At 39.1% G+C, this 265086-nt stretch overlaps 7 protein-coding genes and 1 long non-coding RNA gene across 55 annotated transcripts; 3 read left to right on the top strand and 5 right to left on the bottom strand.

The window, feature by feature from the left end:
• Window positions 1-14450: 14450 nt before the first annotated feature.
• Window positions 14451-36498, top strand: ZNF793 (zinc finger protein 793). Of its 8 annotated transcripts, none has more exons than XM_082709042.1 (7): window positions 14451-15442; window positions 16687-16828; window positions 19619-19728; window positions 24413-24459; window positions 30937-31063; window positions 32011-32106; window positions 34257-36498. In XM_082709042.1, the coding sequence occupies exons 4-7, from the start codon at window positions 24445-24447 to the stop codon at window positions 35207-35209; spliced, it is 1191 nt and encodes a 396-aa protein (XP_082565168.1). In that variant the 5' UTR covers window positions 14451-15442; window positions 16687-16828; window positions 19619-19728; window positions 24413-24444; the 3' UTR covers window positions 35210-36498. The 8 variants fall into 8 exon arrangements, 6 of the variants coding, with proteins under 6 accessions (XP_082565168.1, XP_082565166.1, XP_082565163.1 ...); XM_082709039.1 differs by having other exon boundaries at window positions 14452-15442; window positions 30934-31063; XR_014305196.1 differs by having other exon boundaries at window positions 14457-15442; window positions 30934-31063; window positions 33486-36498.
• A 13749-nt stretch (window positions 36499-50247) lies between these two features.
• On the bottom strand, window positions 50248-76681 carry ZNF829 (zinc finger protein 829). 5 transcript variants are annotated; one of them, XM_082709023.1, is made up of 5 exons: window positions 76542-76681; window positions 75824-75887; window positions 67143-67269; window positions 66743-66838; window positions 50248-52393 (listed from the first exon to the last, which is right to left on the bottom strand). In XM_082709023.1, the coding sequence occupies exons 2-5, from the start codon at window positions 75854-75856 to the stop codon at window positions 51417-51419; spliced, it is 1233 nt and encodes a 410-aa protein (XP_082565149.1). In that variant the 5' UTR covers window positions 75857-75887; window positions 76542-76681; the 3' UTR covers window positions 50248-51416. The 5 variants fall into 5 exon arrangements, with proteins under 5 accessions (XP_082565149.1, XP_082565151.1, XP_082565150.1 ...); XM_082709025.1 differs by having other exon boundaries at window positions 67143-67227; XM_082709024.1 differs by having other exon boundaries at window positions 76475-76578.
• Window positions 76682-76860: 179 nt separating this feature from the next.
• ZNF568 (zinc finger protein 568) lies at window positions 76861-147488 on the top strand. 23 transcript variants are annotated; one of them, XM_082708853.1, is made up of 11 exons: window positions 76874-77153; window positions 78025-78090; window positions 79697-79830; window positions 81265-81541; window positions 83019-83077; window positions 88073-88199; window positions 88468-88563; window positions 128361-128413; window positions 138342-138465; window positions 139255-139350; window positions 143581-147488. In XM_082708853.1, exons 4-11 carry the CDS (start codon window positions 81466-81468, stop codon window positions 145020-145022), a joined length of 2073 nt encoding a protein of 690 aa, XP_082564979.1. In that variant the 5' UTR covers window positions 76874-77153; window positions 78025-78090; window positions 79697-79830; window positions 81265-81465; the 3' UTR covers window positions 145023-147488. The 23 variants fall into 23 exon arrangements, with proteins under 23 accessions (XP_082564981.1, XP_082564965.1, XP_082564970.1 ...); XM_082708854.1 differs by having other exon boundaries at window positions 76890-77015; XM_082708855.1 differs by lacking the exon at window positions 78025-78090 and having other exon boundaries at window positions 76861-76949.
• Window positions 96131-97844, top strand: LOC309852430. The gene is made up of 2 exons (XR_014305203.1): window positions 96131-97058; window positions 97284-97844. It is a non-coding gene; the product is annotated as an uncharacterized lncRNA (long non-coding RNA).
• Window positions 147489-155502: 8014 nt separating the features above from the next.
• Window positions 155503-180737, bottom strand: ZFP14 (ZFP14 zinc finger protein). 9 transcript variants are annotated; one of them, XM_082708921.1, is made up of 7 exons: window positions 180442-180737; window positions 174881-174967; window positions 172222-172300; window positions 171745-171843; window positions 170935-171061; window positions 169478-169576; window positions 155503-161044 (listed from the first exon to the last, which is right to left on the bottom strand). In XM_082708921.1, exons 4-7 carry the CDS (start codon window positions 171745-171747, stop codon window positions 159678-159680), a joined length of 1596 nt encoding a protein of 531 aa, XP_082565047.1. In that variant the 5' UTR covers window positions 171748-171843; window positions 172222-172300; window positions 174881-174967; window positions 180442-180737; the 3' UTR covers window positions 155503-159677. The 9 variants fall into 9 exon arrangements, with proteins under 9 accessions (XP_082565047.1, XP_082565048.1, XP_082565051.1 ...); XM_082708922.1 differs by having other exon boundaries at window positions 169478-169573; XM_082708925.1 differs by lacking the exon at window positions 169478-169576.
• Window positions 180738-193923: 13186 nt separating this feature from the next.
• ZFP82 (ZFP82 zinc finger protein) lies at window positions 193924-215403 on the bottom strand. 2 transcript variants are annotated; one of them, XM_082708982.1, is made up of 6 exons: window positions 215330-215403; window positions 213482-213781; window positions 206221-206306; window positions 204530-204656; window positions 202473-202565; window positions 193924-196088 (listed from the first exon to the last, which is right to left on the bottom strand). In XM_082708982.1, the coding sequence occupies exons 3-6, from the start codon at window positions 206227-206229 to the stop codon at window positions 194731-194733; spliced, it is 1587 nt and encodes a 528-aa protein (XP_082565108.1). In that variant the 5' UTR covers window positions 206230-206306; window positions 213482-213781; window positions 215330-215403; the 3' UTR covers window positions 193924-194730. The 2 variants fall into 2 exon arrangements, with proteins under 2 accessions (XP_082565108.1, XP_082565109.1); XM_082708983.1 differs by lacking the exons at window positions 206221-206306; window positions 213482-213781; window positions 215330-215403 and adding an exon at window positions 204817-205849.
• A 6394-nt stretch (window positions 215404-221797) lies between these two features.
• On the bottom strand, window positions 221798-250488 carry ZNF566 (zinc finger protein 566). 6 transcript variants are annotated; one of them, XM_082709029.1, is made up of 5 exons: window positions 250064-250488; window positions 241200-241270; window positions 237883-238009; window positions 237492-237587; window positions 221798-223927 (listed from the first exon to the last, which is right to left on the bottom strand). In XM_082709029.1, the coding sequence occupies exons 2-5, from the start codon at window positions 241206-241208 to the stop codon at window positions 222903-222905; spliced, it is 1257 nt and encodes a 418-aa protein (XP_082565155.1). In that variant the 5' UTR covers window positions 241209-241270; window positions 250064-250488; the 3' UTR covers window positions 221798-222902. The 6 variants fall into 6 exon arrangements, with proteins under 6 accessions (XP_082565155.1, XP_082565153.1, XP_082565157.1 ...); XM_082709027.1 differs by having other exon boundaries at window positions 237492-237590; window positions 250064-250219; XM_082709031.1 differs by having other exon boundaries at window positions 237492-237566; window positions 250064-250219.
• Window positions 250489-263122: 12634 nt separating this feature from the next.
• LOC309853202 (calcyclin-binding protein-like) lies at window positions 263123-264080 on the bottom strand (the record flags this gene model as incomplete). Its single annotated transcript, XM_082711037.1, has 3 exons — window positions 263123-263421; window positions 263611-263687; window positions 263898-264080. 3 exons carry the CDS (start codon window positions 264078-264080, stop codon window positions 263205-263207), a joined length of 477 nt encoding a protein of 158 aa, XP_082567163.1. The 3' UTR covers window positions 263123-263204.
• Window positions 264081-265086: the final 1006 nt, after the last annotated feature.

Genomic DNA, 265086 nt, shown 5'->3' with positions numbered 1-265086 from the left:
AAAAAAAAAAAATCCATCTTTTTCTTTCTCCTTGACCACATCCAAATATGGTTATATCTCAATTACTCACTAAGTCAATATCTGGTATTTATTTAATAATGTAAACTATTTTTTTTCTTCAAAATCAACTAGATTTTCTAGATATTTTTTCTTTATTAAGGTTAAGGATTTAATTAATTCTCTTTGTACCTGTTCTTAATTTTTAGAGATGTTCCACAGATAAAAATGTCCCATATTTATGATAAATGTTCACAGATGATTTTTTTTTCAATTGTTCAAATGCCCATTAGAATCTCTCAGTTTACCATTCTGGGGCTTCAGTTGTACTCTACAGTTGTCCTGAAACTTACTTCCATTATTTTCCTGAACTGGATTACTGTCTCTTGGAATTAAGTTAAATTTTCATTTTCATTAAAGTTCTTTTGCAACACCTTGCTTTAGATGCTATTTATATCCCCAATGTACTGAAATTTCTTGACTTATAGCATGGATCTTTAAATATATTTTATGCTAGATATAGATGAGATTTTTAGTCTGTAGGCTCCAGATATGAGAATTTTTTTTATATTTTTGGTTTTTGCAGTCTTCTCTATTTCAGGTTTTTTATTCCTGGAATTTGTATTTGCTGAAAGGACTGTTCCTGAGCTGTGGCTACTTTTTCCTTCTTCATAGCTTCCTGTTCTTATTTATGAGAGCAATATAATTTTCAATCTCTCAGTATAATTATAGTTGTTCAAAGTTTTTGTGTCCACTTTCGTCTTTTATGTCCAAATCAAATTTCTTTTTTTTTAAGATTTTACTTATTTATTTGACATAGAGAGAAATCACAAGTAAGCAGAGCAGCAGGCAGAGAGAGAGGGGGAAGCAGGCTCCCCGCAGAGCGGAGAGCCTGATGCGGGGCTCGATTCCAGGTCTCTGGGATCATGACCTGAGCCAAAGGCAGAGGCTTAACCCACTGAGCCACCCAAGCACCCCTCAAATTTCTTTTCAAAAAAGCTTGAATTCTTTTTCTTCCTTTTACATGGGATACTTTCCTGAAATGTGTGGTAATCCTTGCCTCCAGTCAAGAGGTAAAATTTCTCGACCAGCAGACATTAGAGCCAGCTTTTTTTACCAGAAAACTTCCAGAAAGCTTTCTTCTCTGCTCTTTGGTTTAGAGCAGAAAATAGATCCAGTCTCCTAATTACTGGTTCGGAGCTAGGATAGGGAAGATCCTGAGAGGCCCACAGTTCTGGATATGGTTTTTCACTCAGACTCCCTATGCCTCAATCCTGTCTTCATTTGTGTGGTTGCACATCCTTTCTGGGTCACTTTACCCAGAGTCAAACCCCCTGTGCAGTGTATTTGATTACATAAGAGAGGAAAAGTAAAAGGGGAGAATAACCAGTTTGTGCACAAATTTTCAATGCGTTTGTTTCCAGGTCCATACCTCTCTAGGTTTATCATCTTTCAAGAATATAGAACTCAGCAACCAATAGGATTTAACTGACATTTATAAGGGTTGATCCAACAGCAACAGAAAACATATTCTTTTCAAGTGTTCACAGAGCATATAATGAGATACATCAAATGCATGGCCATAAAATAAACTCCTAATATTTAAAAGAACTGAAATCACATGGAGGATATTCTCTGACCACAATGGAATCAAACTAGAAATCAGTAACAGAAAACAGGAAGGTCTCCAAACACTGAGAAACTAAACAACAAACTAAACACTCTTGTAAGTAGACTGTGGGTCAAAAAGGAAACCTTAAATAGAAAATTACATTAAGTTGAATGAAGATATAAAATATCAAAACTCATGGGACAAGGATAAACCAGTACTATGGGGAACTTTTTTGGCACTAAAGGAATACATTAGGAAAGAAGAATCTGAAACCAATAATCTAATAAACTCCCACCTGAAGAATTTAGGGGGGGGGAAGCGATATACACACCAAGCAGAAGTAATTAAATTTAAAGATGAACTTTGACCTAATTCTCATACTTTATATGAAGATTCAAAATGGATCACAGACTTAAACATTAAAACCATAAAACTCGGGTAGGAAGAAATAGAGGAGATTAGGACTAAAGATTCAGGATTAAGGTAAGTAGAGTTCTTAGACCTACTACCAAAAGCATAATCCATACAAGGAAAAACTGAAAAATTGGACTTCATTAAAAATAAATTCTCTGGTCTGTGAAAGTTCACATTAAGAGGATAAATAGAAAAGGTATAGTCAAGAAAAAAATATTTGTAAACCACGTATCCAACAGAGGGCTAGTATGTAGAATGGATTTGTTAGTTAGCTTGATTATGGTGACATTCACAATGTATGCATATAGCAAACCATCAAGTTGTGTTCCTTAAATATATATAATTTTAATATTCAATTATACCTCACTAAAAATTAGGGATGGATAGAATGAAAAGGTCTAATATAAGTTTCATTGGAGTGTCAAAAGGGGAAAAAAAGAATGAAGAAAAGATAGTATCTAAAGAGATAATGGATGCAAAGTTTCTAGAATTGAAGAAAACTGAACCCACAAATCCAGGCAGTACAATATATCCCAGGTGGGACTAATGAAACAAAAAAAGACCTGTGCTTAAGCATACTATAAAAAAAAAAAAAAACACACACAACACAACTTGAGAATACAGAAGATCAAAAGGACCCAAACTAGGAATCCCTGGGTGGCTTAGTCAGCTAAGTGACTGACTTGATTTTAGTCCAGGTCATGGTGCAGGGTCCTGGGATCGAGTCTCACCTTGGGCTCTGTGCTCAGCAGGCAGTCTGCTTGAGGATTCTCTCTTCCTTTCCCTCTGGCCCTCCCCCTACTTGCACATGCACACTCTCCTTCTCAAATAAAGGGAGGGGGCACCTGGGTGGTTCATTCAGTTAATTAATTTAGTTAATTGACTCTTGATTTGGGCTCAGATCATGATCTCAGGGTTGTGAGATCAAGCCTTTCCTCAGGCTCCCCACTCAGTGGAGTCTGCTTGAAATTCATTCCCTCCCACTCTGCACCCTGCCCCCGACAGTTTGTGGCGCATGCTCTCTCTCTTTCTCAAATAAATAAATAAATAAAATCTTTAAATTGTACAGTTCAGTGATTTTTAGTATATTCACAGAATTGTATAACAATTACCACAATTTTATTTTTTTAAGATTTTATTTATTTATTTGGGAAACATCACAAGTAGGCAGAGAGGCAGGCAGAGAGAGGAGGAAGCAGGCTCCCCAAGGAGCAGAGAGCCTGATGTGGGGCTCAATCCCAGTACCCTGGGATCATGACCTGAGCAGAAGGCAGAGGCTTTAACCCACTCAGCAACCCAGGCGCCCCAATTACCACAATTTTAAAGCATTCTGATCACCTCCCCCAAAGAAACCCTAAACTTGGGGCACCTGTGTGGCTTAGTTGGGTAAGCATGGGCTTTTGGCTCAGATCATGATCCCAGGGTCCTGGGACTGAGCACTGCATTGGGCTCCTTGCTCAGCAGGGAGCCTGCTTCTCCCTCTTCCTCTGTCTGCTGCTTCCCCTGCTTGTGCTCTCTCTCTGTCAAATAAATAAATAAAATCTGTAAAAAGAAAAAAGAAAAAAAAGAAAGAAACCCTAAACTCATTAGTACTCCTATTCCCCCCCCCCCCCAATCCTTCTTCCCTAGGCAATCACTGTTTTACTTTCTGTCTCTATGGACTTAGCAATTTGGCGATTCCATATAAACTGAATTATGTAATAGGTGGTCTTTTGTGATTGTCTTTTTCACTGTTTTCATCTATGTTGTAACATGTATCAGGACTTCATTCCTTTTTATTGCCAAGTAATAGTCCTTTGTATGGATATACTACATTTTATCCATTCATCTAGTAATGAGCATTTGAGCTGTTTCTACTTTTGGCTGTTACAAATAAATGCTGTTGTGATTATTCATTTACAAGTTTTTGCATGGACCTATGTTTTTATTTCTTTTGAGTATCTACTTAGAGTTTAATCAGTGGGTTATGTAGTAACTCTATGTTTGAATGTTTGAGAAACTGGCAAACTTCCAGAACAGCTATACCTTTTTACATTTCCATAAGTAATGTATGAGGATTCCAATTTCCCCACATCCTCACTTGTCTTTTTCATTATGGAATTCTTATTGTGTGTCAAGTGGTATCTCATTGAGGTTTGGTTTTATCTCCCTGATGGCTAATGATGTTCATGTACTGGTTGGCCAGTTACATACCTTTTGAGGAAATAACTAATCAGGTTCTTTCCCTGTATTTTATTATTGGATTATTTGTCTTTTTTACTGAATTGTAACAGTTTTTTATGTATTCTAGATAAAATTTTCTTATCAGATAGATGATTCACAAAATTTCTTTTCCATTTGATGGGTTGCCTTTCTACGTTCTTCATGATGTCCTTCAAGCAGAAAGGTTTTTAATTTTGATTATGTTCAATAATGCATTATGGAGTTACCTTAGTTTTGGGGGGCTGCTATAATAAAATACCATAAACTGTGTGGCTTATAAACAACAGAATTTTACTACGTACTTTTACTAAGCTGGAAGTCCAGGATCAGGGTGCCAATATGATCAGGTTCTGATGAAGGTCCTCTTCAGTTTCATGCTGTGAAATTCTTGCAGTATCCTCATTGCTTGCCGTGTCCTCACATGGTGGAGGGGTTCCTGGGCTAAGACTGGATTGGTAAATTCAAACTAAAACAAGCAGGGGTTTGATAAGCTCCACAAACTTTTTATGGAGAAAAGAACAAAGTAAACCAAAAGTTCGGAGGTGGAAATAAGAAAGATTGGAGTGGGAAAAAATTAAATAGAGACTAGAAAAAAAATAGAAAAGATCAACAAAATTAAAAGCTGATTTAAAAAACAAACAACCCCCCCCCCACCTTTCTTGGTAAAACTTTAGCCAAGCTAAAAAGGTAGACTGAAAATTATAAAAGAAAGAAGGGACATTACAGCTGATGCCACAGAAATATAAAGGATCGTAATAGTCTACTGTGAACAACTATATGCCAATAAATGGGATAACCTAAAATAATGGACAAAACCCTAGAAACATATAACCTACAAAGCTGAACCATGAGGAAATAGAATATCTGAACAGGTCAATAATTAGAGATAGAATCAGTGATCAAAATCCTTCCAACAAAGAAAAGCCCAGGACAAGAGAGCTTCATTAGTGAGTTCTACCAAACACTGAAAGGAGAATTAATGCCAGTCATTCTCAAACTCTTCCAAAAAATTGAAAAGGAAGGAAAACTTCCAAATTCATTCTATGAGGCCAGCATTACCCTAATACCAACCACTGACAAAGACAGATGAAAGACAACAACAAACCAATATACTTGATGAGCAGATACTAATATCCTCAGCAAAATATCTGCAAATCAGTTCAACCGCACATAAAAAAGATCATACACCATGATCAAGTGGAATTTATCCCTAGGACCCAGGGATGGTTCAATATACACAAATCAATAAACATTATACATCCATTAAGGGGATGAAGGATAAAAATCATGATCATCTCAATAGACCTTTAAAAAAAGCATTTAACAAAAATTCAACACTCTTTCATGATAAAAACCCCCAGCACATTAGGTATAAAAGGCATATTACTCAACATAATAAAAGCCTCATGACAAGTCCAAACTAAATATACTCAATGAAGAAAAGCTAAAAGGTTTTCCTCTAAGATTAGGAATAAAACAAGGATGCCCACTCTTGCTACTTCTATTTAACATATTAATGGGAGTCCTAGCCAGAACAATTGGGCACAAAATGAAGTAAAAAGCATCCAAAACTGAAAGGAAGAGATAAAATTATCTTTCTTTGCAGACAACACAATATTATATATTGAAAACCCTACAGACACCACCAAAAAACTGTTATGTTTGCTTCTCATTTTTTCCTCCAAAAAGAACACAGGTATTAAATGGGTTGGAATTTTCTGTGACTTTCTCTCTTGATTCTGGTACATGGAACAGAGTCTAACATATAACAAGTTCTCAATAAATATGTTAAGTGAATAACTGACTGAATCAACTGCTGGTTACACAGGTAGTTTATACTATTCACAGTTGAACTTCATGTTTTCCCAAGATTTGAAAAAATTCATACATATAAAGCAGGTTAGGCCTAAATTTTGTTGCTCCTATACCTTTACTCTCTCCAGTGACCTCCTCACCACTCCCACATTTCACTTTATCCTGGACTATTCAAAATTTGTTCTAGGAATCCAAGGAAAGTTTATCCCTGAGGCTGGGGCCTCAGATCCTCAATGCAGGGAGGCAGGCTGGTTGTTTCTATGGCTGAAGCAGCACTGCCACCAGAGAGTATCTGTTGGGCCTGATCAAGTGGAAAGAAGCACACATTAGAGCCAAGAGGAGAATATGGGAAGATGGAGGGATGTCCACAGGGTGGCCAAAAATCAGACACAGGCTGGAGAGCCAAGCTTGCAGACATGATGGTTGAGGAGCTGAAATTGACTTCAGAAACAGCAATTAGGCCAGTGGAGAGAGGAATGCTGGTATCATTAGTTGGAAAGGGGGTGGTCTATGGAAAGGAAGTAGGAAATACACACGCACAGGTGTGGGTGACTTCATTCTGCAGAACTTAGGATACAAGAGAAGGATTGAAGTGCTGGGAGCACCAGGGAAGATGGACCTGGAATCTGTTGCAGTTGTGACTGAGGCATTGGGATGCAGAGGACCTCTTTCCTTCCCATTCAGAGGGCACCCCAGATGGGCTGAAACTTGAAGGATGGAAGACACACAGTAGCACTTGTAGGAGAGGGTGAATCAGGAGTTGACCTCATTTTACAGTCCATGCCTGGTGTGGAGAAGGAATCAGAGATGGGAGGATTTGGGGGATGACCAGACATGGCCATCTATGTCAGTGTCTGAAATAATGGGATGTAATGGGTCAGCAAAAGGCTGAGGGCAATAAGTATGATGAGGTAGCCGGCAGGTGAATTGCCTTCTTCTGGGACAAACTACCCATAGAGGTAGCCATTCCAGCAGATTCCAGGATGGCCAGTGAGCTTGCTTCTTTTTGCATCTCCTCTCTGTGGATCAATGCTGAGGGCTGTAGGGGAAGCTGATAGAGGAACAGTCCTTGCAGCAGGCAGGGGAAAGAAAGAAATGGTTATGAGGCACTGCAGCCTGAGATGGCTTCAACCTTAGTCCCCAGCACATCGTCGACGCCACGACACAATGCCTCCTTCTCCAAGACCCCTAGCTGGAGGAGGGGGTTGCCAGATACCCGCTGACTCTTCTGGACCTACCTCTTCCTGCTGGATGAAGGGAGAGGAGCTTATTGGGAGGTATAGTGGTTACTCCTCCACTCCGGTTCCTGCACCCTAGGAGGTTTGGGCAGGACAGGAGTTCTTGAACCAGCAGAGCAGGAACCCCTGGAGAGCTGGGTTCAGGATCTTTAGTGCCGGCCAGACAACACACCTTTGTGACCAATCACCATACGTCCATCTGTCCTTTCCCCTGGGGTGGGAGGAGAGAGCTGCTCAGAACAGAAGCAACGGTGCCACCAGATCCTGTTCATGCATGGGGGCCATGGTGACAGGTTGTGACAGACAATTTACCCTGTGACCCAGCAATCCCACTAGTAGGTAATTACTCAAGAGAAACAAAAATATAGGATCATATAAAACCTGTATGTGAATGATTTTTGTTGCTTTATTCATTCGTATCTTTTAGATAAAAGACTATTCAGATGATAATTTTGTCTTGAGTGTGTATATGTGTGTGTATGCCTATTAGTTTACCATTTCAGGTAAAATGTAGAAATCTTTTACTCTTCACTCTTTATACTTGCCATATGTTTTACATCTGTATGCATTAAACACTTCCCCCACCCCCAACAGTGGTATAATTTTGGTTTTCAAGGCCATATTGTCATTTAAAGAATTTAAGAGGACTATCATATTTATGCACACATTTACTATTTCTGTTGCTCTTCATTTATTCTTGAAGTTCCAAGCTTTCTTCTTGCATCATTTTCCTTCAGCCTTTCCTTTCACATATTTTTAGGGTAGTTGACTGGTAATGAATTTTCTTAGTTTTTCTTCATCTGCATCTGGCTTTATTTTCCTTTCATTCATTGAGGATATTTTTGGTGAATAGAATTCTATTTGCTGAGGGGCACCTGGGTGGCTCAGTGGGTTAAAGCCTCTGCCTTCAGCTCAGGTCATGATCCCAGGATTCTGAGATCAAGCCCCACATCGGGCTCTCTGCTTGGCAGGAAGCCTGCTTCCCTTCCTCTCTCTCTGCCTGCCTCTCTGCCTACTTGTGATCTCCATCAAATAAACAAATAAAATCTTTTTTTTTTTAACAAATAAAATCTTTTAAAAATAAAAAAAAGAAAATATTAAAGCAGTTTTGACTTCAGGTCTTCTGCTAATTCCTAAGTAACCTTAATGTAGGCATGTTCCTTGACTGAGCAAATTGAATAATAAAAAAAAGGAGAACGTGGATATCAGATGGGAGCAGGGATTAGGTACAGCAAAAGTTGTCCTTGCAGTTGTCAGTCCCAGAAGACTCTCCAGGGAACTCATACTAGGAAATCGAATGGAATCAGCACATGCAACTTTAGAAAAATATAGTGGTATCACCCAAATATGGATAGATGAAATAAGGATAATTAGATATAAATAAGAAAAACTGGGCTTAACAAGGTCTACAAAGGCAGGAAGAAGAGAAATGTTGAATTGTGGTGATATGAGCAATGCACCCCCTACTCTCAATAGAGAAAGACATAATGAAGATGTGTCCTTGTTGCTAGCACCTGTTTACCAGTGTTTGTTAAAATAAGGCCTGTAATTCCATATATACTTTGTTTTAGGCATTTTCCATTCTGTTCAAAATAGTTACAGATACTTTTTCTAAGGATGTTTTAACTTCTAGAAAAAGAAGTCACTGAGAGGGCGCCTGGGTGGCTCAGTGGGTTAAGCCGCTGCCTTCGGCTCAGGTCATGATCTCAGGATCCTGGGATCGAGTCCCACATCGGGCTCTCTGCTCAGCAGGGGGCCTGCTTCCCTTCCTCTCTCTGTGATCTCTTCCCTTCCTCTCTCCTACTGTGATCTCTCTCTGTCAAATAAATAAATAAAATCTTAAAAAAAAAAAAAGTCACTGAGAAAACAAAAAGAAAAGTAAAATAAATCTTTTCTTATTTTAGCAAATAGTTTCCAATATACGTTATACCCACAACAGTGGAACTGGGGACTTTAAGATATGGGTACTTGTATCACCATAAATGGACCATCTTCTGTTGAAATACTGCACATTCAAATCAAGAGGAATACTTTATTTAGAATATATGTTGAATAAATAAAATCTTTAAAAAAAAAGAAATCTCGCTGTGTCTCTGTCAAATAAATAAATAAAATCTTTTAAGAAAAGAATATATGTTGAAATATTTGAGCACTTTCAAACCTTTCCTTAAGAGAATACATAGCCCATTTGTGATTGGGATTTCCTTTCTTGGGGGGGGGTGCTTTTGGAGTCAGAAAGCAAAGGTTCTGATATACTTTTAGCACAAGGAGATAAAAGGAATCACTTAGTAAAATTCTGATAATTGGGAGTGTTACAGCCTAGAAGTGCAAGTCCTATCTTTCTAGAATTTCTTGAACTTGTGTTCCCAAGCTCATTCTTTCTAGTAACACCTTCATCTTTGGCTTCTGCTTTTAAAGGTCTTTTAAAGCTGTGCATCCTTCCTTTTCAGCCTCACACTTGGCAGCCATTACTTCCTCCAGCTTAAGCCTGATTTACTTAATTTGTGTTACATTATTTTCATTTTAGCACAAAGGAAAAAATCTAGACTTACAGTTAAGGCATTTTTTATTTTTTCCCAAAGGGAAAGAGCCTGGGCTTGAATCCCCCTTGGTCTGCAAATGCTCACCTTCACTGCCTTCAGCACACCAAAGTCTTGGTCTAAACCCTGCTCATTGTGGAAGCACTGATTCTACAAGAGCCACTGCATTCCCTGCCAGGTATCCTGGACTTCCTCCTTCCATTCCCCAAGGGGCTGAAGGCTCTGCTCCAGGTGGGCATCTGGCCTGTCTGCAGGGGTCTCATCCACATCCTGGGAGGGTTCCAACTCAGCAAGACCAGAGTACCCCTAGAATAAATCCTCTCCGCTTCTGCCGAGAAGAGGGCATTGTTTAGGGCTTCCTCCAAAAGACTAGAAGACCTGAGTCAGGTCTTCTAGTCTTGTAAAGTCTCTGTAAAGGTACAGAGGGAGTTATCCTCTGAAGGACTGGGGCACCTTCCCTGCAGCACATTGCTCCCATGCCCTGGGCCCCCTTGTGCTCAGTAGTCGGCCTCCTGACAGGTCCTCCCTGCTCTTTTGACATTTGGAAACTGAAATTCAGTTTGCATAGGCAGATTTTTCTCTTTCTGTTTAAGACTGCCAAGAATAATGACTGGGAATTGAAGACCTCCTGTGGCCTCAGACTCTCAGCCTAGGGATGTTCTAATGTCCTGGAACTGTCCTCACCCCTTCCTCCACCTCCTACTACATGGAGAAGAGATCTTGATCCCTCCAGGAGATAGATAACATCTGCTGAAGGATGAGGAGGTGCTTCCTGGGTGAAAGAATGGAGAGGCTTTGGCTGAGCTCAAGAGCCTGGGACCTGATATCAAACAATTTAGTTTTTAAAAACAAGGTACCTACAACTTTCATTGCTTGTTTTATTCCTTATTATTATTTGTGCCTCATGACATGGCAACAAAATTCTCCAAGAGTAAATTATTTGAGAGAGAGAGAGGGAGAGCAAGAGCACATACCTCTAAAACGGAAGCTGAGTATCATTTACAACTTAATCTTATCAGTGATTTACCATCACTTCTACTGTATTTTATTAGCCTCACAGACCAGCCCTGGTCCAGTGTGTAAGGGACTACACAAGGGTGTTAATACCAAGAGATAGGAAGCATTGGGAGCCATTTTGGAGGTCACCTCTTATATGTTAGTATGATGACCAAATGGAATTAGGGTTTTTTTTTTAAGATTTAATTTATTTATTTGACAGACAGAGATCACAAGTAGGCAGAGAGGCAGGCAGAGAGAGAGGAAGGGAAGCAGACTCCCTGCCAAGCAGAGAGCCCGATGCGGGGCTCGATCTCAGGATCCTGGGATCATGACCTGAGCTGAAGGCAGAGGCTTTAACCCACTGAGCCACCCAGGTGCCCCGGAACTAGGGTTTTTTAAAAAGCTATCTTCATAATGGAAGGTAACCATTCTTAGAGATGTTCCAATGCCTCTGATGTGCAGAGCACAGCTTCGGGTTGTATGAAATGAATGCCGTCAGTATGATGCAGGCAGGCTGGGTCTAAAGACCCAGGGGAGGGTCCCACAGGACCAGCCAAGAGGATCCAACACCCAGGGGGTGTTGATGCCAGCATCAGCTGAGGTTTGTTTGACAAACCTCATGGCACATATTTGGGATCTGACTCTCCTTGGATGTTATCAGGTGTTTGGGGCCTAGGACGAAACTCAGAGAATCATTAACTTTCTTGCTTACTCCTTGAAGTGGGAACATGGCTTCTTGTTCATGTTCTTGTTCAACTTGGCTTATTCAGAGGCAAAGTACAGAACACAAGTAAATGGTGCTTAACAGAAACTCTGCCTCAAGAACCTACAGATTCTGCCTGAAACCTTGCCCATGAGGTGAGCTAGAAGTGGTCTAAGGTCCTTGCTATAGCACCCAATAATGAGGGACAAGAGACAATGTACAAATATCTCAGCTTCAGCACCCTAAACAGGACAATTTGTATCTACACTATCTTCCAGAGTCCCCCACAGGACTGAGCCCCTATTGCTCACAGCGATAACCCCCTCATTGATACAGTCTGTATTGGGCTCCATTCCTCCATTGTCATTTGCCTATTTTCCACCTGCCAAATAAATTGCCCACACTCGCATTCTTGTCTCAGGTCAGTGATATGGGAAACAAACGCAAAAGAAAGATTATTAAATTTCCTCACTACTTACAGGCCATTCACAAGTCCTTGAAACAGGCAAAGTGACCTTCCTCTAGGAGCTCAGCTGCCTCAATATTGACACTTCGCTGAGGGAAAAACGCAATCCTAGCCCAAACCCCCAGGACCCTGTAAGTCTACTTTAACATATAAAGATTCCTTTGGAAACTTCCTTTATCTCTATGCCCACCTCCTAAGATATATGTTATCAATCACCCCTGAGCATATGACCTGCTGATATACATCTGAAGGGTCTCATGACTCAGGTTTTAGTAGACAATAATAAACGACTCTTTCCCAACAACAGCTAGCCCCCTCAAGGTTCTGGAGACCTTGTTTCCGAAATTCCTTAGAGACTTATGCCTTCCCTAACACCCTCCCAACTTGAAAGTGTATAATGGGCCACTCCTCATGACCCCAGGGCAGTTCTTTCTCCCCCACGGGCCCTGTACCTATTCTTTAATGAAATCACCTTTTTTAAAATTAATTTTTAATTTTTTATAAACATATAATGTATTTTATTTATAAACATATAATGTATTTTTATCCCCGGGGTACAGGTCTGTGAATCGTCACACATTTCACAGAACTCACCATAGCACACACCCTCCCCAATGTCCATATCCCCACCACCCTCTCCTGACCGCCCTCCCCCCAGCAACCCTCAGTCTGTTTTGTGAGATTGAGTCTTTTATGGTTTGTCTCCCTCCCCATCCCATCTTCTTTCATTTTTTCTTTTCCTATCCCCCAAAACCCCCACATTGCATCTCCACTTCCTCAAATCAGGGAGATCATATGATAGTTGTTTTTCTCCAATTGACTTATTTCGCTCAGCATAATACCCTCTAGTTCCATCCATGTCGTCTCAAATGGCAAGATTTCCTTTCTTTTGATGGCTGCATAGTATTCCATTGCATATATATACCACATCTTCTTTATCCATCCATCTGTTGATGGACATCTAGGTTCTTTCCATAGTTTGGCTATTGTGGACATTGCTGCTATAAACATTCGGGTGCACATGCCCCTTTGGAGCACCACGTTTGTATCTTTAGGGTATATACCCAGTAGTGCAATCGCTGGGTGATAGGGTAGCTCTATTATAAAATCACTTTTTTGTACCAAAGATGTCTAAAAATTCTTTCTTGGCTGTTGATTTTGAATCCTATCATCTTTCCTACATCAGTCAGCATCTGGGGGAAGCCTCTCTTGGAAAGAAAACCACAGGCCTAAAATGGTGTCACTTATCCAAGCCACCAAACCAGGGCTTAATAATACTTAACCTAACTGTAGTTTCAACCTCCCTTAGAAATTTAAGTCTTGGGGCACCTGGGTGACTCAGCAGTTAAGCCTCTGCCTTCAGCTCAGGTGGTGATCCCAGGGTCCTGGGATCAAGCCTCACTTGGGCTCGTTGGGCTCCCCACTCAGCAGCGAGCCTGCTTCTCCCTCTCCTACTCCCCTACTCCCTCTGCTACTCCCCCTGTTTGTACTCTATCAGATAATTAAATTAAGAAATAAATATTTTTTTAAAAAGTAAAGAAATGTAAGTCTTAACAAGTCAGTCGGGGATTTTCTGATTAGCATCAATGAGATAAACTGTTATTTGGGGCCTCTCCATTCCCCCCAAAATAAGATTATGTTAGGGATTAGGTTATCAGGGACCACAGTGAGAAATTAAAACAAATGAACTATCTTGTTTCTTCTAGCACGTTTGTTCTTCAGCTTCAGGAGTTCTTGAGAACTTTCCTGTTCCTGGAAGCCCACCAAAGTTACTCAACTGAGCAGATGTCTGATTTTCTGAAAGAAAATAATAAATGTTCCTGGGAAATTGCAGTTAAGCAAACCTCTGTTCAGTCATGCCTGAATGATTATAAAGGTTTTATAAGTTTCTGTGATCACTTCCTAACTCCAAGAATAAACCCACCAAAAGGCTGCCATCTGGCAGTATGAATTGGTCCAGCAATTTGCATTAGAGACAGAAATTGGTGGACTCTATCTCCTTACTAGCTGCAAGTAGTAACAACCATTTGCTCAAACCAAAAGACTTGGGCTCATTTTTTGGCTTGATGCACCCCAAACCAGGAGCCCTTTGTGTTCAGTAAAAAACTTGGTGACGCGTATGAGTCAGTTATCCACCTAATTAAGATCCCTGCTCTTCCACCTAAGGGAAGGTAACCCTGCCTGGTTCCAGGTTTTTTTTGATAATAACTTTCTTGCCATTTCCCCATCCCTTCTTCCTATAAAAACCTTCCATTTAAAACAAAAACAAAACAAAAACCTTCCATTTTGTACAACTCCGAGGAGGCATTCCTTTTGACTTGCTTAATAGGATGCAAGCTAGATATTCAAATTTACCCGGCTAAATTTTATTTTGTAACACTACTTAAGATAAAGTCCCTGTACACCTACCTGGCTCAGAATTAAAACAGGACAGAAATTTTTTTAAGTTTTTTTTTTTGAAAGATTTTATTTATTTATTTGACAGAGATTACAAGTAGGCGGAGAGGCAGGCAGAGAGAGGAAGGGAAGCAGGCTTCCTGTTGAGCAGAGAGCCCGATGCGGGCTCGATCCTCAGACGCTGGGATCATGACCTGAGCTGAAGGCAGAGGCTTTAACCCACTGAGCCACCCAGGCGCCCAGGACAGAATTTTTTTTTTTTAAATTTCATGTTGAATCTTTCAAATCAGCAGCAACAACATAGAGTGCTAAAACTCTTAATTATTATTAAAAATAGTTGAAAGCTTTAAAAAAAAGCCTCTGCTTTCAACATTTTCTTTCAATAAGTCATTAACTTCGTACTACTAGTCTCCCATGGCTCCGCCCACTCCGGAGTTCTCACCCCTTCTTCCGGAGCCCTCAGGCTCCCCAAGGGAAGAGCGTCTCTTCGGGGTCTCTAACTCCTAAAGCTGCCCCAGAAAAAGTTTCACCTTGCTTTGGGGAGCTCCTCCTATGAGATGGCCCCGCCCACTGCACGCAAAAAATTGTATAAATGTTCGTGGCCATCTTACTTAAGCGCCTGCGCTGCTGGAGACAAAGAAAGCTCTTGGAGGTCAGGGCGCCTCCATATTGATTGCAGGAGGTTTGGGCTTCTGAGAAGCGAAATGCAACAGGGACGTCAGTGTTTACGGATCCCAGAGCACTTGCTTCTCTCAGCCCTGAAATAGCTTAACCCTCTAGGCTAACAAAGGGCTAATTCACCGCTGTACGGCACAGATTTAAATATGGCCTCCCTCAACAGGATGTCAAGAGGGTGCAGCCATCATACCTTCCGTTAAAGTTCAGAAACCCAGAATCCTGTTCGTTGGAAGGTTGCCAGGTGGCGCCCGACAACCTCAAAGTCGTGACTGAGTCTGCGCACTGGCCAGTTGCGATGGGAAGAGATTATACTGCGGTGAGGCACCGTGGTCCAGCTATCAATTTCGGGTTATGGACGCGGATCCAGGAGAAATGGGAAAGGTCAGTGTGAGAAACAGTCGAAATTAAAGACCTCTGTAGGTTAGTGATAGGAGGACTACGGTGGCCCGACTGGGTCAGTCATGGGTGCCCGTAAGGGTCAGAGAGGAGGGTACGGAAAGGGTTAAGTGATTGGACGTGGGAGCCTCGTGGGGGTCTGTGGTGGCTGGTGGAGGTTTGTGGGAGTCAGCGGCAGTGTCTGCGAAGATGGATTGGGAGTATTTGGGAATCAATAAATGAGGGTTCTCGATTTCTTAATTCGAAGAGTGAGTGGTGGTCAGTTTATAGTGGTCTTCAGGGGTTTGGTGCCAAATGGGGTGCTTCAAAAGCACTGGTTTGAACAGCATTAGAGCTCAGTGTTCGAAACCTGAGAGGATCAGTGATTGGAGGTTCCAAGTTCTTTTTGGGTACCTGAAAGTGATGATTGTGGAAACTTTGAGGTTAAGTGATGGGAGGGGCTTATGGAGGCCAGTGTATAGAGAAATGCTTTAGGCCATCAGTGTTTGAGACATCCTTTAGATCTTGGATGGGAGGAGGAATCTGAAGGTTTTAGAGATTGGTCTTTCGTAGATCGGGGAATGGAATACACATGGATCAATGGGTGTCAGTGATTGGGGCTGTCAGTAATTGCCGGGAGAGGTGGGACTGTGGGGGTCAGCACTTGTTTTTCACTCATTGGGATATCATTGGAGAGCAGTGTGGGTTCGCGATTAGGGATTTGTGTAATAAATTTAGAGGTTGGGTATGGGAGAGTTAAGGATTCGAGGCTGCAGCCCTGCATAATGGGAGCACACTTTTCCCCTGTGACACCCTCCAGCTGATGAACATTCAGTTCAGTTCAGTCTAGTACTCTGCAAAAGCCCACATCAAAACTCTTTGAGGGGCGCCTGGGTGGCTCAGGGGGTTAAAGCCTCTGCCTTCGGCTCAGGTCATGATCCCAGGGTCCTAGAATCAAGCCACGCTTCAGGCTCTCTGTTCGGCAGGGAGCCTGCTTCCTCCTCTCTCTCTGCCTGCCTCTCTGGCTACTCGGAATCTCTGTCTGTCAAATAAATAAATTTAAAAATCTAAAACACACACACACACAAACCTCTTTGAAACCTTCTTTCCCTTTTATTGTTCCCCACATTAATGAAAGTGCTTTGAAAAGACCAAATGTTAAACTTACTTGAAGTACCGTTATTAAAAATGTGGCTTCTATTGCTTTTGCCAAGGATTTAGTGCATATTTCTTTCAATGTTTCCTTTAAGGCCCTTTCTGGCAACGGTAATGACGTATCCATCTGTGACAATATCCCAAGGGTGAGTCTGGTTTCTGGAAATCTAGTCTGACCACATGGCAGCTAGGATGGATGTGACTTTGCCTGTGGTTAGAAAACAAAGAATTTACTGAGTAAGTATCTAAACTGATATTGTAAAAGATATGGTCAAAGGAACAAACTTCGAGGGTGTTTGGAAAATAATTTTATCTAGGCTTAACTTAAAAATAATGTTCTCTCCACACATATGCAGAAAGTAATTATGTGAGGTGATGGAAATGTTAACTAACCCTATTGTGGTAATTTTTTTGAAATATATGTATATCAAATCATGGTATTGTACACCTTAAGCTTATGCAATATTATATGTCACATACCTCAGTATGTGGGAAAAAACAAATAAATTATGTAAGGAAAAGAAACTGTTCTTTTTTTTTAATGAGGTTTTTAAATTTTTATTTATTTATTTATTTTGACAGAGAGAGAAATATCACAAGTAGGCAGGGGTGGGGGTAGGAAACAGGCTCTTTAGCAGAGAGCCTGATGTGGGGCTTGATCCCAGGACCCTGAGATCATGACCCGAGCTGAAGGCAGAGGCTTAACCCACTGAGCCACTCAGGTGCCCCAAAACTGTGTTCTAAGAATCCTTTTGCCTTGGTCTATATTTTTTTAGGCATGACACTTTTGACCTCCTTGAATCTGTTCTTTGTAATATCCTGGTAGAATAATTTAATGAAGATAAAACTACAAAAACAAAACTTAAAGCTACTTTTAGAAACTGCTCTTCACGGAAATTAATGTCAGACTACTGATAATTAAGATTGGCTGAGACAAGACTACAAATACAATGGAGATAAGATTTTGACCATTGGGGTGAAATGCCAAAACAGTATTTTCTTGTTTTAAAGTATTGTATCTGATCCTTATGTAGTTCTCAGGCAAAGCACAATAACTATAACATCTTCTGAAAAAAGGAAGCTGAAAGGTAAGGCAGGTAAATATCTTTCAGAAGCCATACACATCAAGCTTTAGTTTTTAGAGCAGATAGCCTCTGTTTTCAGTTGCACAGAATCAAAGATAGGTAGTTGCTCTGGGGCAGAAGTCATTAGCTTGGACAAGGAGTGAGGGGTTGAAGGTATTTTCTTTTTCTTGTGGCTATTTTCCTTCATCACCTATGGTGTGTTCAGTGCCAGGTTTGGGAACAAATAAGTTTTCTTTTTTAAATTTTTAATATGAACCTGTTACTGAGATATAAGATATATACAGAGATATACTTAAATATGCAGCTCAGTGAATTGTCACAAAAGGAACTCCCTTGAGTAATGTACTCAGATCAGAAAAAATAACATTGTAGCATCCTGAAAGCCTCCATGATATGTGTTCTCTGTCACTACCCTGCCAGGGGGAACCATTCTTCCAGCTTCTAATATCACTGATTAATTTTGCCTGTTTTTGAACTCTAACTAGATGGAACATTCATACCTGGGACCCGGGGGGATAGGAAGAGGGAGGCAGTATGAGTCTATGCATGAACGTTTTTTAAGTTTGAATCCAGATTATTTCATTTTACTTGTATATTTTTCCAGATTATTATTCTTTTTTTAAATTGAGGTATACAGGGGCGCCTGGGTGGCTCAGTGGGTTAAGCCACTGCCTTCTGCTCAGGTCATGATCTTAGGGTCCTGGGATCGAGTCCCGCATCGGGCTCTCTGCTCAGCAGGGAGCCTGCTTCCTTCTCTCTCTCTCTCTGCCTGCCTCTCAGTGTACTTGTAATTTCTCTCTGTCAAATAAATAAATAAAATCTTTAAAAAAAAATTGAGGTATACATACAGTCAAGTATGCTTATCTTAAGGGTACAGCTCAGTGAATTTTGACATTGTGAAAAACCACATAAATACAACCAAGATCAAGATATACATCATCTCTAGCACCCTGAAGCCTTCTTTATCAGTACCCACTGCCACCTCTGGGTCTAATATAATGGAGTAATTTTGTGCATTTTTGAACTTGATTTGAGTGGAATCACAGAAATAATCTGGGGCAAAACATTCACACCATGGGGAAGTTTTGTCCGAGACTCTAAAATCAAACACCAGAACAAAATTCTGACCTATAGCCCTGGCTGGGCTATTTGAGATTGCCTATTTTCTGCTAGTCCTTCTAGAAGCCAAAAACATGCACAGTGAAATGGACTCTGGGTTTGGAGTGGACTTCGAATAAGGGTTGTCCTCTTAAGGTTGAGTTGAGGATGGCTCTTCTCTGTAGATATTCAGAGGGGAGTCTCAGAGTCCCGTGGTCAAAATCTCTTATTAGCTTTTTAGAGACTGACTTTTGGCTGCAGAAACCTAAATTAGGCATCTTGAAAGAGTCTTTGTAGGGATTCCCTGCACTGGGGCTAAGACAATGATTCAACAAATGTAGGATATTCTGAAGGGAATCTTTCTTAGGGAACCTAGAACATCTGGTAGATTCACTCAGGGGCAGAGAAGCCTCTGTCCCTCACATCCAACCTGACTTATCTGGGAAAGCAGGTGTTAATTCATAATTCAGCCCCTTTCAACCTTACCTGAATATGTATTAAAAGAGGTAACTTACAGAAAGTCTCCAGAAATGGGCTTTTTAAAATTGTGTTTATCATTTATCATTCCTGTTTTCACAGATAAGAAAACACCCCCAGGGAGGTAAATTGTTTGGCTTAGATTCCCCTCAGTTGGTTAGCAGAATTGCTTGGTTCAGACTTCTCTCTGAGTGGTTCTGAGACTCACAGTCCTTCCAGAAGATCCTCCTGCCCCAAACCCAAAGCAAGCCATCATTTAGCTCTATCTCCTACACAGTCCTCTGCAGGCTTATTCCTCTTGGGCCTCAGAGAATATTTGGGGAGGGACTGTTGGATGACTCTTACCATGGGGTCTGTTTATCTTCAGGTTACCTGAGTACCCTGTATACCTGTGGGTCCCACCACCTCGCTGATAGCAGGGCTTCACAGGACCTTGGTCAAGTCTCCAGAAGGCCGTGCATGGGGCTGAGGCTGAAGGTGAGTTACTGTTGAGAGATGGAGCTGTGAGGAACTAGTAGGCCAGTTGAAGATCCTCTGGATTTGGAGAGGGGGAACTTGGGACAAGAATCTCTTCTGAAGGACAAAACTAGGTTCCAAAACCTCTTGCCAGAGCAAAGACTCCTAAGTAACTGGAAATAGCGTCATCCCTGGGCCAGAAGCTGAGCAAGACTCAACTTGGTGTCACTCCTTCCAGGGATCCTCCATGGTAAGGGAAGGGTTGGTCCCAAGTTTCAGAGAAACAGAGCGAAGGCAGAAGCGAGGAAAGCCAAATGTGATAGGCATGCTTTCTCAAGCGAAGGAGATATCGGTCCAACCCAGTACCTTCTGCATCTTATAGCATGTGATGTAGCCAGCCCACTCTCTTACACTTACTGGCACTTTCTAAGTTGCTCCCTTGTCATTTCTGCCACCTCACCTGGCCTCAAGGCATATGGGGAGTTTACTCCATCCTGACTAAGGGACAGAAAAGTCCCTGGATTCTCAGAGTGATAGTGGCAGCAGACCTACTAGAGCTATAGATTATTTATTTATTTATTTATTTATTTTTAAAGATTTTATTTACTTATTTGACAGAGAGAGTGAGAGAGCATAAGCAGGGGAGCAGGAGGAGAGGGAGAAGCCGGCTCCCCACTGAGCAGGAAGCCGGATGCCGGGCTCAATCCCTAGACCCCCGGCATCATGACTTGAGCCAAAGGCAGATGCTTAACCATCTGAGCCACCCAGGTGCCCCTAGCTATAGATTTTTTAAAATTAAACTTTATTTGGAGAAGTTGCAGGGATATTACTGTCAGCTTTTCTATCTTTCATGTACATTCACCCAGATAAACGCATACACTCTCATACTGTCTCTGTATATGTAAATGTTATACTATAAATATATATTATTTTTCTCCTTTCTTCTCAAGTATTTGAGAATAAGTTACAGACATGATGCTCCTTTACCCCCAAAATATTTCAGTGTGCATTTCATAAGAATGAGAGCATTTTTCTATATAACCATAATGCAATTTTCAAAGTCAGGCAGTTAACAGTGATTTAATACCATTATCTGATCCACAGTCCATATTCAGATGTGAACCAATAGTGTCATTTCGTAACATTTCTTTTTTCATTCCAGAATCCAGTTCAGGATCACAGACGACCTTTAGTTGACATATCCGTTTAGTCTCCTTTAATGGGAATCAGTTCCTCAGTCTTTTTGTCTTTTGTGAAGTCAACATTTTTGAAGAGTATAGACCAGTTACTTTGTATTTTTGTCACTCACATGATTTTGTCTGATGTTTCCTCATGATTAGATTCAAGTATGTATTTTGGGCAAAATATCACAGAAGGGATGCAGTGCCTGTCACAGTTCATCATATCCGGGGCACGTGACTCCTGTCCCATCACTGTGTGTTAACTATCACTTACCAGTGCTATCTGCCAGGTTTCTCTAGGGCAGAATTACAGTTTTTCATTTTATAATGAATAAATATCTGGGGGCAGGAGATTTTGATACTATATAGATATTCGGTTTTTCCTCCAGCTCTTACCAGCAGTTTCTCATCCACTGATGCTGCCATCTCATTTAAAAGGGAATGAAGTGACTTTCCCAGGCCACAGACCTAGGTGGTCCCGGAGCCAGGCCAGAACACAGGCCTACGGACACACATTCACTAGCACATCTGCCACACTTTGCAGCCATGGAGAGACCAGGCTGAAGCAAGTAGCTAAGTCCAGAAAGAGGAGGGAGGGAGTGTACTCTTTCAGAGAATCAAATAGTTATCCAAAGCTGGATTAACTGCCCTAGGCTGCTTGGTCCCAGGCCTTTCCTGCTAGCTCAATCCCTGGTGGACAGTTCAGTTCTTTCAGAGGGCCTCCTCCCCCTTTTAAAGCCCTCCTGTGGCTTCCCTTATGATGAAAAAAGGCGGTAGAACAGGGATATGTAAATAATGATGCCTGTGTGTGTGTGTGTGTGTGTGTGTGTGTGTGTGTTTCAGTTATAGATCAGAATATGAAACTTTCTGCCACCCAAGTCATAGCACTAATAACATTTTATTGTATTTCATACCAAAAGCTTTTCTACATGTTTTTAAATAATGGGATTGTGGGGATTTTTTTAACTTAAGGTTTAACATGCATAGAGAACAGTGTGTAGCTTAATGAATTGTTCTATATGTGCGCAGTCACATACTCACCACCCATATCATAATAGAGAACATTTCCAGCACCCCAAAGCCTTCCCCCCAGTCCTCCCAAGCAGTGCCTAGTCAGAGCTATCATAGGTTAGGGTTGTCTGTTTCTGACCTTCAGATAAGTGAAATTCAAACAGTAGATCATATTTTTATTTAACTACTTTTTTGACTTACTGGTATAACTTGATTAATGTATTAGTTAAGCAAAGAAGTATCTGTATTTTAACATTCAAGGAAATCACTTTTTTAATTTCATCTATAGAAGAGACAGGAATCTAAGTAGTTAATCTTAACACCATTAAGACAAATTCATTATTATATCTTGTGAACGGGATGTTCCTGGAAGTTTTCCATATCCTGATTGTGTGGGAGTTATGTGGGTGAATGAATATATTTGTCAAAACTCATCAAACTATACAATTCAACTGGATTCATCTATTATATGTAAATTACACTTCTGTAAAGAAAAAAATCTTTTAAAAGGCATAATAAGCTCACTGCACAGTCCTGATAGCTAAATGTCTGTTTTACACTAACTGTGCTGTATGAGTCATGCTTTCTGACCTGTACAATATTTCAAAGCATTTTCATACAATTAAGAGATATTGGAGGGGCGCCTGGGTGGCTCAGTGGGTTGGGCCTCTGCCTTTGGCTCGGGTGTGGTCTCTGGGTCCTGGGATTGAGCCCAGTGTCAGACTCTCTGATCGGCAGGGAGCCTGCTTTCCCCTCTCCCTCTGCCTGCTTCTCTGCCTACTTGTGATCTCTGTCTGTCAAATAAATAAATAAGATCTTAAAAAAAAAAGTGGGTATTTATTGTCCACTGAGTGAAGTAAATCATTAACTCATTTAGCACTATAGTGTTATGAATGTTTCCACATGTGTACCCTCATGTACCCACCACCCAGATCATGACCGAGAATATTTCTGGCACTTTAGAATCATTTCTTTTATCGAAAGATGATTTGTCAATAGATTAGTGAGAAAAGACTTCTGTAAAACAAAGCTAGGAGAATGTATTCATTTTGAAGCAATTTTTTTCCCCTTGAATCTGGTGTCTTCTGCTAATCACTAAACTAAATGGAAGCTTCTAGTAGATATGGCCAGTTTCCCAAAATGGCTGAACCAAGTTATAATCCTCTCAACCATGCATGAGAGTTCTTGTCACTCCTGAATGTGGATTTTTAATTCCAGGCTGTCGATTATTGACACAGTATTTTTGGACCTTTTATAGGGTTTCTCACTTCTGTGAGTGAAAAACCCAAGCAGTCTTTATTAATTTTTTTGTACCAATTTAGTTCCACATTTCCTAATGTATGGATGTTTGGGAAATTGGGAACCTGCATGTTTTAGTAGTCCTATTTAATTACAGTACCAGTTGTTTTAGGAGGAAAAAAGGTAATATTGTGATTTTTGAATTTCATTATAAATTCATAGTTTTTATAGACTAAAAGCTTGTGAACATATGCATTCATATGGAATTACTGGACCATGAAGTATTCATGTTTAGCTTTGGTAGATTTGACCAGTTTGGTCTTACTGCTCCTTCTCACATGGTTGGAGCCCTTGAGGCTGCTTCCTCTGCCCCCTTGCCAGGACCCATCACTGAAGAAGTGTCTTTGCTTTCTGGCACTCAGAATTACAGAGGTGCTTCTTGCATTCTTTGCTTCAGATGTAGCATGATTTTACCATTTTACCATACCATCCGGGTATGTCATAAAATATTTACACTCGTGATCTATGATTTACCCTTTCTTTTTTATAATTAAGCCACATAGTTACCTCTTTAACTAAACATCTTAATTAAAAATGACAGTTGTTGTTCTCATCTGTTGAAAATTACTTTTTAACAACAATAATACGCTGGATGAATAATGAGGGTTAGCCTTTCAGTAATAATTCATACCACAGTATAAGTAACCATTAGTTTTACTAATGTTATACAGTTATTTTATATTGCCTTTAGTTCTCTGTAATAAGTTACAAAAGCCCTTTTTAAGTATATACTTTTTTTCATAATAACATTATTATAGAAAAAGCATCCCAAATATAGGATTTCATAAACACTGGTAGGTGAACAAGTGCAACTTTAAAAGTAAATAAGAGGCAAAACCCAAGACTTTTTTGCCTTTAAGAGAAAATGTATTGTTCTGCAGGGGTGATCCCACTCAGAGCATGTATCTGGCTCCATCTCCCATGGGGCCAATTATTTAAGTTATAAAGATTCTGGTTTTTTATAAATTTTTACTTCTTACTTGGTAGCAGCTTTTACTTCACGGGAGATCTGTTTTATGTATTCACATTCTGCATTGAATGGCATCGGTTTTTTTTGTTTTTTTTGTTTTTTCTTCTTCTTCTTCTTCTTCTACCACAGTGATTTCAAGCTTGGGTTTATGTAGGGACTTCACAAGTTCCAAGATGGGCCTGGTCCCTCACAGCTCTGTTCTCTCTTTCTCCATCCTCCTCCCCCCCAATCTCTATCTTCACAGGACTCAAATTTTTTTTCCAAGAACAGCAGAAAATGATTGAGTACCAGGTAAGTGTGGCATAAAGTACCCAAGTTTCCCTTCTTGAGAAACTGTTCTAGAAAAAAATATGTGCATTTCAGGCATTTATACTTTACCACAGGCTGGGTTTTCAGAAAACAGACTTGGAGGTGGAAGATTTGCACCCAAGAGGTTTACTAGGGAGACTCTTAGAATACCTATAAGGAGCAAAGGAAGCAAGATTAGGCAGAGGGATTTAAACAGAGGCACCAGCTGACCTTACAAGATGCTTTGGAGCTGAGATGGCCCTTGCGGTTGTCCTGAATGGAGGGAAGGAAGCATTTATATTCCAAAATCAACAAGTCACTGGTTGTAGGCTGCCCCAGGGAGGGGACGTAAGTTTGTGTGGGTAGCTCCCTTTGATCAAGGGCTCTTTGCAAAAGGGCTTAAGCCTGTGGTAGCCAGTCTTCTCCTAACAGCTGGGAGAAACACCTCAGTCCTTCGGGGGATTTGGATGGAACATCACAACTTCTGTCTACACATAGATACAATAGCAAGACCCTTATTATACATACTACTCTATCACTTTTTTTTCCCAGTTAAAATATCTTAGAGATTGTACATATTAGTACACCATTTTTAAATTTTATTTATTTATTTTTTAATATTTTATTTGTTTATTTGACAGAGAGAGAGAGATCACAAGCAGGCAGAGAGGGGGAGGCAGGCTTCCCGCTGAGCAGAGAGCCCAATGCAGGGCTCGATCCCAGAACCCTGGGACCATAACCTGAGCTGAAGGCAGAAGCTTTAACCCACTGAGCCACCCAGGCGCCCCCACACCATTTTTTTAAAGCAAGGTACATAATGCTCCATCATATGCATGAAATATGATTTATTTAAGTAGCCCCCATTTTATGACATTCAGGTAATTTTCAAATTTGGTATTACAAGGAATGATGCAAGTAACATTCTTTGTTGGAATACAGATATACAAAACAGTCCAACAAAGAGTCATTAACTGTGGTCTTCCTGGTGGCCCAGCAAAAAGGCAAACACAGACAGCCCATGATTTGCATTGGCCATAGGATAGAAGCTTGCTGTTCTTTCTTTCTTTTTTTTTTTTTTAATTTCTTTTCAGCGTAACAATTCATTGTTTATGCACCACACCCAGTGCTCCATGCCATATGTGCCCTCCATAATATCCACCACCTGGCTCCCCCAGTCTCCCACACCCCCCCGCCCTTCAAACCCTCAGATTGTTTTTCAGAGTCCATAGTCTCTCATGGTTCATCTCCCCTTCCAATTTCCCTCAACTCCCTTCTCCTCTCCATCTCCCCTTGTCCTCCATGTTATTTGTTATGCTCCACAAATAAGTGAAACTATATGATAATTGACTCTCTCTGCTTGACTTATTTCACTCAGCATAATCTCTTCCAGTCCCATCCATGTTGCTACAAAAGTTGGGTATTCATCCTTTCTGATGGAGGCATAATACTCCATAGTGTATATGGACCACATCTTCCTTATCCATTCATCCGTTGAAGGGTATCTTGGTTCTTTCCACAGTTTGGTGACCATGGCCATTGCTGCTATAAACAGTGCCGCTGCTACAGATGTCTGTTCTTTTCACTACATCTGTATCTTTGGGGTAAATACCCAGTAGTGCAATTGCAGGGTCATAGGGAAGCTCTATTTTTAATTTCTTAAAGAATCTCCACACTGTTCTCCAAAATGGCTGCACCAACTTGCATTCCCACCAACAGTGTAAGAGGGTTCCCCTTTCTCCACATCCTCTCCAACACATGTTGTTTCCTGTCTGGCTAATTTCAGCCATTCTAACTGGTATAAGGTGGTATCTCAATGTGGTTTTAATTTGAATCTCCCTGATGGCTAGTGATGATGAACATTTTTTCATGTGTCTGATGCTGTTATTTCTAAGAGAAAACTAGCTTTTCTTTCCTTTTTTTTTTTAATTTTATTTATTTATTTGACAGAGAGTAGGCAGAGTAGTAGGCAGAGAGAGAGGGGGGAAGGAGGCTCTGTGCTGAGCAGAGAGCCCGATACAGGGCTCGATCCCAGGACCCTGGGATCATGACCTGAGCTGAAGGCAGAGGCTTAACCCACTGAGCTACCCAGGTGCCCCGAAAACTAGCTTTTCAAGATGTTTTCTAAAGACATTTCCCTGAGGAGCCTTCTTATGGCTGAGGTAGAGTAGAGCAACACTGCTGCTAATCATGTGGTTCCAGGACTTGGGCTTCTCCAGGAGCTTATTAGACACACAGAATGGCAGGCCCCACCCCAGACCTGCTTGAATTGGGTTAATTGAGGGTGGAGCCTGGGAATCTGTGTTTAGCAAGTTCTCAGTGGTCTTTATGCTCTTGTAACTGTGAGAAGCACTGACATAAAGTATAAAATTCTTAAAGATAACAAATGCAGAATCATAATGGCTCTTCATTGGACTGTTTTCTACAGTGGTTCAGCTCTTCCTTTGGAGTATTAGTTCCACAGAACTCCTCGATTTCCAGGTGATCAGGAGCATCATGACTTAGCTTCCCGATGTTGCATTAGTGTTCTCTATCTGTGTCAGAGTTGCGGGAAGTTTTAACTCCTCTGTGCTTTGCAGCCACATATGTAATAGAATAAAATGCTGAAGTTCAGTTAGAGGAAAGCAAAACTACAAATATTATTTATTTTCAAAGGGAGTGGGCAGGAAGATTCCTTCATGTTTATGGAAGCCCTGATTATGGTCCAGAGTATTTGTGTCCTTGATCTAGACTGAGGAACAGATGAACTGTCCGTTACTTAAATTACTGTCATTTCCTTAACTGTCTTTACTAGTTTGGCAGCAAACAGTAAACATCTTACTCCCCCCAAGTCTTGGTGTGAAGAGTTCCTAGCTCCCCCTACTTTCCTCATCATCTTAAGATGGTGAAGCGCCCTGTGTCTTGACAGGACTTCCCCTCAGCCTCTGAGTGCCTACATTTCCACCTCTTTGGAGGCCTCCCTCCAGGAAGAGACATCTCTTTCTGGAGACCCCTCCTCTCTGCTTTTCCAGATCTTTTCCCTGGTCCCTACAATGGCTCCAACCCTAGAAACCATCACCACTTCCAAACCACAGAGTTCTTTCTTTTCTCTCCTCCTCCATCTCCTATAGTGACTTCCTGCTCTTGATGTTTCCATATCCTGTTTCTTATTCTTTCTTGAGTCCAGCATCCTCTCACCCCACTTTACTAAAGCTTTTCTGGCCAGGAGCCCAGGGGACTTTGCTGAAACTGAAATCGGAAGATGCTTTTTGACTGTTCTGCTAAATTAGACTGTACCTTTTGCAAAGCCCCTTCTGTGCAGAAGGCAAGAGCCTATACTGGGTGAGAGCACAGACTTGGGATGAGACTGCTGAATTTGAATCCCAGACCTTACCGTCTGTATGACCTTGCACAAGTCTCTGAACCTCTTTGTGCCCCAGTTTCCCATCTCAGGAGATGGTACCATCCCCCACCAGACAAGCCAGGACCATGAGATTTATTCCTTGACTTCTCTCTGCCTTCCCCTTCTCACAGTCAGTCACTACATGATAGTAATTTTACAACCTTAATGTTTCTTCCATCTTTGTTCTTCATCCCTGTGTTTGATGAAAAATGACATGCCTTTTGGGGTGTCAATTTACATCTTTTCTATTTTATTCTGTTCTATCCCACTCCATCACAGCCCAGCCCATCCCACTCCAGTTAGCTCTGTTTGGGAAATACCAACCCAGGCCTGTCAGCTGAGCCAAACTCTATGCTCTGTGGTAAAGGCTGATTGCTGCTCTCCCACAACCATGGTATATTATTCTGACATCAGAGAGGATATCAGGTCGGTACCTCCTATGTACATGGCCTTTATATTGGTCTAGGGTCTCAGGTACCAGGTCCTGCCCTCAGGTTCATCTGCTTGGTGCCACTGTAGGACCCCACAATTTTTAAAGAGATGTACGTACAGCTTCCTCCTGAGGTTGAGCCGAGGTGTGTGACCCAAAGCTCCCACCAGAAATCACATTGTTAGACTATCCCATGTGGCTCAAGACCCCCAAGTAACCAAAGATGGTCTTATCAAGCAGAACAATGCAGGGGCTTAGAGATTAACTCCCAGGAGTTGAGGACAAAGATCAGACCTCTCTTAGGGCAAGTTTCAATTTTTTATAGTCACTTGAAGATATATCATAGGTACTGTTTCCTCTACTCACAGGAATAGGGGAGTTTTTTTTCCTACACCAAACAATTCTTCTAATTCTCTGTGGACACCCAACTGGGTGTCCTACAACTTAGTTCAACTTGGAGTTAGCATAGACTCTATAAGTCTCATAAGGCCCCCCCCCTTCAGATGCTAATTACAAATCTTAGGTTGTCGTCTGAACTTCTGACCAACTAGCAGTAAATCAGGGGTTCCCATGACCCCCTCTTCAGTTTTGATAATTTGCTATAATGACTCACAGATCTGGGGATCTGGGAGACACGAGCTTCTGTCTGGAATTTGGGGTGTACATCTTCCCAGATGTGTTCACCAACCTGAAAGCTCTTCAGGATTTTCATGCTATTTCCATTATGTAGGCATCATTGATTAAATCATTGATCAGTAATTAGCTCAATCTCTGGTACCATCCATCCACCCCTATCCCGACCCATAGGTTGGGCAGGATAGAGAAGGGGGCTGAAAGTTCCAACCCTCTAATCATATGGTTAGTTCCTCTGGCAACCAGCCCCTTTCCTCCATGTTATTGGCATAAACTCTGGGGCTTGTTAGGAATAACAAAAGACACTCCTATTACCCCTGTTACTTGGGAAGTTACAAGGGTTTAAGAAGCTCTATTCCAGGAACCATGAAGAAAGACCAAATAGATATTTTTTAATATATCACAATATCACAGGTGCCCTCTTACGTTTTTAGTACCTATGGGTCCTTCTCTTGGGTCTGCAGCTGAACTCTATTAGTGTCCCTTGGGGCTCTGGCCTGGGCACTTGGCTCATCCTGTCTCCTTGCAGAGAGATCCCACACTGACAACTTTAGCTACCACTTCTCTGCTGCTGGCTTCCAGAGCTTTAGCTCCCTTCCCATCTTGCTGCTATTACAGGACTCATATGTTCACCCTGCTGCCTGCTAAGTGTCCCCAGACATGTCTAACGACACATCCTCTTTGTTTCTAGTTTCTACTGTTTTTCTCACGTCTGATTCACCATCACCCAGGTGGCTTTGAGATACTTGGGTGTTACCCTGGCCCCTCTTTCACCCCCCACAACCAGTTAAGATGCAGGTTCTGCTCTTTACAATGGCCCTTCTCTGTCTCACTGTTACTGGCCACTTGTGAACGCCATCTTGTACCTGCATTATTATAGTCTTTGCTTTCCCTTCCCCCTAGGTCACCCACCACATTTCTCTTTGTATCCATTCACTTGCAAATTATCTGAGTTTTGTATCTCTTACAGGCAGCATTGCTTTTTCTTTTTTTTTTTTTTTTTTTTTTTTTTTTTTAGCATTGCTTTTTCAATCCAACCTAACAATCTCTGCCTTTTGGAGTGTTTCAGTCATATATTAATTTTATATTATAATTTACTGTCATTGACTAGAAGTATAATTATTGGCATGGTTGGGTTTGTATCTATCATTTTAGTATTTGGTTTTCTATTTGTCCCATGCACTTTTATTCCTCTCTTTCTTCTCTTCTCTTACATGTGTGTTTGTGTGGATTAAACAAACAATTTTTAGAATTCATTTACTGCAGTACACCTCTTTGCACTCTGATTTAGTGGTTCCTCTGGGGATACAATATATCCCCAGTCTGCTTAGAGTTACCACAGTACCACTTGACATGGGAGACATGGGATGCAAGAAACTTACCACATGCCTAATAGAATGTGCTTTCTACACATACCTCTCCCTTGGTAGATTTTCCATTGTCTTAAAGCCCATCATCTCCTCACTCACAGACCCCTGTATACTGTTCCTGTTACTGAGAGCCTCGCAGCCCTTAAAGTCACTGTTCTGTCCACATGCCTGTGTTCATGCTGCTCCCTCTGCAAGGACATAGTTTCTCCATCTTTCTATAGAGAAGACTCAGCTCCACAAGTCCCCTAGCTCTGAAGCCTGGATAGACCTTGAAACATTTAATGGACCATTCACACTTTTCCACCTAGATGTCCTGCCACCGTAGCTCATATACTTTCACCTGCGTGGCTTTACGTAATGCTTTCTGCCAGGTTGTGAGCTCCTTGAGGTCAGGAACCATCCATGACTGTGTCTCTAGCAGCCAGCACTGGGTGACACACAGCAAGTCATCTTCAGTCAATATAGGTTGACTCAAAAGTGTATATGACAGTGGGTTCCAATGTGATTGTTACTTTCCCTACCATATATAGCCCAAAGGCAGGAAGGTAAAAGCCATGTTGGGTAGATAAATGATCATGGTAAGCTCTGACCTAGGAACATAAAAACTCGATACCATCTATCCCTGGCTGCATTTCCCACATGGCTCAGTGTCATTTCATCCTCAGCAGAGACCTGTGTCCTTTAAAGACGTGGTAGTGGGCTTCACTCAAGAGGAGTGGCACAGGCTGAATCCTGCTCAGAGGGCACTGTACCGGGATGTGATGCTGGAGACCTACAGCAACCTTGTCTCCGTGGGTAAGGACAGCTCCATCACACAATCTAGATGATGCCTGAACGACCGCCTTCCCTTTTGCAGTTGCTAAAAGGAACTGGGGTACCTAGAGCCTCAGAAGTACCAAAAACTTCCTATGTACCAGACACATCTTCAGCCACTTTTTTTTTTTAAGATTTTATTTATTTATTTGACAGACAGAGATCACAAGTAGGCAGAGAAGCAGGGAAAGAGAGAGAAGAGAAAGCAGGCTCCCTGCCGAGCAGAGAGCCTGATACGGGGCTTGATCCCAGGACCCTGGGATCATGACTGGAGCCGAAGGCAGAGGCCTTAACCCACTGAGCCACCCAGGCGCCCCTCTTCAGCCACTTTTAAAATATCAACTTACTTAATTCTCCTAAGAGCCTTATGAGGTAGCTACTGATAGTACCACAATTTTTACACATTTGGACACAGAGGCAGATGAGTGAAGTAACTTGCCTGTGTCACTACACGTGGGACATACAGAGCCAGAGTAGGATTTGAACCCCAGCAATCTGCTGCACAGTCTGCATTCCTTTTTTTTTTTTTTTAAGATTTTATTTATTTGACACAGAGAGACAGGGAGAAATGGAACAGAAGCAGGGGGAGTGGGAGAGGGAGAAGCAGGCCCCCCGCCTAGCATGGAGCCTGAAACAGGGCTCAATCCCAGGACCCTGGGACCACAACCGGAGCCAAAGGCAGATGCCCAATGACTGGGCCACCCAGGCACCCCCACAGTCTGCATTCCTCACTCGTACACTGTGCTGCCTCAGTGAGTTTGCCTTGAGGTTCAGTGGTCCTGGGTTACTAATTCCTTTTGGGTTCTGGACAAGGTGTGTGTACAGTCTTCTCCCAAGTACAATGTCTGTTGTGCAGCCTTTAATGCTGCCTGAGTGGCCCTGAAGACCAAGGAGCTCAGCCCAAGGCCTGGATCATTTCCCTGGAACAGGTTATGAAGGCACGAAACCATATGTGATCCTGAAGCTGGAGCAGGAAGAAGCGCCGTGGATTTGTGAGGCAGCATGCTCAGGCTGCCACTGTCAGGGTAAGTATCAGTCCAGCAAAAGAGGGACTACGGGAGGCTGGCACCTTTGGGATTCTGTGCAGTCCAGCTCTCAAAAGGCTTAGAGCTTTGCAAGCAGCTGGAGACATCCTCTGAGAACTTGAGCCTTCTTGATGACCCGTCCTCCTCCATGCACCCCACCTCCTTGATCCAGGCATTCCTCCTCCTCCTCATCTCCCCTCTCCCTGTGTTCTTGCTCCATTGCCCTTTCTCTAGAGTCCTCGGTCTCTCTGAAGGTTTTCAGTTCACCTTCTCTTTCACATTCAGATATTCTTGAAGTAAGCTTCTGTCATTCTCCCACTCCTGCTGGTCCCTTCCTATTTCCTGTTCTCCCAGTTTCCAGGTAAAATGCCCCAGACCTGCCCTCCATACTCACATTCTCACTTCCCATCCTTTCCTTAATCCCTTAAATTATCCCTTAGTCCTTCAGTTCCCTTAAGTCCAAGAGGAGGAAGTATTAAATTTCAGGTAACCAAGGACTGTGAGGCGGTAAAGCATATGACTGAGCTTGGCCCATCTTAACCACTTTCATTTAACATTCAGAATAACTGCCCCACTCCCATCAGCTTATGTAAAATATCCCAACAATACCCACGGTACCCCAAGTGTTGGTAACCTACTCATAAGGATGCCTCTGATCTTGTACTTCTCCACAAGAGTCATGGGCTTAGCAAGAATAGTTAGTGCTGTCTGTTCCCACATCTGTTTATGCTACTTACACTTGGTGTTATAATCACATAATTGAATTAAATATTACATGATCCCCCAAATTTTCAAGTCATTTTCATGCTTCTCCCCAAGATGATGTCTTTGAAATCACTGCCATCTGCTGTTCATCCACCTTGGCTGAAGAAGTAGCAGCAATAGCACTAGAATTATTGGCCAGCACTAATTGTGTGCTCACTCTGTGCTAGATTTGTTCTCAGCCCTTTACATATATCATTTCATTCAACTCTTCCAACACCTATGAGATATCCAGCCTTTATTACCCCAGTTACAAATGAAACAATCACAGAAAAGTTAGAAAACTTATCTAAGAACATAGAGGAGGGTGTCTGGGTCGCTCAGTTGGTTAAGCAACTGCCTTCGGCTCAGGTCATGAACCTGGAGTCCTGGGATTGAGTCCCACAACGGGCTCCCTGCTCGGCAGGGAGTCTGCTTCTCCCGTTGACCTCTTTCCTCTCATTCTCTCTCTCTCTCTCTCTCAAGTAAATAAATAAAATCTTAAAAAAAAAAAAGAACATATAGCAAAGTAAGGGACTGAAACAGATTTAAGCCCACATGATCAGCTTTTAGAACCAGTACTCTTTTTTTTTTTAATCTTTTTTTTTTTTTTAAGATTTTATTTATTTATTTGACAGAGAGAGAACAGAAGCAGGCAGAGCAGCAGAGGGAGAGGGAGAAACAGGCTCCCTACCAAGCAGGGAGCCCGATGCAGGACTCAATCCCAGGACCCAAGGATCATGACCTGAGCCAAAGGCAATCACTTAAACAACTGAGCCACCCAGGCACCCTCAGAACCAGTACTTAACCATCACATTCTGGTGCCCTTTACAATGCATTTTACTTCATTAAACTATGCTCATCAACCTTCCTGAAACCATAGTAACCTGGCCATCAGCTGCCTTTCTTTTCCCTCTTTTAAGAGTCACACGTTGAAGAGCAAGGTGCTAGATGACATCTCAGTAACAGGACTGACAAACTACAGCCTATAGTTTGGCCACCTGATTTTGTGAATAAAGTTTTATTGGAACACAGCTGTGCCTTTACATTTATATACTGTCTGCGTTTCCCAAGTACAATGGGAGAGTTGAGTAATTTTGACTGAGACCATATGGCCCACAAAGCCTAAAATTTACTCTCTGGCCCTTTAAGAACATGTTTGCCAACTACTGCTCTACAATATCCCATCTTCAAAATTACTTCTTTATGTACTGTATGCATATTCCATTTCATTTTTGCTACTGTTGTGATTCTTCTCTACTTGTACAACACCCTTCTCTGCATTTAGTTATGGTTCATGCTTTCTGTTCATATACCATGCATTGTTTAAATTCTTAGGGTATTTCCCAAGTAATTTTATTCTAGATCATAATAATAGGATAAAGAAAGGTTTGCTGTATTTTCTCCAGAAAACATTTGTCAAGTTAATGTCCAGAGGAAAAGACAAGACATGATTTTGAACCAAGGTGCATTCATCAGCAAGAAAACATTGCCCAAGGAAAGAAGCCATGAAAACAATAAGTTTGGGAAAATACCACCTCTGAGCACTAATCTTTCTCCTTTAATTCAAAATCCCAGTAACTGGGATCCCTGTGGAAAGAGTGCAAACCATAACTTAGATTTGATTGGTTTTAAGAGAAACTATTCAAAAAAGCAAGATGAGTGCTGTGGTTGTGGGAAATTGTTACAACATACAAACCATTATAGAAGACCTAATGGAGAAAAACTCTGGGAATGCAGTCATTGTGAGAAAGCTTTCAGCCACAACCCAGCACTTATGTATAAACCAGCAGAAACCAATTCTCTTGCATACAAACGTAAGAGGGTTCCACCTGCAGAGAAACCCCATGTCTGTAGCGAGTGTGGGAAAGCCTTCTGCTACAAGTCTGAGTTCATTAGGCATCAGAGAAGTCACACTGGGGAGAAACCATATGGATGCACTGACTGTGGGAAAGCCTTTTCACATAAGTCAACCCTCATTAAACATCAGCGAATTCACACTGGGGTAAGACCCTTTGAATGTTTTTTCTGTGGGAAAGCCTTCACTCAGAAGTCACACCGCAGAGAACATCAAAGAACACATACTGGAGAGAGACCCTTTGTGTGCAGTGAATGTGGGAAGTCATTTGGCGAGAAGTCATACCTCAATGTACATCGAAAAATACACACAGGAGAAAGACCATACCGTTGCAGAGAATGTGGGAAATCCTTCAGTCAAAAATCATGCCTCAATAAACACTGGAGAACTCATACAGGAGAAAAACCCTATGGATGCAGTGAATGTGGCAAAGCTTTTTATCAGAAGCCAAACCTCAGTAGACATCAGAAAATTCATGCCAGAAAGAATGCCTATAGGAATTAAAACCTGTTATTGTGAGAAAGCCTTAAGCAAGGTGTCCTATTTCATTATATGTGCAGGCATTCATTTTTAGGAGAAATCTCATGGATTTAATGAATCTGGACAAAATGTTTTACCATAAGGGAAGTCTTGTTCTAATTGTAGAAATTTTTATACAAAGATTATAGAAAATACTTTGTAAAACATAAACATGGTCACTCTGGCTTATGAAAGTTTAAAAGTATGTTAATGGAATGACAACAGCATACAGAATATATGTAAAGAGAATTGGTATATTATGGTATATTCCACAGTGAGCCACATAATAAGCATTATTTATATTTTGGAAATGTAAATGTGCATTTAATGTAAATTGTGAATATCAAGTGTATGTGTGTCATACAGTATGTAGAATGCTGTTCACCAACTTTTGCACTCTAAATATCATCCCTGTCTTTTAGCATCTTAACAATATAAAAAATTATAATAACATTTGTTAATGTTAAAAAGGCAAAGCTTAGGAATAGTTTCACAACCAACATTGGATGAACAAAACATTATAAACTTGATTACTCAATCCAGCCATTGTTTGACAAAAACTAGTATGGCCGTGGTATATCGTGCACCTCTTCTATTTTCTTAGTCTTGCTTAACATACCTTGCAGAAAATTAGTAGGAAAGACACTGTTTATATGAGTCTTATAATTCAGAAATGCTTCATGCAGAGACCAAAGGAGAGATTTTTTTTTCTGTTTTTTTTTTCTTTTTGCAAATTAATTCAGCAACATCCACTTCTCTTCCCTCTCAGTTTCCCTGTGAATGTCCTAGGCACTAAAGCCCAAGTCATTTCATCATTCCAGTCTTTGAAAAAAGTCTACTTCCCTGAGCTGCTGTGTCATCCAAATAAAACAAATGTCCACATTTTTCAAGATTTGACTCCGTATAAGAATGCCTGATCCAGAATGAGAAAGGAAGCAATCACGTGGATATTGTGTTTATGAGATGAATCACTAAATTCTACACCTGAAACTGATATTACACTGTATGCTAACTAACTGGAATTTAAATAAAAACTTGGGGAAAAAAAAGAAGCATAATCCCAGATAAAGATGTGATTGTAAGAATGATAAAAGATACTTCTTAACCAATCTAGATCAACATGTTTTAATTTTTTATTTTTAGATCAACATGCTTTTATTTAAATAAATGTTTTTCTTGCAAAATGTAAGTTAGAAAAATTGCAGTAAGAAACTTGATAGAACAATTACCTTTGAAGAGTTTGGAAAAGTGATTAAAGATCTAGGATTGAAAAATGCTCCAGGCCCAGATGATTTCATAATTAGTTTCATCTAACTTTTTTTGTAAGCTCCATGCCTAGCATGGAGCCCAAGACATGGAGCCCAAGAGGGGACTTGAATTCATGACTCTGAGTTTTGAGACCTGAGTTGAGATCAAGAGTCAATGATTAACTGACTGAGCCACTGAGGTGCCCCTCATCTAACTTTTAAAGAGTAATAACAGTGTTACTTTAAATATCTCAGCCCTTAGACTATGATCCCCAATTTACTTTATGAAGTCAGAGTAAGTTTTAACTCCAAAACCAAATCAAAGCAGTGGAAAAAAGAAAACCCCAAACCAGTCTTACCCATGAGCTTAGAAATAAAAAATTATAATTAAAATAATAGCAAATGGAATTCAGCAGTATACCTAAGAACAATGTATTATAATGACCAAGGAAGAGTTGCTCCAAGAATGCAGAGTCAATGCAGTAATAGGAAATACATCAATAAAATCAATAGTATGAAAGAGAAGATGCCATCAATAGATGCTGGAAGATATTTAATTGGATTTTGCAAATATTTCCAATCTAATACAAGTTAAATTGTAGTATGTAATAACCACTTAAGAGTATCTTTACCGGGGCGCCTGGGTGGCTCAGTGGGTTAAGCCGCTACCTTCGGCTCAGGTCATGATCCCAGGGTCCTGGGATCGAGCCCCACATCTGGCTCTCTGCTCAGCAGGGAGCCTGCTTCCTCCTCTCTCTCTGCCTGCCTCTCTGCCTGCTTGTGATCTCTCTCTGTTAAATAAATAAATAAAATCTTAAAAAAAAAAAAAGAGTATCTTTACCAAAACTCTATAGCATATATTATGTTAAAACCATTTTTTGAAGATTAAGAATTTAATAGTATTAGAGATAAGGGTGTTCACTGCTGTCTATTTTTACTAAATATTGTCTTAGAAGACAATGGAAAATAAGTAATTGGTATAAACAAAAAAATGTAAAACTTTTTGCTGATATGATTTTATATCAATAAATGAGACTAGTGGGCGCCTGGGTGGCTCAGTGGGTTAAGCCGCTGCCTTCGGCTCAGGTCATGATCTCAGGGTCTTGGGATCGAGTCCCACATCGGGCTCTCTCCTCAGCAGGGAGCCTGCTTCCCTTCCTCTCTCTCTGCCTGCCTCTCTGCTTACTTGTGATCTCTCTCTGTCAAATTAATAAATAAAATCTTTAAAAAAATAAAATAAAATAAATGAGACTAGTAATTGTTTTGAGTTAAAAGATAATTTTCTGAGAAATAAAAAGTTAGAAATAAAAAGTTCCTCTCTGTAAACATCTAATAACTTAAATGCACTACTTTTGGAATTACACTAAATATTTGTGCCTTTTAAAAAAAATCTTATGTGAAATGATCTTAAAGTCCTTATGGAAGAACATTTGTTCTAATAGTCTAAACAAGAAAAATATGAAAAAGAAAGTTGTATACCAGATGTCAGAATATAATGTGAAGTCACTTTAATAAAGTATTGGCAGAGGAACCTGTTCCTTTCAATGGAACAGCATAGAAAATCCTGAAATAGATGTTTATAAAGAATTCTGTTACAACTGGCTTTTAATCAGGAAGAAATTAAAGTTGGGCTAGCAGCCCCACCCATATAAAAAAAATCCAGGTGGATTTAAGATTTAAATTTTTTAAAAATTATTTATTTATTTGCCAGAGAGAGTGAGCACGGGCAGACAGAGTGGCAGGCAGAGGCATAGGGAGAAGCAGGCTCCCCGCCAAGCAAGGAGCCCGATGTGGGACTTGATCCTAGGATGTGGGGATCATGACCTGAGCCAAAGGCAGCTGCCCAACCAACTGAGCACCCAGGCGTCCCTAAGATTTAAATTTTTAAAATAATACAGTTCTTAAAGGAAAAATGAAAGACTACATGTACAATCTAGGAGTTAGATTAACTTTATCAACACAGGATAAAAACTATTAAATACTATGGTGCTGGGGTGCTTCAGTCCATTAAGACTCTGACTTTTGATCTCAGCTCATGAGTTCAAGCCCTACATTGGGCTCCATGCTGGACATGGAGTCTACTTAAATAAAAATTTAAAAATAGGATGCAGTGCCTGGGTGGCTCAGTGGGTTAAGCCGCTGCCTTCGGCTCAGGTCATGATCTCAGGGTCCTGGGATCAAGCCCCGCATCAGGCTCTCTCCTCGGCGGGGAGCCTGCTTCCACCTCTCTCTCTGCCTGCCTCTGCCTGCTTCTGATCTCTCTCTCTCTCTGTCAAATAAATAAATAAATCTTTTTTAAAAAATTTAAAAATAGGAAAAACTTGACTATGTAAAACTATGATCTTTTGTATGGCAAAAGATGCCATCAACAAACTCAATACATTATAATTTGGGGTGAAATATTTGCAAAGCCATTCAGTGGAGAAGTGCTTTTCAAATTGACAGGAAGGAGATAACTCAATGGCAAAACATGGTACAGAATATGAATAGAAGGTTGTAAAAAGCAAATCCAAGTAGCCGGTGGGACTATCAAAAAATGTGTCGCCTTGGTAGTTGTTGGGGAATACAGATTAAAGTCATAATGAGATAACTATGCAACCAAACTGACAGAAAATAGCAGGAATGCTTTTTGCTGTCCCCAACAAAGGTTGTTCTTATACCCTGCTGGTGGACACACAGATTCAGCTCTCTCAAAAAACAATCTGGCAACATCTTTTATAACTTAAAATACTTATGCCACTTTGGGGAATCTTCTCTTAGAAGTAAAACCCCAGGGGCGCCTGGGTGGCTCAGTGGGTTAAAACCTCTGCCTTCGGCTCAGGTCATGATCCCAGAGTCCTGGGATTGAGCCTCGCATCAGGCTCTCTGCTCCTTGGGGAGCCTGCTTCCTCCTGTCTCTCTCTCTGCCTACCTGTGATCTCTGTCTGTTAAATAAATAAATAAAATCTTTAAAAAAAAAAAAAAAGAAGAAGCAAAACCCCAATACATAAAGGACAGATGAATATGTGTATTATAAAATTTTTCCTACTGGCAATAAAGCACTAGAATCAAAATAAATGCCCATCAGTAGGGAAACTGGAAGAGGGGAGAAACTAGTATATCCATTCCATAGATTGTTGTTTATATAGCCATTAAGGTGGAAAAATTAAGCCATGCTAGTGGACTTGAATAATATTCCACAGTGTTTCCTTAAACAAAAAAAAAAAAGTGCAAGTAAGTACATAAAATAGCCTGTTTCTGTAAATCAGTGACAGAACTCCTCTAGCTGTCTGAGTGAAAAAACATGTATCCATATACGCTTGTTTATGATTTTTCTATGCATGATGAAAAGTATAGAAGAGTATATATTAAGTTAGAGGGAGGTGGGTGATGCAGGTTGGTAATGAGGGAGTCAGAGAGGGAAAATGAAAGCGAAATAGAAAAAAATATATATATATAAAAGTATGATATATCAAATGTATGATTAAGTAAAATTATTTGAGTGGGGAACTAGAACTCTGCTAATTTGTTTGTGGTATATTGTTAAGTGAAAAGGGCAAATTGCAGAATAATGTATCTGAATCTATTTTTTTTTAAAGTAAAACTCCTGTATGTGTATATATATATGCATGTATGTTTCTATGAACAAAGAAAAGTATGGATGGATTTACAGCAAGGTCTTAATTAACATTGGTTATCTTGGTGGGGGGAAGGGAAAAATAAGCAGTTGTTTATTTACCTTTGTATTGTTTTACTTGTTAAAACATATATTACTTTTGTAAGTGAAAAACAAAATAAATGGGGGAAATGTTTCAAAATGCAGGAAGCATTGCAAGTGTTTCTGTTTTTCCGACAAAGTCATGGCACCATGACCTGGTCTACTGTCATTCCTCCAGCTCAGTCCTTGGGCTGTCACCAAAGTATACGTAAATGTCTCTGTGTTTCTGAAGAGCAAAAGTAAATACTTTGAGAAACTCTCAAGTATAGAGAGGTTTTTTATTTTTATTTTGAAATAAAATTTGATTTAAAAAGTTGCAAAAACAGTTCTTATATAGTCTTCATCCAGTTTCTCCTAATGTTAATGTCTTATATAACCTTTGTATAATTATCAAAACCAGGAAATTAACATCAGTACAAACTAGTAATTACTGTAGTCCTTGCCACTGACTCCAGATCCTGTGGTGGATTTACTTGTTATTTCTCTTTAGTCTCCAATTTGTGACAGTTCCTCAGTCTTTTCTTGTCTTTCATGACTTAGTTTTGGGTTTTTTTTTTTAAATAATACTGGCCAGTTATTTTGTAGAATATTCCTCAATTTGGGTTTGATTCAATATTTTCTCTGACTACATTAAGGTTATGCATCAATACTACAGAAGTAATATATCCTCAGAGATAATACCAGATGATACACAATGTTGATGTATCCTGTTGGTGATGTCACCACTGATCACATGATTAAGATGCTTTGATTTCTCCACTCTAAAGGTACTATTTATTCCTTTGTAGTTAATATATCTCTTGGCGAAGATAATTTTTCAAGCGTTCTTTAAAAATACATTTGAGCTGGGGCGCCTGGGTGGCTCAGTGGTTTAAGCCTCTGCCTTCGGCTCAGGTCATGGTCTCAGGGTCCTGGGATCGAGCCCCGCATGGGCTCTCTGCTCAGCAGGGAGCGTTTCCCTTCCTCTCTCTTTCTGCCTGCCTCTCTGCCTACTTGTGATCTCTGTCTGTCAAATAAATAAATAAAATCTTTAAAAAAAAAATACATTTGAGCAGGTCCTAGCTCCAGAGATTCTCTTTGATTAGCTCTGGCTAAGGGTTCAAACATCCCTAGTAATTCTCATAGGCAGACAAGAGCGGACTTTGGATGTGCATCACAAACGTAATTGTTAGCTCTAAAACAAAGCATCATCCTCACAGAAGAGATAGTAATGAGAAACACTAAGCTATGACATTTATGAATACTGGTCTCTGGTAACCTAGGTGCGTTAGTCATCTAGTGCTACCTAACAAATGATCAGAGACTTAGTAGCTTAAAGCAACACACATTTATTATCTTAGAGTTTCTCTGTCAGGAGTCCAGATATGGCTTAGCTAGGTCCTCTGATTTAGGGTCTTACAAGGCTGTAGTCAGATATTGGCCAGAACTATGGTCTATCTGATCCTCAACTAGGGAAAGATCTGTTTGCAAGATCACATGGTTAGACTAAGGGCCTCAATCACTTGCTGGCTTTGGGTCAGAGGCCACCCCCGGTTCCTTGCCATAGGGGCGTCTCTGAAGTCCAGCTCTCTAGAGAGGGTAGAGGGGCTGGATACCGAGTTGTTCATTGATCACACCTATTGAGGAAGCCTCCATAAAAATCGCAACAAGACAGGGTTTGGAGAGTTTCCAGATTGATGACATTCACATACTAGGAGGGTGACACACCCCAGCTCCACAGGACAGAGAAGCTCCTGCACTCGGGATCTCCTAGACCTAGTCCTATGAACCTTCCCATCTGGATGTTCATCTATGTCCTTTATCTTATCTTTTTATAAGAAACTGGTAAACAGCAAGTAAACTGTTTTTCCTGAGTTCTGTAAGCTGCTCTAACAAATTAATCAAATCTTAGAGGAGGGCACCTTGGGAACTTCTACATTATAGCTGATGGGTCAGAACCATAAGTAACAACCTAGATTTGTGATTTCTATCTGAAGTTTATGTGGGGGTTGGGGTGGTGAGGGGACAGTCATGTGAGACTGACCCTTATGAGACCTGGTGCTATCTCCAGGTAGACAGTGTCATAACTGAGTTAAATTGTAGGCCCCCAGGTGCTGTCACAGAATTGCATGGAGTGGGGAAACCTCCATACATTTGGTGTCATAAGTTTTACAAGTGTGGTAGTAGTGTGAGAGTAAAGGAGAAACAGGAGAACGGACATTTTCCCAACACACCTTGTAAACAGCAAAGAGCCTCTTGTATTCCAAAAAAGAAACCTAAAATTTTAGTGTACATGAGAAGTGTTGGAGAATCATTTCCCTTACATTCTCACCTTCTGGTTGATTCTACTTTAAAAACTAGTTTGAAGCTAATTAAAGTAAAAACAAGCCAGTGGAGTGGGGGGTGGGGAAATTGGCCTGATAATACGGGATGCCACAGACTCCTAGTTAAAATAGTAATATGACCCAATATAAATTAAAACAGAAGCTTCCAAGGATTAAAATGTATTCTATAAACTGTAATTTATAGAGGGGTGATTATCTCTGCTACTTCTCCATTTGACAGCCCAATTTTGCCTGCCTTAAACCTAGAAGAAAATAAATAAATACATAAATATATAAATAAAACATAAGTATATAAAGTGAATGAATGATGCCTCCTAGTGAATTTACTACAACTTTAATGCTGTGGTCCCATCCATAATACCAATACCCGGTATTATTAAAACCACTGATTCTATTTATTCAACAAATGGTAAATATTTTGCTCTTACAGATTTGGCTAACATGTTCTGTTTAATGCCTATTTCCACAGCCTCTCACTTGCAGTTTGTCTTTGCCTCCACAGGGACATTATATGTCTTTTCCAGGCTACCCAGGGGGTACCTCAGCAGCTTTGTCATCACAAACCTTGCAAACAAAATAACTGTACCTGCTTTTCTCCAGGAGTACAAAGTATGGAGCTACATTAATGACATACTCCGGCAAGGAGACTCACTCGACACACTCATTACAGGCATACAAGTCCGACATGTTTTAGTCCTTTGGGGGGTCTGTAGTCTTCATTTGTAAATTTTACTTTATCTAAATGATTTTGCCGTGGGTAAATCAGCCCTCCTTAAATGGGTCTCTATTCAACAAATGGCTTAAAATCTCCAAGTTAAAGTCAACAGACACTCTTATTAGTGCCCTCAGAGATTTCTTCACCATAGAGGCCTTGGTAACTTCTTCTCATGCCTCTTGGAGTCTGAGGACCCCTTAAAATGGCCATAAGTTATCCAAGGACTTCTGATGCAAGAAACTGCTCATCTTGGCCTCATGCTTCACACCATTAAGACAACCAGGAACTGGTTGCATATTGGGCTCTCCTAGAAAGAAAGGCATTCACAGACCCTGATGTTGTGACCCTCCACACCCAGCTTCTCATTATGCTTTGGGTAATGTAAACTGCCTCACAAGCTCGACACAGCTCCTGAGACCTCCTTAAGACAGGATGGAGCCAAATCTGGACTAACATATGCCTCCTGCAGGAGAGCTGGACTCCTCTCTCCTCAGTCCCTTGCTAGATGCCATAATGCTGAAGAAGGTCTCCCCCCATTACCTCACACCTAGGAGCTCTTGGGATCAACTGAATAGTAATGAGGGTTTGTAGACTATACAGATAACACTGCTAACCATCTTGTGTGATAAAACTCAGTGTCATGTTGCTGTTTCCCAACCCTTAGCCAGGATTTTCTTTATAAATGATAGGACCCAAGGGACAATACATTTGGGCAAACTCCAGGCAATCATCTTAGCACTGGGTGTCCCAGCCAACAAATGGCTCCATCTTCACATTCATTACAGACTACTGGTCCACTGCTTGAAAAGTATTCCCTTCGGGGTTAAAAAGTCTGTTACCTCACAGACGCAAGATATAAATCAGTATTACACATGGCTCTACAATATACTAAGACCACAATGTAAGGCCTTGTCAGGACACACCTTATTTCTTTCAGAGTTCTAGCCATTACTGATAGTAACCAAGGCATGCAATTCACTCCTGAGACTGCATAATACTGGGCACTTGAAAGAGGCATCCAACAGAACTTTCATGTTCCAAATAGGTCCCAGATAGTTTAACTGAGACATAATGGTGTCCTCAACTCTTTTTCTAATGCCAGTCTGACAAACAGGCCCCCAAATGGGCCGCTCTCTTGCCCTGGGACTTAATCTCTTAATTCAAGGTTCCTTGGCTAATTTATACCTCATACCAACTCTAAAAACTTTCTCTCATTACCGTTTCTTGTATTTAAAAGGGAAATGTGTGGGCGCCTGGGTGGCTCAGTGGGTTAAAGCCTCTGCCTTCAGCTGGGGTCATGATACTAGGGTCCTGGGATAGAGCCCCGAATTGGGCTCTCTGCTCAACGGGGAGCCTGCTTCCTCCTCTCTCTCTCCCTGCCTCTCTGCCTACTTGTGATATCTGTTTGTCAAATAAATAAATAAAATCTTAAAAAAAAAAGAAAGAAAGAAAATGTGGGACATCTGGGTGACTCAGTCAGTCTTGATTTCGGCTCGGGGCATGATCTCGGGGTTGTGAGATCGAGCCCTGTGTTGGGCTTTGCACTGGGTATGGAGTCTGCTTAAGATTCTCTCTCTCCCTCTCCCTTTGCCCTCCCCCACCACGTCTCAAAAAAATTAAGAAATTAAAAATAAAAGGGAAATGTGTCTTATCTCCATGTATATAAAGACTCATTATACATGTGGTCCTTTAATAATGTCTCTCCCTGTTTTTGTTTTTAAAGATTTATTTGAGAGAGGGAAAGAGCACAAGCAGGGGAAGGGGTAAAGGGAGAAAGAGAACCAGACTCCCTGCTGAGTGCAGAGCCTAATGTGGGGCTCTGTCCCAAGACCCTGGGATCATGACCCAAGCCGAAGGCAGGCATTTAACCAACTGAGCCACCGAGGCACCCCTGTCCCCATCTTTATACATTTTTTTGTTGCCATAAGCACTGGAGGCCAGTTTGAGGGCACAAATCCTCCTGAGATCCATTAACCAGATTGTTTCATGGGCCAGGTAGCTAACAATCTGACATGGGGCCCATTTGAGCTAAATTTCTGTCATAAAACAAAAAACCTGTGAAGTGCAGCTGCACAGCATCCTGTTGTCTTATCACTGTTGGTCTGGGTGATTTCACTGGTTTACAGTTCAGAGGCCCCAACCCTCCAAAAATGTCACGCTTTCAATAAAACCTGGCAAATGCTGAGATTCTTATCAATTCAAGCAGGTACCCATTTAGAAATGTCACCTCAGGGGTGCCTGGGTGGTTCAGTGGGTTAAAGCCTCTGCCTTCGGCTCAGGTCGTGATCCCAGGGTCCTGAGATTTGAGCCCAGCATCGGGCTCTCTGCTCGGCGGGGAGTCTGCTTCCCCCTCTCTCTTTGCTTGCCTCTTTGCCTACTTGTAATCTCCATCTGTCAAATAAATAAATAAAATCTTTAGGAAAAAAAAAAAAAAAAGAAAGAAAGAAATGTCACCTCAGTCCCATATCCCAGATGAGATCACTTTGTTCCAGGAGCTTTCTGTGGAAGATGACATCACCTTATATGACATCACGCCACCCCAAGACCGAGATGTTTTTGCCCCTTCACTGCAGACAGTTATGCCCAGAACACCAAAACCTTCACTCCAGTGACACCTAGTGACACCTATGGACTGCCTCTCCTAAGGCAACATACTAAGGACATTTATTGCTTCTCCTGCTTGATATTAGCAATCCATTACGTATCCTGAGCTCATTGTGTTTAGCTCATTATCTTCATATACTCTTTGCTCCCTGCCAAAATTTATACCTCTGGAGACCCATGTATAAAGGGAAATCTGGTTGAAGTCACTACGATTTGTATCATTCTAAAAATTAATGGAGATCATTGCTTCCCCAGGAGGCATCCATCTCATAGTAGTCAACTCCTTGATTCCCAGATGAGAGGACCACTCACTCCCCAGGGCTTTCTCCTGCTATCCCACCTCCGACTTTTCACCTTATCGCCCTGCATCTCTAACCATAACTATTTGGTTACATACAAATACCACTAATTGTCTCATATACTTCGCTAAATTATCAGTTCATATCCTCCAACAACATGATTGCTGGGCCTGAAACCTTGAACCACAAAATACACTGAGATACCATTGTCAAAAAATACCTGTACATATATACTTGACTAGGTATATATATTTTGTTTCTATGATTTTGAATAGCTTGGATAGTTCATATGAATGGAATATGGTATTTGTTCTTTTGCAACTGGCCTATTTAACATAATGTCTTTTGGGTTCATCCATATTGTAGCATGTGACAGGATGTCCTCTTTCTTAAGGATGCATAAAATTCCATTGTATGTAGATATTGCATTTTCATTATCCATTCATCTATCAGTGGACCCTTGAGTTCTTTTAATTCATTGAGCATCCTTATGATGGTAATTCTGAATTCTTGGGCAACTCATATCTTTATTTAGGTTCGGCTTTTTGAAGATTTAATTGGTTCCTAAATGGGTCATAGTTGCCTGCCTTATTTTTGTTGTGGAGATTCAGCATCTGAAGAAGCAGTCAGCTGTTTCAGACTCTGTGCTCTCCTCTACTACAGGCAAGACTTTTTCCACATAGCCTGGCTAGAGATTCTGGAGACCTCTCAAGCCTTCTCTGGGCATGCATCCTTCCAGGGCTTGTGTGTGTAAACTACTTGAAAAGGTTTACTGGTTTCTACTCAGGCGTTCCCCCTTGTGTCTGTCTATGATATTGCAGCTTACCCGTGGGGCTTAGTAAATCATGGTCTGGGGCTCCTCCTAGTGTTTATTAGTGGTACTGTAGACTCTAGCACACACTTCAGTTCAGGTCTTTATTCTCAGAAATTCCCTCAGAACCTGTCACTACATTCCTGTCAGTACTTGGATACAAGCAAGACGGACACTGGTCTCCTTGTGTAGCCCCCCCTAAAAGTCACTTAGAGACTAACATTCTACTCCTTTCCATCCCCAGAGAGAAGATGGGAGTTGGGGGTTTCCAACTAAATGTGGCTTAGTTTGGGGGCAGGTGGGTATGCTCTGATAAAAAACAGGGAATATCACGAAATTCCTACCAGGCTTCTGCGCCCTTGGCCTTGTGCTTGCCTGGGGTGTAAGGACCTCTTGACTGGTTTCTGGATTTCACAGTTATTTTGCTGATTTGTTGTTAAATCTGTGTCTTCCTATTCCTATTCCTATTTAGATATATAAACTCCAGAATTTGCCACAGAATTATCTTTTGTTGCATTTCAAGAATCCCTCTCTATCCAAAATCTAGTTGCGTTCTCAGTTTGGATAGCACAGAATAGTAAGTTAACCAAATCAATAGGACTTCTGTTTTTTAGCAAGTGACTATCTAGAGCAAGAATTGACAATTTTTTTTCTGTAATGGGGCAGATAGCAAATATTATAGGCTTTGCAAACCATTTTGTCTTTTACAGGTACTCAATTATGTTATAGTGTGAAAGCAGCCAGACAATGTATGAATTTGTGTGATTCTGTTTTAACGACTTTATGAAACACTGAAGTTGGAATATCATATAATTTCATGTTACTTTTTTTATTTCAACCACTTTAAAATGTAAAAACCATGCTTAGCTTGCATGCCATACAAAAACAGGTAGTGATCTAAATTAGCGTGCTCTCTCCTGATTTTCAGTGTGATAGTAAGGTTTTATTTAAAGTATTTGATTTCTGGGACACCTGGATGTCTATCGGTTAAGCGTCTACCTTCAGTTTAGGTCCTTGCTCAGTGGAGGGCCTGCTTCTGCTTCTCCCTCTGCCCCTCCTGCCTGCTTATGTGTACCCGCACTCTAACAAATAAGTAAAATATTTAAAGAACAAAAATTTTAAAAAAGTATTTGATTTCTGATTTCAGGTAATGGGTTCAGATTGTGAATACTGGTTTTATTTTAATAGACTGAAGAATAAATTTGTGCTTTTAGTTCTATGATAATAAATTGTATTTTGTGATTGTTATTTTGACATCAGGAATATGAAAGATTCATAAAAACTGATGGTGAGCTTGTTATCTCATTTAATTTGGAAGTTCCTTAAATATTTGATAAATTTTGGCCATAACACTTGGTTTGGTGTTCTAAGTGCACTTGACATTAAAACTTCTTCCTCCCTGCACTTATCATTTTACTCTATTAAGGGTTTGTACCTCCTAATTCTGACAAATTACATTTTTCTACAAATATTGTATTCTTTGTCTAGATTTCCAATTAGTAAATATGCTAATCTCCCAATCATGTCCATATTTCATGTATTCATCTTCTATTTTTCTTCCTCAGAATTACCAGTTTGTATCTATATTTTTTCTGTCAAAGAAGTAATTTTATTTTCCTTGAATTGTTTTTATTTTTCCTAACACCTTTAATATATTTGAATGTAGTTTACTGTTATTCTTTTTGCTTTTTGTCTTGTACATTCAGTTCATTTATTAATAATCTTTTGGTGTTTGATTACCAGCATCCCTAAAACCAGAAAATAGGTTCTTAACTAATAAAGAACAAACTGAAGGTTACTGGAGGTGAAGTGGGTAGGGGATGGATTAAATGGATGATGAGAACACGATTGTTGAGAACACTTGATGCGTTGAGCACTGGGTGTTTTATGTCAGTGATGAATCACTAAATTCTACACTAGAAACTAATATTACACTGTATTTAAACTAAATGTAATTCAAATTAAAACTTGAAAAAAAAAAAAAAAAAAACACCGGCATGCCCATTGGGCTATACTTTATCTGAATACAGACTGAGTTGCTCTCCGGTTTTTCTACATAATGTGTTCATTTTCATTCATTTAAGTATAACTCAGGGATTGATTTCCTTCTGATTCATGTTATTTGGAAGGGTATTGTCAATATTCAGATATTGGTGGCTATCACATTTTAGTTTTATTTCCCATTTTGAAAAAGAATGTGACCCACATGTCCTTGGGTGGAAAGTGATTGAGTAAATATTTCATATCTCCCTACTGTTTTGACAAATGAATTTTGTTATTCTCAATATGTAAATAGGTTTTTGGACAGGCATAAAATTATTGCACAGCATGAAATACGGGTGTAAATGTAGACTCATTCAACCGTTCTTTTTCTTTCTCAACTTTTATATCCTAGGATTTTTTTTTCCTTTTTAAAACTTCATGCTGAATAAGGAATAAATGTGGGTGAGAAGCTTTTCTACAAATATTTACACCTATTGGTCGTTTGATGTCAATTAAGGTGTATAACATGGTTAAAATCCTTTCTACAAATAATAATAATGGTGGAGGTACTGATACTAGTATTACATAACCTCTTCTAGATAGTTACTACATGTTAGGAACAAGCCCCCCTTTTTTCCCTTTGAGACAAAGAATGAACTCAAGCAGGGGAGAGGGCGAGAATTCCAAGCAGGCTTCTCAACAAGCATGGGGCCTGACACGGGGCTTGATCTCATGACTCTGAGATGATGACCTGAGCCAAAATCAAGAGTCAGATGCTTAACCAACTGAGCCACCCCAGTAACCGTCATTTTATGTTTTTGTTGTTAAAGATTTCATTTCTTTATTTGAGGGAGAAAAAGGGTGTATGAGCAGGGTGAGGGGCAGAGAGAGAAAGGAGGAGGTTCCCCGCTGAGCAGGGAGCCCGATGCAAGAGTTGATCCTGGGACTCTGGGATCACGACCTGAGCCAAAGGCAGAGACCCAAATGAGAGCCACCCAGGTGCCCTTCATTTTACATTTCTTAACTCATTTAATCCTCACATCAATCCAACACATTACTGTGTGTGTATGTGTGTATGTACATTCATACATACAATTATACATATCAATTATAAAGCAGCACTAATTTTCTATAAGTATTGCAAGTATTTATGTATTTGGTTGAGTGTGTACACATTTATAAGCAAAAATAGTTTTTTTAAAAAGGGTCTGGAAGGATAAACCGATAATGTGATTACGACAGGACTGAAACTATTGGCAATATTTTTCAAGGAGAAAATACTGAACAGTATTTTGACACTGAAATGTAATTATTTTTAAAGAAAAACAAACAAAAGCACTAACTTTGTATTTAGAAGGCAACTTTTATAACTGTAAAATTTCAGTGAGCACCATAGAGTATGTCAGTAATATTTAGCAAAATGATAATCTACCACAGAAAAGATTATTATGATACCATTAAAAAGAATGATAAACAGGTTATGGTATAGTATGCACATCATGATTACACTAAAGTCTGGAAGGATATGTTGTATAATTTGAAAATAGTAATTTCTTTTTGGTAGGCTTACAAATAACCTACTTTTTTTTTCACTGTGTGTGTGAAGGATTTTGTTTGTATTTGTTTTGTTTCGTTTTGAAAACGTGAAAACTTTAGCGTTACAAAAGGGAAAGAAATAGAGCTGCCTTCAAAAACAGAGTTATAATTCTGCCAGGAATTAGAAGATAGTCTCTGTAATGTAACTTATAGTATAGTATTGGTAGAAACAGATCTATAGGGCAGAGCAATAGAAAAGATGGCTCTAAAACTAAGCTAAAAACTCAAACTCAAGCAGCATAAAACAATGGGGTGGTAAGAATTATTTAAGAACTAGTTTGAGACAAAATCTTTTTTGGAGGGAAGGGTGGTTTAACTTAAACATTGAACTGACATTTTGAAATAGATTCAAGAAATTATGTATACAAGAAAACTACAAATATGTTAGAAAAACATTGTTAACAGTGTTATGGGTTAAACTATGTTGATGTCCGAACTTCTGGCACCTGTGAATGTGATCCTATATGGAAATAAGGTTGTTGTGCAGATGTAATCAAAGTAAGGTCATAAGGGTGAGCCCTAATCCAATATGACAGATGTCCTGTATGAGTCTCCTCTTGTATACAAGACAGAGACAAATTTATACAGGGAGAATGAAATGTAAAGATGGAGGCAGAGATTGGAGTGATGCATTTACAAGACAAGTAATGTCACAGAATGCTGTTAACAGAAGCTAGGAGAAAGACATGGAATAAAATCATCCTCCGAAGGAACCAACCTTAACAACAACTTCAATTTTGGATTTCAGAGCTCCAAAAACGTGAGAATACATTTCCGTTGTTTTAAGTCACCCCATTTTGGGGTACTCGGTACTTTGTTACAGTAGCCTAAAAAAACTATTATGCTGTTTTGTTTTGTTTTTTCCATTAGCTGTTTTAAGTATATTATTATAAATATTATCAAAAGGGCTTATCTTTCACCCAGTATGAATTCCTTCATGACGAATAAGGTCAGAGCGACTACCAAAGGCCTTTCCACATTCCTTACAGTCATAGGGTTTCTCGCCAGTATGAATTCTTTGATGTCTAGTAAGGTTTGAGCCTTTATTAAAAGCTCTCCCACATTCATTACATTCATAAGGTTTTTCATCTGTATGGATTCTCTGATGTTGAATAAGTTCTGAGCTCTGAATAAAGGCCTTTCCACATTCCTTACATTCATAGAGTTTCTTGCCTATATGAATTCTATGATGGTTAGTAAGTGTTGAGGCACTACTAAAGGCCTTCCCACATTCCTTACATTCATAAGGTTTCTCACCAGTATGCATTCTCTGATGTTGAATAAGCCTTGAGTGTTGAGTAAAGGCCTTCCCACATTCCTTACATTCGTAAGGTTTTTCACCAGTATGAATTCTCAGATGTGGAAAAAGTTGAGAACTCTTAGTAAAGGCTTTTCCACATACTTTACATTCATAGGGTTTCTCACCAGTGTGAATTCTCTGATGATCATTGAGGTTTGAGCAATAATTAAAGGCTTTTCCACATTCCTTACATTCATAGGGTTTCTCACCAGTGTGAATCCTCTGATGCTGAGAAAAATATGAACTACAACTAAAAGCCTTGCCACATTCCTTACATTCATAGGGCTTTTCACCAGTGTGAATCCTCTGATGTCGAGTAACAAGTGAGCCACGGCTAAAGGTCTTCCCACACTCCTTACACTCATAGCTTTTGTCAGCAGAATGAGTTCTCTGATGTTGAATAAATTGTGAGTTCTGATTAAAGGCCTTTCCACATATCTTACATTCACAGGGTTTCTCTTCATTAACAGTTTTTTGATGCGGAGTAAGAAATGGCTGAATAAAAGTAGGCATGTCTTCATGGGTAAATATTACTTGACTAAAATGTCTCTTCTTTAAAGATAATATCTTCGTCTCACACATAGATTCCAGATCTGAAAGAAATAAAAATGCGTGTGTTCATTTTTCCTATCTTGGGAGAGACTGAAACTTCTAAAAAAGAAAAAAGATTAAAGTAAAAATAATATCTGGGAAAGTAAATGCTTAAATAGTTCTCGAATATGGCTAAGCAATTTTTAAAACTGGTAACGAAAGCATGGACATTGAGGAGAGCCAAGAGAGGAAATTCAAGAGGGTAATTAGAGAAAAAATGTATTCTGAAATTCTGATGTCAATCAGAATCACCTGAAACTTCCCCAAATACACCCTATTCAGGGATACCCTCTGTATTTCACAGTGATTCTAATCATATATACATGTTTATAAGCATATACTCCCACACACAGCATCATACTGAATATCTTAAAATTTGTGGATAATTGTTTGACCTACATAAGAAGACCACTGAGGAATAAGTGTGGTGAAATGGGGGCGTCTGTGTGTCTCAGTCGTTAAGCATCTGCCTTCAGCTCAGATCATGATCCCAGGGTCCTGGGATCAAGACTTGCATTGGTCTTCCTGCTCTGTGGGAAGCCTGCTTCTCCCTCTCCAACTCTCCCTGCTTGTGTTCCCTCTCTGGCTGTATCTTTCTCTCTGTCAAAAAATTAATAATAATAATAATAATAATAATAATAAAATAAATGTGGTGAAATGTATGAATGGGGGTACAGTCTGAGACTGTGCAAAGGGTGTGTTGTTGGCAAATCCATATTGGGGGGATACCCTAGTCTAAGCTGCTGAATGAAACTGGCAAAAATGGTTTCAGGTAATTCTATGGATAGGGCTCGATATATTGGGGGTTCACTGAAAATAGTTTACCTTAGAATTCTCTGATGCTGACTTTGGGAGAGAGAGGAATGGAATTTCATGGCAGTGACTAAGAAAGTAGGCAGCTTGAATATGAGAAAGAAGAGAGTAAGAATGAAATATACTCTGTGAGAAGAAGATAGGTACTCCAACTCCAATTTTTTGTCGTTCTGTATGTCTGCCATGAAAGCACTGCAAGTATTGATCCTGAGTTTACGAATTTCAGCAAGTAGGTGAATTCATACATATGGAATCTGTAATGAGTGTCGACTGTACATCTAATTTAAAAGGGGGACAACTGGGCACGTGGGTGGCTTGGTGGGTTAAGCCTCTGCCTTTGGCTCAGGTTATGATCTCAGGGTCCTGTGATTGAGTCCCACATCAGGCTCTCTGCTCAGCAGGGAGCCTGTTTCCCCCTCTCTCTCTTCCTGCCTCTCTGAGTACTTGTAATCTCTCTCTGTGTCAAATAAATTTATAAAATCTTTTTTTTTTAAAAGGGGGGGGGACAATTTCTGTTAAAAATGACAGACTGGACCTATGAGTTTTCCACTGCCTCTTCATGAATTCAGAGGAAAATTACAGTGGAAGCTTAACAAGAGGAAAGAAAAACCTCACTAGGACAGTGAACACTGGAGAAGAGACAGTAACAATAAAATCTGGAAGCTAGGAAGCCAATGAATGAGTGATAAGTGAGTCTGCAGACCAGAGAAAGTCAAACTGAGCCTGCAGTGGATGAATTCCACAGCACTAACTGATAGTGCAGAGCCCCTAAAATGAACAAAAATTGAAGGTATCAGGCATTTCTAATAGTGGGATACATAGAGAATGCTGAAAGCTAAAGAATGAATTCAAGATTGTATGACTAGTAAGACCCCTAGGATCTCTTCTCCTATCCCATACAGGATTATACTTCCTTATTCTCACAGAAAACTCGAAATATAGAAATATGGAACCAGAGGAATCTGGATTCAGGAACATCAGGTATAGCTGTGGCTACCAGTATTGCATTAAGGACAAAGATTAACAGAAAATATATACACTTATGATAAAATAAAGAATATAACTGGTCTTTGTTCCTAGTTCCTGGCACAGAGCCCCACAAACCACTGGAATTTCCTGACCAGAAAGTCTTTTGTTATTCACAAGCTCCTTTTGATCATACCTAAGTTTTCCTAATGTGGTGATTCACAGTGGGCACCTAGCTTCAAGGGAGGGTTTGGCCACTCATGACTACATAATCAATAAAAAACTCGGGACAAGGATTGGGGTAACCTTCTGATTACTAACTTCCTGGTTGGTAACTATATAACATACCTGGAGGATAACACACCTCAATTTCATAGGCATTGAATTTCCTGTGCTTGGTACCTCTTAGACTTCACCCTGTGTTATGTTTTCAGCTAACTTTTCATTGTATCCTTTACATAAAATGGCAGTCATAAGTACATTGCTTTTCATGAGTTTTGTGAGTTGTTCTTTTTGGTTTTTTAGTTTTGTGAGTTATTCTAATGAATTATCAAACCTGAGGAGGTATGTAAAACTCTAAACTTTGTCAGTCAGACAGGATTAGGGGTAGCCTGGGGATCCTGGTTGCAACTAGTATCTGAACTGGTGGGCACCTTGCCCTTTAACTTGTGGAATCTGATGCTAACTCCAGAGAAGTGTGAGAATTGAGTTAAAGTATAAGACATCAATTTGTTGCCAGAAAATTTGTCCAGGCCCCAATACTGAAATAACCCTGTTGACTTCACCCCAATTTAACCACTGGAATACTGATAATAACTCCCTCAATTAGGAATGAAAGTAAATGTCTCTTCTCTCAGGAAGATTATGCATAAAAGACCAAGTTACCAAAAGTGGGCTGTCCTCAGTATATTAACCCAACCAGATCATCCTAAAATCAACAAGACCCAATCCCTACTACACAGAAGTTCCAATCATCTTTTTAGCATCTCATACTTAAAAATGAGCAGTAAGTCATTGTTTATCAGACATTTGAGAAATGTTTCTTAACATGAAGAGCGCCCAAAAGAGAAAAAAGTTTCTGTGAGGAAACACTCAGAGCAAGGAACAGAAGAAAATGTCAAAACATATAATGAATAACCTCAGAGAGCTAACCAAATTAAAAGGGCTCAAGATGCTAAATAAAGGAGCACTAAGAAAACATACACACACAGAATTCTTAGAAATTGATAATACAATAATGAAAATATATTTTTAAAAACCCCAAAAGTTCCTGTCTAATCTCAGAATGTACACAAAATTCTGGATTTGTTTCTCAATTAACCCTGGAGAAATTATAGAGAATTTGGTTTTACATGGAACTGATGCAAATCGTGAAATATTCTAGACAGACTGAAGACTGGTGCAAACTTGTGTGTATTTGAGGGTGGAGGCTACTTGCTGGAGAAATGGTAACAGAAGGCAAGGAGAGGATGGCCTGGTAGTAAGGTCTTTAAACTCTGATTTAGCCTTTCCCTGAAATGCTTTGGGACCACTGTTGCCTGTGCCTTTATCACAGAAACTGGTGGCAACTGCTCAAGCAGGTAGAATAAGTGCTAGATTATCCTGACTCCCACAAACACATCAACTCAACAGCAATACATGGATCAATTCCCTTTGTGAGAAATCTAGAAACTCATTAAGAGAATCCTGTACACTAGCTCCCATCATCTCCTTGAGGATGAAAAGAGTTGGACCTTGCATCCAATTTTCTAACTTCTCTGGAAGCTACCCAAGGGACTGGGTAGGATAGCTTAATGGTAAAGAAAATGTCCTGCTGGACAGAAGAATATGGCTGACCATCTGCTTTCAAGCATCTGCTCCTCTACCTTCTCAGCTATTAAAACCCCTAGAGTTGGTGGATTACGAAAAGGGAAGGCATACTCTTCCTGTATGTTGCTGCTTTGTAAATGTTGAAGAGCAAACCCTGATGAGAATTCTCTGGTAGAGCAGTAGCAAATAAAAGTTATCAGCAGTGAATCCTGAGGTTTTAGGGCTTCTCATCCTGAGCTCATCTTCTCCTACCTCTTAAATCTACCTGGAGGGGCACAGGCCTGGATTTTTCTCTTGGCCCCTCCCCAGGCACACAAGGTGATTGATATTCTCTTAGGAACATGAACTCACAGGCCAAAATTGACATACACCAGAGGGTACAACTATTGTTGAAATAAAACCACAAACTACCATGATCATCTTGACAGATACAGAAAAATTGTAGGATGTGGCCAACACCTACTTATGATAACTCTGACCAAATTAGCACTGCAAAGTAATAGCTGTAACTTGGTAAAAGTTATCAGAACTATGGTGAAAACTGCAGTTAAGTGAAGAACTTCAGATACGCTCCTTATAAGATGGGGAAAAAGAAACCGATGCCCATTACCAATGTTACCAATTAAGACAGTCCCAGCTACCATTATAAGCAAGGAAATAATCAGTATGAGGACTGTAAGGGAAGTAATAAATCTAACAACATGCAGATAATATGATGATCGAACTAGAAAAACCAAGAGAATAAAAAATTAACTTTAGTAAAGTTGTTGGATATTAAAGATCACTTACAAAAATAGTATTTTGAGTAACATTTAGCAAGATGGTAGAATAAGTGCTAGATTATCCTGACTCCCACAAACACATCAACTCAACAGCAATACATGGATCAATTCCCTTTGTGAGAAATCTAGAAACTCATTAAGAGAATCCTGTACACTAGGCAAGGGTAAAGCCAGTCATATCAAAACTAGTATGAAAACTGGAGACACCTTCTCACCATGATCCCCATTCGTGGGACAGTTCCGTACAACTGAGAGGAAACCTCCAGCTTCTCCCTGAAGAGAAAAGAAGTTGGAGTGTACATCTAATGACTCCACTTTTCTGAGTGCTGCCTGTCCTGGAGGCTTGATCAGACCTGGCATACCCTAGGCCCTAGGGACTACAAAGAACAGAAGCACTGGTTTGAACTAGCATGCAGGCACTCACCACAGCTCCTTTCTCTGCTCAATGCAGAGTGAGTGGGAGGAAAACTTCAGCTCCCAGCTTCTCCCTGAAGAAGGAAAGAGGTGGACTGTGTGTCAAACATTCCAACTTTTCTGGAGTTTGCCTAAGGGACTGGCTTCTATCTCATCAGTTTCAGAGTGCTGATGGGACCCAGCAGATTCAAGATATCTGGGGGCCACCAAGAACAAAGGAGGTAGTTTGAACTAGCACACAAACTCACCATAGCTCCTCCTCCTGGCCTACTGCTGAATGAATGGGTGGAAAACTCCAGCTCCAGCTCCCATCATCTCCTTGAGGATGAAAAGAGTTGGACCTTGCATCCAATTTTCTAACTTCTCTGGAAGCTACCCAAGGGACTGGCTTCTATCTCACTATCTCAGGACCTGGCATACAGTGGACTCCCCAGGGACTACAAAAAACAAAGGGAGTATTTTAAACTAGCATGAAGGCCCTATAGCTCTTGTCCTAGGTTAATTCATAGCAAATGGGAGGGAAAACCGCAGCTCCCAGTTTCTTCCTATAGGGGATAGAGTGCATCAAATATTTCAACTTTTCTGGGGGTTACTTGAGAGACTGGCTTCTATCTTGGAGCCCTGGAGGGACCTGGCATATTTTAGAAACTGGGAGCCACTGAGAACAAAAAAGGTGATTCGAACTAGCATGCAAACAATTGCCATAGCCCTTTCCCCCATTCTAGAGCAGAGCTGGCAAGCAAACACTCCAGCTTCCACATTCTCTCTGGAAAGGGAAAGAACCTGAACCACACATCCAATGTTCTAATTTCTTCAGGATTTACATGAGGAATTGGTGCTGATGAGACTTGGCATACTCTAAACACCTGGAAGTTACTAATAAAGACGGTGGTTTAGACTAGCATGAATGTTTGAGAGGCTCACAAAAGCTCCGACTGGTGAAGGTCTTTTCTTCTATGAGGCTAATTCATAATGAACAGGACAAGTGGCATTTTTTTTAAACATGTAGATACCAACACAAAAAATCAAGGAAATAAAATGAAGAAATAGATAAACATAATCCAAACAAGGAAACAAAATAAAGCTCCAGAAAATTACCCTAATGAAATATAGGTAGAGGAATTACCAGACAGAGAATTTTAAATAGCCATCATGAAAATGCTCAATGAGCTCAGGAGAACAAGGCATGAGGAAAGTGAGAATTCCAACCACGAGACAAAAAATTTGGAAAAAAGAAAGAAATCTTGGAGCTAAAGAATGCAATAACTTATCTGAAAAAAAATTTTTTTAAGTTTTTTTATTTATTTGACAGATCACAAGTAGGCAGAGGCAGGCAGAGAGAGAGAGGAGAAGCAGACTCCTCACTGAGCAGAGAGTCCGACGCGGAGCTCCATTCCAGGACCCTGAGATCACGACCTGAGCCGAGGGCAGAGGCCTAACCCACTGAGTCACCCAGGTGCCCCTGAACTGAAAATTTCAATAAACAGACTCAACATTCAACAGACTAGAGCAAGCAGAAGACAGAATCAGTGAACTCAAAGACAGGTCTTTTGAAATTATTCAATCAACGGAACAAAAAGAAAAGAGAATAAAAAAGAGTGAAGAAAGTTTAAGATTCTTATGAGGCACCAAGGAATGGCCCAATATACACACAGGAGTTAGAGGCAGAGAAAGAACAACAAAACTTACTCAAATTAGTAATGGATAAAAACTTCCCAAATCTGGGGAAGGAAATAGACATCTAGACTCAGGAAGCCACAGTATTTCAAAAAGATGCACACAAAAGAAATGCACACCAAGACACACTATGTCACACTGAAACATCATTATAATGTTTTTGTCAATAGTCAAAGGCAAAGAGGGGTGTCTGGCTCAGACAACTGTCTGGCTCAGTTGGAAGAGTGTGCAACTCTTGATCTTGGGGTTGTGAGTTCAAGCCTCATGCTGGGGTTAGAGATTACTAAAAAAGTAAAATAAAAACTTCAAAGGCAAAGAGAATTTTGAAAGCATCAAGAGATGACAAACTGTCTTATACAATGGAACCACCATAGGACAATGAACAGATTATTTAGCAAAATTTTGAAGGCTAGAAGGGAGCTGGATGATATATTCAAAGTGATGAAAGAAAAACAATTGCCACTCAAGAACAATATACCCAAAAAAACTTTCTTCATGAACAAATGAGAGAGAGACTTTTCCTAGACAAACAAAACCTGAGGGAGTTCATCACTACTAGACCTGCCTAAAGAAAGTTTTCAACACAAAACATAAGGATGGTAAACAGCAACATAAGGGAATAAAAAAGCATAGAAGTTCTGTTTGTAAAAGCAAATATATAGACAAACACAGAACACTGTAATACTGTTACACAGGAGGGTAAACTACTTTTATTTAATTCTTAATTCTAGTATAAAAGTAAAAAGGTGAAAGTATTGTAAATAACTACACATAAAAATATATTAATGGATATACTGATAACTGTAAATAGATTAAATTACAACATTGGTAACACAATATATGGGAGAATAAGAATTAAGTGTTTTGTATGTGATTGAAATAAGTTCTCAGTTCAGAACATATTGTTACAAGATATTTTATGAAAGCCCCAGTATAACCACAAATACTTATAAAGATTACAAAAAAGAAAAATAAAGGATTCAAAGCATATCAATGCAAAAATAAATAAATAAAAGAAGCAAAAAGAAAAAAAGAAAAAGAGGGGCAAAAGAACTACAAGAACAGAAAAACAACAAATAGTAACAGTAAATCCTTCCCTATCAATAGTAACTTTAATATTTCACTTATTTATTTGACAGAGAGAGAGATCACAAGTAGGCAGAGAGGCAAAGACAGATGGGGAAGCAGTCTCCCCAACAAGCAGAGAGCCCAATGCAAGGCTCAATCCCAGGACCCTGAGATCACACCCGAGCCGAAGGCAGAGGCTTTAACCCACTGAGCCACCCAGGGGCCCCTCAATAGTAACTTTAAATGTAAGTGGGTTAAACTTCCCAATCAAATGACATAGTGGCTGAATGGATAAAACAAGATCCAATTATATGCTCTCCTCAAGAGACCCACTTTAGATTTAAGGACACACATATCAGTTGAAAGTGAAGAAACAGAAAAAGATATTCCATGTAAATGGTAACCTAAAGACAGCTAGGGTAGCTATACTTATATCTGACAAAACAGGCTTTAAGTAAAAAACAGTCAAAAGAGATTAAAGACATTATATAATAATAAAAGGCTCAATTCACCAGGAAGACACAGCAATTATAAATATATACAGATCCAACATCAGAGCACATACATAAAGCAAACACTGACAAAACTAAAGTGAGACATAGACCAAAATAATTGGACACTTCAATGGCCTACTTGCAATAATAGAAAAAACAACCAGACAGAAAATAAACAGTGACTTGAAAACTACCATAGATCAAATGGATCTAACAGACCTATACAGAACATTTCACTCAGCTGTAACAAGATATATGCTTATCAAGTGCACATGGACTGTTCTCCAAGACAGATCATATATTAGGTGACAAAACAAGTCTTTTAAGAAATTTAAGAAGAATGAAATCATTCCCAGTATCTTTTCTGACGACAGTGAATGAAACTAGAAATCAACAGCAGAATGAAAACTAGAAAATTCACAAATATGTTGAAATTAAACAATACACTTTTGAATAAGCAATTGGTCAAAAAGAAATAGAGAAATTAGAAAATACCTTGAGACAAATGAAAACATATTTATGAGATGAAGAAAAGGCAGTATAAAGAGGGAAGTTTATAGTTCCTACATCAAAAAATAAGAAAAACACAAATATATGACCTTACACCTTAAGAAACAAACTAAACCCCAAGTTGGCATAAGGAAGGAAATAATAAATTTTAGAGCAGATATAAACCAAATAAAATAGAAAAACAGGAAAGATCAATGAAACTAACAGTCTACTGAAAAAATAAATAAAATTGATAAACTTTTAGTTATAGTAAGAAAAAGAGGAAACTCAAATAAGTAAAATCAAAAATCTGTAACTGATGTTACAGAAATTAAAAGGATCATTAAAAGGCTAGTATGAACGAGTAGATAACCTGGAAGAAATGGATAATATATAACCTATCAAGGCTGAATCATAAAGAAATAGGAAGTCTGAACAGACCTAGAACTAGTAAGGACATTAACTCACAATAAAAAATCTCTCAATGCAGGAGGCCTGGGTAGCTCAGTCAGTTAACTGTCTGCCTTCAGCTCAGGGCATGATCCAAGGGTCATGGGTTAGAGCCCCGTACTGGGCTCCCTGCTCAGTGGGAAGTCTGCTTCTCCCTCTGCCAACCACGCCATGCTCTCTCTCTTCAATAAATAAATAAAATCTTTAAAAAAAGAAAATTTCTCAATAAAGAAAAGCCCAGGACCAGATGGCTTCATTGGTGAAGTCTACCAAACATTTAAATAAAAATAATAATGCCAACCTGGGGGTGGGGAAGGGCTGCCAATCCTAAAACTCTTCCAAAAAACTGAAAAGGAGAGAACACATTCAAACTTATTTTATGAAGCCAGCATTACCCTCATGCCAAAGCCAGACAAAGACACCATAAAAAAGAAAACAACAGGCCAATTCCCCAATGAATATTGAGGCAAAAATTCTCAACAAAATACTAGTAAACTAAATCCAACAGCACATTAAAAGGATCATATACCATGACCAAGTGGAATTTATCCCTTGGATGCAAAGATAATCCAACACACAAAATCAATTAATGTGATACACCACATTAAGAGAATGAAAGATTGGGGTGCCTGGGTGGCTCAGTGGGTTAAGCCTCTGCCTTCAGCTCAGGTACATGATCTCAGGGTCCTGGGATCGAGCCCCGCGTCGGACTCTCTGCTCAGCGGGGAGCCTGTTTCCCCTTCTCTCTCTGCCTGCCTCTCTACTTGTGATATCTCTCTCTCTTTAAAATAAATAAAATCTTAAAAAAAAAAAAAAAAAAGAGAGAGAATGAAAGATTGGAGTGCTTAGGTGACTCAGTAGGTTAAGTATCTAACTCTGGCTCCAGTCATGATCTCAAGGATTGAGCCCCGGTGTCTGGCTCCTTGCTCAGTGGGGACTCTGCTTTTCCCTCTCCCTCTTCTCCCTTTCGTGCTCTGTCTCTCAAATAAACAAATAAAAATCTTTTAAAAAAAAAAAAAGAGAGAGAGAGAATGAAGGATAAAAATTACGTGATCATCTCAACAGATGCAGAAAAAGCATTTGATAAAATTCAACACCTTTTCAGGATGAAAAACTCTCAACAAACTAATAACATGGATATTATCTTAACATAATAAAGGCCACATATAAAAAGTGCACAACTAATATCATACTTGATGAAAAACTGAAGACTCTCCCTCTAAGATCATGAAGGAAAAACGCCCACTCTTGCCACTTCTACATCTGGTATACAGAAAACTCTAAAGACTTCACATAAAAACTGTTAGAACTAATAAACCATTAAATTATGGTTTCAGTTTGCAGTTTCAGGACACAAAATCAATATATAAAAATTAGTTGTTTCTTTACACTGACAATAAACTGAAAGAGAAATGAGAAAAACAGTCTCATTTATAATAGCGTCAAAAGGAAAAGGACTATTTAGGAACACACATAACCGATGAGGTAAGAGACTTGTACAATGAAAACTGTAAACCACTGATGAATAAATTAAAGATATACAAGATAATGGACAGCTATTCTGTGTTCATGGATTAGAAGAATATTGTGAAAATGTCCATATCCCCAAAACAATCTACTGATTCTATGCAATCCCTATCAAAATCCCAATAGCATTTTCTATAGAAATAGAAAAAAACAATCCAATGAGCCAAAATAATCTTCAGAAAGTACAACAAAGTTGGAGGCTTCACATTTCCTGATTCCACAATGTAAAGCAGCAGTAATTAAAACAGTATGGTACTAGCACAAAGACATACATATAAGTCAAGAGAACAAAAGAGAACAAATAGATTCACGTATACACAGTCAATTAATATGCAACAAAGATGCCAAGACTACATAACAGAAAAGGGAGGGGCACCTGGGTGGCTCAGTGGGTTAAAGCCTCTGCCTTCGGCTCAGGTCATGATCTCAGCGTCCTGGGATCAAGCCTCGCATCGGGCTCTCTGCTCAGCAGGGAGCCTGCTTCCTCCTCTCTCTCTTTCTGCCTGCTGCTCTGCCTACTTGTGACCTCTTGTCTGTCAAATAAATAAATAAAATCTTTAAAAAAAAAAAAAGAAAGAAAAGGGAAAGTCTCTAACAAATGATGATGGGAAAACTGAACATTCATATGCAAAATTTAGCCTTTATCTTATCCCATACCGAAAAACCACCTCAAAATGTATTAAAGACTTAAACATGAGACCTGACACTATAAAGCTTCACATAAGGGAAAAGTTTCATGACACTGGTCTTATTGATGATTTCAGGATATGACACCAAAAGCAAACAGACATATAGGACTACATTAAATTTAAAAGCTTGTGCACAGCAAAGGAAACAAAAGTGTGAAAAGGTAACTTATGGAATGGGAGAAAATATTTGCCAACCATGTATCTGATAGTGGTTAACTTTCTTAAATATATAGCGAAAGAACTAATCTGATTAAAATATAAGTTGAGAACGTGTGTAGACGTTTTCCCAAAGAAAATGTATAAATGGTCAAGAAGTATATGAAAGATGCTCAAAAATCTCAAATCATTACAGAAGCATAAATCAAAACCATGAAGAAACATTGCCTATTACTTTTAGGATGGCTGTCATTAAAACAAACAAACAAACAAACAAAAAACAAGTAACAAATATTGGAGGAGATGCAAAGAAATTGGAACTCTTGTTCCTAAAAAATTAACAACAGAACTATCATATGATCCATCAATCCCACTTCTGGGTATTTATCCAAAAGAATTGAAATCAGGATCTTTTTTTTTTTAAAGATTTTATTTATTTGACAGAGAGATCACAAGTAGGCAGAGAGGCAGGCAAAGAGAGCGGGGAGAAGCAGGCTCCCTGCTGAGCAGAGCGCGGTGCTCGACGCGGGGGGGCTCAATGCTGACCTGAGATCATGACCTGAGCTGAAGGCAGAGGCCTTCCCCACTGAGCCACCCAGGCACCCCGTTTGAAATCAGGATCTTGAAGAGATATTAGCACTCATGTGTTTATTGCAGTACTACTCATAATAGTCAAGATGTGAAAACAACCTAAATCTACAGATGGATGAGTGGATAAACAAAATGTGTTATATATTTACAATGGAATATTATTCAACCTTAAAAAGAAGGAAATCCTTCCATATGAAACAACATGAAGACACTAAGCTACATGAAATAAACCAGTTATAGGACAAATACAGCATTATTTGACTTATAGGAGATATCTAAAAAGGGTAAAACTCACAGAACAAAAGAGTAGTTACCAAGAGTAGTTGGTTACCAACGGCTGGGGTTATAAGGAAACGAGCAGTTGCTAATATATACTACTGCGCCTAAAGTTAACAATATTGTATTATACACTTAAAAATTTGTTGAGGGTAGATCTCGTGTTAAATGATCTTATCACAATTAAATTTTTTTTTAAAGATTTTATTTATTTGAAAGAGACAGAGGGGGGGACAGCAAGCACGAGCAGAGGGAAAGGGCAGAGGAAGAGGAAGCAGCAGACTCCCTGCCGAGCAAAGGAGGTGGACATGGGGCTTGATCCCAGGATCCTGAGATCACGACCTAAGTCAAAGGCAGATGCTCAACCAATTGAGCCATCCAGGTGCCCTTCACAATTAAATTTAAAAAGAAAGAATAAAAAGCAGTTGTATGAAGTTATACCCTATCAGCAGCTTGAAGGTGCTGTTCCACATTCTCATCTATTCTTACTAATGTCAGACTTAAATTTTTGCCTACGTTACAGATGACATAATGATATCCCACTGCATTTCCCCGATAATAAAATTAAACTCCTTTCCACATGTTAAAAAAAAAAAAGCTTATACTATTTCTCTATACGAACAATATCAATTAGAAAATTGTAGTATGCTTACAATCTACTTGAAAAATCTAGAAAGCAACTGAACAAAGAACGAAAAATTGCTATGAACAACAGTTATAAATGATTTATTTGTCTGGTGAAAAGACAGCCTGAAGGTTACAAATTTACTATCCTCTAAGACAGTAACTAGTTTTTGTATCCACAATAGTGATGTGATTCCTGCATTGTAATATAATTACATATATATGTATATAATCATAATATAAACTCAGAGTCTCCCAGACAACTTGAACAAGCTTTACCATTCCTCTGGTTCTCTCATTAGTGAGCTAAATAAATATTTCAAATGTGCTTATCATATACTTAGAAGAATCATCTTTAATTTTTGAATAATTATACTTTTGAAAAGTTTTGAAAATGTTATACTCTGACAATTCTGAAGGTCCCACTGAAATGTCCAAATGGACTTATTTGCAGGAGGCAATAAAGTATGACTTGTGAAGTGTATCTCATGGGCTATTTAAGGCCCAGCAGTCTTTTCTTCTTCGCTGCCTCAGTAAATTCCAAGCAGCAATAAAATGCTACTTTAATTCACTTTCTCTCCACTACACCCTCCTCAATGCATCCTGGGTTTTGTTTTTGGACTAAGTCTAGTTTTGCTACTGGTTTGTGCAAGGCTGGTAAGTTATAGTGATTAGGAATCTGATTTTATGGTAATTTCTTTTTTTTTCTTTTTAAGATTTTATTTATTTATTTGACAGACAGAGATCACAAGTACGCAGAGGCAGGCAGAGACAGAGGAGGAAGCAGGCTCCCCACCGAGCAGAGAACCCGGTGGGGGGCTCGATTCCAGGACCCTGAGATCATGACATGAGCTGAAGGCAGAGGATTTAACCCACTGAGCCACCCAGGCGCCCCTGATTTTATGGTAATTTCTATAGGGATAATGGAAATCTGTTCCAGTTATCTGGGGATCCCTTCATTCTCTGTTAACTGAGATGACAGAGAATTTGGATTATTATCTTCCAGTGGTCTGTTTATAATATTTGGTGCCTCCTGGAAAGGAAAATAAATCTTGGGAAATCTGCATTGGTGAGTTCTTTAGTTCTTTGTTCATTCTATCTTATGGCTAAATTATAAAACTAAAGTTGTATCTACAGTTGAGAAAGCTTTTTTTGTTTTATCTTCAATTTTTTTTTTGAGATAAAATTGACAAAAATCCTTTATCTAAATAATAGGATAAGTATGAAATATTTTCCTACTTCCAGAAGGTATTAATAAACTTAATTATGAAGGGTCATAACTTAAAGGAGCTCACACCAAAAGTACACGCAACCAAAGAAAAAAATAGATAAACTAGATCTTGTTAAATTTAAAAATTTGTGCTTCAAAGGACAAAATCAAGAGGGTGAAAACATACCTACTAAGAAAATACTCACAAACATATGGTTGATAAAACTTGTGTCTAGAATATATAATTAACTCAAAACTCACTAATAATAAGACAACCCAATTGAAAAATGGACAAAATCACTACCTATCATCTCACCTGAACAAAGGCCTCTTGTCAGCTCTCTTTCAACCATCCAGGGTTCTTTTCCTTGTTCCAATAAGGAAATCACAGCTGGCTTAGAATTGGAAAGTCCTGATCACAAGAAAAGACACGGGACATTGTTATGCTGTGGGTGTCCCAGAAATCAGATGCAGTCCCTTGGTGATCAAGAAAAAGATGCCACTATAGGAAGGACCAGAGAAAGATGAAGATGAAGCTTCAACCCACTGAAGGTGCTCATTTCCAACTCTTCCATTCCATTCCATTCCAACTCAAACCATTCCTTGAGGAACAGGGAGCAGAAATTTAGCTGGTTACTTGAAACAAATAATTCATAATGGAGAAAGGAGACATTCCGAAGGGCAGACTCTGAATTTGGGGGGATAGTTATCCTTACCCACTGAAACCAGGTTGCTGAAATTCTCCAACATCACTTCTTTGTATAAATTCATCTGACCAGAATCCAGGCATTCCCATTCCTCCTGAGAGAAGTTTATAGATACATCCCTGAACATCATTGACCCCTGAAACAACAAACATGCTTTCACAGTAGAAGGAGATTAAAAAAAAAAAAAAAAAAAAAAAAAAGATGGTGAGGCACCTGGGTAGCTCAGTCAGTTAACCATCTGCCTTCGGCTCAGATCTTGATTCCAGGGTCCTAGGATCAAACCTTACATCAGGCTCTCTTCTCTGTGGGGGAGCCTGCTTTTCCCTTTGCCTCTGCCTGCCGCTCCCCATGATTGTGTGTGAGATCTCTCTCTCAAATAAATAAATAAAATCTTAAAAAGAAAAAAGATTGTAGTAGAGATGGTGCTAGAGCTTATTAAGCAAACTGAAGGGACTGGAACTCTATTATATCAGTAGAAAACATATCTTTTGTGTACAGAGGGATATATCAAGCAACATGCAAGTAAACTTTAGCATTGCTAATCATACAGCTCAATGCTCGATGCCTGGTTATAGTAAGGTGTGCATATATGTGAATCCTTTCCCCCTTCCCATATTTTTCCTTTAAGACCCAAAAGAGGAAACAATGTGATGTACTTAAGAAAAAAATCTTATGATACCTTTTGGAGTAAAATTTCAGAATATCAAGGAAAAACAGAACTTTCTAAAAGCTTGTAAGAAGAAAACATACATCACATAAAAATTTATAGGAATTAGGGGTGCCTGGGTGGCTCAGTGGGTTAAAGCCTCTGCCTTCGGCTCAGTTCATGATCTCAGGGTCCTGGGATCGAGCCCCGCATCGGGCTCTCTGCTTGGCAGGGAGCCAGCCTGCTTCCTCCTCCCCCTCTCTCTGCATACTTATGATCTCTGTCTGTCAAATACATAAATAAAATCTTAAAAAAAATTTATAGGAATTAAAATCACAGTGGACTTTTCAACAGCTCCACCTGAAGAAAAAAAAAGTGATTCCTTTAACATTACAAATGAAAATTAATTCTGGCCTAGAATTCTATACCCAGTCAAAGCTAGTGTGAAGAGTATATACCAAGCAAGATTAAAAACAAAATGGTGTGAAGAATAAGATTACTTCGAGATCTACAGGGAAAGATAAAATTATCTCTCAGTAGCTTTTTTTTTTTTAAGATTTTAAAAATTTATTTGACAGAGAGATCACAAGTAGGCACAGAATCAGGCAGTGGGGTGGGGGAACGCAGACCACCCACCGAGCAGAGAGCCCGACGAGGGGCCGATCCCAGGACTCCAAGACCATGACCCAAGCCAAAGGCAGAGGCCCAACCAACCAAGCCAGCCAGGCAACCCTCTGAGCTTTTAAAAGAAACTCCTGGGGGCACCTGGGTGGCTCAGGGGGTTAAGCCTCTGCCTTGGGCTCAGGTCATGGTCCCAGGGTCCTGGGATCGATCCCCACGTGGGGCTCTCTGTTCAGCAGGGAGCCTGCTTCCTCCTCTCTTTCTGCCTCCCCCTCTGCCTATTTGTGATCTCTCTGTCAAATAAATAAAAATAAAATCTTAAAAAAAAAAAAAAAAAGGAAAATAAGAAACTCCTGGCCTACATGCTCCTTCAAAAGTATGGAGTAAATTAAGAAAAAGAAAGATACTATATTCAGAAATTACAAAACTAACATGAGAATACATGACAAGGTCTCAAGTGTAACTGTGAAAGGCAAGTTCCAGGATAATACCTGGCAGAACTAGAGAGCGATGTCTAGGAACAAGAAATTAAAGGACTATGGGAAAGAGGTCTCCAAGGAAAAATAAAGACCTAGTAAGTTTGATCATATGGAAAATATTTTTGATAGGCACCTGGAAGCAATGTTGGTAGATATGGGGAAAAAAAGAGCAACACATATATGGAAAAAGACAAATGAAGAAACAAAGTCGTTTACCCTCAGAAAATTGTAAAAGTTGTACTGAAAAGAATTTAGGCTCTAGTGTACTACTCAGATTAATAATATCTGTGAGGTCCTAATTACGTGAGTATCAATGATTTAAGAAAATTGTGATATAATTCTTCTACAGGAACAGGAAGTGAGAAATATGATATGGGAAATCTCAACCCTTATTTACCTCAAGAAAGTCACCAAGATATGTCTATAAAAAGAATAGCAATGGGGATGCCTGGGTGGCTCAGTCAATTAAGTGTTTGATTCTTGATTTTGGTTCAGAGATGTGAGATCCAGCCCAGTGTCAAGCTCTATGCTATGTGTGGGGCCTGCTTCAGATTCTCTCTCTTTCCCTCTCCCTCTGTCCTAACCCATCCAAATAAATAAACAGCATATCTTTAAAAAACAGCAATGTAGGAATATAAACTAGAAATACAGGGAAACAGGGGTACCTGAGTGGCTTCAGTTAGGCATCTACCTTTAACTCAGGTCATGATCTCAGGGTCCTGGGATCAAGGCCCACATCTACCTGACTGTTCAGTGGGGACTCTGCTTCTCCCTCTTCCTCTCCATCTGCTCCTGACCCCACCGTGCTCTCTCTCAAATAAATAAATAAAATCTTTAAAAAAAAAAAAAGAAAGAAAGAAAGAAAAGAAAACAAGAAAGAAATATAGGGAAAAGGACACCTGGCTGACTGTCAGTGTGGAATGAGCAACTCTTGATCACGTGGTTGTGAGTATGAGCCCCACATTGGCTATAGAGATTACTTAAAAATTAAAAACAGGGGCGCCTGGGTGGCTCAGTGGATTAAGCCACTGCCTTCGGCTCAGGTCATGATCTCAGGGTCCTGGGATCGAGTCCCGCATCGGGCTCTCTGCTCAGCAGGGAGCCTGCTTCCCTCTCTCTCTCTCTCTGGCTGCCTCTCTGTCTACTTGTGATTTCTCTCTGTCAAATAAATAAATCTTAAAAAAAAAAAATTAAAAAAAAATTAAAAACAAAACAAAGCAAAAAGTGCAAAGAGAAATAGGAAAAAATCTGAAGGTAGCCATCTGAGGGGAGTAGGATTGGGTACTGGGACAAAGCCCTGACATTTTTTTTTTAAGTCTTAAAATTTCTTGAAAAATTTTTTAATGCAAAACTGGCTAAACATTAATTTAAAAATCACTATTGGGGTGCCTGCGTGGCATTCTAACTAAATGTCCAACTCCTGGTTTCAGCTCAGGTCATGATTTCAGAGTTGTGAGATAGAGCCCCACGTTGGGCTCCATGCCCAGCATAGAATCTGCTTCAGATCCCCTCTCCCTCTCCCTCTGTCCCTCCTGCTTGAGCTCTCTCTCTAATAAATACATAAATCTTTGAAAAATAAATAAAATATCACCATCTTAGACAAGAATATAATTTAAATTTCTTGAAAGTTATACTTCTCAGGGCGCCTGGGTGGCTCAGCGGGTTAAGCTGCTGCTTTCAGCTCAGGTCATGAACTCTGAGTCCTCAGATCAAGCGCCGCATCGGGCTCTCTGCTCAGCAGGGAGCCTGCTTCCTCCTCTCTCTCTGCCTGCCTCTCTGCCTGCTTGTGATCTCTGTCAAATAAATCTCTCTAAAATAAATAAATAAATAAAATCTTAAAAAAAAAAAAAAGAAAGTTATACTTCTCTTATGACTGTTATAAGAATTATTCCTTATTAACATAAATTCTTTAACTTTTATAATTTTGCTGGTGGCAGAATTTTCTACAATATAAACATTACCAAAGGAAAGCTTTCACTTCAGCCATTTTGTTAGGCAAAATCCTTAAGAACCGTTCCAGATATTATCCTCCCTCTCATACCTTGCCCTATGCATCTCTACCATTTTGCTGTTCCTGAATTGCATTCTTTATAGTAAAACTATGATTAAATACAGTACTTTCCTGAGGTCTATAAATCATTCTAATCAATTACTATACCTGAGTAGGGATAATGGGAATACCTCTGTTTGTGGTCTGCTTGGGGCTACCCAAGGCTTGGAGATGCTGTCTCAAATAGGGCAGTCTTGTAAGGCTAAGCCCACTAAACCTGTGGTGCTCTGTGTTAACTCTGTAATTAGTGTCAGAATTGAATTAAATTGCAGGACACTCAGTTGGTGTCCAAAAACTGGTTGCTGAAAAATGACACACATTTTCCATCCCACAGGAAAAATTAAGTTATTTCTTCATCTTAGACTCCAAGGTCCAAAGTAAAATGATGAGATTATTTAGGAGAATTTTTGCTGTTTCCTGAAGTTTAGAGGGCACAGAAACTGGTATCCAGTGCCCTTTTTGGACCAGATGTGGACTCAATGGAAGGACAATGGGATTCCCAACAAAGCAGCAAAGCACAGAATCCCCAAGTGTAAGACAGGTATTGTAAGTAGATATTGGTAGCTCAATCAGTTAATCACATGACTCTTGATTTTGGCTCAGGTCATGATCTCAGGGTTGTGGGATCGAATCCCACACTGAGCTCTGCGCTCAGCACCAAGTTGGCTTGTCCCTCTCCCTCTGCTCTTCCTCTGAAGCTTACATATTATTATATTCAACTAGAGATTGTAATTAGTAGAATGAGACTGACCTTTATCACTGAAAATAACCAAAGGATACCAAAGAGTGATCAAAACAAGTATAGAAACTGCACAAGTTATTTTATCCAGGGCAACAAAAAAATCAGCCCACAGAGAGATGAAAGTAGAAAATATGAAAACTAATTTATTTTACTTGCTTCCTATGGAGGCCTGCTTATTTCAAAGTGCTAGTTATACACTGATTTGGTTTTCAGGTACACATTCATATCATCTGCAAAGCAATTATCTTATATTCTCTTTTCTAATTTTTAACCAACTTCTTTCTCTTGGCTAAGTGCTTTGGTTAATATCAATGCAACGATGTTAAATAACATTGGTGATGGCATATATTCTTGTGCTTTTTCTGATTTTATTATGCTTCGAATATTTCCTGATTAAACATTAGGTTAAAAAAAGGGGCAGGGGCGGTGCCAGGCTGGTTCAGTTGGTAGGACATGAAACTTCTGATCTCGTGGTTTGCAGGCTTAAGCCCTATGTTGGATGTAGAGATTACTTAAAAATAAAAGGGGCGCCTGGGTGGCTCAGTGGGTTAGGCTGCTGCCTTCGGCTCAGGTCATGATCTCAGGGTCCTGGGATCGAGCCCCGCATCGGGCTCTCTGCTCAGCAGGGAGCCTGCTTCCCTCTCTCTCTCTCTGCCTGCCTCTCCATCTACTTGTGATTTCTCTCTGTAAAACAAATAAATAAAATCTTTTTTTAAAAAATAATAAATAAAATCTTTAAGAAACAAAAAACATCTGATTAGCTTCTGAGAACAGCTTCTGATTAGCTTCTACTATATTATACTAACCTCTTAGCATTATTCCCATTAATATTGGGCAACAATCTTCACTACAGAAATGGCAAGTATAATTAGAGGCTGATGGGAGGAAAACCAGATATTCTGGGTTTTGGCACAGAAGAATGGATTGGAAATACTCAGCCATCTTCTAAAGAAACCCAGAAAGGTCTTAAGTGCAATAGATTGGGGATGACTGATTCTTAACGTGATTTCCTTTGCCTCTGTACCAAATATCCACATTTTAAAAACTGGGAGTAGGGGTGCCTGGGTGGTTCAGTGAGTGGGTTAAAGCCTTTGCCTTCGGCTCAGGTCATGATCCCAGGGTCCTGGGATCGAGCCCCACATCGGGCTCTCTGCTCAGCAGGGAGCCTGCTTCCTCCTCTCTCTCTCTCTGCCTACTTGTGATCTCTGTCTGTCAAATAAATAAATAAATCTTTAAAAAAAATAAAATAAAATAAAGGACAACGAAACTAGAATAATCAAGACTGTGATACTGTTTTAAAACAACAGAACAAAGAGCTCGTGAACACATCCACTTATATATAGATACTGGATTTTTATATGTTTGGATATATCTGAAATGGGAACATAGTGACCTAATATATGGTACTGAAAAAGCGAGGAAAGAATTCATAAGTGGGTAAAATCTGGGCCCCACTTTACATTGTACACAAAAGCCAGTTACAGGTGGATTAAATATATAAATAGGAAAGGCAAACTTTTTTATTTTAAGATTTTATTTTTAAGGGGCGACTGGGTGACTCAGTGGGTTAAGCCTCTGCCTTCAGCTCAGGTCATGATCTCGGGGTCCTGGGAACAAGCCCCACATCCCTGCTTCCCCCCCTCTCTCTGCCTGCCTCTCTGCCTACTTGTGATTTCTGTCAAGTAAATAAATAAAATCTTTAAAAAATCTTAAAAAAAAAAAAAAGATTTTATTTTTAAGTAATCTCCACACCCAATGTGGGGTTCAAACTCACAACCCTGAGATCAAAGTCACATGCTCCACCAACTGGGCCAGCCAGAACCCCAAAAAGCAAAACTTGTAGCTTCGGGATCGCGTCAAGCTCCCTGCTCTGGGGGAAAGCCCGCTTCTCCCTCTCCCACTCCCCCTGCTTGTGTTTATTTGACTGTCAAAATTTGACAGAGAGTGTCAAATTTATTTGACAGAGAGTGAAATAAACAAATAGAATCTTTAAAATAAATAAGTAGTAAAAAATAAAGATTTTACTTATTAATTTGAGAGAGAGAAAGAGAGACAGCACAAGCAGGGGGAGGAACAGAGGGAGAAGGACAAGCAGACTCCCCACTGAGCAGGGAGCCTGACCTGGGGTTCAATCCCAGAACCCCAGCCCCAGATCACAACCTGAGCCAAAGTAGACACCTTTGGCTCAGGTGTCTCACTGACTGAGCCACCAGGCGCCCTAGAAAGGATTTCCAGAAACACAAAAAGCACTAACCACAAAGAAAAAAAAATTGATAACTGCATTAAAGTTAGGATTTCTATTCATAAAACCACCTTAAAAGAAATGATAAAACAATCTAAACGGAAAACTATCAATGAAGGACTCATATCCAGATTATATAAAGAAACCCTATGAATCAACAAGAGATAATCAAGGGGCAAAAAGTTAAAATATTTGAACAGGCAGGTCACAAAAGGAGAAATCTTAATAACCAATAAATACATGAAATGGTATACAATCTTATTATTAATCATGAAGTCCAATTTCAAACCTCTGTGTGTATGGGTGGATGGGGGCTGTATGTGTGTTATTTATAAGTAAATAAATACTTAAAGATTTCAAAGTCAGACATACTGACATGAAGAAAGGGAGAGAACATAACTCACACAAAGAAATATGAATCTTTGGGTGCCTGAGTGGCTCAGTGGGTTAAGCCTCTGCCTTTGGCTCAGGTCATGATCTCAGGGTCCCGGGATCAAGCCCTGCATCGGGCTCTCTGCTTAGCGGGGAGACTGCTTCCCCCTTTCTCTCTGCCTGCCTCTCTGCCTACTTGTGATCTCTGTCTGTCAGATGAATAAATAAAATCTTTAAAAAAAAAAAGAAATATGTATCTTTAAAAAATGGTATTTACAAAGACCATTTGACAACACAGAAGAATAATACTTTCTAGTGAAAATGTAGGATATAATATAGTAAGTGAAGTATAATTTGATTTTGGAAAAATAATAAAAATTAATTAAGGGGCACCTGGGTGGCTCAGTCAGTTAAGCCTCTACTCAGGTCATAATCCCATGTTCTGGGATTGAGTCCCACATCTGGTTCCTTGCTCAGCAGGAAACCTGCTTCTCCCCCTCCCTCTGCTTCTGCTTACCTGCTCTCTCTCTCGCTCACTCTGCCTCTCAAATAAATAAAATCTTTTTAAAAAATTAATCAAGGGGCGCCTGGGTGGCTCAGTGGGTTAAGCCTCTGCCTTCGGCTCAGGTCGTGATCTCAGGGTCCTGGGATCGAGCCCCACATGGAGCTCTCTGCTCAGCGGGGAGTCTGCTTCCTCCTCTCTCTCTCTGCCTGCCTCTCTGCCTACTTGTGATCTCTCTCTGTCAAATAAAGAAATAATTTTAAAAAATAATCAAAATATTAACATTAGATATTTGAGTGATCACATTTTATTTATTTATTTTAGAGATTTTATTTATTTATCAGAGAGAGAGAGGGGGAGAGAGCAAGCACAGGCAGACAGAATGGCAGGCAGAGGCAGAGGGAGAAGCAGGCTCCCTGCTGAGCAAGGAGCCTGATGTGGGACTCTATCCCAGGACGCTGGGATCATGACCTGAGCCGAAGGCTGCCACTTAACCAACTGAGACACCCAGGCGTCAAATTTTATTTTTTCTTGGTAATTGTTTCTAAAATCTCTAAGTAATAGTGATGTTGTGTTTTATGTTATATGTTATGTTGTGTTGTTACGTGCTGTGTTATGTGTTGCATTATGTTACATGTTATTTTATTGTTTATTTTATTTTAGTAGGCTCCATGCCCAGCAGAGAGCCCAGTGTGGGGCTTGAACTTAGGACCTGGATTGGAGTTCAAGACCTGAGTCCAGATCAAGAGTCAGTCCCTTAACCAACTAAGCCACCCAGGCGCCCCGTGTTTTTATTTTAATATCATAACAATTGTATTTAAATCATAATACTGCATTTAAAAAGAAGAAAACTCAACAAACGGAAGTAGAGCCATTTCCCAAATAAGTGAACAATACATATAGGGGTGCTGTTGGGCTTTAAAACCAGGCTGGACCATCCTTCCCTTTAATTATAAGGACCTACAATTAAATGACATATCTTTATTAAGCATTTAACTTTCAGAAGAAAGAAAGCAAAGAGAAAACTCCAACACACCTTGGACACTGCTTGTAGAAGTTCATTGTGCATTCTTCTCTTCTGCACCTGGAGAAAGGTGGAACTGGGGAGAGGAAAAGGTAATTGCAAAACACCATGTTTTCCTTTTTTCCCCAAACTGGTCTGGTCAGAAGTCACCTCCAGTCCCAGCCCCAGCCCCCACCACACGCAGGGAATGGAGATCAGAGAATGGAGCATTCTGCCTAATCTGTGTGTCTGGAAAAAGCTAAGGCCACCGCTGCCAAAGGGCTATAACCCGACCAAACTTCACAGAAGTTCCCTGGGGACAAAGTTCTGAAGTTACAATCTTACATATGACAGGAACCCAATACCCTGACACAAAGTGCCCCATAACCTGAGCACCGACATACTGAAACCAATGCGACAAGCACTCCACACGCGCGCACACAGAGCTACCCATGGTAACACGGTTACAATCACATACCCGCCACCGAACATTGTTACTCTCCTACAGCCTTAGGTACCCCCCCCCCACAACAGTGTCTCGGGGTCACAACCGTCATCGGGACACATGCAATTACAACCCCACAATGACAGGCAACCGATAACCGCACACAGGTCTCAATCTCTCACACACACAATCCCCTTTACAGGCCGCTCCACCCGTACGGTACAGGCCGGATGACCCACCTTGGTACCTATCTCCGGGCTCCTCAATTTACGCCTTTCGAGTCCCCCGCGACCTACCGACTCTCACCTCACGGATCTAACAGTCCCGCCAGGCGTGACGAAACTTTCGCGTTCTTGCGAGAAGAGCGACCGGACCCACCGGGCCCTCTGGGAAATGTGGTCCAGAGACGCACCCGCGGCCAATTCCTCTCAGGGCCCTGCCCGGACCCTCCCTCAACGGCTGTAACTGCAATTCTCAGCGTCTAGCCAGGTCTCAGGGTTGCGAGGCACGGAAGGTTTGCACCTTCCAGCCCGGCCTTCGGTGCAGGACTTACGGTGCCTCCTCCTCACACAGGAAACACAGACAGCTTTCTGGCCGGAAGTTGAATCGGGCCGCGAAGCCTTCTGGGAGGTGTTGTTGTCTTCAGGAACGTCCGTTGGGAGGCGGTCACGAAGGGATGGTTCGGCGTTACCGGCCCCTGGCTTGGGTCTTTCTGTGGGTCGCCTTCACCTGTCCTCCCAGAAACCGCGCGCTGAATGCGCATTCGGGCGTTTCCGGCAGGTGACGCTACCGCGTCCCAGCAGCGGGGCATGGGGGAGGGGCTTGAGTTGTCTGGGCTGCACCGCGGAGCGGCTGACGGGGCGGAGCCTCTGAGGAGGCCCAACGAGTCTGGAGTGGCCGCCTTGCAAAGTGTCCAGGGTGGGAATACGCTCCTGGAGAGTGGTTGGAATTGTTGGACCGAGAAACTGTGGTGGGAGTCAGTGTGTGTGTGACTGCAGTAATGTGTGTAATTGCGTGTGAGTGTGACAAATTGTGATGGGATGTGTGATTGCGGTGTGTTGTGTTATGGTAATACTTGGTTGCGTGTGATTGTATAGTGTTTGGTTGTCGTGAAAGGTCTGTGGGTAGGTGTTTGTAGTATGTGTTGCGGTTCTTGTCTTGAGTTGACTTCTGTATAGTGTTTGTACTTGATAACTGCATGGGAAAAGATCTGTGTAAAATTCTGTGTTTGGTTTTAAGTCGTCCTCCCTGCCCTTTGGCCACCCCCTTAGTCTCCTTTGCTTCCTTATTTTACCCCTGGAAGTTCTTGGTTCTCTTCTGTCGTTTTCCAGTTTTCCTGATTTTTTCCAGAGTCGGTATCTCAACATCATATGACCCGCATCTTTTATCATATGTATTACTTAGCTATTGCCAGAATAGTAATGCTGCCTAACAAACCACCCCTAAATCAGTGGCATATAACAGCAAGCATTTATTCTCATGTTCACCTGTTTCCTGGTTCTCTGTTCAGCCTGTTTAGGCTGGGGCTGAGTAGCTAGACTGCAGGGTGGTTTTAGATCTGCTTCTCCACATGGGTTCTTTCTGCTGCTCACACCGAGAGGACAGTGCCAGGACCTGTTCTCATGGATCAACAGAGCACAAGACAGACTGTACAAACAGTCTTAAAAACCTCTACTCCTCAGTATGCTGTTAGTTCTCTTGTCCAAAAATATTCCTTTTCAGGTCTTATTATTGTATTATCCAGGAATTTCATTTTCCATCCCCTTCTTTTTATGATTTTATACTTCAGGTCTCTGGTAAAGAGTATATTGCTGGGTTTTTTATCCTTTATCCTGCTTGAATGTTATTTTAGTAGGTGAGTTTAATTCATTTACATTTATTGGGATTGCTGATACAAATTTGTTTTCTATTTACTTGTGGCTTTTTTATCGTGTAGATTTAGCTTATTCCCCTTTCTTTCTCCACTGCTTTAGTTGCTGTTGTTTTCCTTGAATTTTTAACATGCGTACTTTACAAAACCCCACCTTAAAAATCTGAAACACTTGAACTCTAAACTATCCACCTATTTCTGTGGTATTCTTGTCTAATATATTATTTTCCTCTGATTTTAAATTCCTCAAATTAGTAGAATTCATTTGTTAGATGTGTATATATGCATCTTTTGTACATAAATGTGCATATTTGTCTTTTTATACCTATGTGTATATATGTATATATATTTTTTATTGTGATAAAATAGAGATTACATAACACGGAAGATAAAATTTACCATCTTAATATCTGCACCCCCATTTTCATTGCAACATTATTTACAATAGTCAAAATAGGGAAACATTTATCAATAGATGAATGGATAAAGAAAATGTGGTATATACATATAATAGAATATTAGTCAAAGAAGGAATGCCTGCCATTTGTGACAGCATGGATGAACCTGAAGAACATTATGCTATGTGAAATAAGCTAGTCAAAGAACAAATACTACATGATTCAATTTGTATGATATATCTAAAATAAACTCAAGAAGCACAAAAATGCAATAATGGTTGCCAGAGCCTAGGAGTAGAGGGAAATGGGGAATTATTTTTCCATGGGTACAAAGTTTACATAATGTAAACTTTGTTGTACAGTTCTAGAGATCTGTACAACACAACCTGTATTAATAATACAGTATTATGCACTTTGTTAAGAGTATATATGTTGTGTTAATTGTTCTTACCACAGAAACAAAACACAAAAGAACACGAGGAAATTTTTGGAGGTGATGGATATGTTTAGTACCTTGGTTATGGAATCGGTATCATGAATATATACATATGTTCAAACTCATCAGGATATATACATTAAATGTGTGTGATTTTTTTGTACCCTAATTATATCTCGATAAAGCTAAAAACACAAAAACATTTAACATTTTAATTACTTGTAAGTGTAGAGTTCAATGTCATTACATTCATATTGCTGTACCACTGTCATTACCACCTGTCCATAGAACTCTTTCCATCTTGCAAAACAGAAACTTTGTACCCATTAAACAGTAACTCCCCATTCCTTGGATCTTCTAGTCCCAGCAACTTCCATTCTATTTTCCTTCTATAGGAATTTGACTACTCTACATACCTCATATGAGTTGGATCATGCAGTGTTGTTTTTTTTGTGATTGGTTTATTTAACTTCGCATAAGGTCTTCAAGGTTCATCCATGTTAACACATGTCAGAATTTCCTTCCTTTTTTAGGCTAAATAATGTTCCATTATATGTATATACCACATTTTGTTTATCTATTCATCTGTCAGTGCATACTTGGGTTGCTTCTACCTTTTGACAGTTGCAGATAATGCTGCTGTGAACATGGGTGTACAGATTTGTTCAAGTCCCTGCTTTCAGTTCTTTTGGGTATGTACCCAGAAGTGGAATTTTTGGATCATATGGTAATTCTGTTTTTCGTTTTTTGACTGCAGTACTGTTTTTCATAGTGGCTACACCATTTAAATCAACATATTTTTTGAGCACCTACCATCAGTGACCAAGAGAGATTTAAGAAATCCCTGTTTTCATGGAGTTTGTATGAGGGGCTACACAGACAATATATATGGTAAATAAATTATGTAATTTGTTTATGATAATTCCCACAGAGGAAAAAAATGGAACTTGTGGAAGGATATTGGGAATATCTCAAAATTTATTACAATTGAATGTTTCTGTTTTATTCTGTTCTATCATACAGTGCAAGAATTAGTCTCTCTCAAAAAAATAAAATTAGTCTACTCTCATATAATTATTTTTTACCTAGTAAAGGCTCAAAGCAGATGAAAAATTATTATTTCTTAACTTAACCATTTTATTCATCCAGTAACATTGTGATGTGAGTATAATTCTCATTTCAGATGAAGAGTATGGGAATTCTAAATTGTGCGTGTCTTTTACCTCAATTGCCAAAGTAAATAGAAAACAGAATAGCTCCAACTCTCTTTTACTCCAAACCTAGGGATATTGTAAATACGAATCTTCTTTGACTCAATTTTGTATCTGTGACTGCACTGGGTCTACACCTTTCTGCTCACAGAAGATATTTGAAGAGCAGATATTATGTGAACATCACTGTTGTGTTTACCTTGTTTCTAAAGTCTTGATGTTTTCTTGAATGCCTGGTTCAACCTAGGTTGCTGAGTCTTTGAGTTTTGTTTTTTTTTTTAAAGATTTTATTTATTTGTCAGAGAGAGAACGAGCGAGAGCGAGCATAGGCAGACAGAGTGGAAGGCAGAGTCAGAGGGAGAAGCAGGCTCCCTGCAGAGCAAGGAGCCCGATGTGGGACTCGATCCCAGGACGCTGGGATCATGACCTGAGCCTAAGGCAGCTGCTCAACCAACTGAGCCACCCAGGCGTCCCGAGTCTTTGAGTTTTCCTCTAAATTCTTGCTGTCTTTGTATCCAGCATCTCTGGGCAGTGACCCCAGAGAATGTGAATTACAAGCAAGGAAGCTAATTGGGCCTGTATTAATTATCTACTATTGTGTAACAAATTACCTTAAAATTCAATGGTTTAAACAACAATAAACATTTATTATCTCTCACTCTGTGGGGGTGGGGAACAACTTAGCTGGATACTCTGGATCATATATTTCATGAAGTTGCAGTCAAGATGTTAACAAAGCTACAGTCATTGGAAGGCTAGATGGCTGGAGAATTTGCCTCCTAGATGGCTGGCAAGTTAGTTTTGACTGCTGGCAGGAGCATCTCCCCAGGCCTGGCTGAATGTCTTCATTGTATGGTGGCCGACTTCCTTCAATGTTTATGATTCAAAAATATGCAATACAGAAACCACCATGTCTTTCATGACCTAACTTTGGAAGTCACACACTGTCAGTTTTTGCAGTATCCTGTTGGTTAAACAGGACAACTCTATTCAGTGTGCAAAGGGTATACAAAAAAAACCGCGAATACCATAAGGCAGTGATTATTGGAAGCCATCTTGGTTACCATAGGGATCTAGTGAGGAAACATCAAGTAAATTGAATTTATATCATAAGCCCACAGGTCCTGCCTCCACGGAGATAAGATAGATCTGCGGTGTGAGTAAAAAGCCTGGAGAGCAGGTGTCCATCATGGAAGGAGACCTTCTGACCTGAGAACTCTCCTGGAGGCTGGGGAAGCCTGAGATAGAGCAGACCCTAGAATTGCTGGATCTACAGCTTACCTTAACCTTTCTGCCCTTAGTGGGCAAGGCCTGAATGACATCTCAGCCTTCAGAGATCAGCAAAAGCTGTGTGACGATGGAGCGTTTAACCCAGATGATGGAAAGGAGAGGTAAGGTGGCTCAGAGATGGGAAAAGTTTAGGAGAGAGAAGCTGTACATTTAGGGGTTAGAAAATTCAGTACCCCTACCAAGAAAGTTCACATGGGTGTTGACTGCAGGGTAGACATTTGTTTTTTTATTTATTCACTTGACTATTGTTTGAAATTTCTGTTTTTATTACATTTAGATTTTTTTAAAGGGTTATTAAGTATATAACCATAAACAAAATCTCCTACTCTATTATTCCTCATCCCCTGATCCCACTCCCCAGAGGCAACCATTTTGGTATTCAGCTCCACTTCCCTGAATATCCTCATACTGCTCATTCATGCTTGATTTTTCCTGCTGACCTTTTTTGACAATGGAGATAAGGATTTATCTCTGTTTTCTACCTAACCTCTTTCTTGTCTCCCTCACCCCACCGTTCCCCAACCCACCTTCTTGCCCTTCTTTCTAATATGGTGTTTTATTAGAGGTTGAAAGTTGACTAAATGTCAGGATCTGTATCTTTGGAGGGGGGGGGGGGGTGGCGCTAGAAAGTTTCCCCAGCAAGAAATTCTAGATTTTGCTTGAGAAGTATTAGCCAGAACTGCTTTTGGAAGGCAAACACAGTAGGAAGTAGGGGACTGGGAGGGACATACTTCATCTTTGAGGATTACAACTTTCACTTAATTCCCTTATTTTCTCTACATGGTTCCAACCCCTTACATTCAGTTCCTATCCCACACTCCTGCCTGCAGAAGTATTTAGAGCCTCCATACGTAAGCCTTTCAAGGGTTCTGCAGAACCATGGTTCCCCCCCCTTCCCCCACCCTCACTTAAGCTTCAGGTTTCTCTAGTTAAATTAGATAACAGCCATCTGTCTAATCTCTAGCTTCCAAAATTTTGTTGACATCTCTTATCTGCTGAAGTCTTCTATATTCTCTATGAGACTCAGCTTCCTTTGTTCCTTTCATTTTGGTTGGGTTTGGGAGAGAGAAGTAAATGCAAATATTCATTCTTACATTTTTTACCTGAAGGCCCTGAATTTTTTAGATCAAAAAATAGTTACTCAAAAATGTCATTAGAATCATGACTGCATTTTATTCCATCATATAAGTGGTTTACCATGCCTAAACCTGTACTTGACTAAAGTTTTTTCCATATTTTTTACAGTGCTTCATAAACTATATTATTCTTAATCTTTGTGGTATTTATTATTATGTATTTGAGATAAACTTTCTATTAAGAATAAAATACCAGGATCCTAGGGAAAGCTTATATTGTCAGTAGATTCATTGGGCACCCTATACTTAGTCCTCCAGAAATTCCCATAAAAGACATTAGACTTTTATGTACATTTCAGCATCTCTATTGCCTGATGGTGGTTAGCATTTCTCAGTGCTCTAAGGATCATTTAGATAATATTATAGTCACCTGGTACTGACGATTTCTATATGCCTTTGTCTGGAGCTCTGAAATAAATCTGTTTTATTTCTCTTCCCTCAGCTTGGCATCCTCAGGACTCTGCCCTTTTGGAGGAAGAAGAGAATATGACCAGGTCTCTTGTACGTTTTAAGCATATTTATTTGTTTCCTGCATTATTTTGCAATGCAGTTGCAGTGGGTTACCTTAACCTACCAGTAAATTGGAAAAGCTAAATTGATGAAAATTAAGGTGAGGAAAAATAGAGTAGCAGAAGCAGGTGAAATTTGGGATGTGGCTATGCAGGAACAGGTCCAAACAAAGTTCTTATGTTGATTTCAATTTGAATGTCAAAGCAAACTGGAACACAAAGTTTATTCCATAATTTATACTGTTTATGAGGGGAAAACTAATAATTAAGGAAAGAGAAAACTTCTCAAAGATTTTTTTTTTTTAAATAATCAGTATACCCAACATGGGGCTCAAACTTAATAATCCCAAGGTCAAGAATTGCATGCTGTACCAACTGAGCCAGCCAGGTGCCCCTGGAAAGAGAAAGCTTCTCATTGGCACCTAGGTCAAAAAGAAATCCTGAAATAATTTCATAATTCTTATAAGTTTAAGCTCAGATTTAAAAAAAAAAAAAAAGTCTGCCCTGGCCAAAGATTAAAAACTAAAATTATCTGGAAGAGTAAATGGAAGATGTCTTTCAAATGAGCCTGCATATATATTTTCTTCAGTTGAGATTTTAGTCCTTTTTCTGCTTGAAATTAGGGAATTTTTAAAATGCCTTCTTTAGGGCACCTGGGTGGCTCAGTCATTGAGCATCTGCCTTCGGCTCAGGTCATGATCCCAGGGTCCTGGGATCAAGCCCAACATTGGGCTACCTGCTCGGTGGGAAGCCTGCTTTCCCTCTCCCACTCTCCCTGCTTGTGTTCCCTCTCTCTCTCTGTCAAGTAAATAAATAAAATCTTAAAAAAAAAAAAAAAAGAAGGCCTTCTTTAGCATTAAGATTTATATAGATACCTTTTCCTAATCTGCCACTTTTATGTTGACATGTATCTTTTGTTCTATAGACACTTTAAATTTGGATAGTTACATTTAGCTTATGATTCATATATGCATACAATTAGAATTTAGTCAACATTAACATACAGCATCAGTATTTAATTGTCCTTTTCATAAGTTGCCAATCGTGGTTTTTTCTAAGACATTTTTCATGTTAGGTTATAGAGATAGTCTATTTTCAAAACTTTTTCATATTTCGTCTTTAGTCCAATTGGAATTTAATGTAGTAATGGATTTTAGGTAGGAATGAACTGATGATTCTATCACTAGAATTATTTGTACATGTAGAATGAACTGATGATTCTATCACTAGAATTATTTGTACATGTTAAATAGATATTTCTTTTGTGATGTCACATTTATCATGTGCATGCTTAATTGTTTCTAGGCTCTTTATTCTGTTCCTTTAGTCTATTTGTCTATATCTATACCAGTACTGTACTCCGTGTGTGTATGTGTGTGTGTGTTTACAATGTTTTAATCACTGTACCTTTAAAATAACCCTGTTGCTTAGGCAAGGATTTCCCCACTTCCGCCACACACAACTTGTTCCTAGTCTTTCAGAAATTTCTTAGCTAGCTTGGGACCCCCTAAATTTCTTTTTGAATTTTAGAATCAATTTATCTGGTTCTAAAGGAATATAAATTCTGTTCAGATTTTAACTGGTATTGCAAAGAATTTATAGACTAATTAGAGAAGAATTGAGTGAAATTTTTTTCTTGATGTTTCAAGTTAAGGGAATCTATTAATACAATTCATCATATTAAAGAAAAAAAGATAATCAGCTTCAAAGAGCTGCTAATTTTTTAAAGAATCAGAACTTCAGATTTTAAAAGAATCTCTTTAATAGGAGTAAACATGTTTACTAGGGAAAATGAGATGCATTCCCACCAAAGTCAGAAACGCAATCAGATTGCCAATACTACCGTATTTATTTACTATAATTCTGTCTGCCTAGGCATACAACAAAGAGAGAAAAATGGGAGATAAAAATTGGGAAGGTGCATGCAAAATTATGATAGCTAGATAATATAGTTATAAATGTGGGCAGCTGAAGAGAAATAATGACTGAATCCCATATGGATTTTTTTTTAAATCTTTTTTTTTTTAAGATTTTATTTATTTATTTGACAGACAGAGATCACAAGTAGGCAGAGAGGCGGGCAGAGAGAGAGAGGAGGAAGCAGGCTCCCCGCTGAGCAGAGAGCCCAATGTGGGACTCGATCCCAGGACCCTGAGATCATGACCTGAGCCGAAGGCAGCGGCCTAACCCACTGAGCCACCCAGGCGCCCCCCATATGGATTTTTTAAACAAAATTTATTTACACAAAATTAATTTATACAAAAACCAATAGCATTCTCTATATAAACCACAATCAGCTAAAAAATAAAATGGAAGATGGTAAGAGAAGACTTGAAACCATAAAGAAAAAAATTATTTGATGTGTATGAGAGGAAAAAAAACTTCTATAATATTGATGTGGCCTGAAAGAGGATTTAAGTACATTTTTAAAACATCCTTTTTGGATAGGATCTATCATTATTCAACCAATATAACTTCTTTTTTTTTTTAAGATTTTATTTATTTATTTGACAGAGATTACATGTAGGCAGAGAGGCAGGCAGAGAGAGGGAGAGAGAGAGGAGGAAGCAGGCTCCCTGCCAAACAGAGAGCCCAATGTGGGACTCGATCCCAGGACCCTGAGATCATGACCTGAGCCGAAGGCAGAGGCTTAACCCACTGAGCCACCCAGGCGCCCTATAACTTCTTTTTAAGTTAATCTTCAGACTTACCTGAATAAAGATTCTGAATATTTTGGGGCACCTGGGTGGCTCAGTTATTTAGGTTTTGACTCAGGTCATTATCTCAGGGTCCTGAGAGCAACCCCAGCAACTCACTCAGTAGTGGAGAGTCTGCTTGAGAGTCTCTCCCATTCCTTTTCCCTCTGCCCCTCCTCCCACTCACACTCTCTCTGTCTCTCTCTCAAATAAATTAATAAATCTTTAAAAAAAAGGATTCTAAGTATTTTTCTTAGAGTAAGGCAAGTCTATTCAAGCTGAGTCTAGAATATATTTGAAAAATAAGAATATAAAATATCCAAGAAAAAAATGAAAAAAGTGTGTCATATTCCAAATTTTTAGAGGCATATTTAATATTTATATATCTTTAAGAAAAAATCCTTTTTTAGAAAAAGTTGCCAGTCATCATATATACTGCAGAACTGACATGTAATTGCCTTTATGCTCTTACTATAAACATTACTAAAGAAAAAAAAAGATTTGTCCTGTTAAGAGTCACACACTCTACCAACTGAGCCAGCAGGTGCCCCTCCTTACTTTGTAAGTGGATAATAGTAGCGACTGCATAACCTTTTCAGGTTATTTTAGAAGTTAATATACCTAAAGAAATTATCACACTACCTAGTATATAATAACTACTCAATAGATGAGAGTGATGGTAATGATGATGGTAGTAATGATCATAGATCATAAAGACAGTGCCTCAGAAACAAAAATTACAGGGGCGCCTGCATGCCTCAGTCAATTAAGGTCTGACTTTGGCTCAAGTTATGATCCCAGGGTCCTGGGATGGAGCCCCATGTCGGCTCCCTGCTCAGTAGGAAGTCTGCTTCTCCTTCTGCCCCTCCTCCAGCTCATGTGCACACATGCGCTCTCTCTTTAATAAATAAATAAAATCTTCAAAAAAAAAAAAAAAAAAGAAACACTAATTGCAATCAAGTGTTTGGGGATTTTCATTTGTATTTCCCATTTTGTTTATCTTATCAGTACTGTTTCTTGAATAAATTCTCCCAAATGTGGGATATATGGGTGCTTTTTTATCTTAGAGCCTTTACAGATAAATATTTTTTCCTTACTTCCTAACATGAATATTGAAGTTTTTAAGTGGGGGGAAGAGTTGGGTGTGATGTGATCAAGTAACGTTCTTTTCCAGAAATTTATTAGTTTCTTGGCTTTTGTTACATTGCTGTTATGGTTTTAATTGTCATCCTCTGTAAATAAAACAAATAAGAAACAAAAACCTGAGTCCCTTTCCCTGATGCCTAACTATTGATTCTGTCCTTGGACCTTTATCCACTATGTATGTTCTCTACAATTATTCCTATCTTTTAGCCGTGGATTCAGCTCTCAATTTTAGGTTGATAGCTAATTTTCATCTTTCTTCATACCTCTTAACTACGTAGTGGACATTTCCACCCAGAAGTTCTATAGGAATTTCAAATTTTGCGTATTCAGATTTTCCTTTTCTTAAGATTTTTTTTTCTTTTATTCATGACAGACAGAGAGAGGTAGAGGCAGAGGGATAAGCAGGCTTCCCACGGAACAGGGAGCCTGATGCAGAACTCAATCCCAGGACTAGGATCATGACCAGAGCCGAAGGCAGATGCTCAACCAACTGAGCCACCAAGGCACCCAGGATATTCAGATTTTCATACCTCTCCTCATTCCTCCTGCCTTATTTCTCTTCCATCCCCATTTACTCCATGCTCCCTTTCTCACTGGCTCACATTTTCATTTGGACAGGTTCTGAAACAGTTACCTGTGAGTCATGTCTAACTCTTTCACTTCCATCACAGACCAGTACAGATCAGTGACCACTATGTTTAGTTTTCCTGCGTAATCGATGATGAATGTTTAAGTTTGCTAATTCAATAATCAACATCTTTTTTTTTTAAGATTTTATTTATTTATTTGACAGAGAGAGATCACAAGTAGGCAGAGAGAGAGGAGGAAGCAGGCTCCCTGCCGAGCAGAAAGCCCAATGTGGGGCTCGATCCCAGGACACCGGGATCATGACCCGAGCCGAAGGCAGAGGCTTTAACCCATTGAGCCACCCAGGCACCCCACAATAATCAACATCTTACAGGATAATTCTGTTATGGTTTGTTTTCCCTCACACTGTAAAATAAGGTTAGGTAAATATGCAGACTTCCTATACAGTTTGTAATGAACTCTGATCCCTGAGTTCATGATGTACATGAGTTCTTACATACTTTCACCACTGCATTGAAGTTTGATAACTTCATATTAATTAGGATTGGTTTTTACAGGAAACAGTGACATTTAAGGATGTTGCTGTGGACCTCACCCAGGAGGAATGGCAGCAAATGAAACCTGCTCAGAGGAACTTGTATCGGGATGTAATGCTAGAGAACTATAGCAACCTAGTCACAGTGGGTAAGGGTAGTTTTATAATTTTTCATGGAATTCTTTTTCATTTTCGAAGTGTATGAAGACTTTTAACTTGCCAGGTGAATTTACCCTTCCTTGACTTCACATGATTATATGTACTCCTCTTCAGGGTAAAGCTTGATTACTTTGTCTCACTTTTGAAATTCCTTTGTCCTCATCCTTCATAGGCCCTCAAGCCCCTAAGACTCAGCCCAAGGTATGGATGGTGGTCCCCAGCATTAACATCCAAGTCTTTTGCTGTTTCCTGTAATAGGTTATCAAGTCACCAAACCAGATGTGATCTTCAAGTTGGAGCATGAAGAGGAACCATGGGTGGTAGAGGAGGAAATGCTTGGAAGGCACTGTCCAGGTGAATAAGTAGAAAGGCAGCTCTGAGTGAGAAAGCCACATAACAGTAATTCATGTGGTTGATACCATTTTACATTTTCCAAGATTTTCTTAAAGGCCCTAGTATTCTAGGGTGACAAATAGTATAAATGGATTGGATTCCTGTGACGTTTCTAGATATATTTCCAGATTCCACTTCCTATACTGGAGTTATCTTCCTTTTCCAGATTTTAAAGGATTGGTAATCCCAGCTGAATTCAGGATGCCAGCCTTCTCTAACTCATTTATGACCTTACTTTCAAGATTATTTTCTTTCACTATGATCTCTCTTTTTCCTTAGTGCTCATAGTTTTAGTTTTATTTCCTTATGCATTCAGTATTTCACAGATGTGTATTATTTTATTTTTTTAAATATTTTATTTATTTATTTGACAGAGATCACAAGTAGGCAGAGAGGCAGGCAGAGAGAGAGAGGAGGAAGCAGGCTCCCTGAGGAGCAGAGAGCCCGATGCGGAACTCAATCCCAGAACCCTGGGATCATGACCTGAGCCAAAGGCAGAGGCTTTAACCCACTGGGCTACCCAGGCGCCCCCCCCCTTTTTTTAAAGTTATTTATTTATTTATTTGAGAGGGAGCATGAGAGGGGAGAAAATCAGAGGGAGAAGGCTACTCCCCATGGAGCTGGGAGCCCAATATGGGACTCGATCCCGGGACTCCTGGATCATGACCTCAGCTGAAGTCAGTTGCTTAACCAACTGAGCCACCCAGGGCCCAGAAGTGTAGTATTTTAAAAGTATATTTGTTTCACACTTAGATTTCATTCAGTTTCTTTCCATTTTGAAAAGCTATAAACATGTATTCTGTAACAGTACTCACAGTTTCCATTGTACTTCACAACCCTCACATCCCATCTTCACAACCCTCTAATCTAAGTTTCTGGATTAGAAATTGGTGCCCTATTCCTACTTATTCCCACCTTTCATTACATTAATTTTTTTAATGTAAATATGCGCCCTTCAGGGCACCTGAGTGGCTCAGTTTGTTAACTGACTCGTTAACTGAGCATCTGACTCTTAATTTTGGCTCTGGCCATTATCTCAGGATCATGAGATCAAGCCCTGTGTTGGGTTCATGCTGGGTGTGGAGATTGCTTGAGATTCTTTCTCTCCCTTTCCCTCTGCTCGTCCTCCACCTACTTGCTCACTCTCTCTTAAAAAAAAAAAATAGATATAGATATAGATATAGATATGTACACACACACACACACATTTGGTTAAAGAACATAAATAATCCAAAAGATACATTAAAAAATAAGTTTCTTACATTAAAAGTAAGTCTCTGCCTTATCCTTGACACCAAATCCCTTTCTTTCCCAGTTGCATACACTTCTTTCTCAGAGTTATGCTGGCTCTTTTTGATTAGTATTATTTTACCATATGAATTTTAAACAGTTTTATTTATTTATTTGACAGAGAGAGAGATCACAAGTAGGCAAAGAGGTAGGCAGAGAGAGTCGGGGAAGCAGGCTCCCTGTTGAGCAGAGAGCCTGATGCGGGCTCAATCCCAGGACTCTGAGATAATGACCTGAGCTGAAGTCAGAGGCTTAACCCACTGAGCCACCCAGGTACCCCTACCATATGAATTCTAGATACAACTCTCTATTTCCAGAGAAAAACCTATTGGACTTTTTATTGGGAATGTATTAGATACATAAATTAACTTTTCGAATTTTTTTTTTTACAGAGATCACAAGTAGGCAGAGAGGCAGGCAGAGAGAGAGGGAGAAGCAGGCTCCCCATTGAGCAGAGAGCCCGATGTGGGGCTCAATCCCAGGACCCTAGGATCATGACCTGGGCTGAAGGCAGAGGCTTTAACCCACTGAGCCACCCAGGCGCCCCAACTTTTGGAAATTTGACATCTTTAGAATGTTGAGATTTTTCTATTAAAGAACTTGCTCTGTCTTCTTTCAAATCTACTTTGTATCCTTCAGAAATGCTTTCCAAGTTTTCCCTTTATAGCTTTTGTATATTTCTGAAGTTTATACCTAAGTATTAGATAAGAGAAAAAAAAATCAGTACTGTACTTGCTGTTTCTGCTTTCAGCACTGTGCTTTCTGTCATTGGAAAGGAATCTATAAAGTCATCTTTATTTTAAGATAAAATTGTATCCCTGAAAAACACAAGAGAATCAACTGAAAAAGTATAACAAACAGTAAAAGAATCCAGTGAGATGGTAAGATACTAAGTTAACAAATAAAAATCAGCAGGTTTCATATATACTTCAACAACCAAGTAGAAGATATAAAGGAGGGGCGCCTGGGTGGCTCAGTGGGTTAAATAAAGCCTCTGCCTTCAGCTCAGGTCACGATCCTAGGGTCCTGGGATCGAGCCCCACATCGGGCTGTCTGCTCCATGGAGAGCCTGCTTCCTCCTCTCTCTCTCTGCCTGCCTCTCTGCCTACTTGTGATCTTGTGATCTCTGTCTGTCAAATAAATAAATAAAATCTTAAAAAAAAAAAAAGAAGATATAAAGGAAAGAAAACCACATTTATAGTTGTAACAATAAAGATAAAATACTATTTGGAGCATGAACATATAACTCCCTACAAAACAAAGTCCTGTCCTCATGGAACTTACAAATTTAGTGGGAACTAAAGTCCCTCAGTTTTTGCATGTAAGAAAATACATTTTTTTTCTTACTCTTTATTATTTGACTGTGTATAAAATTCTTAAGTCATACTTTTTTTCTAGACTGCTTTCTTTGTAGACAATACTCTGAAAACTTTAGATAATCCTCTAGTGTCTCCTGGCTTTGAATATTGCTTGGAGACTTCTGAAATCTGATTGGTTCCCCTCATAGGTGACTTGATTTGTTTGCCTTGGATGCCCATAGGTTTTTTTTTCTTTAAAACTTTAGGAAGTTTGAGTCCTATTGATCAAATGATTATCAGTTTTTCATTTTGATTTGTATATTCATGTTTTTTGGTTCTAGTTAGCATTATTGCATAGAGCTTATGTAGATTCCTTTTTATAATCACCACTATTTATCTTTAAATGAGGTTACTTCTTGCTGGACCAACTATTTATAAAAGAGTGTTGAAAATTGGCCAGAAAAATGCTCTGAGTGAATAGGAAGCCCTTGTCACTCATATCAACCTACTTTAGCATTAAGAGTTTTGTATTGAGAATTGGTTTGCCCTTTACTTCTTCCAAATCAGACATTATCAGTTGCATGCCTCCTCCAGCGTGAAGTGTCCCTTCTACTCTCCTATGCCAGCAGACTGCTTATGTAAGAATCATGGCTATTTGCATCTTCTTTTTTTTTTTTTTTTGATTTTATTTATTTATTTAACAGAGAGAGAGAGAGAGAGAGATCACAAGTAGACAGAGAGGTAGGCAGAGAGAGAGAGGGAAGCAGGCTCCCTACTGAGCAGAGAGCCCGATGCGGGGCTCGATCCCAGGACCGTGGAATCATGACCTGAGCCGAAGGCAGAGGCTTAACCCACTGAGCCACCCAGGTGCCCCTGCATCTTCTTATTTAGCCCTGTCTTCCCTACCATTTGACAGGATCAGATGAAGGCTATCATGTTCCTGCCACCAGTGTCCACACATCTAGATCCCACTGTTGCAAAAAATAACTAGTTCATTCTGCCCACAGAGTGTGCCTTCTATTTTGGGGAAACTCTGTTCACTGTGTTTTCTGTCGAGATAAGAAAGAACAGCCACTGTCTCTTGAGTTTCTTTCCTACCTGGTCCAATTTATCCTCTGCTCTTTATTTTCTAGAATTGGCATTTAGCAATCTTTTAGTTCAAGATACATTGTCTTTTTCTTTTCTTCTTCACTTTTGCAGAGAGAGAGGAGAGGAGACAGTGATGTTAAATTTCACCATATTGAAATGGGAAGTTCTCAATGCTATATTTGATCACGTGGATCTCCCTTCTTGGAAATATCTTTCTTTTTGCCCTGTCTAAAGGATTCTGATATCTCCTTAGTTCCTGTTTATTGTTTATTTCCTTTTTTTTTAAATTTTTTATTTTTTATAAACATATATTTTTATCCCCAGGGGTACAGGTCTGTGAATCACCAGGTTTACACACTTCATAGCACTCACCAAAGCACATACCCTCCCCAATGTCCATAATCCCACCCCCTTCTTCCAAACCCCCTCCCACCAGCAACCCTCAGTTTGTTTTGTGAGATTAAGAGTCACTTATGGTTTGTCTCCCTCCCAATCCCATCTTGTTTCATTTATTCTTCTCCTACCCACTTAAGCCCCCATGTTGCATCACCACTTCCTCATATCAGGGAGATCATATGATAGTTGTCTGTTCCTTTAGGAAATGTCTTTTATATTACTTTTTTTTTCGGCCCTCAGGACATTATCCAGGGTCATTATAAATTACATATAGATCCTTTATCCTTTTTGTACCTTCATGACATAGGTGTGTTCATGTCTTTTTAAATCAATATTTAACTACAGAAACATTTAATGTCTCTAATATTGTGAAACGCTTCACATCTTTGCCTTTAATGATGAGGGTTTTTACCTTTTCTAGCTCTGTTGTTATTTTGGAGCTCAGTTTCTAACAAATGGCCCCCAACACTGGGGCACCTGGGTGGCTCAGTGGGTCAAGCCTCTGCCTTTGGCTCAGGTCATGACCTCAGGGTCCTGAGATTGAGCCCCGCATTGGGCTCTCTGTTCAGCAGGGAGTCTGCTTCCCCCTCTCTCTATCTGCCTGGCTCTCTGCCTACTTATGATCTCTGTCTGTCAAATAAATAAATAAAATCTTTTTTTACAAAAATGGTCCCCAACACTTCTAGCCATTATAGATCTGCCTTCATCTTTGAGCTAACTTTCTAGTTTATATCTACCAGAGTGATTTGGAGTCTTAAAATCTACTGCTTATATATTTTTTCATACTTGATTTCTGAGGTTTAATCTACCAAAGAAAGACTATCTTATTCTTCATGTAATGATTCATAAATTGGTTGGTGTAGAGCTATATTTGGAGAAATTTTTCTTACTGCTTTTGTTGTTTTAAAATATTTATTCGGGGGGCGCCTGGGTGGCTCAGTGGGTTAAAGCCTCTGCCTTCGGCTCAGGTCATGATCCCAGGATCCTGGGATCAAGCCCCGCATCGGGCTCTCTGCTCAGCAGGGAGCCTGCTTTCTCCTTTCTCTTTCTGCCTGCCTCTCTGCCTACTTGTGATTTCTGTCTGTCAAATAAAAAAATAAAAATCTTTTAAAATAAATAAATAAAATATTTATTTGGAGTTCCTGGGTAGCTCAGTTTGTTGAGTGTCCCACTCTTGATTTCAGATCAGGTCATGAGATTGAGCCCTGCCTGGGACTCACGCTCAGCAGGGAGTCTACTTGTGATTCCATCTCCCTCTGCCCCTCCTCCTGCTTCTGTGCTCACTCACTCTCTCAGATAAATTAAATAAATCTTTAAAACAGTGGCACCTAGGTGGCTCAGTCATTAAGCATCTGCCTTCAACTCAGGTTATGATCCCAGGGTCCTGGGATCGAGCCGCACATTGGGCTCCCTGCTCAGTGGGAAGCCTACTTTTCCCTCTCCCACTCCCTCTGCTTATATTCCGTCTCTCACTGTCTCTTGGTGTCAAATAAATAAATAAAATCTTAAATAATAAGTAAATCTTTAAAATATAAATAAATAAATAAAATATTTATTTGAAGACCTTCCAAGTAAATGTAGAGGATTTCAGGTCAGAATAAAAAGACAGGGCAGAGCCACATAAGATATTGTTGAAATCTTAAATTGCACGTGAAGCATTTATTTAGCAAATGAGGGACTCAGACAGAAAATACCTTAAAAGTTTTAAGAGAATGGCTATAGAAGGAGGAATCAGATTGAGGAAGTTTATGAAAAAAATGTTTAAGCAACCTTGACATTAAAGCTGTTTTCTTGGGGCGCCTGGGTGGCTCAGTGGGTTAAGCCGCTGCCTTCGGCTCAGGTCATGATCTCAGGGTCCTGGGATCAAGTCCCGCGTCGGGCTCTCTGCTCAGCAAGGAGCCTGCTTCCTCCTCTCTCTCTCTGCCTACTTGTGATCTCTCTCTGTCAAATAAATAAATAAAATCTTAAAAAATAAATAAATAAAGCTGTTTTCTTGTAAGATTTGTAGATTCTTAGCCTTATTTTTAAAAATGAGAAGAATGAGGGTGCCTGGGTGGCTTAGTTGGTTAAGTGTCCAACTTTTTTTTTTTTTTTAAGATTTTATTTATTTATTTATTTGACAGAGAGAAATCACAAGTTGGCAGAGAGGCAGGCAGAGAGAGAAGGGGAAGCAGGCTCCCCACTGAGCCGAAGGCAGAGGCTTAACCCACTGAGCCACCCAGGCGCCCCAAGGGTCCAACTCTTGATTCCACCTCGGGTCATGATCTCAGGGTCCTAAGAGCGCCACATTGAGCCCCTTGATGGGCTTATGCTGGGCGTAGAACCATAGATTCGCTCCCTTTCCCTCACCCCCACTCGCACACACACACACTCTAAAAAAAAAAGAAAAAAAAGAAAAATGAGAAAACCATAACATTAAAATAAAAGCAAAACATAAAAGTTTAGAGAGTAAAATTAGCATGACATGTTCATGGGGTAAAATTTGAAGCATAGCCTGAATTGGAAAAGGGGAGACCTTAAGGAATTAGTGAAATGGAGGCTGGATTATCTAGTGTAGAGAGCCAGAGAAGTCTGAACTTTGCCAACCTTCATGCCCTCTTTTGTATTTTTAAATTTTGTTGGTAATTAGTTCAATTTTTTCCCTTTTTTATTTTTTAAAAAGATTTTTTTCCTTTTTTAATCCCTGAACTATAGCTGTAATTTTACCTTATATATGGTGACAGATTACAACAGTAGTTCATAGGCCAGGACTTGGAAGATAACTGAATATAAAGATTAAAAAATATCTAATTATCTGAATTCTAAGTTTCCCACAGTTGAATCTAGAGAAGCCATTATAGAGCTAATAACATAGAAAAGAATATTATTTTGGGTAACAGTATGTCCTCCACGAAGAAAGAATAAAAGCAAAACATAGCAGGATTTGCTGGTAATGACAGTTTCAGCATCGAGAAATGAACACAGGATAAAATGATATTACCTGCTGTTAGCACAATGCAGCGCATCAGATATTGAACAAAGATGACTTGCCTGTGATCTTTTCATTGGATATTTACTTATATGCCTTGTTCTTTAAACATATATGAGAATGACTTGCAATTAAATTGAAAGTTGAAGCTGTCTCCATCATTATTACCAGTTTGGGGCTGGATTCAGTTTGGATAGCCTAAGCTTCAAGTGTTTTTATACAGAAATAAAAGAATTAAAACTTTACGAAAATTGGTATACTTGTCATCTGCAGATTAGACGAGTGCTAAATTTCCTAGGATCATATGGCAGTTAATCTACGCAAAAGTAATGAGAACTTGGGTTATAATTTGCTTCTATGTTACCGTTATTATTTTCTTTTTATATTATTTCTTTCCTTTTTAATATATATTTTTAATTTTTCTCAAAGTAATACATGTACTTTTTTTTTTTAAGATTTTATGTATTCGACAGACAGAGATCACAAGTAGGCAGAAAGGCAGTCAGAGAGAGAGGAGGAAGCAGGCTCCCTGCTGAGCAGAGAGCCCGATGCGGGGCTTGATCCCAGGATCCTGGGATCATGACCTGAGCCGAAGGCAGAGGCTTTAACCTACTGAGCCACTCAGGCACCCCAATACATGTACTTCTTAAAAACAGAAATACAAGGCTTATGATAGTCCCTTCATCTGACCTCATGTTTCACCTCATTTAGGCAATTTTTTTTTTAATAAATGTGTTGGTGGAATAATGCTGCGATATATTTTTTCTTAAGATTTTATTTATTTGACAGAGAGAGAAAGATCATCAGTAGGCAGACAGGCAGGCGGGGGTGTGGGGAGCAGGCTCCCCGGCAAGCAGAGAACCTGTTACGGGGCTCGATCCCAGGACCCCAAGATCATGACCTGAGCCAAAGGCAGAGGCTTAACTCACTGAGCCACCCAGGCGCCCTCATTTAGGCCATTATTTTCATTTCAACTTACTTAGCTATTTCTTTTAGTATTGATCTTTGTTTCTAAATACGTACTTTAAGAATTTTATTGTAGTCATTTTCAGACATTCAAAAATAGAGTATAAGGAATCCTCATGGTATTCATTACTTAGCTTCAGCAGTGATCAACATTTTGCCAGACTGGTTTATCTGTCTTCCCCAGTTTTGTTTTAGTTTTGTTTGCTGAACTATTTTACATTTCACCTTTAAATACCATTGTATGTATCTCTAACAGGTGAAATTATTTAAATATTTACAATATTATTATCACACCTAATAACATTAATAATAGTTTCTTATATCATCTGATATTTAGTCTCTGTTCCTAGTTCCTCAGTTGTCTCAATAATTTATTTTTATAGTTGGATTATTTGATTCAGGATCTAAATAAAGATTAGCGCATTGCATTTGGTTGATACATCTCTTAGGTCTTTTCTTTTTTTTTTTTTTTTTTTTTTTTTTTTTTAGATTTTATTTATTTGACAGACAGAGATCACAAGTAGGCAGAGAGGCAGGCAGAGAGAGAGGGGGAAGCAGGCTCCCTGCTGAGCTGAGAGCCCGATGTGGGGCTTGATCCCAGGACCCTGGGACCATGACCTGAGCTGAAGGCAGAGGCTTCAACCCACTGAGCCACCCAGGTGCCCCTCTCTTAGGTCTTTTCTAATTCATAAGTGTTTCTCCTCCCCCTTCCTCCCAACCCTTCTTTCCCCACATATTTTATTTGTGTAGAATCCAGGTCATTTGTCTTTTAGAACAAGGGTCAGCAATTTTTCTCTTTAGAAGGCCAAATAATAAATAGGCTTGAGGGCCAGATAAGGTCTCAGTCTCATGTTCTCTTTCTCAACAACCCTTTAAGAATGTAAAAAACATGGGGTGCTGGATCGAGACCCAGCTGGGGTTCCACACTAAGCATGGAGTCTGCTTGAGATTCTCTCCTCTCCCTCTGCCCCTCCCCTTGCTCTCACTCTGTTTCTCTCTCAAAGTAAATAAATAAAATCTTTTTTAAAATTGATGAATAGATGGGGCGCCTGGGTGGCTCAGTGGGTTAAAGCCTCTGCCTTCAGCTCAGGTCATGATCTCAGAGTCCTGGGATCAAGCTCCACATCAGGCTCTCTGCTCAGTAGGGAGCCTGGTTCCTCCTCTCTCTCTGCCTGCCTCTCTGCCTAGTTGTGGTCTCTTTCAAATAAATAAATAAAATATTTTTTAAAAATTGATGAATAGATTCATGTATTATGAATCAGAATCCATCTATTTTAAAGATTCTTATTAACTTTTCATTTAAGGCTTTTAGCAGCCATTGGTAATCTTTGGCTAGATCCAATATTTTATTAGAGGTTCCTTCTGCTTTTATTAGCTGAAATTCTCCCATAAAAAAGAACTCAACGGGTGCCTGACTGGCTCCATCAGTGGAGTGTGCAACTCTTGATTTTGGGGTTGTGAGTTCAAGTCCCACACTGGATGTAGAGATTACATAAACAAACAAACAACAACAACAACAACAACAAAAACTAAAAAAAAAAAAAAAGACCGGGACACCTGGGTGGCTCGGTTGGGCAGCTGCCTTCGGCTCAGGTCATGATCCCAGCATCCTGGGACTGAGTCCCACATCCGGCTCCTTGCTCAGCAGGAAGCCTGCTTCTCCCTCTGCCTCTGCCTGCCACTCTGTCTGCCTCTGCTCACTCTCTCTGACCAAAAAAAAAAAAAAAAAGACCTTTGTCAGTAACTGTTTGATTACTCTGAAATATAGTTTTTGCAGGGCAAGAAAGAAAAATACTTGACTCCTTTCCTTCAAAAACATTTTTTTTTCAAGTAGTCTCCATTCCCAGCATGGAGCCCAACATGAGGCTTAAACTCACAATCCTGAGATCAAAACCTGAGCTGAGACCAAGAGTCAGACACTTAACTGACTGAGCCACCCAGGCACCCCCCTTCAAAATCTTTGAGAATGATTGGTGTCCTAGCATTCTCCAGTTTGCCAAGTTAAATCATTATAAATTTATATAATGAGCATCAAAATAAATATTATTCAGCACATATAAATGATATATATGGAAAACATTTAAAAATATGTTTATGTATTTATAAAATATATAAATTATGTTTTAGATATATTTTATATGTGTTATTTATTAATAAGTCTATATTATTAACAATACAGTATTTATTTTAATGTTCAAATTGTCATATCATTAGCCAGAGGATTCTTTAGCTAATTTTATAAATTTCCTGCTCCAGACATAAAATAGCTATTTCTCTAGAAACTCCTGCTTCCTTTAGTGGGAAATTATTTGGAGACCACAATCTGGACACAATAGTTACTCATTAGTACTAGGTTGTCATTGCTTATAGAGCTTGTAAGTGGACAAAGCTAGGAGAATACACTTTTTAGAAAGAAAAATATGTAGTTATATTGATATGTCCAATTCAAATTAAAGAGTGTAGGGGTTGTTACTTACCTTTTTTGTTTTGTTTTTATATCATTTATACTGAAAATCCTGGCTCCTTACTGCATTAAAATATTTATTTGCTTAGTACATATATATTTCTCAACCTTGGCATTGCTGACATTTTGGTTCAGATAATTCTTTCCTGTAGGGCACTATCCTGTGCATTGTAGGATCTTTATATAAGGTGTAGAATGTTTAGCAGCCTCTATAGCTTCTACTTTATTTGGTGCTGGGAGCACCAATCCCCTTTCTCCCCACTTCATTGAGTTGTAACAGCCAAAAATGTCTCCAGATCTTTCAGACATTGCCGAATATCCCTTGTGGGCCCAAACTGATATTTCTCTCTCTCTCTCTCAATATATATATATATGTACATATATATATTCAGTTAGTTAGCTAGTTAGTTCCAAATTAGCAATAATACCAATTTTACTAATAATGAGAAAGACTACTGGAGTGCCTGAGTGGCACAGTCAGTTAAGAAGCCCACTCTTGGGGCGCCTGGGTGGCTCAGTGGGTTAAGCCGCTGCCTTCGGCTCAGGTCATGATCTCAGGGTCCTGGGATCGAGTCCCGCATCGGGCTCTCTGCTCAGCAGGGAGCCTGCTTCCTCCTCTCTCTCTCTGCCTGCCTCTCTGCCTACTTGTGATCTCTGTCAAATAAATAAATAAAATCTTTAAAAAAAAAAAAAGAAGAAGAAGAAGAAGCCCACTCTTGGTTTCAGCTCAGTTGTTGATCTCAGGGTTGTGAGATGGAGCCCCGTGTGGGGTCTGTTCTCAGTGTAGAGTCTGGCTTGAGATTCTCTCTTCTTCTCCCTTTGCCCCTCCCCTGCACACATGAGCACTCTTCTCTCTCTCTAAAATAAATATATAAATCGGGGGTCGGGTGGGGGGAAGACTGCTAGATGTAGTTTAAGGTGTCTTTGGTTGTATTTTTTTCTCCTTTAGGATATAGTCAAATTACTGTGTTTGCAGTCACTTGAATGATTATGGTCCTAACTTCATATGTAGATTTACCAATTTCTATTTGTTTTCAATTTTTAAGAGTTATTTTGGGGTTTTTTTCCCTCTTTTTTTGATTTAACTTTTTTTGCTATGTAAAACACTTAAATGATTCCAGTATAAAACAAGTCAAAGATGTCATGCTTCCACTCAGGATATATAAGTGGAAAAAATCAATGTGTAGAGCAGCATTTAGGATATGCTTCCTTTTTTATAATGAGTGGGAGAGGCATATGTGTATGGATGTATATATGCATATATATATATATATATACACACACATATACATATATATTTAATATATGTACTTTAAAAGAGTATGAGACTAACCCCAAAATTAATAAAAATGCTTACGTGTCAGGCAGTGGAAGAGGAATCATTGTTTCAGGGATAGGATGGAAGCTATTATTCTCTGAATATGCTGCTGATTGGCAATTCCTAATTATCATCAACTTGATATTAATGAAAGATGAGGTTTAGTACTCCTACACCACCACTTTCCCTTTCCTTTTTCTCTGGATATAGATGTATCACAATTTGTGGCCAAATTGGCTTTCACTGTTTACTTTGTTCTTTTGATTGACATACTGTTATACTGAGCCAAGAAATGACTATTAATTACATATCCTTATATAGATTTTTGTCATTCCTGGAGTTACTACTTGCCTAATTTTTCTGTTTGCTTTGTTTTCTGTATGTGTTTAATTTTAATGAGACTCAAGTCTTTGTTTAAATAGGGAATTCATCAGTGTTACTAGTTTTCCTCATTTTGATGAATGAAAGGATAAAAAAGAAATTCTAAAAATCTAACAAATTTTTGATGCTCTTTTAGTAGAACCTAGGAGTTTTTTTGTGGAGCTGCAAATGCCAGTTCTAGAGTTCCAGCTTTGTGGGTCTTTTTGTTTTTAATCTTCTCATCTCCTATCTGGAGGTAAATGCCAGCATTCATGAGGGGCAAGCAGTAGAAAGCTTACCACTCAATATGACGAGTTTACGTAATCCCTAGTGCTTTTTTTTTTTTAAGATTTTATTTATTTATTTGACAGAGAGATCACAAGTAGGCAGAGCAGCAGGCAGAGGGGGAAGCAGGCTCCCCGCTGAGCAGGGATCCTGGTGTGGGGCTCCTTCCCAGGACCCTGAGATCATGACCTAGGCTGAAGGCAGAGGCTTAACCCACTAAGCCACCCAGGTGCCCCCGTAATTCCTAGTTTTTTAGTATGAGCCTCCCTTTACATCTGCTAAATTTAGAGCATGTATAGTTCATTTTCTCCAAAGAGGTAAGCCTTCCTTTTCCTGCTCAGATGGTGGATACATGGCCACTTCCTGTGTGGGTTGTGTGTGGAGGGTGGGGAGGTAATGGTGAAGATGCAATTACAAAGAGCTTATTAGCAGCTAATTTAAGAAGGAAGGGATTTACATAAAGGTATTAAATGTCCTAGAAAACCTTTGAGAGGACTGACTAAGCTTTTAGGAATGAGTTACAGCATTGTATCAGAGAGTAGGCTGCCTAGTTTCTTTTCCCCCATGATCAAGAAATTACTTCTGATGGGGCACCTGGCTGGATCAATTGATGGAGCATGCAACTTTTGATCTCTGGGTTCAAGCTCCACATTGGGAATAGAGCTTACTTTAAAAAAAGAAAAAAGAAAAAAAAAAAAAAGAGGGGGCCCCTGGGTGGCTCAGTCAGTTATGCATCTGCCTTACGCTCAGGTCATGATCCCAGGTCTTGGAATCAAGCCCCACATCAGGCTCCCTGCTCAGTGGGGAGTCTGCTTTTCTCTCTGCCTGCCCTCCCGGCCAACCTGCTTGTGTTCTCTTTCTCTCAAATAAATAAAATCTTTAAGGAAAAAAAAAATGGTTTCTGATTGAACCAGGGAAATGCTTCTATAACCATGAGCTTCAGAACCCTACCACTTCTCCTATAATATTTAGGTAAAATGCTTATTTTATTTCTACTTTTAATTCATTTCTGAATTAAAAAATTGTATGATGATAATCTAAATCACATCCAGAACCCTACATGCAAGTATGTCTAGGAAATACAGTTATAATTCACCCTTTGCAGGTTGGAAAAACATAGAATGAGGTTGGAAAGATGTTACTTAGGCAACTCTGAAATATTTGCCTAGAAAGTATAAGTGTTCCCTATTCAGACCTTAAATTAATCCTCTTCAGACATCTTCCCTGTACCTTTTGAGTACCTAAAACCTCTATTTTGTTAGCTTTTCTTTTGTTTTGTGGCTAAATCACTTTGTTGCTTGAGATTTTCATTTTTATGTACTTTAACTTCTTTTATGTACTTTAACTTAGCTCTTCCATTAGTTAATAGTTCCCTTTATCCCTTTCATCTCTGTTCTTTTGTTGAAATTTCTTGTTCACCCTTCTTTACACTCCTATTTCCTTTGTTCTTGTGGGTTTGACCTTTTATTTTCTTTACTGTCATTTTAATGGAATTTAAGGGAAGAGGAGAAATAAACATACACATTCAATCTACTGTGTTTAACCACAGTGTTAATTTTATCCTCTGATCATTTTGACTCCCTATCCATTTATATGGTCACCCTTTTCATCTCAATTATTCTGTTCATGTTACTGATTTCTGCATTGTATAAGCATACTTTTAAAAGCAGTCAAAGCTATTTAGGCCTATCAATGTCAGTTTTCTCTCCAAAATATTTTCTATAGCAGTTAACCTCTTAAAACTTAGAAACTAGAGTAATTTGCACTCTTTCATATTGGGAAACTAGAATCAGCATAAAAGATCACTCTATAAGAGCAAATTTCTGAAATATAATTAATAGTGTAGTAGCAGAAAAATTCAAAGTAATAATTTTTGGTCCTCCATTTTAGAAGTTTGGGAAGTTGATGAACAGAGCAAGAAGCAACAGGAAACACTTGTGAGGAAAGTCACATCCATCTCCAAGAAAACTCTGATTAAGGAAAATGTCATTGAATGTAAAAGAGTTACAAAAATATTTCCTTTGAGCTCAGATATTCTTACTTCAAGACAAAACTTCTTTGACTGTGACTCACTTGATAAGGGTTTGGAACATAATTTAGATTTACTTAGTTATGAGAAGAATTGTGTAAGAGAGAAAAACTATGACTATAATAAGTATGGGAAGCCTTTTTACCACTGCTCATCCCATGCTCTAACCCCCTTTAAGTGTAATCAGTGTGGACAAGATTTCAGTCATAAATTTGACCTCATCAGACATGAAAGAATTCATGCTGGAGAGAAACCCTATGAGTGTAAGGAATGTGGAAAAGCCTTCAGCAGGAAGGAAAATCTTATTACACATCAAAAAATTCATACTGGGGAAAAACCGTATAAATGTAATGAATGTGGAAAAGCTTTCATTCAGATGTCAAACCTTATTAGACACCAGAGAATTCATACGGGGGAGAAACCTTATGCATGTAAGGACTGTTGGAAAGCCTTCAGTCAAAAATCAAATCTTATTGAACATGAGAGAATTCATACTGGAGAAAAACCCTATGAATGTAAAGAATGTGGAAAATCCTTCAGCCAGAAGCAAAACCTTATTGAGCATGAGAAAATTCATACTGGGGAGAAACCTTATGCATGTAATGAATGTGGTAGAGCCTTTTCTCGAATGTCATCTGTTACTCTACACATGAGAAGTCACACAGGGGAGAAGCCCTATAAATGTAATAAATGTGGAAAAGCCTTCTCTCAATGCTCAGTATTTATTATACATATGAGAAGTCATACAGGTGAGAAACCCTATGTGTGTAGTGAATGTGGGAAAGCATTCTCTCAAAGTTCATCCCTTACTGTACATATGAGAAATCATACAGCTGAGAAACCCTATGAATGTAACGAGTGTGGAAAAGCCTTCAGCAGAAAAGAAAATCTCATTACACATCAGAAAATTCATACTGGAGAGAAACCATATGAATGTAATGAGTGTGGGAAAGCTTTTATTCAGATGTCAAACCTCATTAGACACCAGAGAATTCATACTGGTGAGAAACCTTATGCATGTACAGTATGTGGGAAAGCCTTTAGTCAGAAATCAAATCTCACCGAACATGAGAAAATTCATACTGGAGAAAAACCCTATAATTGTAATCAATGTGGAAAAGCTTTCAGTCAGAGACAAAATCTCCTTGAGCATGAAAAAATTCATACTGGAGAGAAACCGTTTAAATGTAATGAATGTGGTAAAGCCTTTTCTCGAATCTCATCTCTTACTCTTCATGTGAGAAGTCATACAGGGGAGAAACCGTACGAATGTAATAAATGTGGAAAAGCCTTCTCTCAATGCTCATTACTTATTATACATATGAGAAGTCATACTGGTGAGAAACCTTTTGAATGTAATGAATGTGGGAAAGCATTCTCTCAAAGAGCATCCCTTTCTATACATAAGAGAGGGCATACAGGTGAGAAACGCCGAGTGTACTAAATGAGGGAAAGGTCTTTTCTTAAATTCAACCCATGCTTTGTTCTTGAAACTTACTGGCATAAACTCAAAAAAATGAACAAGATCTTTATGGAAAAATTGTAAAGCTTTATTGAAGGGCATAAGACTTGAATAAATTGAGAGAAATACCATATATACAGATGGAAAAACCCCCAATATCATAAAAATATCAGTTCTCCGAGAATTAATTTATAGACCTTATATAGTTCCAAACATCTAACACGAATTTTCTAGGATCTTTGCAAAATAATTCTAAAATTCATGTGAAATGGAAGTCCCTGGATTGCCAAGACAATTTTGAAAAGGAGGAGACAGGACACATCTTCTACCATATACTACACAAAAGTTGTGGTTGTTAAATAGTGTCTTATATTAGAGCATAAATAGGTAAATAAACAGATTTTACAGAATAGAATGCCTAGAAATAAACCAGTGAATATACATGAATTTGGTGTATTAGTAGACATGATATCATGAATCAGTAGAGAAATGAAACAGCCAATAAAATTTGTTAAAGTATTTGGTTCTCCATATTAGAGAGAAAATAACTACATGCAACCTTCCAATGTATAAAGAAACAGAATTCCAAAGGATTTAAACACTGGAACTGAAAGGCAAACTGAAGTTCTTGGAAGGAAATACAGGATGTTGTCTATGATTTTTGAGGCAGGGAAACATTTTTTAAAAGATGAAAAGACTCTGCAGTTCCATTTCTGTATGTTCATTCTAAAGAAAAAACACCCATAAGAAATATATATATAAATTGAAAACAAGCTAAATACTGATGGGGTAATGGATAAAGTGTGATACAGTCAAGTGATGGAATAGTATATAGCCGTTAAAAGTAATAGACTAGATCTGTATTTTGTAACATAGATAGTTATGTAAAACAGTGTAGAGTGAAAAAAAAAATCCCCAAATGAAACATTATATAATGACATTCATGTAAACTGGAGTTAAATCATGAACAGTTTTTAGTATTGAAATATGTTTTTAGTATTGAAATATGTATGTATTTAAAATAGACTAGAAGGGTACATACCAAATTATTGTTAGTATTGTCTCTGGCAAGAGATTAGGTTTCAAAGTGTTGATCAAAAGGGGCTTTAGCTTTATTTGTAATTTTTATGCCTTAAAAAAGATTGATAGCATATAAAATCTTAATGATAACAGTGGCAATATGGATGTCTTGTCTTAATGGAGTTTTTTATAGTTATTTCTTAGAATTTATGGGCTACGGGAAGCCTGTGCCCATAGAAAAAAAACATTATGATGGATCCCTATGCCCTATCATATGCTGAACTATTTTATCAAAAATATTTCCAGAAAAGTAGTAATTGGAAGTAATAGTCCTATTTACTACATATAATATGAAATTACCATACTTTATCAATCTTTTGATGCTTTTATTCACATTTTAACATTTCTAAAATTGTCTTTCAATCAATTATGTCTTAGATTTAAGTAAATATGTACTTATTAAGAATTTGAAAATCAGATGGCAGTGTGATACATCAAGTGTGATTTTATTTACCATTTTAGGGCATCATTGTCTACTAATGATCCCTTCTCTCAGTATGTCTCACGTTACTTGGCAATAGATTTATTGTATTTGTAGTGATTTAATTAGTAATATATTTGAAGTCATTGTGGAGACAGTAAGATTGTCCTGAGAAATTGACTATGTTACATCAGTTGTCTTGCCCTGTAAGTTTCCATACAACCCGGATAAACATTAATATCATTGTTAATCATTGCAACATTTTGAAATGAGAAAACCTTTTATTTTCGTGAGATGGCCATAAGCAGTTTTGTAACATAGCTTCACTTTAAACCTACAGATCATTTTATTCCTTTCTCAACCCCTAATTTACATGACCTATCTCATTTTGGGTGGTAGTGGTCTCAGACCCTGAGCAGTGATAACAGAATTCCTCTAAAAAGATCTCATTCTCTATAACAATATATGAACCAACTCTTATTTAAAGTAATGCTTTATTAAAACAACTCTACAATATTACTTGATATACAGAAAACCATTAGTGCCTTTATAAAAAGGAGATTAGAATTGGGGCTGTTGATCAAAAGGGAACTTTAGCAATGAATGTTTAAATGTTAAGTAAGTTTGTTTGAAGGTGATTCTGCAAAACAAAACCTCAAACTACAGTTGTGATATATAAGCATGACTGTTTCAATTTTTACTTTTATTAGCTTTTTTAAAAAGCTTGACAGTGATTTATTATAGTTACAAATTGCAGGTAGTGATTTTCATGTAAATAACAGTTTACCAAAACTTAAGTATCTAAATGAGTATTGTCATTTCATAGTCTCTTCTTTAACAGGTTTTATGCTAAGTCCAATTTTGCCAGCACAACTAATTTTTGTGGACTTTTTAAAAAATAATTTTCAAACTTTGTGTGTTATCTGCGTAACAAGACCTGTGTTTGATGAGGACATGCAGAAATTGAAAATCTTGTGCATTTTTGGTAGAAATGTAAAATTGTATGGCTTCTGAGGAAAACAGTTGGGCAGTTTCTCAAAAAGTTAAACTTATAATTACCATATGATTCTGCATTTCAGTATCTAAGAAGACATCCAGAAGAACTGAAAGCAATTTCAATTGCTCTCTCTCAAATTGGTCCTTGTACACCAATGTTCATAGCAACATACTAATATAGCCAAAAAATGGAAAAAATCTATCTGTCCAGCAGTGGATGAATGGATAAACAAAATGTGAGATAGACATATAATGGAATATTATTCAGCCACACAAAAGAAAGAAATTCTGACCCATACCACAATGTAAATTTACACCTTGGAATCATTATGCTAAGTGAATTAAGCCAAACTTTTATGTTCTTTTATGAGCAAAAATTGTATGATTCCACTTATATGAGGTAACTAGTTCACAGAGAAAGTAGAATAAACAGATTACTGAGGTAGGGAGGTAGAAATGGAGAGTTATTATTTAATGGGGACATTGGTTCTGTTGCATATGAGAAAATAGTGATGATGATTATAAAACATTATGAATGTATTTAATGCCACTTAATAGTACACATAAAAATTGTTAAAATATTGTCTTATGTTATTTATATTTTAACACACATGCACATACACAAGCTCAAAAATACCCTATTTTGTAATGCCAACATTTGAGTTATTTAAGTCATTCTCTGTTGATAACTTTTTCTCTTGATTCTTTCTCACCTTTCCTATATTTTTGCTTATATAGTAGTTTTGATTGTATACTGAACATTGTAAATGATGTGTTGTAGAGATTCCCAATTTTTTTCAAAGATTTTATTTATTCATTTGAGAGAGAGCGACAGAGATTAGCACACAAGGGGGGGAAGAAGCAGAGGGAGAGGGAGAAGCAGGCTCCCCGCTGAACCAGCCAAGAGCCTGATATGGGGCTTGTTCCCAGGACCTGGAGATCACGACCTGAGCTGAAGGCAGATGGCTAACCATCTGAGTCACCCAGGCACCCGAGATTCTCAATTTTGTTACAATTTTCTGGAGAATGTTGACTTTTGTCCTGAAAACAATTACCTTGGCTAGATTTAAAATCCTGTTTTTCTCCCCTCAGAAAAGCAGTAGCCGAAATATCTGCTATTCTTAGTCTTCTGTTGATTCCTATAGACTATGGAGTTTACATAAATTTGTGAGGTTCAGGCATCCGTCAAAGATTTGGGCCAAATTTTTATGTTGATATTGAATTTCCTCTCTGTAGCTCCCTCCTTTCTGGGATTTAACTATTTTTGAACTACTTTAGCAGCTCAAACTTCGTTGTCCAACTTCTCAGGCCGTTTAGACTGTGGCTTTCTACTTGAATTCAGCTACCCTATTCCACAGAGGCTTGGAAGTACCACTATGTGATAATCTGTATAAATATTAATGTCTCGTAGTATACTTTTTTCCAAAGGTCAACTCCCCTTCATTTTTTTGCCTGCTTTTAGTTGTTCCCCAATGCCTTCACATTGTACTCGTGTGTGTGTGTAAAATCTGTGTAGTCTAGAGTTTATTATCTTTTATGGTAGTCTGAAATAATGTAGTTTGCCACTAGCAAAAGTAGAACTAGAAGATGACATTTGAGCAAAGGAAGTGAGGGAATGAGTGATGGAGGATAAAGAACACTTAACTATAAAGAACAAACTTCAAAGACCCTGCAATGGTCCAGGCACCTGGGTGACTCAGTTAAGTGTATGCCTTCAACTCAGGTCACGATCCAGAGTCCTGGGATCAAGCCCCGTATTGGTCCCCCTGCTCAGTAGGGAATCTGCTTCTCCCTCTCGCTCGCTCGCTCGCTCTTTCAAGTAAATAAATACAATCTTAAAAACAACAACAACAAAGACCTTGCAATGCGGGCATGCTTGACATATTCAAAGAATCGTAAGGATGGGGCGCCTGGGTGGCTCAGTGGATTAAAGCCTCTGCCTTCGGCTCAGGTCATGATCCCAGGGTCCTGGGATTGAGCCCCGCATCTGGCTCTCTGCTCAGCAGGGAGCCTGCTTCCTCCTCTCTCTCTCTCTTCCTGCCTCTCTGACTGCTTTTGATCTCTGTCAGATAAATAAATAAAATCTTAAAAAAAAAAAAGAATCGTAAGGAGTAGGACACTATGGTCAAAGTAAAAGAAGATAGTAGTAAGTGATGAAGTTTATTAAGATGTTGGGGATCAGATTAAGTAGTACCTTGAAGAGGAGTCTAGGAGGGAAAATAGGTTTTGTAAAAAATGGAAAACCATTGGAAGGCTTTGAGCAAAGAATTGACACAATCTGACTTTTATGTTTTAAAGGAATTGCCTTATAAGACCTAATGATAATAGAGGGTAGAGGAGGAAGTATGGAACCAGAGGTAGAAATCAAGAGGCTTGAGGTAATAGTCACTTAAATCTGGGTGATGATGGTTGATGTATTGAGAAATAGAAATTTCTTGAGATATTTTCAAGGTAGAGCTTTAAAGACTTGGCCATTAGGTTTGGTGTGGTCCATTAGAGGAAGAGAAGAATCAAAACCATTGCGAAGATTTTTGGCCTGATCAACTTGAAGGAAGCAGTGTCCATCTGTTGAGATGGAAGAGCTGCAGGGTAAGCTGTTTGTAGAGTCTAGATGGATAGAAAGACATGCCTAGATTTCCAAGCACAGGAATATCCTAGACAGAAGGATCTAGAATCCAGGGGAGAAGTATGACTAGTGGTATACTTTCATGAGTTGCAGAATATTCATTGTAATTAAAGTCAATGGACTGGATGAGAAAAGATCTAGCGACTGACTGGTGGGGGGAACTCCAGCATTTAGACGTCAGAGAAATAAAGAGGAAGTAGCATAGGAGGCAAGAAATTGAGAGCAGGGAATTAGGACAAAAACCCAAAGAGGGTAACGTACTGGAAGAAAAGTGAAGGAAGTGTTTTAAAAAGGAGAAAATAATGAACTTTATCAAATTTTGTTAGTTGGTCAAGTGAAGATAAGTCTGAAAAACTGTTGAGTTATTTACCAATGTTAAAGTCACTGGTGACCTAGTAAAATTCTGAGAGTAAAGAGGTAAAATGACTATAGTGATGGGAGACTTTACAATCTCTCTAATTGCCTGATTAAGCAGACAAATGTTATTGGCTTATAGATAATTTGAACAGCACAATTAACAAATTTGATCTATTGGGACATACCTAGAACATGTAACTGGCAACTTCAAAATACACATTCCTTCCAAGCAAATATGAAGCATTTATGGAAGTTGATCAATTTCACTCATGTAATTTAAGAAACAAAGGAAAGAAAAAAAGAAAGAAACCAAAAAGAAGAGTCTTAAATACAGAGAACAAACTGGTGGTTGCCAGAAGAAAGATGGGTGGGGAAATGGTGAAATAAATAAAAGGGATTAAGGCTCTACTTATCATGGTGAGTACTAAGTAATGTATAGAATTGTTGAATCTTATTGTACACCTGAAACGTAACACTGTATGTTATTTATACTTCAATAAAAAAAAGTATCAACCAAATATCAGTAAATGGTATCTCAGACTGCATTCATCACATTGCAGTTAGACCAGCCATCTGTTAGAAAAAACGTACGACCTCTCAGTGTATCAGAAAACAAGTTGTCAAAGACTCCTGGGGTCATTCAAAAAGACATAGGAGTCAATTGAAAGGACTTTTACTGGCCAAAGATAATTATAACAAGGAAACGACTAATGACTACAGAGGATTGAAATACAGCAATTTGTAAAATCCATAAGATCAAATGCTGGAAGAAAGCAAGAAATCAAAACTCACTTTTTGTCAATGATAGTGGTACCAACTCCTTATATTGAAAACACAATAATTAAAGGGAAAGAAATAATGTGGGGCTCCTGGGTGTCTCAGTGGATTAAAAGTTTGCCTTTGGGGTGCCTGGGTGGCTCAATGGGTTAAAGCCTCTGCCTTTGGCTCAGGTCATTGGGATCAAGCCCTGCAACGGGCTCTCTGCTCAGCATGGAGCCTGCTTCCTCTCTCTCTCTCTCTGCCTGCCTTTCTGCCTTCTTGCGATCTCTGTCAAATAAATAAATAAAATCTTTTGAAAAAAAATTAAAGTCTGCCTTCAGCTCAGGTCATGACCCCAGGGTCCTAGGATCTATCCCTGCATCAGACTCCCTGCTCAGCACGGAGCCTGCTCCTCCCTGGCCCTTTGCTCCTACTCCTGCTGCAGGCTCTATCTCTCTCTCTCTCCCCCTGGTGTGAGTGTGCTCTCTTTCTCTGTCAAATAAACAGAAAAATATTTTTTAGAAAACAATTAAAAATGTATCCTGCTTTCTCTATGTACTATGAATTCTATTTCATAGTACCAAATAGTCCTAATAGAAGTATCAAATAGCTAAATAATCTATATGGAAAAGTTCTATACAGAAAAATTTAAATTAATAATTGTAAGAAGAAGGTGAGAATTAGAAAAAGCAGTATTTTAAACCACAACAAGATACCCATTCAAGCATTAAGCATCAATGTATGCTAAAATTAAATAAAAGGTGATTGAGAAATGGATATTTTTAGGATACCAAAATGTCACTCTACATAAAACGCAACTTTGAAGTGGAAAGATCAGTTTCACCACTGGCCAATCTCAGCCTCAAAGTAGAACAATGAAATATTATGTACTAATTGATGTTATATAAAGACAGAGCCAATAATTTTTAAAATCTAATCAAACATTTAATTTCATTTAACAATATACATAAAATGAGGAGGAAAAAAATAATGCCATGGGACACCTGGGTGGCTATCAGTTAAGTGTCTGCCTGTGGCTGAGGTCATGATTCCAGGATCCTGGGATCAAGTCCTGCATCAAACTCCTTGCTCCACAGGAGGCCTGCTTTTCCCTCTATCTGCCACTTCCTCTTCTTGTGCTCACTTGCTCACTCTCTCTGGCAAATAAATAAGATCTTTTAAAAAAAGAGTTAAATAATGCCAAAAAGAAGCAATCAGTTAAGTCCCAAATATATTTTTTTAGTACAACTCCCCCAATTCATTAAGGCAATGACATGAAAAGAGGAATATTCTAGATTAAGAGACTTGGGAGACCACAATCAAATGCAATGCATGAACCCTATTTGAGTACTTTATTTATGAAAACAATAGCAAAAAGATATTTGTAAGTATAGTGGTAACTTAGTGGTAACTTACTTCATCTTTCTGAGGACTAATGACGTAGAATACCTTTTTATATATTGTTGGCCATTTAGATATCTTCATTTGTGAAGTGCCTGTTGTAGTCTATTGCCCATATATTTATTGACTTGCTGTCTTTATTAATCTGTGGATATATGTTCTGGACATATACCTTTATCAGATGTATGCATTATTTTCTCCCAGTAGCTTGATTTCTTACTTTCTTTTTTTTTTTAAGACTTCCTTTATTTATTTGACAGAGAGAAACCCAGCAAGAGAGGGAACATAAGCAGGCAGAGTGGGAGAGGGAGAAGAAGGCTTCCCACCGAGCAGGGAGCCCAACTCCATGTTGCATGCGGGGGACTCCATCCCAGGACCCTGGGATCATGACCTGAGCCAAAGGCAGACGCTTAACGACTGAGCCACCCAGGCATCCTGATTTTTTACTTTTTTAACGGTGTCTTTTAGTGAGCAGAATTTCTTAGTGACGTCTAATTTATCAATATATTTTATTTTATGGTGAGTGCTTTTTGTGTCCAGTTTTAAATACCTTTGCCTATAGTGGGGCACCTGGGTGGTTCAGTTGGTTAAGCATGTGCCTTCAACCCAGGTCATGATCCTGGAGTCCTGAGATGGAGTCCTGTATCCGGCTCTCTGCTTCTCCCTTCTTTCTGCCCCTCTCTCCACTCATGCTCTCTCTTGCATTCACTCTTTCTCTCAAATAAATAAAATCTTAAAAGAAAAAAGAAAGAAAAGACCATTCTTTAACCATTGAATTTTAGTGGCTTTTTTGTCATTAAACCAGATATCTAAATATGCTGTCTGTTTCTGGACTTTCTATTCTGTTCTGTTGATCTGCTTACCTATTCTTGCACCAAACCAGTTTTATTTACTGTGACTTCAGCACAGTCTTGATATCTGGTAATAGTAACCCGTCAGCTTCTTCATATTTCCTTAGTTTTATAGATCCTCTGCATTTCTGTACTACTTTTGGAATGAGCCTGCCAGTTTCCACAAAAATTGTGCTGCAATTTTTATTGGGAGCACATTGAATTTATAGATCAATTTGAATGAAAATTGGCGTTCTAATAACAATCTTAAAATCAATGAATGTGGGGAATACGGTGAGGGGCTCAGTCGATTGGGCTTTAAACTCTTGATTTCAGCTCTGGTCATGGGATTGGTCCTCTCTGTTGGGCTCCCTGCTTGGTGCAGAGTCGGCTTGAGATTCTGTCTTCCTCTCCTTCTGCCTCTGCCCCTGTTCGTATGTGCTCTATAAATAAATAAATAGATAAATAAATAAAATAGTTTTTAGAATTAAAAAAATAAAAAATCGTAAAAGAAAAAGCAATACAAGGGATGAATGAACATAGGATTCAGGATGATATTTGATCCTTTAGGAGCAGAAGGGGGATGGGGAGGGGCTATATATAATTACATATAGGTTATTATCAAGGTCATAGATATTTTGCTGGGTGGTGGATTCATGAGTGCTTATAACATTATTTAAAATAAATAATTTCATAAATCAGTTTAGGATAAATTATGATATTGTGACAAATGTGTCCAAAGTCTTAATGACTTACAACAACAAGGAAATATTTCTCATATTCACATCCATTGTAAATTGGCAGCTGTTCTGCTCCATATCACCTTTATTGCAGGACCCAGATGGAAAAAGCAGCACTTCATAGAACATGACAGTCTCATGGCAGAGGGAAAGACAGATGGTAAAACCATTTAAAGCTCTTAAAGCTTCTTCTCTGAACTGGCATATTTCATTTTTACATAGTTCCATGTCTGGAATCAGTGGACAGGAAGCATAATACTGATATTATGTTTTAAAATTGAAATCTACCACACTAACCAACTAAATAACCCAATGTAGGCCCTAAGTGGACTTGATGGCATTGTATGTGTATAACCCAAGGGTTTTTATTTATATCTTTATATCTTTATATTTTATATTTATATAGAAAATATATATATAATAATCTATATAAAATAAATATATTTGTTTTTATATATAACAGCACAATTTATATATATATATATATATATATGTGTGTGTGTGTGTGTGTGTGTGTGTGTATATACATATATATATGTATATATATGAAACTATAACTATGTGCACCTGAGAGGTACCTGGCTGGCTCAGTCAGTGGAGGAACCTTGATCTCAGGGTTGTAATTTTGAGCTCCATATCAGGTGTAGAGATTATTTAAACTCTTAAAAAAAAACTTTTAAACAAATTTTGTTCATTCCCTATGTGCACCTGAAGTAAAAGTATCAAAACCCAGCAAAACAAAAGATAACGTTAGGAGGCATGGATCTGGTATTTACATTTATTTTCAATTGAATTACATTCCTTATAATTCTCAAATCCAAACAACGTCCTAAAACTTGACTGAATGAGCTCTAAAATAAGTAGTTCTGGGAGAGAAAAAAATACATATATGTATATATATATATACACATATATATGAGACCACCTACTTCCCAAGCTGTGATTAAGGTATATCTGTAAAGTCAAATTTTTCAGATGAAATTGTGATGCAAGAGTGCAGTTAGGTGTCCTATGATTTTCAAAAGGTGAGTTGGAAGTCTCCATTTCTATATCAACTGTGTCCCAAGAATTACTAGGAAGGGTTTGTAGGATTTTGCTCAAGTAAGAAGGATGAGTACATGGTTTATTTAATCATGTTAACATTAGCCTTTCTTTTTGGATTTAATGTAGTGGGTCTCAAAGTTTGCCAAAAGGCAACCTAGATCTAGGTTAGTTTTGTTTGATTATTTTGAGGTCTGTATGGGGGGGTGCGGAAATGGGCAAGATCTCCAACGGGACCGAATCCCATGACCTATTGATCCCTACCCAGCCTAGAGTAAGCCCTTTAACCAATTGAATGGGGACTGAGTATGCTGAAACACTTTAAAATGCGTAGGGCAGAGGCCAAGATCCTTGGGGTCTAGGGTTATTTCCAATTCAGAAGTGTGGGAATGAGGACAAAGAGGAAATGAAAGGTCAGTGCTATTTTAAGATTGAAATAAACTTTCAGGACTTATGAAGGCTTCAACACACTTAAAATCAAATGTGACAAAAAAAAAAAAAAAACAGCCTACACCAAGATTATTTTTATATGTCTACATAAAACTGTGTTGAGAATTAGATCTGCAAATTGAATTTTAGAGACTTGAGATTATAAATGGCAATTTTTATATTGTAGTTCTCATACTTTAAAGCCTCTATATAGGTCCAAAATATTTGTAGGCCCTTGATTAGTCCACAGGTGTCAGGCTGTTTGCCTGTCATTACTTTTTCCTTTTCTCAGCCTTGACTCATGTCTCTAAAACTTCCCCACCCATTTATTTAATGACTGAAGTTTTTCTTTTCTTTTTTATTCTTTTTAAAATTGAGGTATAATTTACATACAGTAAAAATAGAAAAATCTTAAGTATGCATCATATGTATATAATTGTGTATTTACCACCCAGGTAAAGAAATAGAGTATTTCCATTCCCTCAGAAAGTTCCCTTGGCGGGGCACCTGGGTGGTTCAGTGGGTTAAGCCTCTGCCTTCAGCTCAGGTCATGATCTCGGGGTCCTGGGATTGAGCCATACATCGGGTTCTCTGCTCAGCAGGGATCCTGCCTCCCTCCCCTCTCTCTGCCTGTCTCTCTGCCTACTTGTGATCTCTCTCTCTCTGTCGAGTAAATAAATAAAATTTTTTAAAAAAGAAAGAAAGAAAGTTCCCTTGGCTTCTTCCTGGACAATAACCGTCCCCTTCTGAGATAATCATTCTTCCCACTTCCATTTCCATAGATTAATTTTGCTTGTTTTAGGGCTTTATGTAAATGGAATCGGACAGTGTTTTTGGTATCAGGCTTCATTTGCTTAGACACTGTGAGATTCACCCATGTTTCTGTGGTGGCAGCAGGTTCTTTTTATTGCTGAGTAATCAGGGCATAATTTGTTTATCCAATCACCAGTCGATGAATAATTGGGTTTTTCCAGTTTGGGACTATTACAAATAAAGCTGCAAGGAACATTTATATGCAAGTCTTTTGTATAGATCTATGTTTTCATTTCTCTTAGATAAACACCTAGGAGTGGATTAGGTGGATCAGACAGATGTATATGTTTATGAAAGTTCTCAATTTTTGATACTGCTAATTCAGTGTCAGTAGATTCATTTTTCTTAGCCTGGCAAGTCATGGAAACTTAGCCACTGATTTATACTGATATCTTTGTATACCAACAAATACAGATGAACATCAGCTGCACTGGCAGCTGCTTTGGTTAGAGTGCCAAGGCAGAGCTTCAGCAGCTGTTTCTGGAGCATAATTAATGACAGTCTAGTGTTCCCAGATAACCAGCTGCTCTTTCTCCTCTACCTAAATTTAACAACTGAAAGCAACATGAGCAGCCATTTTAGGTAATACTCCCAATATAGTTTCTGTTACATGAGCTTGGTAGAGAGCTATGCTATGACTGGTGCCCCATTCCAAAGTTGTTTCTTCCCATTGATGATACTTCTGCAAGTTTTAGAGAGGTTCAAGTCACAATCAAATTTGTATTAGCCTCAGCCTTTCTGATTTTACTTTCTTGTTGCATGTTGGACAGTAACTTTCTAAGATCTGATTAGTCTAAGGTGCAAGTGTGATTTCTGCTTTGTCTGGGAGTTGTTTGAAGGGACAAATACTAAGGGGAGAGAATAAGCCATAAGTGTTATTTAAATGGGAGGCATCAAAAATGATCTGATCTTTAAATCAAAGTGTTAAAGTGGAGGTGGACACAAAGGTGGATGACTTTGCAGCAGAAGGCAATAAGGCATGTCCCATAGGATGACTAATGCCTTCATGTTAGAGGTGCAAGAGGGGCACCTCTGAATAAAAGACTTTATCTCTTGCACTTTCTTAGACACTGGTCTAATCTTTAGTATACACCCCAGGGTGGGACAAACAAGTGCTACAAGAGGGAGATTATAGCCAGCCTTGAAATTTTCATTAAGGATGTAAATGTGATCTTATTTTCTTGGGAGTCTTTGGTCACATTAATTAGAATACAGAAGGTTATTTCTTCAAAGACCAAGTGAATATCCAGTCACATCATTTGTGTTTTCAAGTAGTGCTTCTAAAATTGTCTGTGATGAAATACAAAGGTTTTTTTCCTTTTTTAAAGTCTGCAATCTGTTGTGAACCAAGAATTTTGGAAAATATAATAAATACAAATTGCTTGAAAAAGAAAAAAAGACAGAACACAAGCTCCAATTTTTTTTAGTTTTAGCTTTAACAGACATAGAATTAGATTTCCATAAATATAACCAGAACAAACATAACATAGGGGAAAAAAGAGTATAAATATCTGTTCACATTTTTCATTAACTTGTGCATAGGGATGAATGATATGGAGAATTCTTATTACACATAATTTTTATAGATTCATAATCATAAGCAAATGAAATATGAAAAAAATAGCAATTCTTGGGGCGCCTGGGTGGCTCAGTGGGTTAAAGCCTCTGCCTTCAGCTCAGGTCATGATCCCAGGGTCCTGGGATGGAGGCCTGCATCGGCCTCTCTGCTCAGCAGGGAGCCTGCTCCCCGCACCCCGCCTGCCTCTCTGCCTACTTGTGATCTCTCTCTCTCTCTGTCAAATAAATAAATAAAATCTTTTTAAAAAATAGCAATTCTCCATAAGGTGTCTATATGCACACATTGCACACAGTACATAACATTTTTCAGAGTTTCTGTGACAAATGAGCTGTTTAATCTGTGACAAATGAGCTGTTTAATTTATGGAGTAGGAAATTCTCTCTCCTGTGCCACCAAATCCTCAGCCACCTTTCACTCTCACATCTGTCCACAGGCCCCAGAGTCTACACTCTTTCTTCTACCCTAGTAAGAAATGCCTCTGCCACTTCCAACAGTCTCAACCACCTCACAAGTTTCACCTGGGCTTCTTCTCAAGAGTGATTTCTGTTCCCGAAGCTTTGTCCTCTTCCTTCCTTCCAAAGAATCTGATTTGCAGGTATCTTTAGTTCTGTGATTTTTGCTGATGTTTAAAGCCAAAGACATTCTCTCTCTCTCTCTCTCTCTCTCTCTCTCTCTCTTTTAAGGATTTTATTTATTTTTTTGACAGAGAGACAACGAGAGAGGGAACACAAGCAGGGGGATTGGGAGGAGAAGCAGGCTACCCACTGAGCAAGGAGCCCGATACAGGGCTCGATCCCAGGTCTCTGGGATCATGACCTGAGCCAAAGGCAGACATCCAATGACTGAGCCACCCAGGTGCCCCAAGATATTGTCCCTTTATGTGGAATCTTCACTCTGGGGCTTAAGTTCATATCTTTTCTACAGGAAGCCAGTTCTCTGGTGGTAAGTGCTTGTGTTCAGCACAACAGACAGCTCCAGTCTATCTTTTCTCTGCTGATTTCCATCAGAGGTGTTAGAAGATTTCAATATTTTCTTTCTTTTTAAAATTTATTTTGTTAAATTTAATTTTTTCAGTGTTCCAAGATTGTTTATACTCCACACCCAGTGCTCCATGAGATACGTGCCCTCCTTAATACCCACCACCAGGCTCACCCATCTCCCCACCTCCCTCCCCTCCAAAACCCTCAGTTTGTTTCTCAGACTCCACGGTCTCTGATGCTTCATCTCCTCCTCCAATTTACCCCAATTCACTTTTCCTTTCCTTCTCCTAATCTCCTCCATGTTATTCCTTATGCTCCACAAGTAAGTGAAAACATATTATAATTGACTTTCTCTGCTTGACTTATTTCACTCAGCATAATCTCCTTCAGTCCCATCCATGTTGATACAAAAGTTGGGTATTCATCCTTTCCAGTGGCTGTGTAATATTCCATTGTATATATGGACCATATCTTCTTTATCCATTCATCTGTTGAAGGGCATCTTGGCTCTTTCCACTGTTTGGCGAGCCTACCTGTGATTAAGGGCAGCCCGGGTATCATGAATCTGGCCATTAGTTATAAGCAGAAATATTTGGGGGTAAGGGTGTTTGAAAACATTTTCTTTTGTAATAAAAGGGATATAATCAGCTAGCACAGTCCTTCCCCTTAATTTTTGCTAAACAGTGGTGACCAGCCTTGAGTCCCTTATAAGGCATCATTCCCTGTGAGAAAGAGACAACCACCTGGTAGAAGGTCAATTATGTTAGATGTCTCTTTCCATCATGGCTGGGATAGAGAGTCACCTCACAAGTATAGACACATATTATCTTAGATTTTCTTCTCTGCCTATGATGTTTTTGACAACATCACCAACCACAGATGCAGAATGCTTTATCTACCTCTTTGGCATCCTGCACAGCATTTTTTCTGAGCAACACATTCATGCCTGGGGAATTAACGGGTCTTAACACAAATTCCATCACCTAGAATCAGCTAGACCAACTGAAATGCCAGTGGGAGACATCATTCTAAAAGACAGGAGTTCTGTATTATAGGACATAAAATATATTCTGAATTTGAGACCATTATGGCCTCCCCCCATACTCAAATACATGCTCCAGGAAGGGGTTAAGTGGGAGTGACTTCTCTCACTATAATACCTAATGGCCTACTCATAGAATTTGAGCTTTGCTTGTATGGAGGTATTAGTCCCCTAAGGGCAATGCTTGCACCTGGAGATACACCTATAGCAATAGTGCTACTGAATTGGAAGATGAGACTTACACCTTGAACATTTTTAACTCCTTTAATTAACACTGAACAAGAAAAAACAAAAAGTTGATCCACTGCCTGGAATGACTGATCCTAATTACCAAGAAGGAATCAGGTTAATGATATGCAATGGAGGTAAATGGGCCTGTATTTGAAACCCAGGGAATTCTCTGGCATTCCTTTTATTTTTTTTTTAAAGATTTTATTTATTTATTTGACAGACAGAGATCACAAGTAGGCAGAGAGGCAGGCAGAGAGAGAGAGGAGGAAGCAGCAGGCTCCCTGCCGAGCAGAGAGCCCGACACGGGGCTCGATCCCAGGACCCTGGGATCACGACCTGAGCCGAAGGCAGAGGCCTTAACCCACTGAGCCACCCAGGCGCCCCACTGGCATTCCTTTTAGACTGTCTATGTCCAATTATAAAGGTTGATGGGAAAATGACAGCAATAAAAAAAAACATATAGAATGATTGAGGACTCAGAATCTTCAGGAATGAGGGCTTGGGTCACTCTACCAGATAACAAACATAGAGCATTTGAGGTTCTTGCTGAAAACAATAGAAATAGGGAATGTGTTGTCAAAGAAGGAAGTCATAAACATCAACTGACCTCATATTCAATTACAAAATATGAGGACTGTAGTAGCCTTGCATATTTTCTCTTTGATTGTTATATCTGTTTATTTGTATATACTAACTACCATGTTTTTCTCTCTCATTTTGATTTTATATTCTTTACAATTTACTCTTTAGAAAACAGAATATTCAGTGGCGCTATAAATGAATATAAGGAGTAATTAATAAAGCCAAAAATTAGTGAGTTAATAATTAATATAACCAACTGTTAGAATCATACATTTTCTTATTTGGATAACTGTCTTGCTAGATAGAAATACAGAGTTGTTTTGTTGTTGTATGAGAGCTCATATGTGTGTAGAAGTGTAGAAACTGAGGGCCAGAGGTTTCCAGTGTGCTATTATCAATTTATTGCCTCTCAGCTTTAATACCTGCTCTGTAAAAAGGGACTGGATTCTTTAAGCATTTCTTCTTTACAGTGAGTATAATGTGAGGCTATGTTAGTAGAGGGCACTGGAGAAGGAAAGGGGCTTCTCTTCCTGGTTTCTCTTCTGGCTGGTTGCTGCATTTTGCTTTTTCTTGTTCTTGCTTCATGGTCTATGGGTTATGTGTATGTGAAAATATTCAGTGATGCTTAGCCTCAGCTGTACCCCAGAGCATGCATGTCTTAGAGACTTCACAGACCTGACCTGGACCCAGTGACCATCTTGCTGAGTCCATACTGATGACATACTGTGTGCTCCAGGTCACATGTGCACAGTAGCATCCCAGCTTTCTCTGTATGCCTGCTTGTATTGGCTTGTATTTGCCACAGAGGGGTATCTCCTGCCGCCTTCCTGATGTGGATACCATGCATCTTGGCTGTTAGGTTATAGTCCTGCTCCAGCTCTCTGAGCATTTGGCAACCCAGGAAATTTCTCTGCCATCCATTGGGATGCAATTGCATCTTCTCCAATGAGGTCTGAAACCAAGCCTCTGGGAAGGATCCAAGTTTGTCCTTCCTTAGGGACTCTCCTTCAGCCCTCAGGGGCACTTCAGAATTCTTTGATGTCTTTATATTACTCATCATTGCTTAACAGTTCTTTATATTAAAACTCTGTTTAAATTCTGGTGGGATTTCTGTTTCCTGAATGAACCCAAATTGATGCAAACTGACTATAGGAATTGGATGTTGATACAAAAAGCTTCTCTCCATTTTTGGCAGAAGCCCACCATCATTCACCAAGATTTTCACACTTAGGTTCTCCGTGATACCCAACTCCTAGAAGTCTCATAAGGCAGGACAGCTTGCCATCTGTTTCCGTGGCAGATGAGAATCTCCACATTAAAAAGTCTCATCTTTCTCTCCAAGATATGTATTTCTGCTGGTCACAGCTCTAACAGAACACAGGAGATGGAGAAGCTCAACAACTTAAAAGTGAAGACCTTTTAACAGTGTTGTTATATTTTTAAGGGGTTTAAGTTCTAAAGTCAGAAACAAAATAAAATTTGTTGTCTTCTAAATTATTCTATAAAATATCTTAAATGGTTCACAAAACATAACATAGCTTATCCAATTCTAAAGAATAATATGTATATATGTATGTCAAAAGTACACCATCAAAATCCATATATAATTGTATACAAAATATAATTTCATGATTCATATATATATGAAAGAGTAACACACATATTAATTTACATGAAAGGGTAATATATACCTTATAGTAAATATGCACATGATTGTTGGGAAATGGGGGATTCTTATGGTCCTAAGTCCCTGCTGAGCAGAGAGCCAGATGTGGGGCTCGATCCCAGGACCCTGAGATCATGAACTGAGCAGAAGACAGAGGTTTAACCCACTGAGCCACCTAGGTGCCCCTAAATGATCAAATTTAGCATTGCTAATAGTGAAATGACACAACCTCATGTTTCTCCTAATGTGATACAGCAAGAGGACAAAGATGTTTTATCTGGATTTTACCATAAAGAAATAACTAGACAGTCCAGAATATAAGACATTTTTGTACAACAAATAATCTAGATTCTTTAAAAAAATATATTTATTTATTTGACAGAGCGCGCTCACAAGTGGTGGGGGGGCAGCAGAAAGAGAAAACGAAAGGTGAAGAGACTGTTCTAGATTAAGAGACTAGAGACATAACATTAAATGCAATGCTTGAACTTTGTGTCCTACTTAAAAACCTATATAAGACATTCTGGGGACACTTGAGGGAAATTTGAATATAAGTGAATTATGGAATTAATCATTTCCTTGGATCTGATCATAGTGTTGTAGTTAGAGGTACATGGAATGTACTACTGTGTCTACTGATGTAAGTGTGAAACTGTGTTTTGTGGAACATAGTGATATATATGTAAGATATGGTGCTTAGTGATGTGTGGTAAGAAAATGTCCTTGTTTTTAGGAGATATATGCTGACATATTTAGTAGTGAAGTGTTGTGATGCTTGAATTTATTTTCAAATGGTAGCGAGAGATTTTCAAAAATGGTAAGTTGTTAACAATTGGTGAATCCAGGGATAGGCTGTATAAGAATCCTTTGTACTATTTTTCAATGCTTTTGGAAACTTGAAATTTTTCAAAATAAATAGTTGAAGACAGGGTGCCTGGGTGGCTCAGTGGGTTAAGCCGCTGTCTTTAACTCAAGTCATGATCTTAGGGTCCTGGGATCGAGTTCCGCATCGGACTCTCTGCTCAGCAGGGAGCTTGCTTCCCTCTCTCTCTTTTCCTGCCTCTCTGTCTACTTGTGATCTCTCTCTGTCAAATAAATAAATAAAATCCTTAAAAAATAAATAGTTGAATACAATGTACTACTAGGTGACTGCACTCTATCATACGGGAGAAATAAATGTGGGAGGGCACTGAGCCGCTTGGGGGTGTATCTATAGACCCCACTAGCCCAGGAGAACTAGGGAACCAGATCCTCAATATGTTTCTATAAAAGAAGTTTCAGGAGGGGCGCCTGGGTGGCTCAGTGGGTTGGGCCACTGCCTTCGGCTCGGGTCATGATCTCAGGGTCCTGGGATCAAGCCCCACATTGGGCTCTCTGCTCTGCAGGGAGCCTGCTTCCCTTCCTCTCTCTCTGCCTGCCTCTCTCTCTACTTGTGATCTCTCTCTGTCAAATAAATAAATAAAATCTTTAAAAAAAAAATGGAAGTTTCAGGAGAAGGACTGCAGAATATCCTGGTTGGGGCGGGAAGGAGTATATCTCAGGAAGGCAGATGGACTAATTTATCAAGAACATGGTTTTCTAATGACTGACACATTAGTCCATCCTGTTCTGAAGGAAGATTTCCTCACTCAGAGATTGGGGTCAGAAGTCTGAAATGGATCCAATGGGCTAAAATCAAATTGTTGGCATAGCTGCATTTCTTCTATAGGCTCTAGAGGAGAATCTATTTCTTTGCCTTTTCCAGCTTCTAGAAGCTGCCTGTATTCGTTGGCTCATGGTCCTTTACTCCATCTTCACTGCATGTCATCCCAAGTTCTTCTTCTGTCTTCACAATTCTTTTCTGGCTCTGATGTTCCTGCCTTCCTCTCTAAGGAGGCTTGTGATTACATTGGATCTACTCAGATATCCAGAATAATTTTCTCATTCAAAAAAATCCTTAATTGGGGCGCCTGGGTGGCTCAGTGGGTTAAGCTGCTGCCTTCGGCTCAGGTCATGATCTCAGGGTCCTGGGATCGAGTCCCGCATCGGGCTCTCTGCTCAGCAGGGAGCCTGCTTCCTCCTCTCTCTCTCTGCCTGCCTCTCTGCCTACTTGTGATCTCTCTCTGTCAAATAAATAAATAAAATCTTTAAAAAAAATCCTTAATTTAAGTGTATCTGCAAAGTTTCTTTGCCATGTAAGATAACATAGTCATTCATAGGTTCTTTCTGGGGATTAGGACTTGGACATCTTGAATGGGGACATTATCCTACCTACCACATTATCTTATTGCCATTGATTGATATGTATATTTTTCTCCTTTGATTTATTCATACATTTCATATGCTTTTAGTGTTCTTCAACATAGGAAATCTGTTGACATAATCCCTGTGCAAAATTTATAGTACATGTTGATATCAGCCTTTTATTGGGAATTTTTGCACCTATAACCACAAATTTTAAAATAATTAAACAAGGATGCCATTAGACTGAAGTAGTTCTTATGCATTACTAGCCTACGAAAGCAAACCAAAACCTAAGTCAAAATCAATGCAACCCAGTCAGAGAAAATAAAACTTAGGAACAATTAATAACAAAAAGCCAACTTAGATTTGCCAAACAGGGCAACTGCTTAAGCTATAGCTAATCAAATAATTTCCTTGCTTTGATTTAGGGTCTTCTCTGTAAAAACCTCTCCATTAGTTCCTGTTGGTGGGGCACTCCTAACACTTTCAGTTTGACGCTGCCTGATTCAAGTAGATGTATGCTCAAATAAATTCCTGAAACTTTTAGAGTGCCTCATTTTATCCTTGAACCCAAATGAAACTAATCAATACTTTTCTTTTGGCCTGTCTTTGTCAGATTTTTGCCAGTTAGACAAAATTAATTAGAAAGCATTCTATCTTGTGGCACCTGGGGGGCTCAGTTGGTTCAGTAACTGACTCTTGATTTCAGCTCAGGTCATGATCTCAGGGTCCTGGGATCAAGCCTGGCATTGGGCTCTGCACTCAGTGAGGAGCCTACTTGGGATTCTTTTTCTTTCTCTCCCTCTGCCTCTCCTCCCACTCATAGTCTCTGGAGAGTTCTCTCTTGATCTAAAAGAAATAAAATCTAAAAAAAAAAAAAAAAAAAAAAGCACTTCATCTTTTTCCAGGATCTGAATAAACTGAAAATTCATTATTCAAAAAGTAGCTAAAAATGAACTATAACTATCTGGTACCTTTCTACCAGTACAGTTTTAAAGAGATATTTAAGTTTTATTTTGGCTATTCCGTTCAGGTTTTCTACTTCTTAGTAGAAAGTAGTAACTTCAATTTTATTGGGAAATATACAATTACCTCTACCGTTGTCATGGAGTTGTGTTAACAGCCTCAAAATTCTTTTAGGGGCGTCTGGGAGGCTCAGTGGTTAACCTGCTGCCTTAAGCTCAGATCATGATCCTGGGGTCCTGGGACAGAGCCCCGCATCAGGCTTCGTGCTCATCCGGAAGCCTGCTTCTCCCTCTCCCACTCACCCTGCTTGGGTTCCCTCTCTCACTGTGTCTCTCTGTCAAAAAAATAAATAAAATCTTTTTAAAAAATTATTTTAAATTCCATGTTTATGTTTAACCTTTCCCATTTGTAATATTCATGTTTTAATTTTTGTTTTGTTATTGTTTATGAAAATTGCGTTTCACTTAACTTTTTTAAAAAAGATTTATTTATTTGACAGAGAGCGCCCTCACAAGCGGTGGGGGGCGCAGCAGGTAGAGGGAGAGGGAGAAACAGGCTCCCCTTTGAGCAGGGAGCCCAAGTGGGGCTGGATCCCAAAACCCTAGGATCATCACCCGAGCTGAAGGCAAACGCCCCTCAATTATCTTTTAGAACCAAACTGTGCATTTAAAAAATCTGGCCCACTTTTTGTTTTCTAGCTCACCAATTTCAGAGTCTATACTTAATCATTTTATATCTAACAAAATTGAGTAATGTCTCATAAGGACACGATAATGGCCAAAATAATAAGGGAATACTCTTAAAGTAAACAACAACAAAAACCAATTACACATCCTAGCAATTGTGCTCGCTTCGGCAGCACATATACACATCCTAGCAATTAACTACTATTAACAAATGTTAGTGTAACTTTCTGTATTTATGTACTTAGAAAAAGTTTGGAAACATTAATACGTGGCATATAGAGCTCAGTACTGGTATTCTATGACTTCTACTCGGGACCTCAGCTTATCCTCCTTTAATTGCCTTCTCAGACCCCTGCATCTTCAGTTCAAGACTACCACCCGTCCTCATTCAGGTTCTCCTCCGCCGCATTCCCAACTCGTTAGGCTGAGACTACATTTCCCAAACGCCTCCAGGATGGGCCCTTACCGGGAGTCCCTGCGGCCCCGCCCGAATTGGGTGGAAAGGTCGGGATGCCGGGCTGCTACCTTGCAGCAGTATCGACTAAGGGAGTGCTGCACTTTCTGGTGGCGCCCGGGACTGAGGAATGAATTCTCAACCGAAACCTGAGCACCCAAACTCCACCAGGCAGGATCATGGGGCGGGCTGAATAGCCCGGGTCCCGGGGGACTCCTAATTCATGGTGTAGCGGGGAGTCGTCCCCTCTGATCCCGCTCTCAGAGCGCGGTTCCTGGCGGAGAGAACTCTGAACCGTCTGCTTCCCGGCGGCTTTTAACTGCTTCCCGGCTTTTAACTTCCCGCCTCTGTGCGCTGCGCAGTCTGCAGCGAGGACTGTTGCTTACGGGTAAACTTTGAGGACTCGGGTTGTGCTGGTGGCCGACCAGCCCACCTTTCCTCCGCTGTGGGCTACATTTCCCAGAAGCCTCCACGGTCCACAACTTTTTTTTTTTTCTTTTCTTTTTTTTTTCCCCCTCAGCAGACGACTCCTGCTGCTTGGGCCTGTCGGTTCGCCCAGGTCCTCAGGATGCTCAGGCTAGCGTGCGCCGTCAGTACTGGCCTGAAGGCTAAGTACGCGATGCGCACTGGGCGGTGAAACCTTGTACCCGCCAGGCTCTAGCTGGATTTTTCCTCCTCGGGACTATATTTTCCTGAGGGCTCTGCGGCATCTGCCACTTCCGGCCGAAGTTGGCTGGCGGTTAGTGAGTTGGCGGGAGTTCGGGGGCGAGGGTTTGGGGCGTTGCGGTCCGCCTGCGGATTCGACCAGACTGGTGTGTGAGGACCCGGGAGAAGTGCAAGGTGAGGGGCTCCGGGGCGGGGCCGGGGTCTGTCTGGAGTCTTACTTAGGGGTGGCCGTGCGGCATTTCTAGGCTGCGTCCTCGCGCTCAAAAAGTAAAGGACGTCGGGAAAGTTGGGAATGTCGAGGCCGCTACTCTTCCCTCGGGGGAGGGAGGTATCAGCCGTGCACCTCCACCGGGTGGGCGAGCGGTTTCAGGCTGGCGCTGGAGCTGGCTGGCGGTGTCTGGAGGTCAGAGGTGTCGCTGTGTGTGGTCTCCTGCCTGTGCACAAAGTCCGTGCGATACTCCCCGGACTGGATTGTGCGCCCGACCTCCAGTGCGCGGCGACCACTGCCGGCGGGGCCGTGGTTAGGACACTAGGAATCTAGTGTGAGAGCCCCATGTGGCCGGCCACGTCGCTGGCTCTGCCTCTGGAGCTAGAACTGGAAAAGCGCCTCCCTTTGTACTTTCTTGGTCGACGTTGAGCCGGGTCAGCGAATGGATGGGTTGTGGGTCAGTCTCATAACCCGCATGCGTTTCGAGCCTTTTTAGTCCCAGTAGTCCCTGCTGGATTCTGGATTCCAGCCGAAACTGACGCAGAAACCGCCGCTCGCTCTTCAGCGCGGTGAATGGGCTTCTCCCCGGGGTTATTTCTGGTGTCCCAGGGTTTTGCAGAGCTTGGCCCTGGGAGCACTTCCTTCCACTTCTTGTGCTTTTACTCTGAGGGCTCAGGGAATCCAGGCCCATAATGGTGCCTCAGTTTTAGAGGACAGGAGTGTGAGATTCTGACTGATGGATCCACGTAGGTTGTGTTTTAGGGCCACAGATCTGGGCTCAGTCTAAGATACAGGCCTGGAAGAACCCAGACAGGCTCCTATGGAGAAAGGAGGCCACAGTCTGGAGTTCTCTCCCAGGACTCCCATCTGGGCAGCTGAGGTGGCCTGCTTTGTGTGATGATGATAGGAGTGGAGGTGGGGTTACAGGCTTCTTTGGTTTTGGTTTCACCCTTGGTGCCTGGAGTGGAGCCAGGGTTTGCTGTGATTTGGCCTTCTCTGAGCTCCTGGAAGGTCTGTTGTCTCATAGTTTAACCCTTTTCCACCTTTTTCATTCTAGAAGAATCCAGAAGAGGAGAGAAAAGCCACTGTACATCAGAAGTCATGGCAGAGGTAAGTTGTATTTGGCTCTCTACTTGGAAAGGGCTTCCTGGTTTTCAGAACAATGTCTTGTTTCAGGATTCTATCCAAAAGATTTACAGTAGTGATTTGGAAAAAGGGCAAGAGAGAAGGAAACTAAATTTATGGAGGAGTTTTCCTAAACCAGACAGAAGTCTAAACGAGGGCTGTCTGCTTTGCATACATTGTCTCATCAATCTAGAATTTCCATTTCCCTGGGTTTTATTAATTACCAGAACAGCTGTGACACATGTGCCTCACTGATTTGGCAGGGAAGTTAAAGAACAGAATGAGGTTACTCACTTCAGCCTCACTAATTAATTTCTTTGTGGTCCGCTTCAGAGTCAACATGCAGTAGCCTGTTTGCTTCCAAATTTCTAACAGTCTGGAAGGCCTGCCTGCTCCTATCAGCTCTACATACTTTCTTCCCCCAAGATAGAAAGAACCTAATTGCTCTCTTTTTAATGACTAAAGTAATACAGGATTCTTGCAAAAATTTCAAAACTTGAGAAAGTTGATTAAGGAAGTTTGTCACCCATGGTCCCCCCCATCTAGAGATAGTCATGATTAATATTTTCAAATTTTGTCTATACATATGTGTAGGTATGTAATTTTGTTTTCAGAATGGGATCATGCTACTGATAGAAGCAACCAGCTTGTAGTTTCAAGTTCTTTACATGTGTTATCTTGTTGAATCCACATTAATAACCCTTTAAGACAGGTATAACTGTGTTTCTTCAATTCTGTTAAACTTCTTTGAAATCAAGACTGGTTTTGCAATTCTTAGCAAGTAATAGTTTCATCAGTGGTATTTTTTCTTTACTGGTGTAAGTAATGGTGGCTTTACAATCAGTGGTACCCCAGAATTGATGAAATACGGTATTATTTTAAGTTGACAGATAAGGAAATAAATTCTATTAAGTCACTCCAAAATTAAACAGTTAACAAGTAGTACAACTAGAATCCCTCTACTTTTGCCCATTTGTCAAGAGAGTGTTACCTTTTTTGGTTTATGTTGAACAAGTTTATATGTTAAACATATTCTCTGTCGTAAGTTTTGAAAATATTTTTTCACAGTTAATCTGTTTTGAATGTGTTTTAGATTCAGAGTTTTCAAAAAATGTTTTCTCCCTTTATCCCATGGCCTTCTCTACTGTAAATATGGAAAACTCATTCAGGGGTGCCTGGGTGGCTCAGTCGGTTAAGCATCTGAAATTAAGAGTTAGACGCTCAAGTCATGATCTCAGGGTTGCAAGGTTGATCCTGTGTCGAGCTCCATGCTGAGCATGGAGTCTAGTTGAGGTTCTCTCCCCCTTTCTGCTTCCCATTTGCATTTTCTAAATAAATAAACAAATAAAATCTTTTTTTAAAAAGTCATTCACATTTTCCTAAAGTACTTTGTCTTTTGCCCAAATGATTCGATCTTTAAGTATCTGGTGGAGATATGACCAGCAAATGTTGGCTGTAAAATTCCTAATTTGGGGTGTTTATTTAGATTTTTCTTTTCTGTGACTTTGGAGTTTTAAAGAATGGCATAATACTGGTAGTATGTTCAGGGTGTTTTCCTTGGATGTGTCTGAGTGTGGCTCTTCATTAATTCTGATCAGTTAGTTCTCAAGGGTTCCTTTCTCTCAAAAGACTAATAAAATACTTTTTGTATTCTGGATTAATCTGTTTCTTTTCTCTGCCTTTTCTTCTGAATTCTGTGAGAACTTGTTGTGTTTGCTTTCCCATTCCCATCCTGGCTAGAACCTTCCTCAGATTCTCAGAGGAAAAACTACACCCTCCCCATCCAGTCTTAGCACATTTTGGTAAGGAAGGAACTCGAGCTTCCCTTGCCCTAAACCCTGGACAACTGTCCATTTCCCTTTATTTCCTCTCCTCAGAGTAGTGAATTATCCTTTTTTACTTACTTTCTTTCTTTTATTTAATTAATTTATTTATTTGTCAGAGAGAGAGAGAGAACACAATCAGGGGGAAAGGCAGGCAGAGGGAGAGGGAGAAGCAGACTCCCCATGGATCCGGGTGCCCAATGCGGGACTCAATCCCAGGACCCTGGAATCATGACCTGAGCTGAAGGCAGCCGCTTAACCTACAGAGCCACCCAGCGGCCCCCCCTTTCTATGTCTTCATGAGAAGCTATGCACTGTTTAAAAAAAAAAAAAAAGGTAGAGTCTTACCTATTTTTCTATATGACCGTGGACTTTGTCATAACTTCCTCTATATAATGTCATTATATAAGGTTTGGAGAATGTGATAGTGATGGTAATTCACCTGAATGTGTCCTTTAACTGGCAACCTGGAGTTCCCCCAACTCTTACCTCCTGGTCTCAATCCCATTGCTTCTGTGCCTTTCCAGTTCCCTGATCTCATGCCTTTAACCTCACTCCACTGTCTGCCTGCCACATCAGACCTTTGTGTAAGGGTGGATAGTGTATTGTCCTCTAATGGGGCTCCCTGGCTCTACTTTTACTCCTTGCCTATGAAATAGTCCAGTCATGTCACATCCTTTATTGAGTGAATCCCTGTTACTTTTAGGACAAAGCTCTAACTCTTTCACATTTGTTATACATTTTCTATAAAGCACATTCTGTATTTATTGGAGCACCAATCCTAGTGTTGGAATAGAACAGTAAGTGAGGATGCATTTAGTCCTGCCAGGGATGACCTGTCATCCAAGACCTTTCCATTCCATTTGCCACCCCTGCCCCCCGGCAATCCTATTAATGTGCATCTTTTTATTACTATGAGTTCAAGCAAAATGATTATCGTGTGTTAAGACCCAATGTGATCAGTTTTCTGAATCCTCCAGATATGTCTGAGAAGAATGTGATAGTGATGGAAATTCACCTGAATGTGTGCTTAAACTGGCGCATATTTGAATTTGGTGCATTATTCTATATATTACCATTAAATCAAGCTTGTTAATTTTGTTATTTTGTAATTTAAATAATTTCTGTTTTTACTGATTTTGTCTCGTATCTGTCAGTTATTTCAAGTGATGTGTTCTCTCATAATGATGATGACTTGTCATAATTTTGTTCTTTTATTTATGTGTATGTGTGTCTCAATACATTTATTTTTTATTAGGAGTGTATATTTTCATCTTTTACCTCCAGTCTTTTTGGTTATTTATGTTTTGGTTGTATCTCTTGTAAACACCATTTGGGCTTTGGTTTTTGACCTTTGTCTTTTAATGAGATCATTTAGCCCATTAATACTAATTGCTAAAACCGGGGCACCTGGCTGTCTCAGTCAGTGGAGCGTGTGACTCTTGATCTTGGGGTTGTAAGTTCAAGCCCCATGTTGGATGCAGAAATTACTTATAAAATAAAGTCCTTTTTTTAAAAAATTGCTGATATAATTGAAAGTATCATTATTGGCTTAGTTTGTGCTTTTTAACCTACCTTTTCCATTTTGTTTTAACCTCTTTTCACCCCTGCGTGAATTTGAAAATTATAAACTAGTTTCAATTATTTAGTGGTTATCTTAGAAATTTTAATGTATTTTATTTTTATTTTTTAAAATATTTTATTTATTTATTTGACAGACAGAGATCACAAGTAGGCAGAGAGGCAGGCAGAGAGAGGGGAAAGCAGGCTCCCCGCTGAGCAGAGAGCCCGACACGGGGCTCGATCCCAGGACCCCGGGATCATGACCTCAGCTGAAGGCAGAGGCTTTAACCCACCGAGCCACCCAGGTTCCCCAAGAAATTTTAATGTATTTTAACTTAGTGTCCCAAACTAAAGAACATCTTTATGCTCTTGCTGAATAGTATAGGGAACTAGGCTAATCTAACTGATTAAACAATTTATATTGTTGTCAGATTTTTTTGTTGTTTTAAAGATTTTATTTATTTATTTGACTGAGAGAGAGAGAGATCACAAGTAGGCAGAGCAGCAGGCAGACAGAGAGAAAGTAAAGCAGGCTCCCCACTGAGCAGAGAGCCCGATGCAGGGCTCGATCCCAGGACCCCAGGACCCCAGGATCACGACCAGAGCTGAAGGCAGATGCTTAACTGACTGAGTTACCCAGGCGCCCCTGTTGTCAGATGTTTTAATTCTACCCTTTTTTTAATCCATAAAACATTTTTATTATTTTATATATTTTGATGTTAGCTTATCTCTCCACATATTTACCACTTTCTTTGTTCATTATTCTTATATCTTAAACCCTCTACCTTGGGATCATTTTCCTTCAGATGGAAGTACATACTTTAATGAGTTTTGTGAGGGTTTTGATTTGGGGTTTTTTTTTTTTGAAAAATGTCTTGATTTGCCCCCATTTGTGAAAGGTAATTTTCTCTCAGCTAACTGAAGCAGTTTGCTGTCTTCTGGTTTATACTGTTGCTATTGAATAACCATTTGTCAATCAGACTGGTGTTTCTGTGTAGATAATCTGTCTTTAATCTCAAATTGCTTCTAACATATTCTCTTCTGTTTTTAGTGCTCTGCAGTTTTGGTATAATTGTCTAGGGTTTCTTTCTATTTATTCTCCTTGAGACTCATTGGGCTTCTGAATAATGCTTTCTTTTTTTCTTTTTTTAAGGTAGTAGATTTCTTTAGATTATAGGAAGTTTTATAGTTCTGTTCTTTTTTTTTTTTTTAAGATTTATTTATTTATTTGTCAGAGAAAGAGAGCATAGGCAGGCAGAGGCAGAGAGTGAAGCAGGCTTCCTGTTGAGCAAGAAGCTCGATGCGGGGGGGTGCCTGGGTGGCTCAGTGGGTTAAAGCCTCTGCCTTTGGCTCAGGTCATGATCCCAGGGTCCTGGGATCAAGCCCTGCATCGGGCTCTCTGCTTGGCGGAGAGCTTGCTTCCCCCTTTCTCTCCCTGCCTGCCTCTCTGCCGACTTGTGATCTCTCTCTGTCAAATAAATAAATAAAATCTTTAAAAAAAAAGAAGAAGAAGAAGAAGAAGCTCGATGCAGGACTCGATCTCAGAACCCTGGGATCATGACCTGAGCAGAAGGCAGACGCATAATTGACTGAGCCACCCATGCATCCTGAATAATGCTTTCTTTTGCTAGTTCTGAAAATTTCTTAGCCATTAGACCTTTTTTTTTTTTTTTTTTTTTTTTTTTTTTTTTTAAATAATCAAGCTCTGTGCCTAGTGTGGGGCTTACACTCACCACCCCAAGATCAAGAATCATATGCTCTACCAACTGAGCCACTAGGTGCCCCCATTAGTTCTTCATTTACTGCCCCTGCTATCAAAAAGGACAACGTGGAAATGAAGAGGGCATTCTGCACAATCTTTTTTTGTATCTGTAGTCCAGTAATTTTTCTCTTTGGAGGTATTTATTCTAGCCTGTGTATGACTTAATTTTAAATATTAGGGGTTTTTTGCTCTAGAAATAATTTTTCCTTTTTTTTTTTTTTTTTAAGATTTTATTCATTTATTTGTGAGAGTGAGAGAACACAATGCAGGGGTAGAGGGAGAAGGAGATTCCCCACCAAGTGGGGAGCCTGAGGTGGGGCTCAATCCCAGGACTCTGGGATCATGACCTGGGCTGAAGGCAGACGTTTAACCTACGAGCCACCCAGGTGCCACTATTTTTTCCTTTTAAATCTTCCTGTCATTTGGAGTGCCTAGGAGCTCAGTCAATTAAGCATCTACCTTCAGCTCAGGTCATGATGGGATCCAGTCCAGCTTGGACTCCTTGCTCAGTGAGGAGCCTGCTTCTCCCTCTGCCTGCCACTCCCCCTGCTTATGCTCACTTGTGCTCTCTCTCTCTGACAAATAAAGTCTTTAAAAAAAAAAAATCTACCTGTCATTTTTGTGGTTTTGTTTCTCACCATCTTTCCCCTTTTTTGTAACACACCTGTTTTGTATGAATCTTTGGAGATGTGACATTTTTTCCTTAACATTTTATTTTGTTGTGGAAAGTTTAAAATATAGTGGAAATTTGAAACAATTGCATGATTGATTTTCCTGACTCTCTGATCCTGGAATTATGCCTCTGTGCATGTTTTATTTTTATTTAGGGGAAATTCATGTAACATAAATTAACCATTTTATAGTGTACAATTTAGTGGTGTGTAGGCATTTCCTTGAAATTCTGTTTATGGATTCTTGAGGCCTGGTTGAATGTTGTTCTTCTAGGCCAGGTCTGTGTTTGCTTCCGCCAAGAGCACTGCCAAACCAGAGCCACCTTAAAGTAGGTTTATGTAGTGAAAAGAAGGGCCATCTGTACCCCAATCTTTATAGCAGCAATGGCCACGGTCGCCAAACTGTGGAAAGAACCAAGATGCTCTTCAACGGACGAAGGAAGATGTGGTCCATATACACTATGGAGTATTATGCCTCCATCAGAAAGGATGAATACCCAACTTTTGTAGCAACATGGATAGGACTGGAAGAGATTATGCTGAGTGAAATCAGTCAAGCAGAGACAGTCAATTATCATATGGTTTCACTTATTTGTGGAGCATAACAAATAGCATGGAGAGTTAGAGAGGAGAAGGGAGTTGGGGGAAGTTGGAAGGGGAGGTGAACCATGAGAGACTATGGACTCTAAAAAACAATCTGAGGGGTTTGAATTGGCGGTTGGGTGGGAGTTTGGGGTACCAGGTGGTGGGTATTATAGAGGGCACGGATTGAATGGAGCACTGGGTGTGGTGAAAAAATAATGAATACTGTTATGCCGAAAATAAATAAAAAATAAATTTTTTTTAAAAAGTAGGTTTATACATATGATCTCCCTGATATGAGGAAGTGGTGATGCAACATGGGGGCTTAAGTGGGTACGAGAAGAATAAATGAAACAAGATGGGATTGGGAGGAGACAAACCATAAGTGACTCTTAATCTCACAAAACAAACTGAGGGTTGCTGGGGGGAGGGGGTTTGGGAGAAGGGGGTGGGATTATGGACATTGGGGAGGGTATGTGCTTTGGTGAGTGCTGTGAAGTGTGTAAACCTGGTGATTCACAGACCTGTACCCCTGGGGATAAGAATATATGTTTATAAAAAGTAGGTTTAGGGGCGCCTGGGTGGCTCAGTGGATTAAGCCGCTGCCTTCGGCTCAGGTCATGATCTCGGTGTCCTGGGATCGAGCCCCGCATCGGGCTCTTTGCTCAGCGGGAGCCTGCTTCTCTCTCTCTCTCTGCCTGACTCTCTGCCTACTTGTGATTTCTCTCTCTGTCAAATAAATAAATAAAATCTTTAAAAAAAAAAAAAAAGTAGGTTTATAGATGACAAGTTTTATGGATTCACCTTTGTAATGTGCATGTGAGCCACAGACCTGTGGGAGAGCTGACTTGTGATTATAATTCCTCAGGAGAAAATATTTTTCTTCTACCAAGTGCCAGGATTCAAGTCAGGCTGTTTTCCTTGTAGCGTCCAAAAATGGGAGTGTTGCTTCTATTTTTTCTGTATTTTGTGGGGATGGTCTAGATGTCCCAGGTCTTTGTAGTATAGAACCGTTTAAACTCCCATCTTGACCAGCTTTAGGCTTGGTTTTCTCTCCACCGATTCTCTGAATGTCAAAGCTCACGGTCGTCTTGGCTCTGCACACTTTTATTGGTTCCCAGTTTGATTCAGTTTTAGCTTCTGAAGATTACTTTCCTTCTTCGGCAGATCATCATTGCATCCCAAAATGTTTTTAATATTCAGAACGTTATTTTTCACTGGTGATTTGGTCATGGTAACCAGTCCCTGCAGAACTTGATGTCCTGTGATTGTCTCTACTTTTCTGTTTTTCCTTCCTGCTTCTGAGCTTTTTAAGGGCAGGTGCTGGATCTAAATCATCACATCCCCAAGTCCCCACACAGAGCCAGAGCAATGGGAAATTTTTATATTATCAGATAAATGCATTTTGTTTGCAGAACTGCTTCTTTCCTTCCTCTCCTTTCTACCTTTAATTTTCCCTCATAGAAGGCTGTGCTCTGTAGTGACACACAGAGCAGACCAAGCATCTTCTGCTTGACAAGTAGAGAGCCCAGTTCAGGATTTTCTTGTAGGCGCTTCAGAAATGGCTGCATCTGTAAGTGCCAGAAGTGGAAGACTATCAGCTACAGAGTTGGAGAAATCCAGATTCAAAACCCAGCAGTGCCACTGCTAACTGCAGATTTAAATAAATGACTTCACTTATTTGAACTAAAGTTTCCTTTGAATTAGGATTTACGGGCTTCTTCTGAGGATTCAGACATAGAAGTCACCAGAAACTTAAACTGCTAAAATGCAGTAATTGTACTTGCGATGCAGTGAACAGTGACTATCGGCAACAAGGCTAGGGGTAGCAGTGAGAGGGAATAATGTCAATTAAGAAAGCCAAGTTTAGAAAACGTGATCTTCATTGGGAACCAGAGTATGTTGGCCACAAAGATTCTGAGAATTGTGGTTTCTTATAAAGCCAATGTAACCTGTGTCCAGATGGTTGAGCTTTGCCAAGACTACTTAGGACCTGCTGGTGCTGGTCTGGCTCAGCTGGTCTGGCTCAGTAGTGGTGATTCTGGACAGGGTCTTTGTGGTAAGAGATTTCATTCGGGGAATGAATCCCAGTTCTGGGATGTGGGAACAAAGCTAAGGAGGTACCTGCTAAACTGAGTCTGTTAGGCGAGGGAGAGGGTGGAGACCTCTGTTGCAGAAACTGTTGTCCAGGGCTGGGCCTGCCCAAGTATTCTGTGCTCCTGGGCCTGGGGGCTCCACCATATCTTTGGGATGCCTGCATGACTGAGGAGCTCAGTGTCTTTCAGGTCGTAGAACAAGGATCTACCCGGGGCAGGTCAGAACAGGCTCTTCTGGGGCTCAGGTCAGTTGGGAAGGTTGGTTCCTCTAAATACATTATATATAGTTGGATTCTCAGGGGTTCAGGGCAGGCAAAGTTTTGTTACCCTCCCTCAAATCAAGAAAGATACTCATGGAGAGAGAGAGAGAAGGAGAGACAAACACACACTTTTGTAGTATATGTTCATCCTGGGTCACATCAGTGTGAGTCTGGATCTTCCTCCCATCAGTTCTGGCAGATCAGGAACATGGAGAGTATAGTGAAGGACAATTTACAGGAACAGGAACATTATAGCCAGATATGTAAAAATTGTTGAGGAGAGAAGACTCATACTGCAAAAGAACTTTAGAGAACTTGTGCAACCTAGTACCCCAAAATAAGAACATTTTTTTTTTTAAGATTTATTTATTTATTTATTTGTTTGTTTATTTGACACAGAGAGAGAGAGAGATAGATCACAAGTAGGCAGAGAGGCAGGCAGAGAGAGAGGAAGGGAAGCAGGCTCCCTGCCGAGCAGAGAGCCCGATGTGGGACTCGATCCCAGGGCCCTGAGATCATGACCTGAGCCGAAAGCAGCGGCTTAACCCACTGAGCCACCCAGGCGCCCCCAAAATAAGAACATTGATGTCTATTTTAGAATTTTTGGTCACATGGAAAACTGCTCAGGCTTTAATATTCTGGCATATTTATGGGCATGTGTTTTTAAGACGTTATTAAATCGTAAGTTGCAAAGCATCATAGAAATCACCAAGTTATATTCAAATCCTATTTTCAGAAATAGAAATTTTATAAAATATTTTTTGAATGATTCAGAGTTTTAAGAAGTTTTTCTTTATTGGGAGAATGGGAAGGAGATAGCCACAAGTGTTGTGCAGTGAACATAGAGTATGCTTGCATGTATAGTTTTATTTAATTGGGAAACACCAGTTGTCTGAACTTTGGTTATTCCCAGACTAGGGGAGGTTAATGGAAGAGGATAGAGCCCAAGAGGTTACTCCTGTAGTCCCAGGCATGCTTAAGAATAGTGTGTACCTTGGTCTCTCTTGTTTCTACACTGAAGGGCCCAGCACGGCTTGTTTTGTCAACATTGTTACCTTACTAAATTGCCTTCTCCATTTTTTTTTTTTTTAATTCCCTCATAAAGATTTTGCCTGTCAATTTTAAAAATAATAAATATATCGATCTGTGGTTTTAGGGCTTCACGTTCAAAGATGTGGCCATTTACTTCTCTCAAAAGGAGTGGGAATGCTTGCACTCTGCCCAGAAGGGTTTGTACTGCGATGTAATGTTGGAGAATTATAACAACCTGATCTCACTGGGTAAGTTATGTGCCTCCCCCCCCAAATTCAGAATTGGTCTTCTGGAACTTTACGTTCTTTGTTATGAATTTCTCATGAGTGCTTCTCAAATGCCTGGCTGAATTAATGATTCTTGTTGCTTCCCAAAAAAGGGATTATCCCTTATGAAGTTAGAATTGGCTGCTCCAGGGGTGCCTGGTGGTTTAGTTGTTGAGTGTCTGCCTTCAGCTCAGGTCAAGATCCCTGGGTCCTGGGATTGAAACCTGCATCAGGCTCCCTGTTAGCGAGAAGCCTGCTTCTTCCTCTCCCACTCCCCCTGCTTATGTTCCCTTGCGCGCGCTCTCTCTCTCTGTCAAATAAATAAATAATCTTAAAAAATAATAATAATTGACTGTTCCATTGGACAACTTTTCTTTTTTGTTTTGCTCCTCTGACCTTCACCCCTTCTGTTGATCTTTAACCTGTTTACTCTTTCTTGATAATCATGGATTGATTTATAGGGGCGTCTGGTGGCTCAGTGGGTTAAAGCCTCTGCCTTCGGCTCTGGTCATGATCCCAGGGTCCTGGGATTGAGCCCCGCATCAGGCTCTCTGCTCCACTGGGATCCTGCTTCCTTCTCTCTCTCTGCCTGCCTCTCTTGACTACTTGTGATCTCTGTCTGTCAAATAAATAAATAAAATTGTCAATAAATAAATAATTTTTAAGAGATAATCATGGATTGATTTTAATTCTGGTGTATATACAATAACATTGTCTGGTTTTTTTTTGTTGTTTTGTTTTTTGTTTTTTGTTTGTTTGTTTTTTGAGCAGGACTTTCTGATTCTAAGCCAGATGTGATCTCCTTATTGGAGCAGGGGAAGGAGCCCTGGGTGGTTAAAAATCAGGATAAAAAAGAATGGTGCCCAGGTGAGTGATGGTGACTCCTGTCAGGACAACTGTGGCAGGTGGTCACCCAGGGGGTCAGTGAGAAAGCAACATGGCTGAGCTGTTAGTAGGAAAGCTGGCTGAAAAGGTCCGAGATCTGGAGAAAAAAGGAAGGATATCTCAGCATGAGGGCTCAGATTTTCTCTCTGCTTACCACTCTTGCTACGCTTCCTCATATTTGCTTCTGATTTCAGGAAGGAAGCACTTTCCTCCTTCGCATGAGACAACCATTTTCCCAGCACTTTGGGTCCAGTTTTGTCCTCTTTAAAGCAGCTAGCTCTATTAATAAAGATAGAAATCACATATCCTAAAATTCACTTAAAGTTTCCTGTTTAGTGGTTTTTAATACAGTAACAGAGTTTTGCAACTGTGACAACCATCTAATTTTAGAATCTTTTCATCACCCTAAAATGAAATCCCATACCTATAAGCAGTCAGTCCCCACACCTAGCCCTAGCCCTTTATTTCTGTAAGGTTGGTAGTGTTATCCCTCCTTCATTCCTGATATCAGTATTTGTCTTCTTTCTTTTTTTTTTTTTTTTTTCTCTTGGTCAGTATGGCTAAAAGTTTGACAGTTTTGTTGGTTTCCCTGTTCTCCTTTTTCTATTTTGTTTATCTGCCTTCTAATCTTTGTTATTTTCTTCCTTCTGATATCTTTGGGTTTACTTTGTCCTTTATCTAGTTCCATAATCTGATTTGAGATCTTTATTGGGTTTTGTGGGGGGAGGTTTAATATAGGCATTTTAAGCTATGAATTTCCCTTTAGAATCTGTTTTAACTGTACCCCATAAGTTTTGGTGCGTTAAATTTTCCTTTCATCCACCTGAAGCATTTTCTAATTTCTCTTCTGATTTCTTCCTTGACCCATCAGTTATTTAAGAACATGTTGTTTTTTCTTTCCTTGTTGATCTTCTGGCTAGTTGATCTATCCGTTATTGAAAGTAGAGCATTAAAGTCTTCAATTTGTTGAATTGTTCGTTTTTCTTCCATTCTGTTTTTGCTTCATCTACTTTGGGGCTCTCTTGTTAGGTACACACATGCTTATAACTTTTACCATTTCTGTTTTAGCTTTTTATTTTGAAATAATTTAAGATTCAAAGGAGTTACAAAAATAATACAGAGAGTTCCCTTACACCCTACTCAGCTTTCCTGAGTTCTGACATCTCTGGAACTTCTCACTGCTCCCTCTTACCTATTCCTAGTACACTGTCAAACCAGGAAATTGATGTTGACAGAATAGTAGTGGTGAAACTATAAGTAAACCTTACTCAGAGGTCACTGATTTTCACATACTCTAATTTTCACATACTCTAACTTATTTTTATTTATTTTTTTTTTTGGTGTATATTACTATGAAATTTTATGACATGTATAGATTTATATAACTATTACCACAATTGGGATACAGAACCTTCAGCATTTTAGATATTTTTATAAAATATTTTTGAAACACGGGGTGCCTGGGTGGCCAGTGGGTTAAGCCTCTGCCTTCGGCTCAGGTCATGATCCCAGGGTCCTGGGATTGAGCCCCACATCAGGCTCTCTGCTTAGCAGGGAGCCTGCTTTCCCTTCTCTCTCTGCCTGCCTCTCTGCCTACTTGTGACCTCTGTCTGTCAAATAAATAAATAAAATCTTTAAAAATATATATATATATATATATTTGAAACTGGTATAAGGCTTAGTTGAATAAAGCCAGATACATAACTTTTAGAGTCAGCATTGTTTTGGTTGTATAAAAAGGATACTACAAAATATTTGGAATGAAATAAAAGGTAACCATGAATAACCTAGGAAGTAGATAGGGTCAAGAAGTATGCTGATTTAAGGACTGATTTAAATCCCTAATCACTGATAACCATGCAGGTTTTCTTTTTTAGAAAACTGGCCTGTACAATGGCTGGAGAAATGAGGGTCTTTGGGGGAGAAGGTTATGGGTAAGGGTCTGCATTACTAACATTACTAATAGAATATTACCATACTGGTAAGTCTTTTCAGATCTTGGCAAAGGATACAAAGCTGGAAGGAGCAGTAGTAGAATCTAGGTGGTATGGTGGAAATGCTGTAGAAAGTAGAGGAACCTATTCATTGAAGGCCCTGAGAAGAGAAGTATTAGGTGGGTGTCCTGGTAGACCTGAATGGAGGTCCACATCATGCAGGCCCTTCTCAACCATGCCTAGGACTTTGGATTTTTTCCCTTAAGGACACTTGGCAGCCATTGAAGGTTTTAAACAAGATGAGAACATGATTGGATTGGATTTCTAAGATCTCTCTCTGGCTGTCCTGTACAGATTGAATCAGAGGATTCATGAGTGAAAATGGTATAACTTGCTAGGAAGGAGCCTGTTTGGGAAGTCCAGGTGATTTTGCCTTGTGCTAGAATGAGACCATGGAGTAGGGAAAGCAGAGAGACTCACAGTCGATTTAGGGGAATGATTCTGTAGCTCTGAAGAGTGCACAGGAGAGGAGCAACGGGAGCATCCCTGATGAATGTTACTTTTTGATTTGAGCATTCCTTTAAGGTCCAAATTTGTTATTTGAATCCATGCTTTTTATAGCTTTCCTTTTCTACCAGATTTTTTTCCCCAAAATATTTAAAATAGTAGCATCTTCTGACATCTCTGGAACTTCCCATACAGCATAAAATACCAACATCATTTTATCAATCATATAGACCTTGCTTCTCCCTCTCCTACTCCCCCTGCTTGTGCTCACTCTCTCGCTCCCTCTTGTGTGCCAAATAAATAAAATCTTTTTATTTATTTATTTAGATTTTATTTGTTTATTTGACAGAGACACAGTGAGAGAGGGAACTCTTCTCTCAAGGAACAAGCAGGGGAAGTGGGAGAGGGAGAAGCCGGCTTTGCTCTGAGCAGGGAGCCCGATGTGGGGCTCGATCTCAGGACACTAGGATCATGATGCTTAATGACTGAGCCATGCAGATGCCCGAAATAAATAAAATCTTTAAAAAATAATGTTGGAGGGGCGCCTGGGTGGCTCAGTGGGTTTAAGCCTCTGCCTATGACATGTGTAGATTTATATAACTATTACCACAATTGGGATACAGGACCTTCTGCATTTTAGATATTTTTATAAAATATTTTTGAAACACGGGGTGCCTGGGTGGCTCAGTGGGTTAAGCCTCTGCCTTCGGCTCAGGTCATGATCTCATGGTCCTGGGATCGAGCCCCACATCAGGCTCTCTGCTTGGCCTGCTTCCCTTCCTCTCTCTCTGCCTGCCTCTCTGCCTCCTTGTGATCTCTGTCTGTAAAATAAAATAAAATCTTTAAAAAATAATAATAATGTTGGAGAAATCAATAAAATGATACGTGATAAGGGCACTGCTAAAAAATACAGTAGAGTAATAAGGGGTGTGTTTTGTAAAGAGTGGCCTCATGTTTCAGTAGAGATTAGAATGAAGTATTTAAGCCATATCGATATCTTAGGGAAGAGGCAGAGATTCTGAAGGAGAAATGTGCTTCACAAGTTTGAAGAACATCCAGTTGGTTACGGAGCTGGAGCAGAGTCAGCTGAAGGGAGGAGATTTGCAGTTAAGACCACAAAGAGAGTAGTGTGGGACAAGGGGACAAGTTCAGGGAGGGTTTTATAGACCACATAGGGACTTGGACTTTTACTTGGCCAAAGAGGGAAATCCAGTGGAGACTTTGAGGCAGACAAAAGGCTTAATCTAACTTAACAAGAACACTCTTGCCACTGTGTTAGGTATGGGATATTAGGAGGGCAGCAGGGAAAGTAGAGAGACCTGTTAAGAAAGTGTGTTAACCTGGTGAGAGATGGCTTTGGACAAGGTAGTAGAGATACTGGTAGAAAGAAGTAGTCAAGATCTGGATATATTTTGAAGCTAGAGATGAGAAGACTTGCTGTTAGATGTAATTAATGTCTTCCTCCTTTAGATTCTCATTTCGTTGGTCTTGGGTGGTTCCTGGACATCGTATTTGTAATGTTCCTCAACTGATTCTGATTTTCACCAGAGGTGAAGAACTACTTCCTTCACAAGGTCCCCTCATATTCTCTATTCTCTTCTCCCCTGACCCTTGACCCTGGGCTCTCGCCCCGCCCACCCTGCCAAACTTCAGTGCTGTGTTAAGAGTTATTTAAATTATTCACTATTTACAGTTTGTCATTTCTACCTTAGAACTTCCCTTCTCCTGCCACATGAAAATACCTCCTATTTTCTTTCTTGTTACCTTACAGATTGGGAGTCCAGAAGAGAAACCAAGAATTTATGTCCAAAGGAGCACAGTTATGAAATTAAATCATTGCACCTGGAGATAAAAAGACTCACAAGCTCCGACCTTGAGTGCACTAGGTTTGGAAATAGCAGAGAAATCAAATGCCACTTGGAGAAACAACAGGAGGGACATTTCAGACAACCTGTTATAACTTCTGAGGAAAGGTTCACTTCCACTCAGAACACAGTTCAGACAGTGCCTCAGACAGTTCACACCAGAGTGAAAACCTACGAATGCAAGAGATGTAAGGAAACTTCCAGGTGCCCGTCACACCATATTCAACATGAAAGAAATCGTAATAAGGAAAAAGACTCTAAATGTGGAGAATGTGGGAAAGCCTTTAGTAGTAAGTCAGGCTTGATTAAGCATCAGAGAATTCATGAAAGCAAAAAAAGTAAAGAAAATAAGAAATGTGCTGTTATCCATGGCTCTGAAACAACTAAACCTCAGAGCATTAATACTAGTGAGAAACCTTATAAATGTAAGGAATGTGGGAAAGCCTTTCATTCTAACTCACAACTTAGGAAACATCAAAAGATCCACATAGGTGAGAAACCCTATAAATGTAAGGAGTGTGGGAAGGCCTTTCCGTCTACCTCACAACTTAGTTTACATCAGAGAATTCATACTGATGAGAAATACTATGAATGTAAGGAATGTGGGAAAGCCTTTACCCGTCCCTCACATCTTCTTCGACATCAGAGAATCCATACTGGTGAGAAACCCCATAAATGTAAGGAATGTGGGAAAGCTTTTCGTTATGACACGCAACTTAGCCTTCATCAGATAATTCATACTGGTGAGAGACGCTATGAATGTAAGGAGTGTGGAAAGGTATATAGTTGTGCCTCACAACTGAGTCTACATCAAAGAATTCATACTGGTGAGAAACCTCATAAATGTAAGGAATGTGGGAAAGCTTTTATCTCTGATTCCCATCTTATTCGACATCAGAGTGTTCATACTGGTGAGAAACCATATAAATGTAAAGAATGTGGGAAGGCCTTTCGTCGTGGCTCGGAACTTACTCGACATCAGAGAGCTCACACTGGTGAGAAACCCTATAAATGTAAGGAATGTAAAATGGCCTTTACTTGTAGCACAGAACTTATTCGACATCAAAAAGTTCACACTGGTGAGAGACCCCATAAATGTAAGGAATGTGGGAAGGCCTTTATTCGAAAGTCAGAACTTACTCATCATGAGAGAAGTCATAGTGGTGAAAAGCCCTATAAGTGTAAGGAATGTGAAAAAGCCTTTGGTCGTGGCTCAGAACTTAATCGACACCTGAAAATTCATACTGGTGAGAAACCTTACAAATGCAAGCAATGTGGGAAGGCCTTTATTCGTGGTTCACACCTTAGTAAACATCAAAGAATTCACACAGGAAAGAGGAGTGAATGAAGTGGAGTGGGAAGGCTCAAAATTTTATGGACCTCTGCAAAGTCAAACTAGTAAAACACGAAAACCCCTGTGATTTTAAGGAATGTGGGATAGCCTTTGAAAATAACTTAATATCGGAGCTAACACTGTGGATACAGGGCCTTTATTTGAGGGCCATAATTTATTTGACATGTGTTAATGTTGATATACTTTATAAATGTTAGGGATTGAGAGGGTTCTATTTATGTTTCAAAATTTATTAGATATCAAGGTTCAATTGATATAAAAGTGAAAAAACTCCTTGAATGTAAGGAAAGTGGGAAGGCTTTGGAAGGCAGTTAATGTGTCAGAGACTGTCATACCAACAATTCACAACATCAAGGTCATTTGGCCTGGGGGAAATCAAGAGGATTTATAATATAAATATTATAAATATAGGAGACCAATTTGTTTTAGCTAACAAATTACTCATCTCACTTCATACATGAGGAAGACTGCAGTAATGTTAAAAATGCAGCTGATTCTTCCATCCCACTCAGATCTTAAATATTTGCAAGCTTTTCCTCTAAAATTAACTTAAACTGAGGCAGAGTGGTAAAGGATTTAAGCAATGCTCAGTCTTACTTGCCTTTTAGGGCAAATTACTTAACTAGATCTAAACTTTCTCAGTTATAAATTAATGTTAGCACCATCTTATTAGCATTATAAGATTAAATAATTACATTATATCCCATAGAATATTGTATGGCTCATATTGAAAGTGAGTTAAATAGCTGCTTCTATTTATTTTCATATTTGTGGATAGAGATCATATGAGAGGAAGGCTTTTATGTGTACCATGACTATGGAAGCATCTTCTATCATCTTTTGAATGTCAGGTAATTCCTTCTGGAGAATAATTGAAAACCAAACTTTTTGTTCACCTTGCCCTCTTGCCTCACTAGGGGAAAGAAAATCAAGGCAAGTTACAGTTTGGAGTGAATGACAAACATCTCCATGTTGAAAGTTGTAGGATGCAATAGAACTATCCTTAAGAAAATTAACTTCTTTTAATATGTGTAGAAAATATGGACAGTTAATGGCCACGATTCATTGTCAGTGCACTGTACTTGGTGCACAGCGTGTTCTAATAGGTTCCCTGGAAACACTTGTTGAAATCTGAGGAATGAGAGAGTGAATGAATAAGCAGTCAGCTCTAGTGTGTAGAAAAGCTCTAACCAGTTAAGAGCAAAGCCAAAAACAAAGCAACAACAACAACAATCCTTGAAAACTTCCTGAGGTGGGAGGAAAAAACCCTCAAGCATCATGAATGAGAGGAAATGTAACTAAAAAAAGGAGTTTTAAAGAAAAAAGGCAATATTGTGACAGACACTGTTGGTTGCCTATCTGGTGGTGTTAGCCATTCTCCCTTTGCCAGGACTGCCCGCTGCTCATCTAAAGTCTAGGTCTTGCTCTCCTAGTTTGCTTTGCATCTGGGCATGTGTAACAGTCCTAGCCATACAAGATCTGAACAAAATTCTGCAAGTAGGCTTCAGGTTAAATTTTCTTGCCCAACAAAATAGGAGGAAATAGTCCTCTTATATACAGGATGCATGTCTGTATGTCTGTGTGGATACCGGAATTGTGGCCATTTTGCTACCGGAGGGGTGAAAAGCTGAGATTGATATGCAGGATAGATTGGAATTACCTGCATCCTTGACATTGTTGAACTGAGGAAACGATGCAGAGCTGCCCTGCCCCTGAATTTTGAGTAAAATAAACTTCATGCGTATCTCTTTTAAGTTTATACTCAATTTTTTATGATAGACCTGAGTCCTGGGGGAAAAGTGTGTGTGTGTGTGTGTGTGTACACCTTTAATTTAGTAAGATGAGGAAATGTTTATATTCAATTTTTTATACTATATCTGAAAATGTGGAAGAGCATTATTAAATATTTTTTAAACGGGTACACATATATTCTACTTTGCTTTAGTAAGACATGGGAAATGGTTTTTATATGCTTTTTACATTCAGCATTGTATTGTGTGTGTGTATATTCAGCTCTTTAAAGCATGGCTGAAATCTTGAAAGAGTATTTTTCTGAATAAAGTAAGAACCAATTAAAAAAGTTTTCAAGACTTAAAAGTTGTATTCTAATTTTATAGAACATGTTTTACCAAAAAAAAAAAAAAAAAAGGGTGTATTGTAAAGATTTTTTAAAAACCTGTCGGGGTGCTTGACTGGCTCAGTCTGAAGGTCATGCAACTTTTTTTGTTCTATTTGTTTGAGAGCGAGAACAAGCAAGAGCCATGAGCAGGGGGGAGGTTCAGAGGGATGAGAAAAAGCAGACCCCCTGCTGAGGACCCCAGGATCATGAACTGAGCCTAAGGCAACTGAGCCACTCAGGCAGCCCAAAGAGCATGCAATTCTTGATCTTGGGGTCGTGAGTTCAAGACCCACACTGGGTGTAGAGATCATAAATGAAATTAAAAAAAAAAACTACATTTATTCTCTGAATTGCCAATACCAATAGCCTTCGATACTTTCTGCCATACTCAAGAAGCATGCCCATGTTTAGAAAGTTTGTTTTGGTGGTGGTGGTGGGGGTGGTGGTGGTGTATATGTGTGTGTTTAGCATGGTTGAAATGGAATTGTGCTTACATTGAAGTGCAGTCACCTTTTCTCACTTGGTAACATACCATAACCGTCTTCCTTCCAGTTAGTACCTACAGGTGTAACTTTTTAGCTTTAGACTCATTCATCATAAAGACAGCATAATATATGTACCCAATCTTCTATCAGTGAAAGTTCAGGTTTATTATTTTACAGACAATTGTACAATTTTACTACTCATGTACTGTTTCATGTTGGTGTTTATATTTTTGCTGAGTGGGTAGATTCCCTCCAGTTGGATCCCTTGCGTTACAGCATAGTATATTTCTTTCTTTTTTTAAAAAAGATTTTATTTATTTGACAGAGATCACAAGTAGGCAGAGAGGCAGGTAGAGAGAAGAGGATGCATGCTCCCTGCTGAACAGCGTGCCCAATGTGGGGCTCGATCCTAGGACCCTGGGATCACGACCTGAGCAAAGGCAGAGGCTTTAACCCACTGAGCCAGCCAGGTACCCCACAGCATAGTATATTTCAAATGCAGTGGATAATGCCTTATTTTCTTAAGTTTGACATTAATCTAGCAATTATGTGCATTCCCAACAATTTTAGCAAGGACTGAAACTTTTGTTAAATTGAAGAAAAGAGAGTGCCTTTAATTTGCATTTTCTTAATTGTCAGGTTGAGTATGTATCATGCCTAAGAGTTATTTGAATTTTATTTCTCTGAATTGCTTGTTTTTATGTATTCCCTTTGTTAAATTGGAGTAGTTTTTAAAGCAGTTTATAGGAATTTTGTTTTGTCATATACTTTGCTGTTGGTTTTCTTAGCCTAGCATGTATTTTCTGCCTTTTCTAATGACAAAAGAAATCAACAGACTTTTTCTGTGAAGGGCCGGATAGTAAATATTTTAGGCTTTGTGGTCTTAGAGTCTCTACTCTGCCTTTGTAATATGAAAAAATACATAAACCAGTGGTCCTCAACCAGGGGTAACTTTGCCTTTCCTCCTCCTAACCTCAGGAGACATTGGGCAGTGTCCAGAAACATTTTTGGTTGTCACTTTGAGGGAGAGGGCCACTGGCATCTAGTAGATAAAGCCAGAGATGCTCCGAACACCCTGCAAAGCACAGTACAGCCCCTCCCAACAGAATTATCTGGTCCAAAATGTCATTAAGTACTGACACTGAGAAATCCTGAGTGTAAGAAAATGGGCATGGCTGTGTTCCAATAAAAAAAAAAAAAAATTTACACACGGGCGCCTGGGTGGCTCAGTGGGTTAAGCCTCTTCCTTCAGCTCAGGTCCTGATCTCAGGGTCCTGGAATTGAGCCCCCATTAGGCTCTGCTCAGCGGGGAGCCTGGTTCCCCCTCTCTATTTCTGCCTGTCTCTCTGCCTACGTGTTATCTCTCTGTCAAATAAATAAAATATTAAAAAAAAAAAAACAATTTACACAGACAAGCAACAGGCCATCCCTGTTTTAAATAATTCTTTCTTGATGTTTTATATCTACTGTTTTGGTTTTGTTCCTAAATTGTCTTTTACTCCTAATTTTTACAAATTTTTTTCTGTTTTATGCTTTTAAATTTTCTACTAAGAATAATTCAGGAGAACAGTAGCACTGGTGTAATTGCTGCCTATAATTAGGCATCTAATTGTTTTTTATTAAAATTTTATTTAAAAAAGGGGTGCCTAGGTGGCTCAGTCAGTTAAGCATCCCACTCTTGATTTCAGACCAGGTCATGATATCACAGTTGTGGGATTGTGCCCCACATCGGGCTCTGCACTTAGGGTAGAGTCTGTCCCTCTCCCGCTGCTCCTTCCCCTGCTTTCACGTACTCTTTCTCTCTTGAGTAAATAAATACACTCTTTAAAAAGATGTTTATAAAAGAAGCAAATCATTTCAGAAATAGGTAAAGCCTTCTCTTTACCCCTTCAGTCCTGTTCTCCCTGTGTCTGCAGAGGCAATAAGTGCAAGTAGTATCTATAATGTACACACATGGTACATATGACTATAGATTTTTTTAAAAGATTGAATTTATTTGACACATCACATGTAGGCAGAGAGGCAGGCAGATAGAGATGGGGAAGCAGGCTCCCTGCTGAGCAGAGAACCCATCGTGGGGCTCGAACCCAGGACCTGAGATCATGACCTGAGCTGAAGGCAGAGGCTTAACCCTCTGAGCCACCGAGGTGCCCCAGATTTCCAAGTTACGCAAAATAGTGATAGATCTCTCTAATTTTTCTAATTGACAAAATGTAGGATCTAAAACTATTGAAAAATATCTTTTTTTATGTGCTGTGTTTTATATGTCTTTTTATTCATGAAATAGAGAAAAACAATCGCAGGTAAGAATCTATTTTTGAGAGAGCAAATGCACACAGTGGGGGAGGGGCAGAGTAAAGGGGAGAGGGTGAACCCCAACCAGGCTCCATGCCTGATGTGGAACCTGACTTGGGGCTTCAATACCACAACCCTGAGATAATGGCCTGAGCTGAAATCAAGAGCTGGATCCTTAACTGACTGAGTCCCCCTTTCTGTGTATTTTCAATAGCAAGGAATTTAGTAAAAGATACTTTGTAAATAGAAGAATTTTTTTCCCTTTATCTAAAGGAATCAATGCAAATCATGTTCCTAAAGATGTTCACTTAAATAGTAGAACATTTGAAAACTAAAATTTTCACTTATAAATATCATAATGTGGTAATTATTTTACCACAGCACCAGATAAGAAAAAACTAAAATTTTAGTACTGTGAATGTCTGACATATATGAAGGTGGCTGCAAATTAGAAAGTAACAAAAGGTTGTAATAGTTCAGTTGCAATATGATTGATTTCTCCTTTATAATATTTCTTTGTGAGTTTTATACTCTTAAAGGATGTACTATTCTGTGATTGGGAATGAAGAAATGAAAACAAACTTAGGTAAGAGAAAAATGTAATTTTTTTTATTAGTATAAAGGTAAGTTGGATCATTTTATATTGGTTCTTACTTAACATATTAGTACATGTGCAGAGGCAAATGGCTTTCTCTCCCCATCTACCACTCTCACATAAATGCAATGACCCAGGACTTTACTATTTTTTTTTTTTTTAAAGATTTTATTTATTTATTTGACAGAGAGAAATCACAAGTAGGCAGAGAGGCAGGCAGAGAGAGAGAGGAGGAAGCAGGCTCCCTGCTGAGCAGAGAGCCCGATGCGGGACTCGATCCCAGGACCCTGAGATCATGACCTGAGCCGAAGGCAGCGGCTTAACCACTGAGCCACCCAGGCGCCCCAGGACTTTACTATTTTAATCACAGGGCAGTTTAGCCCTTTCCAAAGAGATGTGATGATTACATTGCAGTTTATTCCCACTCCCACCCCAACTCCCACTCCTTGTTTTTCATTCAGTTATATGAGAAGAATCCAGGAAAAATTCAAGATAATGCCCTACTCCAATGGAAGAGGTAAGCTAATGGATGAAATTGAACCAAACTAAAACTGTTAAAGGGGCACCTCACTGGCTCAGTTGGTAGAGCATGCAATTCTCGAACTTGGGGTTGTAAATTCAAGCCCCACACTGGGTGTACAGGTTACTTAAAAATACAATCTTTAGGGGCACCTGGGTGGCTCAGTCATTAAGTGTCTGCCTTCCGCTCAGGTCATGATTCCAGGGTCCTGGAATCGAGCCCCACATCGGGCTTCCTGCTCAGCGGGAAGCCTGCTGCTCCCTCTACCACTCCCCCTTACTTGTGTTCTCTCTCTCGCTGTGTTTCTCTGTCAAAGAAATAAATAAAAACTTAAAAAAAAAATACTATCTTTTTTTTTTTAAAGTAACACGATAAGAGAAATAATTGACGTGACAGGCCATATTAAAATTTTAAGTGACAACATAGAAAACTGGGTGGATACTATAATTACATTGATTTTTTCACCTCTCAGTTATTTACACATTTACCTCTTTTGTTTCCAGTTTTTGGCTATTGTAAATGTGTAATATATTCTTTTAAAATTCAAATACAGTTGACATCTGTATAATACATTGTTCATGTAATTAAGGAGATTCCTCAGATGACTCATTCATCCCTTATGAATTTAAAAAAAAATGATCACCTGTGCTAATTTACCTATTTCGTATAATGGGTTTTGCTTTCATTTCTAAACCATAACTGCATTCATTCCAGGGTAGGGGGATCTTTAGAGTTCATTTAGAACTCACAAATGACACATTATATTAAGGGAATTGTTTAATTTTTAGAGAATAAAGGACTGACTATTCAGCCTGAAATAATCTGTTAATGACTTACAGCAAAAATGAAAAGTAATTAGTCGTTCCCTCCTTTTACTGATTGAACTAAAAGACACTGTCACAGGTGATCTTAAGGTTTTAAGTGAAAAAGGAACATCTTCCTTAGTGTTAAATCTAAATTAGCTTGTGGTCAGTTCAAAACTTTCTTCCCCAAAACATGAACCCTAAAAAACACCCTGCTTATCTTCATGCTAACATTTTTGAGGTTTTATATAGTAAAATATGTGTCTTCCAGCCAAGTACCACTAGGAACATTCCTTGTAGTCAAGACAAGTTGGGTTTACTGCTCATTGTAGCAAAGGGGACATACAATATTGGGTTTGTGGTTATTTATTTAGAGAAGGTTTAAGGAAGTGGAGCTTTGTTCTGGATTGGATGTTCTCAGGAATCAGGGCAATTCTTTAACTGCGTATCTTAATTTTATCCATAAGGAGAGTAGACTAAAGGAAGGCTAAAATTGTAATTGGTAAAGAAGTAGCAGTCATTGATAGTGTCCAGGGGTGTTTAGCATTTTGTGGCTTGAATAATGTTCATGTTTTATCTGTATTTAGATATGATTACAGGGTGACCTTGTTCTTGATCCATCAGGATCACAGAGTTGTCTACCTGCTGCTGATGTTATGTGAACTTAAAACAAGATCTCGTTGACAGTACCAGGCTAGTTCTTACAAGTGAGCAGCAGCTTCTCTCTTTCTCAATTATATAAAGAGCATAAATCTTTTTTCCCCCAAAGATTTTGTTTGAGAGAGAAAGAGAAAGAGAGATAGTGTGCATGAGCAGGGGGAGGGGCAGAGGGAGAGAAACCCAAGCAGACTTCACACTGAGCACAGAACCCCACATGGGGCTCTGTCTCAGGACCCTGAGATCATGACCTGAACCAAAACCAAGAGTTGGACGCTGAACCAACTGAACCACCATGCACCCAAAAAGCATAAATCTAAAGTGCACAGCTTGATGTCGTTTTATCAATTTTACTGATTTAATTTATATATAATAAATGAGCCACCCAGGCGCCCTACAATTAGTAATAATTATTTGTAGGACTAAATAAAAATAAGAAAATATAAATGTTCTAATGCAGTTTTTTTTCTGTTCTCTGATTCAGCAATTTAACTGCTTTGAAATTTAAATTTTGTAGTCCATATTACTGTGTATGTATGTATATATTATATAATATATATATATACACATATTCAAAGTAATCACTGTAACCATTATGTGGCTTGAACTCAAAACCCAGAGATCGAGTTACATGCTCTACTGATTGAGCTATCCAGGTGCCGCATTATTGTACATTAAGACACAAAGATGTCAGGGGCATCTGGGTGGCTCAATCAGCTAGGCGTCTGACTCTTGATTTCAGCTCATGATCTTGGGGTCATGAGACTGAGCCCCACATTGGGTTTCATAATCAGCATAGAATCCCCTTGAGATCCTCTCTCTCCCTTTGCCCCTCATCCCCACACTCTCTCAAATAAATAAAAAGACACGATGTCATACTTTTTGAAAGGAGAACGGGGGTGCCTGGGTGGCTCAGTGGGTTAAGCCTCTGCCTTTGGCTCAGGTCATGATCCCAGCATCTTGGGATCAAGCCCCATATTGGGTTCCTGGCTCAGCAGGAAGCCTGCTTCTCCCTCTCCCACTACCTCTGCTTGCATTCCCTCTCTCACGGTGTCTCTCTCTCTGTCAAATAAATGAACAAAATCTTAAAAAAAAAAAAAAGAACGGAAATATAATAGAACCAATTGAGCATATATTACCCTATACAAGAATAATTAATAAGGACATGTTTCCTTCTATCCTTTGGTGTATAGCAGGTTATTTTTACTCATCTTTTCCAGTAATACTTCTGGACTAAGACATCATTTTTCATGTATATTGGTAAAAAGGAATATAGGCAAAACAAAATTCCCTTTGACTTGTAGCTCTGCTCTCATCAAGCCGACATTCCAGATTCTTGGTGTCAGCCCAATGCGATGATAACAAATACTCTCTCAACAAAAGCATTTGAGCATTGAACATACAGGATTTTACTCCCAACAAGAGCATGTTTTTAGATTTGGATGATCTCTGGGGCCCTGGAATGTCCTACTTGGTAGGAATATTTTTTTTGTTAAGATTTTATTTATTTATTTGACAGAGGGAGATCACAAGTAGAGAGGCAGGCAGAGAGAGAGAGGGAAGCAGGCTCCCTGCTGAACAGAGAGCCTGCATGCGGGACTCAATCCCAGGACCCTGAGATCATGTCCTGAGCCGAAGGCAGCAGCTTAACCCACAGAGCCCCCTTGGCGCCCCTTGGTAGGTGTATTTTTGCTTGATTGGGAGCTTTGGCCACCAGCCTGTCTAGACTGTCTAGAGTTATGATGGGGGCTTTAGGACACACCATTACCAGCTGTGACCTCTGGAGGAACTGGAGACTAAAGGTAAGAGTTTGAACCTTCAGAAGGAGCTGGAGACTAAAGATCAGCCTCATGGAAGAATGTAATTGAGCTCCAGGAATAACTCTGGCAACCAAAGCCTCAGGCAAGCTTTCCTGCGGGAATTATCCCGTCATAACCAAGAAGAGGTATCGCCATCCCTGACTGCATGGGTAGAGGATGACTGGAAGCTCCACATTTTGATCCCTCCCAGTTTGCCCTATGCATCTCTTTAGCTGATTCTAATTTGTATCTTTTTGCTGTAAAAATAATCACTGGTGCACTGTTTTCCTGAGTTGGGAGTTGTTCTACTATTCTACTGAATTACGGAAACTTAAGAGTGGTCAGAGGAACAGCTGAATTTGACAAAAGATTTGTATTATTCATCACATCAGCAAATTAAATAGGGGAAAAACATCATGTTCACACCAATGGACGACAAAATGACTTCTGACAAAAATCTAGCAGGCATTAAGTAAAATAGGGACGGAATGAAAACAGTTATGTATAACAAAGACTATTTAAATCAAGAGGCATTACACTAAATGTTTAAATAGATACATGATTTCCATCAAAATGGAAAAAATGAGAGAAATGTATCCTCACCAATACTGAACCTTATTCTGATAATACCAGCTACTGCTATGAGAAATGTATATAAAATATAAATATTGAGGGAACCTTTTTCTACTTGGAAATGCCATGACCACATGGCAGAAAATTTAACACTAGAAATAAAAAGAGTAAGATTATCTGTAAGGTTAAAAAAAAAAAAGACAACTATCTAAATTTAAAATGTTAGCAAAACAATAAATGCCCTTAGTTATAACTTGTCACCTTGAGAAAAAATAACTCCAATATTTATAAATGTGTAGTACCTGGAATATTTTACAAATCATGACCAACCAATGAGATACCGCCCCCCCAAAATAGAGAAAATACATGAATAAAAAAAGCACTGTTAAGAGAAACATGACTGGCCAATAAACACATATGAAAAAGATGTTCTAGTCACTTATAATCAGGGAAATATTGAAACTAATAACAGAAGCAGGAAAATCTGGATGCTCATTTCAGGAATTAGAGGGATCCAAAATTGGTGCAATGATGGAGCAACCATCTAGCAACATGTAATGCAAAGAGTATGTAGAGACTTCTAGATATGCACCTTAGAGTCTTCAAATAAATCAGAAAATACACAAAATAATTTCAATATAGCATTTTTATTACAGTGAAAAATCATTTATGTCCTAATTACTATTTAACAGAATATTTAAGCATGTTTTATATGTACATATCAAGGACCAAACTAGAATCTTTCACATTCTATAGAAAAGCACTAGCCCTCAAGATCCAAGCAGGAAGCTTTCAGAATATGACGTGAGCTTTGAAGAAAAATGCCCTTTCCTCACCCCAATGCCAACACACTCACCATAATGTCTGAAATGATGTTCTTGAAGACATTCATTGTGGTAATGGAAGCATCTGTTCACATTCTAAAGATGGTAAGAGATACTGGGTATGAGAATTCCACAATGAAGTTATTTTGAGATACACTGTGTTAAATAAAAATCTCTTTACTGGGGCACCTGGGTGGCTCAGTGGGTTAAAACCTCCACCTTTGGCTCAGGTCATGGTCTCAGGGTCCTGGGATCGGCCCTGTGCTCAGCAGGGAGCCTGCTTCCCCTGCCTCTCTGCCTACTTGTGATCTCTTTTAAATAAATAAAAATCTTTATTAAAAAAAAACTCTTTACTGTATCTTTTGACAAGCTGATGTGTACTTGGATCTTCCACAAGCAAATGCTTTGTTGCATTTACACATTTCCCCGAGAAATCTTTCTTTCCCTCAAATATCATCAAGGACTAGAATACCCCAAAACAAATTTGTGGAGAACATTGGGTTAAGGCCTTACACTCTGTTAAACACAGCTCTTCTGGAGATATCTGAGACTTGGGAAAGGCAAATACATGGCTCTATTAGTGAAGACTGATTTTGTAATTCTAAATATATCTTATTTAGAATTAAGATGAATGAAGCCGGTCTAGATTTTGCTTTTTAGGAGCTATCTTCACTTAGGTTTGTATCAGGATTATTTTAGCAGTGCAGAATTAACTGGTAGAATTTTGTGAAGGATTATCTATTTCTTAAAGCTTTTACCTGCACAACTATCAAACTTTTTCTTAAGCAGGGAGTTCATATACAGACACACATTTGCTTTTTGGGTCTATTTGAGTCTATTGTCATAAAGTATTCCTACAGAAAAAAGTAACCCCCTATATTTTAGGTATTGGAATACATATAGCATATATATCTATATATATATAGATATAGATATAGATATCGATACAGATACAGTATTACATTGCAATTAAAACTTTAGATAATCTGTAGCTACATCATTTTTATCATGGTCAATGTTCTAAATGCATTATCTTTCATTTTCTTCTTCTTGATTAGATTTCCCAAAATCTAATCATTATTAGTACTGGATTAAATCTACTACTGTCTAGTCCTTAATTTCTGTTTTTAGTTGTGCTTTGCTTCTCTTTTGTAGGTTTTATTCTGTTCTGTGTCTGGTTTTTTTACATTAAGTATTCACTCTCCCTTAATACATGTATTTATGTGACAGGCCCTGTCGACTGCTATGGATAAGGTGAAGATGAAGACTAGGTCCACAAATGAAACTTCCTTACAATGCATTAAAGGGGACAAATTTCTCACAGAACAGAACTTTGATGACATCTGACAAGTTTAGATGCACACATCTCATTAACAATCATTTCTAAGCAGGCTATAAATTTCAGTTTTGATCTTAAACATTTTATTACTGAAACTTTCAAACTTGTAAAGTAGAACTACTAGAACAATGAACTCCCCCAAAAAACAAAAAACCCAATACAAACCACTCTGCTTCAATAATTATCAACATTTTGCCAATCTACTTCCCAGCTCTCTTTGCCAATTCTTTTTTCTTTTCCTGGAGAATTCAAATGCAAATCTGGTGTCTTACCATTTCTTAAATATATATGTATCTCTAACTCATAGAACCTCTTCTCTTTGAACCACAGTGATATTATTATCCCTAACAGAATTAGTATTTCTAAATATCAACTAATACTCAAAGCACATCCACATTTTCCCCACTGTCTCCAAAATGTCTTTTTACATGTTGTTCAAATTAGGTCCAAGCAATGCCCACATGCTGAATTTAGTTGATAGATCTCTGTAGTCTCTCAATCTGTAACTGTTGCTCTTCCCCTTTTCTTTTTCATGCCACTTAGTTGAAGAAATCAGGGTCACTTGTTTTGTAGAATTTTACACATTCTGGATCTGCTTGGCTACTTCCTTTTGGTGCCATTAACTCTGTTCCTCTATCCCCCAAATTCTCATTTTTAAAGAGTTTGATTCAAAGGCTTGCTTCCTTCAGTTCACTGTTTTGGCAGTAAGGCTTCGTAGGCAGTGGTATTTCCTATTGCATTTTATCAGGATGTGGATATTATCTGATAGTCCCACTTTTATAGAGGTTAAAATTGATCAAAGGGTTCAGAGATGGTCAGCTTGATAAATCCACTGTAAAGTTCTAACTATAAAATATTTCACCCAATAGTTTTAATATCCACCAAAGATAATTTTCTGGACCCATTATTCCATTAGGGAACTAGAAAACAGTAATTTTTCTGATCCTATCATTCATTCTGTATTTACTGATTTCTTAGAAATGAAACAAAACAAAAACGTTTTAATTTGAGGAGCTTTTGGTGGCCCTGAAAGTTGATTCACATGGAAAAAGCAAAATAAATGCTTATTTTACCCCGTATCAATTTTCAGAATGAGTTGGTGCCCAAACATCTTTGATTGCTGACCAAACAGTGCAGCTGTAACCAAGTAAACTATCAAACTTCAAGTGGGGTCATGGCAAACAACTCAACTCCCACTGGTTGATGATGGGGCAATTTGAGCAACAAACCGTATACTGCCTGTAATGGAATGATCTTTCTTTTATATGATTTTTACATACAAACATACACACACAGGTGCACATATACACACAGTATTAAATTTCCAACTGGTTAGTTTCTGCCATCTTTTTGATGTTTCTAATTAATCTTTAACAGTGGTCAGACAACAGGAATTCCAAAACATTTACTTTTTGGAATTTATTACGGGAAAATAATTTCATATTTTTCTGATTCTTTAATTTTTGTATGCTTAACCTCACATTCATGAAATTTGTAAGGTTTCTTTTCTTTTTTTTTTTTTTTGTAAGGTTTCTTTTCAGCATGAAATGACAGATGCGGCTCAAATGATGAAATCCTTGCATTCAATATAACCTCCTAGATTTTATCTGGAATAAATTATCTTTTAAGTTTAGTAAGTGCTGAGCAATGACGTGAGGCATTTCCACATTTTCTACTTCTACAGTAAATTCCTTTTATATGAATTCACTAATACTAATGATAACAATTGTAGGTAATATTTACAGAAAACATGCTATGTAGCTATTTTTCCAAGCATTAACTACTTAATCCTTAAGACAATCCTATTACACAGTGTGGCAGGCTGACTCTGAAATGGTCCCTACAGCCTGGTATTCATATTCTTGTGTAATCCTCTACCTTTGAATGTGGGGTGACACAGTAACTTACTTCTAACCTGTAGAAGACAGCAAAGGTGACTAAAAGGTATTATTTTGGTGATTAGGTCACAGAAGATTACTGCTTCTATGATGCTAGTAGACTACTGCACTCTTAGCCTGCACACTTAATAAGCAGTCATGCTGAAGAAGTCGATGTGGCAAGGAACTAAGGTCAGCCTTCAACCAGCTAGAAACCAACAGCCATGTGAGTTTGGAAATGGATCCCTTCCTCTGTTGAGCCTTCAGATGAGACCCCACCCTGGCTAAAACCTTTAGTTTAGCTTTTTGAGAGACCATGAAGCAGAGGACCCACCAAAGTTATGCCCAGACAACTGACCCATAGAGATTGTGAGATAATGTGTATTATTTTAAGCTACTAAGTTTGTGGCAATTTATTACAGAGCAATAAATAACTAATATACATAGGTACTATTATCACCATTTTATAAGTGAGCAAAATGAGGCACAGAAGTTTAAGTACCTTGTCCAATAATACACTGGTAATAAAGGAGTGAAATGGGGATAATGATAGATAAGGCTGAAGATTTTCCTACATTCATTGTATTGTTCCCTCATACCAATTTGTTGAAGATAAACAATGTTTGGTCATAGAAGGCTTTTAAAGCAACATATTTTTTTCAGTAATATAAAATTTCTTATGCTTAGCTGAGTCATGAAGCAAAATTCTCAAAAATGATTTAGAGATCCTGTAACATAATGTACAATTGAAAGCTTTCTTGTATTAAACTCCATTATGAATTTTCTGATGTTGAGTAAGATGTGAATGTTGCCTAAAGGCCTTTTTACATTCTTTACATTTGTAGGGTTTCTCCCCAGTATGAATTCTCTGGTGTTGAGTAAGGAATGAATAAAGTCTAAAAGCCTTACCACATTCCTTACATTCATAAGGTTTCTCACCAGTATGAATACTCTGATGCTGAGTAAGTTGTGAGAGCAGTCTAAAAGGTTTCCTACATTCCTTACATTCATAAGGTTTCTCACCAGTATGAATACTCTGATGCTGGGTAAGTTGTGAGAGCAATCTAAAGGCCTTCCCACATTCTTCACATTCATAAGGTCTTTCACCAATATGAATGCTCTGATGTGAAATAAGTTGTGAGTAACTACTAAAGGTCTTCCAGCATTCCATACATTCATAGGGTTTCTCACGAGTATGGATTCTCTGATGGCGAACAAGTTGTTGCCTTAATCTAAAAGTCTTCCCACATTCCTTACATTCATAGGGTTTCTCACCAGTATGAATACTCTGATGGACCGTAAGTTGTTGGCATATTCTAAAAGCCTTTCCACATTCCTTACATTCATAAGGTTTCTCACCAAAATGAATTTTCTGATGTACTCTAAGGTCTGGACCACATACAAAGGCCTTCCCACATTCCTTACACTCATAGAGTTTCTCAGCAGTATGAAGTCTCTGATGTCGAGTAAGGTGTGTACACTGCCTGAAGGTCTTCCCACATGCCTTACATTCATAGGGTTTCTCACCGGTGTGAATTCTCTGATGTCGAGCAAGTTGCTGATGGACTCTGAAGGCCTTTCCACATTCCTTACATTCATAGGGCTTTTCACCAGTATGAAGTCTCTGATGTTGAGTAAGTTCTTGGAGCACTGTAAAGGCCTTCCCACATTCCTTACATTCATAGGGCTTCTCACCAGTATGAAGTTTGTGATGTCGAATAAGGTGTGCTCGCTGTCTAAATGCCTGCCCACATTCCTTACATTTATAAGGTTTCTCACCAGTATGAATTCTCAGGTGTTGACTAAGTGTTGAGCGACGAATAAAGGTCTTCCTACATTCCTTACATTCATATAACTTTTCTCCATTATGAACTCTCTGATATTCAGCAAGAAAATTGTGCTTTTTGTAAGTGGTCATTTTTTCAGAAGTAATTTTCACTTGCCCAAAATATCGCCCCTGTGATTCCTTTTGCTCCTCACTCTTGCCTTTGCATTCCCAATCATTTCTAAAAATGGAGTCCTGAAGATTATAGCTTTTAATTCTTTCCATTATCTCCCACTGGAATGAATATATTTCATAAATGTCCTTTTCTGGAGATAAAGTATTCGTCCTGTATCTGGACTCCAAATCTGAAAGAAAACAAAAGGCAAACACACACTATATTCCTGTGAGAGAAGAAAGAAAACTTCTATAGAAAAATAAAAGGCACCTAAAATAATGTCTATTACAAGTAAATGGATTAGATATCTCTAAAATGGGCATTTCTGCTGAACCTAAAAAACCCCTTATCTTCTGCAAAATTACACACCAAAAAGCTAAGAGTTTATGAAGAAAACAGGGCTGGAGAAGACCACTCAAACCTTACGCAACTTTATTGGCAGAACCTTAACAAATATAACAATTGATATTTCAAGAGTTGAGTCAAAAGGCAGTTCAGCACAGCTGAAGGCCACTTCACGGATACTAAAATTCACACACAAAAAAGTGGAAATGCTAAATTCCAGGTGCTGGGAAAAAAAAAAAAAAAGCCCTGAGCCAGCAAGGCTACCATTCCTAAGATAGAAACAGGGCAAAATGTAACCTGTCTCCAGCTAGAAGCCATGCAAGGTTGATGGTATCTACCTCTGGGAGACAGTCTTAGATGCAGACACTTATTACTCATTTTTTTCATATAGAGGTGAAAGGGCAACCAACAATAAAGCATCAAGTTGGACACTCAACCTTTCCTGATGAATGTTTTAAGTTTACTTCTATTCTGGCTTCATTCCAATAGGAAAATAACCTGTACTCTGTATCAATAACTCACACATTAATATTGCTATCATTCTCTATTCCCTATCACTATTGAGCTGATTTTTATTTTTGTATTGCAGGTTACTAATTAAGGAACAAACTACTCTTACACATTTAAAAAAAAAAAGCAAAGGAGGGGCGCCTGGGTGGCTCAGTGGGTTAAAGCCTCTGCCTTCAGCTCGGGTCATGATCCCGAGCCCTACATCGGGCTCTCTGCTCAGCAGGGAGCCTACTTCCTCCCCTCTCTCTCTCTCTCTGCCTACTTGTGATCTCTGTCTGTCAAGTAAATAAATAAAATCTTAAAAAAAAAAGCAAAGGAAACACACAGAATGGAGTACAGGACTGGAGATAAGGTTGGTGATTACAGAAACATATCAGTGATGAGAATCATCTGAAAGTTTCTTAAAATTATACAGAGGTATTTTTAACCAACTGAAACATAATCTATAGGATTAAGTCCTGGGTGTGTTTTTGTTTTGTATTTATATACATTTTCCAGCAAATTATTCTGATGCTCATTAATATTTGAGTCTCTCCACTTAAATGTTTTTAATGACTTCTCTTTATAATTAGAATCAAATATAAATACCTGCATATAGATAATAAGCTGGTATCTGCTTATCAGTACCTCTCTCATTTACTCTCTCTGTTCATGCCACAAAGGCCTCTTTTCAGCTCACAAAAAACACTACCACTGTTCCCATTAAATAGGACCCTTTACAGGCTGTTCCTTCTTTGAGAAATCCTCCGCCTGCATGGCTGGCTTCCCTTCACCATTAGGTCTCAATCAAAAATCACTTCTTCCAAAAGCCATTCCTGCTGATCCTGTTTAAAACTATGCACTTTATACACTTTATATTCTATCCCAGCAACTGGTTGCTCTTTTTTGTCCCAATTTTGGAATATTTATTAATTTTATCACTTGTTATTCTGTTAGTTTCTTACCCCTAAGCTTCCCTAGTGGCAGAAACAAACTCTAAAGCCCATTTACCATTAAATAACAAACCCCAAATACGCAATGGATGTTACTCATTTAATTCCCATAATTATGTCATCACTAATGAATATGTACATGTTTCTAATCTTTTTAAAATGTATTACAATAGGAGTGCCTGACTGGCTCAGTCAGTGGAGCATTCAACTCTTGATCTTGGGATTCTGAATGTGAGCTCCACATTGGGAGTAGAGTTTAGGTAAAAAAAAAAAAAAAAAAAAAAAAAAGAAGTACTATAATGATTTGCTTTTCTCCTCTAGAGTTTATACTATTACTTAACAGTGATACATTTATTCAAATTTTTGTACCTTCATACCTCTTCTAGGTATCTATATCTTCCATATCGCTAAAGCAATGTTTGTACGTCCCAGAAAACTACCTCAAATATCTTTCAATTATTCTAACATTGAAAGGTTTATGAGATCCTTAGCAAAAAGACATGGGCAGATATTGAGTATAGCAGAATGACAGCCAAATATGGAATGGTACCTGGGATCACCTGAGTGCAAAAGAGGAAAAATAAAGGCTATGTTAGATATAGGGTCAAAGATAATGATTCAGATGAGGGACATGAAAGAGAAAATCTAAATGTTGAATGAAGTAAGCAAAGATAGGGGAACAAGTGGGACAGGAGTGATAAGAAAGGTTCTTTCTATGACTACGGTACAAATGTATAAAACTGCTAAAATGACTCAAAAAATCTCATCACTGGGACGCCTGGGTGGCTCAGTTGGTTAAGCAGCTGCCTTCAACTCAGGTCATGATCCCAGTGTCCTGAGATCGAGTTCCACATCAGGCTCCTTGCTTGGCAGGGAGCCTGCTTCTCCCTCTGCCTTTGCCTGCCACTCTGTCTGCCTGTGCTCACTCTCGCTCCTCTCTCTCTTACAAATAAATAAATAAAATCTTAAAAAAAAAAAATCTCATCACTATAAAACATGAGACTTTGAAACTATTCTAAACTCGATTATGGTGGTGGTTACATAACTATGCATTTGTCAAAATTCTTAGATACTAAAAAGAATGAATTTAATGTACATAAATTATTTTTAGAATAAGCCAGACTTATAAGATATTTTGAAAATATAAACACAGAAAAAGATGTTAATTTCCACTAATTTATAAAAATAATGCACTCTTGGGGCGCCTGGGTGGCTCAGTGGGTTAAAGCTTCTGCTTTCAGCTCAGGTCATGATCCCAGGGTCCTGGAATCAAGCCCCGCATCAGGCTCTCTGCTCAGCAGGGAGCCTGCTTCCTCCTCTCTCTCTCTCTGCCTGCCTCTCTGCCTACTTCGGATCTTTATCAAATAAATAAATAAAATCTTAAAAAAAAATAATGCACCCTTAGGGAATATGTTGGAAATCTCTACCATCTGCTCAATTTTGCTGACAACCTAAAACTGCTCTAAAAATTAAGTCTATTAAGAGAGGGGTCCTGCGTGGCTCATTTGGGTAAGCATCTGACTCTAGGTTTCAGCTCAGATCATGATCTCAGTGTTGTGAGATCAAGCCCTGCATCAGACTCCACACTGGGTGTAGAGCTTGCTTAAGATTCTTCTCTCTCGGGGCGCCTCGGTGGCTCAGTGGGTTAAAGCCTCTGCCTTCGGCTCAGGTCATGATCCCAGGGTCCTGGAATCGAGCCCCACATCGGGCTCTCTGCTCAGCAGGGAGCCTGCTTCACCCCCATCTCTACTTGCCTCTGCCTACTTGTGATCTCTCTCTCTGTCAAATAAATAAAATCTTAAAAAAAAAAAAAAAGATTCTTCTCTCCCTCTCCCTCACCCCTCCAATCTCTCTCTCTCTCTCAAAAAAAAAAAAAAGCAATATATATATCCAAATAGAAATCTCATAATTGAAAAACAGTTAAAATTAAGATTTTTTTTTTAAAGATTTTATTTATTTATTTGACAGAGATCACAAGTAGGCGGAGAAGCAGGCAGAGAGAGAGAGGGGAAAGCAGGCTCCCTGCTGATCAGAGAGCCAGGACCCTGGGATCATGACCTGAGCTGAAGGCAGAGGCTTTAACCAACTGAGCCACCCAGGCACCCCTAAAATTAAGAATTTAACAGATATATATTTTTTTTAACAGATATTTTTAATAGCAGATTAGACTTAGCAGAAAAGATCAGCGAACTAGGAAATGGGTTTATAGCAGCCGGACTGGAACAAAATAGAGTAAGAAAAAAAGAAAAAACAAAAAAACAGAGAACATAAAGGACACATGCAACAATTTAAAAAGGTCTAACATATGTATGACCTGAGTCCCAGAAAGAGAGAGGAACAAAAATGGGAAAGAAACAATACTTGAATATATAACAACCAAGAATTTTTCAAAACTCACAAGATACGAAGCCTAATTTAATTCCTTAAAATAGCAAACGGAATACATACACCACAATATAAAACTAGATACACCACAGTAAATCTCTGAAAACCAAATAAAAAAGAAAATTCTAAAGGAGTCATAAAGGAAAAAAAAAAATACCTCCAAAGGAATTACAGTATGACCAAAAACCTGCTGTTAAATGGAAATACAGAAGCCAAAAGACAAGATATTTGCTAAGAGGAAAATAACTGTCAATCCAGAATTCTATCCAACAAAAACAAAGACAAAATTCTGTAACCTTTAAAAATATTTTCAAACAAAACCTGAGAGAATTCATTGCCAAGAGACACAATAAAATAAATATTTAAGGAAGTTCTTCATGTACAGAGAAAATGATTCCAGAGAGAAGCATGGCAGTGCAGAAAAAAAATGAGGAGCACCGTAAGAGGTAAACATGTAGGTAAATCTAAATAAGTATTGGGGTGGCTGGGTGGCTCAGTCGGTTAAGCGCCTGCCTTCAGCTCAGGTCATGATCTGGGTCCTGGGATCAAGCCCCGTGTTGAGCTCCCTACTCATTGGGGAGCCTGCTTCTCCCTCTCCCTCTGCTGTTCCCCCTGCTTGTGCTCTCTCTGTCAAATAAATAAGAAAGATCTTTAAAAATACATAAATAAAATATTATTAATATCTTCACAGTATTGGGAAAGATACGAAAGGGATTAATTTAAGGTGCAATGTAGTAAGAATCCATGTTTTAATTTCTAGGACAACTCTGAGAAGAAAACTAAAAGTATATATAACTAACATATTCAAGAGGCAAAAGCTAAAATCAAAATATTTTTAAAAATAAAATCAAATTAAAATATTTGATTAATTCAGCAAAGGCAGGAGAGGAAAAAAAGGAAGAAAGAATATGTTGAACCACCAGAAAAAATTAGGACGGTACTAGATTTGCACCTCAATAAGTAAGAAAATTACTTAAATGTAGATGGATAAAATAACATCAATAAAAGACAAAGATGCTTCTTACCCATATTGGGGGAAGGAAGCTGTGTGAGGAGTCCTGTCTAGGTAAAGAGGACATCCCCCACAGGAAGGCAGCCTCAGGCTGATTGTTGAAATACAAGCAAGGTGAGAAGTATCTGGACAGAGGAGCAGACCAACATATACTGTGCAGACCACCATGAATCTAATTCTACCTCCTACCACCGCCATTCCAATCAAAACCACTATTATCTCCAACCAGGACAAAAGAAATAACCTCCTGACTGATATTCCTTCTTCCCATCTTGCCCCTATTGTTTCTTTTTTATTTTGAAAAACAATGTAGATTCCTATGAGGTTGCAGAGAAATATACAGAAAAGTCTGATGCAACCTTCATCCAGTCTCTCTCGATGTTAACATTTTACCATAACCATAGTATAATACTCAAACCAAGCAATTCTCCTAGTTTTCCTCTAAAAGACAGAGCTTTCATTTTTTGGGAAGTTTATTTATTTATTTATTTATTTATTTATTTTTATCAGAGAGAGAGGGAGAGAGAGTGAGCACAGGCAGACAGAGTGGCAGGCAGAGGCTGAGGGAGAAGCAGGCTCCCCGCTGAGCAAGGAGCCCGATGTGGGACTCGATCCCAGGACGCTGGGATCATGAAATGAGCCGAAGGCAGCTGCTCAACCAACTGAGCCACCCAGGTGTCCCGGGAAGTTTATTTTTTAATTATTTTTAGTAATCTCTATACCCTACAACCCCAAGATCAAAAGTTGCATGCTCCTCTAACTGAACCAGTCAGGCCTCCCTAGCTTTCATGTTTTTATATAAAATTTATATTGAGTTAAAATTATTTTTTCATATTTAGCTTTTATATTTTGCTTTTTATATTTTTTAGTTTTTATATTTAGGACTAAAATATATTTTTAAAAAAATTTTTTTTAATTTTATTTTTTTAAAGATTTCATTTATTTATTTGACAGACAGAGACCACAAGTAGGCAGAGAGGCAGGCAGAGAAAGAGAGGAGGAAGCAGGCTTCCCGCTAAGCAGAGAGCCTGATGTGGGGCTTGATCCCAGGACCCTGGGATCACAACCTGAGCCGAAGGCAGAGGCTTTAACCCACTAAGCCACCCAGGTGCCCCAGGTCTAAAATATATCTTAAATTAATTTGGGGATGAGGCAGGGGTCAAGATTTTTTTCCCCAGTTATGCCAGCACTATTTGTTGAAAAAACTTTCCTTTCCCCATTGGAATGTTTTGGTACCTTTGTAAAAAAATAAATGATCATTTAAGTGTGAGTTCCACCTGGAAGGTCTTTGTTCTGTTGTTGATCCTTATCCAATATTCAATGTCTTGACTACTGTAGTTTTATTTAATATTTATTAATATGAGAGAAAGATAATGTGAGCAGGGGGCAGAGGAAGAGAATCTCAAGCAGACTTCCCACCTAGTCTGGAGCCTTTTGCAGGGCTCACTCTCACGATCCTTAGATCATGACCTGAGCTAAAACCAAGAGTTGGACACTCAGCATACTGAGCCATCCAGGCGCCCTTTGATTACTATAGTTTTATTTATTTATTTATTTTAAAGATTTTATTTACTTGACAGTGTGAGAGCACAAGCAGGGGGAGATGCAGGCAGAGGGAGAAGGAGAAGCAGGCTCCCTGCAGAGCAGGGAGCCCCATTCGGGGCTCAATTCAAGGACCTGGGATTATGACCAGAGCCGAAGGCAGTCACTTAACCAACTGAGCCACCTGGCGCCCTGATTACTGTAGATTTTGTAATGAATCTTGAAGTATCTTCAAGTCATGTAGTCTAAATCCTATAATATAGTCTTCCTTTTCCAAGATTACTTTAGAAATGCTAAGTCCATCATTTTTCCATATAAATTTTTGGAATCAGCTTCTTAAAACTATAAAATTGACATTTTAACAATACGAAGTCTTCCCATCCCCCAAACAGTCTCCATTTCTTTAGGTCTTTAATTTCTCTTAGCAATGTTCCATGAATTTTAGTGTAGAGGTCCTACATGTTTTGTTAAATTTATTCCTTAATATTTTTTTTGACACTAATGTAAACTGACTTAATTTGCTTTCAAATTTCTTAATTGACTTAATTTATTTTACTTTAAATTCCTTATTTTTTTCACATCTAGTATATAAAAACACAATTGATTTTTATATATTAACTTTGTATCCTATGATCTTACTATGATCTTCCTTTATTACTTTGAGTAGTTGCTGTTTTGATTCCTTGGGATTTTCTATGTACACAATCATGCCATCTCCAAACATCTCTTTCTTTTTGATTTTATGTCTCTTATTTTTCTTGCCATATGGCAATGCTAGGACCTTCAATTCAATGTTAAATAGATATGGGAAAAGTGGGCATTCTTGCATTATTCCCAATCTTAAGGGGGAAATTGTTCAATCGAGTATGATGAAGTTTATAACGTAGTATTTTTTTTAGCAGTATTTTTTGAGGAAGTTCCCTTGAACTTCCAGTTTCCTGAAAATTTTTATTATGAATGGATGTTGAATTTAGTCATAAGCTATTTCTACACATATGGACACAATCACATAGTTTCTCGCATTCTTGTTAATACTGTGAAAGATATGGATTTTTTTTCACACTAATTTTTGAATGTTAAACCAAGCTTGCATTCCCGGGATAAACCCTACTTATCATCATTTTACATATGTTAGATTTAATTTACTAATATTTTCTTAAGGATTTTATATCTATGTTCATGAAGGATGAGTGTATCATTTTTTTTCCCCCCTTTGGTAATTCACCAGGACATAGTATGCAAGTTACACTATTCTTGGAAAATGAGTTGGGAAGCTGTTCTTTCCTTTTATGAAGGAATTTGTGTACCACTGTTATTTCTTCTGTAAACATTTAATAGAATTTGCTGGTGAAGCCATTTGAACCTGGTGTTTTCTTAATGGAAAGATTTCTGATAACTGGGGCACCTGGGTGGCTCAGTGGGTCAAAGCCTCTGCCTTCGGCTCTCATTATTCTTTTAATGGCTATAAGGTGTGATAACCCAGTTACTCTTTCATTCCTAGTATTAGCAATTGTTGTCTTTTTTTTTCCTTGATGAATCAAGCTAGGTGTTCATCAACTTTGATCTTTTTCAGAAATCAACTTTTGGCTTTATTAATTTTCTCTAATTTTCTTATCTTGTTGATTTCAGTTCTTATGTTTATTATCAACTTTTTTTCTCCTACAGAGAACAGCTCCTCTCTCTGAAGTAGGAGAAAAATATGAATACTGAGAAAACCAGAGAGCTATAATCAAGGTGAACATGAAGTTCCTTTGGTGGCCAGATTTAAAAGATTTTAATTTGCTGCCCGGGTCTCATCCCTTTCCTCCAAAGGCCATGGGCTTTGAGGAGAGATTTCCAACATGTCAAGGCTAACAAGCTTGGCTGATTTTCCCCATCTTGCTCAGCCCTCACTCACCAGAGCAGTGTCTTCTGGTCCCTTCCCTTACAACCATCCAGGGTTCCTTCCCTTCATCCAGTAAAGTAATCACATCTGGTTTAGAAATGGAAGGTTCTGCTTAAAAGATAATGTGACATAAAATTTTAAGTGCAAAAGCCAGTCCAAATTTGGTTAAGTTCATAATTAACTACAGATCAAAATGGTACTTTATAAAGCCTAAGAGCAAATAAATGCAAGGGAGTTGAAGAGCACTCATATTAGGGTAACTTCAGGAGCACAAGGAACAGATGGTTAAGAACAGGCCTTAATATAATTTAAACTCATACAAGCTCCATTGAGAGGCAGTCTTGTGTAGTGGTTGGGAACACAGTCTGGATCCAGACTGCCTGAGTTTAAATCCTACCTTTGTTGCTGTGTTACCTCAGCCAATTATTAACCTCTTATCCCTAAGTTTTCTCATCTGAAATGAGGATAACCATAGTATATTTCTTCCAGAGTTGTGAGAATTAATTAGTAACACACAATGCTCAGAATTGTACAAATATATGTACAAAAAATAGAACAAATATATGAAGCTATATGTATTTACATATAAATATATATATATATATCTATATATACATACATATACACACCTATATGTGTGTTAGCTATTTTTATTGTTATCCATTTGCTGACAAGATAGTGTCTTAACTGAGACATCTTCTGATCCTTTCTAGGATTATTTACTCAATGTTAAATGCAAAGTTCTTAGATTTTAAATTACAACCACAAAGCAGGAAAAATTAAATATGGTTGTTATAGGAAACAGAATGTGTTTGCTTGAGTTTTAAATGAACTTTGTGGATCCATTTCATACTTTGTTAGTTCTATAGGCTCCCCTGATTTTTAGAGACACTCAAAGCCCCTGTGTTTAGGTACTTTCCTTGCAGGTGGATTAGAATGGAGTGTTAAGTATTTGCATCAATTCCGGGCTCAAATATAAGGTAAAATCTGGTTTCTTGGACAATGCCTTTGGTGGCAGAATTCAAGCCAGAATTGAAGCCCAGTCCTTGGATAGCAGTGAAACAAGTAAATTACAGAGCCTGAAGAAAATGTGAAGGACAGGGGCGCCTGGGTGGCTACGGGGTTAAACCTCTGCCTTTGGCTCAGATCATGGTCTCAGGGTCCTGGGATCAAGCCCCACATCGGGCTCTCTGCTCTGCGGGGAGCCTGCATCCCCCGTCTCTCTGACTACTTGTGATCTCTCTCTGTCAAATGAATAAAATCTTAAAAAAAAAATGCTTTAAAAAAAAATGTGAAGGACAGAGCTAGATGAAAGTGATGACGCATTAAATGGAGGAGCCTTTTTCCAACCTAATGAAGCTAAAACCATTCCTTTGGAACAGAGAGAAAAAATTTATCTAGTTTTTCAAAACATAGTCCTGAAGTTGACAGCAGAGAAAGCCAACATAGTTTGGGATAAATAGCCTTACCTAGTGAGATGAAATTGCTGTAATTCTCCCACATCACATCCCTATATAAGTCCCTCTGAGCTGAGTCCAGGAATTCCCATTCTTCCTGTGAGAAGTCTATGGCCACGTCCCTGAATGTCACTGAACCCTGAAAAAATAAGACTCATGTATTACCTGTGAAAATAAATGAAATATTTTTTAAATGAAAAGGATCAAGGACTGCAATGCAGAGAAGGGTTCACATAACAGGCAAATGAGGTAGGGCTTATGTATCAGGGGCAGTAAGAAAATTAGTATCATTGAAGGAGAGTTCTACATGTCTTGAATAGTCCTATGGCTACAGATAAGATTAATTTTTTACCCAGAAGTATCTGGAAATGAATAAAATAACCAAAAAGTCCAAATTAAATGAAACACTACACACAAGCCTCCTACAAGCTCTGCTTCTCTACCACAAATTCATGGGAAATGTCTTCCACCTTCTTTTCCCTTAAATGATCGTGAAAAAATATTGATAAGAACTTCTCCCAAATGTACTACAACAGCTCTTCTAAGATAACAGATTCAAGCTCATCATAAAGTCATATTTTCTTACAAACATTTCCTCTATAAGGACCATTTTTTTAGCCAAATTTATAGAAATTCCTACATGAATATTTTAGATGCAGTCTTTTTTCTTTTCCTATTTAGATATTTTAATTCAGTTCAATTTCAAACATCTTCCTCAGCTCTCACAGTGTACATTATCTATTACTTGTGCAACTTAGTCTTTATCATCCATTATCCCTCATTGAACACTCCTCCTCATTCCTGAGTTAGAGGATACTCAACCATGATGATGTCACTTTGGACCAGTGGTTTTCAACAAGGAGTGCTTTTACTCTGCAGAAGACATCTGGCCATGTCTGGAGACAATTTGGTTGTCACCACCTGGGGGGAGGAGGTGTGGGTGTTACAGGCATCTAATTCATAAAGGTCAGGGACACTGTTAGATATACTGCAATGCAGAAGACAAGTCCCCACAATAAAAGATTCTCTGGCTCAAAATATTAATAGTTCCAAGGTTGAGACACCTTGCTGTAAACCCATACATCTTATAAAATTACACAGTGCACTTTGCTCCTGGTACTATTCTCTCAGGGTTTGCTGGAGATGATTCTCAATCTCTCTCTTTGCAGTGCTGTTCTGATTACCTCCTAATCAGCCAACTGGTGAGGGAGAGATCCCTTGGCCTAAACAGTATGAGGTGGCTCAATTCCTGACACTGGACAGATGAGATTGACAGCATTATTAGACATGTATACTCACAGCCCAGGGGAGGAGAACACCACACGTCATGCAGGGCCACACAGGGGTTGCACTCAGGGATGGAGTGAACAAGCAGGGTCTGTGGGAGGCAGGCTTTGTAGTAAAAAGAGGATAAGGTGGCCCTAATTCCCTCAGGAGGATGTGACTGGTTTGTTTGAATAATTTTGTGGTCCAGCAAGGAGGTGAAACCCTTTAGAGTGAGGACCAGGAGGGGTTTAGGTCATCTTCCTGATAGGAAAGCTATTTAGGTGGGAGTCTTTTTGCTGGATGGGGAGCACACCTCGCAAGAACAGGGGAACTCATGATTAGGCCTTTGGAGCCCTGATAAAGATATCAAATAAGCATATGAAATTTTAGGCCTTACAATATAAGACCCCAATTACATTCCTACCCAATCAACCCAGTCCTAAAAGCCTTTCACATGTACCCTAAAATTTCAACACATACAAAGACTGAGCCAACACTAAATCTCATCTTATGTACGGGAAAACTCATCTGTGAAGAAGTCTGGAGTTTTCCCTTCTAGTAGTCAAACAGGACCAAATTCTTTCTTCAATCACACCACAGATCTTCAAGGAAAGTTTTCAAACCAAGGATCTCTCACTTAATATCAATAACCCATTCCTGAATATCAGACATTCTAAGACTACATTATTAAACTGTTACCTATTTTCCCATCATTTTAAAGCAAAGAACTCCACGGCATTATACATCAATTCCAAGCTTCCAAATAGCCTAACAGCTCCCTCCAGCACAGAACCACAGTTCACATGGGTTAGTTATTGCACACATATCTTTAGCTTTAGAATTTTCATTGTCTCTTTTACTGAATTCATGTTCCTCACTTGCTTTGTGTCTTTCCCCACAATTTCTTCAATACTTCTGCAACTTTTTAGAGACTTATTTTGTACTACACAAGAGCTATACTTTAAGTGCACTATGAAAATGCATTTCAGCAAGAACATAACACTCAGTTATGACTCTCACACTCAGTATGAAGCTGATACCCCCATTCTCACCAACAGCACCAGATACACACACATCCTCTTTAATGATATTTGCATGCATCTCAAAACACCTATAGATGGTTCTGACAGTCTAGGAATTATATGTGAAATATAAGGAGACTCTCCTGCAATTAATCTTTTGTTAAGGTTGTATTGAACTATACAATTTCACATATATATAAGTTCTAAAAATAGGCAAAATTCATTCATAATGTTAGAAGTCAGGATAGTGGGAGCTGCCTGGGTGGCTCAGTTTGTTAAGCAGCTGCCCTCAGCGCAAGTCATGATCCTGGGGTACTGGGTTCCAGCCCTGCATTGGACCTCCTTGCACAGCAAGGAGTCCGCCTCTTCCTCCTTCCCTACCCCTGCTCACGAGGTCTCGCTCTCTCAAATAAACAAAATCTTAAACAAACAAACAAACAAAAAGAAGTCAGGATAGTGGTTATATCTGGGCTGGGTGGGCAGGGAGTGATTGAAAAGGGGGCATCTTAGGTACTAGCAATATTCTTTTCTTGACCTGAGTACTGACAGCACAGATATGCTCAATTCATGAAAATTCATTCAGCTACACACTTAGGACTTGTGTACTTTTCTCTATGTGTGTTACATGTCAATAAAAAACTCAAAAACTGTGAAAAGATGTCAAATTGTGTACTGGAGACACAAATATTTCCTACATAAAACCAGACTAAAAATCGCTGTGTTCAGGGGCGCCTGGGTGGCTCAGTGGGTTAAAGCCTCTGCTTTCGGCTCAGGTCATGATCCCAGGGTCCTGGGATCGAGCCCCACATTGGGCTCTCTGCTTAGCAGGGAGCCTGCTTCCTCCTCTCTCTCTGCCTGCCTCTCTGCCTACTTGTTATCTCTGTCTGTCAAATAAATAAATAAATAAATAAACAAACAAACAAAAAGACTCTGCCTTCAGCTCAGGTCATGATTCCTTGGTCCTGGGATTGAGCCCAGCATCAGGCTCTCCGCTCAGCGGGAAGCCTGCTTCTCTTCCTCTCTCTTTGCCTACCTCTCTTCCTACTTGTGATCTCTGTCAAATAAATAAATAAAATCTTAAAAAAAGGGGCGCCTGGGTGGCTCAGTGGGTTAAGCTGCTGCCTTCGGCTCAGGTCATGATCTCAGGGTCCTGGGATCAAGTCCCGCATCGGTCTCTCTGCTCAGCAGGGAGCCTGCTTCCCTTTCTCTCTCTGCCTGCCTCTCTATCTACCTGTGATCTTTCTCTGTCGAATAAATAAATAAAATCTTTAAAAAAAATCATAAAAATAAAAATCTTAAAAAATAAAAATCTCTGTGTTCAGAGAAACATACTCTCTCTGAAATTTAAATATTAAAATCAAAAGCTGTTCTATTTGAAAATGTTAGCAAGGGGACATTCTGCAGAAAATGCCTGCATTTTTCTCAAGGCATTTCACTTTCGCTCCCCCATGGCTCTTGACAGAAGACTTTGGAGCTAGGAGGCGGTCCACATTAGTGGAGAAGAGGGAAGGGCACCTAGAAAGGACACTGGGCTATTTGTCCCCAACCCTCATAGGACTTAGAGTTACTAAAGCAAGTTCCTGGGCAGAGTTCAAGTTAAGGGAATGAGTATGTACACATAACCTAGAGATCAACAACATTTCAAAAAGGAGAAAAGAACATCAACTTACATGGGCCATGGTTTCAAAATGCAAGAACTGGTCAGTCCTTTTCAAGATTTCTTTGTTGGGGAACTGCAAAGCCCTGATAAGCCAGATCTGAAAGAAAAAAAGAGACCATAAAACCAAATGTAACTCAGAGATCCCAAAATGACTTAAGTTAATGAGTTTTTTTTCTTTTGCCTTCCTACTTCTTAACTATTCTCCACCACTATACCCACTACCCTAATCCCACACTCATAAAAACTAGGAGATGTCTGAAGAAATCCAAGCTTTGAGGAAATCCAGCTGAATGAAAGCCTGAATACTTCGGAGAAGGATTCCCCATATGGCAATATAAATCTGGTCCTGATGACGGATTCCTCCTTCCTCCAGTACAACTTTTCAGGGCTGAGAAAGGGCCATACCACCTATATACCGTCTCTTGAGCCCCCAGGATCCTGCCTGAACTTCCTAAATACGAAGCCTGAAAACCACACAGACTGAGCCTGGCAGCTGCTGCCACTGGCCTTTCCCCACCCCAAACAACTCAATACTCTGTTTCCCAATCAGGACCTCTCGTACCAGAACATCCTTTGCACCTCTCTCCTCTCATTCCATGACCACCACAGCTAGTCAAACATTCATGGAGAACTGTTACATGATGGGTGCTTTATGTACATCACCCCGTAACCCTCAGCATTGCTCTGCTATGTATTTCTTGTCATTTCTCAATGGATCAGGAAACCAATGCTCAGGGGTGAAATCATTTGCCCAAATTCACAGTTATGAAGTGGCAAAGCTTTGTTCTGAGTTCACATTTCTCTAACTATAAAGTCATCTTGCAACTTTGGTTTTTGTCTCTGAAGACTAGATTTCTTTCTTTCTTTCTTTCTTTCTTTCTTTCTTTCTTTCTTTTTTTTTTAAAGATTTCATTTATTTGACAGAGAGAGAGAGATAACAAGTAGGTAGAGAGGCAGGCAGAGAGAGAGGGGGAAGCAGGCTCCCCGCTGAGCAGAGAGCCTGATGCGGGGCTCTATCCCAGGACCCTGGGATCATGACCTGAGCCGAAGGCAGAGGTTTTAACCCACTGAGCCACCCAGGCGCCCCTGAAGACTAGATTTCTGCTTCACTGAGAGGAACCTGAACAAGGGCAAATCACTTAAAAAAAAAGAAAAAAAAAAAAGGTATCTTTCAAAAGATACTAAGTCTCACTACTAATTAAGGAGATGTGTATAAACCACATACAAAAATTATACTTTTACAGTGACAGGACTGGGAGGTCTAAAAGACTGATGATGTCCCAGACCAGTAAGGTCATGAAGAAATGGACACAGTGTTGATCCAAATTTATAACTATGTGAGGCAGCATTTAAACATTATAACCCTATAAACCCTAAGAACCAGTTCCCAGAACTCCACTTCTAAGACAAAAGGAACTATTTGCACATGTATATAAAGATATCTGCAGAGGTATGCAGATAGGTATGGTTTACAGTGAATAAAGGCTGAAAAGAATCTAATCTAGGAAATGGTTAAATAGTATTGCATCTATACCGCTGAAAACCAGGCACATATTAAAAAGTGATGAGGTAAAATAAAAAAGTGATGACATTGCCCTAATTTTGATAAAATGGGTAAAGCCACTGTGTTTAAAAAAAAAAAAAAAATCCCATGGGGTGCCTGGGTGGCTCAGTTGGTTAAGCGTCAGACTCTTGATCTTAGCTCGGGTCTTGATCTCAGGGTCATAAGTTTGAGCCCCTAGTTGGGCTCCACTTAAAAAATAAATGAAAATATAAATAAATAAATAAATCCCAACACGTGTGGCATTAAATTCTTGTAACAGAAAAAAAAAATCACATGTACACCTAGAAGGATTAGTTAAAATGTTTACAGGAATAGCCAGGAACACTCACCACCATATTTTTTTTTTTTAAGATTTTATTTATTTATTTGACAGAGAGAAATCACAAGTAGATGGAGAGGCAGGCAGAGAGAGAGAGAGGGAAGCAGGCTCCCTGCTGAGCAGAGAGCCCGATGCGGGACTCGATCCCAGGACCCTGAGATCACGACCTGAGCCGAAGGCAGCAGCTTAACCCACTGAGCCACCCAGGCACCCCACTCACCACCATATTAAACACAGTGTGAACCTGACATACACAAATACTCCAAATAAGGCAAAAATTTCCCCATTTCAAGGTTTTAAGTCTTCTGTTGAACTAAGAAAAAAGCCCAGGATACTCTAAGAACAGCTGTTGTTTTTCCTGGGTGACCTTTCTTTCTTTCTTCCTTCTTTCTTTTTTTTTTTTTTTTAGATTTTGTATTTTGGGGGCACCTGGGTGGCTCAGTGGGTTAAAGCCTCTGCCTTTGGCTCAGGTCATGATCCCACGGTCCTGGGATCAAGCCCCGAAACAGGCTTCCTGCTCAGCAGGGAGCCTGCTCCCCGGCCCACCCCCCTCTCCCGCCTACTTGTGATCTCTGTCAAATAAATAAAATCTTAAAAAAAAAAAAAAAGATTTTATATATTTATTTGACATAGAGCAAAAACATAAGCAGGGGGAGCAGCAGGCAGAGGGAGAGGGAGAAGCAGGCTCCCTGCTGAGTGGAGAGCCTTGACTCAGGGCTCAATCCCACCACCTTGGGACCTGAGCCTAGAGCAGATACTTAACTGACAAAGCTCCCCCATGGGCCTCGAGGGACTTTTCTTTTTCTTTTTTATTTACTTCACCTTCTAATTCATGAACCAAGCTGGAGTTCTATCTAGAAATGAATGATAAAAAATCCTTGACTGATGCCTTTTAAGTAACAACAGCAGTCTCATGGCTGCTTCCTTTCACATTTTACTGAGAAATAAATTTATTTTATTTCTGAGCTGATGCTTTAGGCTAAGATGCCTATGAAGCTTCCAGTTGGATCTGTTGGATCTCTTTGTTTTACTAATCTCACTTTGCATAAAATATCATTCAAATAAAAACTGTGAGACATTGTTAACGATACTGGAATTAAAATAAAATTTTTAAAAAACACACCCAAACAGAAAACCTATGAGACATAAATCTTACTGTATTAAATCCATTACCTCCAGACCCCATAGCTTCAGTATAATATGGACGTAACTTGATAGTACTTGCTGTCATCAGATTAATATCTCTTCCTTCCATCATAATAGGTTACTGAGTAAGTCAGGAGGAATTTTTTTTAAAGTATTCATAATGATGAGACTTGGCATACTGTTATAATTAATTACTGATACAGGCTTTTGTGTACCACTTTCAGGATACAAATCTTAGCTCTGACAGTTATTAACTATGATTCTGGACATGTCACTTAACTTTCCAGCCTTAGTCACCTCCCATAAAAAAATGGGTGATATAGATTCTAACTCAAAAGGCTGTTATGAGGATTAAATAAGACCTCACATAAAATAAAGCACTTAAAATAGCAAATAAACAGTAAATAAAAGTCAGTTATATCACTGAAAATGAAGACTACTACATACATTTTCCATAAAAATCTTGAGCTTCTCAGCGCTGCTCTTATAATGCTAGCTAATAAATTTCAAACTTCACATTGATAAGCAACTCCTCCTGATTAACAACAATTTACAAAAGGGGGTTCAAGGATGGATGAAGCCAAAGTGGGAAAACACAATTTTTGGACCTGGGTGATGAGAAAAAATATGGAATTACAACATAATAGTAACAATTAAATCTACTGAGCACTTATTATGTGTCAAGCACTCTCTGAGGACTTTATATATAACTAATTCATCTTTTCATAGCAATCCTATATGGCAGTTTCTATCATTATCCTTTCACAGATGAAGAAGCTGTGGCACAAAGAGATGAAATAAATTACCCCAATTCCACCTAGCTCTAAGTGGCAGTTTTAGGACTACAACACTGGTAATTTAGCTCCACAACTCAACCGCCTCTCCTAAGACCACATAAATATAAGACCACTCATGCTGTCAAAAACTTCAAACCATTTCTCAAATTCCAACTAATATCTTCCATTCCCTTCCCTCGTTAACACAGACCTCTTCATTAAAAACCCTGTCACATTACTACTTCTTAAAAGCCTCAAAAGCAGAAAACCCTGTCACCAAACGAACTATCTCCTACCTTTGCCTGCTTTTGAATTCAGGACAGTGGTAAAGATCAAAGACATCTAGCATATGATTCCACCTAAACTGTGATCCTCTCAACAAATCGAAGCCTAAAATAAAGCCCTGCAGTTGGCTTCCCTTCAGGAGGTTTACTTGCTAGCCATTTAGACAATTTGAAAGAAACAGCTCACAGAAGGAATTAAATGACTGCCAAAGGCTCATGGGAATACCCACTGGAGAGGAGGCAGGAGGTAACCAGATGGCCCCTATCATTCACTGGGAAAGAAGAGCAAAGAACCAGGTATATGGATAGGATATTTCCAGTGTTAAAACCTAACCAACAAAAGACCACCTGGAAAAAGCTTGTACAGTCCAACAAAATCAGATTTATTGACTTAAGAGAAGGAGGAAATTCCACAGGAAGGGTTGGAACGCAATGGAGGAGGAGAAGAAAAGCTCTTTTGTAAAGAGCTGAATTCCTACGGAAGGATTTTGAAGGATGTATGAGAGGTAGGGAACAGTTCAGGAATGGTTGCGGTTTTCTGTGGTGAGCCTAGGAAAGGCAGAGATTAATTGGAGATTAAGTATTATCGTGAAGGGAAAGCAGTTTAGCAACTGGGTATCTCCAGCAATAAAATGAAAAATGGCAAAGCAAGTCTGGAGCATCATTGGTAAAACAGCTGTAATCTCTCAAAGGATTTGTTATAGCATTTTACAACTGCTGCATGAATAATAACTTTCTATTAATTTTGCAGCTGGCTTTATCTGTCTCTTCTCTCCCAGCCGGATTAATGCAAGGGCTGTTTTTTCTCTTTTCAGTCCGCACGCATTTTTCATTCTTTCCCAGGAAATGCAAAGGTTTCCATGTCCAGAAAAAAAAAAAAAAAAGTTACATTTCACGAACAAAGGATATAGACATACAAATGGTTATCTTCTCTTTTCTCGCTCCTTCCTGAAGACCGGCAGGATTGGGGAAAAGACACGGGAATCCTGAGGCATTAAGCCTTTCTTGGAACTCAGCCCGCCTTGGCTAACTCAAAACACACCCCCGCTATCACACTTGCTCCCACCAGCCACCCGCACAGAACCCGATGGAACTAAGAAGGAGTCCGGGGTTAAGCTCAGCCTTCTCGGTATCAGAGAAAGGCCGAGTACAAAGGCCACGTCTGGAATCTGTCTCCGAAGTCATGGTAGTTTCCTTACGAGGGAGCTCTGATTAAGCTGTGGTTCTCAGAGCTGCAATTCTCAAGACCGCGTCTTTTTGTTGGGGGCCTTCACTCTGGGGTTCATACATCTAACTCGGAGCCATTCTGGGCCGAGGGATATGTGCAGCCCTTAAGCGGAAAGGGAAAGGACGCCTCAGGGTACCCGATGCCCAGTCAGCGTCACAAATTCCACAAGTCAGTACAACCCGGTTCACACAGAGGGCCGCGCCGCCCCCGCGCCGCCCCCGCGCCCATTTCCTCAATGCTCGCGACCAACTCACCTCTCCAAGCCGACACCAGTTAGAAAGCCGGAAGGCAACAAGGAACAAAGGCCTGTGGGAAATGTAGTCTTCGGTAGGGAGGGCCCGCCCGCCCCCGCCCCAAATTGCTGCGCGGAGTGCGCAAGCGCGGGTGCTCTCGCCGTTGCTGAGGTGATCGCTGGGAAACCCTTGGGGGTTGATAGGTGGGCTACCAGGGGAGGTGCTTCAGGGATTCCCCGGACCAGGAAGCGCGTTCTCAGAGCTTGTTGTGCTTGTGGCAGAAGCACTGGTATGTCTTAGCTAAGTCTTAACACCAGCAAACAAGTAGATGTGGATATATGTCAAGTTCTGAATAAAAAATATCCCCAAACCGTATCAGAACGGAGAGCGGACGACATAGTAAGATAGCTCGTGCTTGCTCGAGCTCTCTCCTTCCCTTCCTTCCTCTTCTCGGTTTTTTTCTCCTTCTTGGCAGTTGTGAACAAATTGTTCTATAAATTCTGTTGGGTTAAGGTGATCGATAAAGTTGCCCTCCCCCGCTTATCGGCCATTTCTCTTTCCTCAGTTTTAGTTCCCAGCCCTCAACTGCCATCCCCAAGCCGACACTCCTCGTTTGGTGAGAAGATTGACAGTAGCTTAATGCTGTGTCACAATGTGCGCATCATTCACCTCACTTTCTCGCATTATTAGGCATTTTATCATCTCACATCACAAAGTGAGTAAGGCAAATAAGATATTTTGGGAAAGAGAACACATTCACATAACTTTTGTTATATTGCAAAAGCTTTGCAACATACAACGTAGTTATAATTGTTATATTTCATTATTATTTCTGTTAACCTCTTACTGTCCCTAATTTATAAATTAAACTTTATTATAGGTACGTATGTATAGAAAAAAAAAAAAACAGTATATATGAGGTTCAGTACTATCTACCCTTCCAGGCATCCCCTTTGGGTCTTGAAAAGTGCTCTCTGTGAGTAAGGGGGGACTAATGAGTTGTCATTCAGATGTCCTTTATTCTTACTGATTTTTAAAAATGTAGTAATTAGAGGTATGAGAGAAGTGTGTTTATTTCTGTTTTCCCTTTAGTTCCATCAGGTTTTGTTTCAGGTATTTGTTTGTTTGTTTGTTTCAGGTATTTTCAAGCTCTGTTACAAAGTACATACATTTATAATGTTTTTGTCTTTCTGATGAAGAGGATTGAAAAGTGAACATTAGGAAGAGTATCTTCAGAAGTCTTTCTCAGGTGAGTAATCATTGAATTCATCATGTCCCGGTTCATTCAGGAAGGGAATGGGATAAGCCCACCAGGATTTATCTACCACTGCAGCATCCTACCCATCTCAAATATTTTGATACAGTAGTTAATAGATGGAAGAATTTGTTCTTCTCTCAAGAATATAAAACTTAGAATATAAAAATTAGAATATAAAAAAAGAATATAAAACTTAGAATATAAAAATTAGAAATTATTTGAAAATGTCAAAGCCAATCTTATTCTCATTTTGCAAATAGAAGAATATATCTGAAGTAGGAGATACATGAAAACTTCAATTTTAGATTTGTCAATTTCTCCCTTGAGTTGGTTTAGTTTTTGCTTCATGTATTTTGAAACTCTATTATATAGTATATTCACATTTATGATTGTGTGTCTTCCCAATGAATTGATCCTTCTATTATGAAACATTTCTTTATGTCTCATCTTAATGTCTATTTTGTCTAATATTAGCATAGTCACTTTAGTTTTCCTTTGCTTACTGCTTGGCTAGTATATCTTTTTCCATTTTTTTTCCTTGCATCTACCTGTGATTTTATATTTAAAATATGTTTCTGGTAGATACCATGTGATTTGAGTTTCACATTTTTCATCCAGTATGATAGTATCTGGTTTTTCATTGAAATACTTATCCATTTATATTTATGTAATTATTAATTTGATTGGATTTATATTTACTATTTGGTTGATTTATATTTGCCACATTTTTATTAACTATCCTTTCCTCTCTTTTTTGGAGAACTGATGAATTTTTTCTGGTATATTTGAATTTTTCTGTTGGCTCTTTACTATACCTTCATGCATCTTGTTAGAGGTTGCTGTAGGGCTTAAAATATGCACCCTTATTAAATATAGTTTACTTAGAATTAATGTACCACTCTGTGTAAAGTATAAGAACCTTGTAAACAGTATCATTTCATTTGCGCTTCTTATTCCTTTTTTTTAAAAGATTTTATTTATTTGACAGAGAGATAGATCACAAGTAGACAGAGAGGCAGGTGGAGAGAGAGGGGGAAGCAGGCTCCCCATTGAGCGGAGAACCCGATGCAGGGCTCCATCCTAGGACCCTGAGATCATGACCTGAGCTGAAGGCAGAGGCTTAAGTCACTGAGCCACCCAGGCGCCCCTACACTTCTTATTCTTTGTCCTATAGTTGTCATACTTTTTTCCAGCTACATACACTATAATCCCCACTATACAGTGCTGCACTATTTTGCTTTAAATAGTTATATATTTTATAATTTTATAAATAACATTTATTAAATTTAATAACATTTAAAGAAGAAAACATGTTTTATATTTACCCACATATTGACCATATCTGATGTCTGTCCTTCCTTCCTATATTTTCATCTAAAGACAATTCTCTTCAACCTGAAGAATTTCCTTTACTATTTTCTAAACTGCAGTTCTGCTAGTTATAATCTAAATTTTAATTTATCTCAAAATATCTTTATTTCTTCTTCATTTTAATTTTTTATTAACATATACTGTATTATTTGCCCGAGGGGTACAGGTCTGTGAATCATCAGGCTTACACATTTCACAGCACTCACCATAGCACACACCCTCCCCAATGTCCATCACCCAGCCACCCTATCCCCAACCCCCAGCAACCCTCAGTTTGTTTCGTGAGATTAAGAGTCTTTTATGGTTTATCTTGTCTTCATTTTAAAAGCATATTTTCTCTGGAAACAGAATTCTGAATTGACATATTTTTCTTTAATTCTTTGAAGATGTTATTCTGTTGTCTTTTGGCTACTGTTGTTTCTAACTAAGTCAGCATTATTCATACTTTTGGTCTCCAATATTTTATGTATTGTTTTTCTCTATCTGATTATAATATTTTCTGTTTGTTGAATTTTGGTAGTTTGGGTCATAATTTAATTATGACCAAATTTAATTTAATCCTCTGATTCTAGAACTTAAGTTATAAGTCTTATAATAATTTAATCTTCTCATTCTAGAACTTAAGTTATAAGTCTTGTTTCATAAGTGCCTTTGTTTGCTTGTTTTTTTCAGTCTTTTTCCTTTTTAAAGTACTTCAGATTGGATCACTATTGATCTATCTTGGTGATTACCAGCTATTTCTTCTGATGCCTCCCATCTATTCTTATGCTCATTCAGTGAAATTTTCATTTCCGTTTATTCTGCTATAAAACTTCCATTTTCTTTTTTTAAGATTCATTTATTTATTTGAGAGAGAGAGTGCAAGTGGGAGGCAGGGCAGAGGAAGAGGGATAAGCAGACTCCCACTGAGTGGAGAGCCCATACAGGCTCTATCCCAGGACCCTGAAATCATGACCTGCGTTGAAACCAAGAGCCAGGTACTTAACTGACTGAGCCACTCAGGCGCCCCATAAAACTTGCATTTTTAGTTCTATTTTATACATTCCGTTTTTCTGCTGGAATTCCTATTGTTGATGCAAAATGAACAAGCCTTTTAGAATCTCTAAGAAAGAGAGTTTTATTTGACCCCAGGTTAGGACAGCTGCCCAGGAAATGTTTTTTCATGCTCTTCACAGGAAAGAAAGTGCTCCAGAGAATGAACAGTTTTTACAGGGTTATACAGTTTTTTACATCTTGTAAAAGCTCACAAAATTATAATTACCATATACACAAGAATCATAAATTTTAAGGTCAAAGAAATGCAGGGACTAGGAACATTTATCAATAAGTATCTCAAGGAGAAGATGGTTTTCCTTTAGTTACTCATTCACAAAGCAGATGTACAATGCAAGCATGACAGACCATAAATCAGGCTTTTGGTTTGAACAAAGTTTATATAAGTCATGCTGACTTAGAAAGAAATCTAAAATGGCTTCCTTTGTGTATCAGGCCCCTAGAGAGTTTGTCTCTCGTCATTGTCCATTTATTCAGTATGACTATATTTTCCATTAAGTTAATGAACATATTTATACTGCCTTCTATTCTAATATCTGGGTAATCTCAAGTTCTATTTCTACTGGTTGCTTTTTTCCTGCTTATGGATCACATTTGCCAGCTTTTTTGAATGCTTAGCCATTTTTTATTGTATATTATACATCATAGATACATGTTGAGAGCTTGGAATTTGTTATCTTACTTTAAAGAATATTGATTTTCTTTATAGTGGCTGGTTAATTTTCTGGCAAATCAGTTTGATCCTTTCAAGGCCTACTTTGAAGCTTTCTTCTAGTAGCTTTAGAGTAGCCTTTGCTTTAGGTCTAACATCGCCCTACACTTAAAATGTTGACTTTCTAGGGTATCAGCCAACTATGAGGGTGTTCAGAAGTGTTTATCCACTCTGCGTGTTTTGGATTTCGTGTTTCCCAGCACTGTGTAACTTCTAGAATCATTGTTCAGCTCACAGCTCTCCAGCAGTTGTTCTCTGCTAGGTTATATAGAGTCTCCCTGTACGTGCACAGCTTAGTATTAAGATTTTAAGAAGATGCCTATGCATAGTTCTGGGACTCTTTCTTTGCAGAGAACTATTTTCTTGATCCTGCCCCATAAATTCCAGTCACCTAAGCATTCCCAAACAGGTTTTTTTTTTAAGATTTATTTATTTATTTGTCAGACAGAGATCACAAGTAGGCAGAGAGGCAGGCAGAGACAGAAGAGGAGAAGCAGGCTCCCTGCTGAGCAGAAAGCCTGATGCGGGACTCGATCCCAGGACCCCTTGGGATCATGACCCGAGATGAAAGCAGAGGCTTTAACCCACTGAGCCACCCAGGCGCCCCTTAATTTTAAATCTTTAATTGTAATTTAATTGTAAATCTTAATTTTAATTAAGAATAAGTGAAAAATTGAATTTATTATAATGACACCAGAGTATTTCAAGGATTCTAATGGCAGAAAGTGTCCAGACCTCAGGAATTTGGAACAAAGCCCACCCAATTAAGCCTCTAAATCTCCCACCCTGCCTCAGTTCCCCAATCCCTGAAATATTAAAAAAGAAAATGTATGCATAAAATCAGATTAATCTTCAAGAGAGCAGACTGGGCTTTTTTTATTCTAAAATCTTAATCTGGTTTTATGTCTTCTTTTTCTTTCCTAAGGTAATGGAGACAGTGGCACAAACAATTGAAAAATCAAGCTAGGGTATCTGGTTTGCTTAGTCAGTTAAGCATCTGCCTTTGGCTCAGGTTGTGATCCTACAGTCCTGGGATCAAGCCAACATGAGTCGGGCTCTCTGCTCAGCAGGGAGTCTGCTTCTCCCTCTGCCCCTACTTGTGCTCTCTTGTGCTCTTTCTCTCTCAAATAAAATATTTTTTTAAAAAAATCAAGTTCAGGGGTGCCTGGATGGCTCAGTGGGTTAAAGCCTCTGCCTTCGGCTAGGGTCATGATTCCAGGGTTCTGGAATCGAGCCCCACATCGGGCTCTCTGCTCAGCAGGGAGTCTGCTTCCTCCCTTCTCTCTCTACCTGCCTCTCTGCCTACTTGTGATCTCTCTCTGTCAAATAAATAAATAAAATCTTAAAAAAAAAAAACAAACTCAGAGTTGCTCCCAGAACTCTACAAAAGAATAAAAATGGAAAACTTGAGAGAAAAATGACATGTAAAAGGCAGCTCCAGAAATTCTGATGTCTAACAGAAATTCTAGAAGGAGACACCAATAATAATGAAGAAGAGGGAATTTTGAAGGAAAAAAAAGACAAGGAAAGAAATTTTCCTGGAGGTGAAAAAAAGACATATTTTCAAGTAAGACTTGTAAAAAGCTAAACTTTCACTCTATTTGCCAGGCTAGTTTTAAGAATTTAATATGTATTAATTATTCCTCATAATTGGTTTTGATTCTCATGTGACAGACACAGAGGCACAGAGAGGTGAAGTAGCTTGCACAACACCACAGTGTAAAGGAGGAGGCAGAATGCAAACATTTTCTTTGTTAAAAAAAACTTTTTGGGTACCTGGGTGGCTCAGTGAGTTAAAGCCTCTGCCTTCGGCTCAGGTCATGATCCCAGGGTTCTGGGATCGAGTCCCGCCTCAGGCTCTCTGCTTGGCGGGGAGCCTGCTTCCCTTCCTCTCTCTCTGCCTGCCTCTCTGCTTACTTGTGATCTCTGTCAAATAAATAAATAAAATAGTTAAAAAAAAAACTTTTTTTTATTTTGAAATAATTTCGTCCTTACAGGAAAGTTGCAAGAATGCTACAATTTTCACCCTTCATGGTGATTCTGCAGTTGCTAACATTTATTGCATTTGTTTTATGACTATTTTTTTTTTCTGAAAAGTTGTCATTCAGAAAAGTCAGTTGCACACAGAGGCTCCTTTACCTCTAGATGTTTCAATATATACATTCTCTTTCATAATCACAGGATAATGATCAAACTTGGAAAATTACACTGATATAATACTTTTGTTTGATCTATAAACCTTATTATTATTTCACAATTTTTCCAATAAAGCTTTCATAGAAATTTTTTTCTGGTCCAGGATCATCCATTATATTTAATTGTCCTGTCTCTCTTTTTTAAAAAAAGGTTATATTTATTTATTTGACAGAGAGATCACAAGTAGGAGAAGCAGGCAGAGAGAGCAGAGAGCCTGATGCGGGGTTCAGTCCCAGGACCCTGAAATCATGACATGAGCCGAAGGTAGAGGCTTAACCCACTGAGCCACCCAGGCACCCCCAATTGTCCTGTTTCTTTAGTCTCCTTTCATCTGAAATAATTCCTCAAGCTTTGTGTTTTCTGATCTTGACATTTTTGAACAGAAAAGGCCAGTTATTCTGTACAATATTGCTGAATTCGCATTTCTGCAATTTCCTTATGATTAGATTCTGATCATGCCATTTGGCAGAAATAGAACAGGAGTTGCTCTGTTCTTCCTAGTGCATTATAACCTGTCAAAAAGGAGACATCTGGCCTAATATGGAGTTTTTATGCTAAAACCCAGGTCAGCAAACCAAGACTTACTACCTAACCTGACCTAACAGTTTCAACCCCCAGGAATGTAACCTTTAATTAGTCCATGTGGAATTACCTGTCAGCACTGGTGACAATCTGCTCTTTGACCCCTTCAATTCTCCTTAGAAGTTGGTCTTACCTGAAACAGTGCATTCTTTGCTGAATAACTATTTTCCACTCCCTTTGTCTTTAAAAACCTTTCCTTTTCTATAGCTCATAGTAGTTCCTTTCTATTGCTAGATGGGATACTTCCCAATCACTGAATTATTGAATAAGGCCAATTTGATACTTAGTTGAATTTTTGTTATTTAACAAAACTGAGGTACAGGACGCCATTTTGTCCCATATTAGTCATTTTAATGTTCTTTTATTTTTTTTTAAAGATTTTTATTTATTTATTTGTCAGATAGAGCAAGCACAAACGCACAAGCAGGCAGAGGCAGAGAGAGAAGCAGGCTGTTGCTGGGACTTCTAGTAATATGTTGAACAGTAGTGGTGAGAGTGGGCATCCTTGTTGTATTCCTGATCTTAAGGGAAAAGCTCTCAGCTTTTCCCCATTGAGAATGATATTCACTGTGGGATTTTCATAGATGGATTTTATGAAGTTGAGGAATGTTCCCTCTATCCCTATACTCTGAAGAGTTTTAATCAGGAAAGGATGCCATGTTTTGTCAAATGTTTTTTCTGCATCAATTGAGAGGACCATGTGGTTCTCTCTTTTCTTAATTTGTTCTATCACATTGATTTGTGAATGTTGAACTTCCCTTGCATCTCTGGGTTAAATCCCACCTGGCCGTGGTGGATAATCATCTTAATGTCCTGTTGGATTTTATTAGCTAGGATCTTGTTGAGAATCTTGGCATCCATATAGGATATTGGTCTGAAATTGTTCCTTTTTGATGGAGTCTTTGCCTGGTTTGGGAATCAAGTTGATGCTGGCCTCATAGAAAAAGTCTGAAAGTTTTCCTTCTGTTTCTATTTTTTGAAACAGCTTCAATAGAATAGGTATTATTTCTTCTTTGAATGTTTGGTAGAATTCCCCAGGGAATCCATTAGGTCCTGGACTCTTGCTTTTTTTGGGAGGTTTTTGATCACTGCTTCAATCTCATTTCTAGTTATTGGCCCATTCAGGTTGTGAATTTCTTCCTGTTTCAGTCTTGGAAATTTATAGGCTTCCAGGAATGCATCCATTTCTTTTAGGTTGCTTAACTTCTTGGCATATAGCTATTGATAATAATTTCTGATGATTGTTTCTATTTCCCTGCTATTAATCATGATCTCTCCCCTTTCATTTATAATTTTATTAATTTAGGCCCTTTCTCTTTTCTGGTTTCTATTTTATTGATCTCTGCCCTAATCTTAATTATTTCCCTTCTTGTGTTTGGGTAGGCTTAATTTGTTGGTGATTCTCCAGTTCTTTAAGGTGTAAAGAGAGTTTATATATTTGGGGGTTTTTTGATGTTTTTGAGTGAGGCTTGGATGCCTATATATTTCCCCCTTAGGACCATCTTTCCCGTATCCCATAGGTTTTGGACCAATGTGTTTTTGTTCTCATTGGTTTCCATGAATTGTTAAGTTCTTCTTTGATTTCCCAGTTGACCCAAACATTCTTGAGCAGGATGGTCTTTAGCTTCCAAGTGTTTTAATTTCTTCTAAACTTTTTCTTGGAATTGAGTTCCAGTTTCAAAGCATTGTGGTCTGAGAATATGCAGGGAATTATCTCAGTCTTTTGGTATCAGTTGAGACCTGAGTTGTGACCCAGTATGTTGTCTATTCTGATGAAAGTTCCATGTGCACTCAAGAAGAATGTGTATTCTGTTGTTTTAGGGTGAAAAGATCTATATATATCTGTGAGGTCCATCTGGTCCAGTCTGTCATTCAACGCTCTTGTTTCTTTGTTGATTTTTCTGCTTAGATGATCTGTCTATTGCTGAGAGTAGAGTGTTAAGATCCACTGCAATTAATGTATTATTATCAATATGTCTATTTTGATTAACAGTTGGCTTATGTAATTGGCTGCTCCCATGTTAGGGGCATAGATATTTACAATTGTTAGATCTTCTTGTTGGATAGACCCTTTAAGAATGATGTAGTGTCCTTCTGTATCTCTCACTACAGTCTTCAGCTTAAAATCTAATTTGTCTGAAATGAGAATTGCTACCCCAGCTTTCTTTTGATGTCCAGTGGCATGAAAGATGGTTCTCCATCCCTTCACTTTCAGTCTGGATGTATCTTTAGGTTCAAAATGAATCTCTTGTAGACAGCATATGCACGGGTCCTTTCCTTTATCCAATCTGCAACCCTTTGCCATTTTATGGGAGCACTTAGGCCATTCATGTTGAGCAATTATTGAAAGATATGTCTTTATTGTCATCATGTTGCCTGTGAGGTCCCTGTTTCTATAGATTATCTCAGTAAATTTCTGTTCTCTATTACTCTTATGGGTCTTTCTTCTCTTCTAGAACCACCCCCCTTAATATTTCTTGTAGGGCTGGCTTAGTGGTCACATATTCTTTAAGTTTTTGCTCATTATCTCTCCATCCATTCTAAATGGCAGCCTTGCCAGATAAAGTATTCTTGGCTGCATGTTCTTTTCATTAGTGCTCTGAATATGTCTTGCCAGTCCTTTTGGCTTGTCAGGTTTCTGTGGATGGTCTGACGTTATTCTGATGCTCCTCCTCCTGTATGTAAGGAATCTCTTACCCCTAGCTACCCTTAAGATTTTTTTTTGGTGGGTAGGGGGTGAGCCTGGGTGACTCAGTGGTTAAAGCCTCTGCCTTCAGCTCAGGTCATGATCCCAGGGTCCTGGGATTGAGCCTCACATTGGGCTCTCTGCTCAGCAGGGAGCCTGCCTCCTTCTCTCTCTCTTTCTGCCTGCCTCTCTGCCTGCTTGTGATCTCTGTCAAATAAATAAATAAAATCTTTTTAAAAAGTCTTTAAAGATTTTTATTTATTTGATAGATCACAAGTAGGCAGAGAGGCAGGCAGAGAGAGAGGAGGAAGCAGGCTCCCTGCCAAGCAGAGAGTCCGACGTGGAGCTCGATCCCAGAACTCTGAGATCACAACCTGAGCCAAAGGCAGAGGTCCAACCCACTGAGATGCCCCCCCTTAAGATGTTTTATCTGGTTTTAAGATATGCAAGTTTCACTATCACATTCTGGGGGCGGGGGAGGGCGCACATCAGTCTGCCCTCTTTGATCATGGGGGGTATTCTCTCTGCCTCTAGGACACAAACACTTGTCTCATTTTCCAGATTAGGGAAATTCTCAGCTAGGATTTTCTCAGCTATATCTTCTAGTCCTTTCCCACCACCCCCTCAGGGATCCCAATAATTCTGACATTGGAATGTTTCATGGCATCATTTATTTCTCTAATTCTGTTTTCATGGATTCTAAGCTGTTTGTTCCAGGCCTCCTGATCCTTCTTTTCTATCAGTTTGTCTTATAGATCATTAATTCATTCTTCTGCCTCATTTACCCTAGCTGTTAGAGTATCTAGATTAGATTGGATCTCATTGATAGCATTTTTAAGTTCTGCCAGATCAGCTCTCACTTCTGCCCTTAGAGAATCTACGTTTCCATTAATGGTTTTCTCCAGCCTAGCTATTGTCTGCATAACTGTTACCCTGAACTCTATTTCTGACATCTTGCTTATATCCAAATCCATTAGTTCTGTGGCAGAGGTCACAGTCTCTGAATTTTTTCCTGTCCTGGGGGTTCCTCCTCCTAGTCATTCTGGTGAGAAGTGGTCGAGGGAATGTACAGAGTCCAGACTATTGACTACAATCCAAACAAGATGCACCTGTTTTATAGGGACCTTAGGATTGTTGGCCTCTTGTTCTTTCAGCTTGTCTTCTGGGGGGGAGGGGCTTGCTGTGCTGTTACTCAGGCAGCCCTGTTTGGGCAGAATTGCCTTGCCCCCTGTCAGGGGTTGGGATGGGGATGGGCTCAGTAAAGCTTTTTTTTTTTTTTTTAAAGACTTTTTTTTTTTTCTTTTAAAGATTTTATTTATTTATCAGAGAGAGAGGGGGAGAGCGAGCACAGGCAGACAGAATGGCAGGCAGAGGCAGAGGGAGAAGCAGGCTCCCTGCCGAGCAAGGAGCCCGATGCGGGACTTGATCCCAGGACGCTGGGATCATGACCTGAGCTGAAGGCAGCTGCTTAACCAACTGAGCCACCCAGGCGTCCCTAAGTAAAGCTTTTGTTCTCTGGCGGTTTTCCCTGGTGGGTGTCTACGTCCCTTCCAACAGTCAGAGCAGAAGTGACCATATTCAAACCTCTCAGAACAGAGAGATTGCAGTCTGTTCTCCAGAAAGCCCTCCAGGTCGCACTGACTCTGTTTTTGTCTTTGCTGCTAAAAACTGCAGCATCCTGGGTTGTTCACCCCACAGGAGCACTCCCAGCCCTAGAAGAGCCAGATGCTTAACTGCCCGATCCACCCAGGCGCCCCAAACAACTCTTCTGAGATCATGCCCTTGATTTACAAACCAACCAATTCAAATCCCCAAATGTTTCCTTTATCAAACTCTCAAACTAAGCCAATATTCCTCTTGCCCAAATCACCCCAGGCCAGGTACCAGACAACTAGGGTCCACCTCTATAACTCGGCCTGCCAAAATTATTAAAACTATGCAATCCCAAACTTTCTTAGTGTACTTACCAATGTCACCCATTTGTGAGGAAAACTTCAGTAAAGGCTCTATGCCACACTCTACCCTCTCCCACCTTCTGCCTCCCATGAGAACTGGGTACTTTCCCATGTGGCTCTGCAGGCATGCTATGCCTCCTGTTTTTAGAGAACTTCGCATATAAACTTTTTCCTTCATGCCAGTCATTACCATGTCTACATATCCTACCGTATTTGATTAGAACAAATCCTGGGCATGTTTTAACACAAGGATCCCAAAACATTCCATACACTGCATTTAATTGATAGGTCTCTTAAGTCTTTTAATTTGCAACATTGTTTTTATTTTATCTTAACATATATTCATTAAAAGACCATTTATTCTGTGAAATTTTGTACATTCTGTGTTTAGTTGTTTGCTTCCTTGTCATTAATTTATTCCTTTATACCCCAAGTTTCCTGTAAACTGATAATTAGATTAGAGACTAATTTATACATCTGGGTCAACATTTGGGGCAAGAGCACTTAACAAATGAAGCTACATTTAGCCATTGCATAACATTAAGATGCACACAGCCTGGCTGATATAATTGAAATGTTGATATAGATTAGTGTATTCTGTCATTCTGCTCCATTAAAAGGTTACTGTCAGTCTTTTTCACCTAATGATCTTTGCATCCACCAACATCACCACCAAGATCCATTATTTCATAAAAAGTGATTTTTCACATTGTCATTCTTTTGAACGTTATTAGCTAGATTTCTCATAATAGCTTTTTTTCAACTTTTGGTTGTTTTAAAATATAGGTAATAAAGGAAAGACAAAATAAATGCTCCACTTTCCATCTTTATCAATAAGTGCCCTAAAATGCTTCATACCCGATCAGTGCATTTGGTCAGGGAAAAAAGGAAGCTATCAAAGCCTATAGTGGTCTTGACAAAAGGACACAGCAGTCCATTTGGGGGGCCAAATTGGGGGGCCAAAAATAGGCCAATCTGAGCATAAAAAGGCTACAATATACTTTAAATAATCAACATGGGAGTTATAATACAAGCTATTTTTAATTTCCAAATAATTTCTTTTTATATGACTGTTGATTTTAAATTAAATTTAGACTGAGGCCAGAGAATGTAGATTATAGAATATCTGCTTTTTTTTTTTTTTTTAAGATTTTATTTATTCATGAGAGACAGAGAGAGAGGCAGAGGGAGAAGCAGGCTCTCCACAGAATAGGGAGCCTGATGTCGGACTCGATCACAGGTCCCTGGGATCGTGATGGGAGCTGAAGGCAGACACTTAACTGACTGAGCCACATAGGTGCCCCAGAATATCTGCTTGTTTGTTTTTTAAAGATTTATTTGATTTATTTATTTGACAGAGAGAGAGAGAGTGCACACAAGCAGGGGGAGTGGCAGGCAGAGGGAGAGGGAGAAAAAGCAGGCTCCACAAGGAGCCCTATGTGGGGCTTGATCCCAGAAGTCTGGGATCATGACCTGAACCAAAGGCTGGCCCTCAACCGAGTCACCCAAGCACCCCAGAATATCTCCTTTTTAATGGACACATTGAAAAAGAATGTCTATATTAAAGAGTAAGTTATCTGAGGTTCAGTAAGGGTGAATGTTAGTGGAAGGCATGTCTTTCTTTGTTGCACCCATAGTCTTTCAAATGAATTTTCAAAGGAGTAATATTAATGATAATAATAAAACAAAATTTAGTGGCTTAAAACAACCATTTTATTATATCTCATCATCTTATGGGTCAGGAATTTGGGCAGGGGCTCAGTTGGTAGATTCATCTGTTTTATATGCTATCAACTGAAGTCAGTCTGGCATTCAGCTGCTGGCTGGTCTGGAAGATCCAACACTATTTTACTCAAATGTCTGGTGTCTTGGTAGGCATGTATGGAGGAGTGGGCTAAGAAGGGTGCTCTTCCTTCCTATGTAGTCTTAGGGCTTCTTCTCCATGTGGTCTCTTCAGCAGAGCAGCCAGACCTTTTAACATAATTCAGGGCCTCAGCTTAAGAGAGCATTCCAAGAGATGAAGTAAAATCTACCAGTAAAGCCTGGGTCCAGAAACTGGCACAGCAGTACTTCTACTAGTCAAAGCAGTCACAGTCTGCCCAGCCTCAAGGGAAAAGGATGTAGATTCCAAGCTCTTGACAGTAAGGGAGAAATGTCAAAGAATTTACAGCAATCTTTATTCTGCCACAGTATTATATTACTATTTTACAAATGAAAAAATTATAGCAGAGAGCTGTTAAGTATCTTATCAACATAATACAAGTGGAAAAGTGATGGGACAAAGATGATGTGTCTCCCACATTTGTTACATTGATAGGATTAGTTTTTAGGAAAAATGTTGTTTATCAGGTTTAAGTGATGGTGTAATACATTAAGTTAACATATCCTTTTAATGATATAAAACCTCTCATGCCAAGTCAGGTGCCTGTATGACAGAAGCAAAAAGGATTATTTACTACATTCAGAGTGTTCTACAAGACAGGATTGAAAAAGTATTTTATATTTTTACATTATGAATTTTCAGATGATGAGTAAGGTGTGAATGTTGTCTAAAGGCCTTCTTACATTCTTTACATTCATAGGGTTTCTCACCAGAATGAATCCTCAGATGCTGAATAAGGGATGAATTAAGTCTAAAAGCCTTCCTACATTCCTTACATTCAAAAGGTTTTTCACCAGTATGAATACTCTGATGTAGAGTAAGTTTTTGGCGTAATCTAAAGGCCTTCCCACATTCCTTACATTTATAGGGTTTCTCACCAATATGAATACTCTGATGTTGTGTAAGTTGTGAGAGTAATCTAAAAGCCTTCCCGCATTCCTTGCAGTCATACGGTTTAACACCAATATGGATACTTTGGTGCGAAATAAGTTGTGAGTAACGACTAAAGGCCTTCCAACATTCCTTACACTCATAAGGTTTCTCACCAGTGTGAATTCTGTGATGAAGAATAAGATGATAACCACGACTAAAGGTCTTTCCACATTCCTTACATTCATAGGGTTTCTCACCAGTATGAATTCTCTGGTGGAGTGTTAGTTGTTGTCTTACTCTAAAGGCCTTCCCACATTCCTTACATTCATAGGGTTTCTCACCAGTATGAAGCTTGTGATGTACTCTAAGGCCAGAGCCACACAAAAAGGCCTTCCCACATTCTTTACATTCATAGAGTCTGTCGGTATTATTAAACTTCTGATGTCGAGTAAGGTGTGCATACTGTCTAAAGGCCTTTCCACATTCTGTACATACATAGGGTTTCTCACCAGTATGAATCCTCTGATGGAGAGTAAGTTGTCCGCGCACTCTGAAGGCCTTCCCACATTCTTTACATTCATAGGGCTTCTCACCAATGTGAATTTTCTGATGTACTCTGAGGTCTGGGCCACATATAAAAGATTCTCCACATTCCTTACATTCATAGAGCTTTTCACCAGAATGAAGTCTCTGATGTCGAGTAAGATGTGCAGTTTGTCTAAAGGTCATTCCGCATTCCTTGCATTCATAGGGTTTTTCACCAGTATGAATTCTGTGATGGAAAGTAAGCTGTTGGCGTACTCTGAAGGCCTTCCCACATTCTTTACATTCATAGGGTTTCTCCACAAAATGAATTTTCTGTTGTGGAGTTAGAGATGTGTGTTTTTGGTAAGAGGACACTTTTTGAGATACAGTTTTAATTTGACTTAAATATCCCTCCTGTTCTTCAAATTTTCTTTTGGACTCCCAATCACTTTTTAAAATTAGGCCCCTAAGGCCATGGTTTTTTATTCTTTCCATTATCTTCCACTGGGGTGAGTTTATTTCATAAATGTCATTTTCCGAAGACAATTTCTTGGTCTCATACCTGGTCTCTAAATCTGAAAGAAAGTAAGAGAGCAAACACAGTTTCCTTTTTCTTTTTTTTTTAAAGAAGTTAAATTTCTAAAGTTGAAATAAAAAATAACTAAAGTAATACTCAATGAAATTCTAAAAACCAATTATACAATTTGGAAAAAAAAAAGTGTAAGGTAACACCAGGAAAAATGAAAGTTCATGTTAAGAAAGTTAGACTGGTGATTAGTAAACATTTTAAGGCATTGGGTGTCAAAGTGACATGTAGAATAGAATCACAGAGAACTTGTTATAAATATTGAGGTTTATTTTTTAAAGATAAGAGAGTGCACATGTGCATGGGTGTGTGCACACACACACGCTGGAGCAGGGGGAGAGGGAGAAAGAATCCCAAGCAGACTCCCCTCTAAGCATAGAGCTTGACCTGGGGCTCAATTTCATGACCCTGAGATCACAACCTTAGCTGAAACCAAGAGTTGGTCGCTCAACTGACTGAGCCACCCAGGTGCTGCTAAATATGTGGTTTAGATGCCTCTTAAACCACCTGGATCAGATTCTACAGTCATGGCCAGTCCTGTATTTATTCTTCATGCAATTCTGATGGAGATGAAAGGTTAAAAATTCACACTTAACTTTTTTCAATAATTTCTCTTTATTCTTAGACTAAAATAAACCTTGCTGTGGTTAAAAGGCCTCTGCTTACCTATAATGCATCTTCTCATTCTGCTCTATTCCCCACAAATCTTCTGCTTGGGTTCTTTGCCCTGCTGGCTACTTCTCATCCTGAGGTCTTAGGTTAAATAAAAGTCACTTCTTTTAAGGCTGACTCTACTGTCAGGATCTACACCTATGTTCTTGTATAGGTATTACATATCAGCATATGTCTGCATTGAAATTATATATTTATAAATGTTTCTGATTATTGCTCTCCTTTCCTTACCCCTAGACCTCTTCAATGGCAAAAACAATCTCTACTTTACTCTTCATTAAAGATACATGCAGGGGAGCCTGGGTGGCTCAGTTGATTATAAGCAACTGCCTTTGGACTAGGTCATGGTCTCAGGGTCCTAGGATCAAGCTCTACATCGGGCCCCCTGCTCAGTGAGGAGTCTGCTTCTCCTCCCTCTGCCCCTCCCACTGGTTGTGCTCTCTCTCCCTCTCTCTCAGATAAATAAATAAAATCTTTAAAAAAAAATAATACATGCCTAGCACAAAATGAGTTTCACTCATTGAATTCCCATTGTTATATACTCAGAATATATTTGTCTCTAATCTCTTACATATTACAACAATGATTAAATAATTCCCGTTATTCATCCAAGCTCGTCAAGCTAAATATATAAATGGAAATGGTGGTTATATACTCTTATTCTCATACATCCTTTCATTGCTTTAGCCCCTTCTCTATGTTCATATACCTATGAATAATAAACCAGTAGGAGAAACAGCCAGAGAAACATTTAAGTGCCGAATGAGTTATGTGTGAGAGAGAAAAAGGAGGATTTTTCAATTATTATAATATGGTCTGTATAAAAAGCTTGAAATAATATAGGCATTTTCTACTAAAGCTGGAAATAATGAAATTTTAAAAACCCAAAAATGGCTGTGTGGGGGACATTGGGGAGGGTATATAATATGGTGAGTGCCGTGAATTGTATAAGACTAATGATTCACAGACCTGTACTCCTGAAACAAATAACACATTATGTTAATTAAAAAAAAATGAATCCACTTGAAATTTTGGAAGTCTACACTAATATTTTAATTTATTTTTAAATGTTCCCCTTTTTTTTTTTAAAAAAAGATATTATTTATTTATTTGAGAGAGAGAGAATGAGAGGGAGAAAGCACAAATGAGGGGGAGAGTCAGAGGGAGAAGAAGACTCCCTGCAGAGCAGTAAGCACAATGTGGGACTCGATCCCAGGACTCCAGGATCATGACCAGAGCCGAGGGCAGTAAATTAACCAACTAAGCCACCCAGGTGCCCCAATAACTTTTAGATCAATCCGGAAATAAATTCCAAAACAGTATTTGTGTTTTTTAGATAACAATGGCAATAATAATAATATTAAAATCCATGTTAAATTAGTATCTACAAAATATAAGCATAGTGCTTAAAAGAAAATTTAAAAACAAATATTTACAGCAAAAAACATGAAAGAAAAATCAATTAATAATCAAAGAAATCAGAAAAAGAATAAAGTAAACTGAAGCAAAGCAGAAGAAATTAATCAGGGACTCCTGGGTGGCTTAGTTGGTAAATGTCTGCCTTTAGGTCTGGTCATGATCCCAGGGTCCTAGGATTGAGCCCCACATTGGGCTCCCTTCTCAGTAGGAAGCCTGCTTCTCCTCCCACTCCCCCTGCTTGTGTTCCCTCTCTCACTGTCAAATAAATGCCTGCTTGTGTTCCCTCTCTCACTGTCAAATAAATGCCTCTCTTTGTCAAATAAATAAATAAAATCTTTAAAAAAGAAGAAATTAATAGATATAAATGCAGAATTAGAAAACAGAAAAAAAGAACTAATACATAAAACAAAAACTTTGTTTTCAAAAAGCAGCAAAACAAAGTGTTAGCTAATATAAGGAAAATAGCAAGAAAGCACACAAATAAGAAATGGCAAAGTGAAAATAACCATGTATATAGAGGATAGCTGAAAAAAAGATTACTTTGCCAAAAAATTTTAAAACATAGCTAAAATAATAATTTTCTAGGAAAATATAATTTACCAAAACTGGCCACAGAAGAGATACAATGTTTAAACTTTAATTTTCATAGAGCAAATAGAGAATATGGTCAGACTTACCATCTCCTTCTCCTAGGAAACAAGCTTTAAAGACCAGCCCATCCAAATTCTATTTAGACTGAGAACTAAGACAAAGGAGGCCTTCCAAACTATTTTCATAAAGTAATATTGTACTGAATAAAGATCACTCATAAAAAGAAAACTAGGGGCGCCTGGGTGGCTCAGTGGGTTAAAGCCTCTGCCTTTGGCTCAGGTCATGAACCCAGGGTCCTGGGATCGAGCCCCGCATCGGGCTCTCTGCTCAGCTGCTCAGCAGGGAGCCTGCTTCCTCCTCTTTCTCTCTGCCTACTTGTGATCTCTGTCAAATAAATAAAATAAAATCTTTTAAAAAAAGAAAAAGAAAACTACATACAAATTTTCTGAAAACTGATATAAAAATTCTAAACATCTAATAAAATAGCACATTGAAAAACCCAGGATTATTTATTCAAAGAATTTTAGAGTGATCCAATATGGGGAAATCTATTAAAATAAAACATTTTTTATTTTTTAAAAGGTTTTATTTATTTATTTATTTGCGAGAGAATAAGAGAGAGCACATGCAGGAGAGGAGCAGCAAAGGGAAAGGGAAAAGCAGACTCCCCGCTTAACAGGGAGCCAGATGCGGGGCTTGATCCCAGCACCCCAAGATCATGACCCAAGCTGAACACAGACGCTTAATGGATTAAGCCATCCAGGTGCCCCTATTTAGTTATTTTAGAGACATCACCCCCACCCCCGGCCCCACTGAACGGGGAGTGCAATATGATGCGAGGCTTCATCTCAAGACCCTGAAACTGATAAGCCTTCTTTTTACTCCTCAAACATGCAAAGCTAACTTCCTCCTTAGGTCTTTTTTGTTGGTTCAGAAGGCTCTTGCCCTAGAGAATCACAAGGCTTAAGCCTCCATATCTCCCCTCAAAAAACCTTTCCCTCATTTGTCCATTTTTCTGTATGCATGTTATACTTCACTGAAAGTTACTCAAAGGAAGAAAGAAACAAAGGAAGGAAAGAAAATGAAAGAAAAAAAATAATTTTGTTTAAGATGTCTAACTTTGAGTCAACAGTTATCATTTTGGCTAAATACTTCTTAATTAAACTGATATTATCTTATTCATTTGGAACCTCTGCATTTCATTGTTTTTTTCAGTATTAACAGTGGTAAATGCCATTTAATTACCTAAATGTGAAAAAGAAAATAAGTTAGGATTGGAACAAAAAGCGTGTTTCTCCTTCCTGTGGTAGAAAGTATGTAAGAAGATATAACATTATAGACAGTGTGGGCACTGAAATGGCCCTGTAACAAAACAAGAACTCTTAACCTAAAATGAGTCTCCTCAGCCAGACCTGAATGTATAGAGAGCAAATACAAAATGACAACATATGTCTCTCTAGAGAATTTTGAGGAATTTTTTTTTTTTAAGTAGGCTTATGCCTAGCATGGAGGCATATTATTATTATTATTATTGTATTATTATTAGCATGGAGCCCAATATGGGGCTTGAACTCACAACCCTGAGATTAAGATCTGAGCTGAGATAAAAAGTCAGATGCTTAACCAACTGAGCCACCCAGATGCCTCTAGGATCTTTTTTTTTTTTTTTTTTAAAGATTTTATTTATTTATTTGACAGAGAGAAATCACAAGTAGGCAGAGAGGCAGGCAGAGAGAGAGAGAGGAGGAAGCAGGCTCCCTGCTGAGCAGAGAGCCCGATGCGGGACTCGATCCCAGGACCCTGAGATCATGACCTGAGCCGAAGGCAGCGGCTTAACCACTGAGCCACCCAGGCGCCCTAGGATCTTTTTTTAAGAAGACTTTCAAAGAGAGATGAAAATAGCACAGAGGTAGCAGCTAAACCATAGGATCATTCTCTCCATACTTTATGACATTCATGTTTCTTCCTAATATGAAGGTAGATATATATACATACACATGGAAAAAAGCAAAGAATGATATTCTGTGATCTAAGGATCTATCTTCTAGAATAATTCATATGAAACTGATTGCTGATAAAATATATACAAATTACAATGTCAAGCATATTTTTCTCTATAGTCTTTTCTTTCCCCGAAAAAGGTTTTTCAGACCATACCTAAAATAGCCTTTTAGCCCACACCATTTTCTCTTCCCTTACTCTGCTTACTTTACTTCACAGTACTCTATTACCTGAAATTACAGTTTCTATTTATTTACAGTTACTATGTGTCTCTTATTACAAGGTAAATTCCACAGAGACAGAGACTTTATTGGTTTTATTACCGGTATATTGATAGTGTCTAGAACACTGCCCAGCTCAGAGGTAGGTAGATAAGTTAGTCAGTCAGTCTGTCTATCTGCTATTAAAAATGCAAAAGAAGGAGCGCCTGGGTGGCTCAGTGGGTTAAGCCTCTGCCTTCGGCTCAGGTCATGATCCCAGGGTCCTAGGATTGAGCCCCAGATCGGGTTCTCTGCTCAGAAGGGAGCCTGCTTCCCCCTCTCTCTGCCTACCTCTCTGCCTACTTGTGATCTCTCTGTCAAATAAATAAATAAAATCTTTTTAAAAAATGCAAAAGAAAGCAGCTGAATATATATATATATATATTTGGAATGATTGTCAATAGGAAACAAAGAGAGCACCTCTCCACCCACGCCCCTTTCAAAGGGGAGGAAAATTTGAAACATCAACGAAAGAGTGGTAAATGAGATAAAGAAATAGTTCCATTAGTATCCCTAAGATCTTAATTTGCTCTTCAAGCCTTGGAACTTTATTTTTTAAATTTTAAAAAACTTTATTTTTGGGGTGCCTGGGTGGCTCAGTGGGTTAAGCTTCTGCCTTCAGCTCGGGTCATGGTCTCAGGGTCCTGGGATCAAGCCCCGCGTTGGGTTCTCTGCTCAGCAGGGAGCCTGCTTCCTTTCCTCTCTCTCTGCCTGCCTCTCTGCCTACTTGTGATCTCTGTCTGTCAAATAAATAAATAAAATCTTTAAAAACAAACAAACAAATAAAAAAAAACCCTTTATTTTTAAGGATGCCTGTGTGGCTCAGTCAGTTAAGTGTCTGCCTTTGGCTCAGGTCATGATCCTAGAGTCCTGGGGTGGGGGTGGGGGGGGTCCCTTCTCAGTGGGGAGTCTATTTTTCCCCTCTGTCCCTCACCCTGCCTGTGTTGTCTCTTGCTCTCTCAAATAAATAAAATCTTTTTTTTTTTTTTAAGATTTTATTTATTTGACACAGAGAGAGATCACAAGTAGACAGAGAGGCAGGCAGAGAGAGAGAGGAGAAGGAAGCAGGCTCCCTGCTGAGCAGAGAGCCTGATGCGGGCCTTGATCCCAGGACTCTGGGATCATGACCTGAGCCGAAGGCAGAGGCTTAACCCACTGAGCCACCCAGGTGCCCCTAAATAAAATCTTTAAAAAAAAAAAAAAAGAAAAAGATTTTATTTTTAAATAATTTCTATATCCAATGTGGGGCTTGAACTTACAAACCCAAGATCAAGATTTGCACACTACACCAGGTGAGTCAGCCAGTTGCCTCAGGCCTTGGCCCTTTAAAGAGGACTTTCTAAACAACATCAGTAGAGTGTGCCTCTTCCTAACTAGTTGGGTGGTTTCCTCTGTGATGGCTTCCCCCTACTCAGTTGGCTCTCACTCACCTGGATATCGCCTCCTTCCTTTCCTCACGACTTTCCAGGGCTCCTTTCCTTGCTCCAATAAGGAAATCACAACTGGCTTAGAAATGAAGCATCCTAGTTAGAAGAAAAGAGATGTAAGGTGATATGAAAATAAAAAATAAATTCAAAATTACTTTTAGTCTTGTTTAAGTTTTTAATTGACTATAGGTCAAATGGTAATTGATAAAGCCTTTAGAACAAAGAAGGGCAAGATGGTTAAAAAATATTCACATTAAGGTTACATAATAAATAGATTAATTTATATTCATACAAGTAATCCTTCTTGAGAGGCAACAGTGGTTGAGAGCACAGTCTGCCTGAGTTCAGATCCTGCCTCTGCCACATCCCAGTTGTAAGACAAGTAATAGCACCTATCATACACAATTGTTATGACAGTTATATTAGTATATATCCATATCTAAACATTGTCTAGAATATGTACTCAGTGCTAAATATACATCTGACCCTTGAACTCTGCAAGACTGAACTGCATGGATCCACATAAATGTGGATTCTTTTTGAAACAGTATTATACTGTGGAGGTATCTTCTTTACGATTTTCTTTTTTTTTTTTTAAGATTTTATTTATTTATTTGACAGAGAGAGAGAGAGATCACAAGTAAGCAGAGAGGTAGGCAAAGGGGTGCAGGGAAGCAGGCTCCCTGCTGAGCAGAGACCCTGATGTGGGGCTCGATCCCAGGACCCTGAAATCATGACCTGAGCTGAAGGCAGTGGCTTTAACCCACTGAGCCACCCTTATGATTTTCTTAACATTTTCTCTTCTTTTATCTTATTCTTTTCTCTTATTTTATCATAAGAATACAGTAGAATACATATAACAAACAAAATATGTGTTACCTATTTATGTTATCAGTAAAACTTCTGATCAACTGTAAGCTATTAGTAGTTAAATTTGAGGGGGGGGGAGTCAAAAGTTACATGCTGGAGCGCCTGGGTGGCTCAGATGGTTAAGTGTCTGCCTTTGGCTCAGGTCATGATCTCAAGGTCTTGTGACTGAGTCCAGTGTCCGACTCCCTGCTCAGCGAAGAGTCTGCTTCTCCCTCTCCCTCTGCCTCTCCCCGTGCTTGTGCTCTCTCTCTCTCTTTCCCTCTCTCAAATGAATAAATAAAATCTTAAAAACAAACAAACAAACTTACATTTAACTTTTTGACTATTGTTGTCCCTAACACCTATGTTGTTCAAGGGTTGGATGTATTTTATTAGCTATGATTTATTACCATTGTTGTTTTGCTGGGAGGAAAACAAAAAGCTTCTGGAGGCATTGATTCTTATTTCTTAGGATATTCACACAATGTTAAGTGCAAAGTTCTTAGATTTTGAACTTTCAATCATAAAGTAGGTAAAAGTGAGTAAGTTTATTAACAAAATAAATGAGTTTTCTTGAATTGTAAATAAATCTTGTTGGTTCAGCATATCACTGCAAATATTATGGGTTCTTTTGATAGATTAAAAACCGAGATACAGGGGTGCCTGGTGGCTCAGAAGATTGTGCCTCTGCTTTCAGCTCAGGTCATGGTCTCAGGGTCCTGGGATGAAGCCCTGCATGTGGCTCTCTGCTCAGCAGGGAGCCTGCTTCCCCCCTCCACCCCGCCTGCCTCTCTGCCTACTTGTGATCTCTCTGTGTCAAATAAATAAATAAAATCTTAAAAACAAACAAACAAACAATGAGATACAGGGTCTAGTATTTTCCTTATATATATACCAACAAATAAAATACCCATAGCAATTCTGAGTTCACACACCAAGTAAAACCTGATTTGACACAAGTAAGGCCATATTCAGCCCCTTTTCATCATTGAGGAAGGCCTGAAGGCCACTTAAGGATGAGGAAGATGAATTTGCTTAAATGAGGTATTCACTTTAGAATAAAGAAAGCTAATAAAGAAAGCTCAAAACATTGACTGAGAACAGGGAGTAGAAATTTAGATAGCTTCTTGAAAGATATTCCTGAAATTTCCAAAGAGATAAGCAGATACTGCAACAAATAGGTCTAAATTACTAGAGGCAGAGAAGCTTACCCAATGAGACCAAGTTGCTGTAATTCTCCAACATAACATCTCTGTACAAGTCCCTTTGTTCCAAGTCCAGGTATTCCCACTCCTCCCGAGAGAAGACTATGGACACATCATTGAACATCACTGATCCCTGCAATGACAAACCATATAATACATTTGAAATTAAAGAAGATTTGTTTTTAAGATGAAAGAGATACTGCAGGAAATGGACCATATGGCAAACAAAAAGGCTTAGGCTAGAAGCCTTTAACATAGTGAGTTAGGAAATGAGTGTGCATGAAGCAGCATGCCTATGTGCTCTTGAAGAATCCTGTTGCTACAGGTGCAGCCTCTTGAGTACTCTGGCGTATCTTGATCATCCAAACATGTCAGGGAAAGAAAAAAATCAGTTTTCCAATTAAATAAAATATTGTAGATAAGCCTCTGCCTGTTATAAGTCTCCCTCATAAACTCTCAAAAATATGAGGTCTTCCACTCTTTCCCCTTAAAGAACAGATTTTTTTGGTAAGTTTCCTTAAAATATTTCTTAGAAAGGAATCTGAATACAGTTAAAGAATTTCTTCCAAGTTCATCATTGAATCAGATCATGTTGTAAGCATTTTCCCATTTATACAGATTCTTTAATGAAATTTAGAATGAAAATTTTATTTCTTTTAATGAAAGAAACTGTATAGTAGTCTATGTGAGGGATATGGGAGACATAATCATTCTTCCATTTTGGTCTATACAAAATATTTAAGGTACTCCTCAGTTCTGAAGGTCCACAATTACTTATGTAACTGCTCACTCTTCCTACTTGTTATCATTTTCCATCCTTCATTTTATGCATTCCTTGTTCCTCACTTAGAGATATGGAAATAGATTCTGGATACTGGTGATCCAGAATCACAAAGTTATCATTCTAGACCAGCATATCCTGTTCAACTACAAATGGAATCTTGTTCCTAGTGTGTAACTCTTAGGGATTCCCAGAGAAGATCCTTGGTCTCTCTGCATGCAAGACCCAACAACATCTCTGCCCAGTCCTAAAAGTCTCCAAAACATGAGATTTGACCTTATATTGAGGTTGAGGACAACCAACAGCAAATCTTATCTTACATGCTTAGAAAACTCAAATCCAGAAACCTCCAGTTTCCCTATGAGTAGTCAAATGGACCCATCCTCTTTCATTAACTCACAAGAGATGGTCAAACATTTCCCTCGGGTGATTTCATTTCTGCCCAACTATAGCTCTTAGCAGAAGACCGAGCACATATAGGAGATGCTGAATGATTTTTTTTTCCCCCAAAGAATACATGAATAATGACTGGGGAAAAGGGGACTCATAAGATAGTTGTGCTCGAGGCGCCTGGGTGGCTCAGTAGGTTGAGCCGCTGCCTTCGGCTCGGGTCATGATCTCAGAGTCCTGGGATCGAGCCCCGCATCGGGCTCTCCGCTCAGCGGGGAGCCTGCTTCCTCCTCTCTCTCTCTGCCTGCCTCTCTACCTACTTGTGATCTCTCTGTCAAATAAATAAATAAAATCTTAAAAAAAAAAAAAAAAAGATAGTTGTGCTAAGTAGCCTCATCCCTCACTGGACTTAGAGGACTGGGAGAAGATTCCTAGACTCTGATAGGTAGGAAATTTCAGGATAAAAAAATGTTCATAGGACATTAACATGAAGTATTTTCAGAAGGAGAAAGAAACAGTAACTTACATGGGCCATGGTTTAGAAATTCAAGCACTGGTCAGTCCTCCTTGGGGTTTACTTGTCTGGAGAAGCAGAGCTCACAGAGGTCAGAGCTAGGGGGAGGAAAAGGAGGCTGTGAGATCAGATAGGCCTCAGAACTCCCAAAATGGCTGGAGTCCATATGTTTTTTCCCCTCCCTTGACCTTCCCAACATGCGCGCACAAACACACATCTGAGGGAGTCTGGACAAATCACATTCCCTCCTCAGAAATTCCAGGACTAGGGGAGCCTGGCTGGCTCAGTCAGTATAGTGTGAGAATCTTGATCTCTGGGTTTTAAGTTCGATCCCAACATTGAGTGCACATATTATTTAAAAAAAAAAAAAAAAAAAAAAGTTTTAGGGGGGAAAAAAAAAAAAAGAAATTCCAGGGCTGACAGCCTGCTTGGATTCATCAGATACAAAGAGACAAAATGATTAGAACCAACCCTGGCAGTCATTAACCACCGTCAAACTGCTACACTGGCTGCCCTGCTAGACTGCCAGCCTGCAGCCAGGATAATAACTTCCAGAATCATCACACTTTTCAGTCAGAACCAACCCCCTGCTTTCCTGTATGCCTTATTTGCCTATTTGCCTTATTTGCTTATTTCTCTTACTTACAACTAGGCTGAAAAGGTATGGGTACATGCTCTCAACAGGTAGACAGCACGTATCTATTTATCAAAGACTTTCATAGGATGGGTATTTTATACACAATAAGTGGATCCTCAGGATTGCTGTGTAGTATAATAGTATAATAATTACCTATGTGATGGGCCAGAACATTTACATTAAAGAAGTAAAACCACTTGCAGAAATTCAGTTAAGTAGCAAAGGTAAATTTGGAATCCTTATTTTTCTAACCAAAGTCAGCTCTCAATCAATTCTCTTGTCTTTGAAACCTACAATCTCTTGTTCCATGAGCATGCATGACTCGTTAAAAAAGCAGAAATAACACGTGAAACCCCCAAAGACAATTTTTTTAGAGATTTTATGTATTTGTCAGAGAGAGAAAGAGCACAAGCAGGGGGGGCAGCAGGCAGAGGGAAAAGCAGACTTCTGGCAGAGCAAGGAGCCCGATGAGGGACTCGATCCCAGGACTCCAGGATGATGATCTGAGCCAAAGACAGACAGTTAACTGACTGAGACAGGTGTCCCCCCACAAAGACATTAAATCTCACTTTAAGAGTACTGATATCCATATTAGCAAGTTTGTAAGGAAATGAATATTCTATAACCTGTAGATTGTGTAAATTTAAAAGTATGTCCAAACCAACCATTTAAACCATGCACATCTTCTGACTCAATAATTCTACTGTGGGGATTTTCTACTCTGTATATGTGCACAAGATGTAAGAGTGTGCTCATTGACATTAATCATAATGGGAAAAATCTGGAAAGAACCTAAATATCCTGTAGTAGGAAACAGATTAAATAAATTATAAAGCACCCAGAGTGAAAAAGCTTCTCACTTTAAAAATGATAATACAGGTCTTTAATTGGAAAGATGGAAATATGTCTATCACATATTGCTGAATGAAGAATGTTAAGTAGGAACAGTACTGTGATCCTGTTATAGTAGGGCAAAAAGGCGTTGTGTGTGTGTGTGTATACATATGTATATATATATATACATATATTTGTGCATAATAACCACTAAATGCTAAGCTTTTAAAAAATATGTAAGGGCATACAAAATATTCAAGAAGTGTAGTCTTCAGAAAAATAAAATGAACATTATGAATACATTTGTAAAGTATACATATAAATCAACATCAAGAGGCACTAAGAGGCATCAACAGAAAAAAATCTGCAAAGATTATTCATTTCCCCACTGTGATCTTAATTTTCTTCTTTTTGCTTGTATTTACTTCATATTTATATATGGCAATATATACTCTTGAAATACATTTTTAAAATTTTGTAAGTAGGAAGCTTTTCTAAAATAGGTGAAAGAGACTCACTTTTAAAGCCATCATCTCTTGAAGGAAAAAAACTGCTATATTTTTTCCTACTAGCTCCCAATGTCTGATTCAACTTTATGATTTGTAAATTTGTTCATTTATGTTGGAGTTTTACCTAAAAAAGAATGGTTAAACATCCCCAACTGGGGCACCTGGGTGGCACAGGGGGTTAAAGCTTCTGCCTTCGGCTCAGGTCATGATCCCGGGGTCCTGGGATTGAACCCCACATCGGGCTCTCTGCTTGGTGGGGAGCCTGCTTCCTCCTCTCTTTCTGCCTGCCTCTCTGCCTAGTTGTGATCTCTGTCTGTCACGTTAAAAAATAAAATATTTTAAAAAACCAAAAAACCAAAAACAAAAACAAAAAAAGCATCCCCAACTAATGCCTTGTTTCATTGCTGTTTTCTCACTTAACTTCTTGGCTCATATATTTGTCTTAATTCTGACCAGTCATTTTAGCCCTCCATGATGCCCTCCAAAGGGCGATTAAATCTTCTTGTCCTGTTGGTCTCATTTTGCATCAACATCATGAGAATAAAAACAACAAGGCATAACACTTATTACATAAAATCCTTTTACCTACACAGAAATCCTCTGGATTTGGTTATTTTTTGGCACAACCTGACAATGTTTGCTGTAATCAGATGATGTCTCTTCATAGGAACTCCTAAGCTATGCTATCTGCCTTCTTCAGGGTCAACACTTAGTCTTATTCCTCTAGATGTTTATCTACCTTGATTGATAATTAGCAACTTAAGAATCACAACCATGTCATTTTAGTCACTCTATATTCCCCAAGTATTAGCGTAGGATCAGACATATTATGAGTACTTTATGAAAAGTCTGATAATACAACCTAGAAATCCCCTTTTTAGGAATTTATCCTTAGAAAAATTTTAGAAAAGTACAAAAAGAGATACATGCAAGGAAGTTCATCAAAGAATATTTTATAACCAAAAGCAGAGTACCTAACAGTAAACCAGCTAAAAAAACTAGGTTCCACAATATGATAGCATATTACACAATTATTAACAATGATGGTACTAGTTCATACTAATGCATGTAGGAAAATATCGATGATAAACTGGCCAAGTACAACAGGTAGACTAAGAAGAATATCCACAATGTTGGGAGGTGACTGACTCTCATATGTGAAGAACGCAGGCTTTGTTGTCAGGATCCAGGATATCTAAGGGTTTGACAGTTATCAATTAGGAGACTTCAGACCTGTTAATTTTCAGTGCCACTGTTTCCTCATAGATAAACTGGAGAATAACAGTATCTACTTGTTATTAAAGTTAAGTAATATAATGCATATAAAGCACTTAAAATACTTTATTATAAGCAATAAAATAAAATGAGAACATTATATCCCCCATATTCCTTGTATTTAAAAAAGTACCTTTAATTTAAAAAAACTTTAATCCTGATAAATTATCTTTAATAATTTTTTAATACTAGGATGCCCTTTCTCTTGCTCTTACAGTAAACTTTTTCTTATTAAAGATTTTATTTATTGGACAGAGAGAGAACTAAAGAGGGAATACAAGCAGGGGGAGTGGGAGAGGGAGAAATAGGCCTCCTGCTGACATGGGGCCTGATCCCAGCACACTGGGATCACGACCTGAGCCAAAAGCAGACACCTAATGACTGAGCCACCCAGGCGCCCCAACAGTAAACTTTTTTAGAAAAATATTTTATTTACTTATTTATTTTAGAAACAGGGAGAGTAAGAGCAGGGGGAGGAGCTAAGGGGGAGGGAGGGAGGGAGTAGAGGAAAGAAACTCAAGCAGACTCTGTGCTGAGCCCCAGTGTGGGGCTCGATCTCACCACACTGAGATCATGACCAGAGCCAAAACCAAGAGCCAGAGCTTAACCAACTGAGCCACCCAGGCACCCTTCCTGTAGTTAACTTTTTTGAGATTTTAAGGACTGCTCTTTTTTGCAACATCACTAAATTTCAGAACTAAGGTTGAGAATGTAATTCTTCTTAATTAATAATATTAGCAAAAAAGATTCATAAAAAATCAAGAAGTAGAGCAAAGCCCCTTTTGCTCTCCATCCCTAGCAGCTCCAAAGAGATACCATTTGGCATCATAAAACTCATTAAATTTGATATGATAAGGTATCATTCTGAACACTTTAAAAACATTTGATCAGGGCGCCTGGGTGGCTCAGTGGGTTAAGCCGCTGCCTTCGGCTCAGGTCATGATCTCAGGGTCCTGGGATCAAGTCCCGCATCAGGCTCTCTGCTCAGCAGTGAGCCTGCTTCCTCCTCTCTCTCTCTGCCTGCCTCTCTGCCTACTTGTGATCTCTCTCTGTCAAATAAATAATAAATAAAAAATCTTTAAAAAACAAACAAAAAAACATTTGATCAAGTTCTTCTGTTTAACATGTCTGAAATTGATTGTTACTACCACTTTCTCCCCCTTGTTATTATAAATCTCTACTTAGGAACAACCTTACATCATTTTTTTAAAATAAAGGTCTCTGATTCTGAAAAGATACCTGGTAAATATTTTCATAATCCTAAAAGGTGTAAAGTCTTCAAAGGTTTTTCAAATTAGAGGGGAACCTTTTACTCCCCTTTACTCTGAACAGACAGCAATATAATAAATCTTCTAACTGTACTGGATTTCTTTTCAAAGTGTTAGAGAGTCTTTATCTCCTTAAATAATCATTTTTTCGTGATTCTGTCTTACAGAAAAAATGTATACAAGTACATAGTACACAAGTGTGTACTCTGTGTACACAAGTACACATAAAAAATATTTGGAGAAACAAACATCAGAATAGTTCTCCAAAACAATGACCTGCCTTCACTTTCTTCTGTGACTGAACACAGGTAAGCAGCATTCTTAAACTTACTTAAGAGTATACCATAGCAAATAGAACAGTACAGGCTTTATCTCTGCATAACTTGATCTCTGCATAACTGCATAACTCCACATTAGATAGAATTCTTACAAAATATCTTACAAATCCTTAGTATACTAAAAGGGATTCATATAAAATTAAATTTTCCTGAGTCATCTTGCTCAAAAATATGACTTTGCTTAAAATTTATCATTTATATTTTTCCTTCTCAAGATTCACATGTTTAATGACATAAAACTGCATCACATGGATGGAGTGTGATTTATTGAATAATTTCCCATTTTTAGTGGAAACTGGGTGGCTCAGTTATTAAGCATATGCCTTCAGCTCAGGTCCTGATCCCAGGCAAGCCCTACATTGGGCTCCCTTTGGGGGTGGGGGAACCTGCTTCTCCCTCTCCCATTCCCTCCCCTGCTTGTGTTCCCTCTGTCACTGCATCTCTGTCAAATTTTAAAAAAAGAAACTTAAAAAAAATTTTTAAAATTTCTCCATTTTTACAGACTAATTTTGTTATCTGAAAGAACATTCTCAGCTATTACAGTCTTTGATACTAGGCCAGTGGATCTAAATCTTTTTAGGATCATGTTTGATAATCTCATTAAATTATGGATTTCCTCCCCAGAAAAATGGCATATTAACAAGTACCTACAACAATTTAAATACAATTTCAAGGGGTTTTTGGTTTTCTGAAAGCCCCAAATGGATTTAAATTACCTCTGGTTAACAATTTCTGTTCTAGGGGCACCTGGGTGTGTCAGTCAATTAAGCAACTGCCTTCAGCTCAGGTCATGAACCCAGGGTCCTGGCATCCAATCCCACTTGGGTTCCCTGCTCAGTGGGGAGCCTGTTTCTCCTTCTGTTTCTGCCTGCTGCTCCCCTTGCTTGTACTTTCTATCAAATAAATAAATAAATAAATAAAATCTTAAAAAAGAAAAAGAATTTGTTTTATATCATTTGAGCTTTTTTTTTAACTAGGAAATGCCCATCACAATTAACTTGTTATTTTTATTTTTCCTGATATTGGAGGTGGATAGGGAATTGCCCCAGATTACACAACAAATAGCTAATGTTTATTAAATACTTATCAAGTATCAGGAGCTGTTCAAAGATTTTTTTTCTTAAAATTTTTATTTATTTGACACAGAGAGAGCACACAGATAGGGAGAGCAGCAGGCAGAGGGAAGAGGGAGAAACAGGCTCCCCGCTGGGCAGGTAGCCCAACCAGGGACTTGATCGCAGGACCCCTGGAATCATGACTCCCGCCGAAGGCAGGAGCCTCACAAACTGAGCCACCCAGGTGCACTGTTCTAGGAGTTTTATACATTTAAAAAAAAAGCTCATGGAAGTAATGGGAAGTATGTCAAATGAATATGTGCATATAAGCACAAGGTAGGGAACCTAAGTATTAAGTGTACAGGACATTTAAGAAGAAAGCAAATGTCCCTATGTTCTAAAAATTAAAAATGCACTTCACATTATAAGAGGAAATACCCACTCCCTTGACCTCGACTTTTTTAAAAAATGGGCAACAGCAATTCATTCCTCCTTCTCAGAGCCCTTTCCTTGGAGTCTGACAAGACTGAGGAAGAAGGGAAGCTATGGATAACAGGCCTTTCTTGGAGCCCAGCGCAGCCTAGCTAAATTAGGGCATGCCCTGACCCCATCTGTCCCCACCAACCACCCACACATAAACTGAGTAAGAGGGAGATTATTACTGACCCTTCCTAGTACTAGAGAAAGGTCAGGATCACGGATGTGGGGGACGGGAATGGGACCTCACAGAAGTTTACTAGAGGAAAACTCCGTCGTTCTGAAACCTACAGTTAGGAGTTCTGAGAGGCGTGTGTGCGCGCGACTGCGTGCGCGCGCGCCCGAGGATGTGGTGCACGTGGTTACTCCCAGGAGCCAGGCTGGGAGGCACATTCGGTTCTAACGTTTTTTCCCAAGATGGGATCTGAAGCTTTTTGCTAGGAGTCTTTTCTCTGGCGCTCAGATATCTGACTGAGGGAGTGCGGGGGGTGGGGGTGGGGGGGTGGGGGTGGGTGGGGGTGGGGGTCTTCTCCGCCGGCGGGCTCGTGCGGCTACAGAGCAGAATATTCAGCTGTGACGCTAAGGTCGGAGTCACACAGCCCAGGTTCGGCACCCAGTTCAGTCACACAAACGATATCAGCCACTCGTCCCGACCTCACAACCGCACAAAGTCCTGATGTCACACCCGGGCCCCATCACGCCCACAATCACCCAGATGCACAACTACACACCCGCTGTTCTCACAAACGCTCGGGCCTGAGATGAGCCGCTCGCAAAGCTCTGCGGTGCTGCCGCGCTTCCCTTCCCTCTCCTCATCTCCGAGCCGCAGCGCCTTTCCTACAGAGGTTTGGAACCAATGCTGTGAACCAGGACTGCTCACCTGGGACGTCGCGCCTGCCTCACGGTGATGCACGGTGTAAGCGAGAACAGGACGGAACCGGCAGGTCCACACACATCCCCCAGCGGCTTAACCCGCCGCGCGCGGAGGCTGCTGGGAACTCGCGTTGTAGGCACTGAGTGCGCCGGCGCGGCGGGCCGCCGGGAGTCTAGCATCTACCCCGCCCGTAGCTGAGTGAGGCGGAGGTCTGGGCGGGCTTCAGCCGGGGCGGAGTTCCCAGCTCTTTGTCCCGAGGAGTACCAGCAGATTCAAGAGCGCCGCAGTGTCGGAACCGCGGCCGCACTAAAGAGGGATGCGAATTAACGTGACATTCCCTAGGACCTACTCGGACGGCGCTGTGCGTCTGTCTTTGGAGTGGTTTGGGGTGCGATTTTTTTTCACTGGGTGTGGCGGGTTTGTGTTTGAGCGGTGCTACTTCGCGGACCGGATTGTGGTTTGTGTAGATTTTGACTGGAATTGTGTATCAGGACCCAGAATGTCGTGGTAGCCTGTGAGATAATGGGTTTGACAGTGTCTGTGAACGTGTCTGTAATTGACGGAACATTTAGGTCACGCGGTTTGGGTAGATTTTTTTTCCCCCTAGTCCTTCCCTACTGACCGTGGAGGGGAGTCACTCAGTGTGCGCTGATTGTGTGGCGACGGTGTGTGCTTCTGGTGTGTTCCGCGGGACTGTGACGCGGTAGGATGATTGGATGGGGCCAGAATAATCCCTCTCCTCAACACTGAAATAGAGAAATGGATGTTGCTTCCCCCCGCCCCCCCCCCGCCTGCCTCTGCCTACTTGTGATCTGTCAAATAAATAAATAACATCTTTAAAAAACAAAAAAACAAAAGAGCAACATTATTAGTATGGATACATCTTATCATGAAGGCTAGCCACTGGTGAGGTAATACTACAATTTATCAGGCAACACTGAAGTTTCTTTGAAGTCAGCCTCTCTCTGATTTCTTCCAGTGCTTCATATTTGCCTTCCCTGCTAGAGACCAACTCTTTTGCTTTACACAGCCTTGAAACTCACAGTGCCACTTGCATTGGTAGAAACAAGGTGCCCAGGGAATAGTTTTCCAAAGCTGGGCAAAAGTTGGGTGAATGAATTCTAATTATAGAAGCAGTGCTGATAGTTTGTGTACACTCGCAAATGCATTACTACTGGTGTGCTGGCTTAAGCCTATATGATTGCTGGGTACCTGTCCAGGGAGGGAGGGTGCTGCCGCATTGGTCACTCCTTGGGTGTTGATTGCCAGACCAAAACTCATACTTGCTTAGCAAAGGGTCCTCCACCCAATTCCAATGTGTTTGTCAGGGAGGGGAGTTTCTCCACACTACCAAACAATTTCAGAGGACCAGCTGGGGATCTTAAAATTCATCTCAATTCTGGCACTGTCCACATGGAGACAGCATCAGAGCTCACAGTTTAAGAGCTCTGACCTACAAGACATCCCCCAGCTACTTCAGATGCCAGTCGTGAGTCCAAGTTATCACCTGTTCTTGTGACCAACTGCTATATATTCAAGGTTCCAGTGACTTCCTCCTTGGGTTCAATAAGTTGCTCGAGTGGCTCACAGAAGTCAGAGAAACATTTTACTTACTTGAGTACCAGTTTATTATAAAAAGCTATAACTCAGGAACAGACAGGGGAAGAGAAGCATAGGGCCTCTAAAGCATAGACCCTGATCCTTAGATGTTACAAAGTCACTTTATCAACCCATCAAAAGACACTTAGATTGTTTTCATCACAGGAAATTCCAATTGTTTTAGGAGCTTTGTGCCAAAAACAAGAGGAAGACCAAATACATATTTCTTATTATAAATCAGAATATCACACTTACTCTCCATCACCTCTGTCATGAGCAGGTGGGCTTCTGAATGTGAAGAGCTCCTCAGTAGTGGCAGGCCAAGGCATTCTTAATGACTTCAAAGCCTATGAGAAATTGCAAATGTATTTGTATCTTTATAACAATGTATTCATATATCATTTAATACAGTGACAGCAATAAAAAAAATAGTTGAACATAGCAATGGAAAGAGGGTGTGAACAGGTGGTTATTCAAATTAAAAAATATATATATATTTTTTAAAGATTTTGTTTACTTATTTGACCAAGAGAGAGATCACAAGTAGGCAGGGGAAGCAGGCTCCCCGCTGAGCAGAGAGCCCCATGTGGGATTCGATCCCAGGACCCTGAGGCCATGACCTGAGCCGAAGGCAGAGGCTTAACCCACTGAGCCACCCAGGTGCCCCTAAAAAAATATATTGTTAATAAGCATACAGATTTACCAAGTTAGAAGAATGATCTCAAAAGAAGTGTGATTTTAGGGCGCCTGGGTGGCTCAGTGGGTTAAGCTGCTGCCTTCGGCTCAGGTCATGATCTCAGGGTCCTGGGATCGAGTCCCACATCGGGCTCTCTGCTCAGCAGGGAGCCTGCTTCCTCCTCTCTCTCTCTCTGCCTGCCTCTCTGCCTACTTGTGATCTCTGTCAGATAAATAAATAAAATCTTTAAAAAAAAAAAAAAAAAAAGAAGTGTGATTTTACTTCTTTCATTTTTTAAAAGATTTTATTTATTTATTTATTAGAGTGAGAGAGAGCAAGCATAATCGGGGTGAGGTGCAGAGGGGGAAGCAGGCTACCCTGAGCAGGGAGCCTGACACTGAGCTCGATCCCAGGACCTTGGGATCATGACCTGAGACAAAGGCAGATGCCTAACAACTGAGCCAGCAGACACCCCAAGAAGTGTAATTTTAAATGAATTCTTTTGGGGCACCTCGGTGGCTCAGTTGGGTAGGTGTCCAGCTCTTTATTTTGGCTCAGGTCATGATCTCAGGATTGTGAGGTTGAGCCTGGTGTTGGGCTCCATGCCTGCTTGGGATTCTCTCTCTTCCTCTCCCATTGCCCCTCTACCCCTGCCCCTCCACCCATTTGTGCTCTCACTTGGGCTTTCTGTCTCTCTCTCAAAAAAAAAAAAACATGAATAAAATAAAATGAGTTCTTTTAAATTAGGCAGAGAAAATTTTTTTAAAGTTTTATTTATTTATTGGACAGACAGAGATCACAAGTAGGCAGAGAGGCAGGCAGAGAGAGAGGAGGAAGCAGACTCCCCACTGAGCAGAGAGCCCAATGTGGGGCTCGACCCCAGGGCCCTGGGATCATGACCTGAGCCGAAGGCAGAGGCCTTAACCCACTGAGCCACCCAGGTGCCCAGGCATAGAAAATTTTAAAAGGTAAGTATCAGGACAGGCATGGAAGTAAAAAACAGTTACGATCAGGAAGACAGTTTAGTAACATATACCAAAAACCACAGTTTCAACTTTTAGAAGTTATTTTAAGGAAATAGTAGAGTAAATGCACACACATATATGTGAATACTTGTTCACCATGGAATGTTAATAATCTTGGAAGTAGTACATTAATAGAGAAGTAGCTACACTTGGGGGTTCCATATGTATGCTATTAATATAGACAAAATATACTCTTACAGACTGGTTAAAGATGAGTGATATATAAGTACCTGTTATTATTTCTAGATTAAATTAGAATGTGTAAATTGCCTGGATCAGCATGACCTTTAGTATGTTGTTCTCAAGGAAAAATGAACTTCCTAGACATCCACAATAAAATACAAAAATAATCTATTTGATATGCTCTACAGAATCTATTCAAGTAATCACTATGACTAGAACTTGAAAAAAGAAAGTGAAATACATATAAATACTGTGAGACACCATACTGGGCTCCCTGCTCAGCCGGAGCCTGGTTCTCTCTCTCTCTCTCCATTCCCCCCTGCTCATACTCTCTCACTAATAAACAGAATCTTAAAAAAAAATACTGTGAGACAGATATCATCACTTTACCCACAGATTATAAAGATCAAAAGAATCTGTCATTTTATAATCAATACCCTAATAAGAGATATTAAATGTTCAGATATTATTAGCATATTTTAAGTATTGTGAAGCATTATATCATAAAGATATTAGAGGAAAAGGAGATGAAAATTTGTCAAAGACATTTTGAAACATATGTGTATTAATGAATATTCACTCAAGGTCAATTCAGGGTGGACTCATTTTGAAATATTCAGTATTTAACTTGAATAAATTCCAAAGATCATCTCAATTAGGTTTTTGTCTCCTTTAAAAATTTTTAAATTATTAATTATTTTTATTAACATGTAATGTATTATTTGCCTCAGGGGTACAGGTTTGTGAATTGTCAGGCTTACATACTTCACAGCACTCACCATATCACATACCCTCCCCAATGTCCATTACCCAACCACTTTCTCCACACACCCCCTCCTCCCAGCAACCCTCAGTTTGTTTTGTGAGATTAAGAGTCTCTTATGGTTTGTCTCCCTCCCAATCCCATCTTGTTTCATTTTTTCCTTCCCTACCTCCAAGCCCCCCACTCTGCCTCTCAAATTCCTCCTATCAGGAAGATCATATGATAGTTGACTTTCTCTGATATCTTATTTTGCTCAGTAATTGAAAGTGGAGAAAACTAAAAATCTAATAAAGAAGAATTTGTCTTTATTTCCAAATAAAACCAATATATTAATAATATACATATCTCTATTTCCAAGTAACAAGTTACTAAAAGGTCTAAGTCAAAGATTGCTGTAAAAGCCCAGAAATAAATCTGAGAATATGCGCATTAATATATGATAAAGAGTATTTTAATCTATTAGGAGAAAGAGGACTAGTTCAATAGTTAGATTTGGCATAATTTGGTTTATTTCTGAATGAAAACAGAGCTGACATCCTGTATCACACCATATACAATAATGAATTCCAGATGGATTAAAATGTTAAAATCTGTGTGTCTATACACCCACATATATGAAAAACTGTACACTCTATTCTTTATCCTCTACCCTTTGAAAGTTTCTATAAGTAGTACCTTCCTAAGGAACAGAAAACACTGGAAATGGTTTGGTAAACCTATTTTATAGAAATGAAATAGAGAGGAATATAAAATAGGGATGTTTATTGAAGCACTACTTAAAAAAAAAGATTTATTTAACAGAGAGAGAACACAGCAAGAGAAGGAATACAAGCAGGGGGAGTGGGAGAGGGAGAAGCAGGCTTCCCCCTGAGCAGGCAGCCTGATGCAGGCCTCGATCCCAGGACCCTGGTCTCATGACTGGGCTGAAGGCAGATGCTTAACAACTGAGCCACCCAGTCGCCCTTGAAGTACTACTTTTAAGTGGCAAAGAGGAAACAGTCTAAAATATCAAAATTGGGGAATAGGCATTGGTACAAGCATACTTGGGCATGCAATATAATGTAACCATTCCGAAAACTAAGTTAAGGGGTGCCTGGGTGGCTCAATCGGTTAAGTGTCTGTCTGCAGCTCAGGTTATGATCTCAGGATGCTGGGGGCAAGCCCAGCATCCAGGTCCCTGCTCAGTAGAGCAGGGAGCCTCCTTCTTCCTCTCCCTCTGCCCCCCGCCCCCAACTCATGTTCTCTTTCTCATGCTCTGCTTTCTCTCAAATAAATAAATAATCTTAAAAAGTAAAAATAAGAACTAAGTTAAATCATTATTTACTGACCAGGAAATTCAAAATGTAGTTGAATTTAAAAAACAAATTACAGAGAAATGTATAAAGTATCCATTGTTTTTGGTGAAAATACACTAAAATAAATTAGTTGTGTTAATGTTTAAGCATAAATAAATATATGGGTGATATACACAAGGTTTGAACATTATGCAGAAGGAAATGAATAGAGGGGAAGGGACTGAGAAATAATGAAAGACATTTTTTTTTCATTTATTGATATTGCTTCATTGGTTTGGGTGCAAATGAATTAACTCTGTAATTTTTTTTAAAGATTTTGTTTATTTGTGAGAGAGAGAGAGAGAGAGCGCGAGCACAGGCAGACAGAGTGGCAGGCAGAGTGGCAGGCAGAGGCAGACTCCCTGCCGAGCAAGGAGCCCAATGCGGGACTCGATCCCAGGACACTGGGATCATGACCTGAGCTGAAGGCAGCTGCTTAACCAACTGAGCCACCCAGGCGTTCCTATCTCTGTAATTTTTGATGAAGCATTTAACAAATGACTTAAAAAAGGCTCATAAAAGAATACAAAATTTCACTTAGCAGTGCTCATTTTGATAGTAATACAAAATATTTGAACAAAATATCCTGTTTACTAATTCTCTAATTGGCTTCACTTTTCTTTTTTTGGAAGACTTTTAAATTTAGAGAGAGAGCATGTGCAAGTGGGTGAGGGGCAGAGAAAGAGAGAGAATCCCAAGCAGACTCCACACTGAGTGTGAAGCCCATTACAGGGCTTGGTCTCACAATCTTGAGATTATGGCCTGAGCTGAAATCAAGGGTTGGATGCTCAAACGATGAGCCACCCAGGGGTCCCCACTCAACTTTTCTTAAATTGATTATAAAATATTTTATGGGCATACGCCTGTAACAAATAAAATAACTCAATATTAAAAAAAAAAAAAACCCAAACCCTCTAATATGGGATCTAAGAAAAAAGGAAGTGGGGAATGGAAGGACAGACTTCCCCTGGAAATATTTTAATCTAAGAAATTCTGTTCATATCTAAGAAATTCTGGGCAAATTATCTTGTTTTGTACCATTTCTCCACTTAAATTTCCTTGGGACCAAGGTGTCTGCACTATTAAAAATACACTGCTCTAGTCTCCAGAACAAAAGTAATTCATGGGCTGTTTGTGCAGTCCATATAACTCTTTTGGCCCTCATGGTGTCTTTAAATAAAAATCTGACCTACCACTTAATAATCAAGAGCTATTGGGGCACCTGGGTGGCTGAGTCAGTTAAGTATCTGCCTTTGGCTCAGGTCATGATCCCAGGGTCCTGGGATCGAGCCCCACATCAGATTCTTGAGCCTGCTTCTTCTTCTTTGTCTGCTCCTCCCCCCACCTCCAGTTTGTGCTCTCTCACTCTCTCTCAAATAAATAAAATCTTAAAAAAAAAAAACAACCCAAGAGCTATCACACACTAAAAAGATAAATAAAACATAAAACATCTGGGTTCTCTCAAAAAGAAGAGCTGGCAAAACGCCTGTTTCCTCATGTCGGTTAGTTGCAACTGGGGACTGGGTATCATCCTTAGCTACTGTCACAACCAGGCTCATTTCTATTATTCTTCTAATTGGTACCTATAATTTGTTCATTTCTTTAGTATGCTTGCTTGTATCTTCATGGATGACACAAAAAAATAGCTTTCCTTTTTGGGTGTCCTAAGATGGCGCTAACGTAAGATTATATCTGAGTATGAGATGTCTAACTCTGTATAACAAATAGTGAAACACCTGATGTTTTAGAGACACTTGGTGGTTAAGTGTCCAACTCTAGTTTTTGGCGCAGGTCATGATCTCAGGGTTGTGAGACTGAGCCCCAACTTGTGCTTACACTAGGTGTGGAGCCTGTTTGTGATTCTCTATCTGTACCCAACTCTCTCCCTCTATAAACAAACAAACAAACAAACAAACAAACAACAACCCCAAACCAGTTGATGTTTTGCCTGAAAAGAATTTGGTTTGATGCTTCATTAGCAGTAATAGCTACTATATCACATTAAATTTCTTTTTTTCCTGTGTGTTTATAAATCTTGCAAGAGTTCTCTTTGAGTCAATGCTATAATTTTTATTTTCCTAAAAAATAGTGTAGGTTTTCAAATGTACCAAAAAGAAGCACTGTATTTAACATTTTATTTTTATTATTTATTTATTTTAAAAAATTTTAAAGATTTTATTCATTCATTTGAGAGAGAGAGAGAGAGAGCATGGGTGGGGGGAGCAGCAGACTCATCGCTGAGCTGGGAGTCCAATGTGGTCCTCGATCCCAGGACCCAGAGATGCTTAACTATCTGAGCCCACCCAGGTGCCCTTTTATTTATTTATTTTTTTTCAAGATTTTATTTTTAAGTAATCGCCACAACCAACTTGGGGCTTGAACTCACAGCACTGAGACCAAGAGTTGCATGCCCCATTTAGTAAGCCAGTCAGGCACCCTAATATAACATTTTCAATCAGTAACTATTAAGCGTTGTTTTGTGTATTTATCCATTTTTCAAACATAATGCTGTTTGTCTTTTCATACTTTTTCATCAGTGTCACAGTGGTTTGTTTATACTCTTGTTTTTATGTTAGGCATTATATGATGTAGTAAAAAGGTTGCCAGTCTGAGTGAAGTCCTTCCCACATGCTACACACATTACTTTCACCGCCAACACTTAGGATTATTTCATGTTCCATAGGAAGTAAGTGATGATGGAAAATTTCTTGAATTCATTACCCTGAGTGTGTCTTTCTTCTATTTTATGTCCTGCCTGATGTTCAGCAAGGTCTGTAGAAACTGTTGTTTTTCAAAAAATAACACTAATGACAATCATGAATAAAATAATGACCAACATTCAGTGGGTATTTATTATATGACAGGCACAGTTCTAAGCACTTTATGTGTCTTTATTTGATCCTCACACAAAATTTTGAGGTAGGTGTAATTATTCACATTTTATAATTTCTATTGAGACAAATATGTATAAAAACAGAAAAATGCTCAGGAAGAATAAATACTAAACACATAATGACTATCCTTCAGAATGGGGAATGGGTACAAGGATGGTAGTCCGTGGGTATGTTTGCCTTATTTGCAATTTTTAAATCTTTTAAAAGGAAAATATGTTTATGCATTATTTCTGCAATTAAAATACATGATACAAATATATGCCTGGGGAGACTTTCCATCAGGATACCATGAATAATGGCAAAATCCCTGGGAAACTACAATGTCTATCAATAGGAATTTGATAAAATGGTATCACAGCAACATAAGGAAACACTAGGAAGCTATGAAAAGATCTCTCCTTACTCTGTTGAAAGTTGTTCATCGATGTTTTACAAGAAGAAAGCCTAAGTTTTGTAAAAACAAAAAGAATAAGCCATCTTAGAATAAAGAGATCACTTCTTTAAGGTCTTAAAGGTGTCTTACAAACTGTGATGTAAAGAAACGGAACTTCACAGTCACATAATTTAAGATGGGTTAAAATATTAAGAATATAGCAACTATAGACAATCTAGGGGAAAGTGAAAATTAGGATTATATTTAACATGAATTCTGAGGTTTAAAATAAGGTTAAAAAGGTGTCAAAAGTGCTATGACTTTCAGTATTTGCTAGCTTGAATTATCTAATGTCGAAAGAAATATATGCTTTTATCAAAGGGCTTCCAAAATATATTCTACTCATAGGATGTTTCTCCTACATGATTTTTCTCAGGTTGAATAAGCTAGAATCAACAAATAAGATGTTTCTACATTATCCTATTTAAAGGGATTATTATCAAGATAAGTTCTCTACTATTGAATAGTTTTGAGCTATAATTAAAAGCCTTCCTACAGATTTCATATATTCTATGGCTCATCACCAGTACAAATTTTGATGTTGAATAAGTTGTGAGCCATAATTAAAGGTCTTTCCACATTCCCTATATTCATATGGTTTCTCACCACTATGAATTCTATGATGACTAATAAGTTGTGAACTCTGAGAATAGGCTTTCCCACATATCTTACATTCATAGGGCTTTTCACCAGTATGAATTCTCTGATGTCGAGTAAGGTCTGAACCAGAACGAAAAGCCTTTTCACATTCCTTACATTCGTAGGGTTTCTCACCTGTATGAATTCTCTGATGTTTAATAAGTTGTGAGCTCTGACTAAAGGCATTGCCACATTCCTTACATTCATAGGGTTTCTCCCCTGTATGAATTCTCTGATGTTGAGTAAAGTTTGAGCCACTACTAAAAGCCTTCCCACATTCTTTACATTCATAGGGCTTTTCACCAGTGTGAATTCTCTGATGTCGAGTGAAGTTTGAGCCACTACTAAAGGCCTTTCCACATTCCTTGCATTCATACGGTTTCTCACCAGTGTGAATTCTGTGATGTCGAGTAAGGTCTGAACCACAAATAAATGTTTTCCCACATTCCTTACATTCAAAGGGTTTCTTGCCAGTATGAATTTTCTGATGATGACTGAGTCTTGAGGGATGTCTAAAGGCCTTTCCACATTCCTTACATTCATAGGGTTTCTCAATGGTATGAATGATCTGATGTGTACTAAGTTGTGAGTCATGTCTAAAGGTTTTCCTATATTCCTTAGTTGCACAATATTTCTCTTTATTATTAAGGATTTGCTGTAATGTAAAGGATGGATGCTGACTGAAAGTGGGCATTCCTTCATGGGTGAGTATCAGTTGACTGAAGTGTCCCTCCTGAGAGCCATGTTGTTTCTCAAACTGGCCATTACATTCCCAATCATCTCTGAAACTAGAGCACTGAAGGTCATGTCTTGTAAGTCTTTCCATTATTTCCCACTGCGCTGACTCTATTTCATAAATTTCCTTCTTCAGAAATAATTTCTTGGTCTCACATCTTGATTCCAGGACTGAAAGAAAATATGAAAGTAATCACTCACATTTTTCTTGTTTGGGAGAAATAAAACTTCAATTAAAAGGGAAGAATTAAAATGAACTTTAAAAAAATAGACAAGAAAAGAGCAAGGACAGATCATATAGTAAGATGAGGGCACTAAGTAAGCCATTGGTTTCCAAACATTGCTATTGGTCAGAACTACTTAGGGGAACTTCCTGAACATAAAGATGACTTAAGTGTTATCTCCCTTGTTACAAAATGACTTTTATCATAAATACATGTATAAAATCTCACAGCATATGCACACACAGCTATAAGAGCATCCCACAGATGAACTGTAAAATAAGGGAAATGATCATGCCTACTTAATAGAGTTATTATCAGGATTAAATGAATATGTCTAAGAAAAAATTCCCAGGGGTTGGCAAACTAAGGCCTGTAGCACTGCAACAATTTTTGTAAGTAAAGGTTTATTGGAAGACAGCTACACTTATTTACACATTGTCTATGACTGCTTTTAAGCTACAATGGCAGAAGTGAGTAGTAGCAATGGAGACCACATTAACTACAAACTTAAAAATATTTATTACCTGGCCCTTTAGGAAATGTTGCCAGCCCCTGGTTAGATTTACGTTGTCTATTACAGTAGCCATGACCATATGTGTGTATTTAAATTTAACATAATTAAAATTAAATAAAAATTCAAATTTAATTCCTCAGTGGCACTATCCACATTTCCTGTGGCCAACTGTGGCTAGTGACTACCATGTTGGAAATGACAAACATAGGACATTTCCATCATCACTGGAAGTTCTATTGGGACAGTACTGGTCTAGATTCTGCAACTGGAGTCTCTTTAACAAATGATAAGGAAATAGAGGGTGGCAATCTAGATGGGAAGCACGAATGAATCTAGTATGAGTGGTAGATAAAGAGGGTTCTTTTGGAGCTAAATAAGGAATATGTTTGGGGTTTGATGAAAATACTTTATGGCTTGGAATTCTGTGATGCTGATCTTAGTCAGGAGAAGAGAAAAGTACTTAACAAGTATGTAAGCACTAAGAGTTCTGACCACCTGACAGGAAGGGCATTTGTGGGTTTTAAGAGAAGGAAGAGACTATAATGGCAGTGTTCTACCGGAAGTTCAGAGTTACCAGATTAAGTCATGAATTTTGAACTCACACTCAAGTTAACTACAAGCTTTGTTTTCTTGGCCAAAGTTGTTCATTTTTTTGAGCCCTCAATTCTCTATTTATACAATAGAAGTAATAACTCTTATAATCATCGTGAGGATTGTAAATAATTATTAAAGTATTTGTCATAAAGTAAGTGTTTAATATTTGAGAGATAATACAAAAGAATCTCTATACAAAAATGGGGATATTAGGCAAGTGAAGCATTTTGAAGACCACACTATGGACCAAAAAAAATGAAAATCATTCACGTACCATTGTCTCTTTCTCTCAGCAAATATCCCCTAATCTTGCTCCTAAATACATCTTGAAACTCTTCCTCCTATTGTCAGTAAAATATCTAATACATCTCTTGAACTATCAGGACAGCCTCTTTCTTTTTTAGTTTTCCCACTTGAGGTTTACAATCCTGAATCCATCCCTTATGATAATTTCTCCTGCAATAAAAGCCAAACTGCTGAACATGGTCTATAAAGCTCTGAATGATCCAGTTGCTGCCTGCCTCTTCAAACATATCTCAAGCTATGCTCCCTTTTGGTTGCTAAGCTCCATCATCATGTTGGCCCCATTTTGCAGGTCTTCAGATGCTCCGTTTTTAGTTCCTCTTCGGGTCTTTCCAGGAATTTTTCCTTAAGTCTTGTAGATCCCCCCCCCCCCGTTGGCCTTGATAACTATTGCCCATTTTCCAAATCTCTAAAGGTCATACTTTTTGAGGCCTTCCCTGATTCCAGGACCAAATTATACCCTCCTTGTAATCACAATTTGTAATTACATATTTAGTCAGGTTCACTTAATATCTTTTTCCCTGAATAGGTGTTAAGGTCTTTGTGTTTACTTCATTTTAAAAGTAAAATGTCTATTGCCTTCATCGATGTGTATCCAGTTCTAAGCATAGTTATAAGTTCTAAGTTACATACTGGAAGTATGTATGTTACAGTAAGTTCTAAGTTACATACTGGAAGATCAACAAATATTTATTAACTGACTTGATCAGCAAGTATTTGAATATATACTCCTTAATAAAAGATGTATTAAAAAATTCCTCTAGAAAAAAAGGACATACTCTTTTCAAACACCACACAGTGAATATATACATTTATTTTACTGTTCCTTCAAGTCCCATTAAAGTGATAGTGATGAGATTAAATGAAAGAAGAAACTCCATGAGGACAAAGAATAGGAGAGGGAAGAGCAGCAACAAAATTTTGGAAGCTAGAGTAGAGGTAATAGTAACAAAGTGCTAAAAATAAATAAATAAATAAATAAATAAATAAATAAATAAATAAAGTGTCAAATAAACACCTTGAAACCTAGGTTGCAGATTGGTCCTACTATACAATCTACTTATTTCCAAGAACTACAAGCAACAGGTTATCTTTGAAAGTAGGGTGCATGGTGGGCTGAAAAAGGAAGATTAATTGAAAATCTGTAAGAAACAGATAGACCTCAGATTGTCAAATCTACCCCATACAGCAGGCTGATCCCCAGGCTGATATCCTCAGTAAACTTTCAAAATCTGGCAATCAAGCTCCTTTTATTGATTCCTAGAAAGACAGTAGAGGATTCCATTTTGGAAAAAACAAACCTAAAAGATCCGTAGGTGGTGTGAGCCACTGAACTGTTCTACGCAGATCATGCTACAGTGACTACCACCAATAAATCTACACATCCTCAGATATAAACAAGCTCAAATCAGCTTTTTTCTACAACCGTTTTATATGAACAGACAGCCTTGAGTCATTAACAATTTCAGGAAAAATCTTAAACATGAGATTAAAATGAACAAAGAAAAAAACTCAGGAAAGAGAGACAATGGAGAACATTTTTTAAATTCAGAAAAATAATGCTTCTAAAAGCAATATCATAAGAGAATAATGTCAGAAAAAATATTCAAAGAACTAATAAGAATTAGAACTTAATAAAACTCTCACAGAAAGTACAACAAAAAATACGAAAAATAGAAAAAAAATTCTAGAGCTAAGACAAGAAATAAAGATTTGAATTACGAGTGTTTAATCACTCAAAAAATTTAATGAGCCCATAATATGTGTCAGACATGGTGCCAGGCACTGGAAATAAAAAGTGAACAAAGTCTGAAACAGAACAGAGAAGATAATGAGGAATAAGTAATAAGAAAATAATACAAGAAAACCTCAGATATTTTGTTTCCAGAATAAAATGTCTCAGTGAGTGCCCAAGTGAAAGAATAAAATCAACATTATATACCTCAACTTGAAATATTAGACTGTTATAAATAAATTCTAAAAGTTTCCAAAGAGATTAAACAGATCACATAAAAGACTTAAGAACCTGAATGTGTTTTGGATTTCTCAATGATACTAGATGCTAATTTCAAAAATCCATGAGACAATGCCATCAAAATTTTGAAGTTAAATTTTTCAACCTAAAACTACATCTCCAGCAAATATCAATGAAAAATGAGGGTGGAATGAAAACATTTTCAGACATATAAGATTTCATAAAATACACTATTCACTTTTCTTGAATATGTTCCTTGATTGGTTTTGAACATGTGCCTCAGAATAATGAAGGAATAAACCAAGCAAGAGGATGGCAAGAGATCCAAGAGTCAAGGTATATAAATGTATCCAAGATAACCAAATACAGAAGCAAATCAAAAGAAATTCAAAGGAGAGCGCCTGGGTGGCTCAGTGGGTTAAAGCCTCTGCCTCCAGCTCAGGTCACAGTCCTAGAGTCCTGGGATCAAGCCCCCTCCTGTGCCCCCGTCGGGCTCTCTGCTCAGTGGGGAGACTGCTTCCCTTCCTCTCTCTCTCTCTCTGCCTGCCTCTCTACCTACTTGTGATCTCTGTCAAATGAATAAATAAAATCTTAAAAAAAAAAAAAAAAGAGGGCGCCTGGGTGGCTCAGTGGGTTAAAGCCTCTGCCTTCGGCTCAGGTCATGATCTCAGGGTTCTGGGATCAAGCCCTGCATCCAGCTCTCTGCTAAGCGGGGGAGCCTGCTTCCTCCTCTCTCTCTGCCTGCCTCTCTGCCTACTTGTGATCTCTGTCTGTCAAATAAATTAATAAAGTCTTAAAAAAAAAAGATGTTAAAATGGTATAAATTCTCTCTCATTAGCCAGTCTCCTCACTACTGCCTGGTTTCACAGGGACCCTCAGGTGAGGCTCAGTTGCCATGAACCTTTTACAGTATCGCTTTTCTTAATTTCATCTTCATTCCTGAAACATTTTTGCTGGATTTGGAATTCTAGGTTAACAGTTCTTTAGCACAATAAAATACTGTTCCACTTTCTTCTGGCCTCTGTGATTTACTAAGAGAAAGAGAAATCCAGTCATTCGGGTAATTGTTTCCCTATAAATAATGAATTATTTTTTCTACGGTTCTTTCATTACTTTTTGGTCATCCATTTTCAGCAATTTGATTACCATGTGTCTGGTATGGATTTCTTTGTTTATCTTTGGGGTGGTTGAGATTCCTGAATTGCTGTGTTGTATCTTTTACCAAATTTGGTAAGCCAGTATTTCTTCAAATAGTTTTTCAGTCCTGAACTTTGTCCTTCTGGGACTTCAATGACACATGTTAAGCCTCTGTTATTCTCTCACATGCCTCTGAGGCTACATTCTTTCTGAATTTTCAATCTTTATTGTTATTTATGTGAACCAATTTCTTGTGACTTACCTTCAAGGTCACTGATTTCTCCATTATTTCCATTCTATTGAGCTTATCTAGTGAGTTTTAAAAATTTTGGCCACTGTATTTTTCAATTCTAAAATTTCCATGTTTCTTTTTATATCCTCTATATTTTAAAGATTTTATTTATTTATTTGACAGGTGGAGATTACAAGTAGGCAGAGAGGCAGGCAGAGAGAGAGAGGTGGAAGCAGGTTGCCCGCTGAGCAGAGCGCCCAATGCAGGGCTCGATCCCAGGACTCTGGGATCATGACCTGAGTCAAAGGCAGAGGCTTTAACCCACTGAGTCACCCAGGCACCCCTTATCCTCTATATTTTAATTGGATTTTTTGCTGAAGAGTTTATGGGATCTGCATATATATTTTAGATATTACCCCCTTATCAGATATATGATCTGCAAACATTTTGTCACATAATGTAGGTTACCTTTTCGTTTCGTTGGCAATTTCCTTTGCTGTGCAGAAGACTTTGGGTTTGATGTGGTCCCACTTGTTTATTTTTGCTTTTGTTGTTTTTGTTTTTGATGTCAAATTCAAAAAAATCATCACCAAGACCGATATCAAGGATCTAGGAGCTTATTGCCTATATTTTCTTCCAGAAGTTTTGTGGTTTCAAGTCTTATGTTCAGGTGCTTAATCCATTTTGAGCTGATTTTTGGGTATGGTGTAAGATAGAGGTCTAGTTTCATTCTTTTGCATGTGGCTGTCCAGTTTCCTCAACACCATTTATTGAAGAGACTGTCCTTTCCCCACTGTATATTCTTGGTTCCTTTGTCATAAATTAATTAACCATATGTGTGTTGGTTTATTTCTGGGTTATTTGGTTCCATCAATTGATGTGTCTGTTTTTATGCCAGTACCATACTGTTTTGGTTTTGATAGGTTTTAATATAGTCTGAAATCAGGAAGTGTGGGGCCTCCAGCTTCATTCTTAAGATTGTTTTGGCTATTTGGTTCTTTTGTGGTTCTATACAACTTTATGATTGTTCTATTTCTATGAAAATTGCCACTGGATTTTGATAGGGATTTCACGGAATCTGTAACTTGCTTTGGGTAGTATGGACATTATAACAACATTAATTCTTTGAACCCATGAACAAAAATATCTATTTATTTGTATCTTTTTACTTTCTTTCATCAGTGTCTTACAGCTTTCAGTGTATAGGTCTTTCACCTCTTTGGTTAAATTTATTCCTTGGTATTTTATTCTTTTTGATGTAATTTTAAGTGGAACTATCTTAATTTCTCTGAGTATTGATTATTAGCATATAGAAATGCAACTGATTTTTGTATATTGATTTTGTATTCTGGGCCTTCACTTAATTCATTTATTAATTTAAGGCATTTGTTAAGTTTATTAATGGTTTGAAGAAATATTATAGCCATTAAAGTAATGATAGGATAGAAATTTTGATATCCTGGGGAAATAGTTATATTATCTTAAATTTTATTTATTTTTATTTATTTATTTATTTTTAAATTTTATTTATTTATTTGACAGACAGAGATCACAAGTAGGGAGAGAGGCAGGCAGAGAGAGAGGAGGAAGCAGGCTCCCTGCTGAGCAGAGAGCCTGATGTGGGGCTTGATCCCAGGACCCCTGGATCATGACCCGAGCCGAGGGCAGAGGCTTTAAACCACTGAGCCACTCAGGCACCCTATCTTAAATTTTAAAAGTAGGCTAAAAACTTGCAAATTCAAGGGTAAGAGAAGATCATTGAAAAACTGGAAAGGAAATATACTAAAATACGATCAATAGTTGCCTTGAGGTGGTAGTATTATATGCCTTTTCCTTTTTTTAATTTTTTATTAACATATAATGTATTATTAGCCCCAGGGGAACAGGCCTGTGAACTGCCAGGTTTATACACTTCACTCACTTACTAATTTTAATAGTTTTTTTGAGGAGTTGATCTTTAGAGTTTTCTATATAAGTATCATGTCACCTGCAAATAGAGATTTACTTCTTCCTTCTAATTTGGATGCCTTTGCTTTCTTTTTCTTGCCTAATTATTCTGGCTAAGACTTCTGGTACTATGCTAATAAAAGTGGTGAGAGTAGTACTATGCTAATAAAAGTGGTGAGAGTATTCCTGATCTTTTTTTTTTTTTAAAGATTTATTTATTTATTTATTTATTTTTGACAGACAGAGATTACAAGTAGGCAGAGAGGCAGACAGAGAGAGTGAGAGGAGGAAGCAGGCTCCCCACTGAGCAGAGAGCCGGATACGGGGCTCGATCCCAGGACCCTGAGACCATGACCTGAGCCGAAGGCAGACGCTTTAACCCAATGAGCCACCCAGACGTCCCTCTTATTCCTGATCTTAGAGAAGAAACGCTTTCGGTTGAGTATGTTAGCTGTGGGCTTGTCATATAGCCTTTATTATGTTGAAGTACATTCCCTCTATACCCACTTTGTTGAGAGTTTTATTCATGGTCGGGTCTGGTTAGTACTTGGATGGGAGAGTTTTATTCATGGATGCATTTTGGGGAAAAAAAAAGTTTTTTTAAGTGGGGGAGGGGGAAAGGGTGAAGGAGGGGAAGAGAGAGAGAGAGAGAATATAAGCAGACTCCATGCCTAGCAGGGAACCAGATGTAGGGCTCAATCTCACAGCTCTGAGATCATGACCTTAGCTAAAATCAAGAGTCGGATGCTTAACTGACTAAGCCATTCAGGTACCCGCTAAAAAACATTTTTTTTTTTTAAGATTTTACTTATTTATTTGTCAGAGGGAGAGTGAGAAAGCAAGCACAGGCAAGCAGAGGCAGAGGGAGAAGCAGGCTCCCTGCTGAGCAAGGAGCCCGATGTGGGACTCGATCCCAGGATGCTGGGATCATGATCTGAGCCGAAGGCAGCTGCTTAACCAACTGAGCTACCCAGGCGTCCCACCAAAAAACATTTTTAATGAAACTTACTTAATGTAAGTTTTTAAATTTATATGGAAGACAAAATATAACCAAACACTTCTGAAGGAAAGGGTGGAGGATTCTGTCTTGTCAGAGATCAGGACTTTCTATATAAGTAAGACTAATTAGGACAGGGATAGATAAAAAGGCCAATATGATAAGAGAAACATATATATATACACATAATTTTAATATGTACAGAAGGAATCTGTGGATTGGTGGATCAGTGGAAAATGGATGGACTTTTCATTCAATGAGGGAAAGATAATTTGTTTTCATATGGGAAAAAATTACAACTGATCTCCACCTCAAACCATTTATAAAAATCAATTTTGGTTATGTTAATAGGGCTTTAATAAGAAAGTTAAAACATAAAAATTCTTCAAAGAACAAATAGGAGGAAAGATTTAAGATTCAAAGATATGGGGGTACTTGGCTGGTTCAGTCAGTAGAAGATCTAACTCTTGATCCTCAGGGATGTGTATTTGAGCTCCACATTGGGTATAAAGATTACTTAAAAATAAAATCTCTCTCTTTTTTTTAAGATTTTATTTATTTATTTGACAGAGAGAGATCACAAGTAGGCAGAGAGGCAGGCAGAGGGAGAGAGAGGGGGAAGCAGGCTCCCCACTGAGCAGAGAGCCCAACACGGGGCTCGATCCCAGGACCCTGGGATCATGACCTGAGCTGAAGGCAGAGGCTTTAACCAACTGAGCCACCCAGGCACCCCTAAAAATAAAATGTTTAAAAGGAAAAATTTTTTTTAAAAAGACCCCAAAATATGAAGCATATAGCAAAAAAAGTAGACTGTTTTATAAACTATATATAACTTAACCATTATGGGACGCCTGGGTGGCTCAGTTGGTTAAACAGCTGCCTTCGGCTCAGGTCATGATCCCGGCGTCCTGGGATCGAGTCCCACATCGGGCTCCTTGCTCCGCAGGGAGCCTGCTTCTCCCTCTGCCTCTGCTTGCCATTCTGTCTGCCTGTGCTCGCTCTCTCTCCCTCTCTCTCTGATAAATAAATAAATTAAAAATATATATATATAATTTAACACACTAACATATAGAATTAGTATTCATCAAAAGATATCATAAAATAAATACAGAACCTACAACAGGAAAAGATGTCTACAAAATATGTTATTGACCAAAAACTAGTATCTACAAAATATGTAAGAAGTTCCTTCCATCTTAGGAAAAAGACAAATACCCTAATACAAAAATGATCAAAATGGCGTTACACAGAAGGGGCAATAATGACCAAATAAGGAAAGGCAATCAATCATCTTTAATAGTAACCAGGAAAATTTAATTTAAAACAATGAAATAAGATTTTATACTCATCAGATCATTAAAAAAAAAAAATCTTTCAGTATCACTTACAGGAAAAGACAGTGATAGAAACATTTGGAAAATGGTTTGGTATTACCTAGTAAAGCTGAGCAAGTATATATGCCAAGACCTAGCAATTACATTCCTAGGTATATTTCCTAGCAAATTTCTTGCTTATGCAAATCTAGAGATTTATATATTCTTACCTTTTAATTTTATGTTCATTATGTTATATATATTCTATTGATTTGAAAGACAGTGTGTGTATTGGGAATGGCAGAAAGAGAGAGAGAGGGACAGAGAAACTTCAGCAGACTCCTGTCTGAGCTCAGAGCCAGATGCCGGGCTTGATCCAGGACCCTGAGATCATGACCCAAGCTGAAATTGAGTTGGATGCCTAACTGACTTTGCCACCCAAAGGCCCCTTTTGTATACAGTTTTTATTTATTTATATTTATTTAAAATATTTTATTTAGGGATGCCTGGGTGGCTCACTTGGTTGGACGACTGCCTTCGGCTCAGGTCATGATCCTGGAGTCCCAGGATCGAGTCCCACATCAGGCTCCCAGCTCCACGGGGAGTCTGCTTCTCTCTCTGACCTTCTTCTTGCTCATGCTCTCTCTCACTGTCTCTCTCTCAAATAAATAAATAAAATCTTAAAAGAAATTTTTTTTAATTTATTTGTCAGAGAGAAAGAGAGAGAGAGCACGCACAAGCAGGGGGAGTGGCAGGCAGAGGGGGAAGCAGGCTCCCCATTGAGCAAGGAGCCTGAGGTGGAACTTGATCCCAGAACCCAGGGATCATGACCTGAGCTGAAAGCAAAGGCTTAACCAACTGAGCCACCCCGACACCCCTACAGTATTTTTTAAAAAAATAAATAACTATGAAGAGCCAAATGGTCATAGCTGAAGAATGTATTAGTGAGCTAATACAAAATAAGTCAAGGAATTCCATGGAAAGGCAGTATAAATTAGAAAAAAAAAAAAGGATTAAAAAGTAATAGATACTAAGGATGATCCATATGTTCTAATGTCTAATTACAATCCCAAATAATAGAGAATATGTTCTGTTCATGGTCTTATGGTAAGCAAAGACTTCTTAAAGAGAACAACAACAAAAAAAATACAGATAATGTGATTTTGGTTATATAAGAATCAAAAACAAGCTGAGGAAGAATTTGTCACATACGATCTAATGAGTGTGAAGCACAAAAGACTGATAAATTTTTTTTTTTTTTTTTTTTTTTTTTTTTTATTTGTCAGACAGCGAGCGAGAGCGAGCACAGGCAGACAGAGAGGCAGGCAGAGTCAGAGGGAGAAGCAGGCTCCCTGCGGAGCAAGGAGCCCGATGTGGGACTTGATCCCAGGACGCTGGGATCATGACCTGAGCCGAAGGCAGCTGCTTAACCAACTGAGTCACCCAGGCGTCCCAAGACTGATAAATTTGACTAAAATTAAGAACTTCTGTTTACAAATGAAACCACAGAGCTAAAAGACATTTCAGAATGGGAGAAGATATTTACAATTTTAGAACACTGAATGTATGTATAAGCAAAATATATAGAGAATCCTTACACATCATTAAGAAACATAGAAAGAATTCAACAGAAAGACCTTTTAAAAATTCCTGAATAGGCAATTTACTAAAGGAGAATTTCAAGAGACCAATGATATGACATGTGTTATACTTATCAGTAAAAAGGGAGATGCAAACTAAAACCAGACTGGACTATACATTCATCAATTGGAAAAAACCCAAACATGACAATACCATATGTTAGGAAATGTGCAATCATAAGAGCTCTCATATACTGCTGGTGGGATTGTAAATTAGTTAACTTAAAAGAAAAGTTGAAAATTTGGCAGCTGAAGACATGATGTCTTAAGATCCACTCCTCTCCTAGTCCTAAAACACAAATAATGTTTAGAGTAGCTGATTGTAATGGTCAAAAACTGTAACCAACCCAAATGTCTATGAACAATAGAACTGTTAAATAAACTGTGGTATATTCATATAATGAAATGAATCAATTCTGACTAAATCAACACTACGTATGAATCTTAAAAGCGAAATGCTCAAGAAAAAAGACTTAAAAGAACATATATAGTAACGATTCCATGTATATAAAATTCAAACTTGGGGTCCCTGGGTGGCTCAGTGGGTTAAAGCCTCTGCCTTCGGCTCAGGTGGGATCAAGCCCCACATCTGGCTCTCTGCTCAGCAGGGAGCCTGCTTCCTCCTCCCTCTCTGCCTGCTTCTCTGCCTTCTTGTGATCTCTATCTGTCAAATAAAAATAAATTAAAAAAAAATTCAAACTCAAGTAAAACTAAACTGTATGGTGAACGATACTCTTAGATAGTAAAACTATGAAAGGACATGAAGATATTGTGGATACAAAGAGATCTGTGTTGGTAGTGCTGTAGTTCTTGACCTGGGTAATGGTTCCATGAAAGTTCACTGTTGGAATGTACACCTGCAGTTTGTTACATTATTTGTGATAATGACAAAATAGTAACTTCAAGGCATATCTATCTCTCTAGGTGTAAGTGGACAGATGAATAAAAGAAATAGACAAAGAGGCCCTGAAATACAAACTAACATAAATCAGAACTTATTATAGAATAGGCAGATAAAACAATGATGAATCAGCTAAATGATGATGTGGCGCTAAAATGTGTGTGTGTGTGTGAGGGAGGAAGGTTATTGATTTAGACTTTCAATTTATACCTTATTGCAAAAGAAACTTAAAAAGGGTTTAAATGGTATAAAACAAATTACAGAAGATTTTAAAAAACAGAATAAAGTATTATAAAATTTGTAGAGGACCATCAATTTTCTAAAATTGGAAATCACAATAATCACTAAGGAGCTACAAACATATTGAAAATACATACTAAAGACGCCAACGCAAATTAAAATTAAAAAAGTAAAAGCACCTTCTGGAAATGGGTAAATGATTTTTTATTTCATAAAATCCATAAAAACTGAGTGAAAAAAATAATAGTAGTAGATGAAAAGGGTAAAACTCAGTAGTGAGCAAGTTAAAGACAATAGCACCATTAGGATGAAAATACCCATTCTCACTAGTATTCAATATAATGACATGAAAACAATCCAGTATACCAAGAAATTTATTAGGGATGATAAAGGCATTAAAGTTACATATGGGAAAAAATGTCCATATTTTTTAGAACTATATACTAAGATTATGCAAAGGTAAAATGACATGGAGTCTTGGATTTATCCAAAATACTTAAACAACCATGGCAAAGCACTGACCTCCTGGCTGCTCCCTGAATAAAGCCAATGCACACCTGCTTCATGATCTTTTACTGTCTGGCTTCCTCCCTCTGGAATGTTCTTCCTTCCAGTAATCACATACAATAATTTACTGCTGTACTTCTTTGAGTTTCTGTCAAAATGTCACCTAACTGGAAAAGTTTCTCTTTCCCTATCCTATAAAATAGCATCCTCTATCCCCTTTCTCTACTCTTCCTTTTTAGCACTTACTATTACATGACATATATTCATTTATTTTTGTACCTCTCTCCGCATAGGAGAGTAAGCTCTGGGAATAGAGATTCTGCATTCATTGCTGTAGTATCAGTGTTGAGAATAGTGCTAGGCATACAACAGGTACTCAGTAAACATACACTGAATGAATGAATGTGCTCTCCTGTTTAAACTCCTTTATACCAATTCTGTTTATCATTGCCAGCTCTAAGTTCTCAGTGGAGGCACAGAGCCTTTATTTCCAACATTCTAAAGTTAATGACAGGCACACTCAAATCTCCCTCTATGACATCTATACAGATTAATTTCTATATCCTAATCCCTTATTTTTTCTGAGCTCCCTACTCCCAACCTCTCTTATGATGGTTCTACTTTATAGAAATTATATATAGATGTCCTCTCATGCCCCTATTAAGCTATACATTCTGAAATTGCTTATTCCTTTTTTAATCTCTGCAGTATCTAGCAGAGTACCTCATACATTAAAAAAAAAAAAGTAAATGTTATAAGTATGAAAAGTTTGTTTTAAGTATAAGTGTGTTATAAGTATGAGCTACTTTATCTAAAAAACCCTAAAGAAAATAAGCCTTTGTCACTTTAGAATAAAAATCTATGGCAGGAGACAGTGGTGCTTTTTTAAGATTAAATACAAAAGAAGATGAGAAGTGATGAGGAATTAGATCCAAAATATGGACAGAAAGGAATATCATTAGAGGGGGTAGAGGAGGTCACTGACTGGTTAAAACTGGGCAAGAATAAGAGGAACTGGAAAGAGGTATAAGAGGAGAAAAGCATGTAGAGGGTGAAGTAAGGGGAAAAGGTAAAGTTCATTTGAAAGCTCATACTGAAAAGGCTTACTTGCATACAAGGGGCCTAAAGCTTTTAAGGGGAGATTCCCAGATAGCACCTCAAAGGTGCAGTCCTTCCACTGACCAACTCATTACCTGCTATGCCTCACTTACCTGGCCACTGGTCTCTTGTTAGTTCTCTGTCAACCAACCAGGGCTCCTTCCCCTGCTCCAAGAAGGAGATCACATCTGGTTTAGAAACAGAATGTCCTGCTTACAAAAGAAGTAACGAGATAAGTTTATGATGAGAATATCCCAGGATTTAAATTTAGTCCCTTCATTAAGAAAGAGTCAAAGAAAGGTATATCAGATTTATGAAACATAACAGAGGACTTGACAGTTCCCCCATAACTCAACACAGCTCTTTTATCTAATGCTACAATATTAAAAACATTCTTCGAAGCACAGGATGTCGAAATACCTACTTGAAAGGTGGGTATTTCACTCGGGAGAAAGTAGATCTTCTAAGGGCAGAATCTGAATTATTATGGACAGACGTCCTTACCCATTGAAACCAGGTGGCTGTAATTCTCCAACATCACATCTCTGTATAAATCTCTCTGATCATCATTCAGGCATTCCCACTCCTCCTGAGAGAAGTCTATGGACACATCACTGAACATCACTGACTCCTGGAACAACAACCATGTATATGACTTGATTAATAAAAAAATGTGGGTTTTTTTGTGAAGGGAGGAGAAAAGAAAAGAATAAAGGTAGAAATGAAAAACAACAAGCATATAGAGTGGGGCTAGATGTTTGGGACACAACTGGAGGACTGGGAACCTATCAGCCAGAATGGTCTTGTGTTTCCATGTTCATTCTGTTTCCCCCTGATAAAACTGGGAAGGTACAAAATCCTGTTAAGAGGGGTATCCCAATTACATGAGATAGTATATACAAATGGCTAGTATAATACTTCCCATACAATAAATCATCAACACATGTGATCCTCTTTCTCTCTCATCTTTTCCCCAATAGCTAGGAGTAAAATTTCAGAATAAGGGATAAAGCAAGGATATTAAAAGTACCCAGACCATAGATCATATAAAAGACATGAAGAGTCAGAAAGGCAATGAGGTTCTCAAGAACACTACTAAAAATAAGAAATGACAAGAACAATTCTTCAATTGGTGATGGAGAAAAGAAATTCTGACCTAGATTATATAACTATCATTCTGTTGTGAGGGTTGAAAAAGATATTTCTAGACATAAAAGGACTGCAGCACAATTTCTTAGGAAACTACCAGAAGTGCTACACCAAAAGGATGGGAATAAACCAAAAAAGAGGAAGACGTAGTACTCAAGAGATAGGTGTCTCAGGTAAACAAAAAAGGGGAAGTCTTGGGAAAGGTATGCAGCAGGTCCAGAGAGTAATCAGACCAGTTGGGAGCAGGAAAAGGGGAAAGGGGGGTGGCAGTCTCCACACTCAAAACAAATGATGTGTCTGACCAGAGGGAAAACATGGACAACTAAGCAAATGGGGAAAAAAAGCAATTAACTCCAGGAAAAATGAAAGGTTGTAATAGGACAGCGGTATAAGCTGGCATAGCAAAGAGCAATATTTGCAGTCATAATATTCTGTATATTACTAATTTGACAACAAACTGTAATATAATTAATAACAATCAGAGGAAATGAAGGGTGCAATACAAGACTATAATGTCCCTTCCACTCTGTAGTAAGTCAAGAGAGTAAAACTGATTCAGCAAAAGATAGCAAACCATATTTAAGACAGTTGAGTTGCCTTTTAGGGGTAGGACTGGAGATGGGGCAAGATTGGAATAGCACTACTTCACTTGTAAAATGCATAAAATGACTTTAAAAAACATTTTATCTTAGAAAATTAAATTTGCATGAAATTTAAGACTGACCCTTTCTCATATCACACTATTATATAATAAGAGCTAATTCCTTGTTACAACAAGTTTGTTTTTTTTTTTAAAGATTTTATTTATTTATTTGACAGAGAGTGAGAGATCACAAGTAGGCAGAGAGGCAGGCAGAGAGACAGGGGGAAGCAAGATCCCCAATGAGCAGAGAGCCCAGTGCGGGCCTCCATCCCAGGACCCTGAGATCATGACCCAAGCTGAGGGCAGAGGCCTAACTACTGAGCCACCCAGGCGCCTCAACAAATTCTTTTTATAAGCATTTTTTTTTCATTGAATAATATTCTATTATTGGATATAAAACAAGTTTTCTTTTGTTTTCAGACACTGAGGTTGAAGGTGATTTTTTATTTATTTTTATTTATTATTTTTTTAATTTTTTATTTTTTATAAACATATATTTTTATCCCCAGGGTTGAAGGTGATTTTTAAAGAGCTCCTCAGATTGGCCCAATTTTACTCATAACTACCCGTTGTTCCAAATTCCCTTTGTTCTTGTGCTATAGGAAAGTGATGGAAGATGATCCAAATTCACACATTACTGAAGTCTATTTATCATGGATGATCTGGTGAAGTGTCAGAGCTTTCTACTAACCAGAAGTCATATCCCCAAATGTGAAAGGCCTATACACCAGGAGATTTTCCCACATATTATGACTGAAATCAAGCAAAACCATTCCTTATGTTTTCCTCTTTGAAAACCTAGGTCTGTGGTGGTCAGGGCTTTTCCCTATGAGGTGCCCCTAATTACTTATCTCCATCCTATCTAATCACTGCCCAAGCAAATTAGATTCATTAACAAATGGAGAACAGATTTCTGTTCTATCAAGATTTCTGGCAGAAGTCTAAGACAGAAGATGCTGAAGGACTTACTAAATGAGTGTGTAAATTGCTTAAAAGAATACAGAACCGAGAAGGGCCCTGGGGTTGTTTATGAAGAAATGCGGATCAGGTTCGTGAATGGGGACCATGTTAACCAGGGTAAAAGTTTTTTCCAAACCTGGTCTCAGCCAGACCATTTCTACATTATGTAATTAGCAGTCTCTTTGTAGGAACAAATAAGGATTCTTGAAGGAATCCATAAGCAATTTTCTGATGGATTTTAATCTGATTAAGATCTCTTCAGAGAGACTTGTTATCCAACCACTTGGTCCTCTGTTACATGTAATTTAAGAGTATAAAAATCTTCAAGCAGGCTTTGTTTTTTCCAACAATGGTTACAGAACCACTTCTTTTTTCTATAAATATCTCCACCAAGAGACGTTTTTTTTTTTAAAAGATTTTATTTATTTATTTGACAGAGATCACAAGTAGGCAGAGTGGCAGGCCGAGAGAGAGGAGGAAGCAGGCTCCCCGAGGAGCAGAGAGCCCAATGCAGGGCTTGATCCCAGGACCCTGGGATCATGACCTGAGCCGAAGGCAGAGGCTTTGACCCACTGAGCCACCCATATGCCCTCAAGAGAGACATCTTAAAATATTTTTCTATTATGTTATGTTAGACACCATACAGTACATCATTGTTTTTTGATGTATTGTTCCATGATTCATTGTTTGCATGTAACACCCAGTGGTCCATGCAATATGTGCCCTCCTTAATAGCTATCACTGGGCTCACCCATTCCCCTACTGCCCTCCCCTCTAAAACCCTCAGTTTGATTCCCAGAGTCCAGAGTGTCTCATAATTTGTCTCCCTCTCTGATTCCCCCCGCTTCATTTTTCCTTTCCTTGAAAGACATTCTTTTAATTGACATACTGGAGACCTTTTTCTTTAGAGCAAGGGTAAGAAAACTTTGATATTGACATTGCTTTTAACTAAACTGTCTGAAAATTGTTTTCTTTTTTAAGCGCCAAAAATATGATGAGGGAAGCAAATATTTACATATTACTAGGGGTAAAATGATTCTATTTGAGCAAAAAGGAAACAGCATCTCACCTGAGCCATGGCTTTGGTATTTGCAGAAAAAGGCTGGTTGTCCTCTGGGCTCTTCTTGGAAAAGGGCAAAGCTGGAGAAGACAAAAGAAGCTACGTAAGATCCGACTTGCCTCATAGCTCCCAGAGTGATCATTTCCCTCTGCTCACTCCACACAAACACTTGAGGGGTATCAGTGAGAAAAATGAAAAATCTTTCAGTGAGGGGAATCAGTGAGAAAAATCTTTCATTATCCCATATTCTAGAGACCTTAGTCTGACTGGAGGAGGACAGATTTCAATAATCTGATATGGTTTGGAGAATACAGAGTACATATACACACTAAGATACAATTTTTTTTTACACAAATGATAGCATATTATACTCGCTGTTACACATATTGCTATTTTTACTTAATGTGTCTTGACTTGGATCCCAACTAGTACATTCAGAGCTACCTAATTCCCTTAGCTACATTAATTTCATTAAATGGATACACTTTAATTCATTTAACCAATCTGCTGCCCAGGACCATTTGAATTGGTTCCTTTCATTATAACAAATAATACTGTAATAAATAATAAATATCCTTGTATATAGATCATTTACCTTTATATGAATTCTGAATAACTCCTAAAAGTTGTTCATATACATTTTAGTTGGGATATACACTTTCAAAACAGCTGTTAATGATCTTGGATTGTACAATCAGGTCTCAGGTCCTGACCAAGAAACAACTCGTTGAAGAACCAGATCCTCTAATCTTGCCCAGTTTGAGAAGACTTTTGGGGGTTAATGAATCTTATCTTAAGAAAAGTGAAATCCAGAAAAGCAAACAAAGCAATATTACAAAAACTTTAGGAACACATTTAAATAAGCATAGCAATAGGAAGAAATTTAAAAGTGTAGAAATTGACTAAATCTTTATCATTGATGCTTTAGAATGTTTTAAGTAATAGAATCCGTAATAATTGCATATATTTTGTATGTTTAAGATGTTTACAATGTCCTAAAGAATGTTATACTAAAATACTAATAAAAGTCTAAATTGTTTAAGGGGGAGTAAATGAATTTGAGATCAATACTGAAATGTTTAATAAAATGTGTTTTTTTTTTATTGATATGTATTAGATTTAGGTGTCTCAGTTGGTTAAGCATCTGCCTTTGGCCCAGGTCACAATCCCAGGGTCCTGGGATTGAGTCCCAAATTAGGCTCCCTGTTCAGTGGGGAGTCTGCTTCTCCCTGTCCCTCTGCTCCTCTCCCCTGCTCCTTCCAGCTCCTCCCCACCCCCATTCCCTGCTCCACCCTCCTTGTGCACACTTGCTCTCAAGTAAATAAATAAAATCTTTTTTTTTTTTTTAAGATTTTTATTTATTTGACAGAGAGAGAGAAATCACAAGTAGGCAAAGAGGCAGGCAGAGAGAGAGAGGGGAGGAAGCAGGCTCCCTGTGGAGCAGAGAGCCCGACATGGGGCTCGATCCCAGGACCCTGGGATCATGACCTGAGCCGAAGGCAGAGGCTTTAACCCACTGAGCCACCCAGGCGCCCCTAAATAAAATCTTTAAAAAGAGTAATTGCATGTAAAATCCACTGCCCAGGAAGTAGAACCTTGTTATCAATTATTTAATGGGTACTTCTACCCCCAAACATCCACTGCATTCCCTCAGGGATATATCTATTTCAGGAAACAAAAACCAAAGTAATTCACAAATGTCTCTTCTTTAAAATCTGAAAGCACTCCTTTAATATTTTTATTATTATTACTATTTATTAAGCTCTTAGTACTTTTTAAAAAATAAACCAACATAATCTATTGTGTGCCAGGCATTGTGCTAGATACTAAAGAATCAATAGTAATCTAGGAAGACCTGGAAACAGGACTCCTTCTCCCATACTTCTCACTTTAAGTCCCCCTTTCTGGTTTCTCATAATGGACATCCTCAAGTGCTGCATCTTCCAGGTAGAATGGGCAGGAACATTCTTACTTCAATAGTCCATACTGTTTGTTACACTCCCAACCCTCAGAGCATATCCTCTCTGGCTGAATTCTTGCCATCTAGAGATCTGTTCCTCCCTTGTAAAGCCAATGATCTCTGTGGCCAAGACTGGAATATGCTTGCAAAATAACCATACCTCGGGTATGGAGCACTGCCAAAAGATAATACTACAGACAAGAGAGTCCTTTGAAATCTAATAAATAAAATTTTTGAGAATTTTGTACTCTTACAAATAAGCCGGTCTTTTAATAAAATGTCTAAATTATTTCCAACATATCCTGAAAATTTCCTGTATGTTAATAATTGCATTTGTCTGTTAGTTAACAGAGACCTGAAAAGCACTAATTTTTCTTATATAATGAGAAGGCTAGACGTAGGTAGTGGTTGCCTCCAGGATTGTTTTAGACACTGTATCTATCATCCAAGTAAAAATTGCTAGACTGGAGAGAAAACCAGAAAACAGAAGCAGAACTATGGACAATTCAGATATTAGAACTGGCAAACAAATAATTTAAAATAGCTATAATTAAAATGTTAAAAAATTTTAAAATATAGGCAAATGGATAAAATGAAAGAATTAAACAGAACTGAAGTCTATAAAAAAGAATCAACTAGACAAACTAGATCAGTAAATTAAGAAGTCAGGAAGTTGGGGCACCTGGCTGACTCAGGGAGAAGAGCATGCAACTCTTGATCTTGGGGTTGTGAGTTTGAGCTGCATATAGAGTATAGAGATTACCAAAAAAACTAAATAAAATAGGAATGCCTGGCTGGCTCAGTTGGTTAAGTATCTGTCTTCAGCTTAGGTTATGATCCCAGGATTCTGGGATCGAGTCCCGCATTGGGCTCCTCGCTCAGCAGGGAGTCTGTTTCTCCCTCTGCCTCCTGCTCCCCCTTTTTGTGTGCTCTCTCCCACCTCTGACAACTAAATAAAATCTTTAAAAATAATAATAAAATAAAATAAACTTAAAAAAAAAAAAGAAATTAAGAAGTCACTGTATGGCATTAACGTGAGACCAGACAAGCAAAAGACAGAACTACTGAACTCAAAGACAAGTCAAAAACAAAAAACAAACAAAAACAAAAACAAAAACACCCCATACTAAGTGCAGAGGAAAAACAAAACAGAAAGAACAGAAGTGACATAACTAAAATATGAACCATATATGTAAGTGTAGCCTCTGAAGAAGAAAAGAGATTGCAAAATAATTAATATCTGAACTGATTAACTGATAAAAAGCCTCAGTAAGAGTTTAAATAAGAAATAAAAAGGAGGGGCGCCTGGGTGGCTCAGAGGGTTAAAGCCTCTGCCTTCGGCTCAGATCATGATCCCAGGGTCCTGGGATCAAGCCCCGCATCAGGCTCTCTCCTTGGTGGGGAGCCTGCTTCCTCCTCTCTCTCTGCCTGCCTCTCTGCCTACCTGTGATCTCTCTCTCTGTCAAATAAATAAATAAAATCTTTAAAAAAATAAAAAATAAAAACATAATCAAAGAATACTAATAACTTTATGCTATTAAATTTAAAAGCTTATATGAAACACATAAATTCTTTTAAAAAAAAAATTCCAAAGTGAACAAAACAAAACCCTGAAACATCTGAAGAAGTCAATTGATTCCATAGTTTAAAAATTTTCCAGGGTGAGGGGCACCTGGGTGGCTCAGTGGGTTATAGCCTCTGCCAAGGTCCTGGGATCGGGGCATTGGGCTCTCTGCTCAGCAGGGAGCCTGCTTCCTCCTCTCTCTCTGCCTGCCTCTCTGCCTACTTGTGATCTCTGTCTGTCAAATAAATAAATCTTAAAAAAAATTTTTTTTCCAGGGTGCATGGGTGGCTCAGTCAGTTAGGCATTTGGCTCTTGGTTTCAGCTGAGCTCATGATCTCAGGGTCCTGAGATTGAGCCCCAGTGTGGGGCTCTGTGCTCAGCATGGAGTCTGCTTGGGATTCTTGGGATTCTGCTTGGGACTCCCCCTCTACTCTCTCCCCCTTTGCTCCTCCCCCTGCTTAGGCCTCTCTAAATTAATAAGTAAACTGGGGCACCTGGGTGGCTCAGGTCATGATCGCAGGGTCCTGGGATCGAGCCCGGCATCTGGCTCCCTGCTTGGAGGGAAGCCTGCTTCTCCCTCTCCCATTCCCCCTGCTTGTGTTCCCTCTCTCACTGTGTCTCTCTCTGTCGAATAAATAAACAAAATCTTTAAAAAGTAATAATAAAATAAGTAAATAAAAATCTTCCTATCAAGAAAATTTCAGGCCCAGACACCTTCACCAGCAAATTCTTCCAAATTTAAGGAAAACCTTTAGTCTTATATGTAGTGAATAGAAAAACAGTGAATTCCTCCCAACTCATTTTATGAGGCTAATATAAGCCTGATGAGAAAATAAAGACATTAAAGAAAAGAAAATTATGGGCCAGTATTTCTCATGAACATACATGCAGAAATACTATAAAATATCAGATTTAACCCAGTCAAATTCTTGAAAAGTTTAATACATTACAGACAAATAGGTTTTACTGCAGGAATGAAAGGCTGGTTCAAGATAGGAAACTTAAGATAATTTACCACATTAATGATAACAGTAAAAAAATATGATTGAGAAAATGCATTTGCCAATTTCAGCCCTCATAATTGTAAAAATCTTAGCAAATGAGAAAGAGAACTTCCTCAACTTGATAAATAGCATATACAGTGGGTGTTTTGTAGATGCTAGATACAAGGACGATATACAAAAAATAACCATACTTCTAGCAACAGACAACTGGAAAATGAAAGAAAAATTTAAAAACCATGTACAATTTCAACAATAAATGTCAAATACCCAGGTACAAATCTAACAAAAGATGTGCATGAAAAACTACAACAAACCGTTGGGAGAAATTAAAGACCTTAAAAAATGTAGACATACACCATATTTATTAATTGGAAGATTCAATATTGATAGGATGGCAGTTCTCCCCAATTCAACATATAGAATCGCACACAAAACCCCAAAAAGGATTTTTCATTTTTTGGTGAGAATTAACAAGTTGATTCTTTTTTTTAAAAGACTTAATTTATTTGACACAGAGGGACACAGCAATAGAGAGAACCCAAGCAGGGGGAGTGGGAGAGAGAGAAGCAGGGCTTCCTTCCAAGCAGGGAGCAGGATGTGGGGCTCGATCCCAGGACCCTGGGATCATGACCTGAGCCGAAGGCAGCTGCTTAATGACTGAGCCACCCAGACACCCCAACAAGTTGATTCTGACATCCCTTAAAAGGACTTACAAAAACCAAGACAGTCTTGAAAAAGAAAAGAAGTTGAAGGACTAATACTATAGATTTCAAGACAGTGCCACTGACAAAAGATAATAAAACAGAATGTAGTCCAGAAAGAGGGCCACATATATGTCACCTGACTTATGATAAAAGCCTCCTATATTTCAGATGGCCAAGGATGGTGTTTTCAATAATACCATACACAAAAACTGATTCAAGGTGGACCACAGACTTAAATACGGATGCCAAACCTATAAAGCTTCTGAAAGAAAATAGAATATCTTCAGGAACTTGGAAATAAAGATTTCTTTTCGAGATACAAAAAAAAAAAAAGCACTAATCACAAAGGACAAAGGGCTAAAAACCTAGGAAAATGGGAAAAGATACACATAAGCATAAGAAAGTACTCACAAATGATGCCATGTTAAAAGGACACAGGAACTAATTTGAAGGAGTTCCTAATGGCCAAATCTGGGACAATTTGAACAACAAAATATATAACAATAATAATGGGTTAAAACTCACAGAGTACAATAAATACCCAGGAGTTAATAAATAGTTGAATAAACACACAAGGAATAAAGGATAGCTCTTTTTTTTTTTTTTAAGATTTTATTTATTTATCAGAGAGAGAGGGTGAGAGAGCAAGCACAGGCAGACAGAATGGCAGGCAGAGGCAGAGGGAGAAGCAGGCTCCCTGCCGAGCAAGGAGCCTGATGCGGGACTCGATCCCAGAACGCTGGGATCATGACCTGAGCCGAAGGCAGCCGCTTATCCAAATGAGCCACCCAGGCGTCCCTAAAGGATAGCTCTTTACAGAATTTAAATTAATAAGTATAGAAAGAATGATCAAAAGAGAAGATCACCACTAGATAAACATCACAGTAATAATTGTTACAGACAAGAATGATCAATGGATGGTAAAATTATTGGGTGAAAATTTGATGAGAATAGTATTTTGTTTTAAAGTTTATTTAAGTAATCTCTATACCCTGAACATGGGGCTCAAACTCATGATCCCAAGATCAAGAGTCACATGTTCTCTGAGTCATCCAGAAACCCCCATGAGAACAGTATTTTTGCATAGTCTCAAAGCATCTCTGCACAAGATACTTATTAATTAAAAAGAGAAAAATGGTAGTTTTACGAAGGAGAAACCTGGCAGATACCACCTTAACCAAGTGATCATAGTTAACCTACCAGTAAGAAATATATTGATAGCATTATAGAACACACTGAGAAGAATAGAAACATAATTTCTGTGATCTTTTAGCCAAAAAAGTCTGGTCTAAATTTAACTATGAGGAAAAAGCAGACAAATATAAATTGAAAGACATTCTACAAAATAACTGGCCAGTACTCTTCAGAAGTATCAAGGTCATGAAAGATAAAAAACAGTTTAGAACTATGTCTGATAGGAAGAGATGAGACAATTAAATCAATGTGGGAATCTGCTGTTGGATCCTGGAAAAGAAGAGGTTGCTGAGAAGACAATTAGCAAAATTTCGATAAGGTCTGTAAATTAGTCAAAAGTCTTATATCCATGTAAATTTTTCCAATTTTTATCACTGTACCAAGGGCACCTGAGTGAAGAATATATGGGAATTCTTTACACTGTATTTTTGATATGAAAATAAAGTTTTTTTAAAATGAAAAAAAATTTTTAAAGGACAGTGGGCAAAAAGACCTAAACAGACACTTTAAGAAACAGGATATCCAAATGGCCAATAAACCTCTGAAAAGGTGCTGAACATCATTACCCATCAGGAAACAAAAGTAAGAGTGCAATGAAATTCCACTATACAACCACCAGAATAGTTAAAATAAAAGACTGACAATATCAGAGATGATGAGGAGCAGCTGTAACTCTCATATATTGCTGGATGAATTGGTACAACCACATGACAGATTGGTAGTCTCTATCAAATATATGCCCACTGTATGATCTAGCAATTCCACTCCTAAGTATTTAGCCAAGAGAAAAGTGTTTACATGTTCATCAAAAACATAAAATGTTCATGGCAGCAATACAGTAAAAAACTGTTAATCATCATGTGTCCATCAATAGTGTAAGCAATTAATAAATTACAATATATCCCCATATGTAATGAGAACTAAGTACAACAACATGGATGAATCTCAGACATAAAGTGGAAGAAAAGAAACCAGGCATAAAAGAGCACATGCTATACAATTCCATTTATATAGAAGTTCAGGAATGGGTAATTGGTGGTGACTTCTGAACAGGGATTGTGGGAGAAATAACTGGGAAGGGGCATGAGGTAATCTTCTCGAGTGCTGGCAAAGTTCTTAATGTTCATTAGGAAATTGTGATAGAGCTCTATTCTTAAGATTTGTGTACTTTATATATGCTATATCTCATAAAGTGTTTTAAAAAAACTATCAGAGCCGGGGCGCCTGGGTGGCTCAATGGGTTGAGCCGCTGCCTTCGGCTCGGGTCATGATCTCGGGGTCATGGGATCGAGTCCCGCATCGGGCTCTCTGCTCAGCAGGGAGCCTGCTTCCCCCTCTCTCTCTGCCTGCCTCTCCATCTACTTGTGATTTCTCTCTGTCAAAAAAAAAAAAAAAAAAAAAAAATCTTAAAAAAAAAAACAAACTATCAGAGCCATGTTTTGTTAGGGACATGGAGCAATGAGATGTTTCAAACATTGCTGTGCAAGCATAAATTTGTGCACCCATTTAGGTAATCATTTTGGTACTATTTAGTAAAGTGCAAGATGTCATATGACCCAGAAACTCCATTGTCAGGTAGATGAATTCATGTACCTGTATCCTCTGTAAAAGAATGCTGTGGCAGCACTGTTTATAAAGTCAGAAACTAGAAATAGCTCAAACGCCTATGGTTAGTTGAAGGGATGAATAACTGGTATACTTCGAAGGACAGAATATAATATAGCAAAGAAAACAAATGAACAACTACTATATATGATAATTCCCCAAATCATAGTTCTACAAATAAAAACAAAAGAAAAGAGACAATATGATAGCAATTGTGAAAGTTTTAAAATGAGGGAAAAATACACTATGATACTTAGGTAGACCACTAAATGAAAAAAACTCATAACGTTTATCCAGTCACCCAATCATAATCACACGAACACCACGGGGACATAGAGGTAGAGGTACCCACCACTAAAGGAACAGGACCACACACCCAGGGCCTCAAATGGTCACATGAGCACGATCACACATTTACCAAGAGGACATTCAGTCACAACCGCACTGCCACAAGCACATGACACCTGCAGATCGTCGCACAGTCACAGTCACATTAACCACAGATAAAACCACATAATATTCACATATATCCCCACCTGTAATCTGCAGCACACCGTCAATGTCGCACGATCGCACACCCTTACGGGGACAAACGCTGTATCACATCCACCGAGTCACACACTCCCCACAACCTCATACACAATGCCGCACGTGTTCCCAAATCACATACACACACCACCGGGTCCCCTCCAATCATACCAGCACAGTCACGGGCTCCCAGACTGGGCTGCACACTGGTAATCACTGGAAGCACACACTCACCATAGGAACAGATAGTCACAAGCACACGATCATTCACCACATACCACCAGATACAATCCTATAGTTTCAATCTAACTTACCCCGCAGTACAAAGCCGAGCCTCCGGCTCCGCCCTCTCCTGCGGATCCTCACCTCAGGCCTTCCAAGCTTCCAAAAACAGTAGCACGCCCCACAAGTGCTGCAACAGTTGCAGACCTGTGGGTCCCGCCAGCGCGTGACTTTCAGGCTGAATTCACGCGAGAATCTCAATGACGCTATGGAGCCTTCTGGGAAATGTAGTCAGAAAGTTACCTGCGGCGAGCAACATGGCTCCCGGTTGCCTGGTTTTCTATCAGGGGTTAGCTGCAGCCCCGCTTGCTTAAAGGATTGCTCCCCCTCATGGAACCGCGCACCGGAGGCCACGCAGAGCCTGGTTCAGCCTTAGGCAGTGGCTTCCAAGGAAGGCCACTCCGACGTGTTTGAAATCGGGTTCCTTCTCCGACCCACCGTATTACGGGCTCAGGAAGAGGAGGGCTAGTTTGGTTTAGGTAAGATAATTCGCTCCATTGAGCCTTCTGGGAAATGTAGTTCGGAGCGGAGAAAGCGTTGGAAGGGCGGTTTGAAATTCGTCTTGTTTCTTAACAGCTTGTGCCTCGCTGCACCCCCACGAGACTTCTGGGAGTGTCTCTGCGTCCAAAGATGCGCAGGCGGCCTGGGTCGCCTTTTTGGCCTTTGTTGGGGCGTGAGTTTGGCTTGCGGTTTCTCAGCGCGGAGGAGTTGTGGGACCAGAGCTTCGGAGACTGAAAGCTGGGGTGGCCGAAAAGAAGGCGATTAGAAACTTACGGTGGGTTGGGGAGGAGAAGGCGGGACTGCTAAACTTGACACGGGGTTGTGGAGGCCAGAAGGGAGAGGTTTCCGAGGTTACGGAGAGGGCTGGTATTTTTCTGTGCTACTAATTTCTGTATGAAAGTCAGGGCCTGAGGACGATGATGGGGCGATGAGACAGCTTTTGCAGGCAGCAAGTAGTGAGATTCACGGTGTGTGTGATTTAGAATGTTGCGGGTCGTAGAAAGAGGAAGAAACGGGACGAGAGAGAGAAAGAGGGAGGGAGAGAGAGAGAGAGAATGTAATGGGTTATTTAAATAAGTATCACTGTATGTATGGCTGGGATGCTATATCGGAGAGTAATGGCTGAGCCACAATGGTAAAACAGTAACAAGGATAGATTTTCCTAGGACTTTTTTTTTTTTTTTTTTTAATTTGATGGGAGAAAGTTTACATAATTGAGCTAAAGCTTGACTTTTGTGTAAAAACAATAGCATTATTATAATAATGTATTGTTATTATTGTAATAAAGAGTAGCATTTTTATGAAATTGAAATAAAAGTAGCATTGTTTTTTTTAAATAGAAAGGCTGTTTGAAAGGAGCTTTTTTTTTTTTCTTTTTTAATGGGGTGCTTGCTCTTGCTTAGCGTACACACCTTAGAGACAAAGCATTTCAGTCTTTTGTGTTCTTTTGAGTGTCCTGAGGGAGGGGTGTAGGTCTAAGCGAGCTGAGTTATGAATTTCTGGACTAAGGAGTCAAGTGGGAAGGGTAGTGTCGACCACAGCAAATGTCAGAGAAGTGAATTCCCATTTTCTTAAGAAAAAACTGGTCTTAGATCAAGGAATGTAAGTTTAAAGTTTCTCAAGGAGCCTACTCAGTTAAACTAATAATTACCTCTGGTTACCCCTAGGCCAGGTGGATTTTGTTGGTTATAAAAATAGGTTGCTCCTAATTACAAAGGTATTTTCTCCAAGTAATTTACTACAGTTGCTTTAACATAGTTTTATTATATTTTATTTTTTTGAAGATTTTGTTTTTAAGTGATCTACACCCATCATGAGGCCTGAACTCAAAACCCAGAGGTCAAGAATCACATATTCCACTGACTAAGCCAGGCAGGTGCCCAACATAATTTTAAATAAAAGAAGAAAGTCTAAAATTCATGTAAGTTTTATATATATAGACAAAACCTTGGAATAGGATAAAATTTTTCAGGATAATCTTAGCAAGAAATAAATAAAACCTATTTAAATAAAAATTTAAAACCTTATGAAGATAAAGACTTAAATGAAAAGTTATACCATTTTCTTGAATAGAAATCCTTTGTTATAAATGTCATTTAAATTAATTTATGAATTTAACCTCCCTCTGAAAATAATATCTTTCTCTAGATAGGTAAATTTCAAATGGGGGAGTGCCTGGCTGGCTCAGTCGGAAGAGCATATGACTCTTGATTTTGGGGTCATGAGTTGAAGTCAACATTGAGTATAGAGATTACTTAAATTTTTTTTTTTTAAGATTTTTACTTATTTACTTGACAGACCGAGATCACAAGTAGGCAGAGAGGCAGGCAGAGATAGAAGAGGAAGCAGGCTCCCCGCAGAGCAGAGAGCCCGATGTGGGGCTCGATCCCAGGACCCTGGGATCATGACCTGAGCCGAAGGCAGAGGCTTTAACCCACTGAGCCACCAGGTGCCCCAACTTAAATACTTTTTTAAGAAATAAGTTCAAATGTGAAAATAAAGTCAAGAATAGGCTGGAAGAAAAAAAACAAAAAAGCAATGTGGGGCAAAACATGGGGCTAATTTTATGATAACAGAACATATTCTAAAAGTTCAAAAATTCTAAAAGTTCATCTAACTGGACAGACCAGTGGGACAGAATAGAGAATCCAAAAATAGAACCAAATAAAAAATTTTAGTGTATGGTGAAGGGGGCAGCTCAGATACCCCCTGAGGTGAATGGGGAAAAGGTGAACTTTTCAATAAAGGTAATAGGAACAACCTGATAGACTTTTTAGGAAAAAGAGAGTGGATTATGAATACAGAGTTAACTTCAAATGGGTCAAAATTCAAAACTGAAAACTTAAATTACAAAGACTGAAAACTTGAGTGAATTACTTTATAACCATGGAGGGGAGAAGGCCTTTCTAACTTCAAATTCTAAGATTAATTATCCCTTCTAAATGAAAAAAAAAGTTAAAGTGACAAACTGGAAACATTTGCATTTTATGTAGCAAACAAATGGCTAACCTCCCCGATAAATAAGGAACACCAAAAAAAATTGATTGAGGGCGCCTGGGTGGCTCAGTGGGTTAAGCCTCTGCCTTCGGCTCAGGTCATGATCTCAGGGTCCTGGGATCGAGGCCCGCATCGGGCTCTCTGCTCAGCAGGGAGCCTGCTTTCTCCTCTCTCTCTCTCTCTCTCTGCCTTCCTCTCTGCCTACTTGTGATCTCTCTCTCTGTCAAATAAATAAATAAATAATCTTAAAAAAAAAAAAAAAAGACTGAATTGTCTCCTCTCCTAGATCAGGAACAACACAGTGATGTCCACTCTCCTTACTCCTATTCAATGTCATCCTGGAAGTCCTAACTACCGAAATTTAAAAAAAATTTTTAAAAAGAAGAAGGAGCAGGAGTAGGAAGAGAAGGGGAGGAGGAGGAAAGACATCAAAAATGGAAATAAGAACTAAAACTGTCTCTATAGACATGATTATCTAACTAGAACACTCCAAACAACCTACCAAAAAAAACTAAAATTAATAAATGACATTATCGGGACGCCTGGGTGGCTCAGTTGGTTAAGCAGCTGCCTTCGGCTCAGGTCATGATCCCAGCGTCTTGGGATCGAGTCCCACATCGGGCTCCTTGCTCAGCCGGGAGCCTGCTTCTCCCTCTGCCTCTGCCTGCCATTCTGTCTGCCTGTGCTCACTCTCTCCCCCTCTCTCTCTCTGATAAATAAATAAAATTAAAAAAAAAAAAATAAATGACATTATCAAGACTGAGTACAAGGTCAACTTATAAACATCAATCTTATTTCTGTATTCCAGCAAGAACAAATGAAAACTAAAATTGTTAATTCTCCCAAACAAAACTCTGAGGTATAGATATATATTTAAAACCAAGTTCTGTTCGGGCTCTCTGCTCAGCAGGGAGCCTGCTTCCTCTTCTCTCTCTGCCTGCCTCTCTGCCTCCTTATGCTAAGGAGATGACTCAGGGTGGGGACTGACCACACTGAAAAGCCCAACTGTGTGATTAGACCTTTGGGGCTTTGAGCCATACAAACCCCTGACCTCTAGGGGGTGGAGGGGGCTGGAAATCAACTTTGTTCACATGGATAATGACTCAATCAGTTGTGCCTATGTAACAAAGTCTTGATAAAAACTCTGGACATAGGGGCGCCTGGGTGGCTCAGTGGGTTAAAGCCACTGCCTTCGGCTCAGGTTATGATCTCAGGGTCCTGGGATCGAGTCCCACATCGGGCTCTCTGCTCAGCAGGGAGCCTGCTTCCCCCCCCCCCCCACCCCTCTCTTTCTCTGCCTGCCTCTCCATCTACTTGTGATCTCTCTCTGTCAAATAAATAAATTAAAAAAAAAAAAAAACAAAAAAAAACTCTGGACATAGGAGCACCTGGGTGGCTCAGTGGGTTAAAGCCTCTGCCATCCCCTCAGGTCGTGATCTCGGGGTCCTGGGATCAGGCCCTGTGTTGGGCTCTCTGCGCGGTGGGGAGCCTGCTTTGCCCCCCTCTCTCTCTGCCTGCCTCTCTGCCTACTTGTGATCTCTGTCTGTCAAATAAATAAATAAAAATTTTTGAAAAAAAAACAAACAAACAAACTCTGGACATAAAAACTTGAGTGGGCTTCCTGGGTTGGCAATACTCCATGAATAATGCCACTCACTGACATCTGAGGGTAATACACCCATGGAAATGCAGAAGGTTTGACATTTAGGACTATCTAAGTCCCAGGTTCTGTTGTGTGTCTTTTCTTTTGGCTGGTTCTGATTTGTATTCTTTTGCTACAGTACAACTGTAACAATAAGTACAGTGTTTTCCTGAGCTCCAAGACTTGCTACAGCAAGTTATCAAAACTAAGGGCATCTATGGGACCTCCACATTTGTAGGCAGCTGTCTAAAAGTGAGGGTAGCCATGGGGAGCCCTGAGCTTGCAGTTGATTACAGAAGTCTAGAGGATTATGCCCTTAACCTCAAGTTTGGGCCCCACTTAGGGCCTTTGTGCTGGCTGTCTTCTGCCTAGAATGGTCTTCTCCCAAATTTCCATGATTTTCTCCCTTCTCCCCTTTCATACCTTTGCCAGATTTGACCTTCACAGTGAGATCATCCCTGACAACTCTATGTGAAGTTGCAACTCTCCTCTCATTCTTTATTGCTTTTTCTATTTTATTGTTTTCTGTACCATTTATTGCCATCTGATCTCATACACAGTTTATGTATTTGATTACTATCTCTTTCAACCCTCTACTCTCTTGCAATACTACATAGAAATCTCAAGGATGGGGGATTCCTGTTCATTTACTGATGTATCTTGAGTGTCTACTGTATAATTAGCACTCAATATATATTCACTGAATAAATGGACGTTATTGTAGAACAGAAAAAAGGCCATTTCATTTATCTTCTTGTAGGACAATAAACTGGGCTAACATTTTTGAATAGCAAGCAACTTTTATCTGTCAAAATCATAAATACATTTAACTTCTGACTCAGCACTTCCAATTTTGGGATTTTTCATAAACTAGTACATACATGCAAAACCATCTACACAAGTGTGTAGTTAAGGGCAAGTTTGGGATGCTCAAACCTTACACATTTCAAAGAAAGGACTGGTGCTTGACCAGCTCCTGGCAGACAGCCTCTGAGTACTCGGGATAATCCTTCCTAATAAAGGTGTCTTTGAATCTCTGAAAGCTAAAGCCACACCAGATAGTTTATGTTAACAACGTGATTTATGGTGAATACCTGTTTTTGTATGCTTGGGGTATTGAGCTATGTTGTATCAGTTTGACCTTTGGGGGACTAGAGCCTGAATAGCTAAGGTCATTCATCTGAGTGTTCATCCCCGTGTGACCCACCCGCAACAAAAACTCTGGATGCCAAGGCTCAAGTAAGCGATCCTAGTTGGTAACACTTTGCAGGTGCTGTCACATATCACTGCTGGGAGAATTAAGTGCTCTCTGCGCAACTCCACGATGAAAGACAACTGGAAACTTATGGCTATTCTCTCCTGGGTCCTACCCTATGCTCATTTTTCCTTTGCTGGTTTTTAATCTGTATCCTTTTCCTGTAATAAACCATAACCATGAATATAACAGTTTCTCTGGGTCTTGTAACTCCTTCACCAAATCATCAAACCTTAGAGTGACCTTGGAAACCCTCAAAATAACCAGGATATTGTAAATATGTTAGCATAAGCCTGGAAATAATCTAATGGTACTGGGGAAACTGGATATCCACATGCAAAAGAATAAAGTTGGGCCCTACCTTACACCATATAAAAGAATTAACCTAAAAGGGATAAAGGGCTCACACAAAAAAGCTAAAACTATAATACTCTTGAAAGAAAATATAAGGGAAAATCTTCATGACATTAAATTTGGCAATGATTTTCTGAACATGCCACTGATAACACAGGCAACATAGGGCTCAAAAGGTTGGGCAATCAACTCCTTATTTCAGCTCAGGTCATGACCTCAGGGTCATGAGACTGAGCCCAGCATCGAGCCTTGCACCCGGCTCCATGTCAGGTATGGAGCCTGCTTGGGATTCTCTCTCTCCCTCTCCCTTTACCTCTGCGCCTCCCTTCTCACACACTCATTCACTCTCTCTCTAAAAAAATTTAAAAAGAAAAGCAAAGGCAACAAAACAGTTAAATTGGACTTCCTCAAAATTAAACTTCTGCACAACAAAGGGCACTATCAATAGGGTGAAAAGATAATCTACAGAATGAAAGAAAATATTTGCAAATCATGTACCTGTTCAGAATATATAAAGAACTATAACTCAATAACAATAAAACAACTCAATTAAAAAAATATAGCAAAGAATTGGGGTGCCTGGGTGGCTTAGTGAGTTAAGCCTCTGCCTTCAGTTCAGGTCATGATCTCAGGGTCCTGGGATCAAGCCCCACATGGAGCTCTGTGCTCGGCAGGGAGCCTGCTTCCCCCCCCCCAACTCTCTCTGCCTGCTTTTCTGCCTACTTGTGATCTCTGTCTGCCAAATAAATAAGTAAAATCTTTAAAAATATATATATAGCAAAGAATTGAATATACACATCACCAAAGAAAGATATATAGATGGCCTATGAGTACACCAAAAAAATGCTCAATATTATTAATCATTAAAAAAATACAAACCAAGGGGCGCCTCGGTAGCTCAGTGGGTTGAGCCTCTGCCTTTGGCTCGGGTCATGATCTTAGGGTCCTGGGATTGACCCTGCTCGGCAGGGTGCCTGCTTCCCCTTCTCTCCCTGCCTGCCTCTCTGCCTACTTGTGATCTCTCTCTGTGTCAAATAAATAAATAGTATCTTTAAAAAAATAAAAAATACAAGCCAAAACTACAGTGAGACACCCTTTATACCCATTAGGATGGCTGTTAGCAAAAAAAAAAAAAACAACCCAGATTATAACAAGTGTTGGTGAAATATGGATAAATTATGATGAAATACGAAATATGGAGAAATTAGAATCCTTATGCAATGCTGGAGGGAACGTAAATTGGTGCAGCCACTAAGGAGAACAGTATGAGAATTTCTCCTCAAAAAATTAAAAACTTAATTACCATATGATCTGGTATTTCTACCTCTATGTATACACACAAAAAACTGAAAGCCGGGCTTCAAAGACATATCTTTACAGCCATGTTCACAGCAGCATTATTCACAGTAGCCAAAGGATGGAAACAACTCAAATGTCCTTCAACAGATAAATGGATAAACAAAATATGGTATAAATATAGAATGAAATATTATTCAGCCTTGAAAATGATTCCTTTTTTTTTTTTAAGATTTTATTTATTTATCAGAGAGAGAGAGGGGGAGAGAGTGAGCACAGGCAGACAGAATGGCAGGCAGAGGCAGAGGGAGAAGCAGGCTCCCTGCCGAGCAAGGAGCCAGATGTGGGACTCGATCCCAGGACGCTGGGATCATGACCTGAGCCGAAGGCAGCCGCTTAACCAACTGAGCCACCCAGGCGTCCCAAAATGATTCCTTTTTTTTAAAAGATTTTATTTATTTATTTGACTGAGAGAGAGAGATCACAAATAGGCAGAGAGGCAGGCAGAGAGAGGGGGAAGCAGGCTCCCTGCTGAGCAGAGAGCCCGATGTGGGACTGGATCCCAGGACCCTGAGATCATGACCTGAACTGAAGGCAGAGGCTTTAACCCACTGAGCCACCCAGGTACCCAAAATGAATTAAATTCTGATATAGACTATAACAAGGATGGACCATTAAAATATGGCATGCCAAGTTATATAATCCAGACACACAAAAATATTGTGTGGTTTCACTTCCATGAGCAGAACCTAAAACAGTCAAATTCATAGAGACAGAAAGTAGCATAATGGTTACAGGATGAAGGGAGGGTGGACAGCTAACTATCATTTAATGGGTTCAGAGTTTTAAGTTTAGGGTGATGAAAAATTTCTAGAGATGGATAGTGGTGGTGATTGCACAATAATGAGAATGTACTAATGACACTGAACTGTACATTTTAAAAGGGTTAAAATGATAAATTTTATCTTTTTTTGTAAAGATTTTATTTATTTATTTGACAGGCAGAGATCACAAGTAGGCAGAGAGGCAGGGGGGTGGAGGTGGGAGCAGGCTCCCCACTGAGCAGAGAGCCAGGTGCACAGCCAGATCCCAGGACCCTGGGATCATGACCTGAGTCAAAGGCAGAGGCTTTAACCCACTGAGCCACCCAGGCACCCCATGTTTTTTTTTTTTTTTTTCTTAAGATTTATTTATTTATTTGTCAGAGAGAAAGAGAGAGCAAGCACAGGCAGACAGAGTGGCAGGCAGAGGCAGAGGGAGAAGCAGGCTCCCCGCCAAGCAAGGAGCCTGATGTGGGACTTGATTCCAGGACGCTGGAATCACAACCTGAGCCAAAGGCAGCCGCTTAACTGACTGAGCCACCCAGGCATCCCCTATCTTTTCTTTTTTAAAGATTTTATTTATTTGAGAGTAAGGGAATGTCAGAGAACATGAGAGAGAGGAAGGTCAGAAGGAGAAGCAGACTCCCCACTAAGTAGGGAGCCTGACCTGGGACTTGATCCCAGGATTCCAAGGTGATGAACTGAGCCAAAAGGCAGACATTTAATCGACTGAACCATCCAGGCTCCCCAATGGTAAATTTTAGTCTTATGTATAACTTCCATAATAATTAAAAAAAAAAATGATTGGCCTATAGTGGAAACAGACTTGTTGCTCATAAGTCAGTAAATGTTGAAGCCATGGTATGGATAAGGGTGTTCAAAATAAAAAAAAAAAGTACAGATTAAAAGAAGATGACCAAGGACAGAATCGAACTTTAAAAAGATAAGGGGAAAAAATGACAATGAATAAAAACATTCTTATTTTCATAAATTTATACATAATATAAAGAATATGTCCCAAAAAAGTACACAGTGAAAAATAAATGCCCTTCTTTGTCTCTACCTACCTTCTTGCCCTCAATGGCTGCCACACAAATCACTTTTATTAGTTTCTCTTGTAAATTTCAGTTCTTTATGCAAATACAAGTATTTATTCTTATCCATTTCCCCCCTTTCTTATACAAAAATTAGAACAGTATAACATAAGGTTCTGCATCTTGTTTTTGTTTTTATTTAATATATTTTGGAGGCTTTTTGTATCAGGCCATAGACAGTGTTCTCAGTTTTTCTTTAATTACATAATGTTGCATTATGCTCAATTATTTATTTATGGCTGATTTTCAATATTGTAAAAACTGCTATATGAATAGTCTTGGATATACATCACCATAGCTATATGATAAAAATCTCAGACTGAGATTGCTCAGTGAGAAGTTAAATGCAATTGGAATTTTTTTTTAAAGATTTTATTGATTTATTTGACAGAGAGAGATCACAAGTAGGCAGAGAGGCAGGCAGAGAGAGAGAGAGGCAGAAGCAGGCTCCCTGCCAAGCAGAGAGCCCGATGCGGGGCTCGATCCCAGGACCCTGAGATCATGAACCGAGCCGAAGGCAGCAGCCCAAACCACTGAGCCACCTAGGCGCCCCTATTTGTTAATTTTCTTACTGTTCTGTAATTTCTTTGTTCCTTTCTTTTTCTCTTGCTCTCATCCTTTGTGATTTGATGATGTTCTGTAGTGGCTTGCATGGATTACTTTATTTTTTGTGTCTCTATTGTAAGTTTTTGTTTTGTGGTTATCCCAAAGCTTAGATAAGCCATCTTGGAGTTATAATGTGTTTTTTGAACTGATATCAAACTATGATTGGATTTCCCTTCTAAAGCTCTACTTTTTTATTCTGTCACCATGTTGCATGTTTTTGATATCACAGTTTTCATCTTTTATCCTGTATCTATTAAGTTATTGCTATTATTCTTATTTGTACTGATTCTGTAATTTAATCTTCAATTAGGTTTATAAATGATTAACTCACCACCATTACAACATTAGATTATTCTGAATTTACCTATATATTTATTTTAACCAGTGAGATTTATACTTTCTTGTTTTCCAGTTACTAATTCATGCCCTTTCATCTTACAGAAGTCCTTTAACATTTCATGTAAGGCTGGTATAGTGATAATGACCTCCTTCATCATTTGTTTGTCTTCAAAACACTTTACATTTCCTTCAACTCTGAAGGACAACTTTGCTGGGTAGAGTATTCCTGGTTGGTTGATTTTTCTTTTCTTTCAGCACTTTTTGGTATATTGATTGTCCCACTCTCTTCTGGCCTGTAAAGTTTCTGCTAATAATCTTAGGGGGATTCCTTTGTGTGTAACGAGCTCTTTTCCTTTTACTGCTTTTAAGATTCTCTCCGTGCCTTTAACTTTTGACATTTTATTTATTTACTTATTTTAAAATATTTTATTTATTTGAGAGAGAGAGAGAGAGATAGAGAGTGCACTAGAGGGTGGGGAGGGGCAGAGGAAGAAGCAGACTCCCTGTTGAGCAGGGAGCCTGATGTGGGGCTTTCTATCCCTGGGCCCTGAGATCATGACCTGAGCCAAAGGCAGACGCTTAACTAACTGAGCCAACCAGGTGCCCCTAACTTTTAACATTTTAATTATAATATATCATAGTGTGGGTCTCTTTCAGTTCTCTTTTGGAAATTTCTGGGCTTGCTGGATCTGGACGTTTGTTTTTTCACCCATGTTAGGGAAGTTTGCAGCTATTATTTCTTTGAACAAATTATTTGCCCCTTTCTCTCTCACTCTTCTCCTCTGGGCCCCTATAATGCAAACGTAGTTCTACTTAATGATGCCCCTTAAATCTCTTGTAAACCTTTTTCTTCTTTTTTTCTTTTTGCTTCTCTGAGTAGATGAATTCTGTTACCCTCTCTTTATGTTCACTGATTCATTCTTCGGTTTCATCAAGTCTGCTCTTGAATCCCTTTGTTGAATTTTTCAGTTCTATATTTTATTCTTCTGTTCTGTCTTTTATGTTCAGTACTTTCTTACTGAAAGTATTCAGTAAGTATTCATTTTCTTTACTGAAATTCTCACTTTGTGCATTGTTTCCTGACCTCAGTGGGCATCTTTATAACTATGATTTTGAACTTTCTATTAGACAGATCATTTATGTCCTTCTCATTAAGGTCTATGTCTAAGATTTTGATCTTACTTTTTTGTTTGGAGCACATTTTTCTGTTTCTTCATTTTCCTTCACTGTGTTGGTTTCTATGTATTTGATAAAACAGCCACTGTAATCAGTCTTGAGTGGCTTTGTTTAGGAGATGAACCATGTCTTAGCCCTTGTTTGTTTCTTAAATCTTTATGTTTGTCCAAGCTTTTTCTAAATAGCTCCCAGTTGTTAAGAGTGTGCCAAGACCTATCAGTGTCCCAAAGGGAAGAATCTCAGTTAGCATCTAGATACAAGCTCATTGGAACCACACCCTCAGCAGCAACTCTTTCGGGAAAAGACTGGGGAGATGAGTGTTTCTGTCCTTCCTCTGCAACAGAGCCCTGGCAGGATAGCCAGTTAAGTTCCTTAGTTTGCTACTGTCTTATTGAACCAATGAACATAGCCCCACTGGCCACAAGACAATCAGAAGCAGACAATCAAGGGTTGTGTCTTCTGGACAGCATCTACCACAGTCAGAGTGCCAGATGTATACACAAGTTCCTTTCTTGGAGTCCCCATTAAGCTGTGTCAGGGCAGAGGAACAACATGAAGATTGTGTCTGGTGGTATCCTCAGTCTCTGCAGAGAAATGTATTTGGCCTCTAGATGTTTGCTAAATTAGAAGACTACCCCTCAGCCTACAGCTTTTAAGATGACCAGATAGGCTTTTTTCGTGGTAAGACTGGGAGTTTCAGTCTTCTACCTCTGTGCTAAGCTTTTAGGGGATGGATGACTGAGCCTATTAAGTATGGTTTTTTAGTTTGCTATAGTCTGTGGGTCTCACGGATACAATCACCATTTGCTTTCAGAGCTAGATATTTTGAGGGACTATTTCTCAGGTATAAGTCTTTTTTTTTGTTTGTTTTATTTTTTATTTTATTTGTTGTTGTTGTTTTAAAGATTTTATTTATTTGACAGGTAGAGATCACAAGTAGGCAGAGAGGCAGGCAGAGAGAGAGAGAGGAGGAAGCAGGCTCCTTGCTGAGCGGAGAGCCCGATGCTGGGCTCGATCCCAGGACCCTGGGATCACGACCCGAGCTGAGGGCAGAGGCTTTAACCTGCTGAGCAACCCAGGCACCCCATTTTGGTTTTTTTTTTTTTAATGTAAAAATTCAGGTTTTATTTTTACTTAATCTTAAAATGGTGAGAGCTGATAATCAAGAACTTATAGGCAAAAAAGAACTTTTGTTTTCTCTGTCTTAGCTAAACAGAAATACACACAATGCGGCATTTTCATTAGAGGTGACTTGCTTTTTTACATTTCACACAAGAATACAGTATTATCCTTTTTCGAACAAAATGCCCAGATTACTAAGGAAACCATCTTTGGAGGAAGTGTTTAATAAGCATATTTTATTTAAATAAATCCTCTAGGAGGAAATGGGAGAATTCACTGCCTTTACTTAGAAGAAGGCTGTGTAAGTAGTTATCTGTCAAGTTTATCTGTGCAGCTCATCAACATTTCCTCAATGGAAATATCAATATTTCCACATCACAGTTCCCCAAATGGCTTTAAAGTCTTAAAATTCTGTGTCTCCTTTGGCTTCCTTCTCTCTTGATTCTGCCCAGGCTTTATTAGTGGTTTGCTTCATATCATCATCTCTAGCTTCATAAATTTCTTTAGAACATTCATCAATCCCTCACTAGGATCTGTTTCAGTGTCATAGGAGGGCAAAGACTTTGCCTTCTTTCTTTCTCTTTGCATTCTTTCCTTCTTTTCTTTTTCTTTGCATTCTTTTTCAATCTGAATAAGGTAGTCCCACCGTGAGTTTTCTGCTTTCTTTCTACATAAGAACTGTACCTGTCTTTTTTTTTTTTTTAAGATTTTATTTATTTATTCGACAGAGAGAGATCACAAGTAGGCAGAGAGGCAGGCAGAGAGAGAGAGGAGGAAGCAGGCTCCATGCTGAGCAGAGAGCCCAATGCAGGACTTGATCCCAGGACCCCGAGACCATGACCTGAGGTGAAGGCAGCGGCTCAACCCACTGAGCCACCCAGGTGCCCTGTCTTTTTTTGAACTGCCTTCCACAGAGATGGGTTTTAAGTGGTTGTTCACAATCGTGGAGTAACTCTTCCCATTTAGATTCTTTTTTTTTTTTTAAAGATTTTATTTATTTATTTGACAGATAGAGATCACAAGTAGTCAGAGAGGCAGGCAGAGAGAGAGAGGGAAGCAGGCTCCCCGCTGAGCAGAGAGCCTGATGCAGGGCTCGATCCCAGGACCCTGAGATCATGACCTGAGCCGAAGGCAGCGGCTTAAACTACTGAGCCACCCAGGCGCCCCCGCATTTAGATTCTTTATCAAAAGATCAAATAACTTCTCTGTGAAATGCACCTGCATATTCTCAGTGGGGACTTGATGAACCCCAGTTAAGGTAATATAGATTTTCACAAACTTATCTGACTTAACCCATCTGTAATTATTGATTTTGACTGTATATCCTGTTGTAATGGGATCAACCATAGCAGTTGGCTTTTCATTGTCAAGAAGTTCTGCTTTTGGGGCACCTGGGTGGCTCAGTGGGTTAAAGCCTTTGCCCTTGGTTCAGGCATGATCTCAGGGTCCTGGGATCGAGCCCCTCATCAGGCTCTCTGCTCAGTGGGGAGCCTGCTTCCCTTCCTCTCTCACTACCTGCCTCTCTGCCTACTTGTGATCTCTATCAAATAAATAAATAAAATCTTAAAAAAAAAAAAAGAAGTTCTGCTTTTCTCTGTGATTTCTACTTCCTCTTGTTCTTGGTTTCTATCTCTGTCTTGGATTTTTCAGCTGTAAGGGTATCACGTACTTTTTTTCTAGAGGCCTTTTCCAGCAGCACTTCACCTCTTCTAGATCTTTCTGTAGCTCTTCAATGCTGAAGCCCTTGTCGGGCTGATCAGGCAAAGCCTGAGCTGCAGACACGCAGGGGAGAGAGCAGGAAACACCGCACCAAATGCGCTTACCTGGATACTGGCCCCACTAGCAGGAGTCGCAGTGCCCCAAGCCTGAGCTCGCACCAGACCCGGTGCGAGACATGGCCCCCAGATATGTCTTTTTTTAAAAAAAGACTATTTATTTGAGAGCCAGAGAGTGAGCAGGGGGAGGGGCAGAGGAAGACTGAGAGAGAACCCTCAAGCAGACTCCCTGCTGAGCACAGAGCCCAACTTGGTCCTCAATCTCAGATCTCAGGACCTTGAGACCAGGCTTTGAGCCTAAATCACAAGCCAACCGCTTAACTGACTAAGCCACCCAGGTGCCCCTCAGGTATAAGCGTTAATACTGTTGCACCATACATGTGGTCCAACCGTTCCCTCATTAGGGAGAAGCTAGGATTTGAGTTTTCTCCTGATGGTTTGCTACTGTGCTGGGTTGAGGTATTTGTGAAGATTATGTGTCACCCTAGGAAAAGAGAAATGGGTTTTTTCTTGATGCTTGATGTATACCTATAAACAAGGTCAATCACCTCATTTCTGGATTTTTTTTTTTTTTGAGG

This window comes from Mustela nivalis (genome assembly GCF_964662115.1).
Source record: "Mustela nivalis genome assembly, chromosome: 18".
NCBI classification, from domain to species: Eukaryota; Metazoa; Chordata; class Mammalia; order Carnivora; family Mustelidae; genus Mustela; species Mustela nivalis.
The sequence above is the reverse complement of the archived record's forward strand: the minus strand, read 5'-3'. Positions and strand labels throughout refer to the sequence as shown.

What these genes read in the sequence shown, in the direction of transcription:
- ZNF793 (XM_082709038.1), top strand. An exon ending in CAGCAACCTTGTCTCCGTGG is followed by an intron (nt 31,064 to 32,010) that starts GTAAGGACAGCT and finishes TCCCTGGAACAG; the next exon opens with GTTATGAAGGCACGAAACCA. An exon ending in CTCAGGCTGCCACTGTCAGG is followed by an intron (nt 32,107 to 34,256) that starts GTAAGTATCAGT and finishes TATTTTCTCCAG; the next exon opens with AAAACATTTGTCAAGTTAAT.
- ZNF829 (XM_082709022.1), bottom strand. Translation starts at nt 76,021, where the DNA reads ATGCTCCATTCTCTGATCTCCATTCCCTGCGTGTGGTGGGGGCTGGGG. An exon ending in TTCTACAAGCAGTGTCCAAG is followed by an intron (nt 67,270 to 75,823) that starts GTGTGTTGGAGT and finishes TTGTTGTTTCAG; the next exon opens with GGGTCAATGATGTTCAGGGA. An exon ending in GACAAGAGGCCTTTGTTCAG is followed by an intron (nt 52,394 to 66,742) that starts GTGAGATGATAG and finishes TATTTCTTTCAG; the next exon opens with ATCTGGAATCTATGTGTGAG.
- ZNF568 (XM_082708855.1), top strand. Translation starts at nt 81,466, where the DNA reads ATGACATCTCAGCCTTCAGAGATCAGCAAAAGCTGTGTGACGATGGAG. An exon ending in CCAGATGATGGAAAGGAGAG is followed by an intron (nt 81,542 to 83,018) that starts GTAAGGTGGCTC and finishes CTCTTCCCTCAG; the next exon opens with CTTGGCATCCTCAGGACTCT. An exon ending in CATCAGAAGTCATGGCAGAG is followed by an intron (nt 128,414 to 138,341) that starts GTAAGTTGTATT and finishes CTGTGGTTTTAG; the next exon opens with GGCTTCACGTTCAAAGATGT.
- ZFP14 (XM_082708917.1), bottom strand. Translation starts at nt 172,251, where the DNA reads ATGACGTGTGGTGTTCTCCTCCCCTGGGCT. An exon ending in CAGCAATTTCATCTCACTAG is followed by an intron (nt 169,577 to 170,934) that starts GTAAGGCTATTT and finishes TTATCTTTTAAG; the next exon opens with CAGAACCTTCCATTTCTAAA. An exon ending in GACCAGAAGACACTGCTCTG is followed by an intron (nt 161,045 to 169,477) that starts GTGAGTGAGGGC and finishes GTTTTCTTTCAG; the next exon opens with ATTTGGAGTCCAGATACAGG.
- ZFP82 (XM_082708982.1), bottom strand. An exon ending in CAGCAACTTGGTCTCATTGG is followed by an intron (nt 202,566 to 204,529) that starts GTAAGCTTCTCT and finishes TCTTCTAACTAG; the next exon opens with GATGCTTCATTTCTAAGCCA. An exon ending in AGGAAGGAGGCGATATCCAG is followed by an intron (nt 196,089 to 202,472) that starts GTGAGTGAGAGC and finishes ACTTTCTTTCAG; the next exon opens with ATTTAGAGACCAGGTATGAG.
- ZNF566 (XM_082709027.1), bottom strand. An exon ending in CAGCCACCTGGTTTCAATGG is followed by an intron (nt 237,591 to 237,882) that starts GTAAGGACGTCT and finishes TTCTTTTGTAAG; the next exon opens with CAGGACATTCTGTTTCTAAA. An exon ending in AACAAGAGACCAGTGGCCAG is followed by an intron (nt 223,928 to 237,491) that starts GTAAGTGAGGCA and finishes ATTTTCTTTCAG; the next exon opens with TCCTGGAATCAAGATGTGAG.